Source organism: Pelodiscus sinensis, chromosome 9, assembly GCF_049634645.1.
Source record: "Pelodiscus sinensis isolate JC-2024 chromosome 9, ASM4963464v1, whole genome shotgun sequence".
Taxonomy (NCBI): Eukaryota; Metazoa; Chordata; order Testudines; family Trionychidae; genus Pelodiscus; species Pelodiscus sinensis.
Window position 1 is genome coordinate 44,117,797 of NC_134719.1, and position 279,742 is coordinate 44,397,538.

The 279,742-nt window shown below is 43.8% G+C and overlaps 2 protein-coding genes and 2 long non-coding RNA genes across 11 annotated transcripts; 2 read left to right on the plus strand and 2 right to left on the minus strand.

The window, feature by feature from the left end:
• Nucleotides 1-15,694: 15,694 nt before the first annotated feature.
• CAMSAP2 (calmodulin regulated spectrin associated protein family member 2) lies at nucleotides 15,695-197,629 on the minus strand. Of its 5 annotated transcripts, XM_075936672.1 has the most exons (19): nucleotides 197,003-197,629; nucleotides 175,378-175,637; nucleotides 111,857-112,018; nucleotides 109,949-110,032; nucleotides 102,485-102,517; nucleotides 97,808-97,949; nucleotides 88,499-88,638; nucleotides 62,381-62,474; nucleotides 61,110-61,203; nucleotides 47,888-47,977; nucleotides 44,391-44,473; nucleotides 43,498-43,567; nucleotides 40,356-42,567; nucleotides 36,052-36,188; nucleotides 35,098-35,318; nucleotides 33,924-34,023; nucleotides 22,762-22,877; nucleotides 20,565-20,683; nucleotides 15,695-18,615 (listed from the first exon to the last, which is right to left on the minus strand). In XM_075936672.1, the coding sequence occupies exons 1-19, from the start codon at nucleotides 197,139-197,141 to the stop codon at nucleotides 18,310-18,312; spliced, it is 4,602 nt and encodes a 1,533-aa protein (XP_075792787.1). In that variant the 5' UTR covers nucleotides 197,142-197,629; the 3' UTR covers nucleotides 15,695-18,309. The 5 variants fall into 5 exon arrangements, with proteins under 5 accessions (XP_075792787.1, XP_075792788.1, XP_075792789.1 ...); XM_075936673.1 differs by lacking the exon at nucleotides 102,485-102,517 and having other exon boundaries at nucleotides 197,003-197,628; XM_075936674.1 differs by lacking the exon at nucleotides 47,888-47,977 and having other exon boundaries at nucleotides 197,003-197,628.
• Nucleotides 197,630-197,780: 151 nt separating this feature from the next.
• LOC142830598 (uncharacterized) lies at nucleotides 197,781-200,539 on the plus strand. Its single transcript, XR_012905977.1, has 2 exons — nucleotides 197,781-198,161; nucleotides 200,215-200,539. It is a non-coding gene; the product is annotated as an uncharacterized LOC142830598 (long non-coding RNA).
• A 4,377-nt stretch (nucleotides 200,540-204,916) lies between these two features.
• LOC112547382 (uncharacterized) lies at nucleotides 204,917-227,089 on the minus strand. Of its 3 annotated transcripts, none has more exons than XR_003091125.2 (3): nucleotides 220,527-227,089; nucleotides 220,232-220,369; nucleotides 204,917-213,912 (listed from the first exon to the last, which is right to left on the minus strand). It is a non-coding gene; the product is annotated as an uncharacterized LOC112547382 (long non-coding RNA). The 3 variants fall into 3 exon arrangements; XR_012905979.1 differs by having other exon boundaries at nucleotides 204,922-211,079; XR_012905978.1 differs by lacking the exon at nucleotides 204,917-213,912 and adding an exon at nucleotides 216,189-220,147 and having other exon boundaries at nucleotides 220,527-227,085.
• Nucleotides 227,090-243,698: 16,609 nt separating this feature from the next.
• On the plus strand, nucleotides 243,699-272,851 carry DDX59 (DEAD-box helicase 59). 2 transcript variants are annotated; one of them, XM_075936678.1, is made up of 9 exons: nucleotides 243,699-244,085; nucleotides 258,741-259,082; nucleotides 261,287-262,128; nucleotides 266,424-266,591; nucleotides 267,985-268,074; nucleotides 268,715-268,966; nucleotides 269,734-269,886; nucleotides 270,560-270,688; nucleotides 271,353-272,851. In XM_075936678.1, exons 3-9 carry the CDS (start codon nucleotides 261,298-261,300, stop codon nucleotides 271,614-271,616), a joined length of 1,887 nt encoding a protein of 628 aa, XP_075792793.1. In that variant the 5' UTR covers nucleotides 243,699-244,085; nucleotides 258,741-259,082; nucleotides 261,287-261,297; the 3' UTR covers nucleotides 271,617-272,851. The 2 variants fall into 2 exon arrangements, with proteins under 2 accessions (XP_075792793.1, XP_075792792.1); XM_075936677.1 differs by lacking the exon at nucleotides 258,741-259,082 and having other exon boundaries at nucleotides 243,701-244,085.
• Nucleotides 272,852-279,742: the final 6,891 nt, after the last annotated feature.

The following is a 279,742-nucleotide window of genomic DNA, read 5'->3' on the forward strand; positions in this document are numbered from 1 at the left end:
GCTGCTCCCCCGCCGAAGGCCAATTAGGGCTTGGGGCGGGAGAGCACATGAAGCTTTCTCTGCTCTGCCACCACCCAGAGAGCAGCACATGGCACTTCCAAGCACCATGTACTCCTCGCAAGGCAGGAGGAGGCTTCCTGCGCTCTCCCGCCCTCAAGTTTTGATTGGCCTGGGAGTGGGAGAGTGCACAAAGCCTCCTCCTGCCCAGGGCCGGCCCGAGGTATTCTGGCGCCTTGGGCACGGGTGTGTGGCATTGGGCACGGGTGCACAGCGCATGCACGTCCCAGCTACAGCTGCTGGCGTGCAGACCGGGCCCGCCCCCGGGGCTCACGGCACAGGCATGGCCCGGCTGTGGGGGAAAGGGCGCTGCTGGCCAGTGCCGCGGGGATGCGGGCAGGCCGGCGCCGCAGGAGCCAGGCACGCGGCGCCTGATGGCAGCTGTAAGGGACACCGTGCACCCTTACAGCTGCCATCAGGTGCCCCAACAGCAGTTGGCGCCCTAGGCAGCTGCCCAGCCCGCCCTTGCCTCCGTCCAGCCCTGCTCCTGCCTTACCAGAGACATGGATGCCTAGTGGGAAGGAGGAGGCAAAGGAGCTCCCCCACCCCAGACCAATCATGATCTGGGTAGCCCCACCCCTTCCGTGAAGTGGCCACCTTTACGTAGATGGTATCAAGAGCTTTTATGGGTGGAAGTGGGTCGTGCCCACAAAAGCTCATGATACCATCTACATCAGGCATGTCAAACAGGCTTCTGGCCGGCTGCATGTGGCCCAATCGAAATTTTTTGTGGCCTGCAACTACATTTTATAAAAGAATAAAGTGTGGCCCACTGGCCACTCAGAGCACGTGGCCGAGTGCAGATCATGGCTGGCTGGGCTGCTCTGCACAGGCATCAAGTGCCTGCTCTCAGCTGGCTGCTGCACTCACACCTCCCCAGCGCTTGAGGAAGGAATATGTGGCAGCAGCAACACTGGCTCTGGGACCCAGGCATTAGGTATGGGGGGGGAGGCGTTGGGAGTGCCTGGGTCTGGGGGATGGAAGAGTCATTGGATTTGAGGGGGGGTTCTCTGGAGTAACAGAGGGGAATTTGGTTAGAAGGGAGATATCGGAGTGCCTGGCTCTGGGGCAGTGGAGGGGGATATTTTGTTAATGTTTTGGTTTTTATTTATGTATTTCCAAATAAAATCACAAAACATATATTAATTTTATATCAAATATATGTCAATTTTTTTAAATTGTACAAATAATTATATGTTTATGCAAAATCTCAAACTTACAAAGTATCTGAAATTTTCACAGAAGCCTGTTCTATTTGATCTATACTTGTTTTTATTTCAACAAAATAAGTTATGTATCATATACAAAATTTAAAAGTACCTTAAATTTATATTTAAATTTAAAAATATTTTGAGTAAATAACAATTTTACATATCAAATTATTGTATTATATTAAAACAAGACCTGAAAAATATTATAAAATATAGCTAAAACATAATATATATTATATAATAAAATATATTAATTATATTATAATTATAAAATATAATAAAATATACCTAAACATAATCTATAATAATAAATAATTACAACTTTTCAATGGAAATACATTTTCTTTGGTGTCCCTGAAAGCTATCAGTTTTCTTTTGTAGCCTTCAGTGGGCTTCAGGTTTGACATGCCTGATCTATATGTTTGTTAGTCTTTAAAATGTAACCAGATTATTATTTTTTTAAGTTTTTCCTTTTGTTATAAAGTATCTTTTATTTAAAAAAAAATATAAGTAACCCCAATGCACCCACCTCTCCCCCCAGAGCCATCCCCTCACCAGTGTCCCCCCATCCCAATGCACTCATGCCTCCCACAGACCCAGCCCCTCATCCCAATGCGCTCTCCCCTCCCCCTGAGCCAGCCCCCCCGTGCCCCCATCCCAATGCACGCACACCGAGCCAGCCCCCCATCTCAATGCACTCCCCTCCCCCTGAGCCAGCCCCCCCGTGCCCCCATCCCAATGCACGCACACCGAGCCAGCCCCCCATCTCAATGCACTCATACCTCCCACAGAGCCAGCCCCCCCAGTGCCCCATCTGAATGCACTCACCCCTCCCCCGAACGAGCCCCCCCCCCAGCACCGGGAGCTCCCCCCATCAAATCCTTCCCCCCACCCCCTCCCAGAGCCAGGTACAGGAGGAATAGAATAGCCAGGTAAGGGATTCTAACCTGTAAAGTGGCCGCTACTGCCACCCAGCCCTGCTGCCTCCGCTCACAGTGTGTCGAGAGCCGGAAGCACTTAGCCAACTCCCAGTCTCTGTTCAAAAGCGTCACGTGGGCCAGAGCATGCGCTTCGCTCCCAGCCCAGCCCAGCGCCCCCCTGGCATGGCGCCCGGGGGCAAATGCCCCCTCCGACCCCCATTCGCTACGCCTCTGAAGTGAGGGGTGGGGATAATGCAAAGGCCCTTCCGAGGAGGCCCAGGGGAGTGTCTTACAGCTGGCCCTGGCTGAAACTATTCCTCAGGACCTCCCAGATGCGCATAGTCCCCTGATGGGCCTGCTGGTTGGCAGCAGTGCATGGCTGCTCAAAGGCCTGGGCAAGCTGCTCGGCCTCTGCCCCCCACCCTGGCAGGAACGTTCCGCCCTTATGTTCACAAAGGTTGTGAAGGACACAGCATGCAGCCACCATTTGGGAGACGTTCTGGTCGCCAAGGTCCAGCCGGGTGAGGCAGCAATGGAACCCCCCTTTCAGATGACCAAAGGTGGCCTCCACAACACTGTGGGCTCTGCTGGGCCCGCCATTGAGGTGTTCCTTGCTTTGGTCCACATGTCCAGTGTACGGCTTCATTAGCCAGGGGACCAGAGAGTGGACATCTGCATGTCCGCGTCCCCAACCGTGATGGTGTGGTTGGGGAAAAAAGTGCTGGTGTGCAGCTTCTGGGACAGGATAAAGTTTCGGAAGATGAGGGCATTGTGTGCCTTCCCCGACCACCCAATGCTGATGTCCATGAACTCGCCATGGTGGGCCACGAGGGCCTGCAGGACCATCGAAAAGTACCCCTTGCGGTTGATGTATGTGGATGCCCGGTGGTTGGGGGCCTGGATGGGGATGTGGGTGCTGTCAATAGCCCCTCCTTGAAACCCATGGTGGCAAAGCTGGCACTGATGGGGTCCACGTTGCCCTGGTTGATGGCCCTGCACAGCAGGATGGTGTTCACGACCCTCACCATCTGCAGAAGAAGACAAACAAACTCAGAGGGTTGCCAGAGCCCTCGGGAGGTCCTTGAGCCCCACCCTCCTTCTCCCTTACACACCAGGAGCAACTCCTACTTACCCCCATCCCTCCAGCAGGGCTTTGTGAAGGCAGGACTGAAAGACCTCGCAGACAGGGGACTTCACCACCACTCTCCCTTCCCTAGGGAACCCCATTTCAGCCATTCACCACTCCCGCGGGACAATAGCATGAAAGAGTCATACCTGCATGAGCATGGCCCCGATGGTTGATCTCCCCACACCAAACTGGTTCCCCACAGAGCATTAGCTGACAAGTGGGGTGAGCTTCCAGATAGCAATGGTGACCCACTTCTGGAGGGGGATGGCGAGTCGCATGTGGGTGTCCCATCATGTGAGGGCCCTGGCGAGCCATTCACATAGCTCCATGAAGGTGTCCTTCTGCATGTAGAAATTCTGGATCCACTGCTGGTCGTTCCACTGCTCCATGACAATTCAGTACCACCAGCTGGAACTCATGTCCAGTTACCAGAAGCAGTGATGTGCAGTGTGCTGTGGAAGGCGGGTGATATCAACCTGTATGAGCAGTGCGTGAAGAGTTGGGGGCCCTCCTCTTGCTGAGCCATGAGGGCAGCCTGCAGAAACTGCCCCAGGAGGTGCAGCATGAGACCTAAGAGCCATTAACTGCTTGGAGGCAGGTCCGGCTCCATGGCAGAAGTGCTGAGGCGTCCGCATGGCCAACCAGAGCATATAGAGAAAAGGCTTTGCTGTCCTTCCAGGAGGTACGCAAAGGAGAACAGCCTGAGACATGATCGTATGAGGAGTCCCTTTAAGCACAAGCCTTAGAGAGCTTCAGACAGCAGCTATGGGAAGTGGCTGATGCCCTGTCTGAAGTGCTCCCAGGTGGCCTTAAATGCGATTCCATGTCCAATGAGTGTGGACGCTCTATTTTGAAATAGCTCAGAGCTGTTTTGATAGGCATTTGCTTTGTAGACGTGCTATTTCAAAATAAGCTATTTTGAAATATAAATTTAGAAATAGCTTATTCCAAAATAAGCATGCTATGTAGACATATCCACAGAGACAAGCTGTGGCTCTCACTCCCCCTCTTCCAACCCCCTTTCTCCTGCAGGCCATCCCAGATATCAGATTGGGAGCCTCTTCCGTAACAGCCCCATCCACTCCTTGTGTCTTCTAACACAGGAGGCCCTCTGTCCTGAGAGTGGAGCGCACCCCTGCTGCTGTTCCCACCAGAGGAGTTACCTGATTGAATGCCTAGTCAAGCTGCAACTTGGATGTGGACTTTTCCCCTCTCTTTCTGACCCTGGGAGGGCTGGCTGCAATGCTTATATGGGAAGTATCAAATGCTGCCCTCCCCCCCCAACATTAGTATATTGCCCTGGATCCTGATCATTCTTCTGAAAGAATGGATGGAAGTTGGTCCAATACAAGACATCCTCACCTATCTTGTCTAAGATTTCTGCAAAGGAGCTAGAATTGTTTACCAATCTTTGTGTGAAACTAGACAACCTTTAGTTTCTTTGTATTAACAATTACAGTTTCAAGGTAGATCAAACAAAAAAAATATTGAGCCAACAAATATAATCTGCATCCAGATAATTTTAATAAGTGTCAACTTGTGTGCTCTTGTCAGGTCTTGTTATGCCAAGAGTTAGGTCTGTGATGTTGAGGGAGGGATGAGGCAAATGCTGTTTGAGGCAAAGCTCAGTACTTTATTAGCTCTTAAGCTTTATGCAAGACTCCATTAGCAGATTAGCAGTGACACAAAAACATAAGTAGCTATTACTGTGTATGCTTGCCAGACTATTTATACATCAAGCTCATATACCATAGACATAGTACTTTGTGACGTATCCTATGCAGGTCACAGAAATTCTTTTCAAGATATTTACTGCCCTGCAAATCCAACTAATGATGATTTAGAGCTTGTCTACATGGGAAGTGATTCCATAGCTCTGTCCGTGGATGCTCTTAGTCTAGAATAAAGTAATTTATTCAGAATTTGCTTAATCCATGAAGTAGACAAAACATTCTTATTGTAGAATAAGAATGTGTTAATTAGAAATAGCTAATATACTTTAAATTCACAGCCTACCTTAGTCCAGATTAATTTTCATATACAGATGAAACCTTATTCTTAAATATATACTACATTTAAGTTTTGGGAGGTACTTGGAGAGATTTCTTGTAAAATTTCTTATTAGAATTTAGCAGAATCCCATTTCCCACTTTTCTGCTCTCTATTTCAAGGTTACATTGCTTGATCAGTCTTTCTGGTCAATAAGTCAGATTGCCTTGGAGCCTGTTGGTGATGATGATGATCATGGGCAAGCACTTGTTGCTGAGTATGATCATCTGCCATGGGAGCTGTGGACCCTCAGGTGGCTGATCAGGCCAATCCTTGAATCACAAGTTCTATTACATTGAGGACAGATGTTTCCAGGTACAGCATGAGGCTGTTGACCATGACTAGAAGTCAGTCTCTCCTTCCTCCTGTGCCTCTTCTCTTCTTCAGCATGTCGGTGGGCAAATTCAAAATGCAGGGAGCCATTGCATAAGACGTCTCAATTTTGAACGATCCTGGGCAAGTGTCTCTCAAGTGTCAACGTCAACGTTGCACTTCTTTAAGTTATTCTTTGGCAAGTTCTTATAATGCTTCCGTTGTCCTCCTATGTTACAGTATCTGTCTTTCAGCTGGGAAAACGGGATCTGTTTTGGGAGGCAATGATCTGGCATCCGAACAATGTGACCAAGTCCAGGGAAGTTGCTCATGGATAATCACTGTCTCAGTCCTGGTGGTCTTTGCCTCTTCCAGAACACTGATATTACTGTTAGTGTGCCTGTCTTCCCATTTGATCTTCAAGGTCTTGCAGAGGCAGCGTTGGTGATACCTCACAAGACTTTCAAGTGATGTCTGTAGGTTGTCCAGGATGCAGACCTGTACAATAGTGTTGGGAGAATGACAGCTTGACAGACAAGAAGTTTGGTGTCTGTTCGAATGTTATGATCTTAAAAAACCCTATGCTGTAAACGAGCAAAAGCCGCACTGTCATAGCTCAAATGATGTTGGATTTCTACATCAATGTCTGCCTTGGATGAAAGATAACTTCCACGTTACAGAAAATGATTAATATTCTCCAGTGCCTTTCCATTTATTTGAATAGATGGGGTGCATGGTACCTCATTTGGGCTATGTCTACACTGCCTCTTTTTTGCAGGAGGCAATGGAAATGAAGCGCTCATTAGCATTTTATCGTACTTCATTTGCATAATCTCTTCCAATGCTTTTTGTGCAAGAGGTTTTTGCACCAAAAAACCTTTTGCACAAGATCCTTTATGCCTCAAAAAAGGAGGCATACAGATCTTGCGCAAAAGGGTTTTTTGCGCAAAATGGATCCATCTACACTGCTAGTTTTTGTGCAAAAACCTCGTGCACAAAAAGCATCAGAAGAGATTATGCAAATGAAGTGCAAGAAAATGCTAATGAGTGCTTCATTTGCATTGCCTCTTTTGCAAAAAAAAAAAACATAGTGTAGACATAGCCTTGGAGAAGGCTGATGGGGCATTTTGGTTTTCTTGATGTTGAGGGTGAGACCAAGACTTGCATAAGCAGGGCTTGACAATTAGGGCAATCTTCTCGCCTATGGCGAGTAGATTTTAGCCCGGCATGGTGCCGCAGTGCGATCAGCGCATGCGCAGCACGGTTTGCGCATGGGCAGCGTGCCAAACCGCGCAGCTGGTGAGCGGGGCTCGCCACCGCTTGTCAAGCTCTGTGTATAAGTATCAGCATACACATTCAGGATAACCTGAAGATCTTTCTCAGAGTGGGCAAAACTTCATTATCATCAGCATACTGAATTCCACAATAAATGTGGTGGAAATCTCACTCTTAGCTTTCAGCTTGCTAAGTCTAAAAAGCTTTCCATCCTTTCTTTAGATGATTTCAATGCCAACTGGGAGCTTCCCAACAAGTAGGTTGAAAATGACTGTAATAAAGACTCCAATCATGTTTGGGTGATGATACAGCCCTGTTTGACTCCTGTTTGTACTTTGAAAGGTTCACACGGGGAGCCAGTGCTACTCAGAACAGTCACTCATGTTGTCATGAAGCAGCTTTTGGACATTGATGTATTTATCAGAACATCCAGTCTTCGAAAGTATAGTACAAAGGGCACAGCGATTCACTGAGTCAAAGGCTTTAGTTATATCAATAAAAGCCATGTACAGTGGTCAATAAAAACCATGCACAGTGGTCTGTTTTGCTCCCGAATCTTCTCTTGCTGCTGCTGTTCAATGAGGATCATATCCGCAGTTCCACAACATGGTTGGAAGTCATTCTGTGACTCCGGTAAAATTTATTTTGATGGGGGCAGAAGATGGGTTGAAAAGATCCATGCCAGAACGTTGCCTGCAACAGCAAGGAGAGAGATACTACCATAGTTTCCACAGTCTGCTTTATCCCCTTTTTTAAAGGAGGGTTATAATCAAGGTATCCCTCATTTCACCGGGTCTCTCCTCCTTTATCCAGGTTTTAAGGATAAGCAGGCTAAGCTGCTGAATTAACTCTGGTCTGCCGTCTTTAAAGATTTCAGCAGGGATCCCATCTGGACCTGCTGCCTTGTTGTTCTTCATCTGCTTGATGGCACTATACCTCATGCAAATTAGGAGAGTCTCCGAGCTCATCCCTAGAAGGTTGTTGGGGGGATTTCCTCAAGAACTTCATCTGCAACCATGGAGTTACAATTAAGAAGATCTTCAAAATGTACTTTCCAGTGAAAATTAATGGCTTCATTGTCCTTTAAAAGTGTGATTCCATCCTTGGAGTGAAGGGGGTTCATGTCATGACAAGCTGGCCCATAAACAGCCTTAATAGCACTAAAGAAACCATGTATATTGTGGGTATCTACAAAATGTTGGTGTTCTTGCGTTCTCTCAGTTCACCACTTGTTCTTGAGTTTTCTGGTTTTATGTTGGACTTCCGCCTTCACCTTAGAATGGGCTTTTCTCTTTGTATTACAATTCATATAATTCTGCCAAGCACAAAATGCCATTCTCTTTCCATTGATGAGCTGCTCGATTTCAACATCATTCTCATCAAACCAGTCCTGATGCTGTCTGGTGTGGTAGCCAATGGTTTCCTCACAGGTATTGATAATTACTGCTTTCAGCTTGCTCCAGTGTTCCTCAATTTCTTTTGGAAACTCTGATGGAAACTTTTCTTCTAAGAGTGCTTAATGGGGTCCTTCAGATCTTGAACCTTCAGCTCGCATCTGATCTGTATCTTTTGCAGCCTCCATTTGGGGGCGATCTTAATTTTCATTGTTGATTGAGTGAGGTGATGATCAGTCCAGCAGTCACCAGGAATTGTCATTGCTCTTGCAATGTCCCTACAATCTCAAGCACGAACTATGACATAGTCGTGAAGATGCCAGTGCTTGGAACGTGGGTGTCTCCAAGATGTTTTGAACCTGTCCTTTTGTTGAAAAAGGGTGTTCATGATGATAAATTCATGTTCAGCATACTTACTCAGGAGTAGGATTCCATTTGAATTGCTTTTGCCAACTCCTTCTTCCCGATTGTTCCTTTCCACAGGTGTGAGTCTCGTCCAACATGTGCATTGAAATCCCCCAGAAGAATTATCTTATCTTCTTTAGGGATCTATGATGAAATGGTTTCTAGCTGAGAGTAGAAATCTTTCTTTATATCCAGTCATCGGTGTCCATTGTTGGCGCATAGGTGCTCACAATAGTTACCTGTTGGTTTTTGGTGAGCATCAGAATGTCATAAGCTGCTCACTGATGCCTATTGGCAGCTTAGAGGCACATTACAAGCTTAGTCTTAATAGCAAAGTCTACATCATACAATCGAGGTCTATCTAAAGACTTTTCCCTTCCAGAAGTAGGTGTATCCTCCTTTCTCCTTCCTCATCTGTTCTTTATCAGCTTTTCTAGTTTCGGACAAGGCAGCAATATCATTGTTAAACTGATTCAATTCACGAGGAATCATAGCTGTACATCGTTCTGGTCGATCACTGTCTGAGTTGTCCATCAGGGTACATACGTTCCAGGTTCCAAAGTTGAAATGTTTCTTACATTTTCAACCACTGGGGTGGTGATCCTGCTGGATGTGGCTATCCAGCCAGGAGAAAAAGAAGCAAGACTGTTTTTAGGGCATTTTTTCTAGCTCCCTCCCCATGTGGGATGAGCAGAGTGGGTCCTAAAGAGAACTGCTCAGCCATGGGTGCACAAGCTGAGATACTCAACCTGCCTCAGTCCTTGAGCAAGACAACTGAATCACACACCCACCGCCTGTGTGTCCGTCTGTGACTAGGAACTTCCGGATCTCACTGTCCTGTTTCTGTCGCCATTTGCTGATCACCACCAGACTTTTGACTTGTACAGGTGTTGTTTCCCCAAAAACTGGAAAATGCCTGTGCGGGGCTTCTTTTAAAGTGGGGAGACCAATGCACAACAGTCACCCCACTGTCCTAGTCAGATAGAGGTCTTGAAACCAATGCCATGGACACCAAGATGAATGGAGATCCTCTGTCTGCTGCAGCCTTCATCCACCTTCACAGCCACTGTAACATTACACAAGAGTTTCAACTCCATTTTGCAGTTATCCTCCATCTGCTCTGCTGTTGAAGACTTCTTGGATCGCACTTTGTCTGGAATCTTACCCTTGATCGTTCTGCCATGGGTGACCCTAAGGGAGTACATGACTCCAGGGAGTGTCACTCTCAGGGGTCATTGGAACACGCAAACCTTTCCACCACTAGAAAGTAATGATCCATGGAGAATTTATCACCAGGAATCCTAGAAAACTGCTTGCCACAGACAAATGCAGAATTTGTGTTTTTAGTACAGCTTTAGTTTTTACATTTTCCTAAAAGTACTAATACTTATTCAATACATGTAACCTCCGCCTCTTGAGGTTGATTTTTGAATGTACTTTAAATTTACATAGCTAAACATATTCCAATAAACAGCTTCTGATGTATATAGGTTAGTGTTTTAATGCATCACTTCAGCCTCCGCATGTGAGTTAATTAAACTTATGAAAAGATGCCAAAAACTTTATAAATCATCCCTAAAGACAGTGTCATTGAGTTTGGCAAGGACACATATCACATTGATGCTAATGTGCTATTCTGTATTGTATGCAGCAGTGCTGTAAACCACATTTGAAAGCAAACATTTGGGAATCACCTAGAAAGCATTAGACAAACTGAATGAAAAGAAATGAAAACAAGAGGCCGAAACAGCAATGCCTTCAACAACACTAAAGAAACAATGCATGGTAACTGGATCACTCTAGCATTTTTGTGCATTTAAAAAACAGTTTTCTGAAAAGAGAGAATATAGATACAGCAATATTTGGAATAGGTGAAATATACAAGTTGCAATTCTGTTAATCTCTATATATTAGAGTGCATCTATCTGTGCATCTGTTTGTTCAATTACTTCTCCTAAACCGTAAGAACTAGGACCACTAAATTTGGCAAGCAGCTTCCTCTAATCCTAATTTAAACCAAGGTCAGGGTTTGGTTGTGCCTGGAAAATCAAAGTGCGGAAATAGGACTATTTCTCATAACATGGAAAAGGAGATGCAAAGATAGGAGGGAAGCAATACTGATGGTACCTCTACACTGTAGGGGTAGGAAAAACTCTGCCACGTCCAAGGAACACGTCTGCTTTTCCGCTTTTTTTGTGGAAGAGCAAACACGCTCTTTCAGGGAGCCTGTATGCCTCGTTCTATGAGGGATAAGGGCTCTGCCAAAAGAGGAGGCTTTTCCACCATTTGGCCCCGTCTAGACGGGGCCAAATGGCGGAAAAGCCTCTTTCAGAAAAGTGATCGTAGCTTTTTCTGAAAAAACCCTATAGCGTAGACCTAGCCTGAGATTGGCCACTGGGGGTTGCTGCAGCACCAAGAGAGTGGCAAACAGACCTAGGGCTCCACCATCTTGTGATTTCTTTGTAAGAGAGAGAAGCTGTGGAGGTATAAAATGGTGTGCTTTAAATTCCAAATTTAGAATAAGAATTTGAAGTCTTTTTTAAAATGGAGGATGCTTGGAATTTCACAGATTGAAAAGCATAGCTAACTAAACATAACTTGACAATAACTCAGAAGGGGTTATGGACCTCAAGGTCCTTTATGGCTACACTTCCATAAGGACTGTTTGCTCAGCCCTTGAAAACACTAGAAGGTGGCAAGCGAAAGTTTGTTTTCGTATCAGAGATGGCAGCAGATAGCTCTGCAAAGACCAAAGTTTTAACATCATTACATAATAAAAATAATAGAGAATTGGGAAAAGATCTGCAAATAGCTAGGGCTGGATCCTCATCTTCAGTCAAGATGTGCTCATAAGAACATAAGAATGGCCATACTGGGTCAGACCAAAGGTCCATCTAGCCAGTAGCCTGTCTGCTGACAGTGGCCAGCACCAAGTGCCCCGGAGGGGGTGGACCAAAGACAAAGATCAAGCGATTTGTCTCCTGCCATCCATCTCTATCCTCTGACAAACAGAGGCCAGGGACACCATTCCTACTCCCTGGCTAATAGCCTTTTATGGACCTAACCTCCATGAATTTATCTAGCTTCTCTTTAAACTCTGTTATAATTCTAGCCTTCACAGCCTCCTCTGGCAAGAAGTTCCACAGGTTGACTATACGCTGTGTGAAGAACTTTCGCTTATTAGTTTTAAACCTGCTACCCATTAATTTCATTTGGTGTCCTCTAGTTCTTCTATTTAGGGAACTAATAAATAACTTTTCTTTATTCTCCACACCACTCATGAGTTTATATACCTCTATCATATCCCCCCTCAGTCTCCTCTTTTCCAAACTGAAAAGTCCCAGTCACTTTAGCCTCTCTTCGTATGGGACCTGTTCCAAACCCTTGATCATTTTAGTTGCCCTTTTCTGAACCCTTTCCAAGGCCAAAATGTCTTTTTTGAGGTGAGGGGACTACATCTGTACACAGTATTGAAGATGTAGGCGTACCATAGTTTTATACAGGGGCAGTAAGATAGTCTGTGTCTTATTTTCTATCCCTTTCTTAATAATTCCTAACATTCAATTTGCCTTTTTGACTGCTGCAGCACACTGTGTGGATGTTTTCAGAGAACTATCCACAATAACTCCAAGATCTCTTTCCTGATTTGTCATAGACTAATTAGCCATCAAACTATATGTACAGTTGGGGTTATTTTTTCCAACGTGCATTACTTTACACTTATCCACATTAAACTTCATTTGCCATTTTGTTGCCCAGTCACTCAGTTTGGTGAGATCTTTTTGAAGTTCTTTACATTCTGCTTCTCTCTTGACTATCTTGAACAGTTTAGTATCACCCGCAAACTTTACTACCTCACTGCTTGCCCCTTTCTCTAGATCATTTATGAATAAGTTGAATAGGATTGGTCCTAGGACTGACCCTTGGGGGACACTACTAGTTACCCCTCTCCATTCTGAAAATTTACCATTTATTCCTACCCTTTGTTTCCAGTCTTTTAACCAGTTCTCAATCCATGAAAGGACCTTTCTTCTTATCCCATGACAATGTAATTTACACAAGAGCCTTTGGTGAAGGACTTTGTCAAAGGCTTTCTGAAAATCTAAGTATACTATATCTACTGGATCCCCCTTGCCTGCATGTTTATTAACCCCTTCAAAGAACTCTAATAGATTAGTAAGACAGGATTTCCCTTTACAGAAACCATGTTGACTTTTGCCCAACAAATTATGTTCTTCTACATGTGTAACAATTTTATTCTTAACTATTGTTTTGACTAATTTGCCCAGTACTGATGTTAGACTTACTGGTCTGTAATTGCCAGGATCACCTCTAGAGCCCTTTTTAAACACACAGGTCTGTACTGCTGTCTGTGTGGCGAGGGGGGAAGGGAATGCAGATAGTTCTAAATAAACTAAAATAAAGGTAGTGCTCAATCATTTTGCTGTGGGTGGAGAAATAAAGGTAGTTCTAAATACCTTTGATCCCAAGACTGGTATTCTCCAAAATATAAAACTAAGAGCTGAGCCACAGTTGCTGCTGAGGTTCACCATGGTATGGAGATTTTCTGTTCCTTTCTCTCAGGAATGCCCTCTGTTTCAGGAAGTGGAGTTAGGGGGTGGTATAAATCAGCTATGTAATTTGTGAAACCCTGGAGTGAAAGTAACTTACATTTCTTATAGGTACTGTTCAGGGGTGCCATCTCAGATTTTGGTGGGGGGGGGCAACCTGTGCATGCAGTGATGGGGGGAGAAGAGAGAGAGAATGAAGGGGGCAGACTGAGGACAGAGTTTTCAGCAGTGTTACTGAGCATGTTCAGTAGAAGCCAAGCACCAAAATGGGAGAGGGGAGAACAACCCCATCCTCCCACATCATCTCTATCCAGGGGCTACTAAGGCACTGCAAAACTACTTAGTTAGCTGACAGGAGCACTGTATCTAACTGCTATATATAAAAAGAAAAATAAATATCACATCTACTCGCCTCTAATATTAACATATCCTGACATCTTGGGGCAAGTCACTAAGGGACAGTGGTTAGCATTACCATTTTAATATATATTCTTACTTTACTAGCTCTGGAGAGAGAGAAAGAGGGAGAGAGAAACCCCGTCAGGACTTCTGGGCTCTATCTCAGCTCTGGAAGGGGAATAGGGTCTAGTAGGTTACAGAGGGGGCAGATGCATTTCAGATCTATATAAATCAGAATGGCCATACTGGGTCAGACCAATGGTCCTTCTAGCCCTGTTTCTGGTCTTCCAACAGTGGCCAATACTAGGTGCTTTAGAAGGAATAAACAGAAGAGGCAATCATCATGATCCATCCCCAGTCACCTATTTTGTTTCTTTTAAATTTGCTGCTTATAAATTTAATTGGGTCAGCTAAGCTTCTTTTGTTATATTAGTGAAGGAATGAATAACATTTCCTTATTGTATTTTCTAGACATATCATATATCCTGCCACCCTTTAATCATTTATTTTCCACACTGAAAAGTCCAAGTCTTGTTAATCTTTCTGTATATGGAATCCTTATACAGAGCCACCAACTCTTCATAGCCTGAGATCCCAGCTCCCAGCCCCAGCTTTGGGGGGAAGGATGGAGTAACGGGACTGGATCAAAGCCCTGCCTCCCACCAGCCACCTTCTTACCAGTGTGCTGCATTGGGGTGTGAGAGCCACTCTTCATGCAGGATGAATACAAGCAGCAGTTAAGCTCCTTTTGGAGCTGGATAGCTGAAAAAAATAAGGACCATCCCCCAGGGCACATGCCTCATGCAAGGCTGGTCAGAAATTGAGCTAAGTAGGCAGATGGGTTTTTCTGGACATTGGTTGATGGAAGTATTTCTAGAAGCAGGATTGCATCAAAGAAGTATCTGTTGTATTCCTCAATTTCTCTTAACAGAAACAGCTCAAGATCCTGAAGTTTGGCAAACTGTTTAGAACATAAGAGGAAATGTCTCCTTCCTAAAGGGGCTATTTAGAAAGCCATTTAAGATAACTTCCTGGCGACTTAGTGTTACTTGAGTGAAGCTGAGAGAATCAGGCTCATAGAATCTCCCTTAATTTAACCAAACTGTGAGGAGAGTAAGAAATTGTATGGGCACTCTCAGATTAACAAGCATACAGTTTGCCTTTTGTAGCCAATGACATTTTCAGGTGCTCAGAATCTATGAAATTCAGGCCTTTACAATAGTTCTGCCAATTTAAAAGAAAAAATATTGACTTCAAAATTTTGGGAACAGTGATGTTATTAAAATAACTTTATAGTGTTTAATTGTCCTCATTTTTTATATTCTCAGGCTTAGAGAACTATCCAGATTCTAACTACAGGTAGTATAGTTTCATGGTGGAATTAGTATTTCTATGAAACATGTTGAAATACATAAATGAGCATCAATTTGACCTAATGTAAGTCTATTAAATAGCTTAAATAAAAATGTGCTATTTTAGAAATTCATGTTTTTATCTGAAAATGTTCTCTGAAATCTAAATTACAAATTAAAAATTCTTCAGTTCATGAGAAATAAAAATTGTTTTCAGTTCCTTTGCAAGTCATTGACAGACTTGATCTGCTACTGGTTTCCTGTCAGGGTGTTTTAAGCTCTAGAATAAATTGCCTAGGGGCCTTGTGGAATCTCCATCATTGGAGATTTTTAAGAGCAGGTTAGATAAACACCTGTTAGGGATGGTCTAAATGGTGCTTGGTCCTCCCAGGAGTACAGGGGATTAGACTTGATGACCTTTTGAGGTTCTTTGCAGTTCTATAATTCTATTATAAATGGGGGATAAAGAGAAAAATAAAAATCTGTATGTATTTTTTCAAAAATATGTAACAGTATCATCTACCACAATGAACATGTTTTGAATAGGTAGGTAAATTGATAAACATCACTTTCAGTTTATATTCAAACATAATACGAGAGAGCATGAGAAAATGTATCATTTTTGGTGTCATGCTTTTATTTAACTGAAAGGAAAAACTACACTGTACCACGTAAGTAGCAATACGACAATATTGTACAGCACACTATTTGAAAAAATATGGAAGCAGTGATCCATAGAAGTGGACAAGTAAGCACACAATACACTGTACATTTCTCAACAGTGCCCATTAAATCATAATTAAATAGCTGAATTTGGCTTTAAACAGCCAAGTGATAAAAACAGTCATACTAAAATTTTAAAAATGGTTTCAGTAGCTATTATGACTGTTATAATTTGAATTTTGCTCTGGAAACTAAGATGAATGTTTGGCAAATTCAGTCATAGAAACAACAATAATAAAGCACCAGTGTGTTGTGAAAAAAATCAATGATAAACGATAGCCTTTATGAATTTTTTTCCTTTTATATTTTTTTAAACATGACCCCAACCAAAGATACACTGTAATTAGAAAATTTATAGGCTTAAAAAGAAAAAGCATCCATCTTCACTTTTCCTGTATTGAGTAAAATTTTAAATTGTGAGCAATTAACTTTTCAGTTGCATTGTTCATATTCTACCTATAGACATTGCACATCTTTTAACCTGTAGACAAATATGAACATAATACACTGCCATATTTCAAATAATCCCCCTGGCATGTATTTTAAAATGGATGTGCATGTATTAGTGAGAAGTGCAAGTCTTCAGTCAAATCCTTGATCGGTTTTAGGAAAAAAAAAAAGTCTCTCATGATAAATAAATCTTCATAGATGTATTCACCATATCCACATCTGTTAATTCCATCCATTGGCACTTTACTCCAGCATTGACTTTTCTTAAACTAATGTTTATTATACACAAGTTCATATAACAGTAGTTGTTTGAGCTATCTAGCAGGCAGAATGTGCAAACCCTCCCCACCCATATTTAATATTTATATAATATATACACAATCTGTATACACTTGAAATAAGAGTTACTTATCCTGATCATATACATGCAAACAATAGGAATCAGCTAGCCACAAGTAGTTTTGAGCCACATACAACTTTAACATGTTTTTTAAAGTGTTCTTTTTTACAGTTTTAACAAATATACATAAATATAAGAACATAAATTATAGTAAAATATTGACACCATTTGAGAAAAAGTTGATAAACAACCCAATGCATTTATGCCTAAGGCCTTATAATAATTAAAAAAGTACTGTTCTAAACTGTTTAAAGACATCTCATTCCTGTGAATCTTTAAGTAAATGAATACATCATAGTAGTGAGGCATTATTTCTCTCTAAGAAGTTCAATGAGAGAAATATATAATTTTAGTCTCTACTCCCCATGAAACAGAATGACTTCAATAGTTATAAGTACAATACTGTCCTTATGCTTACACAGTTGTCACAACACAAACAGAACAGGATCATAAATCATTCAAATCTTTTCCTGAGAATGAGTTTGTCCCCCTCCCACCAACTAATCCTCTGGTACACAATGCCAAAAAACCACAGATTTGGGGGAGGTTTCAAGTTTGTAGTTTTTTTGGAACAGTGCTACACTGAAAATAATTATACAAAAGAAAAACATTAAGCACAATAATGACATGTAAAATAATGAAACACTTATGAAATAATAAGTTGTAAATAATACTGCACCCATTTGTAAATAAAACTGAAATACGTTCCATTGGCTATTTTCAAAAGTGTTTCTATTGTTATAAACCTGAAATATCAACTAGGTTCTTCGCCATAGTTATATTGAATGGATAAGAAATTCTTTAAATGTCATCTGTCAGAGTATGTAAAAAAGTGATTTGCTTTTTAGAAAGCTGGACAGACTGAAACCTGTAATGGATGTCTGTCTATCCACAGCAAAAATTGTTTAAGGCAGAGTTGGGTAGAACTAAGGTGAAAAGAACAGATTTACTTAGTGAATTTTGTGACTCCTGAATATTTTAGTTACTAAATAATAATTTAATCTGAAGGAAATGTCACTTTAAGCAGCTCAAAGAATTCCCTTAATATTTAGTTTAAAAAATAAACAAACCAGTTGAAATGGAACTGGAAATACAGTGTGATGAATGTTTCTGTAATCATGAGAACATACAATGAAGGTCTTTCAGAAAAAGACCAGGATGTCTTAGAATGACCACAAAATATTCTGTACCTCATAATAAACCACCTTTTTGTTTGTATTTCAGGATAGGATCCATTAGTAAAATTCAATGACATTGAAAATAATATTAAGAAAAGTGAAGGAAAAAACAGCAAGAAAATTAAATTTCAAGACAAGCACAAACACATAAGGCAACAAATGTAAAAAATGTTTTCAGTCACTACAGATAAACATTCAGTGCTTATCTAATCAAAATATAGAGCAAATATACCCTACAGTCTGTATTAGCACATAATTTCCAAACATGAATCATACATTTCCATTATCACTTGTAGTTGTATCACTTAAGTGACAAGTCTTCTAAAGTACTCCTAAATACTGTTTACATTCCAGTTGTGCATAAGAGCTTGTCCAATTTCAAGTTCTGTAAGTCTTGTTGCAACTAGAAACCTATTTTCTATAGGCAGTAAAGATGAAGTGCAATTTTACCACAAATGTCTGAAGCAAATATTTTCCCCCTCTACTATGCCTTGGTAGGTAAAAGTTTTTTAGGAGTTACTGGTCTCTTGGTTTGCCACAAATGGCTGTGAATGGTAATTGCATCAACACTGGCAGACAGCGTTTTAGCCGGTATGTGACTAAACTGTTTCCTGTCAGAGTTGTATTTATATAGTCCCTCTATCATTTTCTTTGTGATTGATTTGGGGCCTATCCCAGTCAGCTTATTGATTTCTTCAGTGTCAGGGCAGTATGTATACAGAGATCTGAACTGGCAGCCTGAATCCCGGAATAGGATTAAGAAGTTATTGGCATCAGATTTCTCCATTTCCTTGAAAAGAAAAAGAAAGACAGTGTTCACAATGTGAAATTAATATTACGTGTAGGAAACCTTCAACCCAAAGTTGTAGGAGATTTTATTTTAAATTAACATTATAGTTATATGAACTGTAGTTCATGTTGTATAACATGTTCCATAAGACTGTTTTCAGTACAGTTCCCCAACCTTCAACTATCAGGGCTGAATTTTTGCATGCTGGATATCTTAGGGATGTAAAATCCCAGTTAATTAGTTAACCTAACATTTAATAGGTCAACCAACTAAAGTGGTATATCCCTGCTGGCGCTGCAGTGGGCTTCCACCTCCTGCGCTGGGGCTGGTTCTGCTGGCTCCCAGCCTCCACACAGGGGTTGGGGCTGCTGCTGGCTCCAGGTCTGCATCCCGTCAGAGCAGCCCCTGCCTGCAGCATGCCAGGGCTCCCCATGGACAGAGATGTGATGTTTACTGGTTAACTTTTCACATCCTTAGACTGTCTCAGGAAGAATTTTCATTTATTTAAATAAAAAATTAAGCCATTACAGTTCAGCTTTTCCTAAGGACATAAGGGAAAATAACTGTGGGGGTTTTTTTTTGGAGGGGGAGGTTAAAAATTATTACGACTGTTTAATTGAGAAGCTCTAGCACCTCCACACTTGGAAATCGGAATTTGCAAGGGAGGTTGCCCTAATGTTAAACATGTTCTTGTTGCCATTCCCTGAAAATCTACCCCGATTTGGCCAATCTATACGTTTCTGAAAAACTGCAGTTAGTACATATTCAATAGAGGTTTGTTAAGAGGCTGTAGGCATTTATGATCTAAAGATCCCAGCTGCACATATCACACATCTGAAACAACTCCTCCTACATGCTGATCTGACTGAACAGGCACAATCATCACCAAGTGACTGAGCCTGCTCCATTCTAGGGCTGCAGGAGCTGAGCATGACTTTCTGTGCAGCTGTTCCTCCATACTTCTGGGAGCTGTATGGTGCCAGGCACCAATACTGCCAACAGGGAGACTATTCCCCCCCCCCATGCTCTAGGAGCCCCTTCTGCTGACATGAATACAGAAAAGTGAGCAAAAGAGGCAGGGGAGAGGGCAGAGGGCCTTATCTATGGGAGCACCTACCCCTCCAGAATCTGGAATTGAACACAGGATTGTAAGTCTTGACATGGCTCTGCTCTCAGCAAACAGCTGTAAGGCTACTAGCAAAGGTATGTGTCATACCACTCTGCTGATCAGTGTACATTAAGGATAAAAGTTTGCTATCACTACCAATTGCTCAATTATCTTAAAGATTAACAAAACAAGTAGATGGTATCAGGAGCTTTTGTGGGTATAACCCACTTCTTGTTCCCACGAAAGCGCATGAAACCATCTACATGTTTTGTTAGTCTTTAAGGTGCTGCTAGACGATTTGTTGTTGACTAAGTTTTTCCAGTTACAGGCTAACTCGGCTACCCCTCTGAAGCTTTCCATTATCTTAAGTAGTAGAAACGGGGGCTGTGGAGCTAAAGGTCTCAACTCTGCTGATGATCCACATAGGTTTAATAAAATGTGAATTGTTCTTTTTTGCTTGCTTTTAAAAACAACTTAGAAAATAATGTTTTAAAGACCACAAAATGTGTCAAAAGAATGTTATGGTGCTAAATCAAACATTTAAGTTAGCAAATGCCAAAATTAAGATTGTTTGTGCATATAATTAATTCAGTTTCTCTAAGCATAATACTACAATACTCTTAAATTACACAATCATATACAATTGTTTCCATAATACCCCTTGATCTTTTGGGCCTTCAGGCTAGGGATTACAGACTACTTTAGCCATCCACAAAGCATTTACACAGCCTGGGGGAGGAAGATTTCTTTCCACGCTTCCCTCCATCCTAACATGCCTCCCGTGTCCAAATGAGGCTGGATTTAAATTTTTTTTTTTTAATTAGAGGGAAAATACCCTTACCTCCAGTATTTTTTTCTTCTGACCTTCATTTACTTTTCCAGCCAAGCAACAATGTGCCAGAGCATTCTGAATAATATGCTTATTGGATTTTGCACTGGGTTCTTTATAGAGTTTAGGGCCTATGAAACAGAATTGACAAATCAGCTAAGTTATTCAGTAATTTATACAGAAAGCAGTCCTGAACACTATTAAATACTTTTTCCATATATCATTTGTGCCTGTAACAATACAATCCTAGCACCCACAAAAAAAAAATAAGTAGAGATCAGATCTGTTAACCACATATTTGGATTCCCTATTCTTCTGTTACTGAATCAAAGAATTATATATCAATATAATGCATACTGCTGTCAAGTGAAAAAATATTTTTAAAATATTACTAGATTCACTCAACAATTTATCTTTCAGCATTAGAGCATCTTGAAAAAGCCTTATAAAAGTTGTTCACGTGATCATATACTAATGACGAAATGCCTTGTATGGTGGGAAAAAAATCCTTTAGCTAACTAGGAGGAGGAGTAGCTTAATTTCTTCCTCTGCACCTCGTTTTCAAGGGGGAGACAGACAACACTGAATTGCTGCTGTGTTTAGAGTCACTGTCCGCCTGCCTTCTGGGATTGGAGGTGTTGTGGAATCCCAGCTGTGTCTTGCCCACAGTGAAGGCAAAAGGGCTTGGTGCTGATTATGACAGGTCATGCAAGACTGCCTGAAGGGCTTGTTTTATCAGAAATTACTAGAAACTGGCTCTGCAGGGTATATAGTGTACATATATGAGCTGTAGAGAAGTTGATAGTATTCACCTCTTGATGACTAATGGATGACCCAAAAGCCATAAACTGGAAGAAAATAGTACAGCAGAAAGTTTAACCAAAAGCCTCCTTTCCAGATGAAAAATGTATTTTTGTGGAAAAAGTGTTCTTTGCAATGAGGGGAGAATATAACCTAAACTGACATCAAAGCAACATGTGAAGCTTAAGAACCAGACGGCCCCTATAAAACATTTGATTCTTCATCCTGACAATTATTTTGAGGGACTGGTCAATAGAGAATAGATTAAGAATAGATTAATCTTCCTATTTGAGTCAAGACTCTTTGAAAGGAGGCATAGGACTAATAAAAGGGACCATAGTCTTAGAGGCCATGAATAATTTAAAGTCAAAATTAATTTTCACCATCTAAGATTACCTAATTGACTGTTTGAGGGGAGAACAGAATCAATGGAAAAAATGCAAGAAATATGAGTATTCAATATTGCATAGCAAACCCCCCAAATTGAGTGCCTTAAAAAAATCATACTGCATATAAAAATAAAGTCTGAAAACTTAAAGTACAAACAAAATTAAAAAATCCAACTTTTAGACAATGGGTTTTGTTGATAGAATTAAAGGAGACAATCTAAGTCCAGTATTAGTACCTGTATTAGATTTAATTCTGAGGCGATGCGAGGAATCGATTATGTTGGTTGAAAATGATCTCAAAGATTGGTAGATAAGTACTGTGCAGTATCTATATTTTAAATTTGGTCTCTTCTATAGTTATTGTAGTAGTGTTGAAAGAAAATAGTTTATTTTCAGAACATAAACATTTCCCAGCATAGTTACACAGCCTTATAGATCTAAATTCACCTCAAGGGCTTGTTTATCTACAATACTTGCTGATATTTCAGACCTATTTGCCAGACTTAGTGATAATACATGGAAAAAAAACAGATTTTATAATAATAATTCCCAACATTCTGTAATATCACATGCTACACACAAAACAAAAAGGGGATGAAAATGCTCTGATGTTAGACTCATAGGCCACTGAAATATTAGAAGTAAGGCAGCAGAAAGTTTTAAATAAATCTTTAGTTTTTAAAGAGGTATCTTCTTTGAAACAAGATGTACACTATGGTAGGGTTGGGTTAAAAATTTTTCAAATTCTTTTATATTTAAGTTTATATTAGTGAACAGATGTTTTCTTCTATGGCAATTATATTTTTCTGTTTGAAACTTTTGGTTACAAACTGATCCCATATTTTCTATAGTCTTTGTTCCTCCTGTTACAAAAATAATTTAAAAAATACATGCATAAAATTACTTATGTGAGTGTTTGTGGGATTTGGCCTAAATTTGTAGTTTAGTCTATTTATTTAAATCTACCTCATTTCCTACTGAATCAATATTTTTATTGTAAGAATATTACCAATACAGACCTGTGTATTCTGTAGCAGAAGCCACTGAAGAAGTTGTAGATGCATTTTCCCAATCTTTTTCCCCATTGCGACTACCACAACGACTTGGAGATAAGAATCCTTCCACAGACTCAGACCTATGAAATGTACAAAAATATGTTTTCCTTTCAGGACTGAGTAGACTGAAAATCCCACTTATTTTCAGCAGAGTGGCTTTTTAACATCAAAAGAAAAACTTATATGTTACAAGTTGAACCTCCATAATCTTGACTTCCCTAATCTGGAAACACCTGTGGTACGAACATAGTGGCTGTGTCTACACTGGCAAGTTATTCTGGAAAATCAGCCACTTTTCCGGAAAAACTTGCCAGCTGTCTACACTGGCCGCTTGAATTTCCGGAAAAGCACTGACAATCTAATGTAAAATCATCAGTGCTTTTCCGGAAAAGGGCCAGTGTAGACAGCACAGTAGTGTTTTCCGCAAAAAAGCCCTGATCGCAAAAATGACGATCGGGGCTTTTTTGCGGAAAAGTGCGTCTAGATTGGCCATGGACGCTTTTCCGGAAAAAGTGCTTTTCCGGAAAAGTGTCCTGCCAATCTAGACGCGCTTTTCCGAAAATGCTTTTAACGGAAAACTTTTCCGTTAAAAGCATTTCCGGAAAATCATCCCAGTGTAGACGTAGCCAGTCTGTGGTCCCTGTGGGAGAACCCATGGGTACAAACTGGCAGACTGAGGCCAGGAGTATTGACAGACTGAGGGTATGTCTACACTACAAAGTTAATTCGAACTAACGGACGTTAGTTCAAATTAACTTTGATAGGCGCTACACTAGCGCTCCGCTAGTTCGAACTTAATTCAAACTAGCGGAGCTCTTAGTTCGAACTAGGTAAACCTCATTTTACGTGGACTAAGCCTAGTTCGAACTTACTAGTTCGAATTAAGGGGGGTTTAGCCCCTTAATTCGAACTAGTGGGAGGCTAGCCCTCCCCAGCGTTCCCTGGTGGCCACTCTGGCCAACACCAGGGAAACTCGTCTGCCCCCCTCCCAGCCCCGGACCCCTTAAAGGGGCACGGGCTGGCTACGGTGCCCATGCCAGGTGCAAGCCTGCCAGCACCCAGCCAGCAGACCCTGCACCTGGCACGGCTTGATCCAGCCACCTGATGCCCCCCAGCCCTCCCCCAATTCCTGGGACCAGGCTGGCGGCTCCCGGGAGCTTGCCCAGGACCGCGAGAGGCGGGCACCCGCCTGGTCCAGTGCAGACATCGTGGACCTCGTCCACAACCTCCGCACTAGGCACAGGAAAGCGGCCGTCTAGGGCAGGAGAGCTGCCAGCCTGGCCACCCAGGAGCAGGTCTGCATGAAAATCAAGGTGGTCCACTGAGACCCCCGACCCTGAGCTTAGAATGGCCGTACTGGGTCAGACCAAAGGTCCATCTAGCCCAGTAGCCTGTCTGCCGACAGCGGCCAACCCTAGGGACCCTGGAGGGGATGGACCAAAGACAGTGACCAAGCCATTTGTCTTGTGCCATCCCTCTCCAGCCTTCCACAAACTTCGGGCAGGGACACCACTCCTACCCCCTGGCTAATACCACTCCATGGACCCAACCTCCATGAATTGATCTCACTTCTCTTTAAACTCTGTTCTAGTTCTAGTCTTCACAGCCTCCTGCAGCAAGGAGTTCCACAGGTTGACTATTTGCTTTGTGAAGAAGAACTTTCTGTTATTAGTTTGAAGCCTGCTACCCATTCCTTTCCTTTGGTGTCCTCTAGTCCTTCTATTATGGGAACTAATGAAGAACTTTTCTGTATGCACCCTCTCCACCCCACTCATGCTTTTATAGACCTCTATCATATCCCCCCTCCATCTCCTCTTTTCTAAGCTGAAAAGTCCCCCAGTTTTGTTCAATAAAGAGAGATTCTATTTTTGAACACAATTGTCCTTTATTTTGTACATCAGGAGGGGGGCTAGGGAGGGGTAAGTGGAAGGAGGTGAGGGAGGAATGGGGTACGAGCCCCTGATGGGAAGGACTGGGCTGGCTCTGCGGGCTTCTGGGGGTGGAACCTCTCCTGCAGCCCCGCACTGAGGAACAGGGGACAGCCCAGGCCCAGCTGGCAGAGGAAGCCCCGCCCCTCCGACCCTGCTGGGCATGCTCCCAGCAGCGGCCGGGTATAAAGGCAGAAGGAGCCCTGCAGTCAAGGAGGCCTCAGGGTGAGGGAGGAGACCAGGCCGGACCTGTGTTCCTGCAACAGCTGGGACCAGAGGTGCCGCTCGTACCTGACATGGAGAAAACAGCCGCTGACCCAGGACCTCGGGAGCGCGCCCACAACCCCGGCAGGTACTGCCTCAGAGGCGAAAGGGCCCCAGGGGAACCGGGGAGTGGTAGGAAGCAGCCCAGGGCAAGGGCTGCAAATTGTGGCTCGGCGTGTATCAGCCGGATTCCCCGCCAAGCCGGCAGGAGCCATAGACCCTGCCTAAAGGGCCCTGGGCTGGGACCCGGTGGAGAGGGAGGGCCCGGGTCCCCCTACCACACAGGCCCCCCCTCGGATAACCAAGGCTGGGGCCAGGAGACGCTTCCCAGGAGGAATAGGCCTCTTATACCGTATAACCCCTGATAGAGGGGCCTGGACTTTTGCCTTGAGACATTGTATACCATATATCCCCTGATAGAGGGGCCTGGACTTTTACGTTGGAACTTTGGGGGTACTGCGTAGACCCAGTAAGAGGGGGCCGAAACCCCTGACAGGGGCGTAGCCCTTGACACCCCCCAATTGCTCCCTCTCCCCAGATGGCAGCCTGCGGCAAGTGCAGCCGGTCTGATGGCCGAGTGCTGTGATGTGCCCAGTGTGGGTACTCTGGGCAATCCAAGCCAGGACTGCTTTGCAAGCGGGGCACCCCTGAGAACTGTCTGTCCGGGGTGGGGGTTGGGTCCCTTTAAGCACAGCCCTCGGCTAGCCTGACACAGCAGCTCCACGCTCTAAGTCCTCATCTGATGCCCTGCCGGCACTGCTTCCGGCCATCTTTAACCCCGGTTCAGGGTCCACTCTGTGTGGACATGCTAATTCGAACTAGATTTTTTGGCTGGATGCGTTAGTTCGAATTAGCTTAGTTCGAATTAACTAATTCGAACTAAGTTAGTTCGAATTAGCACTGCAGTGTAGACATACCCTAGGAGACCAGGAGAGTGGAGCCCCTGACTGCTGGAGAAAAACAAGGCAGCCAACGACCTTAAGAACGTGCAGTTCTGGGCTGGCACTGATCTCCCTTGATCTGGCAAGTCCCTGGTTTGGGACCAGTCAGGTCCCCAGGATGCTGGACCAGGGAGATTCAATTTGTATTGTGATAGAAGACAGCAGGATATGTAATGCAGATTAAAAGCTGAAATGCCAACAGAAGAATGAGAGGAGCAACTCCATACATTTATCTTCTGTTGCATGTATTATTTAAAGTGTTCGAAAACACTATTACTAAGAGTAATAGTACAGATTGGACCTCCCTGGTCCAGCACTGTCGGGACCTGCCCGGTCCAGAATGGGAGAATTTTCCAGACTACGGGGAGGTGTCTTCTGCCACTGGCGTGAGCCAGCCAACCCCCTGCCTCTGGCCCCCCTCCACTCCTCTCCAGCCAGGCTGTCCATCCTGCTGCCACCAGCCCCCCTGGCCCCAGGGCTGCCATGGGCATCTAGAGTTCTCCAGCTCCTGGCTCTGTGCTTCCCCAACTCTGCGCTTCGTGGGCAGCCGAGTTTCCCCGGTCACTGGTGGCGGCTGGGATTCTCCAGTTCCAGGCTCTGTGCTCCATGGGTGGCTGAGGTTCTCCAGCCTCCGGCCCCATGCTGCTGTGGACAGCTGGGATTCTCCAGACTCTGCCTCCATGCTGCTGCAGGCAGCTGGGATTATTCAGCGCATGGCCCCATGCTGCTGCAGGTGGCCAAGGTTTCCCGCCCTGCACTGCCGCGGGCTGCTGGGGTTGTCCGGCCCACTCTCAGCACTTTTGTGGGGCTCTGGCTCCACTGCCCCCAGCTGGGCTGCTGGCTCTCCTACCATTAGGCTTCCAGGCTCTCTGGTCCAGGAGCATCTGTGGTCCTGCTGGACCACGGATGTTGCCGCGTCAGAGAGCCGATTTTCAGAAGTTCAGCCTGTAGTATGTATGAATTTGTACACCGTAGATCAAGGAAAGAGTTCTAAAAAAGAAATCTATTATAACAGTCTTACAGAATATTGCTTGAATCGTTTAGAACTATACTGAAGAAAGCATTGGAGAACACAGTGAGAAAATCATCCTGTCAAGAGCAGGCTAAGTAGACATAAGTTTTTTGTTTTCCTATTTGTACTGTGGATGGCATTATATAGCAGTTGCCAGTAAGGGCTACTATAGTTAAGGTAGCAAAACAGTTTCTATTATAATCTGTTTTCATAAACAGTAACCTTTGGGGCTGAAACAAAACAGTTTCTATTATAATCTGTTTTCATAAACAGTAACCTTTGGGGCTGAAACAAAACAGTTTCTATTATAATCTGTTTTCATAAACAGTAATCTTTGGGGCTGAAACAATCAATACTTGATCTCCTTCAAATCAAGGGAGTCACTAGCTATAGAGCAAGAAATGGAGATCCCCTCCCTTGACTTGTTTGCCCCCCATGACTTTTCATAGGCCTGTAAGTCTTCCGCTTTTTGCCTTTCCCTACTTGGTAGGATATAATGTAATCACATACAATGTTTTATAGGGTCCCCGGCCCCTGAATTTTTATGAAATGACACCTCAATTCCAAATGTGAATATATTTATTTGTGAAAAATGTGAGGAAAATTACTTCTGCTGCATTTTTTCAGTTGAATTCTAAATTTCTTTGATTAGAACTACTGCAAATATTAGTCATGTTTAAAATTCGGCATGGATGTAGTCCTGATCAAGAGAAAGGCCTTGCTTGGTTGGAGAAATTAAGGAAAAAAGGTATTTAAAAACATTTTGAGCATATTGAACTGACATCTGGCAAAACCTTAGTAGCTAAAGAAGCTTCATTTCACTTGCAGTACCACTGTACATTCACTCTGCTCTGTCTGGGCTTGAGGGAAATTACAAAATGGATTTATAAAATTCACACAGTACAATCCTCTAAAGAAAACCCCTCCAACTCACTGACATGATGAAAAAGGGGTGAATTATGTAATTCCATCTTCTCTACCCCAACCTAAATGAATACAAATCAAGTATCTGGCAAATTCCATGCCTCTCATCAATTATTACAGTGTTCTACAACATTCTGAAAACTCAAAGCTCTGAATCAAATTTGAAGTCTCAGTAAGATTCGTGTTTCCAAATCATTTTTATTTCAGTGTAGCATATCTGTACTACAGTTGTGCATGAGTACAGATACATCCATGTGACTAATCTGGTGTAAATAAAACCACTGCAGAAAAGTCTATTTTGTCTGTAGAGTAGCTAATACGGTTAGAAAACACCTCCTCAAAGAAAAACGATAGAATCAAAACATTCCAAATGCAGAGTACATTTAATTAAAAGAATTTATTCACCACTGTGAGAAACAATGAGTCAGTGCGCAAAGCATGAAAAAAAAATGAGGCAATAGCTTATGAAAGCTACAAGGTTAGTCATAGTTAAGAAGTAAAGCACAGTGACAGTAAATACAGGATAAAGTTGGGTTAAGTCTGATCTGAGCCTCAGAATAACTACCTTTGCTTTTTCTTCTCCCTTCTCTTTTTGAATGTAATGGTATGAACTTCTGTTTATTTAATTCAAGCTTTTATTATATCATTTTCAAATGAAAACATCAGAGCCAAAAAGGAGTTTGAAGAACAGCTATCCAAAAATTCAAAAAGTAATAGTAAAATGTTTTTTAAGTACATTGGAAGCAGGAAGCCGGCTAAACAACCAGTGAGGCCCTTGGATGATCGCGATGCTAAAGGAGCACTCAAAGATGATAAAGTCATAGCGGAGAAGCTAAATGATTTTTTTGCATCAGTCTTCATGGCTAAGGATATTGGGAGATTCCCAAACCTGAGCCATTCTTTTTAGATGACAAATCTGAGGAATTGTCCCAGATTGAGAAGTCATTAGAGGAGGTTTTGGAACAAATTGATAAACTTAACAGTAACAAGTCACCAGGACTAGATGGCATTCACCCAAGAGTTCTGAAAGAACTTAAATGGAAAATTGCAGAATTATTAACTGTGGTTTGTAACCTATCCTTTAAATCAGCTTCTGTACGTAATGACTGGAAGATAGCTAACGTGACGCCAATATTTAAAAGGGGCTATAGAGGTGTACTGGCAATTACAGATGGGTAAGTCTAATGCCAGTACCGGGCAAATTAGTTGAAACTATAGTAAAGAATAAAATTGTCAGACATATATGGATAAATATAATTTGTTGGGGGAAAAGTCAACATGGTTTCTGTAAAGTGAAATCATGCCTTACTAATCTGCTAGAGTTCTTTGAGGGGACCAACATACATGTGGACAAGGGGAATCCAGTGGATATAGTGTACTTAGATTTCCAGAAAGCAGGTCCCCCACCAAAGGCTCTTACATAAATTAAGTTGTCATGGGATAAGAGGGAAGGACCTTTCGTGGACTGATAATTGGTTAAAAGACAGGAAACAAAGGGTAGGAATAAATGGTAAGTTTTCTGAGGGGAGACAGGTAACTAGTGGGGTCCCCCAAGGGTCTGTCCTGGGACCCATCCTATTCAACTTAGTTATATATGATCTAAAGAAAGGGGTCAACAGTGGGATGGTAAAATGTGCAGATGATACCAAACTGCTCAAGATAGTTAAGACCAAAGCAGACTGTGAAGAACTTCAAAAAGATCTCACCAAACTAAGGGTATGTCTAGACTACATGCCTCTGTCGCCAGAGGCATGTAAATTAGACTACTTGACATAGTCAATAAAGCCGGGAGTTAAATATCCCCGGCTTCATTAAAATAAAAATGTCCGCCGCACTGTGCCGGCTCAGCTGATCGTCGGCACAGCGCAGCAGTCAAGACGCGGATTGGTCAACAGGGAATGCCTTTGTCGACGGCTCCCTTATGCCTCGTGAAACAAGGTTTACAGGAGCGGTCGACAAAGGCGTTCCCTGTCGACTGATCTGTGTCTTCACTGTTGTGCTGTGCCAACGATCAGCTGAGCCAGCACAGCGAGGCGGACATTTTTATTTTAATGAAGCCGGGAATATTTAAATCCCGGCTTCACTGACTATGTCGGGTAGTCTAATTTACATGCCTCTGTTGCCAGAGGCATGTAGTCTAGACATATCCTAAGTGACTGGGCAACAAAATGGCAAATGAAATTAAGTGAACATAAGAACCGCCATACTGGGTCAGACCAAAGGTCCATCCAGCTCAGTATCCTGTCTGACAACAGTGGCCTATACCAGGTGCCCCAGAAGGAGTGAACCGAACAGGTAATGATCAACCCATCTCTCTCCTGTCATCCATCTCCACCCTCTGACAAACAGAGACTAGGGACACCATTCCTTACCCATCCTGGATAATAGCCATTAATGGACTTAACCTCCATGAATTTATCTAGTTCTCTTTTAAACCTTGTTATAGTCTTAGCCTTCACAACCTCCTAAGGCAAGGAGTTCCACAGGTTGACTATGTGCTATATGAAGAAGAACTTCCTTTTATTTGTTTTAAATCTGCTGCCAAAAAACCTGGGAAACAAAATGGCAAATGAACTTCGGCAACAAAATGGAAAATAAAATTTAATGTTGATAAATGTAAAGTAATGCACACTGAAAAAAAATAATCCTAATTATACATACCATATGATGGGGACTAATTTGGCGTCAACTACTCAAGAGAGAGATCTTGGAGTCATTGTGAATAGTTCTCTGAAAACATCCACTCAGTGTGCAGAGGCAGTCAAAAAAGCAAATAGAATGTTAGGAATCATTGTAGGTATGTCTAAACTACATCCCTTTTTCGATAAAGGGATGTAAATTAGACATATTGAAATTGTAAATGAAGCCAGGATTTGAATTTCCCGTACTTCATTTGCATAATGGTTGCCACGGCTTTTTTCCCGAAAAGCTGCTTTTCGAAAAAAACTCGCGGTCAAGATGGGGATCTTTCGACAGAAAAAAAAAAAAAAAAAGCCACGGCCACTATTATGCAAACGAAGCGTGCGAAATTCAAATCCTGGCTTCATTTACAATTTTGATATGTTTAATTTACATCCCTTTATCGAAAAAGGGATGTAGTTTAGACATATCCTAAAAGAGGAACAGAGAATAAGACGAAAAAATATCTTATTGTCTCTATAGAAAACCGTGGTATGGTACGCCGACATCTTGAATACTGCATACAGATGTGGTTGCCTCATCTCAAAAGAGATATATTGGCACTGGAAAAGGTTCAGAAAAGGGCAACAAAAATGTTTAGGGGTTTGGAAAGGGTCCCATATGAAGAGAGATTAAAAAGACTTGGACTTTTCAGCTTAGAAAAGAGGAGACTAAGAGGGATATGATAGTGGTCTATAAAATCATGACTGGTGTGGAAAAAATGAATATGGACAAGTTATTTACTTATATTCCCACAATATAAGAAGTAGGGGGTCACCAAATGAAATTAACAGGCAGCTGGTTTAAAATAAACAAAAGGAAGTTTTTCTGCACTCAGCACACAGTTAACCTGTGGAACTCCTTGCCGGAGGATGCTGTGAAGGCTAAAACTTTAATAGGGTTCAAAAAAGAACTAGATAAGATTCATAGATGCTAGGTCCATCAATGGCTATTAGCCAGGATGGGTAGGAATGGTGGCCCTAGCCTCTGTTCCTCTGGAGGTGGAAGATAGGGGAGGGATCACATGAGGATTAGCTATTGTGATCCCTCCCTCCGGGACATCTGGTATTAGCCACTGTCAGCAGACAGGATACTGGGCTATATGGACCTTTGGTCTGACCTAGTATTGCCGTTCTTATGTTCTAAGTGGTTTTTAGCTCACAATACATTCTGGTATTGACCTCCCGACTACATTTGTGCAGCCACCAAAAAAAAAAAAAAAAAAACAGAAAACAAAAATCCCTATAAAAAAGTACGATGGCATATAAGCTGATAGCATATGAACAAAGAATCTACAGGTTGAGGCCAAAGCTCAAGTAGATGATTTAAAGAGAGCACAGATTAAAAACATCCAGTGGATGTGCTCGTTGCACTTGTTCACAGCTGCCCAAGCAGCTTAATTAGCAGCACTTGTGAAGTTCTTCATCAGCTGACCATGTTGGGTTGACAAACTTTCTGAAGTGGCATGCCAAGATTTAAGCCTCCTGCCCCGGGCCATGCTGCCCTCCTGGGTGTGGGGGAGGGGCTCTCTGGACTGCACACCACACTTGGTCTCCTGCCCTGAACTCTGCTCCAGCTTTTCCTGTGGGGAGGGGAGGAGCAGCACACATGCACTTCCCCAGAAGCTGAATGCAGTGTGGAGTCTCAGAGCTGCTCCCTCCCCTCACAAAGCCAGCACTGCCTCCCCGCACAAAGCCAGCAATCTTGCGGGGGGGGGCATGATGCTGGAACACCAGCACATGCTGAGTGTCTGCCAGGAGGGAGGGTGCAGGAGCAAGGCAGGGTGTAGGTGCAAGCTTGGAGTGTCGGGTCTCGGCGGGGGGACAGGAGATGAGCGAGAGGGATTGGGGTGCAGGACTCTGGGCATGAGGGGAGGGAGTTTACCTGTCTTTGTGCCCCCGTTGCTCCCAATGGCAGGAGTGGGGAAAGCTGTGGCCAGCGTGTCACTGTGCTGCCTTTCCCCCAGCGGGGTGGGGAAGAAAGCGCCAACCTTCCCTACCAGACCAGCTTGCGGAGAGAGGCAGAGCAAATGGCTCCATGCTGAGGGAACAGCACACGAAGCCGCTTGCTCTGCCTCTGCGAGCAGGGTGTGGACACCTCCTGCAGAACAGGGACCAGCTGGAGCCAGGCGTTCCCGCCCGTCCCTGGTGTCATTTGCCCCACCCCACCCTTGTGCCCTGGCCTGACTGCAGGGGAGGGTGGGAGGGAGTTGAACCAGTGATGGTGGTGGTGGGAGGGAGAGAGGCTCCCTGCGCCTTGGGATGAGTGCAGCTCTCATCCCCACCACCTAGGTAGCCCCAGGGGAGGCAGCAACCCCATATCTTCCTCCCACACGCTGAAGTTCCAAGCAGGCTGCCCCACACCTCCCTCCCCTCATGTGCGCATCAAGCACTGGAACAAGGGAAATGGGCATCAGGAGCAGCCTGTAGCACGTGCGAATCACTCACAGAGCCGCAATAAATAAAAACTGTTGACTGACTCTCGAAGGGGGGGTGTTGGGGAGGCGAGCAGCGCAGCTTGAGCCTTCTCGGTGTCCATATCTCCGGCTCCTGTGACTGGCCAGACACCGTGCTCAGCTGAGTGCAGCTGCTCGGGACATTTGAAAGGGTCTGGCACGCAGGAATCAGCTTATTTTTGCACCTCGTGGCAGCACGGTGACCACCAGGCTGGAACAGCAGCACAAGTTCCCCGCTGCGTGGGGGAGATGGGAGAGGGGCTGAGCTTGAGCCACAGACTGTGTATGCGCCCCTCAAAATCGGCTTGCATGCCACTTGTGGCATGTGTGCCAAACACTGCCGACCCCTGGTGTAAGGGATCAGTTTCTCAGTAAAGAGAATCACTTGTCAGAATACAACTTCAGTACTTGAAGCTTTCTAATACATATGTGGGGTGCCATTTTTCTGTCCGTAAATACTAATTTATGTTAAACGAGAAGACTTGCGTTGCTTGGTTCCTTCAGAGGAGGGGACTAGAGGTGTGGGGGGCACACAGGTCTAGTGAGGTTAAATATCAGTTAATGGAATAGTTGATTAAGCTCAGGAATTCTTATTGGTTAACTGACTATTCATAGTCTCAAGGGTGGGCCCAGCAGCCAGTGCATTCTAGTCCCACTCCTGAGGAGCCCCCTGTCATCCCACACTGCTGCCTCCCTTTCTGTTTGATGAGAAACAATCATACTTCATGCACATCCCATTGTCCTGGCACAGCCAAACTCGACCTTGCTTTAACTTATGATAAGGGGAAGCTGCATACCAAATTTGCTGGTCCTAGCTGTTACCATTTAAGAGGAGTTCTTGAACAAACAGAATCGCAGTTGAATGGACAGACACACAGACTCTCTCCCATATCGATAGCAGATAAAGGCATTATTGCATTTACCTTGGCGTTCTCTTGCCTGATTGCACGCTATCGTTGTCTCCTGTGTTCAGTGATGCCAATGAAAGACTAGATACTGAAAAAACACGACAAAGTTGTGAACCTGAATAAAAACAAAGTTAAAATTTATGAAAACGCAGGCAGATAGCAAAGAGTCTGTTCATTAGACACAGCACCAGCAGAGGAAAATTGATAAATGTTCTAATTCCTGTATACAGTATGCCTGCATGCATATTGTCACACAGTAAATCCATATATTTACAGACAGTACCACTGAAACTTGTTTGAATCTGGAGTTTGCTGAGGCTAATATTATTGTGAAATGTATAACTAAATCATGGGCATTAGATGATTACAGTTACAAAATCAGTGAAGTCTAGTGATAGTGGAATTAATTTCCCATTATAAACTAGAATTTTGAATGGATTGTCATGGAGCATTTTAAATTGCATTGAAATGAGATGAGGGTAATAACCAACAATGACACAGCATACATAATGTGACAGCAAAACATATGGAAACCTTATTGCTAAAAACACAAATGAGGACACTGCATACTTTCTTCTAAGTGTAAATTGTTAATTTCTTAGAAACGGTTTTACTACATTATTAAATAATTAATGACATGCCACACTTTTTCATAGCACTTTTCTCACAGGGATCACAAGTGCACATGCACTAAATCAGGCAAGTGGAAAAGTAGTAATATAAAGCACCAGAACATAAAGGTAACTTCAGCTGTACTTTAGTTTTTGTCTATAATGATGCAGCAGCTTACAGAGTCTTACCTTATAGTCACCGTTTTATTTATTAATCTCACATCTCTCAAATTTTCTACTTTTTCTTAGCTCTACAGGTGCAAAGAAGAGGTTAGCAGCTAGAAAGCATATGTGAGTGTGCACAAAATCATGCCAGACAGTAGTGCTTTTTGTGTTCATCTAGCAAATCTTTGTGTTTGTTCTTATATGCATGCATGCATAGTAAGTACATCAGCAACATTTGTCATCTTTAACTTCCATTTGTAAATTCTACTTTTTCCAATTCAGTCACATGCAGCTTCAAAAACTGTGTATCAGTTTAGCCAGAGAAGCTAATCATTGAACATTTTGGTTAGTACCACAAGTCAAGCTGGTGTTTTAACATGAACAGACTCTTTTTCTACATCGATATTTGTTACCTGGTGGACCTTTTACTGGAGTTTTGGGTGATTCAATATGATCTCTATGAATAGATTTTGGACGTGGCTTTTTTTGTTTAGATGAGTGTGGGCGTGGCTTTATTATAATATCCATTTCTTCCATGAGCTTCAACTGTTTCCGTCTCATATATTCTTGTTTAATAAATTCTCTACGTGCTCTTTCATCTTCTTTTTTTTGACGCTCTTCCTCTGTCTTGCGCCTAAGAAATTATAAAATGAAGTTTGATTAGAAAATTTTCCTTGGCAAGTCTAGCAGTTGTAAACATCATAATACTAGTGACAAGAGAAAAGTGACTATTGGATTTCCAGAATTTTCCATTTTCATATATAAGTAGGATGAATTGGTCTATAAACAGTTTTTGAACAGTTTCAGATGTTAATAAACTTGAACTTTGCTATTATTGGCAAAGTGAGGACCATGCTTCAGATTTTAGAATTAAAACAAAAATACAACCTTTCCATTTATCTTTTGAGAGATTATCTTTCTCTTCACCATAGATTTTGGGCATGTTTTTATTTGCATCAGGGGAACCAGAAGATTTGGGTCCAGATCTTCAATTAATATAAATTTGCCAGTTTATACCAACTTAGGATCTAAACCCCTCAATTCCTCTGTAAATGTAAACTATGTAATTAAAAAGATTATTTACTTATATAGTATTAATCAAACTCTACACTCAAGTATGTATGAAATATTATTTTTTATTCAAGTGGAATTGTGAACAGATATGACAGAATATATCCTTAGCCTTTAACTCACTTTACTAATACCAGAAGTGCCTGAAATCATTTAGGTAAAAGGTTTAAATAAAGTATTGGGCTCACAATGTGAAAAGGATTTGCTGCAGAAAACAAAGAAGGGCTGCCTCATTACATTATTATTAAAATGTTTGTAATTTTAGCCACAACAAAGATTCTCATATATATTATTACCTTGTCTCTTCTTTCTTGTGTTCTAGTTCTGCTTCCAACTGCTGCTTTCGAAGTAAAGTCTCTCTTTCCCTTCTCAACCGTTTCTCCAATAATGCTGCCCGTTTCACTGCCATGTCATTTTCTGCCTTTTGATCATCCTAGCAGCAACAATATTTAGGAAGAAATAGATCAGGCAATATTAAGGTAAATCTGACTGTTCATATGATATACTTCAGCTCACTAAAAGTCTACATTTTTTACACTGTGTTGATACCCTCTATTAAATATCTTTATTGAAAACTATCCGTTGTCTTCCCCTAGTCTATGGAAAATAAGCCCCCCAAAGCCTAGTAGTACACTTGGAGATTATTTAGCTATGTCAAAGAAGAATTTATACTTCACTTACATCAACAATAAAGATAATGGCTAAAGCGGTGAAACCTATACAGCTCTAACGCCCAAACCACAGCAGTAATAAATGGAAACAAATGGCTGCCTTCAGCTTAAGCTATTGGGACCTTTTTATGTGGGCATCCCCAGACAGATCAGTGGCAGCATAACTCTCTGCCCATGAAGACAAAAAATGCTTAAAAGATCTCATGCCATCCAAACAAGTGGAAAAGAATACCAGGGTTGAAGGGGGAAAAAGGTGCATTATGAACTTTATCCCTAAATTGATTACAAAAACTTGTTATAATTAATCACATATCCTTGTAAGAAAGCTATGTAAGAAACTGTAAAATTTATTAACATTCATACAATGCATTGAACTTGTCAAATGCTGCACAGCTAAAGAGACAATCTTGGTTATTTTTATGATGTATTGATGTCCTAGAGATGACTTTCATCATATTTCAGATGTTCCAGATTTTCAGTTCATCACTTGAAAGTGGTTGTCTACTCAAAATTCATGCTCTGAGGTTTAGCATGTAAGCAGAGATCAGTTAGCCAGCAGAATGTAGGTTAGAAAGACTAAGGCATAAAATAGGGCACCAATACCGAAAATGTACCTAACAACTTTATTCAGAGAGTATTCTCACTGAACTCAGGAGTCTGGATCTAAAGCCCTTTGAAGTCAATGGAACAATTTTCATTAAATTTGAAAAGGTTGTGAATCAGGTCCTTAGTGCCTGTTTGCAGGATTGAGACCCAACTGATTATTTCTATACTTACAAAAATCTTAACATTTGCAGAATACCACCATGAAAAATAAATAAGAAATAACTCAGTATCACTTTTTAGTATCTCAGTATCACATTGCAGGGGGATTATAATTGCTAAATTAGAGTGAATTAAAGTTCATCTCACTTTATTTTCTGCAGTTAGAATAGTTATTTTCTTGAATTTTTATTTTAATTTATGTCTCAGAGGAGTAGCCATGTTAGTTTGCAACTGCAAAAATGAGGAGCCCTGTGGTATCTTAAAGACTAACAAATTTATTTAGGCATAACCTTTCGTGGGTAAAAAACACTTTGTCAGATGCAACTGCTGAAGTGTTTTTTACCCATGAAACTTTATGCCTAAATAAATCTGTTAGTCTTTAAGGTGCCACAGGACTCCTTGTTTTAATTTTAAAATTTGCTGTAATAGAGCTTCTGTTTCTCAGTTAAAACATCAAAGATGCTACTGAAGTCAGACCATGCATAGTTAAGATGTTACAGTTTTAGACCCCAATCTTACACAAATCCAACAGCACAAACCATTGCATTAGATTAATTGAGACTTCACATGTGTGGAGGTGTGCATATTAGTGGACAGACCTTAATGCAGCACTGGGGTCTTACATTACACTCTTCACATTCAGTCAAACAAAAAACAAAAGAGGATTTGTAAGAGGGAAAGATTTTAAACCCTATTCGCAAATTGTTGTTCATCAAATGTTTGTAAATTCTAATTTATTTCCAAATGGTGGATTCAGGGCATATTAAAACTGAAGATATTGAGATCTGCCATTATTACTCTAAGTTAGCTTGTATAGCTGGTATGATGGCAATTATAAGACACTATTACATGAAACTCAAGAGGTTCAGCAATGAACAGAAGAATTTCATTCTCAGTTAATTGTGGGATGTGAACATGATGACAGTTTTCTATGAGGAGCATAACACTATGCAATACATAAAGCAATCTTTGCTGGCCAGTTCAGTATCTTTTGCTAATGCCATGAATTGGTTTCCAGAGAAAGTTAGGGCACACATATGTACTCTTGGGTGTATTCTGAAAAAAAAAAAAAAAAACTGCACACACTATAAAATTTTGCTAACTTAATTTGTCAAAATAACATTACATAATCACACCAGTTTCAATTCTTTCAGTTTATTTCAAAATAGCTCTCTGCAAATAATTCTGACACAAAAAAGGCACAGGTGCGTGCGTGTGGGGGCGCGCACACACACACACAATTCCCTGGGAGCAAAGAGTTAAAGAAACCCCTATGGCAACCCAGTTCCTGTTTTTCTGACCCTATCTCTGGAGCCCATGCAGGGGGCCACATACCCATAACCTCATCCCTGAGGGCAGAGGCACCACCTCTTGGTGCTCTAAGGCTGGAGCACCATGTGGAAAAATTGGGGGTGCTGAGCATCCACTGGCAGCCAAGCTCCCCCTCTGCCTCTCTCCTCACTGTGCCTCTCACCTGCTGTCAGCCCGGCTGATCTACTCTTCCCTTGCCCTCCCAGGGCTTATGGGGTGCTGTGAACAACTGATATACAGTGTTCAAGAAGGTCCATAGGTATGGAGGAAGAATGGGGATGTGGTGCACTTGGGGGAGGAAACATGGTGGGGGCAGGAACTTGGAGATGGGGTGGAATGAGGGTGCAGCCTGTGGTGGAGGGGGAAAGTTGGAGCCTATGTCCCAAACTCCAGCCACAGTCTCCCTTCCCCCCTCAGCCAATACACCCAAACCCTCTCCAGAAGTAGGGTCCCCTTTTCCAAATACCTGTGCCCCCACACTGCAGCTGTACACTTCTCCAGAGTCCAGCTGCAGGGTCCCCCTTTGCCCAGATATCCACAATCCCTTTCCCTGAAGACCATCTGTGGGGCCCCCAGTCCAAACACTTGCAGTCCAAAACCCTCTCCCCTGAGACCCCATTCGGGGACCTCCCCCCACCCCAGCCCAGATACATATACCCTTTCCCACCAGGGCCCAGGGATACGGAGGGAGAAACAGCTTGGTTTCAGGCTTGCATGGAGTTTCCTGTATGCTGCTTTCTCCTTCCCTCGGGATATGCTGAGAATTGCAGCTTCCTAGAACCCTCCAGCTCCACTCTCGCTTCCTCCTCATCCTTCCAGAAATGTCTTCTATGTGCAAGCTGGGTATTTTGGGCGTCTAATGGCCCCTAGTGGTTACCAGCAGTACTGCTGCCCATTTCTGTCGGGGGGAGGGGACAGGAAATTCTGCATGCAGAACATTAATTTCTGCAAAATTCTGCATTGCACAGTGGTACAAGGAGTAACATGCATGGAGCAGTTTAAATGATGAATGGAAAGAGAATAAAATATGCTAAAACTGTGTTCATGGGCCATGTGAGGGGAGTCTCAGTTCAGTATCACTTTAAATATATGATATTTAAAATACCATAGTGCAAGATTTTGTGCATGCCAAGAAAAATTCTGAAGGATGCATTAAAACTGCCTTTTAAAAATGCATCTTAGTACAGCCTCTCCCCGAGTTATGAACGAGTTACGGACCAAACACTTGGCCATAACTCAAAGTGTTTGTAACTCGGACCCCATTGAGTTATATGGCAACCGTGCTGCTCATAAGCACGGATCGCGTTCGTAACTCGGGGACTGCATTTATGACCGCTTCGGTCATAAATGTGAATGGTCGTAACTCGACCGTTCACAACTCGGGGACCGGCTGTACACAAATGTTCACTTTTAAACTATACCTATATTATGTGACACTTAAAATACTCAGAATACTCTAAGGAGAAGTAATAACCTAAATCTTATTTAACTGGTTGTCATGAGATAAAGGAAATTAAAAACATATTTAAAGTGTGGATACTCAAGCTTGTATTAAAAGAAAAAAGTGTTCCTATATTCAATATGTTTCTTTTGTATTTCCCTCTCACGCCACAACATCCCCCAACATCCTTTAGATATTAGGAATTGAAAGAGCTGTTGAAAATTGCTGGCAGGATGTCATCCCAAATTGTCTTGGAGTCACAATGGCTGACAGACACTTTTAAACACTATGTACAATTGGTCTCAGTGGAAAGTGGTTACTGAAAAGTCCTCTATGAAATAAAAAGCTCCCTTTTAAAAACTAAAATGTATCCAACAGAGTCTAGACTTATACACTGTTCTAATTCACCTACCTTAAAAAAGAATCCACAACACACTTTTTGGTCATCCTCGAATTGTTCTCTATCACTCTCACCTTCATATTTCTCAACAGATACTTCAGCCTTTTCTGGTGGTTTCAAATCTGAGAGGGAAACTTCAATTAGGTTAGCTGTTTTAGGAATCGTTGTTGGCAAACCAGGTTGGCTTAGCTGATCTTCATTTGGGGTGAGGCAGACAGTTTCTGTGATGGGCTGGGATAATACTTCAGAAACCTTAGATTCAAAAGGCTTGATCTCCCTTTCCTTCATTTTTTGTTCACATTTTTCCAAAGTCCCTTTTTGTTGTTGCTCTTTTGCTACATCCTCTGTAGATTTGACTTCTTTCGGAAGATTCCTTTTTGATTGAGGTTCAGAATTACGTTCTCCATCATCTCCAAAACACACAAATGATCTAGTCTGAATGGGAACCTGACTTGGAGAAAATCTTCTCAAACGAGGAAGACTATCCACAGAGCGTGGAGCAGTCAAAGTGCGATTAAAAGGTATTATTTTCAGTTCATTTGGCCTAGGAGTCCTTTGCATTTTTACAGGAAAAGAGGCATTCTTCCTATTAGAAGACTGTGGTGATTGATGAGTAGGACGAGGTGATTCCAAAGCAAATGATGCAATGGGAGACGCTGATCCTGTTTGCCTCGAAGATTTAAGCTCCCGAATTTGTTTCTGAGGTGAAGGTTGAGGAGGTGAAATAACCCAGGCCTGCTGCTCCCTCATTTGCATCAGCATCTCTTGCTGAAGGGACAGGCGTTGCATTTCCTGCTGTAGAAAATGTAGAGAAGCATTTAGCTTTTCAATAGATTTTGTGTATTCTAAAATATCCCCTTCATTTAAGGTTTCCTCTGAGGGGCTTGCTAAATTCCATTGCTTTTCAGCATCCGTAGCCATGCTAGGGGACTTTAACCACTTGGTCTGAGAATTTTCAGCACTTTCCTTTATTACCTCTTTAGTCTTACTAATCTGTTCAACTGGTTTTTGTGCGTCATTTTCTTTCAATCTGTTACTTTCAGTGAATACTTTTTCATCTTCAGCTCCGGCTGCTTCTTCTCGAAGAGGTGATATTCCATCACCTTTCTTTTTCACTACATTTAGGAATGCTGTCCTTCCCATTTTCTGCCTCTGCTTAGTAAAAGCAGCTTCCATTTTCTTCTTCTGTGCTTCTATGGCTCTCCTCTTTTCCTCTAGCTTCATCCTAAGATGGACCATTTCTGAAGCGAGCAATTGTGTAGTGTCTCTTCCTTGAGGAAGAGATGTTTCCTCAGGTATATGAGTCCAAGCAACGACATGAGGAATATTCAACTCAGAGCCTTCAGGGGTAGTTTTCTGAGAACTGCTTCCACTACTTCTACTATCCGGGTTATTCAATTTCCTGAATTTCTGCTCTGCAAAGCTAGTCATTTTGACTCCTGAGCTTGAAGAAGCACTGCTCCCAGCTTGTGATTTGGTACTTATTGAGCTTGGACAGGGACTTAATAGCTCCCTGTGGTTGCTAGCTCGTACATCATAATCTTGAAGGCATTTCGGTGGGTCTTCCATGTCAGAGTCCATGCTTACAGTATAATCTCTCAAAGAAGAATCTTCATCCATAGTTTCTGGAATATCTTCTGAAGGAACGTGTATTCCAGTGTCCGCTTCAGTATTGTCAGTCACAGGACTTAGAGCAACTTTTGTGTCTGTAATGATATCAGGATTAGGCTGGTTTAGTTTAACATTTGAATTCAAGATGCTAATTTCCTGGTTATGAAGAAAGAACCCATTTGTAATTTGGTCTGGCTGGATAACATTAGGAGATTTTTCAGTATCATGAATTATCTGCAAAGCCTCTTCAATGCTTGGAGTCTCAAGTTGATTGCCAAAATCATCCATAACTGCCCTGTTTTGCAGAGCTCCATTTGGAAGCTTATATTGGCGGTTTTCATTGGCATTCCTTTCATTTATGTTAAGAGGCGTGTTGGCCTTTGGTTCATTATGAGATATTATGTCCTTCTCTTCTTCAATATCTTGTGTTTCCTCTTCTCCATTTACTGGCTTGAAGGACAGGTTTTTCCTAATGTGTTTGGGCATGCGGTTGATATTTAGCATAAGGCCCTCATTACTAACAGATCTAGTAATTCCTCTGTTTGGAGTAGATATATTAATGCTGTTTTCATTATCAAAAGGGATGTCAAATGAAACTCCATGCACCGAAGATCTAAATGGAATTAAAATAAAGGAAGCTGTTAAACAATTAATTATTTAATACAAAAAATAAACATACATGTGAAAAATTTAAAATTGTAGTGCTTCATGTATACGAAGATAGAATTAACTTAATTTGCTAGCATTATGAAAATATAAAATTAAATCGAATGTAACATCTTATTCCGGCTCATGCTTTTATTGTTTATTCTATTTTCTTGTGTTAAATTATAAACACATGAATGCTTGTATTTTCATATGAAAAATATGCTTATACATTTTGGGCAATTTCAGAGATAAAAAAAATATTCCTGCCAACCTGTAATAAACTTACAAAATTTTAGGAATATAGGAACTGGTCATACTGAATCACATTAGTGGTCCATCTAATCTAGCATCCTTTCTTTCAGAAAGCAGCCAACACCAGGTGAACCAAAGGAAGGTACAAGCCGGCATACAGTAAGTAAGTGCTGAAGAAATTATCAGAAGGGGAATTTGTTCTAACTTATCAACTAGAGTCTGGTTTATACCTACAACGTAAGAGTTTATACCATATCCCCTCTATTTTGTTCTAAAATTTTCTCTCATCAGTCTTTTCTCATCCACAGAAAAGTACCGACTTAGCTCTTTATATGAATGACTTCCATTGGCATTTCCAGTATACTGTGTGCAGACAAATACATTTAAACCACTAGTTACAGTATGAAATATTGGAGCACCCCAATGTTAGCTCTTACAAGGTTGAAAAATTGACCAATTATTCCTACTTACTTTTCTATTAGTTAGTTTCTATTCAATGCTATTGCTTTACCTCTTACTTGGTGACAATTTGGTTTACTTAAAAGTTTCGTGACAAAGGCTTTTTTAAAGTTATAGATCAATATTGTTTAGTGCTTGATCCATAGTTATCTCTTAAAGTAGCTTCTATGCAATGATGTCTTACCTTTTCTCTTTGGGCCAGGTTCCTACATATCCATCCACATAAGACATAGATGTGGACCTTTTAATGACACCTAATAGAAATTAAAATAGAATATAATGTAACTAAGTTACAACTCATGGAAATTATTTTAAAATGATTTTTCCAAGTATCAAATTAATTCAGCAAATCAATTGGTTTGATTGCTTCAAATATTTCTACTGTAAACTATCACATTGTTTGAGTTTTTTGTTTTTATATAAAATTATTTTATTTTAATATAAATAAAAGTATGACAATCATATACATGAATTATCTCATATACACACAATACCCATCACTCAAAGAGATAAAGGTAAATTTATTGCTTAATACAATATTAAGTTAAAAATAACTGTTGAGAGCCATATTCCACTTGGAGCAGAAACTTCTTTACAAAACCCATTGTTTCAATCAGGGGCAGGCAAGAAGCAGCCTAGGGTTAGACTATAGCAGGCTGCCTGCACTTTATTTACCTGCGTGTCTGCAAGTACAGTCACTTGCTGCTCCTGTTGTCTGCGGATCGCCGTTTCCCACCAATGGGAGCTGCAGCAAGCAGTGTCCCAGGCCACGGCACTTCTTGTAGTTCCCATTGCCCAGCAATGGCGATCCACAGTTAACAGGATGTGCAGGTAAATAAAGCACCGGTGGCCCACCAGCATTAAGCTAACCTTGACAAACCACTTCTGTCTTATTGCCCACCTCTGGTCTTAAGAATGTGCTCATTATGAAGTTATAGGCCCAACCTTATAAGCTATCCATGTGTGCATCTCCCACAGAAATCAAGGGGAGTTCTGCATAAAGATATCCTGCAAGAGTATCAACAAAACAATATAGATAATATTTTGTCCCAAAAAACCACAGTGCTATGCTGTTACCTGGAGCAGATGAATAAGGCTGATGGTGTGTATGCCTAACAGGTAGAAGTTGATGAGATGGTGTAAAAGTTGGCCCCTCCACACTGTAAAGCAAAACAAATAAGTTTAAAAGTAATAAATAGAAGCTACAGAATCCAGCCAAACTTTGCATACTAGGACAGTACAATAAGTCATTTATGTTTTGTATGAGGGGTGTACATCTGGACAGGCCCGCTGACGGGGAGGGAGGGAGGAAGAGAGGCAAAGGGAGCAACTACCCTGGGGCCCAGCAACTGTGAAGTGTTTCTGGCTGCCATCACCAGAAACCTCAGGCCATTTAAGCTGCTGCTGAAGCGCTGTGCTGTGGTCTCTTGGCAGCTCCAAGGGCTAGGGAGGGAAGAGGAGGGAAGGGGTGGTGTGGCACACTCCAGGTGGTGTGGAGGGCTGGCTGCTCAGCCCCACCCATTCTGCCTTCCAGGAGTGCTGAGCTGCCCCCACTCCATTTTGCCAAGGGCCTGGCATGGTGGTTGGCTGCCCCCTACAGCTTGGTGTAATTTTGTTCTTGAAATATTATTAATTTATTAGATAAAAAATACAAGCATCTTATTTACTACTAGAGCCAAAAGAAACCTGTGCAGAACTCAAAATAGAAACATTCCTGTAGTTTTCAAAAATACCTAATGAAAATGTTAGTTTTTATTGGTAAAATGTGTCTTTTCACTTATTCCATGCTGATGTTCTTCTCATGAAGGCCACTTCTTTAGGTTTGATTGTGGCAACACACAACATATAATGTAAATACAAACAAAGGCAGAGGTTTCCTGCTATCCACAGCAGAAAGAGCCTAAAGTAAACTAAAAAGGTACTTTTGTCACACACCCCTCTTTTTTAAGTTGCTTTAACTTTCTGAAAATATTCCATTGGATCTAAAACTTTACATGCATTATAAGAAGATAGAAAAGAAAGAGGGTTCTATTATGGAATATCTTCACAAATATAACTGAGGTATTCACTATCATAACACTAATTACAAAGGATAGCGCTCTTCCTGCTGATTTTAACGACAGTTACAGATTTGTTTGATTAGGGAAAAGGGCTTTAGTAAACTAGGTGTTTTAGTCTAAAAAAGCTTTAGTAATTCAACTAGTTAATCCATATGCTGCCTTTGTTTCAGAAAGACAGATGGAAAACAGCGTGTGAAATGCTTCTAAAGTAGGAATGTAAAATAGGAAATAGGAATGTAAAATTCTGTTTAATTGGTTAAGTGGCTAAAAGTAAAGTTTAACCAGTTGACCAATTAAAGGAGGAGTGAAGGGGGGCATTCCAGCCTTGCTAGGCTGGATCAACCCGCCCCCTCCTGCTTCCCCTCCTCTGCTACAGGCAGGGGCTGCTCCAGTCCCTGCCTGTGGTGCATCTGCCTTGGACAGGGGCTACTCCATCCTGGATGGAGCAGCCTGTGTCTGTGGCAGGCCTTGCGGGGCTGGAGGAGCCCCATTGCCCATGGTGTGTGGGGAACTGCTTCAAGCTCCCATCGGTTAACCAGAACTGGTAAACATCACCTGTTAAGGGTGATGCTTACTGGTTAACCAGTTAACTTTTCAGTTCCCTAAAACCCAACTCGGCATATTGGATTAAATACTTGGTTTGGTATTCTGTCCTCATATGTGAAGAGGAAATCACAAACATTTTGTCCCATTTTCCAGTTACTAATCTTCAATCTACCTGGTTCTCCATGCATAGTTCCAACCATTTTTTTCATTCCGTTGTATATCAATAGAACTGATATGCAATCTAATTTATTTATATGGCATAGAGGTTTACAGCCTTATTTTAGATTTCAGTTTTAAACATGCCTGTTTCATACTCTAGGTGCCTGTACATTATTTCAGAAGAAAATTTTACTGGGAAAAGATCTGTAAAACATCCTATTAATCAGAAACAAAATCCATTGCTTAAAACCCAATGACATCATCCACTGAGGAAAAACCTGAGGGTGGCATGAGCTATTAATTTTCTAGCATTATACACCAAACTGTTATCTATTTATTTGCTACAAAGTACAAGTGCACTATTATCATACTGTAAGAAGTATTTTAATGATGAAAATTGACTCTACAATTAGATGATCAATTAGTGGGCTCATAATATTCCAACATAAAAACTATACTTAATCCTTACATAGACATGGAAAGTAGTCCTATTGCAATAATGAACCAGGACAACACACTATCCTATTATATACTATGTTGATGATGATTTGTACTACAGTTTGGATCCATTCTCCTGAAACAGACCTACTATAAATTCAGAATATGTGTCAAGGTATATATTTGAGGCAGCTTAACAGACATTACTTAACTCTTAAGTCATTATAAATAAAAGTCATTATAAATAAAGATCTGGGATCTTTAGGGGCATTGTACAAATGGGATTTAAATTCTCTCTCAAAGCTTCCAATCAATCCTCTTCACTATGGAAGCCAAAGTCATCTAGACAGACAGATATACTTCATATCCAGTGTGTGGAATTCTGTATGGTCTTACAAAGGTGCTTATGTCACGAAAGGACTCTGTCAGAGCAGACATAAATCCCTTATGAAGGGCTCAATTGTTTTTTGTATAATTGCAAGCTATATACTTCCTTCTCCTGTGCTACTGATTCAGTTTTCAGCTAATATTAAAATAACTACAGTAGCAAAAAGTTCAATAATTTAAGCGTAAATGAAGCTATTTGATGTCTTTTCTGGAACTTATGAAGGCGATCCCTGAACAAGGATCCAATTCTCATCTCACTTGGACTACACCAGTGTATACCCAGCACAACTGTCAGTAGGGGACTGACTCCTGACTTACATCAGTGTAAAGTGAGAGAAGAATCAGGCCCTACCACCTAATGGTGGTAAGAAATATTATTCCCCGAGGGTATGTCTACACTAGCCCCCTAGTTCAAACTAGGGAGGCTAATGTAGGCATTCGAAGTTGCAAGTGAAGTCTGGGATTTAAATATCCCGGGCTTTATTTGCATCTTCCCGTCCGGGCGCCATTTTTAAAACCCCTTAGTCTGAACTAACTGCCCGTGGCTACACGCGGCAGTCAAACGTTAACTCGAACTAAGTCCTTAGTTCAAGTTAACTGTTACACCGCGTGTAACTAAGGACATAGTTCGAGTTAACGTTTGACTGCCACGTGTAGCCGCGAGCAGTTAGTTTGGACTAAGGGGTTTTAAAAATGGCGCCTGGACGGGAAGACACAAATATATTTAAATCCCGGGCTTCATTTGCAACTTTGAATGCCTACATTAGCCTCCCTAGTTCGAACTAGGGGGCTAGTGTAGACATATCCTGACTGACAGGCTCTATGCTATTACTCAGAAGAAAATGAACAGGATTAACCAGGTTAGCTAAATAAAAAATATATACAAAATAGCCAACTAAAATGTTAATGTTATCATTCTGTGCCCCAAAGTCATAATCAATAAACCTATTGCCCATGTTGAAATGTGACTCTCATACAACACACGTTCCACTTCTGTTGAACTGAAGGCCTCCTCTGGCTCCATCAAAAGAAAGATTAAGCAGGAATAAGGTGCAATTCTCCACATCCACTGTACTGTGAGCAAGAGAACAAAATGGAAATACAACATACACTTACTCCACAACTGTAACTAAACTTAACTGGGAGACCTAAGTCAAAATGAATTTAAAGTTTTTAATATAAAAAAAACCCAAAATATGTAGTCAGTTCACTACTCTGGGCTCCCACTTATTTCACAATTAAGTATTTCCTCATAGTAAACTATGCCACATTTTGATTTTGCCTCAGTTAGGATTTCATAATTTTAAAAGCTAATATAAAGATGTGCCACCGTCTTTTCTGTTATTGTTCCTTTCACTTCACTTTCTTTACAACCTTTAGAAATATTTACTCTGGATTTCAGGACAACAATCTATTTTCTTGGCCTCACATATGCTGAACATACCTTAACATAGTTCAGTGTCTGCCAGCAAGAAAAACGTCATACCTGAGATTTTGTCCCAATTTCTATGTGTGAGTATAAATCCCAATCTGATATAATTATTCTACCCTTTAAAATCAGAAGTAGCATTATAAATTGTTTTCTGAAAGCACCCATCACCACAATATTTAAGTGCATTATCAGTATAACAAGGTTTTATTCTTTGCTCACAAGTCCAAAAACATGATATTTAGTACTTCAAGAGGCTCTTCCATTGAGGCACCCATTCCTCTGCTTTAAATGGCTAGTTCTTCTTCAAGTGATGTCCCCATGGGTGGTGGCTCCACTGTAGGTGTTGGGTCACCTCAGCGCCATGTATCGGAGTTTTGCACAGCAATAGTTGGTTGGGCCGCACATGTGTACCAGGTACCTTGTGCCATTCACGCCTGTTGCTTTGCGCGCGCGGCCCAACCCCTCCTCAGTTCCTTCATTGCTGCCCTGGCTGTAGACAGAACTTCAAGCTGCCCTCCTCAGAGAGCTACCTCACAGTTTTAACTGCTTCAATCAGTCCTTTTTCTCCTTAGTTTTTAACATTTTTCAGCCTTTTTAAGCTTAGTCATTCTAGTTCTATGGTTTCTTTTTGTCTGATTTAAAAAAAAAAGGAAGGGGGAAAAAAGCAAGCCTCAAAGCCAGTGGCTCTGCCAAAAAAAAAAAAAAAACCATAATATTCTAATCAAATAAATAACAACAATAATGTACAATGAACTATGCCCAGCTCCCCAGGTTTCAAGAAATGCAACACATGCCGAGAGGCCATGCCAGCCTCTGACGGATACTCCTCATGCATTTGCTGCTTTGATGAAGGACATATTCCACAGAAATGTCTTCACTGCAGCAAGCTAACAGCCTGGGCTCGCAAAGAAAGGGAGCTGCAGCTCATGTGCCTCTTCAATAAGGCTCTTCAGCCTTTGGCTGCCGGGGACTTCATTGCTTGTCTCAAGCTGCCCAGGGCAGAGAAACAGCGCACAAGTTCACCAGTGCCCAAGCCTGTGTCAAAGAAGAGACTTTCCCGTGCTAGGTCTCTAGTGCCTTCTACCTTTGGAATCGGACATAGACGGCCTGCCAATACCGCGGAACTGAAGGACCTCTGTGAAACTATTGCAGCACTGGTAACTCCAGCAGGGGACCCTTGGCACCCAGCAAACAGAAGTATACAGACAAGCCCTCATCAATGGCACCAGCAACACCAACTACTCAACCTGGTGCTGACGAAGGCTCAAGGAAAGCTGAACCATGCCTGTCCTTCCCCAAGCCCAGAACTGACTTTTTTGCCAGCACTGCTATCACCATCACTGGTGCCGCGTTCACTAGCACCTAGGCAAAGTCCACCACACTGCTGTAATATTTGTCATCATATGTCCCCAACTAGAACTTCCAGATGGCTTTCCCCATCTCTTCCCCCGTCCTTCAGGGACTCAATTCATTCTCTATGGTCGCCATTGCCGCCAGTCCGAAGTATCTCTCACAAACGTTTCAGTGTTTTCTCCTCTAGGGATTCTTTCCTGACCAGATTGTACTATGATAGGTATAGACACTCTTTTTCCTATCTGCCATCTTGGAGGACCGAGTGGAGGTACCTTCCATGTCATTACTATCACTGGTCTCCATGTTGCAGATGTTCCGTTTCTTGCCACTACTTAAGTGCCCCCTCCCACACCATCCTCCAGGTAACCTCCTCCTTCACCGCATTTGCACGCTTCACCAGCACCACCTCAGCGAGACATAGCGGGCCAGCTTACAGATGAGGAGAACATTCAACAGCCAGACACCTCCCCTACAGACCAACCTTCATCATCTCCAGACGAGGCATTTGTACTGGGACAGGTTTCCCCTGCCAGTGACATTAAGCAATTTCAAGAGCTGTTCAAAAGGGTAGCTACTACCTAGCAAGACCAACTCACAGAGGTTGCTGGAAAACAGCATAGTTTACTTAAGACCAACTAAAAAGTAAAAATAGCACTTCCTATTGACAAAGGTATTATGAAGTCCGCTGATGAAATATGGCAAACACCTGCACCCCCTACCAATAAGCAGGCAGATAAAAATACTTTGACCCTTCTAAAGGGCTTGAATTTTTGTTTACTCACCCTCAGCCTAATTCGCTTGAAGTCGACGCCGCACAACAATGATCCAAGCTTCCACAATACAACAACACACTGCAGGATCAAGAGTCAAAACATATGGACGAAAACGTATGGAAGAAAAGTTTATTCCTTGTTCATGTTGTTGCTTCATATTACAAACTATGCTGCCCTTCTTTCAAATCATGACACTGATAACTACTCCCAGTTAACCGAGCTGATGGAACATCTTCCAGAAAGCAAGAGGCCTATACTCAAGTCCATAGTGCAAGAAGGATACACGACAGCCCACACATTCCTCCAAATATCAATGGATGTCACGGACATGCCAGCAAGGTCTACAGCTACATCAGTTGTTATGCATAAAGCCTCTTGGCTCCAATCTGCTGGGGTTCCCAAAAAGCTGCAAGGGAAGGTGGAGGACCTACCCTTAGATAAAGAAATCTTTGTTTGCCACCAAAACAGATGAGGTTCTTCATTTTAGTAAGGACTCCCAGACCACTCTCAGAACGTTGGGGATGTATACCCCACCATCCACACCTCTCCATCCACATGAACGGCAACGAGACTTCACATATTCGAGAAATCACAACATATCTTTCGATCAGAGCCACTACAGGTCAAGAATGTAGAGGAAGAGGCAACAAAACAACCGTCCTTCCATTCCCCACAACAACAAGCAGCAGATTTGAAGTCTTGGTTGGGGCCTACATGACCTCTCTCACAGATCTTAACTATCGCTCTCCTATATTTATCATTGCTTATGCCCCTTTTATCACCAATGGGCTTCCATCACAACTGACTAATGGGTTTTAGAAATACAGCCAGTCCCCGAGTTGTGAACGGTCGACTTACAACCGTTCACATTTACGATCGAAGCTGTCGTAAATGGCGGCCCCTGAGTTACGAACGCGATCCACGCTTACGAACAGCGCGGTCGCGTGTAACTCTATGGGGTCCGACTTACAAACAAACCGAGTTACGGACCAATTGCTTGATCCATAACCGGTTCGTAAGTCAGGGAGAGGCTGTAATCAAAGCCAGTTACTCTATTCTTTTTCTTTTGCTTCTTCCACCCTACTCACCCCTTCCATCCCTCTTCAGGGACCTCCCCCCATGAGGACCCAGAGGATGGAGACCCATCCTAGACTTACGAGAGCTCAATACCTCAAAAAGCAGTGATTCCAGATGGTCACATTAGCATCTATTATTCCAGCACTGGATGAAGGAGACTGGTTTGCAGCCTTCAACCTGCAAGATACTTCCTTTCATGTAATGATACATTCTTCTCACAGACGATTCTTCCATTTCACCATTGCATCTGAACATTTCCAATATTGTGTACTATCAGTCAGCTCCTTGCATTTTTTCCAAGATGCTAGCGGTTGTCGCCACCTTTTTTGTCATCAGGGTTTGATTACCTTCCCCTATCTTGACAACTACCATATAAAATGGACATCTCCAGAAGAGACCATTCACATGATATCCACAACAAAAGATCTATTCTAATCCTTCGATCTTTTTATCGACAACAAAAAGTCTACTCCTTAGCCGACTCAATCCATAGAATTAATTGGTGCCCACCTAAGACTCTACTCGGGCTCATGCCTACTTACCAACTCAGAGATTCCAAGTGATTCAGGATCTTGTTACTGTACTTACCATCAGCCCTTTAGTTACGGTCCTCATGTGCCTACAACTTATGAGCCACATGACTGCTACTATCTATGTAGTCCAGAATGGCAAACTACATATAAGGTGTCTAACACTGGGTAGCCTCCATTTACATCCCATCAAAACACTGTCTCTCTATCCTCCAACGTCCTTTCCTCCCTCAAGGGGTGGACAAGTTCCAACCACCTACTGGCAGGGGTACCTTTCCAACACACTCAACCATACACACAGATCAAAACCGATCTTTCAGTGCCAGGTTGGGGAGCCCACCTAGACAGTTTTTCCATTCAAGGCCACTGCTGTGAACATGATAAAACTTTACATGCAAACATTCTGGAGCTTGGGGCAGTTTTCAATGCCTGCAAACATTTTTGAACATGAACAACAAATCATGCAGTCAGAATTCTGACAGTGTGTCAACAACGTATTATGTCAATCGTCAGGGCAGAGCTCAAAACTGCTCATTCTGTACCAAAGCAGTCTGCCTTTGGAACTGGTGCATTGCCAACAACACAACACTAACAGAGGCGTGCCTGCCCAGCATTCACAATACCACAGCAGACTTTTTGAGCAGACATTTCATGATAGACCACAAATGGCAGATCAACCCTCACATCATCACATCTATCTTCCGTATGTGGGGATTCCCTCAAGTCGACCTTTTTGCTACCATGACAACACAGTATATCCCAACTGTTGTTCCAGAGCAGGCATTGAATGGGGGGGGGGGGGGGGGTTTCGGCAATGCTTTCTTCATCCCTTGGAAGACCTGCCTTCTCTATGCCTTTCCTCCAGTTCCACTCATCTCGAGAACGCTCAACAAAATCAGAAGGGACCATGCCCGGGTAATCCAGCTAGCTCCCGCATAGCCCAGGCAGATGTGGTATCCCTTTCTATTTGAATGTCCCTTTGATGCCCCTGTCCCCAACCTTATCGACCAGATCTCTTGCCTCAACATGGCAGCACCCATCTGCACCTCAGCTCTCAGAGCCTTCACTTGAGAGCCTGGCTCCTCACTGGTTTCAAGATGCCAAAACACGATGTTCCAATAAAGTAAAAGGAGTCCTTCTCCACAGCAGATGTACTACTACCTGCACCATCTACCTTCATAAATGGAAAAGATTCTCTGCATGGTGCGAGCGAAAGCAGATGGACCCGTAGAGGGTTCCACTTTCTCATCTTAGACTTCATTCTTGACCTGAAACAGTCCAACTTGTCCCTCGCCTCTCTCAGAGTACATCCAGACAGCAATCTTCTGTTGGAATAGGCTACACAATTTACGTAGACGTCCGGGCCGGCCTTAGACCGACTGGACCGATTTGGGCCCTGCGCCTAAGGGGGCCCCGCGCCCCTGCACCCAGAAGTGCTGGCGAATTACAGAGCCGGAGCCCTGCTCCACCACTATGCGGAGCTGGGTCTCTCCCCCGGCTCTGCCTGGAGCGGGCCCCGGCCCCCCCCGCCGATCCTCCCAGCCTGTCCTCCCACCCTGCCCCCAGAGCGTCCCCCTCGGCCCTGAAATGTCCCTGCTGCACACGGCTCCTCCCCCCGCCTGCTGCTGTCCATGCGCGGCGTTGCACGTGGGCAGGGAGGACGCCCGGGCCGTGACGTGACATCATGGCCTGGAATTTTGAAACTCCTGGGAAGCGCATTGCGGGGCCTCGCTGGCCCTGGGTTCAGCCTCCAGGGCCTGAGCGTGCACTCCGGCCCTGCAACGGGGAAGGCAGAAGGTAGGGAACACTCGTGCGGCGGCGGGAAGGGAGAGAGAGGCGGCGGTGGGGGGGGGGAGGGAAGGGAAGGGGCTTGGGCAGAGAAGAGGAGGTAGAGGGGGAGGAGTAGAAGGAGTAGGGGCTTGGGCGAGGGGAGGGGAAGGCACCAAGAGACAGGGGTGCAGGAGAGACAAATGCCAGGGGGCGAAGTGCAGACAATGAGGGAAAGGGCAGGAAGGGAGGTGTCAGTGAAAGGGGGGACAGGGTGATGCTCGGAGAGGTGAAGAGAGGGGAAGGGCATTGGGGACTAAAGTGGGAGGTGCTGGGTGAAGGCTTGAAAAGAGGGGTGGGCATGAGAAAAGTGGGGATGGAGCAAGTCACGTGTGAGGGCACAGAGGGGCAGGAGGGGAATGGGGCAGAGAGTGGTGAGGGGGTTGGTATCAGGGAAAAAGGGGGCAGGAGAAGTAAGGGAAGGGGGAGGCACCTGGAGGTTGCAGGGCTAAGGAAAGGGTGCAGGTGCCAGGGAATTCTGGTGAAGCAGAAGGGCAGACACCTGCAGGAGAGGGACCAGCACCAGAGGAGAGAGGCAGGGCAAGTGTATAGAGAGAGGTGTTAGAAGAGGGGTAGCTCACATGATCAGAGAGTGGCTAGTGGAGGAGTGGGCACAGGGGGAGAGAAGGGCTGGTGGAGGGGGGCAGGTTGCAGGAGGGCTGAGGGCAGTGAGAAGGGCAGGAGTCAGGACAGTAGAGGAGGGTGAGTAGTTGGGGGGCAGCAGGCACTAGGGAAGATGATGGTGCAAGGAGAGGAGACATGGCATCAGAGAGAAAAGGTAAAGGTTTATAAAATATTTATTAATAACTTGGTATGCTGCCCACGGCCAGTTTGTTTGTGCCCCGCAGTGCAGTTTCGGTTTATGTGGGGATCAACACGTGGCTGGCGAGTGAGAGCCGAAACAAAAAAATAGTCAGTGTAATGATCTGCTGTTGATGTGTGTTTCAGTAGTTAAATTCTTGGACTGTCATTGCTCATGAAAAGTGCTGTCACATGGGTAGAAATCGGGTAAATATAGCATTTTATTAATATCAGCAGAACTGACTTAAATGGGGCCTGTGTGTTGTGTAGTCTTGCCTTAAACTTTGTATTTATGCCTGTCAGTGTGAGAGAAGTGATTTGCATATATTTGCATGCATATGCAACCACACTTAAGTTGAGGCCCTCAACATGTTCTGTAAGTATCAGTGTGGCCCCTGGGGCTTCCAAAGTTGAGTTGCCCTAGCTCATCCCTGACAAGTGTCTATCTAACCTGGTTTTAAATATCTCCAGTGATGGAGATTCCGCAATCTCAGTAAGCAATTTGTTCCAGTGTTTAGCCACCCTGACAGGCAGGAAGCTTTTCCCAATGTCCAACCTAACCTCCCTTGCTGCAATTTAAGCCCATTACTTCTCATCCTAACCTCAGAGGTCAAGCAGAACAACTTTTCTTCCTCCTCCTCATGATACTCTTTTAGATACTTGAAAGCTGCTCTCATGTCCCTTTTCGGTCTTCTCTTTTCCAGGGTTAACAAGGCCAATTTCTTTAGCCTTGCCTCATATCTCATGTTCTCTAGACCTTTCATCATTTGTGTTGATCTTCTCTGGACTTTCTCCAGTTTCTCCACGTTTCCTGAAATGTGGCGCCCAGAACTGGACATGATACTCCAGCTGGAGCCTAATATAGATGGCTCATTCCCTGCCTAGGGGACATGAGACTGGATGGGTTAATTTCCAACCCTCCTGTTTATTCTTTTCCTGAGCCAGGAGGGCACAGTAGTTCTGATGGGGGCTCTGCAGGAAGGCAGCACACACTGCCCCCTTCCTGAAACCTTGTGCAGGTGTTAAACAGCTGTCCAGCCCACCCTAGAGGTGACTGCATTTCAGCGTGCCTGAAGCAACACTGCACCAGCATTGGACAGGAGAATGGCTCCCAGGCATGGCTTGTTGCAAGTGTTTCCCTGCAGCAGATATAGACACATCACTGTATTAATCATTCTCTCATTGAAGTTTTTAGCTTTGTATTGAGTCCTTTTACATGGAAACTTTGTATTGCGTCTCAATAGAATAGTCCCTAGGACAAGTGAGGCAGAGACTGTCCCTGTGGGGTGAATGAGGTGGGAATGGATAAGGCGGAAGGTGAGCACCTCTGGGCAGTTGCAAAGGCTGGAGAGGGGATGGAAGTCAGATCCAAGATCAATGAGCCCTGGGAAGTGGGCCCATTGAAAGGAGACTGGACCTGTGGATGCCTTGGGGGTCTGCAGCAAGGGCCTGCTTTGGGAAGCCCCCTCTTTGGAGGTGAATGTGGCAGCATTGAGACACCACCCAGAAGCTGGCAGACACTAACTGCAGAGTCATGGGACGGCTCTCACAGATCTTGCACATGCATAAGATGATAGATCTGCAGGAAGGTGGCGGGGAACGGCGGGCTGTGGCGTAGTGAGTGGGCCGGAGGGGTCAGTTGCCCCTGGGAGAAAAATAATATAAAATTTAGTTAAAAATAGTTGTCACACATTTTTAAAAGGAATACCATATCTCCTGCCTTTTGTCTATTTTTTTCTCTTTAGGCCCCCTGTTAAAATTTTCAAAAGCACTTGAGTGACTAAAGTCATTTTTGAAAATTGGATTTGGAAATCTAAGGTCAGATTTTCAAAGGTAATTAAGGTCCAAAAGAGACAGTTGCCAACTCGGATCTTCAAAGATATCTATCTGATCTTTACACACTTTTGAAAATCTGGTCACAAGTGTCCTAGTCAGTTCTGAATGTGAGATGTAGGAGCCCAGTCCTAATTTCTTCAGGCTTTTTTTTTTTTAATTTGAACATGTATCTACACTAATTGCCCTCCTTTCTCTCTCACTATCCAATAAATGCATGGATCAAAATTATAAGTGTTTTGTGACTCTGCTGACTTGAGAGTGGAAAGATTTCATATTGTCATGTATGATTCCTGGTAACCAATCTCGAATATGAAAAACTAGGTTGATTTGAATTCAATTCCTCATTTGCAGTATCTCATTAGAATGTTTAGTGGAGAAGATATTTTTGTGTGTGTGTGTGTGTGTGTGTGTGTGTGTGTGTGTGTGTGTGTGTGTTTTTATTTATACTGTGGGCAAAGCATGGGTTCACAAGAATTCCTCCATTGTTTTACCATGAGTCTCAAAACATTTGGTGTTTTTCTAAAGGCCTGGAGTCAATTGATTATGTAGGAATCTCAGCTTTCATTTTTAAAAAGTTCTCTATACTTCTGGGCCTTACACCTAAGGAGGAAAGCTTTAAAACACGAACCCTAAATACTCAAACAAAAGGCCAATAAAAATCCAACATGTATTATTTTTAAAATATCTTATGATTTATAGACCATTCTCATAACTTTGTGTAGGCATTCCTTGTGATTTTTGGGTTGGCAATACTGCTCTTTGATTGGTGAATTTAGAGAGGTTTCTCCCTTCAGTTTCCCTTTCCACCTTCCTTTTTTGTCACAGGTCATCAGAGAATCAGAGAGACAATGGAGAGTAGGTTGAGTCCATGACTATGGTTAATGACTGGTCAGGGTGACTAACTTATCAGCCAGTGATCTGAAAGAGCTATCTACTGCCATCTGTTAATCAACTGTCACATCTAACTGAAAGTCACAGAAGATGAAAACAGGTTTTATTTCTGGTGGTGTAGAGTCTATTTGGGAATCCTCAGTTATATCTGACCCTTTACATCCAGTGTTTAAAGGCAGACCTGACTAGAATCAATTGAGAGTCCTTGTCTTGTCTCAGTGATCGCTTCAGCAAAAATCATTGATAAAATCTTGTATAGACTGACCTTGGACACAACATGCAGGAAATGTGTTGAAGGGCAGTGCAAAGGAGGCAGTGGTGTGGTGAGGTACCATATTACCTAGTGAAATCATTGGTGCTGAAATCAAGTAGTGGGGGCAAAAGATCTATCTGGCTTCAAGATTAAACTAGATCTGGCTTCAAGATTAAACTAGATCTGGCTTCAAGATTAAACTAGATGGGTTTATGAAGGGGATGGTTTGATGAGATAACATGATCTTGGTAACTAATTGACCATTCATTATCAGTGGGAAATAGGTCAATGGAGGAATGATAGGACTTACTAGAGAACTTTCTGGGTGTCTGGCTGATGAGTCTTGCCCACATGCTCAGGGTTTAGCTGATCGCCATATCTGGGGTCGGGAAGGAATTTTCCTCCAGGGTAGATTGGCAGAGGCCCTGGAGGTTTTTCGCCTTCCTCTGTAGCATGGGGTACAGATCACAGCTAGAGGATTCTCTGCATCTTGGGGTCTTCAAAGTATTTGAAGGCTTCAATATCTGAGATATAGGTGAGAGGATTATTCTGGGAGGGGTGGGTGAGATTCTGTGGCCTGCACTGTGCAGGGGGTCAGACTAGATGATCATAATGGTCCCTTCTGACCTTAAAGTCTACTAGTCTATCATTAAGGACTGGAACTTGACCACAGAACTGACACTTTCTTAACAAAGACTCCATTTTTGCTATTTAAAAAGTAAATCAATGTAACCGAAAACTGCAACGCTCTCTGGTAACTTTTTAAAAATTAAACTTTATTGAAAAAATTGGATAGTTTGCAATTGCAAATATTTGACCTACACTTAAGGCAACTGATTTAATTTTGTGTAAAATTTTGTATAATAAAAGATGGCGTTTTTTTTTTAAAATGTTCAACTTCATTGGTATACGTTTTGATCAGATCTACTTCTGATGTGATATTTGTGTGTGATTGTGGTTTGTATGGGTGGTTTGCTCAACAAAAAATCCTGGGGGTGGGAGGTCCCGCCAAAATGGTTCAAATTGGGCCCCGCACTTCCTAAAGCCGGCCCTAGTAGATGTACACTCAGGGTGCACTTAGCCACTATTAATATATTCCATCCACCAGTCCAGGAACACACTATTTTTACTCATCCAGTAAGTAGATGATTTTTGAAGAGCCTCCAAAACCTTTCCTCACCATCCAGACCTCGCCCATCTTCATGGAATCTTGAACTACTTCTCAACACGTTGACCAGACCTCCATTCAAACCTCTAGCTACCTGTCCTCTACCCATTATGACAACCAAGGTGTTATTCCTCTTTGCAATAACATCTGCATGTAGAGTTAGAGATATTGCTGCCCTTACTGCGGCTCCACTGAACACGGGTTTTACTAAAGACTCCGTAATTTTACGTACTCATCCATCCTTTCTACCAAAGGTCTCATCAGACTTCCACATCAATGAGCCGATCGGTCTCCAGACGTTTTACCCTAAACCATACTGATCTTCAAGGGATGCCCTGCTCCATACTTTAGATGTTCATAGGGCTCTTGCTATTACATTGACCACACCAGAGACTTTGCACTTCACGACTGTTTTGTCTCAGTAGCCAACCAATTTAAGGGCAAGCCACTTTCCTTACAACATATATCCAAAACTATTGTAGCCTGCATCACATAATGTCATGCCTTACGAGGCAAAACTCTCAATTCCACCTACAGCTCATTCCACAACAGCAGTCTCTACCTCCACGGCCTTTCTGTGAGGCGTCTCACTCAGAGACTTTGTTCAACTGCCACATGGTCTTCAGATCATACTTTTATGAAACACTACGCGATTCTTAAAAACTTTGCTAATGATACCTCAATAGCCACAGCAGTATTGTCCGCTGTCAACACCAGGTGATTCTGAAGTCTGCCGTCTGGCTTATAATTCACAACTGCTACAACGTCACCTAGAGTGGAGCGCCCACAGGGACATCACTCGAAGAAGAAAAGGAAATTACTCACTTTGTGCAGTAACGATGGTTCTTTGAGATGTGTGCCCCTGTGGGTGCTCCACTACTCACCCTCCTCCCCTTTCTTCAGAAGTGTTTTCTCTATTTTTGTTTCTTATCTAGATACTCAGGAGTACACGAGAAACTGAGAAAGGGTTGGGCCACGTGTGCGAAGCAACAGGTGTGAATGGCATGAGACACTTGGGGTATGTCTACACTAGCCCCCTAGTTCGAACTAGGGAGGCTAATGTAGGCATTCGAAGTTACTTCACGAGGAGTAATGGTAGTTCGAATTAGAGATCCTAATTCGAACTACCTACTCCGTGCCGTGTGTAGCCGCGGGCACGGAGTTCGGACTAAGGGACATTTAAAAATGGCAGTGCCCGGAAAGATGCAAATGAAGCCCGGGATATTTAAATCCCGGGCTTCATTTGCAACTTCGAATGCATACATTAGCCTCCCTAGTTCGAACTAGGGGGCTAGTGTAGACATACCTTCGTGTGTATGCGCAGCCCAACGAGCTACTGCTGTGCAAAACCCTGATCTGCAGCGCCAGGGCAACTCGACACCTACAGTGGAGCACCCACAGGGGCACACATCTTGAAGAACCATCGTTACTGCACAGGGTGAGTAACTTCCTTTTCTAAGTCACTATTTTAAGAGCACATACTGCAAGAATATAAAAAAAGCAAAGCAAATAATTATTTTACATAGCAGCATGTTTAAACAGGGATGCTGGGATAACATACATTCAAGTTTGGAGGCTGCTGGAACTGAACCAACTGACTAGTTTGAATGTTGAATTTCCAGATGTAAGGTTTTTTTGTGGTACAGAATGTTAGTACACTGGTGACAGAGTTCAATCCTCTATATTGTAGTTCATAAGTAACTACATTTATTATTCCTATTTTAGTCCCTACTGGGCAGATGATGATGAACTGCAATCTCTCTGAATAGTCCCTGTCCTTTGAGGTGCTACGTATATTCATTTCCCTCCATTTAAACGAGAGCTGTGTGCCTTCATGACTTGCAAAACTGATTATAAGAAAGTGAAGCCTAAATAAACTGGAAATGCAGGTAGTAGATCTTATTGGTCTGAGGCACACTGAAAGAGTTATGTGTGACAGGCTTCTATATTACAAGCAATTCTTGTTCTAGCCAAACTACCGGTCTTGCATTTCTATAACTAAATTTATTATCAGAATATAACTAATTTTCTCAATCTTTTCATATGTACTCTTACACAGAATGAAAAGAAATCCAGGGAACCAGGTTCAGAAAATTCTATAATAATTGTTAACAGCCTTTTGCTTTATGTTTACAGAATCACATATAAGAAATTTGGCTCATATTTGGTAATACACCCTCCAGACATTTCTAAAAAGGACATATTTGTGCTTGATTTGAGTGGAAGGGAAAAAATGTAAAACAGTACTGAAGAGACTGATATTACCTGGCTATAAAGTCAGAACCACATGAACTATCCATAACATTTCTTCTATTAGCATTCAAAATAGGAACAGAAGATGCATCTTTCACAGGTTCAGCTGTAACAGAAGACAAAACTTCCACATTATTTTCATTTATCATGCAGTTAAAAACCTTATCAACAAAGCTGGCTGAAATATTTTGACGGTTTTTTTTTATTCCATAAGCTTACAAAAAGGAATAGGTTTTTTAAAACGTATTCAATTTTTAAAATGGAAAATCTTCATTTTTTCCCTTTGCCCTTCTTCAGTTCCCTTTCCCCCATTTTACCACTGAAAAGGGGAAGAGGAAGAGTTGGAGGCATAAAGACATCTTGATAAATAAGAAAAAACTCCTGAAAAAGCCATGAAATGTTTTTTTCAAGAAATGTTCAAGAGGAAAAATTGATTTTTGCAAGTTTCTCATTTTGAAAAAGGATAATTTTCTGACAAATTATTTGTGTTCAATATTTTTACTCTGTTTAGTAAAAATAATATTTGAGCTACATCGTAACTTTGTGCCATTTAAATGACCTTTTCCAGATCTTTTGTCTATTTTACAGTTTGTGCATACAAACAAGAACTGTGATCTTAGGTCTCCATGCCAAGATCATGGTACTATAGCATATAATCTTTGCCTTGCCTCCACAGCCTCTAAAAGATCTGCCTGAGAGGCAGATTTATCAGTCTTAAAAATTGCTGAAGAAAGATTGTGCCTGAAATGAAGTTTGTTATGCAGGTGAAGAGTTCTGTCCTCCCTGACTGCAGCTGTCTAATCTGTTAACCACTCTTCCTTCCCTGAGTTATTTTGCTTTTGTATCTCATTCTCAGCAGTAAAAGATTGTGTGTGTCAAATTCTGCCCTCGGCTATGTCTACAAAATTCCACTGCTTTTGTAGGACTTGCACAGATAAGTGAGTGGAATTTAAGTTTCATCTAGATTACATCAATGTAGTTACAACTAGGCAAATTTTTGTAATCTAGAGGAGACTTAACATGTCCGATGATGATGACAGACATGTCAAGGAAGAGGAATCCACCACATTTCAGCTTTGTTGGTTCTTGAAAAATACATTCAAATTTCATACAAGGAAGGTTTTCTGATTACACAGATACTTTCAGCACTTTAAAGGGCTAGTTTGTAGCCAACCTCTGTGAACTGAATTGCAGATAAAATCTGTTTACACTATAGAAATCTGAACTCTATGGGGCTTATTCTGCACTAGTTAAAATGACATCAAAATCAAATACTTAGTTACCTTGGGGATTAATGACAACACGTGGCTGTACAAATGAGGGCTTCACCACTTCAAACCACCAGAAAAGTTCTGCCATGAACACCAAATAATTACTCTACAAAAAAATCAATGAAATTTAGGTAAAGATAAAACCATTCAAATCTTAATCCTAAATAAAATATATATAACATTCAGAAGAGGTCTCCATATTTTGTCCAGTTTTCATTACCAAACCTGTTAAAGTACTTAGATTAGCAGTGTCTATATGTATTTTAGGCTGGTAGCAAAACCTATTATTAAGGTTGCCTGATACTTCCCATTATAAGACCCTTTTTATAAATTTACAAATGTCATCTGGATTAATTTTTTCCATGCGGTGTGTCTGATCGAGGCTGAATTTTACTGTAAAGTTTCATCAAAACAGTTCTCAGTCATGTCTGAGAATTAGGCTATTGAAACATATATTTTGCCCATATTAAAAAATTCTGATGACCTTGTCTCTGGACCTCTTTAGATCTTCCATCTTGAAGCAAGGCCTTGAATATTGACAGGTGATAGTTGACGTGTCAGAGCTTTTCAGTTTCTCTATGTAATTCCGTTAAACTTTGGCCAACTTACAGGCTCTTGGAAAAATCGCACTTAACACATGCGCATTGGGGAGCTGCTAGAGCAGGGGTGCGCAAATACCAGCCTGTGGGCCAGATCTGTCCACCAGGGTTAGTCCCTCGTGTGCCACCACTGCTATGTTTACCTGTGCTTCTGCAAGTATCACATGATCGCAGCTTTCGTTGGCCACGGATCGCCATCCGCGGCGTCCCACTCTGCGCTGCTTCCTGCTGCTTCCATTGGCCGTGAATGGCAGATCTGCAGCCAAGAGCTGCAATCACCTGATATCTGCGGAGGCGCAAGTAAACAAAGTGGTGGGGGCCTGCCAACTGCCCCCCCTGTGCTAAAGTGCTGCAGCTCAAAACTCCAAAGATTCCATCTGCACTGGGAATGTTTCAGCTCAGGGATGAGCAGGACATTCCCTGCAATTGTCAACAGGGCCTGCTGCAAGCATGTACTTGGGTTAGGCACTAACAGACAGCAGAGAGCTTGTCACTTTTGAAGTCTCAATGATTCCCCCCTCATTCCCCACCCTGCAACACAGAGGAGGGAACTGCCTTATTCAAATGTGGAGAGAATAAGAGCCAGACTGGAGAGAACAGAGAAGTTAGACTCAGGCCATATCTACACTATGAGATAAGGCTGAATCTATTACATATGATTTCTGGTCACCTGATTTTTCAAAGTCGATGGTCCATGTCCTCACCGCGTGCAAGAATTCAATGTAGTTTGAAGTATTGTGTCCCCATTAGGGAAACTGCTGTCGACTGAGTAATGCATTGTAGGTAGATTTCCCTCAGTTCTTGTGCTGCTTTGCATGCTATATTATGCTCTCAGTGCATACTGGGACCAAAAAACTCTGTAGTAAATGGTTATGGGCTCATCATCAGTGTCCCATAATACGCTTATCTACTCCCTCCCCCCTTGCTTGAGATCAATGGGAAGCAGTCTTTTTCCTCCCTTTTTGGCCTTGGTTGCCCATGCAGACATCATAGCAGTGCAAACATGGCCTCCCTCATGGATCCCGTTGTGCCTCAAACCATTGTGATGTTGATGTCTACCTTGGTGTGCCTAATGGTGCAGTATTTTGAGAGCTAAGCATGGCACACCAGGAAGAGGATGAAGGGGGCAATCTCCTCCCTCTTGGAGTCTCATGGGCAGGCTACACAGCAAGCCCTTGCATTCAGGAAAAATGGAACTGCAGCGAGCAATTGACATTGGGACACCAGTTCCAGTGCTGAGAGACAAACACAGACTAGTGGGTCTGCATAATGCTTCAAGTACGGGACAATCAGCAGCGGCTGCAAATATTGGCCTTGCACATTCAGAATTTTTGCAGCCACTGCTGATTGTTCCGTACTTGAAGCATTATGCAAATAGTTTTCCTCTGACCTGAACTGCAGGGACACCACAATGAGACCTGCTCTGACCGTGAAGAAGCATGTGGCAATTGTTCTGTGCAAGCTTGCAACACCAGACAGCTATCGGTCAGCTGGGAATCAGTTTGGAGTTGGGAAATCTACAGTGGGGGCTGCTATTATACAAGTAGCCAAGGTGATCAATATGATTCTGCTACAGAGGGTAGTGACCAAGGATCCCTCTGTGTGGCAGCACAGCCTCACAGCTGCTTAATGAGCCTCCCCCCCCCCTCTCGGGGGCTCAGGGCTCTACCTACAGAGCTGCCTGACTAGGAGAGGGGCACTTCTCTCTCAGCTACAGCTGCAACTCCTTGCTGAGGGCAGAGTAGCAAGTCTCCCCCAGCTGTTAGGGACACATCCCCTCCCTACTGGCTGGGAGAAACTCTTTGCTCTGTATCCTCAGGGAGCTGCTGCTGTAGCTGAGGGAGAGGTGCCCCTCCTGCAACCAGTCAACTCTGTTCATGAACCCCTTAGCCCCTGGCTGGGTGGGGCTCATTAAAGCAGCTGCGAGGCTGTGCTACCACACAGCTTGGTGGGAACCTTGGTAGTGATGTTTGGAAACGTGGATACCACGGTAGATGGCTTTGCCACAACGGGGTTCCCTAACTGCGGTGGGGTGATGGACGGAATGCACATCCCCATCCTGGCCCCCAACCGCCTTGCCAAGGAGTACATAAACTCCAAGGGAGACTTCTCAATGGTGCTGGTGGATCACAAGAGCTGTTTCACCAACATCCATGTGGGATGGTCGGGAAAGGTGCATGATATGTACACATCTTTACGAACTCCTGCCTCTTCAAAAAGATGCACAGTGGAACTTTTTTCCCAAAACCAGAAAATCAAAATGGGAGGCATTGAAATAAATAAATAAATAAAATAAATGGAGATTGCCTATCTCCTAGAACTGGAAGGAACCTTGAAGGTAGTCAATGAGTCCAGTCCCCTGCCTTCACAGCAGGACCAAGTACTATCCCTGACAAATGTTTGCTCCAAATCCCTAAATGGCCCCCTCAAGGATTGAACTCACAACCCTGGGTTTAGCAGGCCAATGCCAATAGTGATCCTTAGTGATGAAACCTACACCTTGCTCCCATGGCTCATGATGCCACACATGGGCAGCCTGGACTGCAGTAAGGAGCAGTTCAATTACAGGCTGAGCAAGTGCAGAAAGGTAGCTGAATGTGCTTTTGTGCATTTAAAAAGGTTTACGAGTTTATTGCCTAGGTTGGACCTCAGCGAATGCAACATTTCGTTTGTGGTGACAGTGTGTTGTGTGCTCCATAATATTTGTGAGAACAAGGAGGAAAGTCATCTGGCAGAGTAGGGGGCTGAGGTACCTAGAAATTTTAAGCAGCCAGACACCAGGGTGATAAGGAGAGCACAGCACAGGGCAGTGCAAATCAGAGAGACTTAGGGAAAAAAAAGTTGTATGAATGGCCAGTTTTGAGAATCATGAATGTTGCTCTCAACAAGGTGCCCCCGCATTCACTGTATTTGCCTGTAATCCCCTGCTGCACCCATGCAGTGCAAGCAATAAAGAGATTGCTGTTCAGAAGTCATGCATTTTTATTTAGGGAAGACAGCAGGGAAAGAAAAGAAGTCCATGGTGGAAACTCAAACAGGGGAAGACTGAGAAATGCAAGGACAGCCTTTTGCCTCCCAATGCTCTGAAGGTTGAGTGTGAGGCTGCCCTTGAGTTCCCTCCCCGTATCCTGGGGCCTCTGGGGATGGAGGTGATGGACCTGGGGAGGGAGAGGAAGGTATTTTGTGACGGGAGGAGGTGATCCTGGAAAGGGTCTTTCATCAGGTGCTCCATCACCGCTGTCAGGGAGGCAAAGATTTCCTTCTGTTGCCTTGCTTGCAGTTCCCTGCACACTTTCCTGTTCTGCCATGCTGCCATCTTCTCCTGCCTCTCCACCTCCATCTTATCCAAGAACATATTCCTCCATTCTATTTGCTCCTTAAATGGGTCTTCTCTTGTCCATTTTCATCTGCAGATCTGTGCGACACTGACGGATGCTGGAGAGGGGGAGTATGCAGGGAGCTGCCTGCTGTTCCCGCTGTAATGAAAAGTTACAAGGGCACACATTACAGGAGATGCATTGTGTTAAACCTATCCCTAATCTGTTAACATACAGCAAAGGTCTATGTAAAGATAATGAAGATGTTCTGTGCAAGGCCAAAGTTTTGCTTTATAGCGGCAACTGTATAGCAGGTACACAGAGTTCTCAGGGGAGCATCTGAACTCAAGGCTTCCCAGGAGAGTGCTATGCCATCCTGCAGGAGGCTGCAGCTAGGAGGGCATAATGGAGGGAGTGCCAGAGGCTGACGCCATGCTAACAGCAGAAGCAGCAGCTAATTGCTTCCTCTCCTCCTTCATCCAGGTTGCCATGTGAGATACCAGTTTTCTCTCCATGACACAGAGTGATAGGGAGCTGATGCAGACTGAATATGGCTAGAAACCTAGGCTTTAGGAGGCAATGATGCCAGACCACTTACTGCTTGCTTGGTATTGGAAGGTCCTACCTTGGAGGCTAGAACAAGACTGACCTCTCAGAAACCTTGTGAGAAGGATCAAAGAGTTCCTATCTGAGAGCTTCATGGAGATGTGCAGGGAGAATCTCCAAACACATTAACAGCTGCTCTACCTCACCCCCGCTGCTCCTGTGATGTGTAGGCACAGAGTACATCACACATCACATACAACTGCCTTAACCCACTTGTAGTAAGAAAAAAAATTGTGAACTCACCAGAAGTGCCTTCTCCAGGATCGGTGCTCAACTGTGAGATGTCCTGGGAGAATATTATGAAAATTTCTTGGCTCTTGCCGATCACCATTTTCCTCCTCCTCTGCCAGAATGCCGTCCTCCACACTGCTGCCAGCAGTGTCTCAAGCAGACTCCACAGTCAGGCTTGGGAAGCAGATCGGGTTCCTTTCCCCCCAGAATCACATGTAGCTGATCACAGAAATGGCACATTTGCAGCGATGCATTAGACCATCTGTTTGCCTCCTTTCTTTTGTGAAGGGACTCCTCAGCTCTTTATTTAAGCTTGGCACTGCTGGAGGTCCCTAGAGTATCCTTTCTCCACCATGCACTTTGCAATCTTTGAATAAATATCAACATTTCTTTTCTTGGTTTGGAGCTCTGAGATAATGGATTCTTTTCCCCATACCTCGATGAGGTACAAGATCTCCTGCATGTTCCATGCTGGCATTGTTTTGTGTCTCTGGGAACTGGAGCTCATAGTACTGGAAGTCATGAGCACCTGAGATGTTCAGATGTGCTGCTTGCTCTGAGATGTGCTTATGATGCTGGCTACACCAGAAATGAAATTCAAACTTTCCCAAGGCTTTACCTGTTCTCCAGAAAAGTAGTAAAGGCACAAGTTCTGGCCAGAGAGGTCAGAGTAGGGCATTGTGGGATGCTTCCCAGAGGCCAAGAACCTCAACTTTTGCCAACATTGTGTCTACACTACTGTAAATTCAACCTGGCAAAGTTGGAAATTGTGTTACTCCTTGAAAAAGCAAGAGTATCCGACACTGACTTCAGTGGCCCTTAAGGTCATTGGAAAAGGCATAATAGTGTGGACATATTGTTTAGAAAAATCAACCTTATTTGGCTAAACTCCTAGGCTGTGTCTACACTGGGACCCCTTTCCGGAAAAGGGATGTTAATGAGACCAGTCGGAATTGCAAATGCCGCGGGGGATTTAAATATCCCCCGCGGCGTTTGCATGAACATGGCTGCCGCTTTTTTCCGGCTCGGGGTTTTGCCGGAGAAAAGCGCCAGTCTAGACGGGATCTTGCGGAAAATAAGCCCTTTTCTGCAAGATCCCTTATTCCTACTTTCAAAACCCCGAGCCGGAAAAAAAGCGGCAGCCATGTTCATGCAAACACCGCGGGGGATATTTTTAATTCCCCCGCGGCATTTGCAATTCCAAAGTGTCTCATTAACATCCCTTTTACGGAAAAGGGTGCCAGTGTAGACACAGCCCTAGTGTACACCAGGCCTCGGACAAGGAGGGTTACATGGCTGGTTTGGTGGAGAGACTGGGACTGGCTAGGGAAAGAGACTAGGACAGGAAGCCAGTTTGAAACAAAGGCTATGCCTACACTGTTGGGGTTTTTTTGGCTAAAGGTATGCAAATTGCAACCCGCAAATTTACCTACCTTTTTCCTATATTTTTTTGGAAGAGGCTTTTGCAAAATTTGGCCTGTTTACACAGAGCCAAATGTGGGGAAAACCTCCTCTTTTGGAAGATCCTTTAATTCCTCATAAAATGAGGAAGGGCTTCCAAAAGAGCGTGTCTGTTCTTCCGAAAAAAGTTTCGTAAGATCAGACTGTTCCCTGGACATGGTGGAGTTTTTCCGGGATACCTCTGGTACCTCGGAAAAACTCCATAGTGTAGACATAGCCTGAGTCTGGAAGACAGAGGGGTAGAAGAGTCACAAATTTCAAGGCCAGAAGTCATTACATCATCTGTCGGATCTCAGAATAGACTGGAAACCCAGGAGGGAAATCGAGGATGGAGGTTTTGGGAGCTAGGGATGAGTGATGACATTGAAACAGGGTGCGTAGCTGGTGGTAAAGGCTGAGAACCAGGGGGCAAGTGGAAGGAAGTGGAACAACTGAGACAGACTGGGAAAAGATATTGGGACAAATTGCTGGGGGAAATAAGACTGGATGAGGAGCTGAGGGGTGGGAGATTGGGAGCCAGTTTAAATAGGGAATGTATGTGGCAGACAAACAGGCAAAGAGAAAAACTGGACAAAGAGGTGGGATGGGGGCAAACTAGGACTGACTGACATGGAGCTGAGGAGAGGAGAAATGGAGCTGGGAGTAGCTAGGCAAAAGACTCAGAGTTAGAAATGAGGGAGGGGACAGTCAAGCTTGGCAAGAGGAGAGGGAACCAGAAGCAGAGTTTCCAGCAGTGTGTGGAATGGAATGATTTCTGAGTCTGACCATTCCTTTACCAGCAGCAAACAACGAAACACACTTGGCAAAAGTATCTCCTCTTGCCCACCCCCAATGCTGTGTTACACAGATTATGACAGCCTACAATGGCTGTAAGGTACTCCATTTGTGGCAGAAATCTGTGCGGTGAATCTAAAAGGTTCCAGCTTGATAACTCACCTCGGTGTCAGTGTTCCCTCTAATTTTTTATGTCCATGTGTGGAATGACTTTTGTCATGTGCACTAATATGGAGATGATGTATCACTATATTGGTGCACATAACAAAAAGTCATTCTGTACATGGACAGTATGTGGTAGGGGTGGGTCCAAGGGGCTGGGACAGAGAGTTGTGGTGCAGGAGGGTGAGGGCTCTGGTTGGGGGTGATCGATTTGTGGAAAAGCTGAGGATGAAGGGCTTGGGGTCCAAGGTGCCCCAGAAATAGAGGTCTTCCTTCAGTCATCTTTCATTGGAGCAGCTCAGGGTCAAGTAAGAAGTACCTGGCTGCACAGCTCCATGTTGGAGCTGGCATGGAGAGGTGCCTCTCTCCCAGCAGTTTACAGGGAACTTAGGTGTTAATAAGATGGCACCTGATGGCATCTGTTTTCAGTTTGCTTTGTTAAAAGTCTAGGAAATCACACACAGTCCTCTATGTTAAAAGAAATGAAGGCTGTGAAACCAAGCATTCAAGAGTTAGAGAAAGCCAGTGCTAAGGTTATACAGAAAAGAATTAAAAAAGTTAAAAAGCCTATGTTTTAGTTCCAGTGGGAGGATTGTTAATTATAATTTTACAAATGAAATTAAAAAGCACCAGGACCACTCACCGGATTACAGAAATAATAAAAGTACTACATCTATTAATGAGTTCTACTATTTAACCATAAAGATACGGCCATTTCACAGACAAACCACATAGAGATAATGACTTTTCTGAGCTAAAAGAATGTTTTGGGTGTAATCAGTAAAATTGTTTTTTTGAAAGTTTTCTTTTGTAAACATTTACATTGTTTTATCTGCAGGCAATTTTCAGATAATTTGTACAAACACATTTATAGAGCATACTTTGCAGTTCATGCATTGTTTTTCTTTGTTCACAAGCAATGAAACCACCCATCAGACATAGCTGTCATCATATAAACAGACCACAAGATGTCAGTGCAGGGGAAAGTGAAGCCATCTCTTTAGTATTTGGGTCTATATAGACGTGTAATTTAGGATAATTATCCTTATGTTCTTTTGATTAATTTTGGAGAAGCACATAGTACACTGGTAGCAACGCTGCTATCATATCACGTAATAGCATACCTAATTTCTTCTTTGGGAATTTTTGTTTGTTTTGGTTTTTTGTTAATACCTACTGCAGCGTGAACATGAAAAAGAGCACTGTGTTCTTGTTTGACAAGTTTCCCATTATTATTTTGAACTATTACAATTAAGAGGAGTTGTGTGCCCACATGGAAGATGGTAGTTCTAAGACAGATGTGGTAGAAAGAGGTCTCAGGGGTAGCTGTGTTAGTCTGTAACTTTAAAAACAACAAGCAGTCCTGTGGCACCATTGGAGTCAATGGGAGTTCACTGCCAGGAGTGTTTTAATTTATTTTTAATAGCAGCAAGTGCCTCTTTCTTGGCCTCAAACCTTAAACTCTCTAGAACATTTTTTATTTTAGTTTTATTCTTGCATTTTTGCTACCACTCCAACTTTGAGTCAGGAACATAAACGCTCAGCTACTCATTCCCAAGCCCTTGACAGAAGCATTTTACAAGCCACAGGGCAAATTCCACTACAATAATTGTACTTTTGGGAATAGAACTGCAGCATCAGACACTACAAGTAACTATTTCTAATAATTGACGGATAATTGCTTTTGCTGCTATATAGAGCCTAGATGCGGTAATTTTCACTCCATTTTCAACTCATCTGAGTAATTAGGTTTTATTCACAAAAGCTCATGATCTAATATATTTATTAGTCTCTAAGGTGCCACAGGACTGCTTGTTGTTTTTAAAGTTATAGACTAACACAGCTACCCCTTAGACATATTTCTACCATGTCTGTCCTAGAACTACCATCTTCCACAGATGTTACTTTTACACTTTTATCATAGATAGTTGTTTTTACCAAATAAACCAAAGGACTCAGGCTCTTAAGTGCCCAAATCATATTTGAAAATGGGGTTTAGGCACTCCTGAAAATGTTTACCCCCTTAAAGCCATTGAAATAATTGCAAACATTGTTCAGAAGATTGAGGATGTTTTCATTATTGTAACAAGAACCATTTTGTTATCTGGCCTGTAATTAATTTGACAAAATATTCAAACAATGCTAATAAGACAAAGGATTTGTCTAATACATTTTGGAACTCCCTTGTCCAGCATCCTCAGGATCTGGCCAGTCCTGAACAAGGGAATTTGCCAGACCACAAGAGGTCCTCTGCCTCCCAGCATGCTGCCTATCGCTGTTGCCAGCTCTGCTTCTGGACTCCAGCCCTGGTCCCGCTGCCACTGGGCTTGCGCTCTAGTCCCGCAGCTGTCAGCCCATCCTGGGCCCCCAGAGCCGGGGCTTCTTGGCCCTGCCAGCCCCACTTCCACCAGCTTGGCTGGAGCGCACATCTGGCCAACTCCCGGCTGCAGCTGCCCAACCCCTGCAGAGGCTCGCAGCAAGCTCACCGGCCCCAGCTGGAGCTTCCAGCACCAGACTCCTGGCTGGCTCACTGGCCCCAGCTGCTGGAGCTCTTTGGTCCAACAATATCCATGCCGGACCAAGGATGTTGCTGGACAAGAGTGTCCCAGTTTTCAGAGGTTCAACCCATAATCACATTCTGATATGAAAGTATTCACACACATTTGAGTGAGTATATTTTTTACCTTTAAGCCAATATTAAGTTTAAGTTACAGTCTTCACTATATTCATTAATAAAGAAAGAGATGCTATCTTGGTGGGTGAAGTGGGGGCAGGAAGGAACTCCAGACCACCACCCTGTGCTCCAGATGCTGTATCCCCTAAGACATTCAGAGCCCACCCCACTTCCCTCCCTTCAGAGGGTTCATTATCCTGTGGGTAATGTTTATTTCAAATTTAGACAACTCACTGACTTTGGTCAAGTCACTTAACTTCTGCTTCAGTTTCCCTAGCTGTAAGAGGGGGAGAATACCTCTCTACCTCAAAGGGGTGATCATGTAATGTTTAATTGGTTAACATGTGTTCTTTGAAAATAAAAATGCTATAGTTGCTAAGTACTAATATAAAGATTTCTGAACACTTAAATCAGGATTTAAAAGAGTCTGTTTTAACTTAAATATTTCTTATATAATAAACGGGTTCATATCCTTTTGCAGTTGGTTCAAATAAATATGGACGCTATGGTTTATGATAAGACTTCTGCTATTGTTTCCTTAGTCATAGGTAGAGCAAAATCCAATAACAGATATTAAAAGCAATTTTCCTATGTTCGGGTTGTAATTAGGAACCTGGTAAAAAATGTAGAAAAGCTGATTGCTCTTCACTGTTGAACTCATACAACAACTTCCATGCAAAATACAACTACATATTGCACAAACAGCCACATTTTATAACTGATTAGAGAGAGAAGGTGAGCGAGGTAATCTATTTTCTTGGACCAATTTCTGTTGGTAAGAAAGATAAGTTTTCAAGCCCCACAAAGCTCTTCTTCAAGACAGAAGTAGACTGAAAAAAAAAAAAGACTACTTTGCACACTGTGTCTCTCTACTACCCCATGCTACTCATCCATGTGGGCACAAAGGATACTGCGAGGTGTGACACTGAGCGGATCAAGAGTGACTACAGGGCCTGGGGGTATGGATGAAGGAGTTTGGAGCGCAAGTGGTATTCTCTTCGATCCTTCCTGTCGAAGGTAGGGGCCCAGGCAGAGACAGGTGCATCCTGGAGGTGAATGCCTGGCTGCGAGGATGGTGTCGCCAGGAGGGCTTTGGCTTCCTCGACCACGGGATGCTATTCCAGGAAGGACTGCTAGGCAGAGATGGCGTTCACCTTTCAAGGAGGGGGAAGACCCTATTTGGACACAGACTGGCTAACCTAGAGAGGAGGGCTTTAAACTAGGTTCAACGGGGACAGGTGAGCAAAAGCCCACAGGTAAGTGGAGAACATGGAGACCTGGGAGATGGGTTGGAAATGGGAGGGAGTGTGGGCTATAATGGCAGAGAGAAAGGAGGGTCAGGGCAAAACTGGGAGGCAAGGTCAAATCAGTATCTTAGATGCCTATATACAAATGCGAGAAGTATGGGTAATAAGCAGGAAGAACTGGAAGTGCTAATAACTAAATACAACTATGACATTGTTAGCATCACAGAAACTTGGTGGGATAATACACATGATTGGAATGTTTGTACAGAAGGGTACAGCTTGCTCAGGAAGCATAGACAGGGGAAAAAAAGGCAGAAGGTGTTGCCTTACATATTAAAAATGAACACACTTGGAATGAGGTGGAGATGGACATAGGAGACGGAAGTGTTGAGAGTCTCTGGGTTAGGCTAAAAGAGGTTAAAAACAAGGGTGATGTCATGCTAGGAGTCTACTACAGGCCACCTACCCAGGTGGAAGAAGTGGATGAGGCTTTGTTTAAACAACTAACAATATCATCCAAAACCCAAGATTTGGTTGTGATGGGGGACTTCAATTATCCTGATATATGTTGGGAGACAGGAGAGATACCAGAAGACTGGAAAAGGGCAAATATAGTAGCCATTTATAAAAAGGGAAATAAGAACAACCCAGGAAACTACAGACCAGTTAGTTTAACTTCTGTGCCAGGGAAGATAATGGAGCAAGTAATTAAGGAAAACATCTGTAAACACTTGGAAGGTGGCAAGGTGATAGGGAACAGCCAGCATGGATTTGTAAACAACAAATCATGTCAAACCAATCTGATAGCTTTCTTTGATAGGATAACGAGTCTTGTGGATAAGGGAGAAGCGGTGGATGTGGTATACCTAGACTTTAGTAAGGTGTTTGATATGGTCTTGCATGATAGTCTTATCAATAAACTAGGCAAATACAACTTAGATGGGGCTACTATACGGTGGGTGCGTAACTGGCTGGATAACCGTACTCAGAGAGTAGTTATTAATGGTTCACAATCCTGCTGGAAAGGTATAACAAGTGGGGTTTCACAGGGGTCTGTTTTGGGACCGGATCTGTTCAATATCTTCATCAACAATTTAGATATTGGCATAGAAAGTTCGCTTAGTAAGTTTGCAGATTATACCAAGCTGGAAGGGGTTGCAACTGCTCTGGAGGATAGGGTCATAATTCAAAATGATCTGGACAAATTGGAGAAATGATCTGAGGTAAACAGGATGAAGTTTAATAAAGACAAATGCAAAGTGCTCCACTTAGGAAGGAACAATCAGTTTCACACATACAGACTGGGAAGCGACTGTCTAGGAAGGAGTAAGGCAGAAAAGGATCTAGGGGTTATAATGAACCACAAGCTGAATATGAGTCAGCAGTGTGATGCTGTTGCAAAAAAAGCAAACATGATTCTGGGCTGCATTAACAAGTGTGTTGTGAGCAACACACGAGAAGTCATTCTTCTGCTCTACTCTGCATTGGTTAGGCCTCAGTTGGAGTATTATGTCCAGTTCTGGGCACCGCATTTCCAGAAAGATGTGGAGAAATTGGAGAGGGTCCAGAGAAAAGCAACAAAATGATTAAAGGTCTAGAGAACATGACCTATGAAGGAAGGCTGAAAGAATTGGGTTTGTTTAGTTTAGAAAAGAGAAGATTGAGGGGGGACGTGATAGCAGTTTTCAGGTATCTAAAAGGGTGTCATGAGGAGCAGGGAGAAAACTTGTTCATCTTGGCCTCCGAGGATAGAAGCAGCAGCAATGGGCTTAAACTGCAGCAAGGGACGTTTAGGTTGGACATTAGGAAAAAGTTCCTACCTGTCAAAGTAGTCAAACACTGGAATAATTTGCCCAGGGAGGTTGTGGTATCTCCATCTCTGGAGATATTTAAGAGTAGGTTAGATAAATGTCTATCAGGGATGATCTAGATAGTATTTGGTCCTGCCATGAGGGCAGGGAACTGGACTTGATGACCTCTCGAGGTCCCTTCCAGTCCTAGTATTTCTATGATTTTATGATTCTAATATCCTGAGGCTGACATAGCTACCAATTTACTGTATTCAAACGCTGATATCTAACAGCCCATTTGAGCACACAATATGAGGATTTATGCATGCAGATTAGAGGCCCAAATTAAAAAAGATATCCCATAATATAACTCACATCCTTGTCTCACCATTTCACTAGCGAATTGCTAATTTTACACATTCTTTAAATTGCCATATTCTGATGAAGCCATGATTCTTGTTTCCTTGAAAAATATTATTAAATAGTGAGGAGTGAAAGTAAAACAGACAATTAGGACAAAAGTTTAAATAGAACATCATTTTAATTCACAAAGCAATGTTCTCACACTGCACAATGACTGCAATTTGTCAAACTATATAAGAATATATTAAAGAAAACAATTCAAAGACAAATGCATCTAACAGCATATGGGACAACCTCTCTCACCACTGGCAACTGAATTTAAAAGGACTGGCATCTTGATTTTTCTACTTTGAGTACCCCTGGCTTCATGGTTTTTGGATGAATGGGAAAATTTCATGTAGTGAGGTGATCATGTGATGAGGTGATCACATGGCTTCTTTATCTTGCGTTGTGTTGAAGTGAATGAGAAGAACATCTGGCGTGGTATGCGGAAGAACGCACATACTGATATTTGGGATTTTTCTTTGAGAGTTCCAGGGTGTAGTGAGGCGGAGTGACTGAACCGGAGGGGGCGGAATACTTCCCAGAGCCCTGGAGCCCAGCCCCCTGGAGCCCAGCCCCATCCCATCATCTCAATGGAAGTCAGCAGGCAGGGCTAGACCTATAAAAGGCCAGCTCAGGAGCCCAGTGAGGCCCCAGCAGCCTGAGGAGCCAGATGACTGCCCTGCCTGGGAGGTGGCTGTGGACATAAAAGAGCCCGAGGACTGGCCAGGACCACTGGGCCTGCAAACTGACTTTGATCTGAGAGAACGGCCAACCCTGACAGAGTTTCCAACCCCCAGTACGATCTGGCCTATAATCTATGCAGTTACACCAGTGTTGGGTAATATGCAGTCCATCATGGTTCTGTGTATGGCCCATGAGACATTTTGTTATCGTTGCCCACATTCAGGATTGCCAGTTTCTGCTGGTTTACGTCCAGTTTTTTTTTCCTACCAGTATAATATTTTAGGTGACATGTACATCAAGCCAGGGCATGTGAAGTGAGGTGCATGCTGATTGCACACGACATTAACTGAGAGGTGTGTGCAACCAAAGTGCTGCTACTGTTCAAATCAGCATACCCTGCAAATTCTAGGTATGCAAGAGCAGTTAGCAAAACTACATCATCCTGGGAGACAAACACTCTCGCAGCCCACTGAGATGAAGGACGACCACTCATGCGGCCCTCTCACTATCCAAGGTTGCCCATCACTGAGTTACACACTTTGTATGCTCAACTTAGTAATTACATGCTGAAATTTCATATATGTGACTGCATATTATTTGAAGATCTGGTCCACATTAGATTTCAGATTTAATACTCTATTTAGATAACTGAGGTTGTTCAGATCTTTCAGAACTGTTTCAGGCTAATACACTGTTACCTCAGTTCACATTCAGAAGGCTAACTTCTTGACTTCTCAAGAAGATTTTAATTTTTTCCCCCTTCTTTCCCCTCCTCTTCCCTGCATCCCCTATTTATATTGAAACTGGACCTTTAATAACTCCATTCATCAGAAGTGGGTTGTGCCCACGAAAGCTCATGATACCATCTACATATTTTGTTAGTCTCTAAGGTGCTGCAAGACTATTCATTGTATTTTCAGTTTGTCCAGTTACAAACTAACTTGACTACCCTTCTGAAGTTTCTCAACATAAAGCTTTGAATCACAGAATCATAGAATCCCAGGGCTGGAAGAGACGTCAGGAGGTCATTGAGTCCAGCCCCCTGCCCAAATCAGGACCAATCCTAACTAAATCATCCCACTTTGTCAAACTGGGACTTAAAAACCTGTAGGGATGGAGATTCTACTACCTCCCTAGGTAACACATTCCAGTGCTTCACCACCCTCCTAGTGAAATAGTTTTTCCTAATATCCAATCTAGACCTCCCCCACTGTAACTTGAGGCTATTGCTACTTGTTCTGCCATCTGTCACTACTGAGAATAGCCTCTTCCCATCTTCTTTGCAACCTCCCTTCAGGAAACTGCTATCACATCGCCCTTCACTTTTCTCTTCTGCAGACTAAATAAGCCCAAATCCCTCAGCCTCTCCTCGTAGGTCATGTCCTCCAGCCCCCTAATCATTCTGGTTGCCCTCCGCTGGACCTTCTCTAATGCATCCACATCCTTTCTGTAATGGGGGGGCCCAGAACTGGATGCAATACTCCAGATGTGGCATCACCAGTGCCGAATGAAGGGAAATAATAACTTCTCTTGATCTGCTGGAAATGCTCCTCCTAATGCACTATGATATGCCATTAGCCTTCTGGGCTACAAGGGCACACTGTTGACTCATATCCAGCTTCTCATCCACTGTAATCCCCAGGTCCTTCTCTGATGAACTACTATTTAGCCAGCTGGCCCTCAGCCTGTAGCAATGCTTGGGATTCTTCCATCCCAAGTTCAGGACTCTACACTTGTCCTTATTGAACCTCATCAGATTTCTTTTGGCCTAATCCTCCAATTTGTCTAGGTGACTCCAGACCCTATCCCTATCCTCCAACGTATCTACCTTTCCTCCTAACTTAGTGTCATCTGCACTGTGATTCTGTTGGTTCTGAACAAGTCATGTAGGTCAGATACATTTAAGATTCCTGATTTAAGATAATAGTCTCTAAGGCTTGGTCTATACTTGGAAATTAGGTTGGTACAATTACATCACTCAATGGTGTAAAAAACCCACACTCTGAATGACACAGTTAAGTCAAACTAATCCCTACCTTAGGCAGCACTAAGGCACCAAGAAAATTCTCCCATTGACCTAGCTACTGCCTCTTGGAGGGAAAGCACTTGTACTGACAGAAGCCCCTCTGTTGGTGTGAGTAGTATCTTTACTGAATTGCTTTCAATGCAGACAAGTGCTAAGAACTAGTAGAAGGAACAACAGTAACAGGAGAAATAGGATGCATGTAATGCCCAAAACTAAACTAGTTGACTTAAATGTTGTTTTCAATCATACAATGTATTCAAATAATTTAGCAATATTTTAACATGTCTTATCTGCCAGTTGGAGCTTGTGATTTTTTATAAAAGACATCAAATATGTTTCCTCTGATACACTTAGTGGAAACTGGGTTAAGAAGCACAAATTCTAGGATGCCTTAAACTCAATTTGATAACACTACATGGCAAGTAAAGAGAGTGTTCTGACAATTTACGGTTTATCTGTAAAGGTTTTCTGCAAATTCTCGCACCTGCACGGACTCACTCTTCTACCAGGTGAAACATGTGTCTGTGAGAAGGCATAATGAGAGCTCCCCCTTATTGCCTCTTTTCAGGAGCCATGTGATATCCCAGATATGTATAAAGAAAAATATGAGAAAACCATCATAGGAGAAAAGAGCTTGTAGGTGGTGGAAGGACAAGGAACGGCAAGGGAAAAAGGGCAACCTGATCAATCAAAGTTTGCTTAGAAGAAGAGAGACCCAAATGCTGTTATTCTGGCTTGTTGTTTGTTTGATGGAAACACTGATCCAGATGAGGATAGGAATTATTAGAAAAGAAATTACTATAATCCTTATTCCACTTCCTGATTATTTTCTTTTGCCTTACCATTTCAGCACATTTTACCTACTAACTTTGTGACACAAAGGAAATCAGCCAAGAATCACTGATCCACTTTGTAGCGCTGATTTTCTGCAACATCGCTCGCCATTACTTTGAGTGCACTGTGATGAACTTTGGAGATGGAGAGGGAAAGGGGTACTTTTTTCTTGGCCTCATATACTCCAACTAGTTCATAATTAATTCACCTAGAAATGGTGTCTTGAGAAGCTAACTCGCCTTTCATACTCTAAGTAAGCTAAATAACTATCTGTTACGTCACTTGAAAGACTGTAGAATGTGCACACACCATGAAAAACTTCAGATGTTTAATTAATGAAGCTGGCTATTTGTTTGGCTTTGTTTCTATAATTGTGAATATCAGAAACAGAAGGGGTCACTACTTTCTTAGTTAAGTCAAACTCTGAATTCCCATTTCACATGTACACATGAACCATCTTGTCTCTGTGTATTTGTAGGACACAGTGCCAAATACAGTTTCTACCTAACAGGCATAAAGAGAAATAAGGTATAATCTTTACTTTCTGTGCTCCTTTATTTATTTTAGATAAGAGGCCATTTTCCTTTGTCCTCAGCCAACCAGCTAGAGCAAGGGTGGCCAAACTGTGGCTTGTGAGCCAATGTTCCCTTTAACCTTCTTCATCTAGGTGAAGATTTTTTCTATCCATGTGCAGAATAATGTGTGTCAGGTACAGCAAAGCATGAACAGAAACAAAAACCTACTTTGCAGGGACGCTGCCAATCAGCTGGGTAGCATTTGAATCTCCTCTGAGTGGCCACACAAGCATACAGCTTGCAGGGAACACTGTTGTGAGACACATGAAGCTCTTTTACCAATTAAGTGCAGCTCCTGGAGCTCCCACCCCTATTCTTCACCTACCAGACTGGGGTCTTGGGGGAAGAACAGGACTTCTGCCTTTTGGCAGAATGGTATGGTAGAGGGCATATGCCCAGCAGAGTGTACCTGCTGTGGCTTAGGGCTTCACCAGGAGCAGGGCTGAAAGCCCGAGTCTGGGAGGCACCTCCAGTAGGGCTGAAATACCAAGCCCCAATAGGTGTGTCCTGGCTTGCAAATGTCTAAAGATTGTAATATGTGGCTCAGAGTCAGTACATTGGTCACCTTTGAGGTAGTCTTCTAGGATAGGATCTTGATAATGGTGACACTGAAGCCCCTTAGGTCAGCAGTGAATTTTTCTGAGAATTCTTTGAGCCGACTGTACATCTGGCACGTGTTAGAAGCAAGTGGTGGGAATCTCTAAAAGCAATTGACTCAGGGTATGTCTACACTGCAATGTAAGTCCAGGGTTAGTGGGAGATGAGTCAGTGGACCTGTGTTAGGGAACCCTGAACTTGAGCATCTATATTGTATTTTAACACTATGAGATGTGGCCACTCTAGCCTAAGATTGTGGTACATTGTGAGAAAGCTTTACTGCCTGCCTTATACATGGCTAGAAAGCAGCTTGCTTTGCAAAAGGCTTGTCCAGTTCACACTCTGTTGCAAATCCAGGAGGCTGTCTAATAATGTGCTTGCAGATCAGTGATCAGAGGAGAATGGGTTAATGCTGCCTAAGCTGCTGATATTTGACGAGAGCAGGGGTGATTTCTATTTTCATTAGAGTGGACTGAAGATTGTTGAGACAGAGAGGACTAAGAAAGTTGTCCTAAAGAACTATGGGACACTTCCAGCTGATTCCCAGGACAGGAGTTAAGCAGAGCTGCTGTATCTCTACTGCAAGGCAATAAAGGTTGGAACCTCATTTCTGGCTTATCTCGAACTCAGACCCTCCAGGCATGCAGAGCTTTGGAACCCTAGAATAGCAGAACTGCAGGTTAGATGCGAGGCGGTTTAGCCTTGGACCTAGCTCAACCAAAGGCTTACACTGCTATGTAGACATACCTTCAAACATGAGATACTTCTGTTCATGGGGCACTGCAGAAAAGTCAGACATGAGGGACAAGTGTTCTCACATCCAAAATGTAAATTATGTACAAGGCTATTCTATTTAGTTCATATACAGATTTAGGCTGGGTCTAAACTAACAAGTTAGATCAAGTCAGCTATATTGTTCTGGGAGTAAATAATCTTCATTATGTTGCTCAGACCCGATTAGAACATGCTGTATCAATTCAAGAATTCATCCATCAACCTTACTACAGTTGCTTGGGGAGGTGGATTAACTACAACAACAGGATAACTCCGCCCATCACTGCAGTGAATGTCTACACTGAAGCAGTATAGTGGTGTACTTGCAAGACTGCTGTTGTGTTTTTAAGTGTGGATATAGCTGTACTGACTGGAGTCTTGCTTATCAGACCAAGCAACATAATATCAGGCATGCTATATTTTTAAAGCACATATCCTAACTTTAAAATAAGGTACCCTTTTTGGGATACTGAAGCAACATTCCCTGAATCTTCTGGTTAATTATGAGACCTTAGGCTGCAACAGGATGGTATGGAAAGGTGGGTATGTTTAATTACAACAGAGCACAGCAATGAAGAAAAGTAGGAAGTCAGAGTAGAGAGTACTTTGCTTCCTTTCCAAGTCTGCACTAGAAACTCCACGTACATTCCTGAGGCTCAGCTGTGATTTGTTCCTCTGCTTTCCTTTAAAATGCACTTTCCGCTGGCAGTTTAGTTCTTTCTGTTACTTACAGCACCAATATCAGCGATTAAATGATTTCTGATAACATCACCTGTTGTGCAATCATCCACCTGACAAGTTGCAGCAGCTAAGCCACACACATCCAAGCCAGGAAATGTAGCGAGCCTTCTGCCCTTTTACAAAAAAGGGTGTAAGCATGTTAGAAATCCTAAGTTACTGCATTAATGATTGCTACTGAGGCCCAAGAGCTATTGTGATCCAGAAAAATGTTCAACAAGTGCAAGGAAATTGTTTGCGGCTTCTGCAACTGGCAGAAGATTAGGCTGGGAGGAAGGAGACTGCTGGACTGCATTACCTCTTCCAAAGATATATATACATATATTAATGTTGTACTTCATCTGATAACAAATTTTAAAATAACTATTCTAAAAATGTGTATTATATTGAAGCATTGAATCCTGCCTTTAACATATATAACTTGTTTTTAAATCACTTTGCTTCTTATTCAGAAAAGGGATTATAACTACAAGCTAAAAGATAATCAATTTATGATCATTTCCCTGGGATAGGTAAGGAAGCACATTGCATTATATAAGTTGGAGGCAGAAATAAATCAGTCCAGTGATCTGCAGGCTGTGTATACTGCAGAAATGATGTAAACCATCTCTCTGCTAGCAAGTGGCAGTGCATTACTCAGAGCTCTGGCAGAAAGGTAAGGGCGTACATATTCCATTATAACCTTCTAGTCAATGAGATACAGCATGTTTTTCTCATTGTATGAGCAGGACAGCGGCTAGGATACACTGTTAAAATTGGAGCAAAAAGCTGCCAAAGCACACTGTTGTTTCAAACCTATACAACAATATATACTACCACATGGCAATTAAATTAAAAACTACTTTTTCCAGGAAAATTCTCTTTGGAAGAGTCAGCAAATAAAAAATAATTTTATAGGTTTGCATCACACACTGATATCATTCGTAGTAATTTCTAGAATGGAAAAACAATTGTATGTACTATAAAGCATTTTAATATGTTGTGCAATATTTAAGGTTTCTGCTCACATGAGATTTTTTCTCAAAGGGAAAGCTTGATTCCTCAAGGGACTATATTCTTATTAGAAGTTACTACCAGTGGATATCCTCAGACCTTTGGAAAACCCTCTTCTTAAATGTAAATTGATTTGAGAATCAGATGTCTTTTCTATATACGCAGAAAAAAGTTTACAGCACCAGTTAATATTTCATGCCAAGGCTTAGGAGGAAAACGTGGCTGCTTTTCTGTGTACCACTTACATCTAAATAGGTATTTGTGCCATAAGTAGTTTGTGAAAACATCACTACAGTGAGCTTTTTCAATTTACAAATGTTCTAAACCTATGGAAGATCTAAATTGACTCTAAACAAATTATTCAAAAGCAGGAAAATTACTTTGTCTATAGCATTTTGAACGTGTATAATATATTAAATTAATTTATAAAGAAAATATTTATAGTCATTTCTTGTTCTGAAAGCTTTATGTTGGACAGTTACTTGATTCATTATACACTATGCACCTACCATACAAAAATGGCATTACTCAGTTTCATGAATCTGCTTAGCACGGCCATAAGGAGTCATAGATTCCATATATTCTAGATAGCCATAGCCAAGGAAAAGATCAAAATGCATGGAACAAGTTCAACTCAAGATAGTATGAGCAGAAATTCAACATGGTGTGGATGCCAGTTGTTCACTTCCCTTTGTCTGCTTCCACAGCACAAGAGAATAGATATTCTAAGCAATAAGAGGTAACAGTATAACAAGCATGTCGATAGGAAACAGCCTGTCATGTGGAAATTTGAAAATGCCAAAAGTTGACTCAAGCAGATGAAACTGGCTGCTTCCAGCAGTAAGTGATAAAATTTCAGTATGTGAAGTTACAGAATAATTAGCAAGAGCTGACCTTACTGCAGACATTAGATCCTACAGCTTTTACTGACACAGGCAGTGATAGGGAATAGCCAGCATGGGTTTGTGAAGAACAAGTCATGCCAAACTAATCTGATAGCTTTCTTTGATAAGATAATGAGCCTTGTGGATAAGGGAGAAGCGGTGGATGTCATATACCTAGACTTTAGTAAGGCATTTGATACGGTCTCGCATGATATTCTTATTGATAAACTAGGCAAATATAACTTAGATAGGGCCACGATAAGGTGGGTGCATAATTGGCTGGATAACCGTAGTCAGAGAGTTGTTGTTAACGGTTCTAAATCCTGCTGGAAAGGGATAACAAGTGGAGTTCCTCAAGGGTCTGTTTTGGGACCCGTACTGTTCAATATCTTCATCAATGATGGGATAGAGAGTACGCTTATTAAGTTTGCAGATGATACCAAACTGGGTGGGGTTGCGACTTCTTTGGAGGATGACATAATTCAAAATGACCTTAGCAAGTTGGAGAAATGGTCAGAGGTAAACAGGATGAGGTTTAATAAAGAGAAATGCAAAGTGCTCCACTTAGGAAGGAACAATCAGTTCCATACATACAAGATGGGAAGCGACTGTCTAGGAAGGAGCATGGCAGAAAGGGATCTAGGGGTCATAGTGGACCACAAGTTGAATATGAGTCAACAGTGTGATGCTGTTGCAAAAAAAGCAAATATGATTCTAGGTTGTATCAACAGGTGTGTTGTAAGCAAAACTCGTGAAGTCATTCTGCCGCTCTACTCTGCACTAGTTAGGCCTCAGCTGGAGTACTGTGTCCAGTTCTGGGCGCCACATTTCAAGAAAGATGTGGAGAAATTGGAAAGGGTACAGAGAAGAGCGACAAGAATGATTAAAGGTCTAGAGAACATGACCTATGAAGCCAGGCTTCGTGAACTGGGCTTGTTTAGTTTGGAAAAAAGAAGATTAAGGGGGGACATGATAGCGGTTTTCAAATATCTAAAAGGGTGTCACAAGGAGGAAGGAGAAAATTTGTTCCTCTTGGTTTCTGAGGACAGGACAAGGAGTAATGGGCTTAAAGTGCAGCAGGGGAGGTTTAGATTGGACATTAGGAAAAAATTCCTAACTGTCAGGGTGGTCAAATATTGGAATAAATTGCCAAGGGAGGTGGTGGAATCTCCCTCTCTGGAGATATTTAAGAACAGGTTAGATAGACATCTGTCAGGGATGGTGTTGATGGAGCTTGGTCTTGCCTTGAGGGCGGGGGGCTGGACTCGATGACCTCTTGAGGTCCCTTCCAGTCCTATGATTCTATAATAACTCAGTGTAACTACCCATATGAGTAGGGTTGGGCTGTATGGGTGTGTCTAGATTATAGGGTTTTGTTTACAAAAATTGGCTTTTGTCAACAAAACTATACCTGCGTCTACACTACTGCCACGTTCTATCGACAGTAAGTTGACAGAATGCGGCAGTACTGTTGACAGCGGTAAACTTCATTTTACCTTTTTTCGAAAGTACTCTTTTGGAAAAAAAGGCTATATAGTATGAAAATTGTGCTTTTTCAAGAGAGAGCATCTAGACTCTCTTTGGAAAAAGCGGCTTGCTTTGTTGACAATACTGATCATAGTCTAGATGCTCTTTTTCAAGAAGAGGCTTTGTCAACAGTATCTGTCGACAAAGCCTCTGTCAAAAAAGGCGTGCAGTCTAGACATGGCCTAGGCATGCAGGATTCAGTGAACAAAATATAGTCTTCAGCCTTTTTGACTCAACTTGAGAAATTGCTAGAGATCATAAGAATGCAATGAGGATGACCCAATTATTCAGAAAACTGATTACATCCCATCTGCAGTGGCTGTACTGATGCCACAAAATGACCATTTCATTCTGTGAAAACATTCAAAGAAGAATCTTAAGCAAAAAAAGGGAAATATTTTAAATAGTGTTTTAAAAAATATAAAAATGGGGAGTTGCATTTAAGGAAGAAACCATTTCGCTAGTTGTCTCCAATTCTCTAAATTGACATGAAAGAAGATATGTGACTAGTAAAATGAGGCATATTTTTTCCTCTCTTCTCTTGAGAGGAGAGCTAATTGTAACAAGAAATGGGTACCAAAGGAGTAGCAAAAGCTCTGTTCAGTCTCTGTGAGAAATCTCATATGCTAGAAGGATAAGCCTGAAAATATCTATTATAGCATCGCGCTATAGTTACAGTCTCAATTAAATTTCCATTGTAAGTCTCTGTAGCTCATACAGAGTAGAAGTCAAAGTATATAACTTTGGAGAAAGACACATTTTTCCCTGATACGCCTTTTCATTTTATAACTTGAAGAAAATCTGTTCAGGTATTTTAATCACCCAAGGAGAGAAAAAATATTTTTCAGCCACAGAAAATATTGCTGAGATGCTTTTTGGCACTTGTAAACTAAAGAACAGTTTCATCTATGTCAAGAAAGAATTAATGTTTTTCAAAGTTAAGAGAAAGCTGTTAAGAAATACATCTATAAAACAAAGAAAAACAGAATTGTGTCTACATGTATCTATTTGCCTAAGGCCTTTTGTTCACAAAAAAGTCCACTGATTTAGCTAAATCCATTTAGTTAGACCAGTGTTTCTCAAAGTGATCCGGGGACCCACTCTGAGAAAGCATCTACCGAGCCGCTCGGGTTTGTTTTCTTACCGGCTCCTCAGCCACGGCTCCCATCGGCTACCGTTTGTTGTTTGCACCTAAGGGGAGCTGTGGGAAACAGCGTGGCCCAGGCCGTTGCTTCCTGCAGCTCCCCTTGTCTGCAAACAATGAACTGTATCTGATGGCAGCCGCGAGGCTCTGTGGCTGCGGAGCTGTTAATAAACAAACCAGGAGCAGCCCGGTAGCAGCTGTCTCAGGGTGGGTCCGCAGACCACTTTGAGAAACACTGAGTTAGACCAGTGCAATCTCCTATGTTGATATTCTAAAGGCAGATGTACACTACTAACTTGCATCAGTGCAGCTGCATCACTTCTGCTGAAGAGGCTCTAAGCCAGAATAGGACAATTCTCCCATCACCTGAATAATTCTACCTCCATGAGATGCAGTAGCTATGTTGGCAGGAAAAGCTCTCCTGTCAACATAGCACCATTGACCTACAGGGGTTAAAGTAGGTATAAATATGTCACTCAGGAATATGAATTTTTCACACCCTTGTGTGATGTAGTTATACCAAAAGTGAGCATGTAGTGTGGACCTGGACTAAGGTTGCATCTATACTATGGACACTGCTATGTCAGCATAGTTATGCTGGCATAAAATTGCCACCCACCTGACAGAACAAGTTTTTCTGTTGGTGTATGAATATCATCTTCCTGAGCCAAGTTAGCTATAATGACAGATACTTTCATTGATGCAAATGAGTACACAGGAGACTGGGTTAGCATAGCTATGTCAGTGTGGGTGGATTTTTCCCTCATCTCTGACTGACACTGCTCACCATCAACCTAACTTTTAAGTACCGACAAAGCTTATTTTCATCTAAGTCTAGCTTATTTCAATTCAACTTGCATCTAATTTTAAATGATCTTAGTTAAACTGAAAAAAGCCTTGGTTTAAACAAAGGAAAGGGGAAAAAGGGAAAGCTTTTTGTGCTGGCTTAACTGAAAAAGTTTCAAATCACATCTTAAGTTAAACATGTGAAATATTGCATGTAACCAAGCCTGTAGTGACTAAGGCCTGGTCTACTCACAAATTTTGTGCCAATATAACTATGTTGATTTAGGAGTGTGATTTTTAGCAATACAATGATGTTTGTACAACCCCTATTGTGAACAAGGTCTATTTGAACAAAGGTGCCTTTTATCAGTACATCCACAATCAGAGGCCTCACATTAACTACAATATGTGCACACACAAGTCCTGAGGTACACACCAACAAAATCTGGAAGGTTACCAAGCGTGCCTGTGACCTGCCAATACATTCATCTGGGTGAAATCACTGGGAGTTTCAAGTGCTCAGAACTTGGCAGAAATGAGCTCTAAATGGAGTTATTCAGATAAGAGACACAAGTAATGCAATTATACATAGAATTCTGTATACCTATGAGAAAACTCAAACATTTATTTGAATCTCATACTATACTTTATGATAAACATTTATACTGTGAAATTCAGTAGTTTTCTGTTTTAAAGTAAGGAAATGAAATGTGCACAATGGCAAATTATGCTGCATAAGTGTTATATTTTTAAATTAAATTAATTCAAGAAATTCAAAGTTATGGTTTTCAGAGCCATCATACCCTATCAAATTAATATAGCGTACACACCCACCCACCCACCCACACATAAAATTCACAAGTTAACTCTCTCTTTATGTTTTGTATTTGTGTATACATTGATAAGGGGAGAGGAGTTTGTTACTCCAGAAACCATAACTTTTTACACTATCGTTTGAAAAATTTAGGAAGTCACAGACAACATAAGTCACAAGTACATGGTTAAGGAAATATTGCAGATTGTGGGTTTTTAATTGAGAGAAAAAAAAGTTGACAGTCTGCCCAGAACTAAGAGGTCTCCTTTTAAAAATATATTTTACATTAATATACCATCAAAAATGATGTAATATTTGCAGCTGAAACATGCATTTTATTAGCACATTGTAATTTAATCACCATGTCCCAAAAGATGCAATATCTTTTTTTGCTGAACCATATAGCACTAGATCTAAATGCAGCTAAAATAGCATTGTTAAAGCAGATCAGAAGAAATCACAACTTCAAAAAAACTTTTTTTTACCTTTACTGAAGAAGCAGCATATAGCATATCTTCCAGATTGAAATGGCAACACTGGTTCAAATATTCCTGACAAAATTCTTGAATGAGCTGTAGATTGTATAAGCTATCAGCCAATGACATGGTCTCCTTCAAACAAATATCTAAAATGAAAGAGGAAACTGAAAAGTTTAGTTATAGTTACAGCTCAGAAAATAAAAGTCTTATATTTAGTAAGTGCTTAGCATTTTAGAGGTAGATTTTAAAAAAGAGAGAATTTTTGTCAAAGATTTTTTTTTAAATTCAGTTTGAATTAGATTTTAATTCCAGAATCTTGGAGGTCTCTCATCTTACTTTTTATTCCATCGCATTCTTATAAATTTGTTTGTATGCTAATAAAGCAGATTACCACCTTGAATACTTTGTAAAACACACTATGGTGGTTGGTTTTTTTTTTTTTTTTGTAAATGGTCATTGTAAACTATGATTTATTATTGTCTTGCTGAAAATAAGTTATGATCTAACTCTTTACCCATTTATTGTTTTGAATATTATCAAACATAACTATAACTGAAATATGTTGCATGGCTTACAGTGTCCCTCTTGCAACAATGTGTTAAATGCTGTAATACAAGTAGTATGGTAAAAGGGATTATACATCTATTAACTGGAGTTCTCCAAGCATACTGATTTCTTACCACTGAACAGTCACTCTTGAGAAAAATGTGCCTCAACATCATAAACTCTATAAAAGCAGCATCAGTTTGGGCACCACATACCCTCTTTTGAGGATCAAAATGTTCAAAATGAGTTTATACAAGGAATTGCAAGCTCTGGTCTCTTCCTTTCCTTTTATTATTCAAAATACATTTTGGACACAGAAGTGGTAAAGGTAGGTGGGTGAGTGTGGTTCTGAAGCAGCAATATATTCTGCATACATGTACAACTAAGTAACTTTCCTTCAGTAACTGCCTCTTAGGAGATATTACTACTAGTCTAACTTCTTAAAGAAATTCTTACAAAATGAGGACCTGAAGGAAATAAAGTAAAGAATACATCTTCAGACTTCATTACTAAATTAAGGGAGTACAGCTAAGTGAAGATGTGAACAAAGTTTTGTATGACAGATTTGCAGATTTCAGGGTGGAGACATTTCTCCAGCATGCCACGAAATTTGTCTTTCAGCTATTAGGATGGGCCACCAGGAAGGAGGATTTCTGTTGGTCATAGATAGGAACAAATCATTTAGCTAAATCTTTGAACGGAAACGGATATAAACTGGGATGTGGTCACAAATGCAAAAAGAAAAAAACCTCTTGAAACAAAAAGTTCGCTTTTAAATTAGGTAGCAAATCAACTTTTAAATGAAAATATGCAGGTTATATTCTTCTGTTAAATCTGGTTTGGGAGATGGAATTCGGAGATCAACCTAAGGAGGAATTTAGGATATAGACTAGGGATGTAAAAAAAGTAATGGAAAATTTCAGCCGTTACATGGTTACACGCACCCACAGCGCATGGCGGCAGCCAGCCCCCTGAGAGGCAGCATGCGCCGGGAGGCGTCTTTTAAGCTAGCTCCCGGCCAGCTCCCGCTTGCTGGCCCCATTCCCAGGGATGCAAAGGCAGCAGGATGGGGTGGCAGCTGGCTCCCGGAAGCTGGTGCATGCTGGGAGCCAGCTTAAAAATTGGCTCCCAGCACGTACTATAAAATCATAGAATCCTAGGGCTGGAAAAGACCTCAGCCCCTTTCCCAAAGCAGGACCAACCCCAACTAAATCATCCCAGCCAGAGCTTTGTCACGGAGGACTTAAAAATACCTCTAGGGATGGAGATTCTACCACCTCCTTAGGTAACCTATTCCAGTACTTCACCACCCTCCTAGTGAAATAGTTTTTCTTAATATCCAACCTAGACCTCCCTCACTGTAACTTGAGACTATTGTTCCATGTTCTGTCATCCGTCACAACTGAGAACAGCCTCTCTCCATCCTCTTTGGAACCCCCCTTTAGGAACTTGAAGGCTGCTATCAAATCCCCCCTCACTCTTCCCTTCTGTAGACTAAATAAGCCCAAATCCCTCAGCCTCTCCTTGTAAGTCATGTGCTCCAGACCCCTAATCATTTTGGTTACCCTCCACTGGACCCTCTCCAATGTGTCCACATCCTTTCTATAGATGTGGATGCAGTACTCCAGATGTGGCCTCACCAGTGCCGAATAAAGGGGAATAATAACTTCTCTAGGGGTATGTCTCCACAACAAAGTTATTTTGAAATAACAGCCATTATTTCGAAATAACTGTACTAGCATCTACACAAGCCAACCACTATTTCGAAATTAATTGGAAATAGCGGAAAGCTGTGTAGATGCTTATTTTGAAATAGAAGGCCTCCAGCCCTTCCCAGGGTGCCCTGCTGGCCACAACCAAGAAAACTACTCTCCCTCCACCTCTCCCCGGAGCCCTTATAGGGGTAGAGTGTGGCCACAGTTCCTGTGCCAGCTCCCAGCCTGCCAGCCCAGCAAACAGTCTGTCCTGCCCCTGACCTAGAGGCCCCAATATGAGCCAGCAAGCCACCAGCAGCCAGCCGTCCACCGCTCCCCAGGAGCAGTCTGCCAGCTCCCAGGAGTCTGCCAGGGGCTGGAAAAGGCAGGCGCCTTCCTGGTTCAGTGTGGAGATCATGGATTTCATTGAGGTTTGGGGGGATTCCTCCAATGTCCAGGATCTCCACACTAGATGGAGGAATGCAGCTGTCTATGGCAGGATAGCTGCCACCATGGCCAGCAAAGGCCACATCCGCACCCAGGAACAGGTGCGGTTGAAAATAAAAGAGCTATGGCAGGCATATGCCAGGGCCACAGGGGGCATCTCCCAATCAGGGGCAAACACACCAAGCTGCCCTTATTTCAACGCCCTGGACCACATCCTGGGGGGCAGGACAGTCCATGCCCCCCATGTGGTTGTCAACCCTGGGGCAGAGGGCCCTGACCAGGGCAGAGGAGGAGGAGAGCCAGGAGCTGCGGTAGGCCAGATGGAGCATGCTGAGCAGCCAGGACCCCAGAGCTGCCCCAGCAGACCTGTCGCTGTTGTCATCTGAGGCCAGGGAGGCAACGACAGGTGAGTGCCATCACTGTCCCTTTATGCGAGGGGGAGGAAGAAGGGAGAACATAACAGAAACCAGGGACTGTACACATGGGCCTTGCTGTCCACGGATCACGCAGCAACCTGTGCATGTGCAAGCATGTGACATGCCACCCTTGGGCATGTGGACCCAGCTGGCTGCCACACAGGGGCCTTACCTTGTTAGCCACACGTGTGTGAAGAGGAATGACATTCTCCTGACTCCGGGGTGGGACACAGCAGGATGCCCTCCCTCCCGAAGGCCACTCTACACAGAGGCAGGGGACATCTTCCCTCCACCACACTATATAGAGCACAGGGGCATGGGTGTGGTCTTGGGGTAGCTCCCACTCCCAGGGATAGCAAGACATTCCAAACATGGCCTCTGTGCAAGCACATCGGCTCTGATGGTGCAGGGAATGGTCATCCTCATCTTGCAGATGGGGGCTGGGCTTCATCCACTGTGTCCCCAGGGATAACTGACCACTTTTCTTGTTTCTCTACAGCCGCACCAGCTGCACGTGCAAGGTGCACCATCCTACCCTGGACATGGTCCTGCACCCGAGGGGTCCGCAGGACCATCTGTGCAGTGGAGGGATACTTACAGCAGCACCTGGAGGCACTGCGAGCCCAGCACTGCACCCTCCAGCACTGGGTGCAAGAAGAGCTGCAGCTCCAGCGGGAGCAGCTTGCCCAGGGACTTGCCATCTGCCAGCACCTGCAGACCCTGGTGCAGAGCGTGCTGCCTCCTGCTGCTCCAGCGCCTGCTGTCTCCCCAGCTACTGCTCCTCCTCCTCCTGCCACTTCTTCTTCCCATCCCGCTTCTCTCTTCACACCCTCCATCCCCCTGGGGACGCCAAGGCCCCCGCACCCACGGTGCTGGGAGACAGTTGGCCCGACAGGACCCCCAACCGTAAGCCTTGAGCTTCCCCTCCCCCTTGCTCCCCTTGCTTCCCCCTTCCAGCGTCCTCCTCCCAAGTTTCCCCCTCCCCTCTCCCACTGTCTCTCCCCCCTTCTCCCACCTCCTTTCCCCAGTCTCACCAGAGTTTCATTCCCCCCCACCCCAGTTTTGTTAAATAAAGAGAATTTGTGTTTATAAAAATACATGTATTTTATTTGACATCAGGAAGGGGGGGCTAGGAAGGGGTAAGTGGAAGGACGTGAGGGAGGAATGAGGCACAAGCTCCCAGTGGGGCACACCAGGGAGACTGTTAGTGCTCCTCGGGCTGGAAGCTCTCCCACAGGGCCTCCTGGATACTGACAGCCCCCCGATGGACCTCCCAGATGGTAGCCTGCAGAAAATGCAGCCAGGCTCACAGCAACGCCTCCAAGAGAAGCACCAGAGTGCCCAGGGGCAGCTCTGGCTCCATGTTGCAGAGTGCTGTCGTGTCCCTAGTGAGGGCAACCAGAGCACGCAGAGAAAAGAAATGCTTGCTGTCCCTTATAGAGCTAGGCAAGAAAGCAGGGAAACCTGAGAACCGGCTGTCCGGGGGGATCCCTTTAAGCACAGGCCTCAGATAGCCTCAGGCAGCAGCCACACAAAGTAAGTCCTGACTTGATGCCTGCCAAAACTGGTTCCAGGCGGCCTTAAATACAATTCAGTGTCCACTCAGCGTGGACATGCTAATTCGAAATAGCCAAATGCTATTTCGAAATGTATTTTGTGTGTAGATGCTTTATTTCGAAATATCTTATTTAGAAATAACTATTTTGAAATTAGATATTTCAAAATAACGCTGTAGTGTAGGCATACCCTAGATCTGCTGCAAATGCTCCTCTTAATGCACCTTAATAAGCCATTAGGCTGCTTGGCTACAAGGCACACTGTTGACTCATATCCAGCTTCTCATCTACTGTAATCCCCAGGTCCTTCTCTGATGAACTGTTACTTAGCCAGTCAGTCCTCAGACTGTAACAATGCTTAGGATTCTTCCATCCCAAATGCAGGATTCTGCACTCGTCCTTGTTGAACTTCATCAGATTTCTTTTGGCCTAATCCTTCAATTTATCTAGGTCACTCTGAACCCTATCCCTAACCCTCAAGCATATCTACTTCTCCCCCTATCTTAGCGTCTTCTGCAAACTTGCTCAGGGTGCAATCCATCCCCTCATTCAGGTCATTAATAAAGATGTTGAACAAAACCGGCCCTAGAACCGATCCTTGGGGCACTCCACTTGAAACTGACCACTAACCAGACATTGAGCCATTGATCACTACCCGTTGGGCCCGACAATCTAACCAGCTTTCTATCCACTGTACAGTCCATTTATCCAATCTATACTTCCTTAACTTGCTGGCAAGAATATTGTGGGAGATCGTATCAAAAGCTTTGCTAAAGTCAAAGTATATCACTTACACTGACTTCCCCAGGTCCACCAAGCTAGTTACCTCATCATAGAAGCTAATCAAATTGGTCAGGCATGACTTGCCCTTCGTGAATCCATGTTGACTATTCCTGATCACTTTCCCCTCTTCAAAGCGCTTCAAAATGGATTCCTTGAGGATCCCCTCCATGATTTTTCTGGGGACTGAGGTAAGGCTGACTGGTCTGTTGTTCTCTGGATTGTCTTTCTTCCCTTTTTTAAAGATGGGCACTACATTTGCCTTTTTCCAGTCATCCGGGACCTCTCCCGATCTCCACGAGTTTTCAAAGATAACGACCAAAGGCTCTGCAATGACATTTGCCAACTTCCTCAGTACCCTCGGTTGCATTAAATCTGGACCCATGGATTTGTATATGTCTAGCTTTTCTAAATAGTTCTTAACCTGATCTTTACCCACCGAGGGCTGCCCACCTCCTTCCCATACTGCATTGCCTAGTGCAGTTATCTGGGAGGTGACATTTTCTGTGAAGACAGAGGCAAAAAAAGCACTGAATCCTTCTGCTTTTCTCACATCTGTCAATAGTAAGGGCATTCAGTAAGGGCCCCATGCTCTCTGATCACCCTCTGATTGCTAACATGCCTGTAGAAACTTTTCTTGTTACCCTTCAAATCCCTTGCTAGCTGCAATTCCAGTTGTGCTTTTGCCTTCCTGATTGCTCCCCTGCATTGTCGAGCAATATATTTATCCTTCCTAGTCATATGTTCAAGTTTCCACTTCTTATAAGCTTCTTTTTTGTGTTTAAGCTCACCAAGGATTTCCCTGGTTAGCCAATCTGGTCACCTCCATATTTACTTTTCTTACTGCGTATTGGGATGACTTGGTCCTGTGCCTTCAATAAAGCTTCTTTAAAATACAGCCAGATCTCCTGGACTCCTTTCCCCTTCATGTTAGCATCTTAAGGGATCCTGGCATCATTTCTCTGTGCGAGTCAAAGTCTGCTTTTTCTGAAGTTGAGAGTGTGTATTTTGCTGCTCTCCCTTCTTCCATTGGTCAAGTTCCTGAAATCTACCATCTCATGATCATTGCTTCCCAAGTTGCCACCCACATCTACTTCCCCTAAGCTGTGCATGGCCTCTGGTTGATTCCTTCAGCACTTATACCAGGAAGTTGTCTCCAACATTCTCTAATGTTTGCCTGTGTTCTGCTGTATTGGTCCTGGCTCCTGCTTGGTTATATATGGTCCCGGGTCCTGCTCCACTCCCAGGGAATGAGTTTCCACCCTGCTCTGTGAATTTTGAAACAGAACCTGAAACGTGGGGTGACAGCTGGCTCCCTAGGAGCAGGGCAGGAGCCTGCTTGTAACCATTCATGGTAACAGATAAGCCCAGGCTTGCTGGTTAACTGTGTAAGGTGTTATCCGATTACATCCCTAATGTGGGCACAGTATCACTTTAATCTTACTAGGGATGTGAATGACTAGTCAACTATCCAATAAGCAAATGCTTAGCGGATAGTCAATAGACTAGCTGACTAGTCGCTTCCCCCACCCTTGCAGCCTCTATCAGAAAGAGGCAGCAAGGGTGGGGAGAAGAAGGGGTGCTTCGAAGTGGCAACGCTGCATGAAGCTTGGGGCCAGACCCTGGGCTCCATGCAGCGCTGCTACTTTGAAATGCCACGTGCAGTCCGGAGCCAGCTGGGAGTCCCCACTGGCCTGGGCTGCACACAGCATTTCAAAGGCTTCAAAGTGGCAGCTGCTGCTTTGAAACACCATGGGGAGCACGGCCCCATGCTCCCCGTGGCGCTTTCACCTATGAAGTGCAGCAACAGTCCTGGGGCTGTTGTTACACTTCAAAGGCGGAAGCGCCCTTATTGACTAATTGATGCAAATTGCATTAACTATTTGATTGGCCAAATAATCGAAATTTTACATTCCTATATCTTACAGAACAAAATGAAGCCTCATTTAGCCTGTTTGTTGATCTAATAGCTACTGAGTGTGCAGCCTTTGAGGGGCGAGAGTAAAAGTCTGGTTGGTACGGAGTTCTAATCTCAGGAAGGTAAAGGTTCAGACTAGAAGATATATAAGAATTGTGCCCTATTCAGTCAGATAAAGAAAAACTTTTGTTCGCTAGATTGGAACATTATGATAAATTGCTAAAATCAGCCAGGTGGACTTTAAATTACCCAAAGAAGCCCCAGGCATTTTATTTATTTATTTATTATTTTTAATTAAAGGATAGCAAGTAGTCTAGAATACAAAGAATGAGAAAATGACACTGGATCTGTTTCTACAGTTTCCCTGTTTATTAAAAAAAGCATCTCTATTTTAGTCCATACCATTCTGGTAGCTGGTTTCTTTAATTTCAAAATGAGCTGGTACTTCTCGTGTCAACATTCAACACGAATATCTAATAAGTATCAAGAATGATGCCATCAGATAGAATAAGCTTCAATAAAGAATTTATATTTTGGTGCTTTCTATAATACTCACAGAAGACCCCCAATTGCCTCTGACCTCATTTCTTAGACAAGAAAGGGAGGACTTTACATGCATATTTTTAAAAGGTGACAGGATATCATGGCCAGAAGATCCAAATAACAAAACTGGGACACTAAAAGGATGACATGATCCCTGTCTTGCTTCATTGTTCCAAAAAACAGCAAGTAGAGGTATCTGTGGGAAGATCCCAACTCCAGGCCTAAAAAAAATGCATCAGTCCAGAATTCTAAATCTCTGTCTTCAAACAGCAAGAGGATAAGGGGTGCAAAGTCCCAAGGAGTCAGCATTCATGGCAGCCCTGATTTCAATGATTCTCTGATTAGAAATCCCATATAGTAACAGCACATGCCTGGATATAACACTTCCATAACCTACATAAGCCACCTTTTTCCAATCTCATGAGCCCAAGAAAAATGACTGGAATTTTTCTTTCTTAAATCTGGAGGACGGTGATATTGAAGGCACTGGGGGTATTATCTGGAATGGTTTTGCATGAGGATTTTATTAATTCAGATCTGATCAAGCCTGAGATCCATACACATTCTCCTTGATTACTTGGATCACACGTATTCCCAACAAGGTTGAAGTTTCCATGGGGAAAGCAGGAGCCAGAGCCTGAGCAAAAAGCCAAGACACTTAAGTGTCATATGAAGCACACAGATTAAAACCAGATTCATTATTCTGGTCTGTCAGGAGGAAGATCTGGTTTGAACGAGGCCTCAGAACATAACAATGGCATAAAGTTGCTCATCACTGTAGATAAGCACCAGCTTAAAACTCAACGGAGTAGATCAAACACATTAAACTGTGTGTTTTATTTTTGTATCGACTAACACTGACATTCCAGAAGCTGTCAAGTTAACTAATAAAGTAGACACATGTGAAGAAACCACCTGCTGCACAGTGCAGCTACGGTGTCATGGTGCTTAGTCAACTTGCTACACAGTAAGAATGAAAATGAAGGTAGCTGGGGTTGTGGGCCATTTATATAAATTTGTAACTTGGTCAGATGCATGGAAAGGATTTACTTGGCCATAATGGTCACCGTTTGTTAGATAGTTCCAAGACTCATGGCACTGAGGATGTGCTCTGCAGATTCCTCATGCTTGAAAGACAGCTCCTTATGGAGTCATCTTTACAAACTTATATTTGCTTGGTTATGTATGGAAAGTAATGGCAAACATAATATTGGGAGCTACCCTGATACATGGTGCTCTTTTTAAAAAGAGAGAGTTTATGCACTGGTCACAGCTTTTAAGAATCACTCAAATTTTACCTCTTGTATGTCCATGCTCTTTAATGCAACCATATTAATTAATACCAAAGAAAAGTTCATTTTATCTTGCTTCACCATCTTTTTGGTGACCGATTGTCATGTCATATACATACTTACCCTCCAATTTGACAATTTCAGGACAGTAGAAGTGGATCAGAGCTGCTAAAGCACAACCATCTGTACCATCCTTCAGCAGATTTTCTACCAGTGGAATGCAGGGCAGCTGCTTAAGCAATGTTTGCTCCTTTCTGTAACGAGCCTACCATGTAGAAAGAGATTAAAAGAGACATCTGCTCAGAAACATATATGAAAACAGATTTGTACTGTAGAGTCCATGTCCCATTAGTGGAAAAACTATTGACTAATACCAAGTCAGACACCATTTTGTCAGTCATTACTTTCTGTAGATTAATATTTGTGCTAAACAAATAAGCAAAATGTAGACAGATTTAACAGGAAATAAACCCGTCCACTAATTTTGCCACTTTCATTCAAAACTACTATGCTACCAAAATTTGATAAACTATATAAAATATTCTAATTCACTCTGAACTAAGATAGTTCACTTGTCACTATCAGGAGACATTCGGTGGCATTCAATTTCATAGCATTAAAAATTACTTAGCTGTCTAACACAATGAGCCAGATACTCAGCTGGTGAAACTCAGAAAAGCTCCTTGAAAATGAACGGAGCTATGCCAATGTAGACCATATGATGATCTGAACTAATACAAGATTCAGTTTTGAACTTGGCAGCACGTCCTAAGTAGCAAAATCTGGATTTGATAAGCTCCGTTTTCATTATTAATCTGTGTTATACAGACAACAGTTCATCAAGAAGAATATTCATGGTCAAGATTACTAGGGTAAACAAACATTACAAAAAGAAAAACCATTTTGAAAAGAAAATTTTTTTGCTCTAATTTAACACTAGTCATTCTTAATGTCTCTTCTCTTATCCTCTGAGAAGGCAAAAATTTAAAAAAAAGTACCAATAGTATGATGTATTTACTAACTTGATATGATTATTGAGTAATTGACCTTTTAATTTTCAAATAGTACAGAAAGTTTACTTCATACTACGTGCTAATTAGGATGTCAAGAATATCCCTTAGCTAACTAATTTTATGTTTATGTTTTTTTAAAGTTACATGTATATTTAGATGAAATTAGAGGGGTCTTTTTTAAATTCTGAGAATTCACTCACTATACGCTTTAACCCTGAAATCTATACTTTATGGTCACCAGCCTTTTGGTGAGAAACAGATGCGATTCCATTTGGTACATTTCAGTGTCTCTCTTGCACTGGCCAAAATGGGGGACTCAGAGATGTAGTACTCTCAGACTGCATCACTTGTGGAGAGACACCAGTCCAGAGAACTGAAATCAAGTCTTTATTCTAGCACACCAGAATGGTACAGATAAATATTAAAACACTAACTGGTTAAAAGTTAACTAGTAAGATTTAAAACTGCACTTCAAGCTTGAAATGTGGTGCCACTATAGCATTAAGTATATTGTTATATGAAGATACAAACGGAAGGACAGTTTTCCCTTGCTGTAGTTAAAGAAAACTTGTTCATCTTTCATGTATTATTAATATTTGATTTGCATATGTTAGTAGCACTTTACCTACATTTAAGCAAGACACTTTCTTACTGTCAGCTTTTCCCTCCACCTTCACAATTGGCAATTCTTTGCTCGTGACAACCTCATCTATTGTCATGGAAATCTCTATTATGTCACAAATATAGAATTATGCTTTTCCTCCATGGAAATGGTTCAGAAATGAAGTGTGAAGAGATATGTTTTGAATTTATTTTACACAGCAATAGTGGAGAAGATACAAACACCACAATGTATAAACTGACTCAAAATCATAATTAAAAATTTCTTTTAAGTCAATTTTTAAAGAACATTTTACATTTGTTTTAAATACAGAGTACAGTGGCTGGCCTAGCAGCACATCACACTATGCTACTACATGACGACTTTCTGGAAGAAAGCTTCCTGTCATTTAAATGACTCAAACTGCCTTCTGAATAGTGTAAAATTCTCTTTGGGAATTATATCAAACCTTTAAGGTACCATAAAAGCATGAGTATAATGCGCACTTTTTTCCCTGTTTATTTAGGCTCAAAGCCAGGGTGCGCATTATACACAGGAGAAATTTTTTTCAAGTTTTAAACTCCCCCTCCCCTCCGCACAGAAACTTTCCTGCTGCAGCGCAGTGCGGGAGCTGCCACACTGCCAGGCTCCCAGACAAGGCAAGGAGCCGGTGGTGCCACCAGGCTGCAGCACCCTGGCTTGCTGCCTGTCTGGTGCTCCTTCAGGCTGGTCCTGGAAGTCCCTAGGGATTCCCACGGCAGTGCGAGCTAGGTGTGGTGCACGGGCAGCTGTCCACTGTGCGTGCATTTCCCGGGCAAGCCTGCAGGTAGGAGCGGCATGTCCCTCTCTCCCTCTCTCCTGCAGCCTGGAGCTGCCTTTGGGAAGTGGGCGAGGCTGGGCTTGGTGCTGGTGGATTAGCTCCTGGCTCCTGGTGCAGCGGGGCAGGCAGTGTTGGACTTCAGAGATTCTGGACTTCAGAAACAGGTTACCTCCTGTTCTCCTGTATGCTGGGCTGCGCATTGTACATAGGAGTTCAGTTTTTTTCATTATGCTAAGATTCTAAAGTCAGGGTGTGCATTATACATAGGTGCGCATTATACTTGCGATTTTACGGTAGATCTGAAAGAAGATGATTGTTTGAGAGAACAGAAGTACCAAACTTCAAGAAAAATTAGTTAAAATATAATCAAAACTAATAGGTTGCTCAAGGTATATGATGTTGTATGATATTGTATGATAGGAATTTACTCCGCATTTGATAAACAGGACAACAGACATTATACTTGTACTACTTCATATTACTGTGTAGCCAGCAGTGACTTGTTTTATTTTTAATCTGGAAGTGTCATAATAAATGTGGCCCTAACAAGAACATTTTAACATGTTTATCAAAGCATTGGTACCATGTTTATCAAAGCATTGGTACATCACTGCTTTTTATAGCTCTACTGCAAATATAGATGAAGTTTCTAATATACTGCTAAGGAATTATTGGTAAACTAATGCTTTATGCAAAACAGCTACAACAAAAGGTTTATTCTGAAACAGCTCTTCACTAGCACCTGGTTTTATGGAAAAACTATGTGTCAGATTATGATTTGAGGTGTACTTTATTTTTGTAGTTTACTAATAGCCTACTTTTGGCTTTACTCCTCTCCCCTATGTTAGTTATGCTGTTGTCCTTTTACAGGCAGTCCCCAGGTTACATGGATCCGACTTACATCAGATCCCTACTTACAAACGGGGTGAGGCAACCCCGCCCTAGCTGCTTCCCCCCAGCAGACCAGGGAGATGTGGAGCGGCTTTTCTCAGCAGACACCTCAGCTTGAGAATAAAGGACTGAGCGAAGTGAGATGTGGGAGAATAAAACTGAGCTCTGGAGAAATGTTTGGCTAGAGTTTCCCCTACAATATGTACCAGTTCCGACTTACATACAAATTCAACTTAAGAACAAACCTACAGTCCCTATCTTGTACATAACCCGGGGACTGCCTGTATTCCTGAAATATGAACATTGTCCAGAACTGAATTTTCTCTTTCAATAATATACTGATAGCAATGCAGGAGGGTGGGCGGAACAAAACTGCAAAGTAATTACTTGTATAGGACAGATGCTTATGAATTTGGGTTCAATTGGCTAGAAATAGAACAGCTGTAGCCTTTATTACAAGTAATGTTTCTTAAATGCCAGTCTTTAGGCAATAGCCAAACTTCGTTTACAGTAAACAACTGCCTAACACCTTAATTTCTTTGCACCATATAAACCATATTTTATTAGTTAGAGCAAAGCTATCTAAAGGCCTGTCCATGCATGATTTGACTGGAAGATGAAAAGTACATCTTTGGACAACAGTACAAAAATTAAGTATGCAGTACAGCATTTACTTGACCATCTACAGATTAAGTCAATTGCAAAGTAGCTCCACACCTGTAATATAGATTCACTGATGCCAGAGAAAAGGGTATATTATCTTTACTGTTGGAGTGTAGCATAGAATTTTAATGTAAATTGTAATAAGGGAAAATTATAATCTCTTTACGAGAAAGCATCAAGGAAATAGATTTAGTTTGTTAATGAAGCACAGACTTAAGGTTTTTATATTTTAAACAGTATGGGGACAACCAATGTTTTGGTCCCATAAATAATCATCACTAATTGAAGAGAGAGAAACTAGGATAAAAGGAGTATGTGATTCATATTTTTATTATGTGTCTAAAAACTTTAATTGACACAATGTCAACCAACACACAAAAGGTTGGCTTCTGTTCATCTATGTTCTTGGTAAAGTACACAAGCAGCTCTGCTTCATGATGAATTAAGAGTTTGAGTATGAACCAACCAAAGAACTTTACTACAGAGTAAAGAAAGGGCATTTTATATTCTGACGCAAGATACCAAAAGGCATTATGAAAAAGTAAAATAGTATCATACACATCTGTATTGGTTATCAACTGTTCTTAAAGCAACTTCTGATCTACTATTGTACCTTAAGTTTTAATTTTTCCTAGATTACCTTGAAAGACTAGATTCTAAAACATGTGAACCCTAAGGACAGCAGTCTACTACTATGCCATAATCTAATCAATCTAAGATAAATGAAATGAGGAGTATACTAGCATGACATGAACCAACCCATTCTCATTTTAAGCTATTAGATCAAAGGTGACAGAGTTGAGCAAACTTACAGGAACCAGTTTCCAAAACCATTTGGTAGGAGACTTCAGAGGAAGCAGTGGGAAAAAGAAAAAAGCGAAGAGCAAAAGGAAAAAAATTATCAGATTTTACAGTTTATCTTTACATTGGCACTTTAACTTTCAGACATGATAAAATGCAATTCAATAATGAAAATGATCATTTTCAGTTTATCAACAGAATAATTTTCCCCCAATAAGAAACAGATTTTTAAATCAGTATTCTGCAATCAATGTCTGAGAAATTCATCTGAGACTACGATATCACAGCATCAAAATGAAACAAAATACAGGACTATGTAGCACTTTAAAGACTAACAAGATGGTTTATTAGGTGATCAGCTTTCGTGGGCCAGAAGAAGTGGGTCTGGCCCACGAAAGCTGATCACCTAATAAACCATCTTGTTAGTCTTTAAAGTGCTACATAGTCCTGTATTTTGTTTCATTTTGATGCTGTGATATCATAGTCTCAGATGAATTTCTCAGACATTGATTGCAGAATACACCAGACTAACACGGCTACATTTCCATCAAAATGAAGTGACTCAGAACATAAAATATGCAAAAAAAGCTAAGGCAACATATAGTAACTGGTCTAAACATGCTTGTTTAGCAATATTACAAATTTCCAGTGAGTTTTGTAACAGTTAATTCTAATGAAAACCAGTAATGTTTCATACAAGTTTAAAAATATTTTGTAAATTTAATTGTATGACAATCTTCAGAAAAATGAAAGGTACAGGCAATCATGTTTTTGCAATGACAAGTCACATTGGCATCAGCTATATGATGGACAATGATCGGAATGTACAGCCTACTAAACGTAGTTTTCTTTTAGCTACTTTTAGGAAAGAGAGAAAAAAATCAGAATTGGTGGATTTAATAATAATAAATTGAACTATAAAATATGTATGATAATAAAATTACCAAGTAATCAGATTTGCAAATACAATGAACTCACTCTAAATGTTTAATCCCAAATCCACTGAAAAAAAATTAAAATTATTGCATTGATTCAAAGGCTTTTAGATTAGTCCCTAACTATGCTTATGTGTTTCAGAAAAATATTTATTACAAAAAAAGAGCTACCTGCTTATAAAGGTAACTGTTGTTTTTTAAGATCTGAGTATAGACTCAGGTGTGTATGCATCCAATGCATGAAAGGTGGAAAACTTTTCCCAGCAGTGCCAGCAGGGGGTGGCACTCATGTCCTCCAGCTCTCAGCCCCTCTTCCCTGGCAATTTAAGGGCAGTGCTACCCCAACTGCTCTCAGTCCCTTTGCGCCAAACATTAATACAAGACACTCTGGTACAGAGGGGATGGAGAATGGGCTGTGGAATATGTGTCTCCACCCACATCTTGGAGAACAACTGTCACAGTACAGGTAAGTAACCATTTTTCTGAGAGGTTGTAGATGGGTATTCCACTCAGTTGACTCACAAACACTACTTTAGGGTGGTGCGGCATGGAGTCTAATTTAAGAACTGCAGGATTGCATTCCCAAAGTTTGCATCTAACCTAGATACGGTGTTATTGCATAGTGCTTGATAAAATATATATTTACACAACCCTGGGTAGCACTGAGGAATGCTATTGATATTGTTTGGGCCCTAAAATGAGCCCATAATCTCTGAGGAAGCACAGTCGGAGGAACAGTTATTTTATATGCTATTGTAATGCAGGAAGTTATCCACCTAGAAATAATCTGCCTAGTTTACCTGACCCTTCCTTTTATCTGAATAGGAGACAAAAAGATGAGGGATGAATGAAAAAGCTTATTCCTCTTTAGAGAAAACACCAAGCATTGTCTCACATCCAGTTAATGAAGTTGCTGTTCATATGCATTTGAGTGTAGTTAAAAATATTACTTAATTATGGTGAAATGGGGAAACCACTTCCAACAAAAACTTTGGATGTAGTCGTAGGGCCACCTTGTCTTTGAAAACCTGTATTAATGGAAGCTCTGCCATCATGGCCTGCAGCTCGCTCACTCTCATTCAAGCTAGAGCAAGAAGAAACGCTATCTTCTGCATAGGAGGGACAGAGAACAGGTTGCCAGGGGTTCAAATGAAGGCCCCATAAGAGCATTGAAGATGTAGCAGATACATCAAAATGTCCCATATATACACTACCCTTGATTGAATCCCCTGGACTAGTGATCACATCAGAAAAGTGCAAGTTGGTTTTGAACTGGTAATTCTTGTAGACAGTTTTCTATTATTGAGTAGCACTTGTTTAAACAGCATTTCTCTTCATCTAAGCATACAGCATTCTGTGCCATTTTATTTCAGAAGGTTAAAAAAAGTTACTGGAGGGAAGCTGTTCTAGATTTGATTTTAACAAATAGGGAGGAACTGGTTCAGAATTTGAAAGTGGAAGGCAGCTTTGGTGAAAGTGATCATGAAATCATAGAGTTCATGTTTCTAAGGTATGGTAAAAGGGATAACAGCAAAATAGAGACAATGGATTTCAGGAAGGCAACTCCGAGAGCTGGTAGGTAAGGTCCCATGGGAAGCAACACTAAGGGGGAAAACAACTGAGGAGAGTTGACAGTTTTTCAAAGGGACATTATTAAGGGCCCAAAAGCAAGCTATTCCACTGTGTAGGAAAGATAGACAGTATGGCAAAAGACCACCTTGACTTAACCAGGAGATCTTGCATGATCTAAAAATAAAATAGGAGTCATATAAAAAATGGAAACTAGGACAAATTACAAAGGATGAATATAAGCAAACAGTACAGGTATGCAGGGACAAGATTAGAAAGGCAAAGGCACAAAATGGGCTCAAATTAGCTACAGATATAAAGGGAAACAAAAAGACATTCTATAAATATATTAGAAGCATGAGGAAGACCAAGGACAGGGTAGGCCCACTGCTCAGTGAGGAGGGAGAAAGAGTAACAGGAAACCTGCAAATGGCAGAGGTGCTTAATGACTTTTTTGTTTCAGTCTTCATCAATAAGTCTGATGATGAAGGAATGTCTAACACAGTGAATGCTAGTGGGAAGAGGGTAGGTTTAGAAGATAAAATTTAAAAAAAAGAACAAGTTAAAATCATTTAGAAAAGTCAAACATCTGCAAGTCACCCAGGGCCTGATGAAATGTATCCTAGAATACTCAAGGAGCTGATAGAGGAGGAATCTGAGCCTTTAGCTATCATCTTTGGAAAATCATGGAAGACAGGAGAGGGTTCCAGAAGACAAGAAAAGGGCAAATATAGTGCCCATCTATAAAAAAGGAAATAAGAACAAGCTAGGAAACTACAGACCAGTTAGTTTAACTTCTGTGCCAGGGAAGATACTGGAGCAAGTAATTAAGGAATTCATCTGCAAACACTAGGAAGATAATAAGGTGATAGGGAACAGCCAGCATGGATTTGTAAACAACAAATCATGTCAAACCAATCTGATAGCTTTCTTTGATAGGATAACGATTCTTGTGGATAAGGGAAAAGCGGTGGATGTGGTATACTTAGACTTTAGTAAGGCATTTGATATGGTCTCGCATGATATTCTTATCAATAATCTAGACAAATACAACTTAGATGGGGCTACCACAAGGTGGGTGCCTAACTGGCTGGATAACCATTCTCAGCAGATAGTTATTAATGGTTCACAATCCTGCTGGAAAGGCATAACAAGTGGGTTCCGCAGGGGGGCTGTTTTGGGACCGGATCTGTTCAATATCTTCATCAACGATTTAGATATTGGCATAGAGAGTACGCTTATTAAGTTTGCAGATGATACAACGATGGGAGGGGTTGCAACTGCTTTGTACGATAGGGTCATAGTTCAAAATGATCTGAACAAACTGAAGAAATGGTAAACAGGATGAAGTTTAATAAGGACAAATGCAAAGTACTCTACTTAGGAAGGAACAATCAGTTTCACACATACAGAATGGGAAGCAACTGTCTAGGAAGGAGTAAGGCAGAAAAGGACCTAGGGTCATACCGGACCACAAGCTAAATGAGAGTCAACAGTGTGATGCTGTTGCAAAAAAAGCAAACATGACTATGGGATGCACTAATGTGTGTTGTGAACAAGACACAAGAAGTCATTCTTCCGCTCTACTCTGCGCTGATTAGGCCTCAGTTGCAGTATTGTGTCAGTTCTGGGCACCGCATTTCAAGAAAGATGTGGAGACATTGGAGAGTGTCCAGAGAAGAGCAACAACATGATTAAAGGTCTAGGGAACATGAGCTATGAGGAAAGACTGAAATAATTGGGCTTGTTTAGTTTAGAAAAGAGAACAGTAAGGAGGGACATACTTGAAAACTTCTATCACCTAAAAGAGTGTCACAAGGGGAGGAGGAGGGAATTGTTCTCCTTGGCCTTTGATGACAGGACAGGACAAGAATCAATGGGCTTAAACTGCAGCAAGGGAGGTTAAGGCTGGACATAGGGAAAAGCTTCCTAACTGTCAGGGTGGTTAAACACTGGAATAAATTGCCTAGGGGGGTTGTGGAATCTCCATCACCGGAGATATTTAAGAGCAAGCTGGATAGACATCTATCAGGGATGATCCAGACAGTGCTCAGTCCTGCCGTCACCTCTCGAGGTCCCTTCCAGTTCTAGGTTCTATGCCCAGAGCTTTGACTAATACGTGCTTTCTAAAGATTCTTATGGAGATGCCTATCTCCTAGAACTGGAAGAGACCTTGAAAGGTCATTGAGTCCAGTCCCGTGCCTTCACAGCAGGACCAAGTATCATCCCTGACAGATTTTGCCCCAGATCCCTAAATAGCCTGCTCAAGGACTGAACTCACTACCCTGGGTTTAGCATGCCAATGCTCAAACCACCAAACTATGCCCTTCTCCGATGATAGACATGCTGTATTATTATTATTAAAGTATACTCATTGAAACTTTGTAAAAAAAGTAGTCAAAATGTGTGAAAGTTCATGGTGTTATTTTATATAGTTATTTACTGTATGACATATTGCCTTACATACTTTTTGAACTGTGGAAAGTAACTGCAGAAAGTAAACAAATTTCATTTAGTCTGCATATGAAATAATTTTTTATGAAAAAAAATGATCATACACCAGGAGAGGGAGTATTTAATGCATTTCCTCTGCAAACCCACTGTGTTTCATTGAGGTTCTGTATTTTGAGAATCCCACACCATTTAGAAGTGGTTAAGTTTTAGGTGGGACATACACAACCACCCTTGGATTTGAACATTCCAACCATTTTTATGAAAATATCCGCTTCCCATTGGGTTCAATTCCACTCTCCTTCACTTAAAACTAATAAAACCCAAAGAAGAAAGAAAATTCCTATGGATTTGCAAAGGCATTATATTCAAAGAACTCCCAGTTACATGTAATTTATGCTTACTGTTGACTTTGTGTAGTTTAGGGAATGAGACTGAGGTTAGGGCCAGGCTATCTAATAATGTTAGCTAAACCAGACTTAATCACATTATTAATTCATAATACGTAACCATTTTGTGTTACACTCTAAATACATATTGTTTACACGCTAAATATTTATTGTAGTATTTCTAAATAAAGTTACAACTGCATACAAGGCTTTGAGGAATATATACTCAGTTTTCTTCTGTTTCTGGCTCAAGTAAAATTTATTGAGTAGAAGAGAATTATAAAATGTACTGAATAACTTTGTCTGTCTCTAGCATAAGCAATCTTCTTTAGTTTGGCCAGAAACTAAAATGAAAAATAAGTCTTCAAGTCCTTGAAATCTCTATGTAGATTTTTTCTTCCGATACCTGCTTGGTTACTTGTGCATACTGGTGAGACAGAAACATTCTCTCTCCTTGCTCCTTTTCCAGTTCAAGCTCCAGAGTGCAACTAATACAGGTTTCCACAATCATGCCCCTTCTTGAGAGCCATAGCTTAAAAAAAAAAAAACCCAGGAAATCTGAAGTCTCAGCAGTACGTGGCGAGAGTAGCAGCCCATGTAAATAGCAAGAATCTTCAATGATGCTTAAAGCTGTAGAACAAGGTACTTTTGAACTTCAAGCCATGTCAGCCACATGAAGAACTCACATTACAGCAGAAAGCCTCAGTCTGCAAAGAGCGATGAAAAGAAGCAGAAGAGGCACATTGAACCCCCTGATGTAATATATTTCCAAGTTTTAATGGAAGCAACATGTTGAAGGGGATAAGAAGCAACAAGGAAAGAGGGTACAGTGATGGGCTCCCAATGTAAACACAGAGCTAGAACTGAATGTGAACGGAACGACTAACATTTCCAAAATTCAGGTGTCTAAATTAAAGTAACTGAATAAGTGTCCTTATTTTCAAAGTGGTACCTTGAGCTCCTAATTCTATCATCTGTGTGGTCAACATTTATGAAAATCATGCCACTTACTTGTGTAAATATGGGATTTTTTTCATTTTTTAAAGTATTTAGAACATTGATTATTTAGAAACAGTAAGTAGTACATCTGAATAATCTAAAAAGTATAACTACAACTCTTTGGCTATTACAACAGCAGATTTCAGTCTAGAGTGTTTGATCCAATTAGGTATCTATTGATACCAGTCACTTAGTTCCCAAGAAGGGCATGAAAATGAGAGAAAAAAGCCAACATCACACTGAGTAGTCAGTAGTGACAGCTGCAATTGTATGTCAGCAGCTGTAGGACACTGGCCCAGGAGCTAACAGTCTGTTGTGTAAATGTCAGTATGAGATGTTGGGGGTCAGCAAAGATCTATTATGTGAAATGACATCTCAGTGGCACCGAGCTGTGAAGAAAGAAAAGGAATAGAGGGATGAAGAGTCAGAACTTGGAAACAGATACACAGTGTGCTGCACAAAAGTTTGTGTGTGATTTTTGAAAGACATTTGATAGCACCAGCATTATACTTAACAGTTAAGCTGATCCTAGCACCTTAACAGAAAACTGTTTATGGGAATTCCAGTCAACTTTATTAAAAGGTGACTTGAATTACTTTTTAAAAATTTTATCTTTAGTGTTCTTCAGAATGGTTCAATATGTTCCACATCACAAAAATATAATTTCTAACACAGATTGTGATGAGTTTCAAGATCTCAGCAGTAGTGTCTACATGTGAGAGTATTAACTTCAGTAATAAGTGATAGTTGAAGTACAGTATGAGAGACACACAGGACTTTAGGAGTGTGTTTCTAGCATAAATGGGATATAATAGGAGTAAGGAATGGCAGAGTCATTTCAGTGTCAACCAGGAGAGTTTAGGAGATGGCAATATTCAAGCAGACATATCAAGACTACATAGGTGCTTGCTTTGACTTGCTTTATTAAATAGCAACATGCTCCTAAGATCACCAGGAATCCCCGGAAACGTTTGGTGTTGGGTACTGAGCACTATTAAGAGTACTCAATTCATTGTAGTGTTGGCTACATTTAATAAAGAATTTACAACGCAACTGCACATTTCCAAAGTATGTCTTGTTTTCATATGTATGCACAGTCTTGCAGTTAAATATTTAAAACTTGTACACCTACCTTTTGACCTCCTGGAGTTTCTATACCATGATGCTCTTTTAATTTTTGTTCCTGTTCCATAATGTCTTTCAAATGTTCATTTATCTAAAAAGAGAGACATTTTTCAAGTGATCTCTTCTGTTTTTGAAAGAAGCAGTCCTCTGACTAGTTTTAACCACTGAAACATGATACTCAATACTATCAGGGTCTGTTGAAGCCAACCTAGAACCCAAATCAAAGACACTGAATTGAACTCCCAGCTGCAAAGCTCAAGATTCAGTGTGTAACATTATCTAATCCCACCTCCCAGTAACCTCATCTGCCCCAAACTTCTGAGATGACGGTGCTCTGTCCTCAAATCAGTATGTTTGTGGAGAGATTTTAGGGCCCTGCTCACCAACTGGGTTGGACCCACCCAACCGCTTAGTCAAGAGAAGGTTCTCGCTGGTAGAGGAGAAGCCCCAAAGGGCAGGGGTGCCCATGCTGGAAAGTGAATCTGCCCCACACACATCCTGCAATAGCAGCTTCTGTTCCAATAGAGTGGGCCTGACTTTCTTTGCTCAGAATATTGCAACCTGGCAGAGGGACAGCAGGGCCAACTTGAATGATACTCTGATCCCATACACCAGATTACAACATCTATGGTGAGGAGATGGGCCCAAACCCACAAGACAGGAGTCACTACAACAACATGAATGTGATGTAGGCTCACTTTCCACTCTTTCCTCCACCTCCCCTACCCTGGCGACTCTTTGCTGCAGCAATCTGGCATTAGAATTTCAGCACGAGCATGGTGGGTGGCCAGTGTCTCCTCTGTGAATCAAGAAGAAGGGCACAGCCTTCGATTTTGGGCTTTTCCACAATTTTTGACATTGGGTGGGTTGCAGAAAAAAGACAAAATGCAGTTGGTGGGTCTCCATAGTGAAAGCTTGGGAATCCCTGATTTGGGGAATGCTGGCTTGAGGTTTATAGTTAAACATGTTGAGGAGCCCGAGATATGCCCCAGCTATGAGCAACACGAAAGGGAGTAATCACCAATTTCCAGGAGCCTCTTAGCTATCACTATCATAGGACTCACTGACAGCATGACCCAATATTTACTTCTCCTCAGACAGAAATGCAACAGAAATCTGGGGCCATCTGAGCCAGCAGATTTGCCAAAGGTATGTGATCGGTCTCTGAATATACCAGATACTGACAGGTACATTTTATTACAATAGGCTGCTATTATAACTGAACATTTTGTTTACTGTATAGTAACTCATCAAGTTGAAAACCTCATACTCAAAATATGCTTAGGTATAACAGAGGGCCCAGTTTCCAACTGGATTTCATTACACCAGCACTGGGGCTCTCAACTTCATTGCACCGCGATGACCTGCCCCTTTGACAATAAAGTTACTACATAACATGAGGGGGTGTCAGAGCCAGAGCCCAGCCATCTTGGGTCAGGGGAAAAACGGTGCCCAAGTCCCGCTGCCCCAGGTGGGATGGAACTCAGGTTTCAGCTTCAGTCTTGGGTCCTAGGAAACCTAATGCTGGCCCTGGCGACTCCATTAAAATAGGGTCATGGCTCACTTTGGGGACCCAACCCCCAATTTAAGACTCCTGCACTAGAGAAAGCCAAGGACATAGTATCTATAGGTGTTGTTAAATGATTTAATCATACCAACAAAATTAATCAGTAACTGGTCAGGTTTCATCTCTCTCAAACTGTTTTCCTCATACCAGGCACTGCAGTCAAAACTTGAATTTCAACAGAATGTTTTAATTCATTATAAAAACTTAATTTTTTCCCTATCCTTGCTGAAAGTGAATAATGAACATCCTATATTAAATGAAGTCTGAATATACATAATTTCCACCTATGGCTAGCTGAATCATGTTGATTGTCTTTTCAATTTAAGCATACATTTGCTTTGTTCTTACCTTATTTATCCAGTACATGACAGCATCCTCAATATCATAGGGAAGTTCTGTAGCTTGGAAGAAGGCTGAATACTGCTGAACACATGCAATCACCTTTTCAACACTGACCATCTCTGCTGTATATGCCATCATCAGGGTATCAACCATTGCCAGATGGGCACTCTGCAAGAAAGAAGTTATAAAATCATTTTAAGAGAACATTTGTTTATTTTACAAAATTTAATACTCTAGCCCAGCAGTTCCCAACCACTGGTCCGTGGACCTGTTCCGGACCCCAAACCACTGGCTGCCAGGCCGCGGTGGCTGCCAAAGCTAAAGATGGCTGTTCACAGTGGCTCAGCTCTGGCAGCGGTGGTGGCTGCTTTTGTCTGCTGGCGGCCTGGAGCTAAGGTGGCGGCAGGAGGAAGCGGAGCAGAAAGCGCCTCTTCCCTCCTTCCCCCCAGGTAAGATGGCAGCCCGGACCCCTGCCTCTACTCATAGGGTGTGTCTAGACTACTGAGTTTTGTCGACAAAAGTGGACTTTTGTCAACAAAACTATACCAGCGTCTACACTACCGCTGAGTTCTGTCGACATAACGTCGACAGAACTCAGCAGTTTTGTCGACGCTGGTAAACCTCATTTTACGAGGCATAACGCCTTCTGTTGACAGAGTTCTGTTGACAGAAGGTGTTATTGCCTGTAGGGTTGCGTCTAGACTACAGGGTTCTGTCGACAAAGCAGCTTGCTTTGTCGACAGAACTCAATGTGTCTGGACGCTTTTTGTCGACAGAAGTTTTGTCGACAGATACTGTCGACAAAACTTCTGTCGACAAAACCCGGTAGTCTAGACGTACCCATAGAGGCGTGAGATGCGCTTGGGGAGGGAGGGAGTGCGAAGGAAGAGAGAGTGTGCATGCCACCAATGGCTGCTCCCTCAGCGCACGCAGCAATAACAGCCACGCTCTGCAGAAGAGGGGGCAGCCTAACTCTGGGGAGTACGGGGGTGAGGGCATAGGGGTGTTGGGCAAGGGTGTGGTGTGCGAGAGGGTGTTGGCTGAGTTCTAAGGGTCAGAGGTTAAAGGGTGAAAGGCCACAGGGAGTAGGGGTTTGGGGACAAAGGGTGTTAAGCACTGGGGAGCAAAAGGCTGAGTTGGCTAGGCGGACAGGTAACATTTTCTTTGCATATTTGCATATTCTTTATTTGCACAATGAATATTCAAATAAAAATATTACTGGTCCGCCTCAAGTTTGTGAATGGGTTTGCCGGTCCGTGGTATAAAAAAGGTTGGAAACCACTGCTCTAGTCTCTATTTTTCATTAAATTACTTTTAGATGTATATGCACCTATAAAACCACCACCAAAAAACAAAAAAACCCACACCTCCAAAAGAAGTCTGATAACTGACTGCCAGCTTTGGCCAAAGGATTATGCTGGAAACATGCACAGCAGTTTTTAAAACGCCAACAGAAAGCACAAGGACATGCGCTTGAAAAAAATGCTTTTTGAAAAGTGAATGACCTGTACTGCCATAGGATGAACACTGCAACAACAAAAACAAAACACAAAGTGTGATTGTAAGGTCAGATGTAAAAATAATGAAAAAATACAGGAATCCTCACTAAATTTTATTGTCACCACAAATATACATGAAATGATTTTCAAGTTTATTTTATAAGTATAAATAAGAGTAGAAAAATCTGTTACCCACTTTTATCTGTACCTGAAAAGGGCAGAGCTGCACAATAAACTCCCTTTGATTACTTCCAAGATACTGAATTTGTACATAGAAAATCTGTTTTTGTATCATGTCAAAATTTATGAAAAATCCATTAAAATTAAATTAAAATACGATAAAATAAATAAAAATACACAAGTAAAATAAAACTTTCACTATAATCAGTGCATGGTGAGAGGAAAGACTCAAGATGTCAGAAGAAAATTATAGCAGAAATATTACAAAGGTTACACAATTAGTTTTAAACTTGAATATATGTGATATAAACTCAAAGGTAAACTGTGTTAATATGGAAAGCATCAAATTCTCCTCATTTTATGGGCTACAAAATAAAACTGTGTCAGTTTCATTATCAGTAACTATTAAAAAACAAAAAAGAAACACATGACCAAATAAGGAAACTTCAGAGATTTTTATCTATTTTATTTAATGTATTTATTTAATCTGACTTGATTAACGTGGGGCAGGGAACCAGGAGCATGCTGAAAGCATACTCTTGTAGGTGCAGCAGAAGGCTGCAAGAAGGCAAGCAGGCCCTCCAAGTCCCCCCTTGTCCCAGCTAGGCCGGGGATGTCCAGAGACTTTAGTTACCAGAGGTGGCCCCCCAACCCCAGTCAAAACCAGGGCACAGTTTTGTTTTGTGCTAGAGAATAAACAGTGTCCTGGGAAAAGGGTACAAATATAAATGAGCGTGCCTCTCTGGTCAGCAGATCAACCAGCTTACAGCTGCATTTTATGGCTGTGTCTCACAATGAAAATGAAGATTCCAAAGAATTCAGTGTTACCACTGCAAATAAATTCTATATTGCAGCATTCATACAAACATTTCATGAAGCACAGCAGTTAATAACTTGGTAACACTGATGAACAACAAGCCGCAATGAAAGCTACTACTGTATATAATATTAGTTGGGATCGCATACGTAAATCATGCTACATCTTATTACCAACAATTATTAAGTTTGCATTGCCCTATCTCACTCCTCTTGTACGTCCTGCCTACCTCTAAGATGAACATTTTTATCATTTCCACATCAAAAGTGTGATGCATTTACAGTTATAAGTGACAAAAGAATATTTGTTTTCAATGCAAACACAACAAAGCTAGAAATTCACATGTTCATAAAATATTAAAATCCAGATCAATCACAGTTACATGCTTTATCCCTCAAACATCATGACGAGGTTCCTCCAAAATGCATGGTCCGTTTTGGTCAATTTCACAGTCATAGGATTTTAAAAATTGTAAAGGTCATAATTCCAGATATTTAAAAATGAAATTTCACAGTGTTGTAACTGGAGGAGTTCTGACTCTGAAAGGAGTTGTAGGGAGGTTGGGGTACTGTTATCTTCACGTCTGCGAAGGTGCTGACAGTGACGCTGCCATCAGAATTAGGCAACCAAAGAGCAGTGGCTGCTGGCCGGGAGCCCAGTCCTGAAGACAGAGGTGCTGCCAGCAGCAGTGCAGAAGTAAGGATAGCACAATATGGCATTGCCACCCTTACTTCTGCACAGTTGCCTTCAGAACTGGGCACTCTGCCAGCAACCACCTCTCTTCAGCCGCGATACCATGATTCCTCTAAAATAACCTTCATTTGGATCCTGACCCCAGTTTAAGAAATGCTGGTCTCTCCCGATTAAATCTGTTTAGCACAGGGCAGTGATGGACAACCAAGCCTAGTGAGTAGGCAGTATAACAGGCCCTCCAACTCAGTGGGCCACAAGATCATCATAACTAAGGGAGTCTCCTGGGATAGGGTAACTCCAGTAGCTGCAGGGAAGAGGGAGGGCTGATGCTTGTGGCAACCAAGCTGCTACCAGCTCAGGGGTCAATGCTAGCAGTAGCAGCCAGTGTTTCCTCTAACATTTTCTATCTTTGGGCGGGTTGAATTTTTTTATGTGAAACACCAATATTGAGATCATGTGTGGACGTGCACCAATACAAAAAAAACAAAACACACACACACACACACACACACACACACACACACACACACACACACACACACACACACACACACACACACACTTTAAGCAGTCCATATGTGCGGAAGAAAATACATTAAAAGAAGACCCCTGTGTCTAGTTGCTGCGAGGTATCCTTAGTGACTACAAAGCTAGGGAATTCTTCTTCTTCCACTGGAGGAAAAGTACAAGCCCCAGAAGAAGTTAACATGTGGCTTCAGGGTCTGTAGACAGAAGCATGTTTCAAAGAGCTTGCAAATACAGTTTCGTCCTACAAAACTACCACCACACCTAGTGCTTGCTATTTCTGACTTATAAGAGCCAGAATTCTACTGCATAGCAAAAATCTGGACTTAATGCATTACAATTTACCATGTATTACTTAGTAACACGGGAGTTTAAAAAATCATTAATTTCAGAGTTTTAGATACCTGCAAGCCTCCAAGAAAATTTTATTCAAAGAATCTTTCTCTCTCTTACATTAAGCCGTTAAACACCTATGTCAATTTTGTTTGAAATGCAATCATGCAAATGTTCTCCTAGCACTCACCACCTCCATGCAGAATAGTGATAGAAATGTAGCCGTTTTAGTCTGGGGTAGCTGAAGCAAAATGCAGGACAATGTAGCACTTTAAAGACTAACAAGATGGTTTATTAGATGATGAGCTTTCGTGGGCCAGACCCACTTCCTCAGATCAAATAGTAGAAGAAAATAGTCACAACTATATATATATATAGTTGTGACTATTTTCTTCTACTATTTGATCTGAGGAAGTGGGTCTGGCCCACGAAAGCTCATCATCTAATAAACCATCTTGTTAGTCTTTAAAGTGCTACATTGTCCTGCATTTTGCTTCCCCTCCATGCAGCTTGCTTTCCCCTGCTCCCTCCAATGCAGCCTATTAGAGAGGCAGTGAGTCAGGCTGCCAAACAAACTGCCAACAGTGAGTCAGGAGCCAAACAAACTGCTCCTACCTCCACCTCACTGCATAGATACCAGCACCCACCCACCCTCTCTTTCCCTGACCTACCCAAAGCAGTCAGCCCCTTACCCCTCCTTCCCAGCCAAGGAAGGTTGAAGAGACTGCTGGATTTCTCTCCCTCTTGTCCCCCACAGATGGGACTCTTTCCAACTCCTCTCTCCTCCCCTCTGACTTCCCCAAGCCAATTAATAAATTACTCCCTCCCTCCCCCTAAAGCAAAATACAGGACTATGTAGCACTTTGAAGACTAACAAGGTGGTTTATTAGGTGATGAGCTTTCGTGGGCCAGGAGGAAGTGGGTCTGGCCCACGAATGCTCATCCCCTAATAAACCATCTTGTTAGTCTTTAAAGTGCTGCATAGTCCTGTTTTTGTTTCAGTTACACCAGACTAACAGGGCTACATTTCTATTACTTCCCTCCCTCCCTCTAGACCTTATTGCCTCCTTATCTCAGCTGCTTATCTTTTCTGCTCTGGGCGCTCTTTCGTTCAGCACCCTGTTAACAGCCTTTAGCTGCTGTTTACAGATGCCCTGCTCCCCCACCAGTCAGCTGAGCTTTGAACCTCTGAGCAGGGCTCAGAAAATAGCTGCAACCACGCAGCTTAGAGGGAACTTTGGTAGCAGCTGATCAGTTGTGTGGGTCCTGTCACCTGCAGCTGCCCACACAGTCTGGGTAGCTGCAAGGCACTGCCCTCCCTTGCTCCTGCTCCTCTTCCTCCTCCCCCCGCTGCTGGCAGCAGCTGCTCACAGAGCTCACCAGAATGCATGGATTCCAGATCTTCTCTATTCTTCAAGACATCATCTTACCCTGGACTATTGTTCTTTTCATAGACCTGCTGTGGCTCCCAAGAAACTATATTGTTGCTGCAGTTGGACATTTTTCCTGTAAAAGCTAATTGTTCCCTACCTCCTCAGACACTAGCCGGTGAATTACTAGATGATCCAGTTTTTGGCTGGCTGTTCTGTAAAGAGCTGGAGACCCTGTAGGAGGAATGCCAGCATCCGTATGCTCTGGGTTCAACACCAGGACTCTGTCCTGCCATTTCAAAGCAGGTCTAGCGGATGGAGAAAGAGGGAAGCACTAATGTTTCGCAGCCCTTTCTTACCTGCAGTTTTGAGCTGCTCATAAGCATCCTGTCTGCATGTTCTGCTTAGGTTAGCAAAGTACAGCAAAATTAAATAAACTGCCATGATTATTTTGGTAATTTATTCACTGTTAAATGCACAAAATTACAATCACTTACAATCATAATCCTTCAGTTATATTTTATGTATTCTTTTATGAAACACATGCACACAGATTTAATTCAGGTTATTTCCTGATCTGTAATCTGATTGAGTTGTCAACATAAATTTACAGTTCCCTCAATTCAAATTATGTGTGTCATATTTCCTGTTTGTAACAAATTAAGCAATTTACAGCTCATTAATAAACAAATTACGGGGAAGAGAAATAGAAGTGCTGATCTACAGAGAATACCATGCAATACCTAGCTCAGATTTAATAGCTTCTTTTGCTTATCACTGGCAATAATCCATTCTGCAACATTCTTCTGTTCCATCCACGACTAAATACAAATATATTCACTTTATTGAAAGTGAAAAGGAAATGTTATTTTCTTTTTAAGCCCAGATTAGATTCCTAGAAAGGTTAAATAATCCCCACTATCCTCTTATGATCCTGAGAAACCAATTCTATCAATTTCTCAGTGTCCTACCAGCGTGAAGTTGGTCTGTACTACTTAGTTTTGTTGGCCTAAATCAGTGGTCCCCAACCATTTGAGATTGCCGGGCGCTAGGGGGCGTGGCCGTTCGCCCGCCGGGCGCCAGGGGGCGGGGACACTTGCGTGCCCGGGGGCGGCCCCCCCCATAGCCCCATGCCCGGGGGCGGGGGGGCAGGGCCCCCCCCATAGTCACGCGCCTGGGGCCAGGGCCCCCTCCAAAGGCTGCGCGCCCGAGGCCGGTGCCCCCTCCAAGCGCCACACGCCCGGGACCGGCGCCCCCCCCGCAAGTGCCGCGCGCCCGGGGCCGGCGTGCCCTGCAAGCGCCGCGCGCCCAGAGCGCAGGCGGCCAATCCGCTGCGCTCCCGGGGCCAGCGCTCACCGTGCGCCATGTGCCCAGGGCCGGCTCTGGCACCATGCATGTGCCACATGCCCGGGGCCAGGCCAGCCCCGAGCACTTGGCGGGCACACACAAATGCTTTAGGGACCACGGGCCTAAATCAATCTGTTTTGACTTGCCCTAATCTACATTAAGATTTAGGTCAATATAAGGCAGCCTCCACCAATGTAACTTGCCCACTATACCAACTTTGTAACTCCACTTCCACGAGAGGCATAGCACTTAAGTTGATGTATTTAGGTCCACATAGAGTCAGTGTAGACAAACACTGCATTGCTTACTTAGGCCATGTCTACAGTAGCAAGCTTACAACAACAGAGACATATCTTAGTTTTGCCACCCCACCTGCCTGTTATTCTGTAACCGAAGCCGAGTCCCAGGGAAACAATTCTCTGTGTTGTAATCTGTTTTCTCAGTTGCTCTGTAACACTTGGCAATGCTTGGAAACGTTTTACCAAGAATGTCTTTTTGTTTTTGTTAATAAAATCACCTTTTCTAAGGTTATGATCGGATTCGTGTGTCCTGCGAAGCAGGAAGGTCCATGTGCGTGAGACTGAGGGTCAGCTATTATACATTATACTTTGTTTTCAAGCCCTCTCCTGAGGTAGGGTAAAAGAGCTTGGGGTACACCTCTTGGGAAGACATTCCCAAGTGAATCTTCCTGAGTTCAAAAAGAAATGGGGTTTGCACTTGGGTGGTGGCAGCATACCACCCAAGGTCAGGGAATCTATGACCTCGGGGAGTTTTTAAAGCAGAAGTATATAGAGCCAAGGTATTTTTAAAATTTCTTGCGGGCCTCCATCTTCTGCACTTGAAGAGGCAAAGTAGGGACCAGCCTTGACAGCATCTTACCCTACTAGTTTTCTAGCAGCTGTCCCACAGTAACTCTATCCCCAGAGGTCACAAATACAAGAAGCCTGCCCTGCCCTTCCCTCCCCTCCTTCAAAAACTCCACCATGTTTTTGAAATGCTTCTTCCTACTTGCCCATTGTGTGAGCATCCAGTTAATGCCAACTCATTGCAGACAAAGATCTTCACCTAGAAGCTCCAGCCTGGAGTGAGACAGAAGTCCCGCATCTCCTTACCCTGTGGAAAGAAGTGGCCGTGCAAGCCCATTTAAGGAGAAGCTGAAGGAATAGACCTTTGTGTGCAGATCACACAGTGAGCACCAAACTCGGGGAATGACAGGAATGAGCAGCGATGCCAAGTAAAAGCCAAGGAACTTGGGGAGGCATATTAACGGAGGCAGGGCAACAATATGACTGGGTTAACCCTGCAGATCTCTATGGTATATTTAGTTGGCACCTGCCAACATACTGGATGTGACTCTGGACATTTCACAAAAGCAGGACACATCAAGGGGGAGGAGGAGGACAATGAGAGATGTGGGGATGCAAACCATGTGGCTACCTGGGAGCTCTTTAAAATTCTTCCTGAGTTGTGCCAGTCCCATCTGACAAGTACAGGTGAGCCCATTAACTCAGTGATGAAAGGGAAAGGAGCTCAGATTACAGATAGATTCATTTATTTCCCATGAGCATGATTGCTTCTCTTCTGGGTGCCTGAATCTTCCCCTTCTCCCACAACCTCTCTTCACCATTTAAAAATAGCACCCATGCTTAGATAACAAAGAGATGGACTTCAGAGTCCTCAATTTACTTTTCAACCCTGCACTGGGCATACAATTAAAATTGTGCATTTTGCATTAACAGTGATAATGAGAATTGCACTAAGTCAAGTACATGCCTCTGCCAGAGAGAGGTTGGTGACTGAAAAGCAATGTGCAGGATTTTGCAGGTTTTTCTTATTACATTAAAATTAACCCCAGGCAGCTAGTGGTTAGCTTATTCCTGGAAGTATAAGGTTTTAAAATGTCTTATAACTCTTCGTTAATTTACATAACTGTATATTTTCTCCTAATAATAAAAATTCACAAATCCTTTTTATTTTAATCAAGCACTTTGCCTCAATCATATCTCATGGCAACAGTTCCATACATTAAATTATGCATTGAATAAAAAAAATATTTCCTTTCATCGTTTTACATGTGTCATGTTTCCTATTGTTGGCTTCTTGCATCCATATGTTATCAGAAATAGTATAGAAAAGATCTCTTGTTGCTATTTATTATTTTAATCTCTCTCTGAAGTCCCACTTTACTCACCTGTGATACACATACTGTAGGACAGTACATACATTATGAAGAGTAAATACCATGAAAATATTCCTTTAGAATACAGATTCTTCCCATGTGCTGTTGTCATTCTTAAAAATCAAGAGTGACAAGAATATATCATTTGAATGATGCAATGTTTCTAAACATCCATTTTCTCAGTTGTTATAAGTACAAATCAAACAGACCAGTTCTTTTTATTAATATTGTGAACGTTTTCCCTTAAGAAACAGCTAAGTATTTGAAGGCCAATCCAACATTCCCTGTTTTAAAAGCCCTTATAAAACAGAATTTGCCTAGTCAGTAAATGTATTCTTGGCTGGAACTTGACAACAAATATGCCCTTTCAGCTATCACTCAATGTACATGTCAGGCTACTCCAGCAAGGATATTCAAACACACTTATCTAACTTTTCAGTAGTACACACATTAATAAAGCATCCAGCAATGTATTGCATGGATGCAGTTAACATTATTTGGATCCAGAGACATTTCCTGTCAACTAGGCACACGTATGTCACCTGCTATAGCAGCTGAATGAATTAGCTGTGCTGAACAGATCAGAAAGAGGATTACAGCCAAAAGACTGAATTGCTAAACAGATTCCAATATCTACCACTAGTAGAATAAATGTCATGAGATTTTTCTCAACATGCCCAAAAAGTAGCCAGGTTCAACTGAACACCAGCTCATAGAGAGAGTTGAAAAATGGTACAGGTTGGGCCTCCTTTGTCCGGCACCCTCAGGACCTGACCTGTCCTGAATGAAGGAATTTCCTGAATACGGGAAGGTCCCCTGCCACTAGCCTCCCAGGATGCTCCCTCTGCCTGTGGCTGGCTCCACTGCCCCTGGGCTCCGGCCTCACTGCCCCTGGGCTCCGGCCTACAGGGCTTGGACTTGGGCGCTGGCCCACTGGGGCTCCCTGGGGATGGGGCTCCCCAGTTGCCCCGGCCCCACTTCTCCCCCACCCGACCAGGAATCCCCAGGGATGGGACTTGCTGACTACCCCATTTCTGTAATACAGGCAGTCCCCGGGTTACGTACAAGATAGGGACTGTAGGTTTGTTCTTAAGTTGAATCTGTATGTAAGTCGGAACTGGCGTCCAGATTCAGCCGCTGCTGAAACTGACCGCCAGTTCTGACTTACATACAGATTCAACTTAAGAACCCCAAGTCAGCTGCTGCTGAAACTGATCAGCCACTGATTCCAGGAAGCCCGGAGCAGAGCAACTCTGCCTCAGGCTTCCTGTAGTCAGCGCTGGTCAGTTTCAGCAACGGCTGACTTGGGGACGTCTGGGGCAGAGCAACTGGGGTGCTGCTGGGTTGCTCCAGTAGCACCGCTCCTCGGTGCTACTGGACCAACCCAGCAGCACCCCAGCTGCTCTGCCCCAGGCGTCCTGATTCAGCCGCTGCTGAAACTGACCAGCAGCGGCTGAATCAGGACGCCTTGGGCAGAGCAGTTGGGGTGCTGCCGGGTTGGTCCAGTAGTGCCCAGAGCGGTGCTGCGGGACCAACCGGCAGCGCCCCAGCTGCTCTGCCCCAGGGTCCACAACAAAAGCCTGGTCTGCTGGGGGGGGCACACTAGCTGCGCCCCCCCTCCCAGCAGACCAGGGACACAGGGAGCAAAGCGGCAGCGGGGGGGGGGGGGTGCCTCACCTCTGAGGCTTTGCTCTGGCACCAGACCGCTTTGCTCCCAGTGCCCCTGGTTTGCTGGAGACGGTCCCCAGCAGACCAGGGGCACCGGGAGGAAACCCGCAGCCGCGGTGGGGTCCCCAGAGCAGCTGGCAAAGCCTCAGAAGCGCGGGAACCTGCCGCTGCTGCGGGTTTGCTCCCGATGCCCCTGGTCTGCTAGAGATGGTCCCCAGCAGACCAGGGGCACCGGGAGCAGCTTTTCTCACCCCGGAGCTCGAGGTGGCTGACCGCTGCCTGTGAACTCCGGGGCGAGAAAGCCCCATTCGTAAGTGCGGATACGACATAAGTTGGATCCGCGTAAGTCAGGGACTGCCTGTATTAGAATGAAATATTAGATTATTTTCAGATTGCTGCAGAATTTAATGCTTTCAACTATCTGTTTAAATTATTTTACAATGGAATACATAATAAATTCTACTCTGAAAGGAGTTTGGGAATCTCTTATGAATCAAATCCCTACTGAGAGATCTGGGAGATCTGGTGGTGGGGGGTGGAGGATGATTTTTTTACCTCTACTAAGCACCTTTTTAGTGGAAGCAGATTTCATAGAATACTAGAACTGGAAGGAACCTCAAGAAGTCATCAAGTCCAGTCCCCTGCACTAACGGTAGGACTAAGCACCATCTAGAACAGTGGTTCCCAAACTTTTCGGCAAACTTTTGCCCCACTTTTTTATTTTTGAAAAACCCTCACGTCCCTCCTCCCCCCCAAAAACAGCAGCAAAGCTTGTTGAGCCAAAAAAAAAATTAGAAAAAAGAAGAGAACTGACTGGAGCAGCAAAACTTAATGGGGGAGGGGCGGTGGGTCGCCTCGTGCCCTCTCCCCCCAGAATTTCTTCATGCCCCCCCCACCAGGGGTGCATGCCTCCCAGTTTGGGAACCTATGATCTAGAATATCCCTGACAGGTGTTTGTCTAACCTGCTCTTAAAAAAACTCAAATGATGGAGATTCCACAATATCCGTAGGCAATTTATTCCAATGCTTAGCCATCCTACAATTTAGAAAGCTTTTTTTTTTTAAGTGTTCAACCTAAAACTCCCTTGCTACAAGTTAAACCCATTGCTTCTTGTCCTACTATCAGAGATTAAAGAGAATATTTTTTTCTCCCTCCTCCTTACAGCAACCTTTTGAGTGCATGAAAGCTGCTATGTTCCTTTTCAGTCTTTTCTTTTCCAGACTAAACACATCCATTTTTTTTTCAATCTTCTCTCATATGTCATGTTTTCTAGATCTTTCATTATATTTGTTGCTCCTCTCTGGATCTTCTCTAATTTTTGAGCCCAAAACTGGCCACAATACTCCAGTTGAAACCTGATCAGCACAGAGTAGCGTGGAAGAATTACTTCTCATGTCTTGCTTACAACACTCCTGTTAATGCAACCCAGAATTATGTTTGCTTTTTTTGCAAGTGTCACACTGTTGACTCAAATTTAACTTGTGGTCCACTATGAGCCCATGGTCCCTATCTGCAGTACTCCTTCCTAGAGAGTGTCCTCCCATTCTGTACGTGTGACACTGATTGTGTCTTCCTCAGTGGAGTACTTTGCTTTTGTCCTTATTGAATTTCATCCTATTTCTATCACACAATTTCTCATTTGTCAAGATGATTTTGAATTAATGCTATCTTCCAAAGCACTTGCAACCCTTCCCAACTTAGTATTATCCATAAACTTGATAAGCATATTCTCTAATGCCATTATCTGAATAATTGATTAAGACAATGAACAGAACTGGCTCCAAACTGACCATTGCAGAACACCACTTGTTATGGCCTTTTAACATGACTGTGGACCATTGGTATCTACTGTCTGGGAATAATTATCCAACCAGTTACATACCCACCTTATAGGAGCTCCATCTAGCTTGTATTTCCACTGATCATCTATAAGAAGGTCATGTGAGACTATATCAAATGCTTTACTCAAGTGTAGGTATACAACGTCTACCACTTCCTTTTTATCCATAAAGATTTTATCCTATCAAAGAAAGCTATCAGGTTGGTTTGACATGATTTGTTCTTTGTAAATCCACGCTGACTTATCTTCCAGATGTTTGCAAATGGATTAATTAAATGCGAGCGCGCGCGCGCACGCGCACACACACACACACACACCTGGGAATCCAGGATCTCTCCCGTATTGATGAATAGAGGTGGCTTGTAATGCTGAACAAAATATTACGGTAGTCCTTTCAAAAGTTTACAAGTGAACATTGAATATATACATATATGAAACTTTACTACAAAGAAGAAAAAAGCTGTTTTAAACATTTTAAATGTAAATGAAAAACACAGAAACAGCATCCTTACCTTGTCAAATCTGTTTTTTTTATTCCTTTTTTTCAGTCATTTTTAAACACAGAAATCTAATGTATTTGCTTCCCCTCTGACTCCCCATCTCTGATTGATTGCATATTTCCAAATGAGATGTGTTGTTGAGTGCTCAGTTTGTAACACAAAGTGCTGCCAAAACTACTTGAATACTGAACAAACTTACTTCAGAAGAAATCCTCTAACAGCCTCTTAAGCCCCAATGGCTTGAAGAGCTGTAAGCTACACTGATGTTAAAAGTCATGCTTTTATTACTCATGGTCCAGCTAATTCTGAACTTTTCTTAAAAAGTGAAAAACATTTTCCAATATGTGGATTCAGATAAAATTAGAAATGAGTAGGTGATAATTGGTTATATATTTCATGGATCAGGTTTCACAGAATATTCTGGCCTTGCACGAAGGGTAGACATTTCAACATTTGCTGTTATACTGTTCCAAACTCTTTATCTAACCCAGAAATAAGGTTCACCTATTATAATTTCATTCCATTCTCTTACATAACTGCACTGTTAACTTTTAAATAAATTTGATAAAGGAATAAGAAATTAAAATCAAATTGTTAGCTTTTTATTTCAGCATTACAAGTTAAATACTATCTGAACCCCCTACCTTCTCACAGCAGCATCTCTCTAAGGCCAGACCATTTTCAGAGAACACAGAATTTTTGGACAAGAGGGGGAGTAAGACCATGGCTATAAATAGTCACATAGACAGAGAAAAAAATTGGTTCTAATTAAATAAAAGGCAATTCCCCTCTTCATCTATTTCCACACACACAGACAGTATTCTGGTTCTCCCACATGAAATGCCCAATGGACCTAGTCCCATGGCTTTCTACACACATACTTGGATAACAGGTACCGTTGGGAGGGTGTCCACAAGTTCCACCAAAGCAGTAAAATAACCTCTCTTGCTCCTGTGCTGGAGTAATCACATTTGTGACATTCCAGATCATTTACAGTTTGGAAAAGACAGGATTCTCAAAAAAATAAAGACACTCTATATATGTCTAGTACATAGCTCACACTAGCCCATGACCTTGGTACAATGTTGGTAGCCACTTGGGAATGGCAAATTCTCTTATTCGTTACAGACACTCTGATCCTTCTGTTTGTAACCAGTAAACAAAACATAATATAGAATCTTGATCTTACATAGGATCAGGTTATTACTTCAGAACACAGTTCATCTCAACTCCAGCTAAGTTCTGAGTAAGAATGTGAATGGTTAACTGGTTAACTGATAAGCATCACCCTTACCAGTTGATGCTTAATGATTATGGATTAACCAGTGGGCAAGAGCAGCTCCCCACCCAACATGGGCCAGAGCCTGCTCTAGCCCAATAGGGCCTGCTGCAGGTGGAGGGCATTCTGGTCCAGCTGGAGCAGCCCCCATCTGCGGTGGGCCTGGGCTAGCCAGAGCAGCACACAGCAAGCTGGGGCACTCCAACTTTTTCAGAGAACCCCCTGTCTGCAGTGGGGCCTGCTCTCCTACCTACTCTTGTTTAAGCAGTTAACCAATTAAACCTAATGTTTAATCAGTTAACTGATTAACAGGATTTTACATCTCTAGTTCTGAGTATTCAGTCACCAAGCAGCTTATTTCCAATGATTGGGGGTGACAGAGAAGAGAAAATATCATAGGAAGCCTAGTTCCTCTTGTTGATTTTCATCAAGTTCACAAGGTGCCTATTAAACATAGGAGGATAGACCCAGGAGGAAACTAGAGAAGAAGCATGTTACTTTATATAGAGTGTATCTAAAAATCAGGATTTTATCAGACTCTGGATGCAAAGGATGCCCATACTTCCCTTGACGCAAGTCCAAATCTATCTTCGCTAGAGATATTAGAAATTGGGTGATTTAATAGTTGAGTAACCACGTGAATTCTTATCGGTTACTCAATTATTAGTCCATGGGGGTGGGACCGGCAGCCAGTGTGCTTCCGGAGAGCCTCCTGCCACCCTGCACTGTTGTCTCTGTATCAGAGGCAGCAGTGCAGGGTACCAGGTGGGAGTCAGTACATGAGGGGAGACATTTTAAAAACCAGCTCCCCACACAGACCAGTTGCCCTGCCGCCCTGCACTGCTGCCTCTGATACAGAGGCTGCTGTAGGGGGGTATGGGAGGGAGAGGCTGCCACAAAGCAGTCTCTGTCCATGGCGGCCTGGGCTGGCTGCACAGAGAGGCTGGTCCAGCAGCAGCCCCTGTCTGTGGGGGATCTGAGCTGGCCTCTGAGCGCAGGGAGCTCTATCAGAGGCAGCAAGCGTAGGGAGCAGAAGCCGTAGCTACAGGAAGCTGGCTTAAAAGCCAGTTCCCTCCACAGGGGGCAGGGGAGGCAGAGGCACAGCGGGGAAACAGCACGAGTGAGGACTGAAGCAGTCCCACTCTCACTGGTTCCCACTGTGGCACTTCAGTCTGTGAAATATAGCAAGAGCCCCATGGGTCTTGAGTCCCCATTTGCCCCATGCTTCCTGCAGCACCCCCCCCCCCCCCCCCCGCCTATATGAGAGGCAGCGGAGGGAACAGGAGCCAGTGCTGGGGGGAGCCAGCTTAACGCCAGTTCCCCAGGCAGAGTCTCCAGGGGGCCGTCTCGCCCCCTGCACTGCCTCTATCACCAGCCAGCAGTCCTGGTTCATGCTGCTCCAGGACACTGCACCTCTGCATTTTAAATGTAGTAACTGCCCGGCAGCTCTTACGACATTTAAAATGCAGAGCCGCAGCATGGGTAGCTCCTGGAGCTGGCACGGCTCCCAATCTGGCTGGAGCTGGCTCCTGGAGCTCCTACTTTTGTCTCTGCAGAGCATTCCTATCGACTAATCATATAGACAATACAAATTGTATGACTATATGATTAGCTAGGTAACTACCATTTTAAAATCCTTAGCGGCAGCTGCCTGATCCCTTAATATTGCAGAGCTGCAGTGGGCAGTTACGCCGGGACCAGCATGAGCAGAGAGGTCTTTATGCACCGGCTCCCCAGTTCCCTAATAATGCAGAGCTGCAGCGGAGGAGTGGGAGAATGCACGTAGTCAATAGTGTAACCAATAAGCTCCCACGTATCAGTTAATCCATTATCTGACTACACTCGGACATCCCTAGTCTTTGCCCACATCATTTTGATGGGTTTTGTGACATCATCTGATTAAAATATGGCCATGAAGATCATTGTTGCTATAACTGCAATAAATCTTATACAAAGTGTGTCAATTAAGGTGTCAGTAGAAAGGTTATCATTTGCTAAAGCGTGATTAGGATATTGGCAAGCAGGGCTCGCCGAACCGCGGTGAGCCCTGCTCGCCAGCCGCACTGTCCAGCAATCTGTACATGCGCAGATCGTTCAGCACATGCGCAGATCGCCCGAACCCGGCTCTATGGCCACTGGCAAGTAGATTGTATTATTTGTTGAGCCCTGTTGGTAAGCATGTATTTTTTGTTTGGTTGAAGTTTGACCGTTGGCTCTGCACCACTATTTCAAAATGTTTGCTCCTGTGTAACATTTACTAGGTATTAGACAACATTTTCTGAAGAGACTATTCAAGTTAAATGGCCCATCAAAAGAACAATTAATTTACAACACGAGATACCCACCTCTACTGAATGGACTTGCCTGTGACCGTTCTTTCTGGGATATAGGTAATGGATTCTTCTTCTATGATTAAGTGGAATCATACTTGGACATCTGACTTATCCAAACACCATCTTGTCAATGTAATTTTTCCCACAGTAAAAACAATGGATTGCTCTTCACTTCAAAGACTATATAAAAGGCACTGGAAGCATCTCCATTTTGATTCTTTTCTGCTCAAACTTCTGGACTATGAACTTATACAAATGGGAGTCTAATCAAAGCACTGAGGACCTTCCAATGATGTGGCAGTGAGCAGAGACTTGAGACCAAAAAAAGCAAACAATACAGTAGGGATGTCAAGGGTTAACCAGTTACCTAGTAAGCATCATCCTTATTGGTAAAGCACTTAACTGGTGGCCTGAGCAGGCTGAAGTGCTTCCCCTTCTCCCAAACAAGATCCCTTAAAGTTTAACCAGCTAACTTTTACAATGGGATTTTACATCCCTACAAGTACAGCATTAAAGGTAAACTAGTAAAAAATAAAATAAAAAGGAATTTTAAAATAATTGACAAGGTAAAGAATCTGTTTTTGTTCTTGTTTCATTAAATTAAGATGATTAAAAGCAGCTGCTTTTACATAGTAAAGTTTCAAAATTGTATCATGTCAATATTCAGTTGTAAACTTTTGAAAGAACAACCATAATGTTTTGTTCAGAAGTATTTATTCCTGTGGTCCCACTGTACTTGGTGATCTGTTTAAAAAAAAAAGTTGTCTCTATCCCACACCTGATCATGAACTGTTTCCTCTTTGAATAATAAATCTTGTTGTTATATACAGTATAAATGGGGGTGGTGAGAGAATAGAACCTTTAATTAAGATGCTGTATACAATATATGGTGGTGGATTATTCAATTACTATGTCTGATGCAAGATAGTCTGGGAGGTTGGCTATTGAAAACAATTTTTTAACAAAATGATTCAATATCTGGGGAATAAGCTAAATAAAGGAACAAACCTACCACAATAGAACTCTGGTTAATCTCTGAAACTAAAATTACGATGTTTCACACAAAAGCCAGTAATATTTTCCTTACAGATTAACAGAATACTGAATGTTACATTATGATTAGAAGCTAAATTATAACTGTTACAAGCTGAATTTCAAAACCCATGAGCAAGGAGTAGTAGGGATGGCAACGTGTAATCGATTCACAATTAACTGATAAACCTAGACTAATCAGTTAATCCTGCCAGCCACATGCACTCTCCCACCCTTGCTGCCTCTCTATCAGAGGCTACAAGGTGAGGAGGAAGCCAGGGTCTGTGGGGATGAGCACTGGATCTCACAAAGATGAGCACTGGATCTCACAAAGCTGCCTCCCTCCCCCATGCTGATGGAGATGCAGCAGCGCAAAGAATGAGGGGGCAGGCAGCTCCACAGAGCTGGCACATGTGGGGAGCTGGCTTGAAAGATGGCTTCTTGTATGTACCAGCTCCCGCCTCTATCAGAGGCAGTAGCGCGGAGCTGGGGAGCAGGGGAGGCTGCCGAGCAGCAGTCTCTGTCTGCAGTGGGACTGGATTCACCACAGACAGAGGTTGCTCTGTGGATGCCAGTGCAGCCTCTGTCTGTGGGAAGCTCAGGCCCCCCGCCAACAGAGGCTACTGCCACACTGAGTTGCTGCCTCTCTATCAGAGGCAGCAGTACAGAGTGGCAGGCAGGAGCCTGTCTGTGTGAGGAGCCATGGCTCCCAGGGAGTGGGCCGAGAGCGCACTGAGCTGCGGGCCCCATCTCCAGGGATTATCAAATAGCTCTGTGACTGATCACATTTGATGCAGTCACATGATCATTCAGTTATGCAATATCTAACATCCCTGATGTGGAAAAAACTGTCTGTGATCTGTAAAATGATTCAGATAAATATTTATGTTAAGGATGTCAGCGAGTAGCTGACTACTCAACTACTCACTTCCCCCCACTTGCTGCCTCTGTATGGGAGGCAGCAAGGCGGAGGAAACTGGAGCCAGGACATGTTAAATGTATTAATAGCAGTCAGGCTCTTACTACATTTAAAATGCAAAGGTGCAATAGTCCTGGAGCGAGCCTCCCCTTATTCACTACATGATTTGTATCAACTACATGATTCGCAAAATACCCCTTTCCTTACTATCCTTAATTTATGTGCACATTAATGTAAAAAGACAAGTCCTGTACTATAGCTTGTTCAGGCTCCATCTGAAGACACTACTTTATCGTCTGTTTATATGTAAAAACCACAGGTCATTAAAAAACCCTGACCATTCAACTTGTTTTCAAATTGCTTACTCTAAAAATAAAAATAATTTAGTAGAATTCTGTGGAAACTTGGCTTGTTATTTTCAAAGGTTCATAAACTGTTCACACTTATTACAGTGCTTTACAATAACATCTGAAAATTCAAATTGATTTTTGTTTAACCATAAAAACTCAGGTAAACAAGTTCCCCAGGGCAGCCTTCACACTGAACTCCTCAACTCCAGGCCCACCCCAGAGCAATGATTTAGATGAAGAAAAACAAAAATTAATTGAGTTAAGAACCTGAGCAATGCCACATAAATCTTCTAGTATCCTTAATAATAAAAAAAGTGTGCCAATATGCTGTGCTGCTCTCAGGGTGCCCAGAACTGAGTCACCTTGTTATCCCATTGCCTTCAGCCTGAGGGAAGAGTGCATACACTATCTTGTATGATTTACCTCAGTGTCAGCACCTCACTTAAATACCAGAGCAGTACATTTATAGTGATAACAATACACGTATTATCAAAGATTAAAGAGACAGTGAATAAGGATAATGAAAACAAAAGGGTGGCATATAAAACAAAACTTAAATTGGCTTAACAGGATAACTTCTTATCTAAAGGATTATATTGCTCATAATGTTTTGCAAGGCGTGCAGAGATCTTGTTTTCAAGAACGCAAAGGAAGCTGCTGCTTGGGAAGGCAAGTTCCCCCACCTGTGGCTCTTCCCATACACCATTCCTGCTCCCTCCCCATTGTCTCCCTCTTCTCTACCCTCTTGCACTGTGCTTGCCCTTGCCAGCCCAATCCCTGAACCCCAATGTAGCAAATGACACTTACAAAAAAAACCCACCGTCTTCTAAAATGTATTTCTAAAGAAAAGGGAATATGTTTTCCATTGCATGACAGATTGTGACTGGACACGCAGAAGGTACCTAATGGAAAGCACTAAAATTGAGAATGAAAAAATGTCCATCACAGATCCTGGAATCTGTCAAAAGATTTTTTTCCAAAAACTTTGTAGTAGGAGCAAATTGTGTCTTGTCTGTGAACTATGCCTTGAAATAAACTTTAAAACATTTTCAATATACATACATACATACATACATACATACCTCCTTATACAATAGCTGTACATTCCTTTCACCACTGTGTCCCTGGATTTCATTTAATAACTTACACAATATTATTTGGTGAACAACAATACAGGCAGTCCCCGAGTTACGGGGATCCGCAGTTACGAACGGGGTTTGCTGCCTGTCTCCCTGGTCTGCTGGAGACCAGCAGACCAGGGAGACGGGAATCAAAGCCTCTGAGGATGCCGGCAGCGGGACAGCCGCAGCGCGTCTGGGCTGTCCGCTGCCTGCGTGCTCCACGGCTTTGCTCCACGTCTCCCCAGACCAGGGAGACGGGGAACAAAGCTGGGGAGCACACGGGCAGCGGACAGCCCAGACGCGCCGCGGCTGTCCCGCTGCCGGCGTCCTCAGAGGCTTTGCTCCCTGTCTCCCTGGTCTGCTGGTCTCCAGCAGACCAGGCAGACGGGGAGCAAAGCGGCGGAGCACACGGGCAGCGGACAGCCCAGACGCGCCGCGGCCGTCCCGCTGCCGGCGTGTTCCGCGGCTTTGCTCCCCATCTCCCTGGTCTGCTGGAGACCAGCAGACCAGGGAGACGGGGAGCAAAGCGGAGCAAAGCCTCTGAGGATGCCGGCAGCGGGACAGCCACGGCGCGTCTGGGTTGTCCCGCTGCCGGCATGCTCCACGGCTTTGCTCTGCTTTGCTCCCCGTCTCCCTGGTCTGCTGGAGACCAGCAGACCAGGGAGACGGGGAGCAAAGCCGTGGAGCACGCAGGCAGCAGGACAGCCGTGGCGCGTCTGGGCTGTCCGGCTGCCCCCGTGCTCCGCGGCTTTGCTCCGGACACCTGTGGTACATCAGCTGGGGCGCTGCCGGTTGGTCCCGTAGCGCCGCTCTGGGCGCTACTGGACCAACCCGGCAGCACCCCAGCTGCTCTGCCCCAGGCGTCCTGATTCAGCCACTGCTGGTCAGTTTCAGCAGTGGCTGAATCAGGACGCCTGGGGCAGAGCAGCTTGGGTGCTGCTGGGTTGGTCCAGTAGCACCGAGGAGCGGCACTACTGGAGCAACCCAGAAGCACCCAAGCTGCTCTGCCCCAGGCGTCCCCAAGTCAGCCGCTGCTGAAACTGACCAGCGCTGACTACAGGAAGCCCGAGGCAGAGTTGCTCTGCCCCGGGCTTCCTGGAATCAGCCGCTGATCAGTTTCAGCAGCAGCTGACTTGGGGACACCTGGGGTTCTTAAGTTGAATCTGTATGTAAGAACTGGCGTCCAGATTCAGCTTGTTGAAACTGATCAGCGGCTGAGTCCAGGAAGCCCGGGGCAGAGCGACTCTGCCTCCGGCTTCCTGTAGTCAGCCGCTGGTCAGTTTCAGCAGCGGCTGAATCTGGATGCCAGTTCCGATTTACATACAGATTCAACTTAAGAACAAACCTACAGTCCCTATCTTGAACGTAACCCGGGGACTGCCTGTATACAAACAAACATCAGGATAGTCTTGGAAGTGAAGGCTTCTTGAGTTACATATACTCACTGAAGTGGCCTAATGCATAAGATACTAAAATCCAGGCTGAGTGGTAGATCTTTCTGTTTCAACTAACAAGCAGGAGTCTCAAAATGAATGGCTATATGAATGTAGTACATTTTTGAAGTTCATACTGTTTTCTAAAGGGATAGATTTTAGTGGCAGGAGTTTCCACAAGGAAACAGACCACAGAGTTTTTTTGAAAAAAGTGGCCTTTTTTCGAGAAAAAAGAAAAACGTCCCCTACATCTACACTGCCAAAATAAATCGAAAGAACACAGCAGTTTTTTTGACTGCGGAAAAACTTGCTTTATGAGGAAGAACGCCTTTTTTCGAAAGTGCTCTTTCGAAAAAAGGTGCTATGTAATGCAAACTGTGCTTTTTCGAAAGCACAGACTGCCTGGGTACTCTCTTTCGAAAAAGTAAACTGCATTTTCGGACGTATTGGTTGTAGTCTAGACGCTCTTTTTCAAGAGGCTTGCAGTCTAGACGTAGCCAAGGAGAGGAGAAATAGTGCTATTGCACAGTTCTAATTCCTAGAAATCGTATGTCTCAAACTAAACTGGAATGAATGTTGTTTAACAGTGACTATGGACAACAGTTACAAGCTAATTTATCTCTTCAGACATTGATTTATAGTTTGTTGGCTCTGTTATCAAAACTAGAATTATTAGGTACATAGGGGAAGGAATAGGGAAAGCAATCACCTCAATGTAGTGCTATTGTCTGAATAAATTAAACACTTGTAAGGGACAAATGGATACAACAAGAGAATATGAAGAAAAAAAAACCCTCCCTTGTTTCATTAATATGGTTGGTTTCCCTGCATTTCAACTTCTAGTTCTGACCTTTAATATTCCAAAAGTTCATCAAAGATCAGTCCCTGATGTTTTCAGCAAATATTGCCGAGAGCTCTTAAAGCCATTATTTCAATGTTGGCAGGTTTCCTTCTCTCCTCCAAGCCCATCACCATGGAAACAAAATGATTCTATAATGTGTTTATAGCATCAGACAGCAGAGATGTAATTCCCTATGATAAAGGACTGTGTGTATCGAGCTTTCACTTTTATTACTATTCACATATGATCTTATCTCAGTGATAGTAAGCTTAAAGAAGCTAAAAGAAGGTACTTAAGAAAATTTACCTTTTCACAAAGCAAGATAAAATTGATTGAATTGTTTCCACACATTTCCAGATTAAAAAAAAAAATGCTGCTCAATATTAATCATGGTTTTGGTCATTTCACAACTTATTTAATTCTGAACTCACAGAAAACGTGTGCTGTTAAAGGTAAAACAGTGCATTCCCTCACAGAGAAGTCTCGTTTGAAAAACAGGAAATGTATTTTCCTGCAGCTCCTCCACTTCAGGCTGTGATCTTATCAGCTCTCCAACTAGTATATATCAAGTTAAAGTCAGTGCTTAAAATTAAAATTTACAAAAAAAAAATCTAGATGTTGCTAACACTCACTGTACCCTAGAATGTATAAAGGTGCATTGTGCTGCTTCAGATCCAAGTCCTGAGCTCTGCTACAGTGTAATTCCAGAGTGTGCGCAATGAAAACAGGAGCACACACGACAGGACTCGTCCCACTGTAATTCAGTTGTCATGAAAAACACACAACCTGTGGCCAAAAAATCACCATCTGTTATACTGTAAAGTGAGATGTCAAAACCTGATGACCTGTCAGGACCTTTGCAGTTTTGCCATTAACTTTAAGTAGTAATAGGATCAAGCTCTCAATTCCAATTTGGGTAATTACATTCTGCTAGCCTAAATCCCCCCTGCAGTTTTAATTTGATATAGTATTTTTCCATTCCTTCTCAAGTAATTGCATTCTGTTGCTGTGCACTCTTAAACAGCTGCTGTGTTCCACATATTTTTCACACACACATATTTTGGGATAAAAGGAAATTTATAAATACCCTGTATAGCTCAAAAGTTTTACTGTAAACTTGTTTTTGCAGATTTCAAACATTATAAACAATACTTCATAGGGCACAAATGAATGTACAGAAGAAAACATCTTTAAACTGTTTCAAAGCAATTTTTCAGTCAAAAGATTGGAGTGAGAAGCTGAGATACTTTGGGGGAAAAATAATTTGCTTTAATTTTTCTATTACACGTGTGTCATTTTAAACATGGTTAATTTACTATTGGTGAGGTGGCAGTGTCTCCATAATTCTGTGACTAGCTTTCCATGGAAAGATTTTAACTGCATTCCACCCAACTTCCTCAGGAAACTTGCCTCCAGTTGAAATTTCTGACATGAACTTCTTGCCAAAAGAGAATGTTGGAGGGAAGGTTCAGGTTAATTAAGCAAGGAAGTTAAAAAAATAAGAGTTTCTAATTCTCCGGTGGATTTTACTTTTGCAAAGGTCATCTTATGTTTTTGGAAGATCATATCCAAAGCCCTTGGAATAGCTTCAGATTAGAATTACTTATTTGGGCTCAGCGATATGCCTTTTTGTTGATAGGAAGCTATAGTTTTAAGAGTTTCTCTCCTCAAAAATTTGAGCATCTGAGAACTATGAAAACCACCATTCCTTTATATACTATGACTCGATAAAAATTTGAAAAAGCTGGTGTTTAAGGATTTATGAAAAAAGTTATATTAATCTTTGTTTAACTGCTAACTCGGGAACTACTATTCTTAGAACAGGAAGAGAAGAAACTCTTTTTAGGTTGAGTTTTCTTTGTTGCGCTAGGAAAATATTAGCTAAAGGAAGTAAGAGAATACCTTTTCTGATTATTCCCAGTAACTGTCTTTAAAAAAAGGGGGCGGGGAGAACTACTTTGAAGTAGGGATGTAATCAAGAAGTCGGCTTATCAAGTAGCCAACTACTTGCTCCTCCCCGCTTCAGCAGTGGGGGTGTGGGAAACAGGAGCCAGTGCTGGGGGAGCTGACTTAAAAGCCAGTTCCCTCCAGGACCATCTCTACAGTGCCGCCTGCCCCTCCTCACTGCTTCCTCTATCAAAGGCAACAGCGAAGAGAGAGGGGTATGGGCAGTTGCTCCAGCAGCAGCCCGTTTGCAGCAGCCCAAGCTAGCCACAGACAGGGGATTGCTGGACCCAGCACAATCTGGGACTGAGCAAGCCCAGCTCAGTCCTGGTTCACGCCGGCCTGGAACCTACCTCTGCAGTTTAAATGTAGGAGGAGCTGGGCTGCCTGCATACCTGGTTCCTACCGCATTTGAACTGCAGAACCACAGCAGGGTAGCTCCTGGACTGGCGTGAGCGGGGACAGAGTACCTTCCCTTATCGACTAATTGTGTAGTCGATACAAATTGTATTGACTACATGATTAATCAATTACTTGCCTCTCAACATCCTTACCCTGAAGTATTTGTCCTCCTCAATTACATATCAACTGACTCCTTCCAGATTCCTTATTTACTTTCTAACACCACATACAGAAAAATGAAAAAAAAATGCTATCACATTCAGCAATGAAATGGCATAAGCCATGATGATTATTTCATTTTCTATATTTTTTGAGGGACAGGACCACACAGCATCAGATCAGGACAACAAGGAGACAACCTCCAAAAAAACAGTTTCCTCTTAAAATGTTCAGGTCAGGAACCATTTTACAGCCTCCTACTTAAAGGAAGTGCTATCACTAACGTAAGAGAAATGAAAATGGACACACAAAATTATACCAGTCACAATAAGCTTGTTTCCCTTTTATCATGACTGTAATAAAACCTTGGAAGTGATAAGCTGCTAAGAGAATTACTAAATCAGACAGCTGACCTGTGCATTTCCATCTAGGAAATAAAGGACTGTGACAGCCCAGCCAGAACAGTGGATGTTAGACAAAACGGAAACGCCCTAAGACTGGGATACTTTTAAGTTTTGAGGGTGGCATTGGTCTGTTTTATAAATATATTAAAATGTCTTTGCCCTTTTTGGCATGTTAATCCAAGTAAAAAGCTTCTCTCAGACACCAAATGTCAAACATCAATAAAAGAGCTTTCCTTAGTTATAATAATCCTCGAAGAGCAAGACACAACAGTTTGTGAGCCTTCAGATTTCATGTGCCCCTCCCCCATTCCTTCCTGCCTCCTCCTTGAAAAAAATCAACTCCCTTCCAGCATACAGCCTGTACTGAAGGAAGAGGGACGTAGATTCCTCCATGGGGAGAGCTGCTGTGCCACTAACCCTTTTTAATAGAGTTCAGGCACCCAGGAGGCTGTTTCATTTGCAAACAGGCATTGCCTCTGCTTATATGGGACAAAATGTTAACCCATCCCTGCAAGTTCCTTTTGGAGTCTGTTCACCTCATTTCAGGATCACTCACTGTACTACAGATTGCTCAAACTTGTCACAATTTATTAAAATCTGGAATGCTATCTAAAACAGTAGCTTAACAGTATTCACCAGTTCCCATTCCAGATTGCAGCTCGTGTAAGAGCCAATACACATATAGGGGAAAATATATTAACATTTTTTCCATGATTATAGCTTTGATAAACATTTTTAAAAAGCCACCAAAATTTAGCTGGTCTCAATACTCTGCTTTCCTATGATGTAAAGTTCCATTTATTCAGTGGATATAACTAGGGCAAACAACTTAGGTAATCAAAAATAATCAAGGGATATTTGCTTGTTTATTTTTAAACAAAATATTATGTAGATTTCTGTTTTACAAGAGGCTCACTCTTCCAAACTTGCAATTGTGCTGGAATCTATCCTTCTGTCATTGATGGAATCTTTTTCAGATAACTTTTTCTGAAAGTTAATAATTTTGCGAAACACCACAAAATTCTAGTCTTTTAAAAAGTACTTGAAAAGGCATTCAATTCTGAAGAGATTAATTCATTTAATATCTGTCATAAGGACCCCTATTCTTAATGAAAATTGTCTTGTGAATATGAACACACATAACTCAAAGATGCTTTAGACAAAATACCTCTTTTAACCTATCTCTTCAATGTTATAATCTGCTGAATGAGTACATCCTATTTTTGTACATGTACCACACTTGTATGTTAAGTTAGATATCTGAAGTGTGGGTCTGTATATGCCTCTAAATGAGTTAGTAAGGGCCATTACCGAGGCCTCAGAAACTTAATGGCAGGGGAATCAAATCAACGACCTGTAAATATTCTGTCCTGTAAACTCAAACAGTGGTTTGTGCTAGAAAGACATGGGACCAGTAAGGATGTTAAGAAGCAGGTGTTTGGCTAATCAGGTAGCTGATACAATTTGTATTGACTACACAATTAGTCAATAAGGGACGGCACTCTGCAGGGCGGCCCTTATTACATTTAAAAATAGATCCGTAGAGGTCCCGGACCGGCGCAAGCCAAAACTGCTCTGTTTCAGCTCCCACCCCAGGTCCAGCAGCCCCTGTTCGCAGTGACTTGGGCTGGTTGCAGCAGCCTCTGCGGCAATCTCTCTCCCCACCCTCACTGCTGCTGCCTTTTAAGCTAGCTCCCCCCAACACCGTCTCCTCTGTCAAGCCAGAGGCAGCAAATTGGGGGGGGGGAGGGAGGAAGCAAGTAGAGTACTCAACTACCCGATAAGTTTAGGCTTATTGGGTAGACGAGTACTTGACTACTTGCTTACATCCCGTGAGACCATGGCACCTAGTACTGGAACCCATCTTAAAGCTGTTATTTTTCCATGGGGATGGAAGGTGCTGAACAAAGAATTCCCACCCTGGAGGGAAGTCTACTCAAGCAATGGGAAGCAATTAGCATTTTTCTTCAGCTGGCCTTTGAAACTGCCTGACCCACCCTAAGAGGATACGAATAACTTTGAGGAAGCTGTAGACCCAAGTCAGAATAAAGATCAACCCTGCCTTGGAGCTCTTCACCTGAGAATAAGAACAGTTGATTAGGGTAAGAATTTGCACATAACCAGTTTCTTGGTAATTAGAACTGGCTAAGTGTTTTCTACTCCTTTTAATTCAGTAACTTACTTTGATCTGTTTTCACTTGCAACCAGTTAAATCCTATTTTTTGTACTTAATAAAAAAACTTTTGTTTCATATCAAGCCCAGTGTAAATAATTGCTACCTGGGTAGAGCATCCACTGTGCATCTCTCTCTTCCACTGATAAAGTGGGCAGGACCATCTTATGGGTTTTCTCTGTGTAGAACTTTTACACAGAATAGGATCGATTTGTTTAGGGGTTTGGTCCCTTCTGGAGGTTAAAGAATAAAATACTGTAGTTAAATACTTGCAATTCATATTTAGGCTTACCTGTTAGTGGCATCAAATTATAAATAACTACACCTGGCTATTGCTTCCTTACCCAGTTATATGCAGTAATTTCTAGAAATTGCAGTATCTTGCCCTGCATCATAAGCAAAAGAGAAAGTTACTTATCTTGGGCAGTAATGATGGTTCTTTCAGATGTGCGCTCTCTTCTAGGTGTACGTGTGCCACTGTGCCTCTACCTGGAGATTTTTGGTAGCAGGGCCCATTGAGCTTGTGCATGTGCTCTCCTTCCCTAGTGATGTGCCTTGAGGCTATCTAGCACTACATGGGTGAAAGCCTTTCACTTCCTTCTCTGCCGCAGAGCTCTGTGTAGAACTCTGAAATAGAGAGGAGATGGGTGGGTTGTGGAGCATCCATAGGGACACATCTTGAAGAACCCCTTGTTACTGCATAAGGTGAGTAACTTCCTCTTCAAGTAATGTCTCTATTGGTGCTTCACTGTAGGTGACTCCAAACCACTGGAGGCTGGGACTTCAGAGTGGAGTCTGTTACTACATAGAGTATAATGGAGTTGAAGATGGCATGGGGGCCGTATATCTTCAGTGATCACATAATGTTCTCTGAGTGTATGGGCAGAGGTCCAAGTTGCTGCTCTACATATTAATGAACTAGGATTACCTGTAAGGTATGTGACAAAGGTAGAAACTGACTTTGTGGAGTGCATATGGACTTTAGATGGAAGCACATTATGCCCTTGATGATAATGATTAATGCAACCAACTGGCTCATTTGCATAGTCTTTAAGCCAGTATTGCAGAGCTTTGGGATCTTTCTTTGGAATAAAAGGAAAAGTTTAGGGATTTCCTAAAATTCTTAGTCTTCTGCAAGTAGAATGCTAGTGTTCTAATACAGTGCATATGCAGACTTGTCCCCCTGTTGTCACAAAGTAAGTCTGGGGAAACTAGGGAGATGGATCTATTGATTCATATGGAAAATGCAAAGAAACTTGAGATATGGCCTTAGAGTTAATTTATCGTTAAAAAAAGGAATTTACCATCTCTCGTATGTGTGTCTTCTTGTACATATCTACAAGACAGCAAGTTGTCGTGGACTCAAGGGGAGGTCTAGCTAAAGCCCTGAGAACTAGGTTAATATCTCAGACTGGAGCAGGTGGAGCCACACGTGTAGACTCTTTAAAGGTACAGGAAAACTCTTCCAAAATCAGCAGGTGAGCAAAAACTAAATGTGTGTCTACCTGCTCTTGGATGTTTTCACTGCAGGATATACCTTAACAGAGCTAAGTGAGAGTTTTGACCTCTGGAGGTCTAAAATACAGTGTAAAATCAAGAGAAAGGGAAGATGCAATTAGATCTACGTTTACATTAATAACAGCTTGGAACTGTTTCCATTTTGTGAATAAGTATATTGTGGGGTCAACTTTGGCCAGATAGCAACACCTCTTTTAGCTCGGAGAATTCTGACTCTAAGCCTTGGAATTAAGATGGAGCCATGCAGGTGAAGGACTCACAGGTTGGGGTAAAGGAACAGGGCTTTATTTTAAGTGATCAAGTGGGGAATCAGCCAAGGAGGAATAGAAGGGCATACAGTCATCTGTGTCAGGTAAGTGAGTCAGACAGTCTTGGCCAAAAGGTGCAATCAGAATAACTCTCACTTTGTCTTGTTGAATTTTCAGCAGAGCCTGGGATAGAAGAGAAAACTGGGAAAAGTATACAAGAGGTCAGTGCACCATGGGACAGTAACAAGGACATTTCTTGTTCTGGTAAGTAGAAAAGAGATCTGTAGACAGGGTTACAACAGTAATTTTCAACAGTAATGTCAGCAACAACTACTACATCTTGTCGAACCCGACTGTGTGGGACTGAATGGGCATTATATTGTTTGCTTGAGGCATTAACCACATCCACAACAATGCAGTTGGTAGATGTAGAATTGCCTCATTAATTGGGGGATGGGGTTCTGGATGATGAGGCAATATACAGAATATCTCCCATTTGTGATGTGTATCTCCTGTAGGGGAATATGCAGTTGATCGGCCATCCTCATGGCAAGATTCTCCAGTTCTGAAAAAGCTTCCAGCGCCCCTGGCTTAGGGGGCTCTGGAAAGCCCCTCTATAGGAAACTGACCACTCAGAGACAGTGGACGGTAGCGACCTGTATATGTATATTGCCCAAGGATTGCAATAAGGTAAAGGGGGCATGGATGATGGGGGGTCCCATATTACAATTATGGATGAGCTCCAAGGTCCTTGTATTGTGACAATAGACCATGACTTCCTCCTGGTCGCTGTAAACTAACTTTATGGGACCCCGAGAAACTTGGCCACACCCATGCTAAGTGGACATTCAGCCCTAAAATCATGCTGGACCACAGTTGTCATCGGACCAGAAACTTCCACATTAGAAAGGCTCAAGGTGTATATAGAAAAGCATCATATGTCTGCAGAATTAAGGAATATTAATCATTGGAGTAACTACTGAAATCAATGGAACTTGATCATGATTGAATTTCTCCTGAGGTTTGCTTCTCAAATCCTTGCTTCTTATGTGAACAGTGATTTAGTTTCATTTAATTTTATTCACGCTTGTAAGAGTAGAGAAGGCACTATTTTGAGAAATACTGCTTGAAAATGTTGATATATAGCTTTCTTGAGAATTAAATTTTGAATGACTATGTACATAGTTGGCTCTAAGAAAAGGCAAGGAGGACTTAATAAACAATGGAGCAGCCTAAACAAGAGCCAACCTTACCAGAGAAAATGTGAAAAATATTTTTGTTTCCACTTTGAGAATAGAGCAGCTTCTATTCTACATATTTCTTACTGGAAAATATGTAACTACATCTGCTAGAACTGAAATATTACTCTAGCAATGTTTAATTATTATATGCTAGATGGCAAAAGGAAGTAGTTTCCGGAATGAGAATGTGCAACTCCCTGGAAAAGAGGGAGAGATCAATAGCTTTTCGGGTCAGTTTCTAATCAAAACAGTCTATAAAACCATGAAGAATAATTGGTAGCACTAAATTCTTATCTTACAGGAGCAACTTCTGATCCTTTTAAATAGACACCTTTCTTTTCAAGTGTATAGGAGCAATTACATAAGGCATTCAAGGAAATACAAATTACAATTTCACTACAGCAGGGGAATACTCATACCTATTGTCTATCAATATCATGGTCTCTGGTTCAGGCAGCTCGAGTTCCCTGGGAAAAAGTCATAGTCCAATAGTTGTTTAGGGGCCCAGGCAAAACAAATTGGTTATCTCAGTATATTTCCTAATGAATGGATATCCTCGTCATAAAAACTGCCACTACTGTATAGTTTTCTGGAAACTGAGGCCAATGAGTGAATGGACACAGATAGCAGCCTGTGATAAGCCAGGGTTGAGGCACACTGGCAGCCAAGTGTGAGGAAATTGTTACTGCCTATGACATATTGCTTTTGTGAATTTCATTTCCAGCACCTTCATGTGCACTAAATTCGCACACCTTTTAAAAGTAAGCAACATTGTGGAATATTCTGAGGCAGAGAACTGAACTATGTTTAGGTATAACACCTGCTGAACCCCATTTTAAGCACATAGTATAACTCATTCTCTTATGAATGAGTTCAAGCCGACTGAAGTTCTAAACAAAATAAGGTTTTAAACTGAGTGCTGGGTATGGTGCCTACATCTTTTATTGACAGAAGGAAGAGGTATTGCTACTACTACAATTCTGCAGGCCTCATACATATCGGCTTAATTGTCTTTGCATTAAGGAATCAAGAGTGTAACTGTTTACATGGTTAACTGACAAGCATCAGCTTATTAATTTCCATTACAGTTGCACACTGGTTCCCAGCTCTGCTCCCATTCTCTGCCACTGTGACTGTTCTGGCCAAACTGTAAACACAACTGCCCCTCAGACACAGAAGCTGGGCCTCCCAATACTTCCCACATGTTTATGAAATGCCTTTTCCTGATTGCACGCCTTAAAGGGCATTCAGGGAAATACAATGCCTACCAGCTCACTCTTGTTGTATGCAACTGCTCCCATTTACCGTGCCTGCTCCACACACTATATGGGCTCTTGCCTGGTGTAGATGGTGCGGGGGAAAGATTGAATCTAATAAGCCCGTGGGGAGAAGGCTATGCAAACCCAGCTATGGACCAGCTACAGAAACATGCACATCTATGAACAGATTGCACTTGCTTATCTCTGCATCTTTCAAACAGGGGCCCTTCCTTTTCTACTGCTTTCCTGAAACATAAAAACACCTCTCTGAACCCTTTCATATTGATTATGATAACAAGTGATTCATTATACCTGAAAAGGGACTATTTCAATTCTGAATGTAGCGTGCAATATGATCAACACTTTCAGTGTGCTCTTATAAATGAAAAAGACACCAAAAAATGGAAAAAATGTCTAAGCTTTTAAACTACAAGCTAAATCAGGGACAGGGACACACACACAAAAGCCTGAAGAGACTCAATGCAATGGCATTTGCTTTAACCACTATGTACTCCAACAAAGGAATTATTGCAAGAATTTCTATTTCCTTGTATAAGACAAATGTAATTAGCTCACAAACTTGGAAAATAAATCTAACTAAACATTATCTTCTTATTCTAATTTGGTTTTTAAATTTTACATCTATACTTTTCACAGTCCAGATGAATGTATTCAGCTGCAATATAAGACAGCACTACTTTAAAATGCCAGCAATGGCATACAATTACATTTACAGCATAGTAATTATCTGTAAAACTATTTAAAAGACTAATTTTTCAAATGGTATATTAACCTATCCTTTAATTTCCTATGCTCAAGCATTTCCATTTTTAATTGCTCATGTAAATTCAGCCAACAGCAAGTTTTGGAAAAGTATTTGTTACCACATATGCAAAAGGTTGCAAAAATGCTTCTGTAGCTAGATACCATAGTAGTCTAAGGTAAAGTCTACTGAAATGTCATTTTTTTAACATTAACAAGTATAAGCCACAACTCCTGGTGACTAAGACTATGTCTACCCTTGCATGCTTTGGTGATGAAAGTGCTGCCAACTAGCAAAAATCCTGAAAACTGTAAACTCACCAAACCATTTTTTCTGGTACCAGCTGTCAACAACTTATGGCCATATCTGCTGCTTCCTTGTCAACAGAAAAAATAAACCATTGGGGGTATGCAACCCAAAGTGCTGTGCAGCACTTTCACGTGCTAAGCCCTGTGGGAAAGCACACCATAGCACGAGGCATGTTGGGAATGTGAAAGACATCCCGTTAACCATCTCATTTCTTCCCAAAAGTCCCTTGATTTTCGGCTTGTTTGAGTTGGCACAAAAGTATCTTCAGCAAGAAAACAGGGATCCCAGTCTGATGGCCCTTATCATAAGCCGTGTGCAGAAGGCATAATGCATTGCAGAATACCTACTTATGGACCTATTAACAGACGATGACAACTCAGATTCAAATTCATATTCAGATAGAGAACAATGAAATCATATCACACAGCGGACTGTTGTTTTTGAGTGAGGGAAACCAGCTCTGAGTGATAGGATCGGATTATCATACAGGTGTGGGAAAAAGAACAGTGGCTACAGAACTTTCAAACGCATAAAGCAACCTTCCTGGAGCTGTGTGCTGAGTCGGCCCTTGAAATGCACTGCAAGGATATTCAGTTCTCTGAATGAGAACTGCTTTCTTGATAGAGAAGCATGTGGCCATTGCTTTACGGAAGCTGGCCACCTCAAATTGCTACCATTAAGTTGTGAATCACTTTGGAGTGGGCAAATCTATGATTGGAGCAGTACTTCAGAAAGTGTGCATGGCAATAAATTCCATTTTGATGGGCAAGACTGGGCTGTGGGAAATGTGGATGACACAGTGGCCGGTTTTGCTGAAAAGGGCTTTCCTAACTGTGGTGGGGCAATAGATGGGACACACATCCCCATGATTACACCATCCCACCTTACCTCAGGGTACATCAGTCATAAAGGGTACTTCTCTATGGTGGTGCTTCAGGCACTTGTGGATCACCATGGGAGTTTCACAGACATAAATGGGGGGGGAGGGCCTGGAAAGGTATATGATGCACACATCTTTAGGAACAGTGACCTGTACAGGAGGCTACATGCTGGCACTTGTTTTTCCAGATCAGAATTTACAATGGGGAATACAGAAGTGCCGCAAGGTAAGCCAAGGTGACACGGCCTACTCCCTGCAGCCCTGGCTCATGAAGCCTTACATGGGACACCTGGACAGCAGTAAGGAGTGGTTCAACAATGGGCTAAACTGCTGATGAATAATTGTTGAATGTGCCTTTTGGCAGACTGAAGGGGAGATGGAGGTGTCTCTGTGGACTTTATGGAGGACCATATCCCCAAGGTGGTGGTTGCATGCTGTTGCTTACATATTTCTGTGAAAGGAAGGGAGAAGTGTTTCCCAACGGATGGAGCACTGACGGTGCTTGGGTTCACACCTTTAGCTGTCAGAGGAGTGCAGAGGTTGGACATCAATATCAGGGAAGCTCTGAGGAACCACTTTGACAATGAGGGATTTCTGTGTGCTGGGGTTATAAATGAGGCATTCCCATGGTAACGAATGTTTCATGCCAGAGTGTATGATGTGGGCTCTTTAATGCAAAATAAAAAACTCATAGAAGCACATATGACATTTGTCTTTGAAAACCTCTCAGTTATGCTCACGTCCAGCTGTCACCGGTGCTTTCACAGGGAGTGGAGTGCAAGGGGAAGAAACCATTACTGGATTGTGACAAGCGTGTGAATATAGAGGAAGGATTACTGGATGCAGACTAGCACTTTTGCAACCATGCATGGTGATGTGTGTGACAGAGAGGGGGTCGAAGGATGGCTGCTGGGAAAAGAGTTCTGTATAGGAGGCCTTTGGTTATGGTCTCTATTATAATCATTCATCAGCATTATACTCTTCAGAATGTCACTTTGGTCCTGCACAAGATGTAGCATGCGTTCAATGGTCTCCCGTCTCTGTTCATTAGCCCTAGTTCATCTCTGCTCCCTCTACTCTCTTTGTTGTGCTTTTTCCTCTGATTGACTTGAGTGACCCAACACATTTTTCACTAGATAATCATGCATCCTAGGCTTCTTTTTCCTCAGTTGCTGTAGTCTATTTGATGGTGTACATGAGGGCTGAGTTGTCAAGGACTAGTCTGCAAGAGTAACCATTAACAATCGAGTGACTGTACTTTTCATGATAAATATTGTTACGTTTCACTAACAAGCATGCCTCTGAAAACAACTTCCCATTTTGTTAGATTAGCCTGGAGGCAAGCACAGATCTCTACAGACACTGTGGTCATCGTGAGTTTTCAATGTGCAAGAGGGGAGGAGAGTTGCTTATGAGTCTCCAAGAAAGTACAGACCACAGTTGTGCAGCACTCTACGAGGAAACAATTTTTGGATAATCCTTCACTTATCTGCAGGCTGCAATCACTGCTGCTGACATATCCCTGCTGAAGGTTAACAAGCAAACTCAAGCTGAACTTTTGGGAAGTGAGAGGAATTGCTCCCTGGTCCTTATGCAGCCAAACTATGTGCTGCCTTGGTTCCAGAAGTACATATTGAGGACTGGTTTGGGAAAGTGTCGTCCCAGGTGAAAAGAGCAATGGCAAGTGACAAAATTAATAAGTACATCAGATGAATCTTCGACACCATTTCCCAGGAAGATTCTATTGCTATCTGTGCCTCCACTTATGCTGTGCTTGGCCATAACGCAGACCCAGAGAGTGAAATAGCGGTCATCTAAGACTGTCACCCCCCCCCCCCATGACTACATAGAGCAACTTACTGCTCCACATGGCCTCTGATGGTTGCCGCCTAACTGTGGGTGCCTGCACTGCAACTACTCACCGGGGCACCACCTCCATACCGCCCTGCATGGCCTCTGTCCACTCAGCGCCCCAACCCACCTGCCTACACATCAACATACCCTGTGTCCCTTCCACCACTTCAGCATGCAGCATCTCGTTCACGATGAGTTGCTGAGCATCCTCACAAACAGCATTTGAGAACAATTCCTCACTGCCGGGCGCTCAGGTTTTCATTGGATTGACCCTGGCCTCCTGGCCCTCTTCCATCTCTTCATCAACTTTGTGTCTGTATCTGGGATATGTATTTCTGGCTCTCTTCTCTTTTGTGAGCTATCTACAGTGTCCCAGGGTTTGGTCATGGGTTCCCCACCCAGAATTCTGTCCAGTTCCTTATAACTGGCATGACTTGAGTGCAGCACCAGACGAGCTGTTAGCCTCCTTTGCCTTGTGGTAGGCCTGCCAGAGTTCCTTGATATTGGTTCTGCATTGTAGAATGCCTTGCTCATATCCCTTGGCACCCAAGACTCGAGAAATGCAATCGTATATGTCCCAGCTCTTACAGGTCACTCACAGCTCCAATTCCACCGACTCTTCATCCCACACACAAATTAAATCCAAAAGCTCCATATTGCTCCAAGCAGGAGAGCATTTGCATCCATGGCCACCACCCCTATTTTCTTAAGACGACTCCATAAGGATCACCACACAGTGTGTCCCAGACACAGGAAGTGGTTTTAAAATTTCCCAGGGTTTGCAGGTAGGAGGGGAACATGTCTTTTCCTGTAAACATTACGTGGCTGAAGGGCAGCCGAGTTCAAGATAATATCCAGAGTGGCTAAACAGAGCACAGTGGGGCACATGTGGGATTCAAATAGACTTGATAAAAACCCTACCTAGTACACGCTGTGTGATTGTTGACAGTGCAGACACGGAAGTCCCTCGTGGGGCTGAAAGTTTTTTTGTTGCCAAAAATGTCTGGGTGTCACATCTGCCGTGCTATAATGTGGACACTCAAATGTGGACACTGTAGACAAGGCCTGAGTAACAAACATTTTTCTACTCTCGAAAAAATGGGTTTGAAATATATGAAACAGTGCTATGATCTCAAAAAAGAATCAAAACATTTTGCATAACGAGTTTAATTTTAAAAAGTACTAAACCACAGTCAACTATATCTATATCATTTAAACAAAAAACAGAAAAAGGTGAACAGCAAATCTCTATCCTCACTGATTACAGTAAAGTTCAAGAGAACTTTACTCCCTAACATGGAAACAAGCTACATATGGAGATTAACATATTGGGAGCTAGGAACATTATCCTGCAACTAAAATGAGATACACATTTATTATTCTATCAACTTTAAACAAGATAAACACGAAAGCAGGATTTACTTTTTCATGTTACAAAACCAAAATACAATTATTTAGACCACTCTGAAAACTGCAAAAAAAAATTATAGAAGTATTCAAATTATGCCAATTTCAAAACTTCTTTTTTAAAAAAGGTGTTTCTCTACTTATGTATGGTGTTTTTATTTGGTTTGGGAAATCAGTCCTGAAGTCAGTAGTGAGGAATGAAGCTGAAGTCTCAGGTTAAAATTAATCTAAACCAGTGTTTCTCAATTTTTATATATAAAGTACCCCCTTTAAAAAAAAAAACTGTAAGTGCCCTCAGTACCTACAGTTTTCAGACACACAAAACATTTTTCTACTATTGCAACACATTTGTTACATAAGAACATAAGAACGGCCGTAATGGGTCAGACTAAAGGTCCTTCTAGCCCAGTATCCTGTCTGCCGACAGTGGCCAGCACCAGGCGCCCCAGAGAGGGTGGACCGAAGACAATGATCAAGCGATTTGTCTCCTGCCATCCCTTTCCAGCCTCTGACAGACAGAGGCCAAGGACACCATTTTATCCCCTGGCTAATAGGCTTTTATGGACCTAACCTCCATGAAATTATCTAGCTTCTCTTTAAACTCTGTTATAGTCCTAGCCTTCACAGCCTCCTCTGGCAAGGAGTTCCACAGGTTGACTACACGCTGTGTGAAGAAGAACTTTCTTTTATTAGTTTTAAACCTGCTCCCCATTAATTTCATTTGGTGTCCTCTAGTTCTTCTATTATGGGAACTAATAAATAACTTTTCTTTATCGGCCCTCTCCACACCACTCATGATTTCATAGACCTCTATCATATCCCCCCTCAGTCTCCTCTTTTCTAAACTGAAAAGTCCCAGTCGCTTTAACCTCTCCTCATATGGGACCCGTTCCAAACCCCCTAATCAGTTCTGTTGCCCTTTTCTGAACCCTTTCCAAGGCCAAAATATCTTTTTTGAGGTGAGGAGACCACATCTGTACACAGTATTGAAGATGTAGGCGTACCATAGTTTTATACAGGGGCAGTAAGATATTCTGGGTCTTATTTTCTATCCCTTTCCTAATAATTCCTAGCATCCTATTTGCTTTTTTGACCGCCACTGCACACTGCGTGGAAGTTCAGAGAACTGTCCACGATAACTCCAAGATCTCTTTCCTGATTTGTCGTAGCCAAATTAGCCCCCATCATACTGTACGTATAGTTGGGGTTATTTTTCCCGACGTGCATTACTTTACACGTATCCACATTAAACTTCATTTGCCATTTTGTTGCCCAATCACTGAGTTTGGTGAGATCTTCTTGGAGTCCCTCACAGTCTGCTTCTGTTTTGACTATCCTAAACAGTTTAGTATCATCTGCAAACTTTACTACCTCACAGCTTACCCCTTTCTCCAGATCATTTATGAATAAGTTGAAAAAGATTGGTCACAGGACTGACCCTTGGGGGACACCCCTAGTTACCCTTCTCCAATCTGAAAATTTACCATTTATTCCTACCCTTTGTTTCCTGTCTTTTAACCAGTTCTCAATCCAAGAAAGGACCTTCCCTCTTATCCCATGGCCATGTAATTTACACAAGAGCCTTTGGTGAGGGACCTTGTCAAAGGCTTTCTGAAAATCCAAGTATACTATATATCTACTGGATCCCCCTTATCCGCATGTTTGTTAACCCCTTCAAAGAACTCTAAGGGTATGTCTACACTACCACCCTAGTTCGAACTAGGGTGGTTAATATAGGCAACCGAAGTTGCAAATGAAGCCCGGGATTTGAATTTCCCGGGCTTCATTTGCATCTTGCCAGGTGCCGCCATTTTTAAATGTCCGCTAGTTCGGACGCCGTGCCCGCGGCTACACACGGCATGGACTAGGTAGTTCGGATTAGGCTTCCTATTCCGAACTACCGGTACACCTCATTCTCTTCCTGAGGTGACATGCACTTCTCTTCCTGAGGTGACATGTGGGGGTAAAATTAAAATCCCCCATTATTATAGAGTTCTCTATTTTGGTAGCCTCTCTAATCTCCCTCAGCATTTCAATGTCAGTATCGCTGTCCTGGTCAGGTGGTCGGTAATATATCCCTACTGCTAATTTCTTATTATTGGAGCATGGAATTACTATCCATAGCGATTCTATGGAACATGTTGATTCACTTAATATTTTTATTTCATTTGATTCTACATTATCTTTCACATACAGTGCCACAACTTTTAATTGTTTAAACAACTTAATTGTACCTAGGCAGGCGATGAAATGTTTGGATGTAAAAAGTACAAAATAATAAAGCGCTGTAAAACTTAAAACAAAAATTCAGTTTTCTCCAAGTTTCAGTTGTGTTGACATTCCTCCCAGACTTCTGTCAAGTACCCCTAAGGGTACTCGTACCACTGGTTGAGAAACACTAATCTAAACCACCAGAGAAACAATACAGCAATACAGAAAGTCTAAGCTTTCTTCTTCCTATTCACAGAGTTTTGATTTAAGCTGGAAAGAAAAAGTAACTCAAAGAAAACAGCCATTTTTATTTAAAAATTTACTCTACTGTAGTATTTAAGTTTCAGACACCATACAACTATGAACCTGAAAGAAAAGAAGCAATGGAGAAAAATGAAATCAGCTTCATTGGAGTATAAAGTAGGTTGTCTCAGCCTGCCTTTTTCTAGGACCACACCTTATCTTTGAATTACTAGTATGGTTCTTTATTCCTCTAAACTTCCTCTCAAGACATTTCCCTGTGAACATCTAATAATCCTGGCTGGTTTTGCTAACTTTATTTTGGGGTTCTTCGAATGTCTTCATTTTACAACATATCCAACTTCAGGGATTGTAAAAATCCTAAATTTTTAATAACCAGATTTAAAAATTAAAGTTTTCAGCAACCCTCTACTTATTACTTCCAGAGGAAAAGCCTTATTTTATAAAGCGTAGCATCCAGTGTTGTGTCAGTTATGTATCAAACACATGTACTACATGCCCAGAATTCAAAAAATTGTATTTACAAAAATATGAAAGTCACGCATGTAATCAATCTTCTTGTTTTGCTGGAAAAGCCTGCAATGCTCCTAACAGCATCACGTTGCCTAGGCAACACAACTCTTCAGGCAGATGATTTCCTTACAGGCTATATGGGGAGGAAGAAAGAAGCCACAACATGCAAATGTAGAATTGAATTGTCCATGATAGAACAGAACAAGCAGGCAATTTCTTCATGAGGACAGAAACTTTAGCACAAAATGTGTTCATTAATTCATTCAGTGCAAGGCACTAGGCAACAAAAAACAGAAGTTTAGAAACTGAAGGCTAAAACCCAAACTGCAAATTAGTAGGTAATTATAAACTGGTCACAACCACCTAGCAGCCTGTATTAGGTATGTAATAGTGTAGTCAATTAACCAATAAGCAAAAGCGTATAGGTTAATGCTACAGACTGCATACATTCCTCCCGCCAGTAAATGTTTTAGCAGGCTAGCCAGCAGCCCCTGCTGCAGCTCTGCATTTAAAGTGTATTAGGAGCCAGGTGGGCAGGCAGCCCAGCTCAGTTCCAGCTTTCACTGGGTCCAGATCCTCAGACCACCCCCACCTGGATAGGGGCTGCTGCCACCCCAGTATCAGAGGCAGCCGTGCAGGGCAAAGGGCAGCCAGTATGTGAGGGGCTGGTTTTTAAACTGGCTCCTGTCATAGACCAGCTCCTGTCCAGCACCCATTGCTGCTGCCTCTGTATCAGAGGCAGCAGCACTGAGTGACAGCGGGCTCCCCAGGAGTGGGGTCAGAGTGCACTGCCTGCTGGTCCCTACCTTGCGAACTATAGAATAGTTGAGTAACCGACAAGAATTAATGAGGTTACTCAACTATTCAATGAACCTATACTTAACATCCCTAGCCTGTATGCAGTTACAGGCAAGCTCCTATTTATCTTCAACTAAGATGAGCAGAGAAAATTTTTGCCAGATAACAGGGTTATTTTGCAAAAAATTAATTTGTGTTTTCTCTCAGCTCTGAAAATAAGAGCTCATATGTCATGGGCCTAATAAATCAGATAATGATACTCTGAATCAGGGCAATTATACAGAAACCTTAGAATTAGTGAGTGTTTGGTCCTTTACTCAAGCAGCATTTTGAAACCTCTACTGTTTTTCCTGAAACAGAATGACCTCACAGAAGCAATAAATAATGACCAACATAATGCCAGTTTCAAAGACATTGAGAAAACACCCTTTATTGCTATTTCATTTGACAAAACCTCAGATGTTGCCAAAAGTCCCAGTTTTCAATTGTAGTGAGTTATATGACCAAGAATAGTAATGTTGCAGAAAAATCTGTTGGTATTCCTGATATTAGTAACAATCTCATTCTTTGCCAGCACATTCAAACAGTGTACCAGAAGTTTAAATTAAGTGACAAGTTAGCAGCTCACACGAGAAGGTAGTGGTAATGCCAGGTAATGTAACTGAAGGTTGGGAAAGCATTTGTTAAAAGTTCTCTGTGCACTTTTTTATTCATTGCTATGCTCACATCTTCAGTTCTGTAACAACCAGTATCAGAAATTTTCTTCAAAACAGTATGAGTCTCTGCATTTTGATTTCCAAAGTGGTCTGAACTTTCTCAAAATATAGTTATTTATCTTTGTGCCACAAGGGAAAATTTTCATTCAAAGCTTATATAAACTGTGAAGCAGAGCAGACACATTCTAATTGCACTCTTCAAAGTGTGCAAAATCCAGGAGACTGAGATACAGGCTTTCCCCTCAACAAAGGGTTTTCTAGTCATACTTGATTTTCGGTTGGTATTTCTCCTTTGCTTCTACAGCAACATATTTCAAGTGATATTAGTGTTGTCTGATATTCTTGAAAGATGTATGATATTAGGTTTTGAACTGAGCAGATTTGAGACACAATAGAGGAAATTTACTGAAAACAATCCATTTTTGATTAATTTTGGAAAAAAGGTTGGATAAGTGCACATGATCCTTGGAGGAAAAAAAAATAATCTAGGGATGGCCAATCAATATAAATGACTCTTCCTTGAGGTCATTGACTTGACTTGAGTTTCTCCTAAAGGATTCATGAAGTTCCAGCATATTTTTTGGTGATGCTCTTGAATATCTGGAAGCATCTTACAGGAATAATTTTGACATTAGTCACTTGGTTTCTTAACTGGTGTGCTGTGTACAACTCAGAACATTTGCAAAAGGCAGTTGCAATTCACTTGAAAAGACCTATTCACATGATGTATTAATTTAAGTACAACAACAATTTTTAGTGTGGCATTTAAAGGGAAAGGTGTATTTACCCCCTGGCAAGCTAATAATCTGTTTTGTGTCTTTGGATCAATATTTACAACCCTATTCTAAACAGTTAATTGGTTAAACAAGTACAATTATATTGTTTAAGCAGCTAACCGCTGGCTGGAGCAGGGCAGCCAGGGTGGGGAGACCTTACCAAGGCTGTTGCAGGGAAGCCAGGTCCCACCTGCCCGCCATGACCTGGTCGGGTTCCCGCTGGCTGGCGCCACACGGCTGGCAGCCCAGTTAACTGGTTACCAAATAAACATTCCAGTAAGCCTAATGCTTCCCCGGTAACCAGTTAACGTTTTACAACGCTACTTTAAAGGAATTTACAAATCTTACTGTCTCTCTGAAGAGTCCAGAAGAGGAATGGACATTGTAGAGCATGGGGTCTCAGGAAAATGTGGAACTGGGAGTGTGCTATGATCACCCTGCAAGTAATAACCAAGCCTGATAGAAGCCTTAGTGAAGCTGCATGGTGGCACACAGGATGCTGGGGTCAGAGCTACAGCAACAGGGCTGTCTGGCCGATACACACTCTGGGTATGACCTGCATGCTAGTAACCTGGTTGTGAGCAGCCTAGGTTGAGAGCTGCAACAACAAAGCAAATGGGAGACCCAAGATTACGCCTCACTGGTCTAGGCTGAAACAGAATATTAATGAACAGTGAGTTATTAGTTTTCAAATGATACCTAAAAGCATATTTTGTACAAAGATAATTAAAATGCTTTGTAGGGAGTGACTAGAGGAGTGTTCAATCTCTCACACCTATTTGTATATTCTCAGCTTTCATTACATTTGACTACCAGTATTGGCCAAAAAAAAAAAAAAAATGTTTGGCTCATAAATCATTATTTCTACCTTAAATAAAAAAATGGTTGCATGCCTCACTAAAAACGCGACTGCACACCACTAGCAAAGCCTTCTTTCTTGAACAATCTAAGCTCTCCAACCTGCTCTGTGGTTCAGACCCTTCTTTCCTCAGGAGCTAGCTGGTAACGCTCAAATTCAAACCCCCCTAACGTCCAAGGAAATAGGCTGGAACACTGGAGTCCAAGTTTTTGTGTCTGAGCATGTATTGATACAGGTTCTTTTAGTTTTCATCAAATAACATATCTGTTTTACTATTCTGCTTCACATTATTTTTCTTATACCCTCATCTTGTATCATCCAACTTTAAATGAATATTTTCTATTCTATTTTCTAACAAGCATGCTTCTAATAATCTAAAGCTGTATTAGTCAGAGAACAATTTGTACCATATAATTTAACACTGAAAGTGTCCCTTTGAATGGCTTTCCAAGTCACATAACACCAAAAAACCAATTTGTCCGAACTTGTGCTTTAATCATGAGTATCCTTCTTCCAATGTGACCAAAAAGATCTGAGCACAAATTATTGTGGTTTTTTTTTTACTTTTAATCACCTGATTACAAAGGGAGATAACTGAAATAGAGTTCATTTACAAATTCAAAACTATAAATTTAGGCTTGAATCAAGATCTTAACAGGTTAACATACTAAAAAAGCCATTTTTCCTCTTGATATCCAATGCTGTGAATGAAACATCCTCTCTGACTTAATTAGCCTTATTAACACTGGTCCTACAATTGACAGGTAACTTCTTTTGCTGTTACTTACACACACACACACACACACACACCAGATTCTGTAATTTCCACTCCAATTCATCTGATTAAAGCTCATGACCTAATAAAGCTTTTAGTCTCTAAGGTACAACAAAACTCCTCATTGTTTTTTGACTGTTAATTCAAAAATTCCAATTGTGCAACAGTTGTATGATTCATCACTGTACATACTTACACATGGAAAGTGAGAGAGAGCAATACTTTGAAAACTAGGGCTCATACATCTTCTCTTGAGTGTGTATACACACACACACACACAAATTCTTCACTCACAACCTTTTAATGTTCAATGACTCATCAGTATGTTAGTTGTACAGTAACCAGTTTTTTTATTCACATTTGCCCTACTGAAAAGGAAGCCATTTCCAGATATTAAAAACTTCAAATGAAAATTTATTTTTAACACTTGAGCAAAAACATTTGAAAACCAAGAGCAGCCACAGATAATCCACAGTGAACAGAAATCTCTCTTGAGTCTTATCTACACAACAAAGGATATAATGTTCCTTGTATTGTGCATGTGAAGTATTAGAATTTAAATCCTCTTTAGATAAGTGTTGCAAGAATGAGCTTAAACTTGTATATAAAGGGTTCACCTCAACCCACCATGGGACTGCAGCCAGTGCCACAGTAAAAACAAGTTTTTCAATTCACAACTCAATATCAAAGATTAGGACATAAAACAATGAAGTTTATTTACATGAAATTACACAGTGAGATTTGTAGGGCAGAATAATATCCATTACAGTCTAGATAGGAAACAGGGTTCAAACTCACCACCCAACCTGCAAGAAGTGCTGTAGAATCTCAGATGACCACAAGCAAGTATATAGCAAGTGCATTCAGTTTGCACATAATCCTTAGAAACTTCAAATTCTGACAGGTCGAACACTCTCCTAGCAAAGCTCAAAGTCAATCGAGCCACATCAGTTTACACCAGCAAAGAATTTGGCATATTTTTAGAAGTACGATTGATTAAAAAACAAAACAAAACACTATCTTCATTGAATGAAATAATCAAAAGGAAAAAATCTTATACACAGCATAGATAAGGTTTTATCATGAAATACAATATTTGTAGTGGGTTAAAATAGTTAAGGTCACATTAAAGTGACACAAGCTTCTGTAGTCATTCTATTACTACGATTCAGTTAACTTTCCATTATATATCCTGATATGAGAAGTTTAATCTTGGTTGCTGTAAATTAAATGGAGCAGAAACCTAGAATATAAATTGTCTTGTTACATATCTTTAAAATAGTTGGAAAATCTCAAATTAACAAACTATTAAAATGGGGGAAGGTAATTTGGTGGTTTTTTTTTTTTTTTTTAGTAGGTTCTCAATTGGTATTAATTCTATTTCTGGACCAATCTTCAGGTAATTGTCAATGAGTAACCTATAACATTAAAAAACAACTCATACTCCACTTTCTATGTTTTTTTCCTCAAAAAGTTATTAAAATAGTACACTCTTCCAAGACACGTTCTCTCTAAACACAAACTCCTCCCTAGGAAAAGATACACATAATAAAGCAGGGAGAGTCCTCCAAATTAGTGGATTTCCAAGTTAAAATGATAGCCATAACATTTCAATACGTTTCTCAGCCTCCGTGGGTAAGTTTTGTGTGTCAGCATTTCTCTAAAACTAGGTTGTTTGGGGAATACAAAAAACAGGTAGAAATAATCAGAACAACAATAGTGTAGGGATGTAAAGCAACTAGTTGCTTCACCTTCCTTCCCCCTCCTCCCCCCGCCTCTATCAGGGTAACAAGGGGTGGGGGAAGCAGGAGACAGTGCTGGCTAAAAAGCCAGTTCCCCCCAACAACGTCTCCATGGGGGGGCAGAGAGGTAGCAGGGACTGGGTGGGAGCCAGGAATCAACTGATTCCTGGCTCCCACCCAGTCCCAGATGCTGCGTGTCTGCTTTTTAAATGTATTAAGAGCCTGCTGGCTCTAATACATTTATAAATCAGAAGCACTGTGAGGGGGAGGGAAGACGACCCAGCGCAAGTCGGGACAGCTGATTCCCAGCTCACTCTGGGTCCCTCCACAGCGCTCCTGCCTTTTTTCCGTTTAAGGCTAGTGTGCATCAGGGGGACCTGGTGCAAGCCAAGACTCTTAATATATGTAAAAGGCAGAGCTGCAGCGGGGTTACATCACACGACCAGGAGATAACCTGCTGCAGCTCCCCCGTTTATTGACTAATTGACTAGTCGATGGAAAATCCACTGACTAATTGATTAAACTAAATTTAACATCCCTAGTATAGTAGTGTGTATAAATTAGGGTTGCACAAGGTTAAGGGGTTAACGAAAAGCATAATGGGCGATACTTACCAGTTCCAGTTAACCGGTGGGGGCTGGCATAGCTCCCTGCCTGCCACTCTGTCCATGACAGGCACAGGCAGCCCACTAGCAGGGACTGCAGGGGGACCTCCCTACTTACTGATCGTCAACTGGTTAAACAATACCAGTAACAAGTTAACCAATTAAAAGGAATTTTACATACCAGGTAAAGATGAATAACCACATGCTTAGGCATGGGAAGGTCTTCAATTCTAATCTGGTCATTCACTACATGACCTTGAAGTAGTCACTTTAGTCCATCTATTCAATGGCAATCACAATATTTACCCTCTTAACCTTGAGATACTGTGAGAATTGATTAGTGAAGGTTGAATACACAGAGAGCTACGTAAATGCACACTATATAATCTGGACTCATGTCATTAACACGTGGAAGAAGCAGAATAAGTATTGCATGCATGTACGTATCAGTGTTCATTTGCTTTGTATATGAAAAGACACTGATTTGAGCTCTGTCATCCGTAACAGATACTTGGATGTACAGGTAGTCCCTGGGTTACGTACAAGATAGGGACTGTAGGTTTGTTCTTAAGTTGAATCTGTATGTAAGTCAGAACTGGCATCCAGATTCAGCCGCTGCTGAAACTGACCAGCGCTGACTACAGGAAGCCCGAGGCAGAGTTGCTCTGCCCTGGGCTTCCTGGAATCAGCTGCTGATCAGTTTCAACAGGCTGAATCTGGACGCCAGTTCTGACTTACATACAGATTCAACTTAAGAACCCCAGGCGTCCCCAAGTCAGCTGCTGCTGAAACTGATCAGCGGCTGATTCCAGGAAGCCCGGGGCAGAGCAACTCTGCCTCGGGCTTCCTGTAGTCAGCGCTGGTCAGTTAGGGACACCTGGGGCAGAGCAGCTGCGGTGCTGCTGGGTTGCTCCAGTAGCGCTGCTCCTCGGCGCTACTGGACCAACCCAGCAGCACCCAAACTGCTTGCCCCAGGCATCCCCAAGTCAGCCGCTGCTGAAACTGACCAGCAGCAGGTGAATCAGGACACCTGGGGCAGAGCAGCTGGGGTGCTGCCGGGTTGGTCCAGTAGTGCCCAGAGCGGCTGCGGGACCAACAGGCAGCGCCCCAGCTGCTCTACCACAGGCGTCCAGAGAAAAGCCTGGTCTGCTGGGGGGGGGGGGGGAGAAACGCACTGGCTGCGCCCCCCCCCCCCCCCAGCAGACCAGGGAGACGTGGGCGGCGGACCGAGATGCACCGCAGTCCCACTGCCGGCGTCCTCCGAGGCTTTGCTCCCCGTCTCCCTGGTCTGCTGGGGGGGGCTTCCCCCCCCCCAGCAGACCAGAGAGACGCGGAGCAGCTTTTCTCGCCCCGAAGGACGCGGGCGGCGGGACCGTGACGCATCTGGACATAAGTCGGATCCGCATAACTCGGGAACTGCCTGTATTCCTTTCTAGGCAGAAATATGCAATAAGTTCCCTTGGGACTGGAGACAGATCAACAGACATACTTGGGACTGCTGATACTTGCAGATCCTAACTCTGAGTGAGTTTGGTGGATGTCTGAGGTGGCGTGACTTGTGGGACATGGTCCTGGCAGGTAGGAAGGGAATTAGATGGACTACCGGCAAGGTTAGTAGGAGGAGAGATTTAATTCTTTATTTGCCTATATGCTGGGCCTGACCCTGATCCCCCTTGCTCTCCTCCTGTCCCCCCCCCCCACCCCATGATTCCAGCTGAGCACATGCCCTGAAACAGGCTGCGAGCAGAGCAGTGCAGGTTCAGAAGTTGGGGCCCACAACCCCTTTGTACAGTGGCGATGGATCGGGCAGAGTAAAAGTAACACAATCCTTTAGGCATTGAGCGCTTGATAGGTATGGGAATGGCTGGATGGGGGAGCACTGCTCTCCCACACCCTCTGCCCATTTGGAAACCAAAGCACCAGGCATCTTACTCATGGCACATTAGTGCAGTGTGGGAGGTTACGTTTGGCTGGGTGTTTGTGATGGGGTGCAGGCTGAGGGAAAGCATGGAAGATAGGTGGAGCAGGCAGATGCGCGTGCAGGGTGTCCAGATGGGGGATGCATGGGGTATAGGCAGGGTTGGGTGTACAGAGCGTGTGCCATAGGGGATGCAGCAGAGCTTAATTTGTGCTGGGGCTCGCCAGGGCTAAGCCCCAGCACCTCTTTCCTTATTGATTAAGCACCGCTCAACATAGTACCTGCTCCTCTGCACAATGACAAAATGCCCTCTTGAAGTTTACAAAATTTATCTGAATCGAAGGAAGAGCCAACAAAAAATGGGTGACAGAGGCTGGCCCAGCTTTGTGACAAATAAAAGATGGCGTGGACTAGTAATGCTATGTTGCATAAAGCTCATAATTTCAGTTCTGTTATGGATCCACATGAGGTGTGCTATGCCCCAACTTCTGAGCAGCCTTTTGGAGGAACCTTTTGTGTGTGGCAGGACCGCCCCACTCCTCATCAGGTACTACTTTTCCTACAGGGTAGGCCACCCTACCTCAAACTGAGCCTGTGGGAATCAGACTCCAGTTACACCTGAACTCTGCTCAGTGAGTCCATCTGAGATAAACTGCTGGTCGGACACTTGTACATGCATCTGGGACTCCTGTGGCTACTTCAAGTGTACACAGTGCCACGTGGCAGCTTTTGCAAAAAACACACAAGGGTTTATTAGTCAACTGGAACAGAGCATCAGAAGACTTTAGGTTAGCATGGAGAAATATAGGCTAATACTTACTCTACCTGGCCAAGCCAGTGCCATTAGCTAGCCCAGCTGCTATGAATTCAATTTCCAGTTCTCCTCCAGCCCTTTCTCAGTCCATAGGGAGAGCTGCTGAGTCCCTCCCAAAAGACCACTGTTAGGCTTTGTCTACACTACCAAGTGTGGTCGCCAAAAACTGCCTTTTGGTGACAAAACAGTGAGTGCATACACATGATGATGCGACTTCTATAGGGAAAAATGCCTTGATTTGGTGACAAAATACTTCTACTCCAACAAGAGAGTTGGAGGAATTACACAAAAATGAGACTGTTAGTTAAAGAGAAATTAAAAGGCACAGTGACTAGAGCCAAACCCTGCAAGCTGCATGGAAACTTTTTAAAGACACCATAATAGAGGCCCAACTTAAATGTATACCCCAAATTAAAAAACATAGCAAGAGACCTAAAAAAGAGTCACCGTGGCTTAACCACCATGTAAAAGAAGCAGTGAGGGACAAAAAGGCATCTTTTAAGAAGTGGAAATCCAATCCTAGTGAGATAAATAGAAAGGAACATAAACACTGTCAAATCAAGTGTAAAAATGTAATAAGAAAAGCAAAAAAGATTTTGAGGAACAGCTAGCCAAAAACTCAAAAAGAAATAAAATGTTTTTTAAGTACATTAGAAGCAGGAAGCCTGCTAAAAAACCTGTGGGTCCCCTAGATGATCGAGCTATAAAAGGAGCAATCAAGCCATTGCGGAGATACTAAATGATTTCTTTGCTTCAGTCTTCACGGCTGAGGACGTTGGAGAGATGACGGAATCTGCACCGTCCTTTGTGGGTGATGAATCAGGAACTGTCCCGGATTGAAGCGTCATTAGAGGAGGTTAAGGAACAAATAGAAAAACTTAATGTTAACAAATCTCCGGGACTGGATGGCATTCATCCAAGGGTTCTAAAATAACTCAAATGAGAAATTGCTAAGCTATTAACTGTGGTTTGTAACCTATCCTTTAAATCAGCTTCCGTACCTAATGACTGGAAGGTAGCCAACGTGACACCAATATTTAAAAAGGGCTCTAAAGGCGATCCGGGCAATTACAGACTGGTAAGTCTAACTTCAGTACCGGGCAACTTAGTTGAAACAATAGTAAAGAATAAAATTGTGAAGCATGCAGAAGAACATAATTTGTTGGACAAAAGTCAACATGGTTTCTGTAAAGGGAAATCCTGTTTTACTAATCTGTTAGAGTTCTTTGAAGGGGTTAACAAACATGCGGACAAGGGGGATCCAGTAGATATAGTATACTTGGATTTTCAGAAGCCTTTGACATGGTCCCTCACCAAAGGCTCTTGTGTAAATTACATGGCCATGGGATAAGAGGGAAAGTCCTTTCTTGGATTGAGAACTGGTTAAAAGACAGGAAACAAAGGGTAGGAATAAATGGCAAATTTTCAGATTGGAGAGGGGTAACTAGGGGTGTCCCAAGGGTCAGTTCTGGGATCAATCCTTTTCAACTTATTCATAAATGAGCTGGAGAAAGGGGTAAGCAGTGAGGTAGTAAAGTTTGCAGATGATACCAAACTGTTTAGGATAGTTAAGACAGAAGCAGAGTGTGAGGGACTCCAAGAAGATCTCACCAAACTGAGTGATTGGGCAACAAAATGGCAAATGAAATTTAATGTGGATAAGTGTAAAGTAATGCACATCGGGAAAAATAACCCCAACTATACGTACAGTATGACGGGGGTTAATTTGGCTACGACAAATCAGGAAAGAGATCTTGGAGTTATTGTGGATAGTTCTCTGAAAACATCCACACAGTGTGCTGCAGCAGTCAAAAAGGCAAATAGGATGCTAGGAATTATTAGGAAAGGGATAGAAAATAAGACCCAGAATATCTTACTGCCCCTGTATAAAACTATGGTACTCCCACATCTTGAATACTGTGTACAGATGTGGTCTCCTCACCTCAAAAAAGATATTTTGGCCTTGGAAAGGGTTCAGAAAAGGGCAACAAAAATGATTAGGGGTTTGGAACGGGTCCCATATGAGGAGAGGTTAAAGCGACTGGGACTTTTCAGTTTAGAAAAGAGGAGACTGAGGGGGGATATGATAGAGGTCTATAAAATCATGAGTGGTGTGGAGAGGGCCGATAAAGAAAAGTTAATTATTAGTTCCCATAATAGAAGAACTAGAGGACACCAAATGAAATTAATGGGGAGCAGGTTTAAAACTAATAAAAGAAAGTTCTTCTTCACACAGTGTGTAGTCAACCTGTGGAACTCCTTGCCAGAGGAGGCTGTGAAGGCTAGGACTATAACAGAGTTTAAAGAGAAGCTAGATAATTTCATGGAGGTTAGGTCCATAAAAGGCTATTAGCCAGGGGATAAAATGGTGTCCTTGGCCTCTGTTTGTCAGAGGCTGGAGAGAGATGGCAGGAGACAAATCGCTTGATCATTGTCTTCGGTCCACCCTCTCTGGGGCACCTGGTGCTGGCCACTGTCGGCAGACAGGATACTGGGCTAGAAGGACCTTTGGTCTGACCCAGTACGGCCATTCTTATGTCTTTTCCTTATACATTTGTATCAGCAATGAGCCAGTCTAGATTAGAGGCTAACCGGTTACCCAGTAAGCATTCGTCTTACCTACATGTGGAATGTGTGTGCCATATACAGCTCCATCTTACCTGCATACTTACTGGAATAACCAGTTAACTGGCACCTAGTGAGGCAAGTCCTGCCCAGCTTGGCCAAAGCAGCCTCCTCTCCGTGGGATCCCAATTAACTGATTTTTTTTTAAATGGGATTTTACATTCTGAGTGTAGATACAACTCTTGTTTTGGTCACTTGAATTTGACCTCCAGACAGTGTTCCACAACACCTATCCTGATGGCTCTCAGCAGTCTGAACTCTGCTGGCCAGTTAAACAGCCATCCGACCCTTCCTCTTGCAAGCTCCGGGAATTTTAAATTCCATTTACTGCTAGCTTGACACGGAGAAGTCTCGCTGCATCTTCTCAGTTGACCATAGCTGCCTATCCCACCAAATGCTCTCCAGCTTGGGCCACCCCAGAGCTGCTGAATGTGATCAGTATATGGGGAGAGAAGGTTGTGCAGTTCCAACTGTGCTTGACCTATAGAAATTGGGATATCTGTGGGCACATTTGTGAGGCTTGTGTGAAAGGGGCTATAACTCGGATATGCTGCAGTGCAGATTAAAGATAAAGGCATACCATAAGATGAGGGAGGCAAACTGTCCCTCTGGTGCTGCATCTAAGACCTGTTGTTTCTATAAGTTGGACACTATCTTCTGTAATGACCCTCTACGCCACTATGAACCCTGTGAATATTTCAGAGGCCATAGAGGTTTTGGAAAGCGGATCTATCCCAGAGGACTAAGTTATTAATGAAGAGCTGGTATTAGGGAAAGATATAGAGCTCCCTGTGGAGTCGCCCAGCAGAAAATGCATCCAGATGAGGTGTCTAACCCGTCTCAGCAGTTGCTCTCCAGGGAGAATGAAGCAGCAGATGAAATGCACAGTAAGTGACTGTGGATTGTGTATTGAAGAGGTGGATTCAGGGTACCACTGAAGCATCTCTAACAGCCTACCTTTCACTTATAGAGTCATCAATTTCAAGGCCAGAAGGGATCACTGAGATATAGTCTGACTTTCTGTATCAACACAGGCCACAGAACCTTCCCACACTGCTTTTACTAGAGCACAGCTTTTAGAAAAGCATCCAATCTTGATTTAAAAATTGCTTGTGATCAAAAATCCTCCCTGACCCATGGTAAATTATTCCAATGGTTAATTACTTTCGCTGTTAAAAATGTATGCCTTTTATCAGTCTGAATACGTCTAGCTTCAGCTTACAGCCATTGGACTGCATTATACCTTCCCTATTATCAAATATGTGTTAGGTACTTATAGACCAGTGGTCCCCAACCTTTTTAGGTTGTCGGGCGCCAGGGGGCGTGGCTGTTTGCCCGCCGGGCGCCAGGGGGCGGGGACCGGGGGCGGGCCCCCCCATAGCTGCGCGCCCGGGGGCGGGGCCCCCCCATAGCTGCGCGCCCGGGGGCAGGGCCCCCTCCAAGGGCCGCCCCCCCCCCCCCGCCGAGCGCCCGGAGCCGGCGCTCCCCCCCCCCCCCCCCGCCGAGTGCCGCGCGCCCGGAGCCGGCGCTCCCCCCCCCCCCCCCGCCGAGTGCCGCGCGCCCGGAGCTGGCGCTCCCCCCCCCCCCCGTCGCGTGCCGAGCGCCTGGCGCTCTCCCCACCAAGCGCGCTCCCCCCGCAAGCGCCCGTGCGCCATGTGCCCGGGGCCAGGCCAGCCCCAAGCACCTGGCGGGCGCATTGAAATGCCCCCGCAGGCGCCATGGCGCCCGCGGGCACCGTGTTGGGGACCACGGTTATAGACTAATCAAAGCTTATTGGCTCCTGGAATCTTATGATGTTACTTTACACATCAAGTAAATTGCTGAGGGCGAATTTTATTCAATTTATCACATCAAAAGCACCACAAAGTCAGCCACCTGTTGCATATCTTTTGCCTCTGGCCTCTTCCATTTAAACGTATGAACAAACCAAACAGATTTTGTTAATCTGTTCTTGCTATTCCTGCTCCCAGTGAGCCATAATGCTACTACACAAAATGCTAGTATGACATGGAGATTCACTTCAACCTTTAGTTTTTCTACTCTGTTTATACAGAGTCTTTCCACTTCTTTATTTATAGACATATTTAAAGGGGCACTGGCATCACCTTTGGAGGGAAAACCAACAAGATTTAAGTTCAGTTTGGTTCACAAAATCTGCTAGAAAAAGGTAAAATATCATTTCTTTCCTAAACAATTTTGTCTTTTTATGTTAGAATATTTTCCTTTCTGTATTTATAAGAGTACAACCCTACATGGCCCTGCACTCCGTTTATTAATCTCAGTTTACCTAAACCATTCAAGATGTTTCAGTCCTAGAAAACTGTTAAATTGAGCTGCTGTTTCTCCATAGTGGGTGACTCTCTCAAACAATAACACTACAGAAGTATGCCGCACAGTGTTCCATGTAACTTGTGTGCTTGTGCGGCTGCTCAGGAGAGATTCAAATACCACCCAGCTGATTAGCAGAGTGCCCATGGCTAGGTTTTTGTTACTACTGGTGGTGCACATTTGCACATGCCTCAGTGCATATAAAATTGATTCTGCACATGGATGGAAAAGATTAGAAGGAACATTGGTGCTGTAAGAATTGATGTTTACAAAAATAAAAAGTTTCTGTGACAGAATGAGGGAATGCTGTAAGTATTTATTATATCTTAAGACCCCTAGGAAATTTTCAGGTTAAATGGTTTTATCGTGGCTATAATCACATGTTTAAGAACTGCATTTTGGGATCTAAAACTACCAGATTAGGGTAATTTTCAGGAAACAACTGAACTCAACTGTCTTTACAGGCCTGAGAGAAAAGCAAGTCTCTAGAGAAAACAAGAATGGAAAAGCCCAAGCTAATAAAAATAGTACAAACTGACGTTTTAATTCTTTCAGAAAGGAATATATTAAAGTACCTAAGGAGATGACAGAATTCAAGTAGGTCTCTATGTACAAAACAAATCAAAATTGGTACACGTATTGCGTGCAAATACTTGTACTACACGTCAGTTGTTAATAACATCAGTCTAAGTGATAAACTATGAATGTACAATACAGGCTTCTTTTAAGCTTACAGGTGGCATTGAAGAAGCTCCTTTTAACCTGTAAAATCCTAACTGGTTTGGGTCTTGCTCACCCAATGGATTGAATATCTCCTTGTGCCATACTTCTTGGTTAAGAGTTCAAATTACAGCACCCTTATTACAATTAGATGGAGACATTGGAAGGATATTTTCCACAAAAGGATTGTGGCTCTGGAATATGCTGCACTATTTAATATAATTGTTTTGATGTTTGACTTGCAATCAATGACCATATGCTAAAATTAGGTCACTTTTTATATTTGGAGAACAAAGGCAACAGGAAAAAAAAGTTGCCAGTAATTTTCTAGAAACCAATCTCAAGAGTTCAGTAATTCTACACGATACAACTTACTTGCACAGCAGCTCTATTTAGACTGTATGCTTACTTACAGTGCTATAAAGGAATGTCCCAAAATGGAGTACCTTATCATCTCAGTTTTATACACCTTTCAAAATTTCCAGCTTCCTCACCAATCTTCCTTTGGAACGATGATAAAGAGAAGCTCTGACTGATAATCAAGCATTGCAAGAGACATTCAAATACTTCTCTTTAGTTGTGTAACCATTAAGTTAATACAAAGAGAGGAAGAAATACCACCAAAATTGAAGAATTAGATATATGAAGAACATACATTACACTTCATTACATTACACTTCATTACATTACCTCTGTAAGAGGACAGATTGCTATACTCAAACCACTACTTAAACTATTCTTTTAAATGATTTGACAACTGTGGGTAATGCAACAGTAATTAATTTTTTATTTTAGGTGTAAAAAAGACAAACATGCTACTGTTTATTTGATGGAGTAACTGACAAAATCTGTACTAGTGCATTTTGTAAAAGATTCTTAAGGATGCCCAAAGATTTGCAAGTATGACCTTTTAATGGGCAGTAGTAAAATTCAAATAAAGTACAGTACTCTCTAATCCAGCACTCTCTGGTCCAGCAACATCTGTGGTCCAGCATGATTTTAGTTAGATGGATGTCCACTTACCATGGGTGCAGCAAAGTTTCCCATGGTCCCATAAAGTTTGTTTACAGCCAACAGTCCTGGCTCTCAGTGTTCTGTGTTATTTAGCACTAATGTACCCCCTAAATGTCTTCTAAGGGTGTGTCTAAACTACATCCCCTGCCGACAAAGGGATGTAGATTAGGCACATTGCTATTGCAAATGAAGCGGGGTTTTCAATATCCCGCGCTTCATTTGAATAGAAATGGCCGTCGTGGCACTTTGCCGGCAAAAAGCGGTAGTCTAGACAGGGATCAGTCGACAAGGAAAGCCTTTTCCGACCGATTCCGTAAACCTTGTTGCACGAGGCATAGGGGATCGGTCGGAAAAGGCTTTCCTTGTTGACCAATCCCCATATAGACTGCCGTTTTTTGCCAGCAAAGTGCTGTGGCAGCAAAAAGTGGCGGCCATTTCTATTCAAATGAAGCGCGGGATATTTAAATCCCCGCTCCATTTGCAATAGCAATGTGCCTAATCTACATCCCTCTGTCAGCAGAGGGGTGTAGTTAGACACACCCTAAGAGCCCAGTAAACAGTCAAAGTGTTGGTAATGCTGCTAGTAGACAAAATATATTGACCTCCTATGATTCGGCACATTTTCCAGTTCGGCATTGGTTAGGTCCTGAGGATGCTGGACTAGAGAGGTTCAACATGTACTGCATTATAACTTCACTAGCTCACATCAATGACTGGGAAGACCATTTCAAGTTACTGCATTTTGTTAATTACCAAACAATGGCACAAATTAAACTCATTTTGCAAAATTTCCTCAAACACAGTTTTAATTACGTAGTGAACTAACTGCAACAGTTTGTAAAAAATGAATAAGTTTCATGAGATCTCATTAGGACACTCTGTACTATCACACGAAACCTTTACTTATAGGGGAGAACAAACTGCCAGGTTTGTGTTTGTAAAGTAGCAAAATGCAGATTAGAAATATTCTATCTGTAACTAATAAAGCAGCTGCTCCAGCCTAGATGGTATATCTCAGGGCTACTCAACATGTGCCCATTGGTGGCCCGAGGTGCGGTGTACGCGGGGCTCAACACACGACCCACAGGTGGGAGCCAAAACAAAAAAGTACTCAATATAATGGTCTTCTGTTGATATGCGTTTTAGTAGTTAAATTCCTGGACTGTCATGACTCATTAAAAGTGCTGTCATATGGGTGGAAGTCGGGTAAATATTGCATTTTATTAATATCAGCAGAAATGACTTAAATGGGGCCTGTGTGTTATGTAGTCTTGCCTTAATCTTTGTATTCATGCCGGTCAGTGTGAAAGAAGCTATTTGCATATATATGCAACCACATTTAAGTTGCAGCCCTCGGCAAGTGCAGTGAGTATCATTGTGTCCCCCAGGGCTTCCGAAGTTGAGTAGCCCTGGTATATGCTGTATTCCTTAGGCACTGAATTTGAATATGATTTTGACCGCTGACTACTATACATACACATTACAGAAAGTTGGATGTGAAGCTCTCAATGTTTATATTACAGTTCCATACCTCTCACTACGTATAGTTCATGATTTCCCATAATAGGAAGAAACTGTTGCTCTTTCAGCAAAGTCAGAGCCTACTATAAACATTTAGAATTTTTAGCTTATTTCTATTAATCAAAATTATACAAAGCAGTGTTTCTCCCATAATTAAAGAACAGCATGCCAGTGCAATCTGAATATTGCAGAGACAAAGAAATACTGAAAAGGTTTTTTTAGACGTGATACAGAACCACCCAAGTATTTTCTCTTTAAATAACTATCATATTTAAATATTTAAAAATATTTCTAAATATTTTAAAATATTTAGATTAATATGTTTGTATATCATTTTGAAAATGTAAAGCTGAATAATCTGCAAGTGTTATCAAGATTGCATATACTATGCATTTATGCAGCCGAACACCAAGAAAGTAAAGATTTTATTACTGCACATGTTTTCCAGTGCTGTGGCTTTCATTTGTGCCTTAAGTGTCCACAAAGTTTGGAGACAAGAGAGAATGAGGCAGGATCTGAGGACACAGAAGTAAATTCAGCAAGCTACAAGAGGCTTTTGGAAGATGTGCTCACCCTCTCGAGCTCTACTGAAGTACAGTGATTCAAGTAGGGCCCTACTTCTTAGCCTTTTTCACCATGTGTGTCTCTCTCTTCCCCCCGTCCCTCCCCAACCATTTTGACAATTTATTTTATTTTCTTCCCCAACTTACTCGGTTATTTTTGGATTGTTCTCCATCATGTTTTTTGGTTCTTTGCACAGATTTGCAGCAGTTCTTCTCACGTGGAAGCATGCAAAGAGAAAGCAACTAGATGCGGACTCAGTTGTAACCCTTCCATCCAGAGGGAAACTGACTTTAACTAGCTACACTAGTATGTTTATTTCTGCATCACACACAGAGTTGCAGAGGGACTTTGATAAGGAAAGCAAGGTCATATTTCCTGTTCTTTTGCCTCTGACTTACTGTGTAAAACAACTTCTATGACAGAGCTCTGCTGCAGATGTTGCCTAGAGTGTGACTGGGTGCTATGGTGATTGGGGCCAGATACAGAAACATGGTAAGGGCAACAGAAGTAACAAAAGTGTGTTTATACTATCACAGACCACCAAATGCATGGCAGACATATATCATGCTTCAGTGTCTTGGGAAAGAGAGCAGTTTCTGGACTGTTACTCATAACCTGCATATTAAATGGTTAACTAATCACTATCACAAATTTTAATTAACAGTGTTGCACTGATCTTCACTAGTCAGTGGGAGGCTCTTGCTAGTTAGTGACTAAATGAACAATGAACCAACAAAAACCGAAGATGCATTCTTTGTGGTGCATTCATTTATTTTGATATCGCCACCCACAATGCAAATTAAAAAGGGATGAGCCTCATTATTAGGGAGGTGAAAGATTAACTGATAAAGATCATCCTTGACGGGTGATGCTTACCCAGTTAACCGGTGGGGATGGAACAGCTCCCCTGCCGCTGCGGGGAGGGGACTGCTCCAGCCCCATGGGACCACATTTAAACTGTCTGGAGCAGCCCCATGGGACCACTCCAGCTGTCTGGAGCAGCCTCTGTTTACAGCAGGCCTGGGTGTCCTGCAGGCAGAGGCTGCTCCGGCCATCCAGAGGAGCCTTTGTTGGTGGCAGGCCCAGCCCCATTGGAGCTGCATGCCACAGGTAGTGGTACTCCAACCTGGCCAGAGCAGCCACCCCTGTTTAACTTGTTAACTGATTAAATAGAATTTTATGTCCCTATTCACTATCATCATCGTCCTGGTAAAAGACAAAAGAGAAGATTTTGCATCTGGTCTGAAAAGGTTTATAACATTTTAAGCTCATGCAGCTGTACATCAACAGGTTGTACATGGTTCCCTACTTCAAACTGTGAATTTTTTCAGCCTTCATTTGCTTCTTTACCAGTCAGCCAGCCATAGTGGGCTGTGGGCCAACTCTGGGAAAGCCACTAGCAAGCCTGCAATGCTTAGTTTACCTATAGGCTCCGTAACTACGGAGCCTTGTGACTCCCATTGGCTCCTGTTTGCCATTTACCAAAGTAGGCCTGTGAAACACATTGAGAAACACTGCTCTACTATAAGGGTAACAAGCTTGAAAACAATATAGAAAATTCCCTATATACTGCTAATGCAACAATTCAAAACATTTTTTCCATTTATATGATTCTTACTGCTCATTCATCTTCAATTTCACCATCTTCTGCTGATTTGTCTTAATCTTGCTGTTATTAATATTGTACCTTACACAGTTAGACTTGTTTGCACACCTTAAAAGTTTCCAGGCTTTTTATTTTTTCTGAATAGTGATGCAAATTACAAAGCTGTCAGCCAAAATATCTCAAATAGTGTATACAATACTTCAAGTGGTACAGGTTGGATCTTCCTGGTCCGGCATCCTGGGGACCTGAGCAGTCCCAGATAAGGGAATTTGCCAGACCAGAGAAGGTCCCCTGCTACCAGGCCCCTCAGCCTGCTACCGCTTCCCACCTCTGGCTCCTTCAGCCCGCTGCTGGCTGGGCTACACAGCGGCCCCAGCCCTGCTGCCATACCCGCTGCTCCAGCCACCGTGGCAACCAGCATGGCAACAGGCACCCTTGGGCCCGCTGCTGGGGCATCAGTCCCACTGCTGGCCGACACATGGCACCGATCGAGCTGCCGACCTGCCACGTCCCCAGCTGAGTTGCCACAGCCCTGACTCCAATGCCACAGCCCCAAATGGGCTTCCCCTGTGGGGCTGCCACAGCCAGGCTGCCACGGCTCTGTCATTATTGCCGGGCCCCCATCAGGTTACTGCAGCACAACCCCACTTCAGGGTCAGCACGCACGGGCGGCACCAGCCCCAGCTGGGTTGCTAGGCTCTCCTTGCCCTGCTACCACGGCCCCACTAATGCCGCCAGGCTGCTGATGTCTGGCCCCACTACCACCAGCCTTGCCCAGGGGTTTTAGCTGCTGGCCCTCCTGCCCCGTGACTCTCGATCAGTAACATCCATAGTCCTGACAGATGTTGCTGGACAAGAGAGTCCCGGCTTAGGGAGGTGCAACCTGTATTAGGAATACTGTTGGTAGAGTTGCTTCTTTTCATATTATATGGAGAGAAGCTCAGTATTTCTTTACAAAACTATTTTACATCAAGAACTATAGCACCCTTTAGTAAGGTTTTTCTAAAATGGTTTCCTATCTTCCTATTATTAGGCTATCCTAATTCCTATTCCTGGTATGAGGACATTGATCTAGTCATTCCCCCCATTATGCAGCTAGACACAGGAATTTTGAAAAATAAAAGATAAGATTCCTGATAGACAAATTGCTTTCTAAGTAGAAGGAGAGAAACGGAACCAACCCACAAGATATCTCTTACCATCACTAGATTTCAGGGCGGGGGGCGAAATCCTAATTCCAATCAAGTCCAGGGGAGTTTTGCAATGGATTTCATTAGGGCCAGATTTAATTTAGGGCATCCAAAATGCTACACGTAAGCTCTCTCACTCTTACCGTAAACTTCTCAGGGATTGTGTCTACTCATTTCTAGAGCACTGAGCACACTGATTGGGGCATCTGGCCGTGACGAGAATACAAATAAAGTAAGGTTTTGTCTATGCTTCTAAAATTGAAACACTGCCCTGTATGCACTTTAAAGTGAAAGTGTTGCCACAGCAGGCGTGCTGGGAGAGCTCTCTCAGTGCTTTATTTAAACCAGCTCCGCAAAGGGAGCAGCTAATAGCACTGGGACCCTGTTTACACTGGTATTTTACTGCACTGTAAGCAGTGCTTTTTTTGTAAGAAAAAAGGTGCCAGTAGTCCGGGGGGGAAGTTGTTGAGCAAAGAAAAAAGAAAAAAAAGCCACGCTGGGGGCCAAAATATCATTGTGGCCCGTCCTGAGCGGACTTGCATTGGGAGCCCCACTGCCCCAGGAAAAGAGGTGCTGGTGCATCCGAAGGGAATGCAATTCATTTAAGTTATGCAGGGAGCATGGGGCCAGTGGGAGAGTCACCCACTGGTCCCACGTTCACTTCTGCTTTTGAAATGTACAAGAACTCTGCCGGTGCTCTTGTGCATTTCAAAGGCTAAGGTGCCACAGGGAGCGTGGGGCCAGAGGGGTCCCCCACTGGTCCCCTGCTCCCTGCGGGGCTTCTGCTTTTGAACCAGGCAGGCTCTTGCTTCAGTTCAAAGGCGGACGCACCCTTAGAGAGTAACTCAATAGTCAATGGAAATCCCAACAACTATTCGATTAGTTAATTAATCTAAATTTAACATCCCTAGTGAACAGACCAACATGCTTCATCTTTTGTTACTGTATTTTTAATACGTTGCATAACCAGCCAACAGCAACCCCTTTCTCAGTCAAACATAAACCGACCCTGTGAGAGAATAAGGTTTTATTATCTGAATGTATCCATTCTCTCGTGAGTGTGCACATTAGGGATGTAATAGTATAGTTAATTAACCAATCAACCGACAAGCAAAAGCTTATTGGTTAATGTTATAGACTACACGCATTCCCTCCCCCCATCCCCACTGCCAGTAAATTTTCTAGCATGCTGGACAGCAGCCCAGCTTAGTCCTCGCTTGTGCTGGGTCTGGGATCTAACCCTGCTGCGGCTCTGCATTTGAAGTGTATTAGGAGCTGGGTGGGCAGGCATCCTAGCTCAGTTCCGGCTTGCGCCGGGAACTCAGACCCACACTGGACGGTGGCTGCTGCCAACCCACAGGACTGCCTCTGTATCAGAGGCAACAGTGCAGGGTGACAGGCAGCCAGTCCATGAAGGGAGCTGGTTTTTCAACTGCCAAGAAGACCAACTCCTGTCTGGTATCCTATACTGCTGCCTCTGACTCAGAAACAGCAGCACAGAGTGGCAGGGGGTTCCTCAGGAGTGGGACCAGATCACGCTAGCTGCCAGCACCAACCTTGGGGACTATAGAATAGTTGAGTAACCAGTAAGAGTTCATGAGGTTCCTGACTATTCAATTAACAGATATTTAACATCCCTGGTGCACAAACAAATCTCACAAATCAAATGTTTAAAAAGCTGTGTTTTCAGAGTATAGTAACTGTTGGAACCAAAAGCCTCTGGTGACCCTAGCTTTAATTGGTACTGTAGTTCATATTAGGTACAGAACTAATATTGACAATCTGTTTTAACAGTTTTACCATGGTTTTCTTAACTGGAATGTTTTACACAGATTTAAGTAACTCATAGGAATACTGTGTGTTGTTATATTGGGCTATGACATTCTGTTCAGGCATTGAGAATTTCCATTTTAAAATGGGTCCAAAGGTTTAAAAAGTATGACATAAGAAAAACGGAGGGAAATTTCATTTGTCCAGGGTAGGTTAACAAAACTTATCAAGGTGAATTTCATGGATTTAATCCAAACACTTAGCTTTGCCCTTGAAGGTGCTAGCAGTTGAAGACTTGCAAAAAAGATAGTATTTGCTTTCATACATACATACACAAGAGTAAAATACCTACAGTGAACAGGTACAAAACACACCAACTTTGTCTCTTCCTTCAAAAAATTATTTAAAATTGCAGCTCTTATGCCTCATTACCTCAGCTGTCACTCAACATCCCTAAACATTAACTGTAACACAGAAATCATCTATAGTCACATTTTCCCACAGTCCTCCAATCAATTACAAATATTCCTGAGGAGTCTGTTATGCTATGCTGCTGGAACACTCCCATAAAATACTGCATTAGAAAGTATGAGCAATACTGGGACAAGCTTATAAGAAGTAGTCCTAGGGTACACAAAATTCAGAGGAGTTTGACAGACTAATGGTAACATTTACATTGTCACCGTATTTCCCTTATTTCAGAAATGATCAAGACAGACAAAGGCCAGAAGTTAAGCTGGACAAACCTTTTGTAGCATTCAGCGAATAAGCCACTCTGGATGGCATTTTGACCTAGTGAAGTCAAATGGCAAAATTGTCACTAACTTGAATTGACACAAGATTTCACCCTCCACCTTTAAAGACAATTTGGCACTTTAAGCTGCATCAAACTGTATTTCAGTATTTTACTGAGTGAAAAATTACAGCTAACCATGTTAATAAAGTTAGTATGTCTATAAAAACACGAATTTACAGAACTGCAAAGTGTTCCCTCACAATCAAAAAATTATGAGCTATTCTATAGGAGGTGAAGAGAATAGGTGGATAGAGAGGAAAAGGGATGAACACAGACACTGGGAAAAAGAGAAATGGTACTAGAACAGAAACAAAGATGACACGTCCATTGTTGGGGGAAAATATATTTTCTTTCGTGTCTGAAAGAAACTTTCAAAGATAAGGCTTCTAAATTTTGAAATGTTCCTCAACTCCCCATTTTGAAAGGGAGAGGCAAGGAAAGACATATAAGTTAATAACCCTCTCATAAGTTAACTGAATCTAGTTCTTGAGATTAAAATAATGATGAGACTTAAGACAAACACAAATAAATAATTGCACAGCTATTAGATGCACAAAGACAAAGTATACAAAAGCCACACTCACCATCTGAATGGGTTTCTTGTGCAGATCTCTTTCAGTTACTAACTTCTCTTGGTCAGTGACATAAAGACCTTTCTGTGCCAAGGCCTGGATAACTGCATCATGACCCACAAGTGGTTTTGCAGCATCACTCTTGAGAATAAGACTTCCAGCACGACAATAGAGTTCAGCAGATAGCAGCAAGTTAACAACAGGTGGCTTAATGTGTTCCTGGTCATACTGATCTGTGTAAAATGGTTCTCGCAATTCCTCTGGAACATTTTCTATAAGAACCAAAAGGCATAATCAGATATACAACACTTCACAATACTAGGAAAAACAAACAACAAATAATCTAAACAGCACCTTAAAGACTAACAAAACATGCAAATGGTATCATGAGCTTTCGTGGGTACAACCCATTTCTTCAGATGAATGGAGTATTCAAAGTCCAGTTCCAAAATAAATAGGGGATTAGGGCAGGAGAAGGAAGGGGGGAAATAGTGAATTAGAGTGTTCATGTTACATGAAGCAGATAGAGAAGGTGCAAATTGTGCTTAAGTACCCATTGTTTGGTTGGTTACAGTTACAGATTAACTCAGCTACCCCTTTGAAGCTTTTGAACATGCAAAGAACTAGGAAAGGTACATTATCAATACACACCTTACATAAAAGTTGTTAGGTAGGAAGTATCAATTTTTATATAATCATTCTATATTTTAAGACAAATCTATGCTGGACCCCGTTACAGTAAAAGAACGGAAAACAGTGCTGGTGAAAGTTCCTTATAATAAGGTCTAACAAAATTAAGCCTCAAACATTAGTTTGAGGAGAGAATCCAAAGTTTTTACATTGCAAAGCACAAAACGGCCAAGATATTTTTTTAAAACAGCATTAATTCAAAATGTCTTGACTTTTTCCAAGTTCATGGCCAAAACCTTCCTTCTTTTAATGCTGTATTTCATAGTCCAGCCACAAAGTCAAAACTGATGTCAGGCTGCCATGATTCCAACATTCATTCCATCATTTTACAGAAATAGAACAATACTACATTCTAGTGTACACGACAGGTTTTTTGGGGGAATGGCGGGGGGGGGGGGGGGAGAGAAAGCCAGCCCTTTTGCTGAAACTAGGGATGTGAATACGTAACGGGTTAACTGGTAAAAATCACCCTTACTGGGTGATACTTTATTGGGTAATAATTAACCAGTGCCTGGGAGCTTCCCCCCAGCCTTGTTGGGCTCATTGCACCATAAGCCAGAGCAAAGCCAGCAGCCCCCTATAGAGACAGGAGTCCTGCAAGTAGTCTTCCCTATCCCACTTAATCAGTTAACCAATTAAACCTGGTTAACTAATGAAATGGGATTTTACATCCCTAGCTGAAATATGTTCAGGCTGCATCCTGAACTGTGTAACTGGCCTCCTTTTAACAGAGTGTCTTTCTTTCTGAATGTCTGCAGAGCCAACAAAAAGCTACCCAAGTATTTTTCCAATTATGCTGAGATTTTCCACCAAAGAAAATTGGTACAATGCCATCTATCACAAGTTTTACAGAAAGCTCTTGACAAGTACCATATACCAGTTATTCCAGATGCATTATTCATGAAAGACATCAGCTGTATGAATCAAGTAATATCCCATTTATCAGTATATTCCTAAACAACTATAAAATATTTCAAAATGACATTTGATCAACTGAAATAACATTGGCCATAATGTGCAATAGGGTTTCAATATGGCCTCAGGATTTCTATTACCATACGTAAAAACGAAAGCATTACAAAGGGATTTAGTGATCACCTGCTGCTAGAAGTGCAGTCCCAGTTATCTCAAAGCATTGATCATTTGTGGGATCAAAGAGACCATAAACTCCAGTCCAAAAACTGGGCACAAGTGCTGTCAGGAGTGTTCCCCACACTGGTACTCTAAATGTAGGAGATGGGGGCCCACAAAGAGCTCCAAACCTTGCCTCTACAGAAACTGGTTATCAATTTCCCCCCAGAATCACAACACACAGATTTTGGAAGATTTGCTGCCACCATCAAGTGCCTTTTATCTCTAAAATCAGGGGTGAACACTTCAAATCACTCCCCAGGGGTACCTCAAGCTCTTTTGCCCCAAAAGAGCTTGCAAAAAAGAAAAGAGAAAAAACAAGCTGCAGTCTCTGGTAGCTGACCCCTCAGTCTGAGGCATGCAGATACACACAGGCATGCAAATACAGACAGACCCTCCAGAACACAAGAATCAAATCATCACCTTAAAAGAAGTGATGTTTATTACAAAACAAAAGATAAATTTGATAAAGCATACTTGGTTGCTAGATGATTCAGAGCAACTAAGGAAAACAAATTAAAACAGAGAAAATCTCTGCCACAATGCTTAGATAGTAAGAGGGTAGGGGAGGCATAGAATCACACAGAGCAGTGCAAACCAAACCACAAAATAAGGAAATTTACCTTGAACATGACTGGCCTCCAAATTCCCTGTTACTTCTCATTTTCTCTTTGTTCAGTCCACTCCCATGCTCTGAATTCCATGAGATATGGTAGTCCTGCCTGGGTTTAAATAATTCCTTGTCTCAACTCCTGGTTTCTCTCTCCCACAGAAAGAAAGCAGGAAGGGACCCTATATCCAATTCAAACTTCAACCCTCTATCTTGACTGGTTCTCCGAGGCCAACACCTTTACTAGGTTCCTGAGCTTAACCCTTTAGTCACCAGGTGCCAGTCAGCATGCCTCCTCCTGTCCATTATAAGGGCCCATTCACTTGTGCCAGGGAACAGAAAAACAGCAAGGAAAACTGCAGGCTCTTTCCAGCTTAAGTGACATGACAGGAAAGACACTGAAAGAGTTGGAAGTGATATAGAGAATGATTATTAGTCAAGGTGATTAGGCACACATCCCCATGCTGGTGTCCCTAAACCTCAGACTGCCAGAAGCTGGAACTGGATGACAGGGGATAGATCACAAAATATTGCTTCTGCCAACACCACACTCTTCACACTGGCACCTGCCACAGCATAACTTTTGGAGGGGGGGGGGGCAGGGAAGAGAGAGATAAGAGGTAGGGATGTTAAATTGGTGTTTCATCAACTAGCTGATGACTTACGACTGATTAGTCAATAAGGAGAGAAACTGCAGAGCAGCAGCAGGGTTAGCTCGCAGCCCCAGGAACTAACCCCGCTGTGACTCTGTCTTTTAAATGTATTAAGACCCACCAGGAATCAGATGTCCTGACTTGTACCTAGTCCCCCTCCTAACCACCCTGCTTCAGCCTTTTAAACATATTAAGAACCTGGCAGCTCTTAATAAATTTAAAAACCAGGGGCTGGGACTGGCAGCAAACTGGGAATCAGCTGATTTCCATCTCATGCATGGTCCCCCGCTACACCTCTGCCTCCCTGATACCCACAGAGACAGTGCTAGGGGGGTGAACCGCCCTTTAAGCTGGCTCCTCTCAGAACTGGCTCCAGCTCCTGCTCTCCCCTCCACTTGCTGCCTCAGACCTTATATTTATCGAATAGTCAACCAGTCACTTACATAGTTAATAAAGGGTAGTAACTCATATGTGACTAAAACCTCGGTTTAACGGAATACATTTGTTTAGTTAATTGGAGCCATAATAGTTTCAACTACGAAACAATATAGAAGGGCCTTTACCACAGTATTATGATTAGTTTGATGTGTTCACAAATAAAAATCAAATACATAACTGAAGTATCCTTGCTTCTACTAAAACTGTACTTTTAATTAAAACAGGATGCCATATGCATTTCTAATTATTTTGCTACTCTTTTTAATGAATGAAGTTGCTGTCATGCATTTCTACTGATTATTCCAGATCATGTGCTCTGAAATGCATAAATTAGTTGGACGAGTATGTTTAAGCTACCAGAATAGTGGTAGAAATGTAGCCGTGTTAGTCTGGTGCAGCTGAAACAAAAAACAGGATTGTGTAGCACTTTAAAGACCAAAGTCTTTAAAGTGCTACACAGTCCTGTTTTTTGTTTAAGCTACCAATGAACTATCACTTTTCCAAAATACCAACTGAACTGGAAAACTTTTTACAACAGACTAGGAATGTAAAGGGTTAACCGGTAAGCGGTGAACCAGGAGCCCAGCAGGGCCCACTATCATGTGGGCGGAGGATGGGGGGCACTCCAACCCGGCCTGTCCCAAGCAAGTCACTACAGGTGTACATGTAACACAAATTCCAAACTGCATGCAAGCCATAGAAGTTCTGGATGAAGTCCTATTCTGGACAGCATATATGGAAAGATATAATCCCATTTCTATAAGTAACTGGCTTTAAGTCAAGTGGACAGTTTTTGAAGACATAAAACTAAAATAAATGTTCCAAATTAAAGTGAAACCAGATAAATTAGTTTAATAGAATAGCACCAGAACAAGTGTTATTACAGAGATGTACAAAATTACAAAAACATAGGAAAAATTATAGAACGAAGGAATTAGCTGTTGGAACAGACTGAAAGTTTGCCACTAAATCCAAACTTCTGGATTTTTTTTTTTTTAAAAGGAAACCACCACTGAATAAAATTCTGCTTCTACTATACATATTTTCTCTTGTGCAATGTATATATTATAAGAAAACAACTCAAAACTAGTCTTGATAACAGATCAACAGATTTCAAACGTTTTGCCGTTTGCCATTTATTAAGAACTGTTTTATAGAATACAGGCAAGATATAAGTATTTCTTTCATTGTTCTCCTATGGCCATAGTCTTGCTATGAGCTATGGCGGGTGGATCTGTCTGTGTAAAGCCAATGGCTACGTCTACACTGGCCCCTCTTCCGGAAGGGGCATGTAAATTTCACTAGTCGTCGTAGGGAAATCCGCGGGGGATTTAAATATCCCCCGCGGCATTTAAATAAAAATGTCCGCCGCTTTTTTTCCGGCTTTTAAAAAAGCCGGAAAAGAGCGTCTAGACTGGCCCCGATCCTCCGGAAAAAGTGCCCTTTTCCGGAGGCTCTTATTCTTACTTCAAAGTAAGAATAAGAGCCTCCGGAAAAGGGCACTTTTTCCGGAGGATCGGGGCCAGTCTAGACGCTCTTTTCCGGCTTTTTTAAAAGCCGGAAAAAAAGCGGCGGACATTTTTATTTAAATGCCGCGGGGGATATTTAAATCCCCCGCGGATTTCCCTACGACGACTAGTGAAATTTACATGCCCCTTCCGGAAGAGGGGCCAGTGTAGACGTAGCCATAGTGTCTAACCAGTTCTGAAGCAGCTGCCACTGTAGTGGCTACTACTATAGTGAACTAGACACAGTCAACCAGCCAAATAGCCACATTGTTCAAGCCAACTAGCCACACGCAACTGGCCAAATTGCTATATGTGGCTAGAGTGTTGGACACCATGGGTATAGAGCCTTGAAGTCAATGGGACTCTGCACGTCATAGTGAGCCATGTTTACATGATGCTGGACTGGAGTTTGTCTCTGTCAAACTGAAGTCCTGCTAGATGCAGTAGGAATCGGATGCTAATTTTAGTAAATTAATACTTCTGCTTCCCCACACCTTGCCTCTAAAAGCATCCCAAGGTCAAGCTTTGAAGTTAATGAGTACTGTAGTTTAAAAAAAAATAGCGGTTATGCTACGCTGCCCAAAAATACAGTTGTTCTTGAAACCAACGCTTAAATATGCAGGAATTATATCTGGCTGGATTGACATTGTCAGTAGGATACACAGGATTCATTTTTGGAAAGCACAAACCACAAGGAGACTACAAATCTTCAACTTGGGGTTACGGATTTCATTGGTCCTGGGCTACCAGGAGACCAATGAAAACAAATGTGCAAACTCAGCATACAATTTTTTGGTTTTTGTGTTTTCCTCTCTGCATGACTGCCACAGAATGAAATTAGCTGGCTTATTCCACTTCATTTACTTGGGTCCAATACTTTGATGATGGTTTTACATGTCATTCTATTCCCTTCCATAGTTTGTAATGGATGGAGAGTATGATCCTGCACACATTTATGCACGTTTACATGTCACACACTGCAGATACTGCTATTATTTTAATAGGATTACTCACAGCACCAAAAGATATGCACATATATTATGCATGCAGAATCCAAGCCTGAAAGATCTGTCTCTTTCATGAGACATGGAGATTTTAGTTAAATCAAGGTTAATAGTTCAGTCATGTTTTCCATTTTTAACCCATTTTACACTGTTTTTAGGGAGTACTTTGAGACCTAAGATGATAATCAAAATGAACATTTAAGTTTCAGGTGCTTACACAGAAACTACTCAATAGTTTCCTTCCTTCCTTGATCAAAATTTTGGAGGGAAATCAATGAATACAATTTAACAAGTAAAATCTTCAATTATTTTCTTGATGGTACCATTTAAAAAACAAGATAATTCACATTACTAGAAAGCATGAAATACCCAAAGATCAAGTGATGACTTCAAAATATACAGAAGGGCCTACACGTTGATGAAGCTCTCGTTTATTGTTAAAGGATTTTGTCACTTTATAAACTTTTTACACTTGAGCTCACAAGGAAGGTAAATGTTTAGACCCAATTATTACAACAGTCAACACTCTCTATAAAAATGTTTCATCAATCTCCTTGCTGACAGGGAGCCTACAATGAAGGGTCAAGACTGTTGGGATAGGTTAAGCCTTAAAATAGGGGGGTATCACAGAGAGCCTTTTTCCAGGATATTTAACCATGACAGATATTTAATCATGACAGGATAATGCATTCGTAACAGTAACCAGCCGTGAAAGCAGTGTGGACAAAAATCAATTTTTTTAAAAGAAGTGTCAAAACATTGATTTTTTTTTAATTCAAATTGGATTTTTTTATAAAATGCTTTTTGAGGGAAAAAACCCTATCTAGAGATGGTTTTAATTAAAATATCTTTGAGCTATAATTTATCTCATCGTGAAACAGGGATTACAAATTTAGTTCTATAGTATAAGACAATATATTCATGCAAAGACAACCAGTCCAGTAGCACGTTAGAGAAACAAATTATATATACACACACACACACACACACACACACACACACACACACTTCCTCAACTCATCTGAGGAAATGGGTTTTACTCATTAATGCTCATGATATTATATGTACATATATTTGTTAATCTCTAAGGTGCTACAGGACTACTCACTCCTTTTAAAGTACCAGGCTAACACAGCAACGCCTCAGACTTTTATTCATGTAATTCAGAAGCAGGAAGCCTGCTAAACAACTAGTTGAGCTCCTGGATGATCGAGATACAAAAGGAGCAAATAAAAATGATAAAGTCACTGTAGAGAAACTAAATGAATTATTTGCTTCAGTCTTCACGGCTGAGGATGTTAGGGAGATTCCCAAACCTGATCTGTCCTTTGTAAGTGACAAATCTGAGGACTTGTCACAGATGGAAGTGTCATTGGAGGAGGTTTTGGAATTAATTGATAAATTAAACAGTAACAAGTCACCGTGACCAGATGGCATTCACCCAAGTGTTCTGAAAGAACTCAAATGAGAAATTGCAGAACTATTAACTATGGTTTGTAACCTATCCTTGAAATCAGCTTCTGTACCCAATGACTGAAAGATAGCTAATGTAATGCCAATATTTTAAAAGGGCTCTAGAGGCAATCCCGGCAATTACAGACCGGTAAGTCTAATGTCAGTACCGGGCAAATTAGTTGAACAGTGTGATGACGCATTGGGGTTCTCCCGCCTCCTGCACCCCCGTAATGGCACAAACGGACTCCACCAGCCAGTAGAATAGAGGGAGTTTATTGCTTCTCCAGGATACAGCACAGCACAGATGTAATTTGGTTACAGGGCAGGCCTAGGATGCCTCAGCCCCCCTTGATATGGGGGATACTGGGCCCCTAAATTCCAACCCCCTTCCCTAGGCTGTCTCCTCCATGATCCCAGACAGAAAAAAAAACCTCTCTTCCAGCCCTGCCCCCCAGCCAGGGGCAGCATTCCACCTTTCTTTGTTTCTCCCCATGGGAGGTAGCTGGTCAGACAGGTTTGGAGACCCTTTTGCATAATGACTCACCCCTTTTTCCTGCTGGGTCTTGCTACAGACAGCAGAGATCGCCACAGCCCGAGCAAGTTACCCCCACTACATCACAAACAACAGTAAAGAATAAAATTGTCAGACACATGGAAGAACATAATTTGTTGAGCGAAAGTCAACACAGTTTCTGTAAAGGGAAATCATGTCTTATTAATCTATTCGAGTTCTTTGAAGGGGTCAACAAACCTATGGACAAGGGGGATACAGTAGATATAGTGTACTTAGATTTCCAGAAAGCCTTTAACAAGGTCCCTTACCAAAGGCTCTTACGTAAATTAAGCTGTCATGGGATAAGAGAGAAGGAAGATCCTTTCATTGACTGAGAACTGGTTAAAAGACAGGAAACAAAGAGTAGGAATAAATGGTACATTTTCAGAATGGAATGGGGTAACTAGTGGTATTCCCCAAGGCTCAGTCCTAGGACCAATCCTATTCAACTTATTCAAAAATGATCTGAACAGTGAGGCGGCAAAGTTTGCAGACAATACTAAAATGCTTACGATAGTTAAGACCAAAGCAGACTGTGAAGATCTTCAAAAAGATCTCACCAAATAAAACGATTGGGCAACAAAATGGCAACTGAAATTTAATGTGGATAAATGTAAAGTAATGCACATTGGAAAAAATAACCCCAACTGCACATACAATATGATGGGGGCTAATTTAGGTACAACTACTCAGGAAAGAGATCTTGGAGTCATGGTGGATAGCACTCTGAAGATGTCCATGTAGTGTGCAGCAGCAGTTAAAAAAGCAAACAGGATGTTAGGAATCATTAAAAAAAGGGATAGAGAATAAGACGGAGAATATCTTATTGTCCTTATATAAATCCATGGTATGCCCACATCTCAAATACTGCGTGCAGATGTGGTCTCTTCACTTCAAAAAAGATATACTGTCATTAGAAAAGGTTCAGAAAAGGGCAACTAAAATGATTAGGGGTTTGGAATGGGTCCCATATGAGGAGAGATTAAAGAGAATAGGACTTTCCAGCTTGGAAAAGAGGCAACTAAAGGGGGATATGATAGGGGTCTATAAAATCATGACTGGTGTGGAGAAAGTAAATAAGGAAAAGTTATTTACTTGTTCCCATAATATATGAACTAGGGGCTACCAAATGAAATTAATGGGTAGCCGGTTTAAAACAAATAAAAGGAAGTTCTTCTTCACACAGCAGATAGTCAATCTGTGGAACGCCTTGCCTTAGGAGGTTGTGAAGGATAGGACTATAACAGGGTTTAAAAGAAACAAAAACAGGACTATATAGCACTTTAAAGACTAACAAGATGGTTTATTAGGTGAAGAGCTTTCGTGGGCCAGACCCACTTCCTCAGATCAAATAGTGGAAGAAAATTGTCACAAATATATATACCAAAGGATACAATTTAAAAAAATAATGAACACATATGAAACGGACAAATCAAATTTCACAACAGAAAAGGGATGGGGGGGGAAATGTCTGAGTTAATGATATTAGAGGTGATAATTGGGGAAGCTATCTTTGTAATGGGTAAGATAAAAAAAGAGAACTAGATAAATTCATGGAGATTAAGTCCATTAATGGCTATTAGCCAGTAGGGGTAAGGAATAGTGTCCCTAGGTTCTGTTTGTCAGTGGGTGGAAGTGGATGGCAGGAGAGAGATGGCTTGATCATTACCTGTTCAGTTCACTCCCTCTGAGACACCAGGCATTGGCCACTGTCGGCCGGAAGGGGACCGGGCTAGATGGACCTTTGGTCTGACCCAGTATAACCGTTCTTATGTTCTTAATGTTTAAGAAAAGGTTTCTAAGAGTTATAATAATTCATGGATTAGGAACCTAATCTTACGGGATTCCAGAGGCTTCTGTATAGATTATTTAGGTTAATCTACCCACCCAATGGGACTCAGTGCTCAGTCTAGAACATACCATCAATGGATGTGTGTCTCCAGAGAGTTTTGTTAACAGCAAAAATGTTTTTAAAATATATAAATAATATATAGAGGAGAGAAATAACAGACCTCAAACCTGTTGTCCCTCTGCAAATTTGTGTACACAAAGTCAATCCCTTACCTTTCTGTAAAAGGGCAAAGTTTCAAAAAGTTGAATGAACAGAAGATAGCTTGGGATAGAATAGATCTGGACAAGGAGAAGTCTGGAGATAAATATGAGAAGGAAGGAACAGGTAGTAGACATGGAAGTGAAACTGTTTGAGTCCCTGTGACGGGGCACCTTTGCCCTGCACGGCAACTCCCGCCGAGCAGGCTTTGCTCGGCACCAGGGCGGAGGAAGCCCCGCAGTGCACAGCGTGCTCCCACGCCGCACAACGGCTAACCAAGCCGGGCAACCCACGGGCAGCGGGCTGGGAGCACGGACACGGGGATGGGGATGACCTGGAGGTGTTTCCCCGCCCCGTGAGCTCTGCACAGCGTGGGGAAGCCAGAGCACCTTGGCAACCCGCAAGGGGAGGGGAGCTGGCGTGGAGATGCGACAGCTCCGCCCCCTTGACATCAGGTAGGGCAGAAGCGGCGTGGCATTTAAAAGTGCCGCTGCCATAAATCCGAGGAGGGGGGTTTCAGAGAGTAGCCAGGCTGGGGAGCACCAGGAGAAATCTCCGAGAACGGCTGGGGATAAAGAGGTGCTAAGAGGCTGGCGATTCCGGTCTGCTGACCCCTTTTTGTGCTTCGGCAGTCTGTCCACCAAAGGAAAGGTGAGCCTGACAGCGGCGAGAAGCCGCGGGAGGGGAAAGGAAGCAGCCTAGGGCAGAAACCGTTAGGGTTGGTGGGCTGAGGAGTTACGGCAGGATGCCCCGTCAACCGGACCGGATCCAGACCGATCCGTGTCCTTAGGGTCCTGGGCTGGGGCCTGTGAGTGAGAGTGGGTCCGGGCCTCCCTTTCCCTTTCCCCCGCCCCCGCTGCCTTGGTGAAGGCGGTAGTCTGTCCGCACCACTGAAGGTGCCGCAGCCGAGGTGGGAGGATCGTCCAAGCGGCCGCCAAGGAAGGGGGGAGCATAGGGTACAGCCAGAGAGGGCTGGTACAGCCCCATATTCCAGAAGTCTTGAGATGTTTCTGAGTGAAGCCTTCATTGATTTGAGATCTACAACCATTCTCTCACTGAAAGGGAAAACCTATAATGGCAAGTAAAAGAGACCCAGTTTGGGAATATTTTAATGAAGTTCCTCTCCCTGTGATTAAGACAGGCATGCACGCAAAATGCCTGGTTTCCCAAATAACACATCATCATGAGAAGTGTTCCTCCTCAGGAGGAAGCCATGTTAAAGATGATAAAAGAAATATATCTGAACATGCAGGATCTTCAAGTTGGTCATTTTTTTTATTTCCGAGTTCTTTCTTAAGGACTGACTCTCTTCCTTCTGGACTATTCTTGAACGTGCATGGTTGAGCAAAAAAATGTAGTGGCTAGCCTATCATTTTTTAATGCAGTTGTGATGCAAAATAAACAGCTGAAATAGGCAGATTTTCCTTTTACAATTTCACCTTTAAAGCAGTATTGTCAGTGAAAGCAATGAGTAATACTAAATGAGCAGCGTGGTAATTAAATAACTGCATTGATGTATTTTGTTTAGGAGAATCCATCCTCAGCATACAGGATTCTGAAGACTATCCACCTTCAAGGGCACAATCAGTTTCTAGAATTTCAGTTACAGTATCTTCCAATGAGAATGTTTCAGTCTAATCACATATATGTCACATTAGCCACAGTATATCATGTGTAGCAATAAAATAAAATAAAAAAAATCCATCCAGAAATTACCACAGATAAGTTTGGGATAAGATCCAGCAGATTGCAAAAAAAAGTAATTGATGAAAAAGTTGGACAGTTTGTGCAACCGACTCGCATGTGATTGAGAACCCACAATTCATTAACATGGTTAATTCATTAAGAATAGGATATAGTCCACCCAACAGAGCAGGTGTAGCAGGCAAATGGCTGGGTAAAGTGTATGAAAAAGAAATTCAACAATGAGCAAAAAGTCTAGAGGGTAAAATTCTTAACCTGAGTCTTGATTGGTGGAGCAACATCCACAATGATCCTGTTGTACATGATTGTGTGACAGCAGCAGAGGGTATATCATCCTTACAGAAACAATTGATACATCTGAGAATGCACACACTGCAGAATACTTACAAGAAATAGCAGTAAAAGCTATAACGAACTAGAAACAAAAGCTGTAACAATTGAAATGTCTAATATGCAACTTGATCACTGACAATGCTATAAATGTATCCAAGATAAGAAGAAATTTGAAAGAGTGAAGAGCATCCCAAGCCAATAACATATGGCTGCAGTGCTCATTTGATGCACCCCAATACCCTGCCTTAGGCCACAACACTCTCCTTCACACAAACTGCCTCCCAGACCCCACACCCACTCCTACACCCCAATACCCCTACATAGAACTTCCTCCTGCACCCAACCTCCGTTCCAGACCCTACATCTCCTTCATAAACATCATAGAACAGTGCAGCCCTTCACCACTTACTGGTGCACCTACCACAAAAAATCATAGTCTACCTCTGTTTTAACAGTATGATCAAAGAGACCTATAATGGGGGGGGGGTAAGAGGAGCAAAAGCGTGTAGTCTATAGCATTAACCTATAAGCATTTGCTTATAGTTTAATCAGTTAATTGAATACACTATTACATCCCTATCATTGACTACACAATTAATCAATAAGGGGTAGCACTGCTACCACTCAGTCCTGGATCCTGCCGGGTGCAGTAACTACCCCCGCTGTAGCTCTATACAACAAGTACTTGCACAGCAGAGTTGAAGCGGGGGTTGAGGCCGGGTCCCACTGTGAGCTGGGAGTGAGCCAGCCTGTCTGTGCGGGCTCTTAGTGCTTGTACTGCAGCCCCAGAATCAACCCCTGCTGTGGTTCTGCATTACAAGAACCAAGAGCCAGATTTTGGGCAGGTTGGCTCAGTTCCAGCTTGTGCTGGGATCTGGCATCAACCTCCTTGCTGCCTCTTAGTGCTTGTAGTGCAGAACCGCAGCAAAGGTAGTTGTCGGGTCCCGGCACGAGCCAGGACTGAGCCAGACTGTCAACCAGCCCTCTAAAAAAATTGACTTGCAGAGAGTGTAGGGTGTTGCATGTAGTCGACAGCATTAACCAGTAAGCACATGCTTAATGGTTAATTGTGTAGTTGACTAAACGATTACATGCCTAGTATATAAAGTTAAAAATATGGAGTATTGAATGGTTTATGGTTTTTAACGTGCAAATGAAGACAATCAAGGGTGATTACCTGTAAACAGCCCATTTTGTACTTTAAGTCATAGCAGTGGTCGATATTAGGAAGACATGTGACCACCCTAAGCAGCAGGGTCTGATCAGGTAATTTTCCATGGAGAGTGGAATATAGAAATAGAATTCCCACCGAAAAGGAAGACAATTTAGGATGCAAAATTTTCAGGCTTTTGTCTTTGGCTGGCACATCACTCCCAAGAGAATAAACCAGAGATCCCAGGGAAAAAAGATCTTCCATGGTGTCAGGGGAAACGCCCCCGGCATGGGGTGCATCCCCCTTCTAAGGTCCCGTGCCCCAAGTCCAGGCCCCTCTATCAGGGGGTATACAGTACTTGAGGCCTATCTCCGGGACAAGCCTCTCCAGGCTGCGATGATTGCCCAGGGTGCAGCAAGGCGTGGTAGGGGAACCCGGGCCCTCCCTCTCCACCGGGTCCCAGCCCAGGGTCCTTTAGGCAGGGACTCTTGCTCCTGCCTGCTCAGTGGGGAATCCAGCCGATACACACCAAGCTGGGATGGCAATCCCTTGCCCTGGGCTGCTTCCTACCACCCCTATCATCTGTCTGCCTTGGCGGCGGTCCTTACCAGGGCCGGGGCTGGTGGTGTAGGTGGTCCAGTCCCTCAGGTGGGGCTGGCTGCTGGCTTCGCTCCCGGAGTCTGATGCTGGCCCTCACTCTGGCCTCAGCTACTGCAGGAACACTGGGATTGCGGCCTGGGCCCTTCTACCCTCCAGCTGCCTCCCCTCCAACTGGGCTCCCTCTGCCTTTATATGCTGGCTCTGCTGGGAGCATGCTCAGCAGGGCTGAAGGGGCGAGGCTCTTTCAGCCAGCTGGGCCTGGGCTACTCCCAGCCCTTCAGTGCGGGGCCTGTTGGCTCCGTCATACATGGGTTGGAGGTTTAGCTAGAACAAGAATAGTTTTAGGATAAGTCTATAATAAACTTTTACTCTGCTAGAGCTAGCTATGAATTTTCTGTTATTTTAAATTTGTAATTTACTAGCCTCTGCCTGTTCTCACTTGCAACCACTTAAATCCTACTGTTAGTACTTAATAAAGTCACTTTAATTTACTATCAAGCCCAGTGTAAATAACTGTTACCTGGGACAGCAACAAGTGTGTACATCCTCCTTTCATTGTTAAAGGGAGCTTACCTGAATTATTTATTTGGGACTCTGATCCAATTGAGCACCTTGCTACTTAGCACTAGAGTTTAAAAACCAGCTTCCTTCGCGGGCCAGCTGTCTATTCCCCTGTGCTGCTGCCTCTGATAAAGAGGCAGCAGAGTGGGGTGGCAGTAGCCCCTGTCTAGAGGGAGGTCCTGACCCATAACAAGCCAGGACTGAGCTAGGCTGCTGGCCAGCCTGCTAAAAAATGTACTATCAATGCGGGAAGGGAAATGCGTATAGTCTATAGCATTAACCTATAAGCTTTTGCTTATCAGTTAATTGACTACACTGTTTAATCTCTAGTTTAATGTGCTCCTAAATTATGCCACACACAATATTTTTTGGGTTAAGGAACCTATAAGCTGCACTGAATTTGGCAAATCTTCAAAATTTACAAGCACTAACTTAAAGCCTATCACACAGGCCTTAATGCCCCTTACCATATCCAGTTCAAGCTTCAATCTGTTTTATATTAGCTCTAACAGTTTTAGAGACAAAACTTAAAAGAAAAATTGCCACCACAGAAACCAGGTACCAGAGGACTAGGAGAGTCCAAGTTCATAGAATCATAAAACACTAGAACTGGAAGGGACCTCAAGAGGTCATCAAGTCCAATCCTCTACCCTCACGGCAGATAAATAATTTACAGATAATGTCCATCCCTGACAGTTAAAATATCCCAAACAACTTCAATTCTGTAACCATAACACCACAACTTCTATCCAAATTTATCTGAAAATTTTACATCAAGATATCACACATTTTCTACATTGGCCACACCTGCATTTACACAAAAATGCATCCAACAGACATCTAATACATATGCAACCCCAAACAACCAAAATCTCTACTCCTATCCACTGCTTCATTCTTATGCAATTTCTTCACCTAAGCCAAAGCTTTCAGTTATTTTACAGTATTAACTTGAACCCTTATAAAAAGTCTCCAGTGAGTGTATTCCAGAATCTTCTATAAAGCTCCAGGCTGTTTATATTGGCTCCCGCCACCCATCAGCAGAGCATCTGCAGGATAATTCTGAGAAAGTGAATTTATCAGGTAAATGTTTTTCAAAATTCCTGCTTAATATAAGGTCAGGAACCAAGTACTTTGCAGTCTGTTACTCCAACATTAAAAGAGCATGAATGAATTTTGACCAAACTTTTATATTGAATATAATTAATGTTTGCAACTTAAAGGCTTGTTTGCAAGAATGTTTAAAAAAAAAAAATCACATTGTGATCTCTCTTGGTTGTAAAGATGATTCTCCCTCTCCTGCATCTGTATCATATAACCATGTCTTCACATTACAGTTTGCCTTTATAATTCTCTTACAATACAGTGAATTTTCTAGTGTGGTGATGGTTCCAAGAAAGAAAGAACACAAACTCTTGCAATGTCATCAAAAATTGGCAAAAGCCTGAAGAGGATAAGTCTCTTGTATATTGTGCTAAAATGTATTTAAATTCTTTCCACTAGTCAATCCAGGGCAGCCTCTGTTCACGGCAGACCAGGCACACCACAGGCCGAGCTGAAGCAGCCCCTGTCTATGATGGGGGTTGAGGCCCCGCTCCAACCCAACAGGAGGCGGGGGAGGGGCCACTCCAGAACTGCCTCTTCCTTTAATCATTTAACCAATATGTTGAATTGGTTAATCAATTAAAAACAGGATTTTACATCCCTAAGGAGCTGTCTGTTGAATTCAAAATAATTTACCATATAAATAATTATTTTCAGATTTAAACCCAAATGCTGCCCTTTCAAAATTGCAATCAAACTTCACTTTTCCAGTCCCAAGAATGTTTAAAAATTTTTAATTTTTTTTAATCGTTGATTTTTGTCTAAAAGTTTATTTAAAAAAAAATCAATAAAATACTAAATTTCTCATTTAAAAATGACAGTCACAATTAAATTTCATCACAAACATGCTATTTCTATACTTAGGGTGTATCTAGACAGTGGTGCTATTTCGGGATACTTCCACTATCACAAAATAGTATTTTCTGTGTCTTTACAGTGTACCCGTTATTTTGAAATAGCTTTCAAAATAATGGGCATACTATTCCAATGTCTCTGTAAACTTTGCGCTGCAAGGACTAAGGGATGTTTCATAATAGTGCTCTATTTCAAAATTTGGTGCTATGTAGACAGCGCCAAATTTTAAAATAAGCTACTTCAAAATTAACTCAAAATAAGCTATGCAATTTGCATAGTTCAAACTGCATACCTTGTTTTGAGCTAAGGGTACAGTATAAATGCACAGTCTCATAAAAACGAATTAATGGCCTAACCGCCAGCTCTTGCTTCTTGAAAATCCTGGGTCTTAAATTTCTGTTTCTCAGCAGGCTAATATATGGAAAGACAGACACAGGTTGGATAGAAATGTTTTTTGTTCTGTGCTTACATGGTGGTGGACTTGGGCCAAGCATGGCAGAGTTAGTTAAGATACTGTCTACAGACAGAGAGACAATATATAGGAAAGGATGGATGTGACCCAGATATGAACAGCTGAATGGACTGCAAAGAAGAAAGGAAAGACATTATTCAGAACACAAATCTTCCTATATCCCCCTACATTTTTGCCACAGAAAGACTGCCCTAGCTTCTGGGTGTGAAAGAGATCCTATCTGGGAATATTTTGAAGAAATTCACTCCATGGATAAAAAAGGAAAATGAGTCAAGTGAACGCAGTTGAAGATGATGATGCAGAGCCTACCTGCAATAATGAAACATCTTAAGGAAAACTTCTTATTGGGAGAAAATTATGTAGATGAAGATGTGGACATATCTGAAGAACAATGCTGATCAACTTAGCAATGCATCATTCTTCAAGATTTTCTCTAGGACTCTCTCTCTCTGTGACAGGCATAGCACAGTCCAGGTGGCAGCAGATCCTGGGACCGCCCGCAGCAGCAAGAGCAGTGCTGTATGGGTGGCGGTGGTAGGGACCGCACTGCTTCTGCAGCCACTAGCTCCCCAGGGTCTCCCAGAGCCATGTGCTTGGGCAGCAACCACAATGCTCAGCCATCAGCAGCTCCCTGGGGGCACCTGCAGTGGTGGCAGCCATGCTGGCTGGCCAAAAGCTACTTCCCAGGGCCAGCAAGGGGGGGTGGAGGGGGCTGAGGCTGCACCGCCCACCTGGGCTCCCATCCCACAGTCCAGTGCTGGGCCTTAGGGGAGTGGATTGAGCTGCAGCAGGGCCGTGCCTATGCATATGCTTAGTACGTGGCTGCACAGGGCTGTATAACAGTCCCTCCTAGAAGCCCTTTCCCAGGCACATCCTGTTTTCCTGGTACAGTAAACTTCCGATAATCCAGCACCTTTAGGACCCAGGGGGTGCCGGATTATCAGATATGCCGGACTATCAGAAGGGGGGGGGGCTATGAGGGGTCTGGAGTGGGGTGGGAGGGGATGCCACCCCAGACCCCTCATAGCCCCCCCTTACGATAGTCCGGCTGTGCCCCAGGCGTCCCTGATTCAGCTGCTGCTGGTGAGTTTCTGCAGCAGCTGAATCGGGGATGCCTGCAATAGAGCAGCTGGGGTGCTGCCGGGTTGGTCCTGCAGTGCCGAGGGGTGGCGCTATGAGACCAACCCGGTAGCACCCCAGCTGCTCTGCCCCAGGCGTCCGGATTCAGCCTGCTGGTGAAACTGATGCTGCTGGTCAGTTTCAGCAGCGGCTGAATCCTGACACCTGGGGCAAAGCAGCTGGGGTGCTGCGGGGTTGGTCCCGTAGCGCCGCCCCTCGGCGCTGCGGGACCAACCCGGCACCACCCCAGCTGCTTTGCCCCAGGGGTCCCCAAGTCAGCCGCTGCTGAAACAGATCAGCGGCTGATTCCAGGAAGCCCCAGGCAGAGCAGCTCTGCCCCGGGGTTCCTGGAATCAGCCGCTGATCTGTTTCAGCAGCGGCTGAATCAGGGACCCCTGGGGCAGAGCAGGTGGGGTCCTGCCGGGTTGGTCCCACAGCGCCGTCCTTTGGCGCTGCAGGACCAACCCGGCATCACTCCAGCTGCTCTGCCCCAGGCATCCCCAAGAGCAGCTGGGGTGCTGCCGGGTTGGTCCCGGAGCCCCAAGGGGCAGCACCCCAGCTGCTCTGCTCCCGGCTTCCCCGATTCAGCTGCTGGTCAGTTTCAGCAGCAGCTGAATGGGGGAAGCCTGTCCGGCTGCCCCAGCACTTCCGGGTTCCTGATGGTGCCGGACCATCAGGAGTCCCGGAGCATTGGATGCCGGACTAATGGAGTTTTACTGTACAACCAAAGCCTGATTCTGCTTTAAGTTATGATGCATCCCCAATTAGGCAGTCCTAGCTCTTACCATTTAGGAGTTCATGAACAAATGGCCTCATGGACAGATGGACGGACAGACAGACAGGCATGTTTCTAAAAATATACAGTAAGGAGATTAAGACTCTGAACTGATATAGCCAGTTAAGTACAGCTATGGTTTGCAGGACAAGGTTGTGTTTCTTCCTAAGCCTGAAGGAACTGAAAATGGATGCTGAAGGAGATAGAATAAGACTGAAAGGAACCATGAATTCCTACCATTATTTTTATTCTCAAAGGTCATTTCAATCTCATTTGTGCGTCAAGTTCATGCATCATGTTTTTACATGGTTATTCCCCACATAAGAACAAAAGATGTATGTTTTTTCAACCTGCATTACATATGATGTGAACCAAAGTCTACAACATTGCAAAGATGTAAACAGAGCTGAATCTGGGACTGTACGGTATGTTTATTATCAGTCCCATAGCTTGCTATCACTCAAGCAAGAATAGCACTGTCTCTCTGATTTTGGTAAAGTGTATCTACCCCCACACTGTACTTCAGAAGTCCTCTTGTAGAGGATATATTCATCTAATACTGCACAAGAAAGTTGTTCTTAAGCATCACCCACACTTTTATTTGTGTTGCACTAGGCATTTAAAACAAAGCACATCTATAGAACTCCAAATGTATATTTATATCTAAAGAAGAAACAGAAGGTACTTTTTATACCACACACACACACACACACACACACACACACACACACACACACACAAAAACAGTTTGAACATCCATGAAATAGAATTGCGTGGAGGGACAGGACTTTTCTCCAAACTAAGGAATTACCTGATAAAGAAAGCACTATTTTAACTAGAGAAAGAACAAATGCAGATGTACAAGAAAGTTATTCGATTTTTTCTACAAATTTAGGACAAATTTTGAAATCCCTTATTTAAGAACTGATCATTTCAAAGTCTGTCACTTAAAGATTTTATGTACATGGAACAAGGTACACATCATGCTTTGTATTCATTTGGATAGAATAGATGCATGGCAGAAGGCAGCAGAAATATGGTCTCCATGCAGAAGCTGTAACCTGTTCCAGGGAAAGCTTTCATTCCTTCCACAAAAAAGAGAAGGTCAAACCTTCAGTTCTGCTTCTGTTTCACATATATTTCTTTTACATATATTTGAAACATACATTGTTATGTATACTTCCAAGATCCCACCCTCAAATTTTTCCTTGGTACTGAAGGAACCACTATCATGCAGTACACTGGCTTGAAACTTTTCATAAAATTTTGATTTGGAAGACTTTAGTACAACTCTATTTTATATTATTCCTAGTAGTTGTATTAAGTGGGTCAGATACTAGAGTAGAGCCTTTAAATGGCAAATGATCTGCTCTTAAACGATTACATGTTACATTTCCATGTAGATATCACAGAATGAAAATTATGAGATGAAACAAGAAAATTAAGGAAATTTTGTTTTGTTCAGTCTCACACAGCAATCTACGTAGACAGAACCTTTACCCACCCAATGCAAACTCAGCTAATAGAAAATGAAATATTTTCAACAACTTGAGCATAAAGAATTTGCAGAGCCATATCAGAAAAAAGTTTTACCAGATTTGAATATGCAGACAGTACATAACCTATACTTGATTTCTTGGGTACACAAGAAATAAAATAACATATTTAGTTCATCTATATGCAAGCCTACAAAACTGAAACACCTAAAGATGTAAGGTTACCTCATCTCTGAAAACCCAAATACGAATTACAAGAATTTTCACTGGCTTAGCATTTAGTGCTCAAATTTTCATTGATTAAAATGAGTTTATGAACCTGAACTCTACAAAATATTAAAGTATTTTTAATTAAATGGCTTTGTACTAAACCAGAAAAGATTATTACAGACAGAAATTGCTAACACACAACACTGCCAGTAGTCATGGAAACTTTACGGGTGGGCTTTTTTTTTTTTTTAATATTAAGGGAAAAAAATACCTAATATTACCAGAACCTAGTGACATCATAAAGACAGCACTTTTAACCCTGTTACAATATGCAACAATACTATGGCTATATGTGCAACTGTTGCAGAATTCCAAGAGGAGAAACCTTTTCCTGTTATTCTACAGAGAATGGGGGTAAAAATGATTGATTGTTCCTGTACACTCCCTTTTCCAAAAATACCAACAAAATTGTCTTATGAAATTGAAAATTAAATAGCAATGTAATTGAACTGCACATTTTTCTATTTTTGAAGTGTTTGCTGTCAAAAATATAAATATTACTGATAATAATACACACGGTATTCCTCAAGGCCCTGGCTTTTAAAAACATGGAATACTTTCCAGAAGCATTACAATAAACTACAATCAACTATAGTATATGTTCAGATGGAGAGAATTCTAGGCAGTCTTGGGGGACAAATGGCATTACATGATTTCCCCTATAACCCAGGTTACTGTTTAATCTTCCCCTAGCTGACAGCAGGTTTACCATCACACATATCAAAACTAACAGTGCACCTCCATTTCTCCTGCTACTTCCCAGCTCTTAAACGGAAAACACTATATTTATTTATTTTTTGGATTACAACTAAAAATGTGAATGGAAAAAACGCAATACAAACACATATGATAAAGGTGAATAACCCCGCAAATAAATGCAATTAGACATTTAAACATGACAATTACTCATTGATGGAAAAAGCATTGACGTAAGAAAAAAAAAAGAGTCAAGAGATTACACATAAAATCCACATGATCAAGCAATAGATCCAGATTATTTTCTCCCGTCCAATTCCCTTGGGAATGCTTTATGTCCGCAGGAGTGAAGCAACCAGGCAGGAATCAGCATCAAAGAACGGGAAGAAGAAGAAGACGCCACCTACCTGTCCCAAAGGCTTTGGCCACCAGCCACGCTAGATTACAGGCGATTTTGGCTCTGGTGAAATCATAATGGTCAAAAGGTTTGATAGCAGGAACAATGAAAGTCTTTCTCATTTCCTTGCTGTCTGCAGCATCCCCCATCTTCTTATGGCACCTCCTAGAATTGTGATTTACATGATTCTTCTTCCCAAGGCCCCGCTCACGTACAAAAGACCAACCCAAACGGACCAAACCCCGACGCGGTAGAGGACGGTGATGACGAACTCCGCGCCCGTACGGGGGTGATGCCGCCTCTGCACAGGAACGTAGCAGCCTCCTCTTCCCCCTGCCCTCGCCCTTTGTCTCAATGCAGGCAGACTAGGCCCCCCAGTGCCCGTCCGGGTCCCCCTCCGGCAGGGCTGACCCCGCGGGAATCCCTCCCCCGGCCTCCCCTGCGCAGGCTGGACGGAGCCCAGCGGGAGCTGCCAGCAGAGATTCCCCCGCAGCCGCAGGGAGCGGGCTCCTGGCCCTGCCCGGCCGCCGAGACAGCAGCCGCGTCAGAACGCCCAGCGCAAGCTCCGGGCGCGGCGCCCCCGCTCCCTGTGGGGCTGCCCCGAATTAGCGCCGCTCGCGTCCCGCCCAGCCGCTGCGGCTCTGCCCGGCCGGTGCCGCACTGGATGGGAGCGCAGCACCGCACAAGGCGCATGCGCCCCTCGCCCCCCTCCTCAGCGTAAAGCGGCCTGGGGCGGGGCCTCCTTTGACGTCACGTGGCCAGCCGGACAATGGGGCATTCTTGACGCCCGGCCAAAGCCGAGCAGATCCCGGGCGCTGAGGGGCCTCGGGCCAGCAGGAGCGGGGCGCCCCACGCACCTACCGCCAGTGCCTGGGCAGGGGCCCCGTCCTGCTGCTACGCTCCGCAGCCGCCTTGAGCCCTCTCGCAGTGTGGGCGGGTAGCTGGGGAGATCGTCCCTAGGGGACCCTGGGAAATCCGCTCCGGTGGCCCCGGGGTAGTCTCGTTTCTAGGGCGCTTCCTGTCCCACTGGGGGGTTTGTCCCCACATCATTGGCTAAACCATCCTGGTAGTAACACCGAGAGCTCCATGCATGGGCGAGTACTTCAGCGTGGCGGGTGCTGTGCAGGCACCTGGGGAAAACGGTCTCTGCCTCGAAGAGGTTACAGTCCGTAAGTTTCCAATTCCCTTCACTAATTGGTTGTCACTTTCAAGGAGGCTGCATTTGGATGGGGGCAAGTGTCTGTAATGTTTTGAGATGAAAAGGGATTATGGGGGAGAAAAACTTTATGCCTTTTATTATGTAATTTACATTTTAATTGAAAGACTCATGGACCATCTCCTATCCAACTCCTAAGTCCAACCCCCTTCCCTCATGGGACATCTTGCTGATGTAGAAAAGTACCTGTAAAGTGTTACTGTATTATTTCGTGTAGTGATTTAGTTGGGTTGAGCAAGCATCTTGACTAGATGACTTCCTGAGGTCTTGTCTAGAGGTGTTAAGAGTTTAACTGTTTAACTGATAAGCTGATGCTTATCCATTAATGGTATTGTTTAAACTCAGCGGCCTCTCAGGAAGGTGAAGCAGACCAGTGAAGCCTTCTCCCTGAGGAGCTGGGGTTGGGGGTGCAAGGGCTACTGGCTCAGTTCCCAGGCAGGAAGCTTCGCTGAGGCAGCAGCCAGTGGCCCTGCTCCCTGACAGCCTCTGCTATGAGCGCTGCAGTATATTTTTGTACTGTAGAGTCTGCAGCACCAGTAACCATGTAACTACTAATTATTTTAGCGGTTACCTAGTGACCATATTAAATGATTAACATGCCTAGTTTCTTCCAACCCTAGTGTTCAATGATTATTGTGCTTATAAATTATCCGCTGGAAACAAGGAGCAAGCACTATTAGCCAGGTTTAGGTAGAACAATAGCAAAAGCTCTGCAGATCAGTGTAACAGAATTTGAGAACGACTGTATTTTACAATAAGAGAAATGTGTGACACAGAAAATAGGCTAAAATATTGCCTTTGTATATATTGAAAGAAACACACGACGACTCGAAGACCAGTAAAGTGTGTGTGGGGAGCATACAATTTTAGTATTATCTGTGATAAATTAGGGATGTAAAGGACTATCACATAAAGGCAGCAAGCAGCAGGGAAAAGAGAGGGATACTTAAAAGTAGCAGCACCACCTCGAGCCTGGGGTCACTGCTCCATGTGGTACTGCTGCCTTGAATGCCACAGGGAGCCCAGCATCAGGTTCCTCGTGGTATTTCAAAGCAGCAGCACCACATGGACCCTGAGATCAGCTGGGGACGCCCTAGCTGACCCCAGATTCCATGTGGCATGCCAGCTTTGAAATGTACAAGAGTCCCCAGCAGGGACTCTTGTGCATTTCAAAGAGGAAGCACAGCATGGAGCGTGGGATCAGCGGGGAACTCATTGTTCCCTGCTGACACCAGGCTCCATGTGGGCACTTCCACTTTGAAATGCACAAGAGCCCCCACTGGGGACTCTTGTGCATTTCAAAGTTGGAATGCTGCGTGTAGTCTGTGGCCGGCGGGAAGTCTTGCTAACTCTGGGCTCCACGCCAGCACTTCCACTTTGAAATGTACAACAGCCCCTGCTGGATCTCTTGTATGTTTCAAAGGTGGAACGCAGAAGTGCTTATCAACTAGTCGAGTAGTCTATGGAAATTAATTGCTACTTCACATCCCTATGATGAATACTATCAAAACATTTTTATTCTGCTGTATCAGCTCTTTTAACATTTAAATGCCAACTAACTAAGACAAAGATTGGTTATATATATTCCATAAAATAGAATTCCGTATAAAAACATGGCACATCTGCATTGTTGAAACTTATTAAGGTTGCACGCTAACCGGGGTGGAGATTATTGATGAGAAAGTAAAACAAAAAATACTTGCATTTAAATAAATACATTTAAAATTGGAATGATAGATTATTATAATTGTATATCATTCAAGATTTTGGGCACATACTTAATAATATCCCTTTATTGACCTACTGCTCACGAGGTTTGGAACACCCTCTCATCTCTATCCACCAAACATTGTATTTTATTCTTTGAATTCTTCCTCACTGATGTTGCATCCACACTCTCTGCCTGAACAATTGTCCTGGGTTTCTTTTTATGTCCAAGAGAGATGCTAATATTGTTCAGGAATATTGGAATATTGCTTCATTATTTCCCTTTGATGATCTGCCAGGACTACTCTGCATGACTGTGACATGCAGTGGAGCAACCAGGATCCAGACTAGACTGACCTTGCCTGGCCAACAGGAGAAGTTCACCTGCCTTTATCAGTATTTTTGAGCATGGCGCTGTATGCTTAGCATGTGTATTTTGCTTCCTTGGCAATTGCTAATAAATAACAAGTAAGGATATTACTGTGTAAACAATTGTGCAAACCTGCAGGAGGGTACGTCTTTCATGATAAAGAGATTGCACTACAATACTTGAATGATGTGAATTTAAAACTACTGTTGTTACACCACAAATGTTTGTAATAAAAATATGAAGTGAGCATGCTATACTTCGTTTCCTTGTGTTGTAATTAAAATCAATATCTGAAAATATAGAAAACATTCAAATAGTTAAATAAATTATTGTTTAACAATGCAATTAATCTCACAATTACTCATGATTAACATTAAATCCTTTGAGCACATATATGTATATTATGCACTAATGTATGTATGGACTGAGCCATCAGTTAACAAACCTCATCTTCTATGAAGTCATTGGTGAGCGACTAAGCCAGTCCTCGATTGGCAAAGCTGATTATAGCTGTCATAATTAAAATCTGCGATCTGTGAGTGTTGTCACTCCTCTTGGATCCTGCACTTGGCTTGACATGTCTGAATACATTGGCTCTCAAATGTTTTTAGAGCCTTGTATAATAATTTGCTACGAACACAATCCGTCCAGAGCTGTGATTTCCAGGTCACTAGAAGATATGCCACATGACTTCATGTTGGCCTTTAATATAATTTTATAATGCTTATTCTGGCCACCTAGAAAGCACTCTCTGGGGACATCTGAACTACATTCCTCTTTCGAAAGAGGAATGTAAAGGAGGCAAATCAAAAGTGCAAATGAAGCACGGATTTAAATATCCCATGCTTCATTTGTATATTTGCGTCCGAGTGCTTTTTTGAAAAAGGGGTTTTCGAAAGTGAAAGCGCAATCTAGATGCAGTTCTTTCAGAGAAAAAAACATTTTTCAAAATAACCCATACACATTTTTTCAGGAGTACGGGTTCTTTCAAAAAAGGGTTTTTGTTTTGTTTTGTTTCATTTTTTTGAAAGAACCACGTCTAGAACGCGCTTTTACTTTCAAAAAACCCTTTTTTGAAAAATTACTCGACGCGAACATGCAGATGAAGCGCAGGATATTTAAATCCACGTTTCATTTGGACTTTCAATTTGCCTCATTTACATTCCTCTTGAAAGAGGAATGTAGTCTAGACATAGCTAGCTTGTTCACAGAGGCTGTAGAAGACCATCTTCAGGATGTATCATTGTGACGAACCGTGCCAGGTCTGGGCACAGCTGAAGGTGTCCGCTCAGGGCGAATTGCTCCAATACGGGGCTCCTTACAGCCCCCAGACTGGTGACCTTTCCAAATAGGCCACAAACCAGTCCCACAGAGCGCTTCAGCTGCCTGCCTGAAGCCTCTTGAGCAAAACTTCTCCAACACCCCAGCAATATCCATGCCCCAGATGACCCTGGGCCTCATACACAGGTGAGGGGTCTAGCACCCAATCTCACCTTCCCTGAACAAGTTCTGTCCGGTTCCAAGAAACCAACCACACATCCCAGGTCAATTTACCCTCTGTCCCTTAACCACGCTGAGCCAATCCTTTAGAAGCTACAATCTAAAGGTTTATTGCTACAAGAAAAGCACGAGAGTAAGGCTGTTAAAGAATCATACATTACATGCATCAAATCTCCTAGTTCTTGATGCAGGCTCTAGCAGCGATGTTATAGCTGCTGGCTTAAAAGTCCTTATTACACATCCTATAGCAGGATGGGTCCACAGTTCTTCCCGGCTCGTGATTCCCTGCGAGGCCGCATCTGGGGACGGAAGTAGATCTGAAGACCTCATGGAGTTGACCACATGGCATATTTATACCTCCTTCCTGGTTTCTTCCAGGCTGGCTAGAGTCACATGGCTAGTAGCCAGGTGTGTCTTTGGGCTTCAGATGCCCATTGTTCCCTGGGGCTTCGCTCATTAGCATGTCCATAGGCAAACATTCCTAGCCCATTACTCAAGCACATTCAGAGAGACTTCCAGTCTCTATACAGAGTACAGATCCCTAACTCCACACACAGACATTATACAGCTATATGAAGAGCAGATTCAGAATCAGAAGAAAGTAAGCTTTTGTTTGACCCCTCACATGGCCCCCTTTGTACCACGTTTGGGGCAAACACCCCCCATGGTGCAGCAGTGACCCGGCTGCACCCCTCACAATCCAATAACATGACTAATCCAGCAAAACTGTTTGTTCATAAGCATGCTTCCATGCCCATGACACTACAAGGCTTAAAGATCTCTGTTAGGAATTTTGTCCCACCATGTCACATGAGCAATCTTCCTACAGTAGCACTTACACAGAATTGATAGAGTTTCAAAATGTGGCAGCGATATATGGTCCATGACTTCGAACCCTACAGCAGGATATTCAAGACAAGTGCTTGATAAACTTGGTAGGAAGTTTAACACCATGGTCATTCTATAAGCGCTTGGTCGATCTTCCAAAGGCAGCACTGGTTTTGGCTAAATGAGCAAATACATCATCATTTGTGCTGGAGGACAATAGGCTTCCAAGGAGCAAAACTTAGCAGCAGCCTAAAGGACAGTATCAGCAGCAATGATTGCTGGAGTGCTGGGCTTTTTCTGGCCAGACTGGAACATAATCTTTGTCTTCTTGAAGCTCACAGTGAGTCCAAAAAGGTGAGCAGAAGTATCAAAACAATCAAAAAGCTCCTGTGCACTCTTGATTGAATGAGCCAATGTGAAGGACCAGGCTGAGTCTAGGCACAGCTGGGGCATCTGCTCAGGACGAATTGCTCCTTACAACCCCTGACTGGATGCCTTTCCCAAATAGGCCACAAACCAGTCACACAGAGCACTTCAGCTGCCAGTCTGGCCATGCAGAAGCCTCATGATCAAAACCCTTCAGACACCTCAGCTCTTCCTGTGCCCTAATTGGTCCCAGGCCTGCACACAGGTGAAGGGTTATAGAACCCAATCTCACCTACCCCGAAGGGGTTCTTCCCTTCAAGAGACCAGCCACAGTTCCCAGGTCAATTTACACTCTGGATCTTACCCAGAAGATCATGCTGAGCCAATCCTTTAGAATCTAAAATCTAAAGGTTTATTACTAAAAGAAAGAAAAGCATGAGAGTAAGGTTGTTAAAGGATAATACATTACATGCATCAAATCACCCAGTTCTCAATGCAGGCTCTTAGCAGAGATGTTATAACTGCTGGCTTAAAAGTCTTTAGTATACATCCTATGTCAGGATGGGTCCACAGTTCTTTCCGGCTTGTGGTTCCCGTAGCAGAGAGGGTGTGTCAGCATGCCTCTCACCCCTACACCCTCCCTACTTCTGTCCCCCTCACAGTCCCCTTTTTTAGTCACTTGCCACCTTCTCCTGAAAAGGCTCCTTGCTCCTTTGTTCCTCCAGCATTCGTCTAGCTCCAGGGTCGCCTGTCCGGCTGGGCCACTTCCCTCCCAGGGCTACCTCTGATCTGCCTGCTGCAGCGTGCTGCGCTCCGTCAGCTGGGGTGAGCTCCTCTCCGCCAGTGGGGGTTGAGAGAATAGACAGCTCCTGCTCTCCCCCTCTTCCTGCCCTCTCTCTTGTATTCCCCGCGCAGCGTCATGGCACATCCCGGCGTCGGAAATGGCCAGACACCTTGGGGTCCTAAGGCCCTCGGATTCAGGCTCAGGCACCACCACACCTGTGCAGTCAGCCCGGCGGTCGCTGCTTGGTATGCCGGCTGCTGCTGCGCCTGGGCAGCTTGCCACCGCAGCCAGGCAGCTTTCAGTGCAGGGGTCAGGTCCCCTGTCACAGTTCCCTGGAAGGCTGCCTCTGGGATCAAGAGCTGTGCTGAAGACCAAGATGGAGGATGCCACATGGCACTTATATACCTCCCCTGGCATCTTCTTGACTGCAGCAGGTCACCTGGTCAGTGGCCTATCCCTGTGTTACATGCTGGTAGCCTTTAGGTATCAGTCACATTCCTGAGATGTGTATTGGCACCTAGAGATTCATTGTCTCCTTGCTAATTAGCATAGCCATAGGCTGAGCTTTCCTTGCCCATTGCTCAGCCACAGACAGAGAATTTTCCAGCATCCATACAGAGTACATGTTTATAACTCCACATACAAATATCATATAAATATATGAATAGCATATACAGAATCAGCAGAACATAAGCTTTCCCGTGACACCTCACATGGCCCCCTTTGTATATACTTTGGGGCAAATACCCCCCCGTGGGTGCATCAGTGATCTGGCTGCTCCCCTTAAAATCCAGTAACATGACAGCCAGCAATACACAGTCATCAGCAAACAGGAGACCATGGATGTAGTGAACACTTTGGTGCAAGCCTAGTCTTTGGAGGCTGAAAATGGTACCATCCCCAACATGCAGTCCTTGAAAGCAACTAACAGCACCATCGAAAAGTAGATGCTGAACACGAGAGGAGCAGATACCTCCTTGCTTTGTACCATTTGATACTTCACAAGGTGATGATGTCTCTCCAGTGTTAAGGACATGCCCCAGCATGAAAGGACCATATTATATAATTTTTTCAGGACAGCCAATTTGCCCAAGTATCTTCCAAAGCCTGTTTCTTTTGACCACGTTGAATGCCTTGGTCAGGTTGATGAAAATCACATGATGTCACTCTGCATTTTTCTTGGATCTGCCTGGCTGTGAATATCATGTAGGCAGTGCCTCAACTGGCACAAAATCCACACTGACTTTTAGGAATTATGCCATTTGTGAATGCATGTAATGACAGCTGTTTTTAGAAGATGCAGGCCAGGATCTTAACAGCTATAGCCAGGAGCGAGATGCCCCAGTGGTCATCACAGCATGTACAATCACTTTTTCTCTTGTATATGTTTACAAGCCATCTTTGAAGTCCTGGGGACTACTTTTTTCTCCCAAAAGGTGATAAATAAATGAGCAAGACAGTGAATTAGCTGGCCACCACCAGCTTTATAAGTCTCTGATGGGATTACGTTACTGCCACGTGCTTTTCCAAATTTCATCTGCTTGACAACTTTTTACACCTAACCAAGTGTTAGCAGTACAACCAGCTGTTAATCATTAGCCCACTGAGGAATCTCTTCAAGTACTAAGCTATTAAAAGTTGATGTCTGGTTGAGGTCTCCTGCACCCTTCTTTGCTCCTGCTCCCACTGCTTGGCCAGACACCCTACTCCCAGCTGCTTCTGCACCCTACCACCCACCCAGACCTAACCACCTCTCCCCTTTCTGCACCTCACCTTCCTCTGAGATCCTGCACCCCATCCTATCCCACACACTGAACCCCTCATTTTTGTCCCCAGCCTCAAGGGGGTCCATAAAATCCACTAACTTGAGAACCCCAGAAAAGTAAAGCTGGCCAATACAAAGCCCTGGACCTTAGTCTTCCCTGTTCCTTCCCCTTGCCCTGTGGGGCTGGAGTGCCTGAGGAGTGAGGTGTCTCAATTGGAGGCCACATCAGTGAGGGTTGGGAGGTTTTGAGGAGTTTTTTGCTTTTCACTTGTCTGATCCCCAACTGATTTTAATGTGTGTCAGTGGCCCCAACCCAAAAAAGGTTCCCCACCCCTGCTATAAATAAAGACAAAATTGAAACCTTTTGTGTTGGACAAATTCATAATTTTACTTTATTTAAAATGAAGTTTGATAAACAAACATGAGAAAGTTAAAACTCTTAACCTGTTTAATCATTTAAATTAAACTGTTCTCCCTAGCTGCAGCTGGTACAGAAAATATGGTCAACGTACCCCACCTGCCCTTGGCCCCCCTCTCCCTTCTCCTTTCCAGCACACAGATCTGGAAAATAGAAGTGAATAAGTTAAATCTTGGCACACCACTTCTGAAATGTTGCTGACCCCTGGTCTATGCTCTTTTCCCACAGGGCAATAACAATGCCCTCCTCTCTCAGGGCAGGACAGCCTATTGGCCAGAGTCTATAGTGACACCTGTCTCCAGCCAGGCAGTGTGACCTAATGCACCTCTCCTGCAGTCAGAGTCTGTGACAATGCCCCTGTATCAAAAATGTATATTTTAATATTGGTTATAATTATTAGATTGTAAGTATGATGCATAAGAATTTGATGTAATGACTTGCTTATAAGTTCTGTAGCTTCTGTTTCTCTCTCTGCATCTCTCATGATTAGATAATGCTCACTGCAAGGGCTTGCTCCCTGTTGAGTATTGCAAATTAAGTTATACTCCTTGTAAATATTGATCTTGTCAAACTCTATACAGTTGTGTGGTGTGAGTGGAGGGTGATGCCCAGGTAATCAAGAAGAAGTGGAAACTTTGAACATAAAGCAACATCCATTGTGTCTTGAGGAGGAATTGAATTAGCAGCATTGATGATCCCTGGAGACAGGCAGAGACCTCATGAAGAGAGATACACAATGATGGGAACCCTGACAATCACCATCAAAAGAACATAGATTAATACCTCCTATGGGTGGATGATTGCAGCATGACACTGCAAAACCCAGATGCCAATGGGAACTTACACGTATAAGAAGAGAAGTTCTTGCCCTGGGACTCTGGGTTCAGTCTTGCAAGCCAAGCCTCGGAGGACCCTCGAATTATGATCTAAAAACCCCAACTCCTCACTCAGTCAGCCTTGCCGGGCCAGTAAGACTGACTTGATCCATGACAGACTAGTATCTATGCACCATCCGTAGGATCTGTGTGTATGTTTTTTTATAAAGGATATGCTAATTGCTTCTCTACTGTATTTTCAGTAAATGTGGTGCATTGCCTTCTCCCCTGAAAAAGATCCAGTGTGCTTATAAGCATAACACCCCTCTCTCAGGATCATGGTTCATGGCAGCATGGCCTAGCAATTGGAGTCCATAACAATGCCCCTCTCCCAGGCAGTGTGGCCTAATAGTCACAGTCTGCAACAATAAGTGCATCCCCCCTCATAGGATTGACAAAGAGGATGTGATGGGGCAGTACTACCCCCCCCTGAAGCCCCAGGAGCACCTCTGGCCCAGTTGGCTGAACTAGTCCCACAGCCTTGCTGGGCATGGTCAAGAGTGAGGCTGGGGACAAAAACCCAAGGCAAGCAGTCAGTCTGGAGAGATAGCCAGAGGGGCACGAGCTCAGGGAGGAACTCCTGAACTGCACCAGCTACCACAGCCAACAGAGGAGCAGCGCCAGCCACAGCCTCAACAACAGCGCTGGATAAGTAGATTGTCAGACTGGAACTGACCCAGGGAGCAGCCTGAAGAGGAAGGCTTACCACGTTGGAGGGGACAGGAAGGAGCCCAGAGTGGAGGGTTGATCTCCAAGAGCTCAGCATGGTTCAGCAGGCATCCTGTCGAGCAGGCAACGAAAACTCTCTGCGCCATAAGGGCCCTAGGCTGGGACCCAGTGGAGCGGAAGCATCCAGATCCCCTTACATCCCCACCCCACCACAACTGTGCTCCCTAGCTGGTGAAGGAGAAGCTCACTGAAGGGCTAGGCCAGACAGCCCTCTACAACCCTACAAGGGTATGTCTGCATTAGCCACGCTAAAAGGGCTTAGCAAGCTGTCTGCCCCAGCAGTTTTCCTTCTCCTAGGAATCGTCAATCCATTGTGCCTTATTCTGTATTATTCGGTGCAACTGCTCAAGATCACTCCATGCAGGACATGCCTCAATGTCATAGTACCCCAGGATGAGGTAAGCACAAATACTGTAACTATGATATAGCTTAAACTGGCCTGTACCATAATCCTGTTCACTTCTGCTAACTATCCCATAACCCTGTACATGCTAAGGTAAGTATTTGACTTAAGCAGATACAACAAATGTATCTCCAGTCTGACACGGTTCCTAGGTCATAGTAGAAGCTAGGGAAGTATTTCCATTAGCCAATGCATAGAACTCTAGTAACCTGACAAAGGTAAGGAAGAAACAGAACAACAAGTTAGAGAATTGGAGCACACGGGTGGTAAGGGTACTGGAATAGTTTGCATAGTGGTGGTGCCAAACTGTAAACCCTATTTGTGATTAAAACTATTTTAAGCCAAGGGATGCGGTAGCACAAAAGAGTTGTAGCACCTCTGATGATTGGTTGATTTTAATGATGTTTATAGAGATGTGTACCTCTTAAAATCATCATATCTATCTATGTATCAGAGGAGTAGCTGTGTTAGTCTGAATCTGCAAAAGTGACGATACATCTGACAAAGTGGGTCTTTGCCCATGAAAGCTTATGCTCCAACACTTCAGTTAGTCTATAAGGTGCCACAGGACTCCTCGCCGCTATTTTTTTTTTTAATATATAGAGATAGATATCAATATATATAGATATCGATATATATAGAGAGAGAGAGCACGCGCACGCGCGCGCGCCCAGTGTCTGAGAGTCTGTAATGCCAAAATGCTGGCTGTTCCCTCTGGCTTGCCCGGGCTGCATGGGGAGTGCAGCTCCCCCACAGCAGCCCGGCTGAGCAGCACAGAAATCAGTGAGTGCCACAGCAGGAAGCAAAAGAGGGCGAGGCAGTGAGAGGCAGGAGGCAGAGGAGAGCTGAAAGAGAGCAAGGGGAAGGCAGGAGGAGGACACACCCACCCACCCCACCATGCCAGAGGCTCAGCAGCTGTGAAGGAGAGACATGAAAATCCTGTCTTATGATAGGCTAATTGGCTAGTATAGCTAACAGCAGCTGAAATGTGCAACTTTTGGAACATACCTGTATAAAGGGAATATAACATCACTGCACAAGATGACATCTTATAGATTGCTATCATGAACCTTGTTATTATATCAGTAAACGTGACTGGCATTGATTATTTGTTCTCTTGAGTATATTTGACCCAAAGTGTAGTCAATTAGTTGACTATACAATTTGTCAACAACATTTATCTGGAAAGAAGAGCAGCTGTTATACCTACAGCTTCAATGGGATTTCACCCAAACTTCACCCTACCACCTCATCTGAAATCAGCAGGACAACAAAAATTACATCAACTGAGTATATACTATGGTACATAATTTTCTTCTGCTACTTACTGAAGTTATTAATCAAGCAAAACTCTTCCTTAATGTTGACATCAGTGAAAATTTTAAAGAATGGCAGAACTTTGCTTTTTGTCCAGTGTATCTACCTGTCATTCTTTCATTCCAGTAAATTAGGAATGAATAAATTTGCTTGAACTCAGCTATTGTTACTGTACCTGTCGTGGAGTTAATTAAAGTTATAAAAATAGCCCAGCAAGTGGTAATTTGTACACACTTAATGTTACTGCGTAATTAGTTTAAAAAACATTTTATCCCTAAAACATACCTACTTCTATTTTCATTTATTATCTTTCCATGAACCATTTCATCCCTTTCCCCAAGTAAGTGATTATAATTGGTACATAGCCAAATTCTGACTTGATTTGTCAATGTGTGCAAGATCCATGTGAGAACATGAGAAATCTCCTCTCCAAAACCCGCACTGCATTCCTGTGCAGGGGCAAGCCATAATCCCAATCTTTAACATCCAGAAAATATTACAAAGGGATTCACAGACATGTTTGGCCTTTTTACATCTATAAAACAGCACAGGCTATCCACATGATATTATGTAGCACTTTCTCCTATGGTTTCAAGACACTTTTTACAAAGATGAATGAATATTAGTACAGGTTGGATCTTCCTGATCCAGCACTGTCAGGACTTGATTGGTCCTGAACAAGAGAATTTGCTGGACCAGGGGAGGTCTGCAACCAGCCCCCAAGCCCATGCTGGGCTGCTTGCCCAGCTGCTGTCAGCTCCCTGGGCAACACAGGATCCAGCTTCTGCCACAGGGCTTTGGCCCCACTTGCTATAGGGTACTGCAAGGCTCCCGCCTAGCCCGGCATTCCCAGGGGCTGCTTCAGGGCTCCAGGCCCAGCCTCCCCATCTCCTTCGGGGCTCTGGCCCCAGGCTTCTGGGAGCTGCCAGAAGACTCCGACCCAGTGGTGCCTTGTGGTTCTGGCTCCAGCCTCACATTTCCAGGGGCCGCCGCGGGGCTTTGGTCCCATGCTGACACAAGCTGCAAGCTGCCATGGGGCTCCAGCTCACATTCCCAGAGATGCCAGAAGATTCCACTCTGCCTCAAGCTAAGTTACCGACCTTGTTTTCCACTGCCCTGGCTGACCCTCCTGCCCTTTGGTTCCCTGTTTATGGTCCAGGAGTATCCGTAGTCCTGCCAGACGACAGATGTTGCCAGACCAGAGAATGCCAGTCTTCGGAGGTACAACCTGCATTTCCATTTAAAAAGAGAGCGCACACGACAAGTTTTTTTACTTACTTCAACTAGGGTTAATGGTGTAACGCACTTTTTAAAAATCATGGGTTGAGCACTTGGGAATGAACTATACAGAATTAGCAGGCACATGTGAAATGTGGACCTAACTGACAATGCCAAGGTCACGCAGTGAATTAGCTGTCACTGATAGTGGGAATAGAAACAGATCTTCTGACGACTAATGTCCTGCTCTGACCGTGAGACAACCCTGTGCAATGGGTGGTACTATTCTTTTTCTTTACTGAGGGGAACCTCTGAAATGTTTATTTCAAATAGCGTGTTTCATATTCTATTCCCAACAAAGGGTCTCCTGCTCTGTTTCTAGCAAGACTGCATCATGCTGTGTTAGGTGTATCAGATTGCATGTTTCATTGGGATGTCTGATGGAGGAGTGTTGAGATAGTGGAGTAGTAGCAGCAAGCAGCAACGGATCCGTCTTTTGCTAGTAGGCAGGTCAACAGCCTTGCCAAGCCTCTGGACATGGTGTGTGATGGGGGGCTAGTTTAGTGTTCTCATCAGCTCCTTCCCTGCACACTGAACAAACAGAAGGGAAACCTTTTAAAATCATTCTCAACTGGCTCTTTCATAATAGGCCCCCCCAGGTGTTCTGATTAGCCAAGTCTCTCGAATCTGAAAGCCTCCTAATTGGTTCCAGGTGTTTTAATTGGCCTGATTACTCTGATTCTACCAGCTTCCTGCTGGTTCTGGGGTACCCCCCTGTCCTGACCCTGTCACATTTGTCAGACCTTAGCTTTTAATAACTTAGATTCTAGAGCACAAGTTGGCAGATTCCAAAATAGAGTGTACTAGATGATTTACACAGTAAACTTTAACTCAATTAAATTGTTACATTTTTCAGGCTTCCCTGGGTAGAGAGGGCTACCCCAGTCCTCTCACTGCAGTAGCTTGCAGGCATGTGAGATGCACCTCTCCATGGCTGCTGCAGCTGAAGTGGGCACAGCTGGAGAAGGGGCAGGTCCAAGTTCATCTGGCCTTCTGCACTCCCCAGCCAGATTGAGAAATGGAGCAAAATGTGCACTTTCCCCTCACTCCCTAATGAAGGGGAACAGCCAGCAATGTTCCTGTGTGAACATGGGGGGAGCTGCCATTCCCCAAAGGGTGCCTGGGGGGCTCAGAGCTGGAGCAGTCCTGGATGGGGGAGGACCTCTAACCAGTCCTGTTGATCTGCCTAGTGATTCTCTTTTTTGTATGGCTTTATGCATCTCCATATGTAACGGGGAGGAGGGGCGCTTCACTTCTCACCCTGCTCCAACCCCACTCCTACCCCCTCACACAAGCAAAGCTTTGCCTTGCTTTAAGTTATAAGAGGAAGCTGTATACCAATGTTCATGGTCCTAGCTCTTACCATTTAAAAGGAGTTGTTGAACGAACAGACAGAAAGACTCTTGTTCACAGACCGACAAACTCTCTCAAACCCTCTCTCACTATGAATTGACCCTGCGCAAAAGCTTTAACTGAAAAGCAAAAAGACTTGTAGGTAAACTATGAAGTACATGCATGAACTACTACTAGTTGTAAATAGCAAGAAGGAGGCGTGGAGGACATAATGGCTTTCAGCCTTTCAGAAGAACAACAGACAAAGGAGGAAAGAATAATTTTAAATAGTAAGAAAAGAGGTGCTAAAATGGTATAGGATAGATAATTTTGTTTGGTAACATAGCCATTGGGAGATTGCTCCTCTAGGCAAATCATCTTATGGAATTGTGTCATGTTGGGCTTTGTTTCTGTCTGCCAGCATCTGCCAAAATGAGGAGTGCAAGTAGATCCTGAGTCAGACAAGATAAAAACAGGCTAAGAGGGTAACTGGAGTCATGTTCACTCAAAAAGAAAAAATGCTCTGTAACCAAGGCCTAGGGTTCTAGACCAGATTCTCCATACTCTTGCACCAGGGATTTCAGTTTGGTTACATGTCATGTGTATGACTGACAGGAGAACTTGACTGCCTGGAACCAGGAGCTAAACAGGGTGGGGAAACTTAATAGAAAACATATGCAGTAAAGATTTAGAGTATTAGTTTGTTTATACAGTATTGTGGTAGTACCTAGAGGTCTTAGTCACGTCAGGGCCCCCACTGTGCTAAGCACAGTGCAGACACAAAGATTGTTCAAGGAATGAGTACACAGTAACGACAGCGCTTTGACACTGGTGCTAGGCAAGCGGTCATAAGTATGATTCTGATTCCATTACTTGCTTTTCTTCCATTTCTTAAGAGGCCTCAGCAGAAAGTCAGGGAGGCCTATCAGGAGACTCCAGCTTCTATGCTGCTGTTGCATCTTTGATAACTCTCCTTGCTCCAGTGGACCTATCCTATCACATCACAGCTTCCTATCATGCCCCACTTAAAGACGGTCCAGTGGCAGAGCAGTGAGAGCAGACATACAATTTAGCCTCTCACTGCATTGCATTTCTGCCCTGAGCTGTCTGGTTGGTAGAGGATCACACTTGACTCCCCTAGTCCTAATACTGACCAGCCCACATAATGCCTGTTTTCTTCCCTCTGTACAGCTCTAGAGGAAGGGGGGAAATACTGCTGCAGAGGTGATTAAAGCCCTTTTTCTGCATGGGAAGTATTCATGAGAGAAGAGCCTCTTTTATTCACAGATCACAGGGAACTGCTGGATCCAGGCTGTATGATTAGTGGGGACGATGATGATGTTAAAAGGCTTCCAACAATTATTTGGGAAATCAAACAGGGGAAAATAAAGTAAAGAATATGTGTAAGAGTGAAGAAAAAAGAAGAAGCCTTTTCAAGAAGCAAGACAAGTTAAGATGCATGAACGTACTGACTGATACAGAAGAACTCCTACAATACAGAGGAAAAATTATTTTACGGTGGGTTTTGTAATTTTACTCAAATCAACTGAGTTATATCAGAAATCGATGTAGTCAACTGAACTGTTTAATGAATGGTGTCCTCTGAGTTACTCATCTTACTATATATTTTAGAGTTTGTGCATCTTTCTGTCTGTGTTCATCAATCTGTCTGTGAGGCTGTTTGTTCAAGAACTCCTCTAAACAGCAAGAGCTAGGAACAGCAAACAGCTTCCTCTTATGACTAAAAGCAAGGTCAGGGTTTGGTTGTGCCAGTACAATGGGATGTGCATGGAAAGGGATTTATTTTGCCTCAAACGGAAAGGGAGGGGTGTGATAACAGATAGCTATACTTATGAAGAGGGCTCGATAAATAGTGCAATCTTCTCGCCTGTGGCAAGTAGAGTGCAACCCGGAAGAGCTGGGTTCAGGCGATCTGTGCATGCGCAGATCGCCGGACAATGCAGCTGGCGAGCGGGGGCTCAGTGTGGTTCAGGAAGCCCTGCTTATGAATGACCCTGTCATTTCTATGGACCTGAAATCAGGATTTAATCTATTTTCTGCAAAATGACACTTAAGCCACAACACCTGTTTATTAGCATACATGTAAACCTGAACCTATCCACGGGCACAGGAACTCCCACCCAGTCCCTTCTGTCCTCCCACTGGCACCATATATAATCTATAGTAATCCATTGTTTGACAGTTTCACTAAGTCTAACATGTGAAGTGACACTCGTCCAGCTCTGTACATAATAAACCCTCGTGCTTGGATCGATACAGTGTTGAACTTCTGTTCCTTCACCCACCTTCCTGGACTGGCCCCAGGGAGAAGACAGCAGGTGCGCGGCACAGCCCCCACTGCCCTGCACCGCCCTAAGGCCAACTCTGGACCTGGGCAATGATGGGTAAGTCTTCTAATACTTTATAAAAGAAATCCTCATGAAAATGTACAACAGGAAAAAAGTCCTGTGCTTTGCATACCATTTTTTTTTTAATCTTTAAAACTTTGGGCTTTCTTAATCCCAAAGGGATTAGATTGTATTCCATTATCCCATTATATGCAAAATTATTTTATAAAAGCTATTTTAAAGTGAGAGCCACAAAAGGCCAACATTTTACACTTGTTTAACCCAGACATTCATAATCGGTTTTAAATTTTTCAAAGAAAAATAATTTTTGTTTCGAGTTCTTTTGAGTCAAGATTGATCATGAAGCAAACTTTTGCAGCTAAATTATAAATCCCTGTAAATCTCCCGATGCTTGACAGAATCCTGTTCTTTACACACAGACACACACAAAACAAAAACAAAACCCTGCCATCTTGTTAGTCTTTAAAGTGCTACATTGTCCTGCATTTTGCTTCAACTACCCCAGACTAACACGGCTACATTTCTATCACTATAACAAGGAGGCATTCATGATTTTGGCTGCACTACAGGCAGTCCCCGAATTATGCGGATCCGACTTAAGTCAGCTGCGCAGTTACGAACAGGGTTTGCTGCCTGTCTCCCTGCTCTGCTCAAGGCAAGCAGACTAGGGAGACGGGAAGCAAAGCCTCTGAGGACGCCGGCAGCGAGACAGCCGCAGGGCATCTGGGCTGTCTGCTGCCCATGTGCTCCGCAGCTTTGCTCCACATCTCCCCAGACCAGGGAAACGGGGAGCAAAGCCGGGGAGCGGACAGCCCAGACGCGCCACGGCTGTCCCACTGCCTCCATGCTCCGCGGCTTTGCTCCGGACGCCTGTGGTACAGCAGCTGGGGTGCTGCTGGTTGGTCCAGTAGCGCTGCTCTGGACACTACTGGAGCAACCCGGCAGCACCCCAGGTGCTCTGCCCCAGGCATCCTGACTCAGCCACTGCTAGTCAGTTTCAGCAGCAGCTGAATCAGGACCCCTGGGGCAGAGCACCTGGGGTGCTGCCGGGTTGCTCCAGTAGTGCCCAGAGCAGCGCTACTGGACCAACCAGCAGCACCCCAGCTGCTCTGCCCCAGGTGTCCCCAAGTCAGCCGCTGCTGAAACTGACCAGCACTGACTACAGGAAGCCTGAGGCAGAGTTGCTCTGCCCCGGGCTTCCTGGAATCAGCCGCTGATCAGTTTCAGCAGCAGCTGACTTGGGGACCCCTGGTGTTCTTAAGTTGAATCTGTATGTAAGTCGGAACTGGCATCCAGATTCAGCCTATTGAAACTGATCAGCGGCTGATTTGCTCTGCCTCAGGCTTCCTGTAGTCAGCCGCTGGTCAGTTTCAGCAGCGGCTGAATCTGGATGCCAGTTCTGACTTACATACAGATTCAACTTAAGAACAAACCTACAGTCCCTATCTTGTCCCTAGTGTTACATTTTATTTAAACGACTCCAAGGGCATTAGTGGAAATCAGGAACAAAATACACATGGCACATGATTGTCACATTTTTTGTAGACTCGCATCTTTTGTCATTAAATGTGTTGATAACTGTTCTTCAACTGAATGAATGACATGCCTATACACAATAAAATGGCAAGAGTTGAGGAAACAGGCTAAAGTTTGAGAACAAAGCTGTTCCACCTACAAAGTGTGGTAATCTAGAAGCATGTAACTAGAAAGACTGATGATTCTGTGCCACCATATCCTGACATCAAGTATCAGAGGGGTAGCCATGTTTGTCTGAATCTGCAAAAGCAGCAAGGAGTCCTGTGGCACCTTATAGACTAACTGAAGTGTAGGAGCATAAGCTTTCGTGGGCAAAGACGCACTGACGAAGAGGGTCTTTGATGTGTAGGAGCATAAGCGTTCGTGGGCCAAGACCCTCTTCGTCAGTGCGTCTTTGCCCACGAAAGCTTATGCTCCTACACATCAGTTAGTCTATAAGGTGCCACAGGACTCCTCTCCCCCATGTCATGAGAGAACGGGGTTTGTCTACTCAGCATTTGTAACAAGTAATTGAAAAATACCATAAAGGAATCTGAGAAGCAAGAGCCTCAGCAGAAAGTAAACTACCTGCATTTTTAGAATATTTTTAGTGATCTGATTATATCTGTTGCTGAATTATCTTGAATAGTGCAATCTTAGGGTATTTAAAGGGCCTCAGTTTTATCCCATATAGGAAGAGACCTTAACATTCTGGAACCCGCAAGGGGAGAGGGCAATTCTTCACTTAGTCCTAAACTGAGCACAGGATCCGCTGCTCCGAGAGGTAAATACAACTGGAGCATTGGGAAACCGTGACCAAAAGGCCATAACTGTTAACATTTCCCGGGGGAGGGGGGACACCTGGGCAGCCCAACACTGTGGCACCCCAACACTGTGGCACTCACTCAGTTTCAGAAAGGGGAACTACACAAAAATGGAGGAGGTTGGTTAAAAAGGTACAGTGTCAAAAGGAAAATCCCTGCAAGCTGCATGGACACTTTTCCAAGACACGGTAAGAGCGGCCCAACTGAAATGTAGACCCCAAATTTACACACAGCAAGAGAACCAAGTCACCCAAGCAGCGAGAGAAGAGAGGCGCACCGTTTAAAAAGAAGTGCAAGTCCTACTGAGGAAGGCAGAAAGGAGCATGAACGGTCCAATTAAGTGTAAAAACAGAAACAGCCGCCGCCAAAAGGAGTTTGAAGAACAGCTAGCCAAACAGTCAAAAAAGCCATTCGGCTAAGTACATCAGAAGCAGGAAGCCTGCTAAACAACCAGCAGGGCCGCTTGACCATCAAAATGCTAAAGGAGCACTCCAAGGCGATTAGGTCATTGCAGAAACCAAACTAATTCTTTGCTTTCGTCTTCACAGCTGATGATGGCGTTAGGGAGATTCCCAAAACTGAGCAATTCTTTGTAGCTGACAAAGCTGAGGAATTGTCCCAAACTGAGGTGTCACTAGAGGAGGTTTGGGAGCAAAGCGAGCAAACTTCACAGTAACAAGTCAGCGGGACCCGACGCCATTCGCCACCCAAGAGTTCTGAAAGGTCAGATGTGAAACTGCGCAACTATTAACCGGGCTTTGTAACCTAGCCTTTAAATCAAGCTTCCCTAGCTGTCTTTCCGGTCATTAGCTAACTGGACGCCTAGGTTTTTAAAAGGGCTCTAGAGGCCATCCGGGCAATTGCAGACCGGTAAGCCTAACGGCAGCACTGGGCAAGTTACTTGGAACTATGACTCACAGACTCAGACTTTAAGATCAGAAGGGACCATTATGATCATCTAGTCTGACCCCCTGCACAGTGCAGGCCACAGAATCTCAACCACCCCTCTTAGAATAATCCTCTCACCTATGTCTCAGATATTGAAGCCTTCAAATACTTTGAAGGCCCCAACATGCAGAGAGTCCTTCAGCTGTGATCTGTGCCCAATGCTACAGAGGAAGGCGAAAAACCTCCAGGGCCTCTGCCAATCTACCCTGGAGGAAAATTCCTTCCTGACCCCAAATATGGCGATCAGCTAAACCCTGAGCATGTGGGCAAGACTCACCAGCCAGACACCCAGAAAGTTCCCTATAGCAACTCCTATCATCCCTCCATTGACCTATTTCCAACTGATAATGAATGGTCAATTAGTTACCACGATCATGTTATTTCATCCAACCATCCCCTTATCATAGAATCATAGAACTGGAAGAGACCTCAGAAGGTCGTCAAGTCCAGCCCTCCGCTCTAGGCAGGACCAATCCCATCTAAATCAACCCGGCCAGGGCTTTGTCAAGCCGAGACTTAAACACCGCTAGGGATGGAGACTCCACTACTTCCCGAGGCAACCCATTCCAGTGCTTCACCACTCTCCTAGTGAAACAGTTTTTCCTAATATCCAATCTGGACCTCTCCCACCACAACTTGAGACCATTGCTCCTTGTTCTGCCATCTGTCACTACTGAGAACAGCCTCTCTCCATCCTCTTTGGAACCTCCCTTCAGGAAGTTGAAGGCTGCTATCAAGTCCCCCCTCACTCTTCGCTTCTGCAGACTAAACAGACCCAAGTCCCTCAGCCTCTCCTCGTAGGTCATATGCTCCAGACCCCTAATCATTTTGGTTGCCCTCCGCTGGACCCTCTCCAATGCGTCCGCATCCTTTTTGTAGTGGGGGGCCCAGAACTGGACACAGTACTCCAGATGTGGCCTCACCAAAGCCGAATAAAGGGGAATAATGACATCTCTGGATCTGCTGGCAATGCTCCTCTTAATGCATCCTAATATGCCATTAGCCTTCTTGGCTACAAGGGCACACTGTTGACTCATATCTAGCTTCTCATCCACTGTAACCCCCAGGTCCTTTTCTGCAGAACTACTACTTAACTGGTTGGTCCCCAGCCTGTAACTATGCTTGGGATTCTTCCGTCCCAAGTGCAGGACTCTACACTTGTCTTTGTTGAATCTCATGAGATTTCTAGTGGCCCAATCCTCCAATTTGTCTAAGTCACTCTGGACCCTATCTCTGCCCTTAAGCGTATCTATGGTCAAGCATAAAATTGTCCGACAGATGAACATAATTTGCTGGGTGGGGGGTGGGCAGGGGGGAGGAGCCAACATGGCTTCTGTAAAGGGAAGTCACGTCTTACTACTAGAGTTCTTTGACAGGGGACAACAACCATGCGGCCAAGGGGGGGAGCCAGTGGCTACAGTGTACTTAGATTTCCAGAAAGCCTTTGACAAGCTCCCTCACCAAAGGCTCTCACGTCAAGTACGTTGTCAAGGGAGAAGAGGGAAGGTCCTCCCATGGACTGCTAACTGGTTAGGAGGAAAAACACAACCCACAGACTGGGACAGGAAACTAAGGGTAGGAATAAATGGTCCATTTTCACAACAGAGAGAGGGGCCACCCCAAAAGGTCCGCACTGGGACCCATCCTATTTATAAGTCATCTGGGGAAAGGGGGAAACAGTCAGGTGGCAAAATTTGCAGGTGATGCTCGAGATAGTTAAGAACAAAGCGGACCATGAAGCGCTTCCAAGAGATCTCACAAAACTAAGTCAGTGGGCAACAAAATGGCAAATGAAAGTTAATGATGTCGGTGACCGGAAAGTAATGTGCATGGGTGAGAGACAACGCATCCCCGACTTTACATACAAAACGATGGGGACTAATTTAAGCTTTAACCACTCAGGAGAGAGATCTTTGAGTCATTGGGGAGCGTTCCCCGAAAACATCCACTCAATGTGCAGCAGCAGCCCAAAAAAGCACGCATAACATCAGGAATCCTTTAAAAATGGGACAGAGGAGAAGACGACAGAGAATCTCTCATCGCCTCTCTATAAAGCCACGGTACGTCCACATCTCGCATACGGCATTGCCTCCGTGCCAAAGATTAAAACTGGCTTTGGAAGCGCTTCAGGAAAGGGCAGCAGAAACCATGAGGGGTTTGGAGTGGGTCCCATAGGAAGAGAGATTAAAAAGACTGGGACTTCCTCCCTCACCCGCCCCCAAGCTTGAAGAGGAGACTCAGGGGGCGATACGATCGAGGTCTATAAACATCTTGACTGGGGGAAAGGTCAACAAGGAAAAAAGTTTACACTTGTTGCCTTAAGAACCAAGGGTCACCAAATGAAATTAATAGGTAGCAGGTTTAACACAAAAAGGCAGTGTCTCCTTCACGCAGAGTACACTCAGCCTGCGGAACTCCTTGCCACAGGAGGTTGAGAAGACGAGGACTCTAATAGGGTTCAAAAACAGAACGAGATACATTCACGGGGGTCAGGGCCGTCAGCGGCGTCCCTAGCCTCTGGTTTGTCAGTCAGAGCCTGGAAACGGACAACAGGAGAGGGAACGCTCGATGCCAGTCTGTTGGCTCCCTCTGGGGCATCTGGCACCGGCTGCTGTCGGAAGACAGGAGACTAGGCTAGATGGACCTATGGCCGTTCTTACGATCTTAACACAGCCCCCCCAAAAGCCACACTTACCCGAGCTCCACCTGGACATCGCCGAGGGCAAGTCCCCTGTTGGCTGCTCACTCAGTTCGCTCTGGCTGCCTCTGGGATAAGGCTGCTGGCTCCAAGTGCCTTGCTTCCAACCCAATCAGCCCCTGAAGGCGCCCCCACCTGCATCAAAGCACTCTTGACAGCCAAACACATGGTCTCAGTCCCCGCAACTAGCGCCAGTCAGACAAATCGGACAGACACACACTTGGATACTCATCCCACCAGCCCACAGCACAGCTCCCCTCGCCACCTCCCCCCCACAAAGAGCCACACTTACCCAAGCGCGCCTCTCGGACCTTTCCCAGGCTAACTCCAAAACGCTTCCAGTTCCATGCTCAGGGCCAGGTAGGCAGGCAGGCAGGCCTTCACAGTCTCAATGCACGGAGAAGACGATGGAGCAGAGAGGAGGGATTTAAGCGGTGAAAGGAACTTTAGAGGAAGAGGGAGCCTGTACGGGAAGGATGGGCTCCACCTAAACCAAAAAGGGAACCCGACTGCCGGCCCTTAGCATTAGAAAAGGCGGAGAGCAGTTTTTCAACTAGAGGCTAAAGGGAAGTCGACGGGTGCGGAAGAGCACCTGCATCGGACAGAGACATCTCTTAGGGGACATCTCTATTAAGGGAGAGACTGGGTAAGAGCAGAGGAGAAACAATCACACGAAAAAGGGTCTAACACGTCTGGAAACGGCAGACAGCTAAAGCGTGACATTTTCAAAGGGCTTCTAGACAAACGCTAGACCTCTAAATATTAAGTGGGTGAACCAGAGCGCCTCGTATCAAAGGAGGCTACCGATACAATAGGCACCACGGAAACTTGGTGGAAGGAGGACTACCAATGGGACAGTGTCATACCAGGGTACTGTCAAAGTCAGACACACACACGAATCAGATTTGCCAGAGCAGTGCCCAGTGCACCCCACGAAAAAAGCCCACAGGCTACTGCCTCAACCGCCCTTGCGTTCACTCCAAGGATTTTATCCAAGGTGTGGTGCGGCTGCGATTGCGCAGATTCCAGTCACACAGACCGTGGGGACAGGAGCCCCTTGGTCCGTTAGTCCGCTGATAGGGATGACTCACTCACGCCACAGGGAAGATGGATACACACGGAGACAAGACAGTCCTCGGTGCCAACAAAACATAGAAATAATTACCTGACCAGAGTCCTGATGTTATATCCCAGGATCCCTACCAGAGCAGAGCGGGAACCAACAGGTTCGACACTGTAGACTTCGCTGTGGTTGTGCACCTTGCCACTGTCAGAGGACCGCTTGGCCCAAACGCCCAAGTGCCGGCAGCCATGGTCATCCTGCAAGACCGTCAGGTATCTCACAGCCTCAGTGAAGATTACTGCCATCACAGCGGGACCTCCAAATTGTCGAAGTCAGACCCACAGGACTCAGATGTGTCAGACCCCGCTGTTTATTAGCAAAGCCCCTCTGCTAATAAACCCAGAAAATGTGAGTACCATACAAGACTCCAACCCCTTACATTGGCTTTTGACTGAATAAATATAACAAGATTAAAAGGTAGGAAAACTTTACATGATTAGTCTGAGACTACTGAAGTACCTTAATTTCCACTTCAAGCACACAGCAATCTCCTGTCCATATCTTTCTGGCTACCTCAATTACTTTCTACCTAACACCTAATATTTCTTTTCCTATTATCCCAGGCTCACCTGGCTTAATTCTGATCTGAATACCTTCCAACATAATCATCTCATTCCTGTTCAAAGAAACAGTATTCTTTCAACTTAGTACAACTCATCTTTCTCTTACAATATAATTGTTTCTACTCACAGTACATATCGGAAGGCCAGACCAGGTCGTGCTGGTGGGGGAAAGGAAGCTATCGATACAGAAACGTAGTGTAATGAAGACAATTCACCAGAAAGCCTTCCAGCATCCAGCACCAGTGAATGAAGTTACACAGACTCTTGCATACTTACCCTAGCCATCTCAACACTGGCACCGCTTCCTATCCAGAAGGAAACACTTAGCTCCCCTTCAGTTTGCCTTCTTCTAAGCTTTCAGGGGAGCCTAATGGCTCTAAAAAGGAGGCCCAGCTCAAAGCCCTGCCTCCCATCCTAGGGCCCCTTGAAGACACACCTCTAACAAAGCACTCTCAGGACACACAATTCAAACTGCTACACACAAGGGAAACCGTCCCTATAACCAGCACCAGTGAAAGCAACCACCACGTGCAGAGAGACTGAGGGATACTTACCTGTGGCTGGCTCAGGGCACAGCCTCCCCCGCCAAAGGCAACACTTACCCCAAGTCCTAGTAGAGCTTTCCAAGGCAAGCTCTCCTGAGGGCTGCTCCTCAGTTTCCCTCTGCCAAACTGTGGTATAAGGCGGCCAGGTTCTAGGAAGGAGGCCCAGCTCAGAGCCTTGCCTCCCACCCTAGGGCCACTTCAAGATGCACCTGTAACAAAGCACTCAGGACACACAATTCAAACTGCTACACACAAGGGAAACCGTCCCTATAACCAGCACCAGTGAAAGCAACCACCACGTGCAGAGAGACTGAGGGATACTTACCTGTGGCTGGCTCAGGGCACAGCCTCCCCCGCCAAAGGCAACACTTACCCCAAGTCCTAGTAGAGCTTTCCAAGGCAAGCTCTCCTGAGGGCTGCTCCTCAGTTTCCCTCTGCCAAACTGTGGTATAAGGCGGCCAGGTTCTAGGAAGGAGGCCCAGCTCAGAGCCTTGCCTCCCACCCTAGGGCCACTTCAAGATGCACCTGTAACAAAGCACTCAGGACACACAATTCAAACTGCTACACACAAGGGAAACCATCCCTGTAACCAGCACCAGTGAAAGCAACCACCACGCACAGAGACTGAGGGATACTTACCTGTGGCTGGCTCAGGGCACAGCCTCCCCCGCCAAAGGCAACACTTACCCCAAGTCCTAGTGGAGCTTTCCAAGGCAAGCTCTCCTGAGGGCTGCTCCTCAGTTTCCCTCTGCCAAACTGTGGTATAAGGCGGCCAGGTTCTAGGAAGGAGGCCCAGCTCAGAGCCTTGCCTCCCACCCTAGGGCCACTTCAAGATGCACCTGTAACAAAGCACTCAGGACACACAATTCAAACTGCTACACACAAGGGAAACCATCCCTGTAACCAGCACCAGTGAAAGCAACCACCACGTGCAGAGAGACTGAGGGATACTTACCTGTGGCTGGCTCAGGGCACAGCCTCCCCCGCCAAAGGCAACACTTACCCCAAGTCCTAGTGGAGCTTTCCAAGGCAAGCTCTCCTGAGGGCTGCTCCTCAGTTTCCCTCTGCCAAACTGTGGTGTAACGCGGCAGGGTTCTAGGAAGGAGGCCCAGCTCAGAGCCTTGCCTCCCACCCTAGGGCCACTTCAAGATGCACCTGTAACAAAGCACTCAGGACACACAATTCAAACTGCTGCACACAAGGGAAACCGTCCCTGTAACCAGCACCAGTGAAAGCAACCACCACGTGCAGAGAGACTGAGGGATACTTACCTGTGGCTGGCTCAGGGCACAGCCTCCCCCACCAAAGGCAACACTTACCCCAAGTCCTAGTAGAGCTTTCCAAGGCAAGCTCTCCTGAGGGCTGCTCCTCAGTTTCCCTCTGCCAAACTGTCGTATAAGGCGGCCGGGTTCTAGGAAGGAGGCCCAGCTCAGAGCCTTGCCTCCCACCCTAGGGCCACTTCAAGATGCACCTGTAACAAAGCACTCAGGACACACAATTCAAACTGCTACACACAAGGGAAACCATCCCTGTAACCAGCACCAGTGAAAGCAACCACCACGCACAGAGACTGAGGGATACTTACCTGTGGCTGGCTCAGGGCACAGCCTCCCCCGCCAAAGGCAACACTTACCCCAAGTCCTAGTGGAGCTTTCCAAGGCAAGCTCGCCTGAGGGCTGCTCCTCAGTTTCCCTTGGCAATACTGCGGTGTAACGCGGCAGGGTTCTAGGAAGGAGGCCCAGCTCAGAGCCTTGCCTCCCACCCTAGGGCCACTTCAAGATGCACCTGTAACAAAGCACTCAGGACACACAATTCAAACTGCTGCACACAAGGGAAACCGTCCCTGTAACCAGCACCAGTGAAAGCAACCACCACGTGCAGAGAGACTGAGGGATACTTACCTGTGGCTGGCTCAGGGCACAGCCTCCCCCGCCAAAGGCAACACTTACCCCAAGTCCTAGTAGAGCTTTCCAAGGCAAGCTCTCCTGAGGGCTGCTCCTCAGTTTCCCTCTGCCAAACTGTCGTATAAGGCGGCCGGGTTCTAGGAAGGAGGCCCAGCTCAGAGCCTTGCCTCCCACCCTAGGGCCACTTCAAGATGCACCTGTAACAAAGCACTCAGGACACACAATTCAAACTGCTACACACAAGGGAAACCATCCCTGTAACCAGCACCAGTGAAAGCAATCACCACGCACAGAGACTGAGGGATACTTACCTGTGGCTGGCTCAGGGCACAGCCTCCCGCACCAAAGGCAACACTTACCCCAAGTCCTAGTGGAGCTTTCCAAGGCAAGCTCTCCTGAGGGCTGCTCCACAGTTTCCCTTGGCAATACTGCGGTGTAACGCGGCAGGGTTCTAGGAAGGAGGCCCAGCTCAGAGCCTTGCCTCCCACCCTAGGGCCCCTTCAAGACGCACCTGTAACGAAGCACTCAGGACACACAATTCAAACTGCTACACACAAGGGAAACCATCCCTGTAACCAGCACCAGTGAAAGCAACCACCACGCACAGAGACTGAGGGATACTTACCTGTGGCTGGCTCAGGGCACAGCCTCCCCCGCCAAAGGCAACACTTACCCCAAGTCCTAGTGGAGCTTTCCAAGGCAAGCTCGCCTGAGGGCTGCTCCTCAGTTTCCCTTGGCAATACTGCGGTGTAACGCGGCAGGGTTCTAGGAAGGAGGCCCAGCTCAGAGCCTTGCCTCCCACCCTAGGGCCACTTCAAGATGCACCTGTAACAAAGCACTCAGGACACACAATTCAAACTGCTGCACACAAGGGAAACCGTCCCTGTAACCAGCACCAGTGAAAGCAACCACCACGTGCAGAGAGACTGAGGGATACTTATCTGTGGCTGGCTCAGGGCACAGCCTCCCGCACCAAAGGCAACACTTACCCCAAGTCCTAGTGGAGCTTTCCAAGGCAAGCTCTCCTGAGGGCTGCTCCTCAGTTTCCCTTGGCAATACTGCGGTGTAACGCGGCAGGGTTCTAGGAAGGAGGCCCAGCTCAGAGCCTTGCCTCCCACCCTAGGGCCACTTCAAGATGCACCTGTAACAAAGCACTCAGGACACACAATTCAAACTGCTGCACACAAGGGAAACCGTCCCTGTAACCAGCACCAGTGAAAGCAACCACCACGTGCAGAGAGACTGAGGGATACTTATCTGTGGCTGGCTCAGGGCACAGCCTCCCGCACCAAAGGCAACACTTACCCCAAGTCCTAGTGGAGCTTTCCAAGGCAAGCTCTCCTGAGGGCTGCTCCTCAGTTTCCCTTGGCAATACTGCGGTGTAACGCGGCAGGGTTCTAGGAAGGAGGCCCAGCTCAGAGCCTTGCCTCCCACCCTAGGGCCCCTTCAAGATGCACCTGTAACGAAGCACTCAGGACACACAACTCAAACTGCTACACACAAGGGAAACCATCCCTGTAACCAGCACCAGTGAAAGCAACCACCACGCACAGAGACTGAGGGATACTTACCTGTGGCTGGCTCAGGGCACAGCCTCCCCCGCCAAAGGCAACACTTACCCCAAGTCCTAGTGGAGCTTTCCAAGGCAAGCTCTCCTGAGGGCTGCTCCTCAGTTTCCCTCTGCCAAACTGTGGTATAAGGCGGCCGGGTTCTAGGAAGGAGGCCCAGCTCAGAGCCTTGCCTCCCACCCTAGGGCCACTTCAAGACGCACCTGTAACAAAGCACTCAGGACACACAATTCAAACTGCTGCACACAAGGGAAACCATCCGTGGAGCCAGCCCGAGTGAGGGAAATCCCGCCCCCGCTCAGGGGCGCTGACCCGGCTGCCTCGGGGCGGGGGTGGGTTTCGCGAGGCTCTTCTCTCCGCGTCCCAGCTCCCCCGGGTGCGGTGCCCGGCGGTTCGAAGGGCGCTAGCGCGGCGGCCGCCCCGCCCCCCTATGGCCGGGCTCGCCCGGGTGTCTCGGAGCCTGCCCAGGGGAGCTCGCCCCGAGCCCGGGCTCGGTTCGGCGGCCGGGCGCAGGGAGACGCTGCCCCGGCTCCGGGGTCCCTGCTGCGCTGCTGCTGCGGGCGCGTGGCAGGTCCGGGGGCTCCGCTCGCCGGCGGCTCCGACACTCACCTCGCCCGACCGCTCCCGGGAAGAGGCTCCGAGACGTGTCCTGGCTCCGCGCCGCCGCTTCACGAGTCCGCTGGAGAAACGCTTCCCCCGGCCGGCGAGGAGGCGTACGTGTGTAGTAGTAAAAGGGGTGTGGCCAAAAGAGGCCTTTTTATACCCTCTGGACTTGGCGATACCATGTGTCTGCAAAGTGGTGCGGGGGGGGGAACTCGCTGGACCCCTCCGCTTTTTTGGTTCCGTCCACATTTGGCGGGAAAGTTGGCGCCTGCGCAGTCCGTGAACGCTGATGTGCGTCGGAAGGCTGGCGGTGAATTGTGGGCGGGGCAAAGGCGTAGGGGGCGGGGCGAGGGGATCCGAGGCCAAGGCGGTTCGGAGACAGGGGGCGGCACCAGCGGCTGTGGGGCTCGTGCTGCGGCTGCAGTAACTCGCCGAGCGGCTTTTCCGCGCTAATGGCCCCGCCCGCCCGGGCCCCGATAACCTCGCCCATCGCCCCGCCCGCCTGCTCCGGGCCGCGCTAACCCCGCCCCTCCCAGGGGGAGTCCCCCGCCCGCCGCTTGCGGTTGCCTCTGTCTGCCGCTCCCCTGCCCGCGTGAGCGTCTCCCCTCGGCACGTGCGGGTGTTGGCAAGTGCCGGGAAAGAGCCTCAGCCAATAGCGGAGCTGCTTTCGCTGCGTGCCGTGGCAGTGAGGCGGGGTCGGGTCTGCGCCCCTGTATTGAATTATGAATCAGGGCTTGGGCTGGTGAGCTCAGTTGGTTACAGCGTGGTTCTAATAACGCCAAGTTCGTGGGTTCGAGCCCCCTGTGGGCCACAGCTCCTTTTGCTCTGTCCCTTGGCATTTGCTTTCTCAGTGCCCGCTGGGGGAGGCGCAAAGCGCAGGGAACCAAACGGACCCTTAGTAAAGTCTCCTGGCACGGCAGTGCTATCACCACTGCCTGCCGGGCCAGCGGGCGGGACAAGGCACCGCTCCCAGGCCCGGCTCCCGCCGCGCAGCGCAGGCTGCGGGGAAGCGCTGCTGGGCGCGGAGAGCAGGGGGGCACCCACAAAGCCTGCTAAGCTCATATTAACAGATCTTTAACATTTCCTTTATATTTAAAAATACTTTCGGGATGTGTTCTGAAAATGGCCTGGTCTGTTATTCTTCCATAAGCTCCATTAGCATGTTTCTGGCTGGCTACTCAATGAAATTGCCAAAAACAATCTGATCCCACTATTGGCTGAGGACCACTAACTCCTGACAGGCATGCAATCCACAGATGGCAAAGGTTTCCTAAAACCAGACAACCCGTCTTCTGCCTTTTCTTCCCTGACGCAGCCAGGGCCCCTTCAAATCCAGCAATGGCAAGGAGCCACTAAACTCAAGGGGTCTGTCTACACTCGCAGCTTCTTGCGCAAGAACATCTTGCGCAAGGGTTCTTGTGCAAGAAGTCTTGCGCAAGAAAATGTCCACACTGCCATGTGCGCACTGTGCTTTTGCGCAAGAGCTCCCATGGCAGCGTGGACGCTCTCTTGCGCAAGTTAGCGCCGACGGCCATTTTAGCCATAGGGCTTTCTTGCGCAAGAAATCCCTGCCGAGCGTCCACACTGCCCTCTTGCGCAAGAGCTCCTGTGCAAGAGGACTTACACCTGTTAAAAAAGAGCGTAGCTCCTGTGCAAGAAGACCTCTCTTACCACGCCATACTGTAAATTTCCTTGCGCAAGAGCAGGCAGGCAGTGTAGACGCTCTGCAGATTCTTGCGCAAGAATGGCCATACTTGCACAAGAAGCCATGAGTGTAGACATAGCCAAGGTATCTTCTTACACTGAGCCATCGATGGAGGGATCTCATCTTCTTTGAAGCTGTTGATGAGCGACTAAACCAATTCTTGATCCGCAGAGCCGATTACATATGTCACATAAAACCCGCCAACTGCAGGCATTGTACATTCTTTCAGATCCAACACTTTTCCCGTAATGTCTGCATTGCTTTCTTTGCCTCTGTATTCATGGACAAGGTCGGCTCCTGGACTAATGCGCTAAGTGACGCAAGATGGGATGAAGATGGATAGCCCTTGGTGGGTAAAGAACAGGTTAGGAACTATTTAGAAAAGCTAAACGTACACAAATCCATAGGTCCGGACTTAATGCATCCGAGGATACTGAGGGAGTTAGCAAATGTTATTGAGGAGCTTTTGGCCGTTATCTTTGGAAACTTGTGGAGATCGGGAGAGATCCTGAATGATTGGAAAAAGGCAAATATAGTTCCCATCTTCAAAAAAGAGAAGAAGGACGATCCAAAGAACTATAGGTCGGTCACTCTTACCTCAGTTCCTAGAAAAATCATGGAAGGGATCCTCAAGGAATCCATATTGAGGCACTTGAAAGAGAGGAAAGTGATCAGGAATAGTCAGCATGGATTCACAAAGAGCAAGTCATGCCTGACCAATCTGATTAGCTTCTATAATGAGGTAACTGACTCTGTGGACATGGGAAAGTCAGTGGATGTGATATACCTTGACTTTAACAAGGCTTTTGACACGGTCTCCCACAATATACTTGCCAGCAAGTAAAGGGAATATGGATTGGATAAATGGACGGTAAGTTGGACAGAAAGCTGGCTTGAAGGCCGGGCCCAGCGGGTAGTGACCAACGGCTTGAGGTCAGGATGGCAGGGCGGATAGTGTACAGATTTGTGGTGTGGCACAAAAAGTCAAAGCAAAAGTCCCAGCGCCTTTTCTTGTTAGCATTGTGGTAAGTATCCCCTTCTGTCACATGGGAGACCAGGGTTCAATTGCCTACTCGGGAGAGCGCTGCTGGTGGTGCTGCCAGCCTTTTGCAGGGACAGAGACAGCAATGCAGCCTGCCTGGCCAGCAGGGTGCCTGGGCCCATCTCCTCCCAGTTTGGCAAGCAGCACTCCCGCCCCAGTCAGGTGATTTCTACCTTCAGAGAGACAAGCACCCTGCAAAGGCACCGGCTCCGGCTTGCCCTCGGGAAAGCCTCACTGCAAACCTGGCCGTGAAGCACATGCTGAACAGTGGAGGAGGGAAAGACTGTGGCCGAGGGCATGAGGACAACGGCCCAGCCAAAGGGGGTGGCGAGGGTGAGAGAAAAGCGGAGCGGCAGCAGGCCGGCTGGCCTCCGCTCTTTTTTCCTTTCAGAATGATGTTGAGGGGGAGCGTCACGGGAAGTCCTGCGAACTCTTCCCCTGGACTGGGTGAGGGAGGCGGCCTTTGTGTGAGCGCAGAGCTGAGGCTTTCTCACTCAGCTGCTGGGGGGTGCGCAGGCGAGGGCTGTGATGGTATAGTGGTTAGTACTCTGTGCTGTGGCCGTGGCAGCCTCAGCTCAACTCCAAGTCACGGCAGGGGCTTTTTTGGTGAGGGATCTTGAGTGTGCATGGCAAGCCAGCAGTTGTCCCTGTCTTGGGCGTGGGAAGGGACAGGGAGTGGAGTAGATCCTCGGGAAGGAGAGCCAGGGGCCTTCTGGCTGTTGGCAGAGTCTGTGAGCAGCTCCTTCCCTCCCGGAAAGCGCTGTGCTTGGACTGGGCATCCAGCGGGCGCGGCAGGGAAGGCTGTGCAGGCCTGAGGAGCTGCAGCCCCGAGGAAGGGCTTGGAACGGCAAGGGCTCCCGTGGCTGAGTGTGTGGCAGTGTGAGTTTGAGGAGCTTGGGCTGTGAGGAAGGGGGAGGGCAGAAAGCAAGGTTTGGGAGAGGAGGAGGAAGGTGCTGATGAGGCTTCGCGGGAGGAGCAGAGTCCCCCCCGAAAGGACTTCCCCACAGAGCGAGCGTGCGAGAAGAAGGAGAGGGCTATTGGTGCGTGCAGCCAAGGTGTTTTGGAAGTCAAAGTGAAGAAGCGCTGTTGTGGGGTAGGTACATCCTTTTATGGGTATCGATTGTGGAGGTTGTAAAAATGGCTATTTGGTGGTCTAAATGGTGTGGATCCAGGTGGTGTGGAGCTCAGGCCAGTATAGTCCAATGGCCAGTGTCATTAAGGGTACGTCTAGACTACATGCCTCTGGCAACAGAGGCATGTAGATTAGACTACCCGGCATAGGAAAATGAAGCGGCGATGTAAATAATCGCTGCTTCATTTAAATTTACATGGCTGCCGCGCTGAGCCGATCAGCTGTTTTGTTCTGATCAGGCATACCTGGGAGGTCGACAAATGCCTTTGATGTCAACCGCGGAGTGTCCAGACTACCGCGCTGAGCTGACAAACAGCTGATCAGCTCAGCGCAGCAGCCATGTAAATTTAAATGAAGCAGCGATTATTTACATTGCCGCTTCATTTTCCTATGCCGGGTAGTCTAATCTACATGCCTCTGTCGCCAGAGGCATGTAGTCTAGACGTACCCTAAGTCTGTACTTGTGCTCAGAGTTCACCCCTCCAGGTGTCAGCTACCCCCAGTGTGGGGCAGCCAGGGTAGGAAGACCTGGACCCACCCTTCTCAACCAGGTCCCAGCCCATGGCCCTAGGGAACCAATACTTGCGTAATCAGTCTTGGTCTCCCATAACAACAGTCACATTTTCTGGCCCGCTTTTCCTTTAAATGCTGGTAGCCTCATAGCCTTTACTGTCTCTCCTCTGTCAATGGTCAGCTTGGGGGCGGCATCTCAACAGAGCTGGCTTTGGGGTCCTGGTATTTTCCCAGCAAAGGTGAAGGAGTCCTTTGCCCACAGCATGCAGTTAACCCTTGCTGGATAGGATAGCTATATCCCATCACAGCTTCCTAAACGGGGGGTATTGAAATCTACATATGTCCTTTTTATCAAAGCTATAGAAAACAAAAGGGTAACGCAAAGTTTCCACAAAATGTGTTGTGGGTCACAGCTTATTTATGATGGTAGGATATCAGGCATGTTCAAGAAGACTCTGGTAAGATTCACAAAATTGCCATCACATGATGATGACAGTTTTTCCACCCGTTGTTCTACACTGATCCTCTCATTTTAGGGAAAGATTATTAACAAAGTGGTAGAAAAATATGATTGTCACTTGCTTCTAGTAGAAGTTTGTCTTTATATCTGATCTTGCATTACTCTGAATCCTTTATTATTCATAACAGGAAAAACTGGTTCATACTTTTGAAGAATTATTGTAGAAGTGATGGACTTCATTGGATAAGGGGAACTCACTTATTATTGAAAAAAGAACAAAGGAGCCAGATTCATCCCCTGTGTCATGACACCGAATTACAGATTGAGTCAATCTGGTACAAGGTCTCTAACAAGAAGTGGCCCCTGCTACTCCATTTCTTCTGACTCCCTCAGATTGACAAAGTAGATAGTCCTCAATTTGTGTCTGAATGAATTTCAATCTTTTTTATTAATGTAGTGGTAACCACTTATTTTTATTTGCAAATATGATAATTAGCCTCTTTTCTACAGTCATTATTTAAAATAAATCAATTCCAACTAACACTAGATAACACATTGTGCTGCGATTGAATGTATTCTTTTTTTTAATGTGCTGTTATATTTTGTAGACATTTTTTGTTTTGGTATATACTCTGAAATGGCAAATAGTACTAAAATGAAGCATATGTTTTATATTTTTAAATTTAGCATTGCCTTAGTGAATAAAGAAATTCCTTAGCAACCAATATAATACAGACGTGATCGGCCATCACACTTGTTCCACAGATTAGACAAGAACAATTTAAAATCCTATATGCTATTTCTTCTAGGTTTTTGAAAACAAAGGGAGGACAATTAGGATAGGTGAAGTATGAGCAACAGCTTTTGAGACAACATGGAAACCTAATCAGTTTCCCTCTCCACTCCTAGGTGAAAAGGTACAGATCTTATTCAAAAGACTGTCCATTTACTTTCAGCTACTTAAACCAATTTTCCAACCAGCTAATGTTTGAGTTAATTAGTTGTCAAGAAGTAGAATACTGGGCTAGAGTCCTTGCAGGATGTCTATGAGCATTGTTACTCAGGCACATTTTGTAATCGGGGACATTGCAAAGGAACAAAGTTTGCTATAAAAAATTCCTTGGAGGAGCCTGATATAAGTAACTCCTGGCAGATGTGATATAACCTCATGTTATGTCATCAAAGGGGTCTAGTACAGATCACCTTACCCAGGCAGAAAAGGTAGATGAGGCAAGTGGTTAAAAAAAAAAGTTAGATGTCTGCAAGTCACCAGGTCCTGATTAAATACATCCTAGAATAATCAGGGAGCTGACAGAGGAGGTATCTGAGCCTTTAGCTATCATCATTGAAAAGTCATGAAAGTCGGGAGAATACCAGAAGACTGGAACAGGGCAAATATAGTGCCCTATAAAAAGGGAAATAAGAACAACCTAGGAACCTACAGAACAGTCAGTTTAACTTCGGTGCCAGCGAATATAATCGAGCAAGTAATTAAGGAATTAATCTGTAAACATCTGGAACAACATAAGGTGATAGGTAACAATCAGCATGCATTTGTAAAGGACATATCATGTCAAAACAATCTGATAGCTTTCTCTGATAGGATAAAAAGTTCTGTGAATAAGGTAGAAGCGGAGACGTAGTATACCTAGACTTTAGTAAAGCATTTGAGACGGTCTCATATGGCCACCTTATCAATAAACTAGGCGAATACAACATAGATAGGGCAACTAAAAGGTGGGTGCATAACTGGCTGGATAACCATTCTCAGAGAGTAGTTATTAATGATTCGCAGTCATGCTGGAAGGGTATAACAAGTGGGGTTCCACAGGGATCAGTTTTGGGACTGATTCTATTCAATACTTTAGGGTATGTCTACACTACAAAGTTAATTCGAACTAACAGACGTTAGTTCGAATTAACTTTAATAGGCGCTACACGTACAAACCGCTAGTTCGAACTTAATTAGAACTAGCGGAGCGCTTAATTCGAACTAGGTAAACCTCATTCTACGAGGACTAATGCCTAGTTCAAATTAAATAGTTCAAATTAAGGGCTGTGTAGCCACTTAATTTGAACTAGGGGGAGGCTAGCCCTCCCCAGCTTTCCCTGGTAGCCACTCTGGGCACCACCAGGGAAGCTCTTCTGCCCCGCTTCTGGCCCTGGAGCCCTTAAAGGGGCATGGTCTGGCTACAGTGCCCGGGCCAGGTGCAAGCCTGCCAGCACCCAGCCAGCAGACCCTGCACCTGGCACGGCACGAGCCAGCCACCTGCTGCCACCCAGCCCTCCGCCTCTTTCTGGGACCACGCTGTCAGCTCCCAGGAGCCAGCCCGGGGCAGCAAGAGACGTGTGCCCACCTGGTCTAGTGCGGAGATTGTGGACCTCATCCAGGCCCTGAGCTTAGAACATAAAAACATAAGAACGGCAGTACTGGGTCAGACCAAAGATCCATCTAGCCCAGTAGCCTGTCTGTCAACAGCCGCCCACACTAGGTACCCTGGAGGAGATGGACCGAAGACAATGACCAAGCCATTTGTCTCATGCCATCCATCTCCAGCCTTCCACAAACAGAGGCCAGGGACACCATTTCTACCCCTTGGCTAATAGCACTCCATGGACCCAACCTCCATGAATTTATCTAACTTCTCTTTAAACTCTGTTCTAGTTCTAGCCTTCACAGCCTCCTGTGGCAAGGAGTTCCACAGGTTGACTATTTGCTTTGCAAAGAAGAACTTTCTGTTATTAGTTTGAAGCCTGCTACCCATTTATTTCATTTGGTGTCCTCTAGTCCTTCTATTATGGGAACTAATGAACTTTTCTTTATGCACCCTCTCCACACCACTCAGGCTTTTATAGACCTCTATCATATACCCCCTCAGTCTCCTCTTTTCTAAGCTGAAAAGTCCCAGTCTCTTTAGCCTCTCTTCATATGGGACCTGTTCCAAACCCCTGATCATTTTAGTTGCCCTCCCCTCTCCCACCCTCTCTCTTCCTCTCTCCCACCTCCTTTTTCCAGTCTCCTCAAGTTTTGTTCAATAAAGAGAGTCTCTATTTTTGAACACACGTGTCCTTTACTTTGTACATCAGGAAGGGGGGTTAGGGAGGGGTAAGTGGAAGGAGGTGAGGGAGGAATGGGGTTCAAGCCCCCGATGGGGAGGACTGGGGTGGCTCTGTGGGCTCCTCAGGGTGGAAGCTCTCCTGCAGCCCCCTGATTGACCTCCTCCCCCCCCGGATAGCAGCCTGCGGCAAGTGCAGCCAGGCTGATGGCTGAGTGCTGTGATGTGCCTAGTGTGGGCATTCAGGGCACTCCAAGCCAGGACTGCTTTGCTGTCCCTCATTGAGTTAGACAAGCGAGCGGGGAACCCCTGAGAACTGTGTGTCCAGGGTGGGGGTTGGTCCCTTTAAGCACAGCCCTCGGCTAGCCTGAGACAGCAGCTCCACGCTCTAAGTCCTAATCTGATACCCTGCCGACGCTGCTTCCGGCCATCCTTAACCTCGGTACAGGGTCCACTCAATGTGGACATGCTAGTTCGAATTAGCAAAATGCTAATTCGTACTACTTTTTAGGTCTAGATGCACTAGTTCAAATTAGCTTGTTTCAAATTAAACAGAACTTAAAAGGCGCGGTGACAAGAGCCAAATCCCTGAAGACTAGGACTATAATAGAGTTTAAAAAGAAGCTAGATAATATCATGGAGGTTAGGTCCATAAAAGGTTATTAGCCAGGGGATAAAATGGTGTCCTTGGCCTCTGTTTGTCAGAGGCTGGAGAGAGATGGTAGGAGACAAATCGCTTGATCATTGTCTTCGGTCCACCCTCTCTGGGGCACCTGGTGCTGGCCACTGTCAGCAGACAGGATACTGGGCTAAAAGGACCTTTGGTCTGACCCAGTACGGCCGTTCTTATGTTATGGTCATAATTCAAAATGATCTGGACAAATTGGAGAAATGATCTGAGGTAAATAGAATGAAGTTTAATAAGTACAAATGCGAAGTACTCCACTTAGGAAGGAACAATCAGTTTCATACATGCAGAATGGGAAGCGACTGTCTAGGACGGAGTATGTCAGAAAGGGAGCTAGGATCATATTGGACCAGAAGCTAAATATGAGTCAATAGTGTGACACTGTTGCAAAAAAAGCAAACATGATTCTAGGATGCATTTACAGGAGTGTCGTGAGCAAGACACGAGAAGTCATTCTCCCTCTCTATTCTTCACTGATCAGGCCTCAGTTGGAGTACTGTGTCCAGTTCTGGGCACCACATTTCAAGAAAGATGTGGAGAAATTGGAGGAGGTCCAGAGAAAAGCCACAAAAATGATTAAAGATCTAGAAAATATGACCTAGGAGGGAAGATGGAAAAATTTTGGCTTGTTTAGTTTAGAAAAGAGAAGACTGAGAGGGGACATGATAGCTGTTTTCATGAAAGCAAAGTATCTACATAGGTGTTAAAAAGAGGAGGGAGAAAAATTGTTCTCCTTGGCCTGTGATGATGGGACAAGAAGCAATCAGCTTAAATTGCAGTAAGAAAGGTTTAGGTTGGACATTAGGAGAAACATCCTAATTGTCAGGATGGTTAGGCAGCAGAATACATTGTCTAGGGCAGTGGTCCCCAACACGATGCCTGCGTGTGCACCCGCCAAGTGCTCGGGGCTGCTCCCCCTCCCCTCCCACCTTGCTGCCTCTCTCTGATAGAGGCAGCAAGGAGGGGGAAGTGACTAGTTGAGTCACTATTCACTTACATCCCTACTTTCTCCATTACCAGTGTGGAGCAATGGTAGAGGCATTCACTGGGGCAGATGGAGGGATTTGAATCATAAGGTTACTTTGAGCCTTCTGCACTTTTGGTTTTATGTAGTTAGAGCCCGCACAATGATGGCAGATCAATTGCTTTCCCTTTTGGTATGTGGTTTTTAAACCCATGGCTCCTTCAGTTAATTGTTTTTTAAATCACCACTGTTGGTGTCATGTGGGAAGAAGGGCTTGGAAATAAACCTACCTTGGGATTTTCCTTACCTTAGGATTTGTGCTCCCTGACAGCCTGCAGCCTCTGAAACTGCATAGTATTCTGCCTGTACTTCAGCTGCAAACTACAATTGTTCCTCGACCAACATATCAAATAGTTTTCCATAATCACCTTCAGTCATCTCGTTACCTATTTTATGTGCATATTCAACATATGTGATATTGTGAAACATTCTGAGATTTCTATACATTAATTGATCTCCGAGATAATCATATATTATACATATAAAATATATATATTTTATAAGTCTCATACAACTTAGCATCCTCTTCCATGTCATTAAAACCTTGTTTAATTTTCCCAGCTAATCTATCAAATTCATAAGAATTGTGAATCATGCTTTTAGATCCTACTGGGAGACCTAAACACAGATCTTTGAGGACTATACGGGTACGTCTAGACTACAGGATTTGTCGACAGAAGTTTTGTCGACAGATACTGAGCATCTAGACATGTTGACATGACAGTGTAGACGCAAAGACAGTGTAGATTCAATAATGCCTTCTGTCGACATTCCTCGTAGAATGAGGTTTACAGCGGTCGACAAAACTGCTGAGTTCTGTCGACGTTATGTCTACAGAACTCAGCGGCACTGTAGAAGCAGGTATGGTTTTGTCGACAAAAGTGGACTTTTGTTGACAAAACCCTGTAGTCTAAACACACCCTACCTGTCTCCAAACAGTAAATCAACATTGCAAAAGGAAAGGAAGGGCATAATAATTAGATTGGCTCATGTACCACTGCACTGAACATGAAAATTGCCATATATCATAATTTCATAGGCCTGAGTGTCATAACTCAGTTTTAGAAAAAGCTGAACTGTGGACAAATCCAATTATATAATAGCAGCAGCAGCATCTGCTGATGAGTTGTTGAATCTTTGGAGATTACAGATACTTCTCGGTTCAAACTCCAAATAATATTGTCTTTAGGACAAAGAAATTAGGTTTTTTTTGTTTTGTTTTCCACAGTGTGATTTTGCTCTTCTGAGCTGCAAAAATACAGGAAATTTCTTAGTCTACTATATGTCTTTCTATGGAAGGAATAACGTAATCAGTGGGTATTTCTATTCTTCTCATATTATGCCATGATTCATTTTTGCTTACATGCCTTTCCATTTTTGACTCTGTTCTGTATGCTGTTCCATGAGAACACTAATGTGTTTGTAATATGAGTGTCTTTTGGTTAGATTTGACATTTTTCTGATCGTTTGCTAGTTATAAATGCAACTTAATAGCACACATTGAGATTCTCCCATCAGCAATCGTGCCTACAACTACATCTTTATCCCCCTAGCTTTATTTTTAGTGTTTAATGAAGTAGATGAGCTCATACTTTTCCATCACAGTGATGATATACTGCATCAAGAGATAAAACAGGTCACAGACATTTTAAATCTAAAGATGTTAAACATGCCGTTAGAGATGCAACTAGTAGACTAAAAGAAATTGAATACTCAGTGAGCAATCTGAGAGATTGTTACTAATCCAAAATGGAACTGTAAAATGCTCTGAGTTCTCATTACATGCTTAATTATCTAGAAACACATTTTAAATTGTTCACTGTTACAATGTTAGATTTTGTTATTAAGTACTTCAATGCTACAAACTCTGTGTGCTGAAAATGTGTATTCTTCCACATTGCAGGACAATTGTACAGAGTCTAGAATTCTGAAAAAAATGATATCTAGTAAACATTTTAAGCAAATCCTGGAAGAAATAAGAAACTTGGATTTTGTTCAAGAAGCATAATTTTAGATTCTATCAAGTTTGAGTAAAAAATAGACTATCTATTCTTATTCGAGTGATTGCTCATGTGCATTCCAATATGTGTGTGCGCCTCATTAAGTCCATCCAGACCACCATAAAGTTGCTCTGGTAGACTGGCTTCTATTGCACCCACCATCAAAGGAGCGGCGAGGCGCTACTTCATGCTGCAGAGGTGATATGAACACCTCTATATCCATCCCGGGCTGGGATTGTTGGTGATGGACTCTGAACCACTGTGTGTGTCAAGGTCAGCCTGGACATGTGCTGAAGAATAAAGATGCAAAGATTCTGAACCTATTCAGGTATAAGTTCTATTTGATTAGGGGGCTTCAGCTGTGGATCTCTCAATTGCTATGCCTTTAACTCTTGGAATGTGCTCTCCAAATTCCAGGAGCTTCTCCCCTTGGACACCAGGCAGGAGTTTGTGGCAGGACAGCAGGAAGGCCACACGCTCACCAGGAAAGCTGTGCAGGGCAGCTTTTGATTTGGCTAACTCGGCCGTGTGTTCTATGGCAACAGCCATCACTATGTAGGACAGCTCATGTCTGCAAGTGTCTTGCCTACTGGAGGAGGTGCAGTACACCATGCAGGACCTGCTGTTTGATGGAGTAGATCTGTTGGCAGATAAGATGGACTCCCACCTTCACAGACTCAAGGACTCTAGAGTCATCTTGAAGTCCTTGGGCATCCATACACCAGGCCATCAGCATCGCCAGTTTTGACTGCACCCACCTTCATCTGTCTATGCTGGCTCTCCCAGATAGGACCAAGCTATTGTAAGGGTCAGTGCAATAACAGACAAGACTCCTCTTGTTCCTTCTCTTCTCAGAGGCAGGGTTCCTCTAAGAAGCCATTCAGGCATAAGCCTGAACTTTTGAAAATGCACCTGAGGGCTGGAGCACAAGCAGCTATCCCAGATCCTTCCCCACCCTTTGCAAACCATCAATCCCACTTCTCCCATGCCTGGGCCCTGATTATCCCTGACCGCTGGGTCCTGAACACAGCAGGAGTGGGATATTATATCCAGTTCTGTACCCTCCTGTCACCTTACTGGAATTTGAGGGAAGCAGCCAGATCATGGCTGCACCCATAGGTGGAGGTGCTGGCCCCAAAAATGATATAAATGGGGGCCATGTGGGGTGTTGAATGGGAGCTTACTGTTTGCTGATCCTGTGTACGCTATTTATGTGAGTGTATAGTGTCTGTGTGTATAGGTAGGAATCTGTAATCTGTGTGGAAGCTGAATATTTCTCTGAATGTGGTTGAGCATTGGGCAGAGCCTGGCCTATGGACATGCTAATTAGCGAGGCCCTATGGGACAGTGGCACTCAGTGGGCCAAGGACACACCTAAAGCATGAGGGCCGAGACCTAAGAGCTGCCAGGAGAGAGAGGCTGAGGGCCAGGTGACCGGCTTCAGCCAAGAAGAGGCCAGAAAGGAGGTATAAAGAGGCCATGTGGGGGACTCCATTTTGTTCTCAGCTCAGCACTTCATCCCAGAGGCAGCATTGCAGGGATCGAAGAGCCCAGAAGACCTGTGAACCCATCCTGATGCTAGGATGTGCAACAAGAACTTTTAAACCAGCAGCTGTAACATCTCTGCTAGAGCCTGCATCGAAGACTGGGAGATTCGGTGCATGTAACGTACTGTTCTTTAACAACCTTACTCTCATGCTTTTCTTTCGTGTGATAATAAACCTTTAGATATAGATTCTAAAGGATTGGCCCAGCGTGATTTGTGGGTAAGATCCAGAGGGTAAATTGACCAGGGATCAGTGGCTGGTTTCTTGGAACTGGACAGAACTTGTTCGGGGTAGGTGGGATTGCATGCTAGGACCCCCCACCTGTGTATGAGGCCCGGGGCCATCTGAGGCACGGATATTGCTGGGGTGTCAGAGGGGTTTTGCTCGTGAGGCTTCAGGCAGGCTGCTGAAGTGCTCTGTGGGACTGGTTTGTGGCCTGTTTGGAAAGGTCACCAGTCTGGGGGCTGTAAGGAGCCCCGGATTTGAACATTTCACCCTGAGCGGATGCCCTCAGCTGTGCCCAGACATGGCCTGGTCCGTCACACCTACCTTCCTTTCATCCCCCTCCCCGGTCCTTTTTAGGGACCCTTCTCAAGAACTCTTTACCCAGGAGATGAGATCACTTCTCATGCTGGAGGTGATAAGAGGAGATTCCTCAGGAGTTCGGGGCAGGTACATCCTTATTCTGAAGGCCAAGGGGGATCTGCATCCCATCTTAGATTTCAGAAACCTGAATGTGTTCATAAGAAGGATCAAGTTTCTCATGATATCTTTGGGCTCCATTATTCCCTCATTGGTACACCACCTGTCATCTCAAGGACACACATTTTCACATTACCATCATTCTGGCCCACCGTCATTTTCTTCACTTTGTTGCGGCAAATCATCATCGTTAATTTGTGGTGCTGCCCTTCAGCCTCATCTTGGTGTCTTGAGAGGGGTGGGAAGGGGGGGTGCTGGACTGTTCAGTGGCAGCAACCAGGTGCTCCACGGCAGTGGTGAATGCGGAGCACGTGATCTTGTGCTGCTGGGACAGCTGCTCCCAGATGGTGTGTCTCAGCTCCCAGTCAGCATGGCGCTTCTCGAGATTGGTGACCTGCCTCTGCTGTTCCTGCTCAAAACTTCTATGGAGGGTACTGAGGCAGTCCAGATGTTCCTGCAGTAGGTCATCACAGTGTCGCCTGCACCTGCAGCTCTTGCAGGATTGGGAGGATGGTGTGGGAGGTGTTGAACATGCTACGCTCACAGCTGGCCCAGCTGTTAAGAAAAATAAGAAGGGCAGCCATCCTAGGAGACACTGTGCATGAAGCCTATCTCTAATGTCTGAGCCAACACCACAGGTCTCAGTTTGGATGATGGTGAAGTGCTTCAAACAAGGCCATCTGTTGCCTAGACAGTGGACACTTTCCTGGGGGGGCACAGACATCCCACCAGAGCCTCACTACCCCCACATTCCAGGGACAAGCAGGCATGAGAAGGGGCTGGGCAGGCCTGCAATTTGTGGGCAGGAGGGTGGGACGGGGCGGCTCGGCTTCCTTCTGTGCTGTGCACATGCTTGGTCTGTTAGTGGCAGAGAGAGAACTTCTATCTCTGCCCGCTGCAGGAGAAGGGAAGGGTGTTGGGGGAGGTGTGTGTGAGCAGCAGAGGCTGCATGCTGGGGAGGATGATTCTGAGGTCCCTTTCATTTTCTCCCCTGGCAAGTTCCCATACAGAGGATCAGTATCCTCCAGCTCCCCACACTTGATTGGGAGTGGAAGCTGCCCGAGAGCATGGACAAGACCTTGTGCAGCACTACTGTGTTTTTCCATGATACTAGCCTCCTGAGTGGTGACTTGCTTTGGGAAAGTATCCTACCACAGAGTCCAGAGTAAGACAGGCCCATCCAGGAATCTTGAGAGAAGCAGCGAGGGGTTCCTGTGTGATAGCCTCATAGGGCTGCGTGCTCCAGACAGGCACTCCATGTGCACCCACATTCATAGGCTGACATGTGAGACCCAGGCAGAGGTTGGGTACAGAAGGGAGCTTGCAGTAAGGAATTGGGGTGCAGGATAGGGTGTGGGATCTGGGAGGGAGTTCAGGTAAAGGTGATTGTGTCTTGGGGTACTTTACTGGGGTTCAGAGGTTTGGTTTTTTACCTAGGACAGGAGGAGGTTGTGACCTGGAGCAGGGTAGTGGGATGCAAGAGGGGTGCAAGGGTTTGGGATGTAACATAGGGCAGGAGACTGGGCTGCAGGGGTTTGGGTTGTGTCTTGGGGCAGAGGAATAGGGTGCAGGGTGTGGGAGGGGGTATGAGTTCAGGAGGGAGACAGAGGATCTGGGTTATGTGGGGTAGAAGGGCAGAAGCAGGGGGCTGGAAGGTTGGTGGGCAGTGAAGAGACTTACCTGAGTGACTCCCAGCTAGCAGATGAGCAGAGATCTCAGGCAGCTTCCCTGCCTGCCCCACCCAGATTGCAGGAGCCATATGCATTGGTGAATGAGATCTTGAAGGGAGGGTGCTCTGTGTGCTGTCTTGTCTTCAATCAGGCAGATTCTATTGGCCAGAAATTGGCCAATGAGATTGTGCTCAGGGCAGGAGCAGCAGGTGATGCACCACTCCTTCCTCCCCTGGACTCACAACTGAGAAAATGAAACAGCTGCAGCAGCTGTTTTTCTGGGGTGCAGAGAGCACTGGGGAAGCAAGCAGCCTGCCTGGGGCTCTCCACTGCCTCTGTGGGCTGTATTTGGCCCCTGGGGCTGTATTTTGCTCAGGTCTACTATAGAGTTTGCGGAGTGGCCACTAGGGCAGCTGTGAGAGGCCCTGGAGGCCAAGTATTATGAAATAACAGCTGAGCATCCACACTGACCCTATTTCAGAATAGCAATTATTTTGAAATAATGGGCTTGCTGTGTGGATGCTCACCTTGTTATTTCAAAGTAACAGGGGCTATTTTGAAATAACGCTGGAGTGTAGTATGCCCCAAAGTGCCACAGGAGTACTCATTTTTAAAGTTACAGACTAACATGCTACCCCCTCTGAGACTTACACAGGGCCAGCCCGAGCCATTTGTGCACCCCGGAGTTCAGTGCTGCCCCCGGAGTGTGATGCATGGCCCCGCTCCCGGGCACCTGCCGTGTGCATGGTACCGCCCTGGGCACGTGGCGCATGCACGGTGCCGCCTCCACCCCGCCTGGAAGCCCCACGTGGTGCCTCCTACAATGGTACCTTGGGCTGGCTCGGGTCTTATGTTAAAGTGACATTCAAGCACAGGTGTGGTGGTGTGTGCAGAGATACAGAACACCAAGCTTCTTCCACAGTGAAGTAAGTCTAATATAATAGAGAGGGATATGAAAGAACAGAGAGATGAAATGTAGTCAAATAATATGTATTTCATTTTGAGTTGAATTACTGAAATAAAGACCTGCCTGGATGTATGTGTGCATAATCATGTATCTGTATGTTCCAAGTGAGTTTGTTACTGGATAAAAACAATGGGAATGTACTTAAGTGATGGCTGATAGATCTAAAGAAGTGGGCTGTGCCCCCCAAAGCTCATACCACCATCTACTTGTACTGTTAGTCTATAAAGTGCTACCACACCATTTGGTGTTTTTAAAGTTTATTTTAGCTGATACATAAACAGTGTGAGATCACAAGTAACTTTTTTTCATTCCATTCTTTGCCCCTAAGGCATGGCACCTATTTCTTGCCCAGTGGGTGCACATGCCATTTGTGAAACCTTGGTCCCATTTCAGTTATTCCCTAACAAAGAAAGCACCCGCCGTTCTTTGGAAAGCCTGCAAAACAGCAATTCAGCGCCAGCTCAAGAGTCTTACAAACGTTCCCAAAAAGACGCCGGCCCAGAAGAAATGTCAGGACCCAAACGTTTTTTCCCATGCGGAAAGTTATAAGGGCCTGATGAAAAGGGCTCGGGCTGACACCTCGGCGGTAACTGCTGCTGCCTGCTGTATGCCCGGCCGCTGCTCACCTAGCTCCACGCCTCTTTTTTTGGGGGGGTGGGGCCGACGTGGGGCGTCGCCCTTCCCTCCACGCTCTGCTTTGGGACATTTCAATCTTGCCCTTTAGGGCTTTTTAACAGACCCACCGCCTGCTCCCCCAGCTTGGCCCCGCCTCTGTCCGCAGGCCCGTCCCTCCTCCCCCGACCCATTCGACCTCGTGCTTCTCTCTGCCCGCCCCGCTGTCTCCCGGCGTCCCTCCCCACACGCTCGCCCCCGGCGCCCCGCCCCTGCACGCTGGTTCCCGGCGCCGCCCGCGCGTGGGTTCAGAGCCGGCCCGGCCGGGTCCCTCGCTGCCTGGCCGCTGGATTCCCCGCACCTTCTGCGCTGCCGGCGCCATTTTCGGAGGGACGTTCGGCGGGGCGGCGTATGGCGGGGAGTAACGGTGAGTGATCTTACCCAGCAGGCCCTCGCCCCAAGCGCGCTGGCGGGGCTGTGGCTCCGCTCTGAGGCAGGGCAGCACCCCCTGGCCGTGGAGAGCGGTACGGGCGAGTCCCTGCGCTGTAGGCCCGGAGAGGCGGGAGAGCCGAGCGCGCTCCAGCGCCTCCTGCCCCGTGTCCCCAGGGAGACCGGCTGCTGCTGCGAGGCCCGGCCCGCACTAGCCGGGGTTTGCCCCGTGCCGGCCCTGCCAGCGAGCGCTTCCCGCAGGCTGGTTGCGCTCCCGAGCCCGCCTAGCTGTTGGCTGGGGGCTTCTCACGGCCTCGGCGCCAGGGCGGTTGCACCGGCCTAGAAACGTCGCCAAAAGAAACCGCGCCCCGTAGTGGTGTTGTCTGGGTAGGCGAGTTACTCGTGTAGCCCGGCCCCGAGCGTGTAGCCGCGCCGCCGTCTCTGGCTCCAGAACCGTGGGCCCGCTGCAGAGGCGTGGGCAGGGCTGTGAGGGGGCGGCCTGGGGGCGATGCTGCCATAAAGCCCCCGGCAGGTTTGTTTTGGAGTGTGTCAGGTGGAGTCCAGGGGGGCAGGCAAAAGCTCAGTTTTGCCCGTGTTCAGTTTTCTCTGTGCTTGCACTTCAGTGCTTTGTCATTAGAGTTTGGGACCCTTCCGAATTCACGGCCAGGGATTTTTAAAATTAGTTTGACGTTTTAGATATTTACATGGGGAAATTTCAGGGCGTGGCAGTTGTGGGGTTCTGGACAAAAAAGGCAGTCAGAGTGGGATGGTTATTGTAGGAGGGTCATGAGATTGTCACCCTTACTTCTGCCCTGCTGCTGTCAGGTGTGCTGTGTTCAGTGCTGGCTAGCCAGCAAGGAAGGCTGTTAGTCAGGTACCCTGTGCTAAAGCCAGTGCCTTTGCTAGCAGAAGTGAAGGTTGCAGGGTAGGAGGAGGAGAGTTATTATATTGGGGTGTGGGTTTCTCTGATAGTCTATCCTCCGGGTAGGGAGCTGACAGCTGGAGTCACATTCTGAAAGGTGATTAACAGCTAGAGCCACAGCCTTTCTGGAAATGTGTGTTATTAAGCTGGAGCTGCGGTCTCTCTGCAGGGGAGTAGAAAGCGGTGACAGTTGGAGCTCTGTAGGAAGGGGAGGTGACTGCTGGAGCCGCCACCTCCCTGCCTGGGGTGTGTGTATGTGTGACAGATGGAGAAACAGTGTCCCTGCATGGGGGATGAGGGTTGACAGCTGGAGCCACCCAAGCTTCCTGCAGATACGGGGGAAGATCCTGGTTGTGGGTCAGATCCCCTCCAGGAGTGGCACGTGTAAGGGAAGGTGAAATCTCATGTCTCCACATCTCTAGCTGGGACTAGCAGCTAGCATGTTGTGCAAGGCTCCTGGCTGTGTGCCAGATTTCACAAGGGAGATCGGATTCACAGTCTGTGGCATATTTTTCACAGCCAGGTATTTTTGTAGGGGGCCAACCCTTAATTATAGTACAAATTGGACCGCCTTGGTCTGGCACCTTCATAACCTGACTGGTCCCAAATGAGGATATTTGCTGGACCAGTGGAGGTTCCCTGTTATTGGCCTCCCAACTCCTCCCTTCTGCTGGCTGCTTCTGGCTTGTTCCTGGCCCTCTTGCCTCCAGGTTGGCTTGACCAGAGCTTCCTGGGGCTGGAGCTCCATGTCTGCCTCTATTGCTGGAGCTCCACTGCTGCTGCCGGCCTGCTGCCTTAGGAATCGGAGCTCCCTGCCACAGGGCTCCTTTTGAGTCGCTGGTGCTCCTGCTGCACTCCTTGCCTCGTCACCAGACCTCCTATCCCTGGGCTTTGTGGTCCAGCAACATCCATAGTACAGCAAGACTACAGCTGTTGTCAGACTTTAGGGAGGTATAACCTGTATACTGCTATTGGCAGAGCATCCCTAGTGTAGACATGGCCCAAGTCAGTGTCTTCGTTTGCATTTTTTTCATGTTTTAACTAGGGGTGTTAAAATGTGTTTAAGTAACTGTGTAACCGCTGAAATTTTCAGTGGTTACATGGTTACATACGGGGCATGTCAGTCAACTCTGAGGGAGCCAGTGTGCGTGAGCAGCCGGCTTTTGAGCAGTTCCCTGTGCATACCTGCTCTCGCTTCCCTCACTCCCTCCTTAATTAGTGCTTCTGATGCAGAGGCAGCTGCGCAGGGAGAGGGGAGCAGGCAGCTTCCTGAGAGCTGGTATGCCCATTGGCCTTGCTTTTAAGCCAGCTTATTGCGCATACTAGGAGTCTACATACCAGTAGCCAGATAACCATGTATATAGTTTGTACACAGTTACACTTTTGTATCCCTAGTTTTAACACAGGTTGATAACACAATTGTAAATTCTAGGATAAATATAAGAGTCTGGTATAGGGATGTGAAATTGCGTTTAATCAGCGCATCGAGTAGTTGATGGAGTTTCCATCAACTACTCGATTTGTTGATAAGGTGGGAAATTGCAGAGCTGCAACAGGGTTAGCTCCCAGCTCTGCCTTTTAAATGTATTAAGAGTGGACCCCTGCAAAACCCCACTTGTTATACCTTTCTAGCAGGATTGTGAACCATTAATAAGTACTCTCTGAGTATGGTTATCCAGCCAGTTATGCACCCACCTTATAGTAGCCCCATCTAAGTTGTATTTGCCTAGTTTATTGATAAGAATATCATGCGGGACTGTATCAAATCCCTTACTAAAGTCTAGGTATACCACATCCACCGCTTCTCCCTGCTTGGAAAGCTTCTTTCCCTGGCTGCAGAAAACAGAACAATTACAGTCTACTTGTGCAGAGGCTGCAAATGGATTGGGGGGGGAGGTAGTTTTCTGGTTGAATCAAGACATTTGGTAAGGATTTTGGGAGGAAGGGAAAGAATCCCCTGTTGTGAGGAGACATTGTGAGAGGTGAAACACAAGACTTTGGATTAAAGAGTAAGATGATTGTGAAGCTATGTGTTTCCTTGGGAACAGTGCAAGCTGGAGCCTCTGGTAAATTTGTTCTGCAGATGTTATCTTAGGCAGTTAAGAGAGGAGTGACTTGTTTTAGTACCATAAGAGTTCCCTTGGAAAGGACCTGAGGCAGGCTGCATGAGTAGGGGAAGGTGTGCCAGAACATTTGCATGATTACATTTCATACACAGTTTACATAGGTGTTAATGGCTTAAGGTAAGAAAGAAAAAGCATCTTTTTCCAGCATTTTTTGTGTGTTGCAGAGACCTAAAACTCTGGTCTTAATTCTTTTTTAAAAATCCTGTGTTACTAATTTAGAGTTGGCCTCCGTCGGTCAGTTGACCATGGATGACGTATCCTAGTTCTCGTCTTGGTTCGTGTCGAATTGTCTGGGACAGCGTCGGGGACAGCGTCGTTGGTGGCTGAAAAGGCCAATCCGGGACAGGCATTCTTTGCCGCAGAAGTCGCAGCTATAGGTGGTTCCCTGGCTGTTGTTGTTGCGTAACTTCCTGCGGGCTCGCTTTTCTTCTGATGCACGCATCATGTTCGTTTCGCCTGACTTGAGCTGTGTGGTCAGGGTGCCCCTCCACTTTGGGCGGTCTGCTGCGAGGTCTTCCCAGGACTGCGTGTTTATGTCGATGGCTTTCATGTCCCTCTTCACGACATCTTTAAATCGCAGGTTCGGGCGCCCTGTGGTTCTCTTCCCAGATGCCAGTTCCCCGTAGAGGATGTCCTTTGGGATCCTCCCATCCTCCATGCGGCGTACATGGCCAAGCCAACGCAGGCAACGTTGTCGGAGCATGGTGTACATGCTGGGGAGGCCGGCTCGAGTCAGAACTTCGAGGTTGGAGACTTTGTCTTGCCAGGTAATACCCAGGATGCGGCGCAGACCTCGTAGATGGAAGGCGTTCAGTCTCCGCTCTTGTCTCGCGTATGTGGTCCATGTCTCGCTCCCGTACAGCAGGGTGCTGATGACGCAGGCGTTGTACACTGCCATCTTTGTTGCGGTTGTCAGCCTGGGGTTGGTCCACACTCGGGTTGTCAGGCGGGCTAAAGTAGAGGCTGCCTTCCCGATCCTCTTGTCGAGCTCAGCGTCAAGGGAGAGATTATCGGTGATGGTGGAGCCCAAGTACGTGAACTGGTGGACAACATCAAGCTGGTAGTCGTCTACTGTGATGGCTGGTGGAGTGACAGTGTCCTGGCTTAGGACGTTTGTTTTTTTCAAACTGATAGTCAGCCCAAAGTCTTTGCAGGCCATGGAAAAACGGCTCATCAGCGACTGTAGTTCTTCCTGGGTGTGTGTGACGACTGCTGCGTCGTCGGCAAATATCATGTCCCTGATCAGCGTCTCGCGTATCTTCGTCTTGGCTTTGAGGCGAGAGAGATTGAATAGCTTGCCGTCCGATCTGGTGCGGAGGTAGATTCCTTCCGTTGCTGAGCCGAAGGCATGCTTGAGGAGCAGGGCAAAGAAGATCCCAAACAATGTGGGGGCAAGAACGCAGCCTTGCTTGACGCCGCTGCTGATGCTGAAAGGCTCGGAGCAACTGCCGTTAAACTGCACTGTTCCCTTCATGTCTGTGTGGAAGGATTCAATCAAACTCTGCAGTTTTGGTGGGCAGCCGATCTTGTGAAGGATTTTGAAGAGTCCGTCTCTGCTGACCAGGTCAAAGGCTTTGGTGAGATCAATGAAGGAGACGTACAGGGGCATCTGCTGTTCTCTACACTTCTCCTGGAGTTGTCGTAGGGAGAAAATCATGTCTACGGTTGACCGTTCTGCGCGGAAACCACACTGTGACTCCGGGTAGACACGTTCAGCCAGCTTCTGCAGTCGGGTCAAGATGACCTTAGCAAATACTTTGCCTACGATGCTAAGAAGGGAGATGCCTCTGTAGTTGTTGCAATCACTTCTCTCGCCCTTATTCTTGTAGAGGGTGACGATCTTAGCATCCCGCATATCCTGCGGTACGGCTCCTTCTTTCCAGCACTGACAGAGCACTTTGTGAAGAGGGTGCAGTAGGGAACACTTGCACTGTTTCAGCAGGTCTGGAGGAATCTCGTCGCTGCCAGGGGCTTTTCTTGAGGCCAGTTTATCAACAGCCTTGCTGAGCTCTTCTACTGTTGGCTCTGCATCAAGTTCTTCCATTATTGGCAGGCATTCAGTGGCATCTAATGCTGCGGAGGTCACCGTATTCCGTCTGGAGTAGAGGTCAGAGTAGTGTTCCACCCATCTCCCCAACTGTTGTTGCTTGTCGGAGATTATTTCTCCAGTAGATGACTTGAGGGGTGCTGTTTTGCTCTTGGTAGGGCCCAGCGCTTTCTTGATGCCGTCGTACATGCCTCTTGTGTTCCCTGATATGGCTGCTTTCTGGATGTCGTTGCTGAGCTGCTGCCAATATTCGTTCGCACAGTGTCTGGCAACCTGTTGAGCCTTGCTCCTAGTAGCCCTGAGAATTTGTAGGTTCCTCTGGCTTGGTGACCGCTTGTATTCTGCCAGGGCGGCGCGCTTGGCTTCTATGACTGGAATCATCACAGAGGACTTTGCTTCAAACCAGTCGTGCGTCTTTGTGGTCCTCTTTCCAAAGGTTGCCAGGGCAGTGCAGTGCATTATGTTCCGCAGTGTTTCCCACTTTTCCATGGCAGAGTCTCCTGTCTGTGTGGCGTCAAGTTCCTTCTCAAGCGCTTCTGCGAATTTCTGCGTCAGGTCAGGCTGCGACATCTTGCTGACGTCGATGCGAGGATTTCCTTGTTTCCTTGAACGATAAAACCTCTTCGGGTTCAGCCTGATCTTGCAGCACACTAAGGAGTGGTCTGTGTCGCAGTCAGCGCTATGATAAGAGCGTACGTGCAGGACGCAATTGATAGCTGAGCGGCGAACTAGTATAAGGTCCAACTGGTGCCAGTGTTTCGAGCGTGGATGTCGCCAGGAGATCTTATGCTGGGGCTTGGTCTGAAAGTATGAGTTGGTGATGCACAGGTTGTAGAAAGCGCAGAGCTCGAGCAGGCGTTGGCCGTTCTCGTTCATTTTGCCGACGCCAAATTTTCCGAGGCACGAAGGCCATGAGTCATTGTCCGCACCTACTCTGGCATTGAAGTCACCCAGAAGGATGAGTTGTTCCTTGTCGGGGATGCTGTTGATGACAGATGTTAGGTTCTCATAGAACCGGTCTTTAGTTTCCAATGTTGCGTTCAGAGTTGGGGCGTATACGCTGACGAGGGTGATAGGGCCCGTGGTGGTGTTGAGACGAAGGGTGAGGAGTCGTTCTGAGCCATTACTGCCTGGTTCTACCATACTCAGTAGGCTATTTTTCACCGCGAAAGCTACGCCATGCTGTCTGGGCTCGTCTGGGGCCTTTCCCTGCCAGTAGAAGGTGTAGTCTTTTTCTTTCAGAATGCCTGAGTCTGCCAGTCGTGTTTCCTGTAGGGCGGCGATGTCTACGTTCAGCCTCAGAAGTTCGTTGTTGATGACTGCTGTCTTTCGTAGGTCGTCAATGTCCCATACGTCTTCGGAGAGGCCCGTCAACATTGTACGGACATTCCAACATCCCAGTTTAAGAGGTGGTCTCTTTCTCAGTGTTTTGTTGCCTGGTGCGATGGTTGCAGCCTGCCGTTCGGAATATTCCTAATCCCCATGCACCCAGTGAGGAAAGCAGACTGTGGCGGGGCAGTACCTGACTGTCTGGGGGCTGCCCAGCTTGAGGCGGGCGGTAACTGCCCAGTGAGACCCGAAGATCCCTCCCACCGTCGGGAACAACCCCTGGCGCCATGCTCTACGCCAATTGAGCTGTGGCTTATAACCGGTAAACTGTTGCTCCCCGTGTTTCCGCGCTAGTAGCGCTAGCGAGGCTGGAGTGTCCTCTCCAGGGTTGCGAGATATGTTGGTAGTCGGATACTAGCCAGGGCGATGTAATATGGAGGAACAGGCTATTGCCCACGTAGCGGGTCCCCCCTCTCCACGTCGTCGATGGATCCAAAGGAACAGCAGGGCTGCTACAGTTTGGCATCGGCGCCATCGCAGGAGTTGCCAGAGCGAGGCTGCAAGCAGCGTCGAACTGTCTTAGGGACTCCGACTCCGGATTTTTCCTCGAGGTTTACTCCTGAAGCCTTTTCCATGGAAGAATATAGCCGCAAGGCAGCGGAGGTTTAAAATCAGGGTTTTCCTTCCCCTAGATGAACTGCCTTCTAGGCTGACGAGTATCATCTCCCCGAAGCAACTGGTTATAAGGCGCCAGTGACCCGCCTGCGCCCCTTCTCCTGTCAGTTAAAACAGTTCCGCCGGGTTTACAAGCTAAACCGCACGTGAAGGCCAGGAGCTGGACTTGGTTGTCAGAGGCTATTGGAGACGCACGCCGTATAGGGGTACTTTATAGACAGTGGGAGCTTACTAATTAATACATGGTAAATTGTATTGCATTAAGGCCAGATCTTTGCTATTTGGTGGAGTTCTGGCTCTTAGGAGTCAAAAATAGCAAGTACTAGGTGTGATACTAGCTGTTTTGTAGGATGAAACCTTATTTGCAAGATCTTTGAAACATGCATCTGTCTGATAGAAAGGATGATGATACACATACTCCAAGGTCTCAGAGTGGTAGCTGTGTTAGTCTGTAATTAAAAAAACTGAAAAAACAACAATGATTCTGTAGTAACTTAGAGCAGCGTTTCCCAATTTTATTTGGCCACAGAACTCTTTAAAAAAAAAAAAAACGCCTGAGGGAACTGGTCGACCAAAAAAACGCCTGCTTGCCCCTAAGACCGGCTCGAAGCGTGGGGGTGGTGGTGGGGGAGTGATAGGTTCTCGCAGAATCCTTACTTTCACTTTTCAGAACCCCGGGGTTCCGTGGGTCACTATTTGGGAAACACTGCCTTAGAGATTAACAAAAATACATAAATATTCTCATGACCTATTGTGGGCAAAACCTACTTCTTCAGCCTAGGGTAGTGTTAGGTTTTTTTAATTTGATTTCATATTAAATAATTATAAGTATTGCTCCTTGTTAATGATCCCTTATTTTAACATATTTTCTTCCACGCCTATGGATTATTTAACATTTATATTTATTTCTTTTTTTGTATTGGTGTTGGACATAAGGAATTTTAACCACCCAAAAGAAAATTCAGCCCTCGTAAGAATGGAAAAATCTTAGAGGGAGTTTTACTGAAATGTTTTTGGCTTTACTTTTGTTTACAAAATTGAAATTCTCTACAGAAAGCAGACATTTCATAAAAAATTGCATGGGATCAAAAATCCAATTTTTGAGCAAAATAATTTTTGTCCAGTCCCATGACTGGGTTATGTGTCATTATTAACTACTGAAAATAATTAATGTGTGCTCTTTGGATATACAGAATGGGAAGTGACTGTCTAGCAAGGAGTATGGCAGAAAGGGATCTAGGGGTTATAATGGACCACAAGGTGAATATGAGTCAGCAGTGTGATGCTGTTGCAAAGAAAAGCAAACATGATTCTGGGATGCATTAATAGGTGTGTTGTGAGCAAGACCTGAGAAGTCATTCTTCCGTTCTACTCTGCGCTAGTTAGGCCTCAGTTGGAGTATTGTGTCCAGTTCTGGACACCGCATTTCCAGAAAGATGTGGAGAAATTGGAGAGGGTCCAGAGAAGAGCAACAAGAACGATTAAAGGTCTAGAGAACATGACCTATGAAGGAAGGCTGAAAGAATTGAGTTTGTTTAGTTTAGAAAAGAGAAGACTGAGGGGGGACATGATAGCCATTTTCAGGTATCTAAAAGGATGCCATAAGGAGGAAGGAGAAAACTTGTTCATCTTGGCCTCTTAGGATAGAACAGGACACAATGGGCTTAAACTGCAGCAAGGGAGGATTAGGTTGGACATTAGGAAAAAGTTCCTAACTGTCAGGGTCAGGGCCGGCCTTAAGCCGATTCGGGCCCCGCGCTTAAGGGGGCCTCGCGCCCTGCACCCGGAAGTCGGCTCCCTCGGCTTGGCTCCTCCTTACCTGCGCTGCGCTGCGCTTGCTGCCGGCTGCTGCCGCCGTGCGTGCTGTTTGCAGGTGGGTGGGGAGACGCCCGTTCGTGACGTAATGTCATGCCCAGGATTTTAAAACTGAAAAGTGCCATGCCGCTGCTGCGGCGCACGCAGTCCGGCCCCTCAGAAGGTAGGGGAGCGGTGGGAGGGGCAGGGGCTTGGGCTTGGACGGCATTGGCAAGGAAGGGGCTTGAATGGGGGCAGGGGAGAGGAAGAGGCTGGTGCAGAGGGGGTGGGGCTTGTACGGAGGGAAAGTGGGGGAGAGAGGAAGAGGCTTGTGCGGAGGGGGAAGGGGAAGAAAGGGAAGGGTACCAAGAGACAGGCTGGAGGAGAGATAAATGCCAGGGGGCCAAATACAGACAATGAGGAAAAGGGCACGAGGGGAGGTGTCAGTGGGAGTGGGGACAGGCTGTTGTGGGGTGAGGAGAGGAGAAGGGAAGGGCATAGGGGCTAGAGGAGAATGTGCTGGGAGAATGCTTGGAAGAAGGGGTGGGCATGAGAGGTGGGGATGGAGCAAGGCATGTGTGAGGGCACAGAGGTGTGAGGGGAACGGGGGCAGAGAGTGGTGAGGGGATGGGCAACAGGGAAAAAGAGGGCAATGGGCAGGGGCAGTGAGGGAAAGGGGAGGCATGAAGAAGGTACAGGGCTAAGGGAAGGTGCAGGTACCAGGGGATTCTGGGCGTGAAGCAGAAGGGCAGACACCTCCAAGGGAGGGACCAGCAGCAGAGGAGAGGCAGGGCAGGAGTGTAGAGGGAGATGTTAGAAGAGGAGTAGCTCACATGATCGGAGTGGGCACAGGGGGGAGAGAGAGGCTGGTGGAGGGGGGCAGGTTGCAGGAGGGCTGAGGGCAGTGAGAAGGGCAGGAGTCAGGACAGCAGAGGAGGGTGTGTAGTTGGGGAGCATCAGGCACCAGGGGAGATGATGGAGCAAGGAGAGGAGACATGACAGCAGAGAGAAAAGGTAAAGGTTTATAAAATATTTATTAATAACATGGTATGCTGCCCATGGCCAGTTTGTTTGCGCCCCATGGTGCAGTTTGGGTTTATGTGGGGATCAACACGTGGCCGGCGAGTGGGAGCCAAAACAAAAAATTAGTCAATGTAATGATCTTCTGTTGATGTGTGTTTTAGTAGCTAAATTCTTGCACTGTCATTGCTCATGAAAAGTGCTGTCACATGGGTAGAAATCGGGTAAATATTGCATTTTATTAATATCAGCAGAACTGACTTAAATGGGGCCTGTGTGTTGTGTAGTTTTGCCTTAATCTTTGTATTCATGCTTCTCAGTGTGAGAGAAGCTTTTGTATATATTTGATTGCATATGTAACCACACTTAAGTTGAGGCTCTCAGCATGTTCTGTAAGTATCAGTGTGGCCCCTGGGGCTTCCAAAGTTGAGTTCCCCTAGCTCATCCCTGACAGGTGTCTGTCTAACTTGGTCTTAAATATCTGCAATTTAAACCCATTGCTTCTCATCCTAATCTCAGAGGCCAAGCAGAACAATTTTTCTTCCTCCTCCTTATGATACTCTTTTAGATACTTGAAAGCTGCTCTCATGTCCCTTTTCGGTCTTCTCTTTTCCAAGGTAAAAAAGGCCAGTTTCTTAAACCTTGCCTCATAGCTCATGTTCTCTAGACCTTTCATCATTTGTGTTGATCTTCTCTGGACTTTCTCCAGTTTCTCCACGTTTCCTGAAATGTGGCGCCCAGAACTGGACATGACACTCCAGCTGTGGCCTAATATAGATGGCTTATTCCCTGCCTAGGGGACATGAGACTGGGCGGGTTAATTTCCAATCCTCCTATTTATTCCTTTCCTAAGCCAGGAGGGCACAGTAGTTCTGATGGGGGTTAGAGAGGGGATGGAAGCCAGATCCAAGTTCAATGAGCCTTGGCAAGTGGGCCCATTGAAAGGAGACTGGACCTGTGGATGCCTTGGGGCTCAGCAGCAAGGGCCTGCTTTGGGAAGCCCCATCTTTGGAGGTGAATGGGGCAGCATTGAGATACCACACAGAAGCAGGCGCCACAGACACTGGGTATGTCTAGACTACATGCCTCTGGCGACAGAGGCATGTAGATTAGGCTACCGGACATAGTAAAATGAAGCGGCGAGGAGGCATACCTGGGTGGTCGACAAATACCTTTATGTCGGCAGGGGAGCGTCCAGACTATCGCGCTGAGCCGACAAACAGCTGATCAGCCATGTACATTTAAATGAAGCAGCGATTATTTAAATCGCCGCTTCATTTTACTATGTCCGGTAGCCTAATCTACATGCCTCTGTCGCCAGAGGCATGCAGTCTAGACGTACCCTAACTTCATATTCATAGGACGGCTCTCACAGATCTTGCACATGCATAAGATGATAGATCTGCAGGAGGGGGGGCAGTGGCATAGTGAGGGGGCCAAAGGGGCCAGTTGCCCCTGGGAGAAAAATAATATAAAATTCAGCTAAAAATAGATGTCACACATTTTAAAAAGGAATACCATATATCCTGCCTTTTGTCTCTTTAGGTCCCAAGTTAAAATTTTCAAAAGCACATGAGTGACTAAAATATTTTTTGATAATTGGACTTGGAAATCTAAGCTCAGATTTTCAAAGGTAATTAAGCTCCTAAAGAGACAGATGCCATCTCGGATCTTCAAAGATATCTATCTGATCTTTACACAGCTTTGAAAATCTGGTCAGAAGTGTCCTAGTTAGTTTTGAACGTGAGATGTAGGAGCCCAGTCCTAATTCCTTCAGGCTTTTTTTTTTTTTAATTTCAACATTTATCTACACTAATTCCCCTCCTTTCTCTTTCACTATCCAATAAATGCATGGATCAAAATTATAGGTGCTTTGTGACTATGCTGACTTGAGAGTGGAAAGATTTCATATTGTCATGTGCGATTCCTGGTAACCCATTTCAAATATGAAAAACTAGGTTGATACCTGTTCATATCAGGAGCTGTTGAATTCAGTTTACCATTTGCAGTATCTCATTAGGATGTTTAGTGGAGAAGATACTATTTTTTAAAATTTATTTATACTGTGGGCTCACAAGAATTCCTCCATTGTTTTACCATGAGTCTCAAAACATTTGGTGTTTTTCTAAAGACCTGGAGTCAATTGATTATGTAGGAATCTCAGCTTTCATTTAAAAAAAGTTCCTATATTTCTGGGCCTTACAGTGAAGGAGGAAAGCTTTAAAACACGAACCCTAAATACTCAAGAAACAAAAGGCCAATAAAAATCCAACATGTATTATTTTTAAAATATCTTATGATTTGTAGACCATTCTCATAACTTTGTGTAGGCATTCCTTGTGATTTTTGGGTTGGCAATACTGCTCTTTGATTGGTGAATTTAGAGAGGTCTCTCCCTTCAGTTTCCCTTTCCACCTTCCTTTTTTGTCACAGGTCATCAGAGAATCATAGAGACAATGGAGAGTAGGGTGAGTCCATGACTATGGTTAATGACTGGTCAGGGTGACTAACTATTATCAGCCAGTGGTCTGAATGAGCTATCTACTGCCATCTGTTAATCAACTGTAGGAAAAGGCTTCACGAGCAGACATTATTTATATAGACATACCTACTTTGCCACAGAGATCAGTAGACACACTTGCTGTGTCAGGGTTCTCAATTTTGGCTCTTTTGGGTCGAAATTCACTTAAGACTTTGAGCTGGGAGAATGAAATGTTGTAATCCATATTATATGATTAAGAGGTAAAAGACCTGAACTTAATATGACCTGTCTTAGAATCTACCATAACTTGAACACTAAGCAGAGGATAGTGAGTCACATCTAACTGAAAGTCACAGAAGATGGAAACAGGTTTTATTTCTGGTGGTGTAGAGTCTATTTGGGAGTCCTCAGTTATATCTGACACTTTACATCCAGTGTTTAAAGGCAGAGCTGACTAGAGTCCTTGTCTTGTCTCAGTGATCACTTGAGCAAAAATCATTGATAAAATCTTGTGTAGACTGACCTTGGACTCAACATGCAGGCAATATGTGTTGAAGGGTAGTGCAAAGGAGGCAATGGTGGTGAGGTACCATGTTACCTAGTGAAATCAGTGGTGCTGAAATCATTAAGGACTGGAATTTGACCACAGAACTGACACTTTCTTAACAAAGACTCAATTTTTGCTATTTAAAAAGTAAATCGATGTAACAGAAAACTGCAACACTCTCTGGTAACTTTTTAAAAATCAAGCTTTTAACTTTATTGAAAAGACTGGATAGTTTGCAATTGAAAATATTTGACCTACACTTAAGGCAACTGATTTAATTTTGTGTAAAATTTTGTGCAAAATTAAGTAAAGGATGGCATTATTTTACATGTTCAGCTATATTGATATACATTTTGATCAGATCTACTTCTGATGTGATATTTGTGAGTGGCTGTGGTTTGTTGTGTGAGTGCATTTTTTTTTCCGATCAACAAAAAATCTTGGGGGGGGGGCGCCCTGTTCGAATTGGTCCCCGCACTTGCTAAGGCCGGCCCTGGTCAGGGTAGTCAAACACTGGAATAAATTGCCCAAGGAGGTTGTGGAATCTCCATCTAATGTCTATCAGGGATCGTCTAGACAGTATTTGGTCCTGCCATGAGGGCAGGGAACTGGACTCGATGACCTCTCGAGGTCTCTTCCAGTCCTAGTATTCTATGATTATCGTAATACTGTTCTAAAGGAATTTTACAGTGGAAAAGCAGTATTATTTAAATGAGACTAAATATTAGTAGTCATGAGTTCTGGTTCCTGTTCCTTTTTCTTACTGATTCACTGACTGACCTTTCCACTTAACTTATCTGTGCATAAATTTCCCTATCTGTAAAATTAGGTTAATAGCATTTTGCTTAATGTGATATTGTAAATAGGGATGTCAGCCATCAGGTGACTACATGAATAACTGATAAGTCTGAGTTTATTGGTTAATCCTGTTGACTACACACACTCCCCTGCCTCGCTGTGTGGTGGGGAATGAGGAGTAGAATCTGGTGCCTGTGAGGAGCTGGCTTTTAAGCCGGCTCCCCATGAGCACTTGATCCTGTGGAACTGCCCTCCTCTCTCCACCCCACACTGTCGTGTCTGGACAGGCAGCAGCGCTAAGGGTGGAGGAAGCGCTGATACAGAGGCAGCAGCATGGGATGGCAGGGGGCTCCCCGGGAGTGGGTCCAAGAACTCACTGGCAGCTGCCCCCGCCATCAGGGACTATTGAAGAGTTGTGTAACTGCTCAAATTGGATGAGGTTACACGACTACTTCAATTACTTGCTATCTAACATCCCTAGTTGTAAGGTTTACTTAATGTTTCGAAAGTGCTTTGAAAATGTGTACAAAAGAGTCTACATACATGAAAAATATGTTGACAATAAGAAAATATATTACAAAAGGTATGTAAAGTGAATAGAATAGTAAAATCATAAGACTGGAAGGGTCAAGAATCCTCATAGTCCAGTACGCTTCAATCAGGGCAAATCTAAGTTTTTATGTAGACCATCCTTGGTGGCTGTTGATTTAATCTGTTCTTTATAGAATCTGTCATTGGAGAGTTCTGTCTCCTTGTGCAATTCATTCCATTGCTTAATTGCCCAGACAGATAGGAAGTTTTTCTTCTGTCTAACATAAAAAGTTGTTACAAGGAGGGAGGTTTATGTACTTGAAAACTGTTCATGTCCTCTCTGTCTTCTCTTCTCTTGACTAAACAAACTCATTTTCTTCAGTTCTTTATACACAGAGCCATTCCCACCTATTGGACAGCTGCCTTGGACCCCAGGCTTTGGGGGCAGGGGGGTTCCACAGGGCCCAGGGCGACCTGGAGATTTACCGGGAGGCCTGCCCCTTCATTCACCAGATGTGATGGGAGCTGCAGGAAGTGGAGTGACCCAACTCCAGACTGCTCCGCTCCATCATTTTCCAGCTGGGTTACTCCACTTCTCAGCAGTGACAGGAAATGGAGCGTCCCAGTCCCAGCCTGCTTCACACCCCAGAGTAATGCAGCTGGGAGCCAAGCTCAGGGCAGCACATCAGATTGGGACCAAATTTCTGTGCTTCCCGCCGCGATGGTGAGTCCAGCCCCTGCTGCCAGCACCAGACCCTCCCAACCCCAGTAACAGTAATCCCATGGGTCATGTTGCTTGGGGAGGAGTTTTGGGAGTAGGGGTGGTGCAGTAGGGTGGAGCAGGGGTGGAAAGGGGCAGGGCTTGGGGAAAGAGGTGGTGTGGGCAGAAGCGGGGGTCTCCGGGGCCCCATGCCCCTCTGCGGATGGTACTATTCATAGCACCTGTTTCCTAGAACTTTAATCATTTTTGTTGCTCTTGTCTGGACTTTTTCTAATTTGTCGACATCATTCCTGAAATGTGACACCCAGATTAAAGGCAGTACTCCATCTGAAGCCTAATCAGAAGAGAGTAGAGCACCATTATTTTTTGTATCTTACAACAGTCCTGCTAATATCCCCCCAGAATGTTTGCTTCCCCCCCCATCACTGTTGCACTGTTGATTCATTTAGTGTGTGATCCACTGTGTTGCCTAGATCCCTTTCCATAGTAGTCCTTCCTGGACTTCATTTCTCACTTTTTGTGTGTGCAACTGATTATTCCTTCCTAATTGGAACACTTTGCATTTGTTCCTACTGCATTTCATCCTGTTTACTTCAGAAGATTTCTCCAGTTTCTGTAGATCATTTTGAATTTTAATCCCATCCAAAGCTCTTGCAACCCCTCTTAGCTTGGTATTGTCTGCAAACTTTATAAATGTATATACAGATTTATAATTAATTGAGAGACCATCAGTTTACTTTGTATTTCATGTATTTTGAGTATCTGAATTTTAAAATAAAATTACACACCCAACTCCTAAAATAATGCTGAAAAGAGCCAGCCACAAACTTCAACTGTGTTGGACAGAAATTTCTTCTGATCCCTGTGGAACCCCACTTGTTACGCCATTCCAGCATGATTGTGAACCATAAATAACTACTCTCTGAAAATGATTATCCAGCCAGCTATGCACCTACTTTACAGTATGTCCATCTGGGCTGTATTTCCCTAGCTTATTGATAAGAAGGTCATACGAAATAGTACATGCTTTACTAAAATCTAGATATACCATGTCCACCACTTCTCTCTTATCTTTAAGGCTGATTTCCGATAAGGAGGTCATACGAAATAGTAAATGCTTTACTAAAATCTAGATATACCATGTCCACCACTTCTCCCTTATCTTTAAGGCTGATTTCGTATCAAATAAAGTTATCTGATCGGTTTGACATGATTTGTCCTTTACAAAATGCATGCTGGCTGTTACCTATCACCTTATGTTTTTCCAGATGTTTGCAGGTGAATTCCTTAATTACTTGCTCCATTTTCTTTCCTGGCACAGAAATTAAACTGATTTGTCTGTAGTTTCCTGGGTTGTTCTTATTTTCCTTTTTATAGATGGGCACTATATTTGCCCTTTTCCACTCTTCTGGTATCTCTCTTGCCTTCCATGACTTTTCAAAGATGGTAGCTAAAGGCTCAGATACTTCCTCTATCATCTCCTTGAGTATTCTAGGATGCATTTCATCAGGCCCTGGTTACTTGCAGACATCTAACTTTTCTAAGTAATTTTTAACTTGTTCCTTCTTATTTTATCTTCTAAACCTACCCCCTTCCCACTAGCATTCAGTATGTTGGGCATTCCTTTATCATCAGACTTCTTGGTGAAGATTGAAAAGAAGAAGTCATTAAGCACCTCTGCCATTTCCAAGTTTCCTGTTATTGCTCAGTGAAGAGGGAGAAACAATAAAGGGAATAGAAGGTGGCTTGTTATGGAATAAAACTGAGGTGAAGAGACTAGAAGAAAAGGTGACAGGGAGGGTTGGTGCAAGTAGCTAATCATCAGAGAAAGTCCAGTCAAAACTGTAGGAAGTCTTTGCATGTCTAAAGGTTTGTTTTTTGGCTGCTGCTGCTTCTTCCTGGAATCTTAGGCTGGCAGCTCTGTGTATTTTTTTTTTCTCCAAGGCCACGTGATGGGGAAGGGCATACGGGGACATAACACCCCTGAAGTGAGGACCTAGCATCCCTGGAGTTGGTCTCCCTTCCACATTTGTGTGTGTTGGGGGAGGGGTGACCCTGGATGGACCATATTTTACCCCTATTTCCCTGCTGCAGTGCAGCAGTTCCTGTTTTAGCTACCCTCTGGAGTCTTTGGCTGGCTCTTCCCTGCAATTTTTCTCCAAGGCCACACTAAAACACTTAATAATTATAATTTTTTTTCTTCACAGAATATTGAATCATGTTTGTTCCAAGGTCTCTGAAAGTCAAGAGAAATGCTGATGATGAGCAAAGCTGTGCATTAAAAAAAGAAAAGTTGTCTTCTGGAGAACCCTCGTTAGTGGAGACCACAGACTTAAGAGATGTTAAGGGATCTATAAAAGATACTTCTGCGTCAGAATGCCATGTATATAAAGCAGTACAAGAATGCACAGAGCTACGCATGTCTCCAGATTCAGATTTCCCCTTTGCTGTCGAATCTTTGGGAAGTGACAACCAAAATGTAGAAGAAGACATTTCCTCTGTGGATGAACCCATTAAATCTTTCAGCAAATCCCAACGGTGGGCAGAACCGGGAGAACCTAAATGTGTTGTTTGTGGTCGTTATGGAGAATATATTTGTGATAAAACAGATGAAGATATTTGTAGCTTGGAATGTAAAGCCAAACATCTTTTACAAGCTAAAGAAAAGGAAGAAAGTTTAAACTCTGACAGTCTTGTGAAAATAGAATCGAAACCAGAAGCTCCTTTGCCCATCACCCTTTATGCCTATAAAGAACATTCCTTTATTTTAAGCCTGCAAGATGACCAGATCAAGAACCTTAAATTGCAATTAGGTATTGCTGTCCATGGTGATGGAGTTACAAGACCTATTTTAGAATTTGAACACTGTGGTTTTCCTGAAACTTTAAACTATAATTTAAAAAATTCAGGCTATGAAGTTCCAACCCCTATCCAGATGCAAATGATTCCTGTTGGACTTTTGGGAAGGGATATTGTGGCCAGTGCAAACACAGGCTCTGGAAAAACTGCAGCTTTCCTGCTTCCAGTTATTGTTAAAGCCTTGGAAGAGGTAATTGATGTTTAGAGAGGTAATTAAAGTTTAAGTATATACTCAGAAAGAGGTGAGAATCTTAATGACTCCACAGTTCTCAGTGTAATTACAAATGGCAGTCATTTGTATTGAAGCTCACTAGTTTATTTTTTTAATCCCACTCCCCAGCACTGTGACCATTTTCTGTTTGGCAGAAAATAGTTTGTTCATGAGCATTAATGTACTTGCAGTTTCATTTTGTTCACAAAAAGTAATCTATTGGAAAGACATTTCTGGTGGGTTTTTTCCAATTTTGTAGTTTTCCTTTTCCCAGTAACTCAGTAATTCATTGCTAATATCCCAGCATGCATCATTCTGTGAAATCATAAATACCACCAGGGCATTACAGACATCCTAATAGTCTTGTGATATCACAGATGAATTCAGGCTGTGATGTCTTCAGCTAAACAGCAAATATCCAGAGGAACTCGGAGGATAAAATAATTTTGAAAAGTTAGGTAAAACTTATTTCTGCACTGATTGCTCCTCATAACGTCATCAAAAGGGGCCCATCAGCAGGGTTGCCTCTAAGCTGCACAGCTGCCTGGTAAGACCTGTGCAGGGGCTCAGGGCTGCTGTACACAGAGCTGCTGCGACATCTCCCTGCTGGGTCCAGAGGAACGCACTCTGCCAGTCATGGCAATCCCAGCTGGGGCTGGAGGAGCACATTTCTCTGCTGGTCACGGCAGTTCCTTGCTGGAGCTGGCAAAGCATGCTTCTCCCCTAGCTGCAGCAGCTCCATTTAAATCAAAGCGTCTCAGTAACTCAAGAAGTGTGTTTTTTGTCTTTAATACATTATGGTTTGTTTATCTTCTGGTGACTTTGCGAGTGACATATGGAAAACTTTGTCTCAATAACTTGTTAATTTTTACGATGATAAAGTTTGGCTATTATTGGCTGGGAAATGGCTTCACTTTTTCAAGTAATTGGTGACAGCTTAGGGTTTGATGACCCAGAATGCTCAGAGTCACCATAGTTCTTTGAGTATTACCTTTATGGGTACTCCACTTCAGTGGCACATGTGCCTCTCAATCAGAGCTTTTCAGTTAGTAATGTTCTTTCAACCTGTGCATGTGCCTTCGGCTCCTTTGCTAGACACACAGGCTGTATAGATGTATGCTAGCAAACTGGCCTTCAGTTCTTTCTCAACTGCCTCAGCCTGAGAAGGCATCTTAAGTGTGTCTGCTTCAAGCATGCTGCTTCATCTTTTCTATTTTTTTCTATAGTTGACCAAATAATTAGTATAGATAAACCTAGATAAGAAGTGAGAGCGTTGTTCTTCTTCCTCTCCCTCTTCCCAATAGTCACATGGAAGAGTCTTATCAAGTGGAAACCAACCCACTCTAACTTCCATATGGGGCCCCCAAGTGGCCACACTGGGACTTCTGGGATGCTTATTGGCAGCAGTTTGCAGAGCACTTATATCAGTGGTTCCCAACCTTTTGGGGCTGCTGGGCGCCCGGGGAGCGGGGCCGCGCATGCACAGTGGTCACGGGGGCGGGGCTGCCCATGTGCCCCGGGGCCGGCACCGCGCATGTGCCGTACGCCCGGGGCAGGGGCCACTCATGTGCTGCGCTTGGGGCTGGCACCACGCATGCTCTGCGTGCCGAGGGCGGGGCCGGCCCAGATCATTTGGCGGGTGTTCATAAATGCCCTGGCGGGCGCCATGGCAGAAACCACTGATCTATATTGTTTCATGGGAAGGCTAAAGTAGCACAGCCCTCTTTTTCCCCCACACGCACAGAGACCTTTGAAGACCAGGAATCCAGGGTGCTTAAAGAGGTCACCCCTCAAACACTCTTCTCTGGATGTGGTGGTTATACCTCCACCACCATCCGTTGCCAGAGATTTTCAGCAATTTCAAGATGTCCTAAAAAGGCCAGCAAATATCTCTTCAAATCAGGGATTGACAGTACAAACAGTTAGATATCCTGTGGTTAGCAACAGCTTCCAGGGTGGCATTACTCATTAACAAGATATTCCTAGACCCATCTAATAAAAATGTATGTCAGACACCTGTCTCTGTTCTCACTATATGTAAATAGGCAGGTAAATAGTACAGGTTGGACATCTCTTATCAGCACCTGAGCGGTCCCAAACGAGGGAATTTGCCTGACGAGAGATGGTTTCCTGCCACAGGCCCCAGCTGCTGACTCTACCAGCGTGAGGCAGAGGGACTCGCTCTAGCCCCTGCCGGGTTGCCTGCTGGGTCGCTGACACTACTGCTGCTGCTGCAGCCAGACTGCCTGCCTGGCTCCAGCAGCCTGTGCTACCACGGGTTGCTGGGGGCTGGCTCTGGCCCTGATTGGGCTGCTAGTCCCAGCCCTGCGGGCTCTGACCCCACTTCTGTGGGCTACCCAGTGCTCTGGCCCCACGCTGCCATGGACTGCTGGGACTTTCTCCAGACCCTCTGCTGTGGGCCACTGAGAGCACAGGCTCCTGCCTCACTGCAGCCCATAGACTCTGGCCCTGCTTCTGTGGGCTGTCCAGGGCTCCAGCTCCATGTTGCTGGGGGCTGCCACCAGCCCCCGACTTGGTCCCGTTTTAACAGGCTGCCCAGGGCTCTGGCTCTGGCTCTGGCCCCGGCCCCCCCACTGCCACAAACTGTCACCAGCTTGATCCTGTGCTGCTGGGGGCTGCCCTGACCTGGTCCCATTGCCGCAGGCTGTCGGGATGCCTCAGCTCCTGCCGAGTCCTGCTGCTTCTGCCCCTACTGGATTGCCTTCCTGCCAGTAGGCTGCAGGGGTTCTCTGATCCAGGAATGTCCTTGGTTCTGCCGGACCATGGATATTGCCAGACCAGAGAATTCCACTTTTGGGAGGTGCATCCTGTAATATGTTCCCATTTTGTTCTCCCATGCTCCACCTAACTCCCCAGTGGTTTTGTGTATGAAGTAAATGAGCATGACAGACTGTCTTCAGTCCCATTGTGTCTCCCCTCTACCCCCCACAGTAAGATAAAGGCTAGAAGACACTGCATCACTTTGGGCAAGAGAGAAATGGCAGCAGTGGCAGCAAAAGCAATCATAGTTTTCCCATACTTTGCTGACTGAATTCTCAAAGGAAACCTTACATCGTTCAGTAAAAGGATTCTCCATTTGTTCCCCTGATATTGACTACATTGTTAAATAGGGTAATATAGTTTTCCAAGGATATAAAGCTACTTTTTTAAAAGAGTAATTGCAGTTTGAATAAACACATTCTACAAAAAGACTATTGTCTATTGATAAACGTGTCCTTGTAATTGTAATTTTGGAAAAAAACAAGTTAGATAAATATTTTCAGGCCTACACAAGTGTGATATTTCTAGTTTCATAGCTGTATTATTTATATGATAGACTAAATGAAATTATAGCTTCACCATATTGTAATGTACATACATAGTGTGATCAAGGTAATTCTAGTTTTTGGTTAATTTCTGGTTCAATTATCTCTTAATGCTAATAAGGGAATAAGGACATATCTAAGAGAATTTTTCTAGTTTCCTGTTTAAGGCTTGGCCCGCGTCCTATCCTTAGAATCAATTTTAATATTGAGAAAAGCAGTTAAAGGATGCTTTGATTCAAAAGACAGAAGTGATGCATTTATGACCTGATAAAATTAATAAAATGCATTATAAACCATGTAAGTCTCTGTTTTAGTATTTTCTTTAAAAAAAGAAAATGCACTGATTTGGTTTGAATATTCTAGACCTGATTCTCTTTGACTATAAAAGTATGTCTGCTCAGCAAAGGGAAACATGCAGCTGGCCCATGCCATCTGACTCAGGCTTGTGAAGCTGCTTTACTGCTGTGTAGATTTCTAGGGCCAGACTGGAGGCCGCGCTCTGGGACCCCCACCACCAACCTGGCAGGGTCCTAGAGCTTTGTCTCCAGCTCAAACCCAGAAATCTATAAAGCAGTGAAATGACCCTACATTCCAAATCCCACAAGCCCAAGTCTGTTGGCATGGGCCTGCCACAGGTTATTCTTCTCTATGTGGATGTACCCTAACACAGTGCTCTGGTGTGTAAAGGAGCTTTGAAGTTGGTATAAATTACATTGCACTCCCTGCCAGAACAGTGCAAATGAAGCTTGATGTCAGAATAATTTATCCTTTAGTTGAATATTAGAGTTGGCTCTATGAATGGTTTTAGTAAGCTCTTTATTAGCTTTTTAGTTGAAAAATGATTATACTACATAACTATGTCACTGTAGAAAGATTTGTTAGACTTTCGCCTAAGAAAGAAGTAGTTCTGTGGTGGATAGAAGCTTTTCTTTTTTTTTCCTTTTTAAGACTAAAACGCCATCTGCACTTATTTTGACACCAACAAGAGAATTAGCAATTCAGATAGAGAGACAAGCTAAAGAGTTGATGATTGGTCTGCCAAACATGAGAACAGTCCTTCTTGTAGGTGGTCTACCACTACCACCCCAACTTCATCGTCTAAAACAAACTGTTAAGGTAAGAACTATTGTGTGAAAGAGTCCTTTGAAGAAAGATGTTTTTATGGCATCTGTAGAAAATAAAAACTGATTATTTAATTCTTGATTTAAATTGAACGTGCATTTTCTTTGCCAATGGCATCCAACCTTATTACACAGGAAGACCGTATAAACTGAAGCATAACTTACTGTGGCCAAACAGATTCTACTAGAGATGTTAGGGTATAACTGATTAACTGTTTAACTGATAAGCTGATGGTTAATGGTATCCATTACACTCATCCGGCTCTCAGGGAGGCGACTTGCCTTCATTTGCATGCTGCAGCAACTTTCCTGGAAGCCGGGTGGGCAAGGGCTGAGTGACAGGGAGGAGGCTTCACTGCAGCAGCATGGAGTCTGTCTCATGATCCTGCAGGGCTGCTGGCTGTGAGCTACCTAGATAAGCACTTCCCAGCCAGAGCTCCCATATCACAACTCCCTGCCCCAGGTCAGAAAATCTTCCCCCAGGTCACCACCCAAACCCTCTGCACACTTCCTACTGCAGGTCACAAATCCCAAACCCTGCACCCTCTCCTATACCCCTCCACCATGCCAGAACATTCTCCAGCACCCCAATCCCCTGCCCCAGATCCCCATCCCCTCCTTCACCCAAACTCCCTCTCGGATCCCAGACCCCTATCCCAAGCTTCCTTCTGCACCCAACCTCCATCCCAGACCCTGCACTCCACAGAAAATTGCAGCACTTGACCACTCTTGGAGTAGACCCCCATCAAAAATTATTGCCCATCCCTGCTCTACATAGTGAATTTAGATCCTTAGAAGTACAAATTAGCTCTTGTATAGTTTATACGTGTGAAACATTTATGTATATCCTTCTCAATTTCACACACAAAGAATAATATTTCAAAATTATTTCTCTTTATATTTTTGCTACTTTCAAAGGGTACAGTTTGCCACATACTTAGGTGACATTATAATTTACAACAGGAAATGCATTAGTTCCTTGATTTTAGAATTTTTATTTTTCTGGCGTGGAATACACTTCAGGCAAGTTTTACATATCATTTTCAGAGAGCTAGTTGTTCCATTTGCTTTCAGATACAACTTTGAAGAAACAGGTACAGGAATTTCAAGTGTCTGCATCTGAGCTTAAATAATTAAACACATTTTTAAAAAAATACATAAAGATAATACACAGATGATAAACAAAGATAAATAATGATTAAAAATACTCATCCAACATTTTCTGTCCCCACTAAAAACCAAAACAGAAAGCTTGCATTTTTGTCCTCCAGGCCTTGCAAGTGCTCATCTCAAACATAGTGGTATTTTTTTCAAAACCTGAATACTTTTTTCTTACAGTATTAACTCATATTAGCTTGCTTTTCTAATATTTTGCTTTCTTCCGATAGGTTATAATAGCAACACCCGGAAGACTCTTAGATATTTTAAAACAAAGCTTTGTTCAGCTCCATGGTATCAAAATCGTAGTTGTGGATGAAGTAAGTGTATATAAAATTAAATATTGCAATTAGAAATGTGTTATCAAAATATAATGGCCACTTTTAGAGCTCTCATATTTGACTGTTAATTAACAAGTGACTGCCTAATATAAGCCCTGACCTAGCAAAGCGCTAAAGTTGGTGTGTAGTCCTACTGACTTCCTCTGAATTTTGAATATGCATTAAAGTTAATTCTATGGTTTCATGCTTTGCTGGATCAAGGCCATAACACTTAATAAATGGTTTAACTGAAGTCCTAGGTGAGGTGATTGGTCTGCCCAACTATGCATATAATATGTTCATTAAAATACAGTTAGTACTTCTCAGGGTTAAGCATCTTTTACAGACCATTAAAATTGCTTTTTAAGTAACCTACTGAAGGCTGTAGTCTTCTCTTAGATTACATAGCTGACAGGAGCATAAACTCTGCTACAATGCTCTGTGGAATGTCAACAGAATAACAGTCTCTCTCTTCATGGTTTTTCTGATTTTCATATGGTGACAGTGTTGCTATGCTAGTGCCGATTATGTCAGTTAAAGAACAATATGTGATTGTAAGAGCTTTCTTGTGTCTTTTTGTATATTATACCTACAATTATTTTTTTAAATTACATGGTCTTAAATTAATATTTTTATTTAGGCTGATACCATGTTAAAGATGGGCTTCCAGCAACAAGTGCTGGATATTTTGGAAAACATCTCCAGGGATCGTCAGACTATGTTGGTTTCAGCCACAATTCCAGTGGGCATCGAGCAGTTAGCAAATCAGCTTCTGCAGAATCCTGTGAGAATAAGCATTGGAGAAAAGAATCTACCATGTTCCAATGTTCGCCAGATTATCTTGTGGGTAGAAGAACCATCTAAAAAGAAAAAACTATTTGAAATATTAAATGTTAGTATAATATTTTATTTAGCAAATTATTTCTATGTTTGTAATGAAAATTTAATTTATTTAGTTTAATTTCTCTCTTGGTTATTTAAGAGAAATACGTGTGAGGAAAGCAAGAGCAGTAATGCACAGTAAATTAACTATATCACCAAGTTCAAGAATGTCTCCATGGGGGTTCCCTAATAAAACAAAAAGACTGTCATTTACAATGCCATTAAAAGATTGCTAGATTACTTCATTTAACCTAATTCTAGTGAAACTTCACCAGAAAATAATAAACCAACCCTCTGCCCTCCCGTGCTCTCACTAGATGCCCCAAAAAGTAGGCCTTAATCTTCATAGTAATTCTAGGCTTTCTCTTGTGAGCAATCTTAGCTGCAGTTCTGTAAGAGATGGATATGTGAATTTAACTGAATCTGAGATCTATTTTGCATTTTTAAGTCACCATTTTTTTATTTAAAACACAACTTCTGAAACGTTATTTTTTTTAAGTTGTCAGTACAAACTAGAGACCTGATTTTACAAACCCTTTTGCACATTTTTAACTTGACTTGTGAGTAAAATTACACATTTATGCAAATTTTTGCAAGATTAGGGCATCCTTTATATTAGGAGTTTGGGAGGAGGGTTTTTTTAAATTAATAAGCTTGTTTCATTCTAAGGTATACAATCTATTAAAAATAAAATGAGCATCTCTAAATAAATAGTTGTGGTTGCCCAGTAATAAACTGTGCTGATACAGGGTTAATACACCTATATTAATTTTACAGGACAAGAAACTCTTCAAACCTCCAGTGTTGGTATTTGTGGATTGCAAGCTAGGAGCAGATCTTCTGAGTGATGCTGTTCATAAAATCACAGGATTACAATGCATATCCATGCATTCTGATAAATCACAAACTGAAAGGATAAATATATTGCAGGTGTGTTTCTTCCTGCAATAAAGATCTCTATCATGATAAAACATTACATCTTATTTTTAAAATAGTTTTAATGAGTTAGTAAAGTAGGCATCTTGTTGTGGTCTGTCACTTATAAAGCTTCTGACTAATTTCAGATATCATTAGGTTTAATGGTGGTTTTTTTTTTAACTCTAGGCACAATTTTTATTCTTCAGAATATTGTTCTTTGTAGTGAAGGAAATGCATTGTTATAGTACTTACCTCTGTCTTACATTACTGAGTTTTCACAGTGAATGCTAAAGTGCATGAAAAACTGAAATGAAAGCACAGGTTGTATTTTTGCTAATATGTCAAAAAGTATCTATTTTAAATATTCTTGATTATAGATTATTCTATTGGTTTTAAATATAAATTGACTTGTACATTAGTCTGTAGCTGCTTTTGTGTCTTGCTGAAATGCTGTTTTGTATCATTTTAAGTAGGACTCAGTGAATCACAAAATTTTATTTTCGTGTTCCCTACATAAATCTAGAATACAACAGAGCTTTGTTTTTCTCCTTTCTTCAGCAGCATTTTGATGCTGGTCTTTAAATGAATCAACTGTATCTTGCTCTTCTACAGTAGTTCTCAGGACTTGTAAGGGGAAAAAAAAGCATATGTTGAAAGTAATTACAAGTTATTTTTCCCACCCCAGGGATTATTTGAAGAAAAATATGAAGTTGTAGTAAGCACTGGAGTACTTGGCCGAGGGCTTGACCTTGTCAACGTCAAACTGGTCGTAAATTTTGATATGCCCTCAAGTATGGATGAATATGTACATCAGGTAAAGAGATATGTGTATCTTAAACACTACAAGAGATATTTCTTAATACATTGTTGGAAAAGTAAAACAATATCATACATGATCTGAACTGAAAGATGCAAGCATGTGGTAGATGTACCTCCAGAAAAGTTCTGTTCAGGAGAGGAGGAACAATGGAATCCTGAAGAGTCTCTCCTTCATCCTATGCAAGAAACATCAAACCTTTGGTCTAAATTGAAGGAGGAACACTCAAAAACAATGTCTTTATTTGCCTATGCCAATGGTGTTTATACAGCTCTCCCTCTGCACCTAAATGTGAAATAGTATCTCTGTTCCTGTACCTTTGTGAAGCATATGTGTATACTAAACATTTCTTTTTTTTTTTTATTCAAAACTGAAAGTAATAATGAATGGGAACTCTGCTTATTCATGTTGTAATATTTGATGTTTTGTCTAATTCCAGTATATTGGATCTCAATACACTTGTGAAATAACTGAGAGCTAGCAGAGCATTCAGTGTACTGACTTGCTCATGACAATACTATATATCCAGTTTGATGTAAGAATAACCAGTATGCAGTTTTGTTGCAACAAAAATAGATTAAGAGTTTAAGCAGCTTCTTTTATTCTGGAGGGAATTAGATTACTATTTCTAATTTAAAATAAACTTTGTTTTCATTTGCAGATTGGAAGAGCAGGGAGGCTGGGTCACAATGGAACTGCAATTACTTTTATTAATAACAACAGCAAGAAGCTTTTTTGGGATGTTGTAAAGAGAGTAAAACCAACAGGCACCATTCTTCCTCCACAGTTGCTAAATTCACCTTATCTTCATGACCAAAAGAGAAAAGAACAAGAGAGAGCAAAACAATCACAAAATAGTCTTGTAACGGGTGACAATCTTATGGACATTATTAGAAAACACGACAAAAGTAATTCTCACAAGTGATTAATGTATTATATTTGTAAATATGTAAGTATAATGAAAGCACTGTATTTCTGTAAAAATTAAGCATGAATTTATATAATTGGTATAAGATCTGACATTTATTTTTAAAAACATTTAACTTTTTCTGGTGAACTCTTGAAACTCATTTTTATTATAGTGTTTCATCTAAAAGTGTATTCCAAATTTAAAAATTGCACTTCAGCCCAAATTTTTTTGAGACTATTACAAGTAACATCTAAAAGCATTTTTTTCAATTTATTTACTTTGTGAGACAGACATCTATATAGTTATTTTCATTTTTTGCATTAAATATATAACCTTTTTCATTGTTGTTTCTGTGGGGCTTTTGGATTGCAGTGGAAGAGAGGCATACTTTTAAAACAGGAAAATTTGATTGCAAAACTAAAAATTGGCAGGGGCACGTTTACTATCTGCAGATATTTTTAACTGCTCAGTTAACTATGTTTTAAGTTAATGTCGTTTTAGCCTTCAAACGTCTCTTAATTTTCCTCTCTACTGGGTACCCTACAGGTTTCATCGATGGGTCATAATGAATTATTAAACATGAATATTATTTTTTTCTTCCTATCTCATGTCTGAAACCAGCAAAAAATCCTGATCAAGTAATCCACAACATGAACAAGATTTTTTTCCTGCTGTCATTGGGGCTAGTACAAGATGTGGTTTCTTCAACTTCACAGTAGAAAAATCAGAAAAATTCGAGCTATTAATAAAAACTTGAAATTAAGATAGCGTTCTGTTAATGGGTACATGATTGGGCTGCTAAAGTAGATGTGATACTATGAAAAGAACAGACTCATATAGATTATGAAGGGGAGCAGTTGTCAATTGCTTTTGATCTCAAGAGTATTGAATGAGGTACTCTAGGCTCTGATTTTGTGAACTCTTATGAAATACTTAAATTTAAGTACAGTATTCTCATTGGGTCAGATCCTTAATTTGTGTAAATTGTTGTAGAGCCTTTAAAGCAATGACGTTTGACAATTTACACCAGCTGGGGACATGGCCCATTGACTTCAAGAGGACTACATATATGCTTAAAATGTAATGTGCATCCCTCTGTTTGCTGGCTTGAGGCCCTAGCTGTTAAAATTACTGATAGACATCCTATCAACACAGCCTTTTGATTCCCTTCAATAAAAACTCTATTAATTTAACATTTTAAATTCATGTTGTGTTTTAAATTCATGTCCTGCAGTGTGTTTTTTTTTTTTTTTTTTTTTTTTTTTTTAAAAACCAAGCTGTTTACAGAATAAAGTATCCTGTTTCCATCCTTAATGAAACTTCAGGAGAAAACAGTCTATGTTTGTTTATCCTATTTTATAAAAACACAAGTTTTACCATACTCTGGTATTTTTTCTGAGTGAGTCAGTCTTCAGAATGAATGTTGAATTTAAAAAAGGAAAATTGAAGTCTTATGTAAGCTTGTATAGGCATGTGGATGGGTGTGAAATTATACAGTACATGAAAACAGAAGTTTATGGAAACACTCCCTTTTCCTCTGCAAAGATTAAACGCATATTTGCTATGTAGGCAGATCTTTATTTAGTAGCTGCATTCCTACTAAAGCAACCCTATGGTAGAAGAGAACTCAGATGTAAGTTGTTTTTGTGTCCTATATCTTTTGGTTTATAAAAAGGCACCCTTGCAGGTCTCTGGGCCAGTGGTGGGCAATCTGTGGCCCGTGGGCCACATGTGACTCATTGGGGTTCTCTTTGTGTGATATAAAAGACATTTTGTTTACTGTTGCCCACAGGAAAGGTTGCCAGATTTTTCTGGTTTCCATCCACGCAGCTTTTTTTTTTTTTCCTATCAGCATTACTAAAGTGACATGTAAAGAAAGGGTATGTGAAGTGAGGTGAGTGCTGATTGCATACAACATTGACTGTGAGAGCCATGCTCTCCATCTGCATCCAATCAAAGCATTGCTATGGTTCAATGAGAACACCCCCAAATTCTAGGTGTGTTAGAAAAGTTGGCAAAACAACCCTATTCTGGGGGGGACCATCTTGGTTACACCAATCTTGTAGCCCACTTGAAGGAAGGAGGGTCGTTCACGCGACCCATTTATGAACCTAGCCTTCACTACTCTAGACACATGTAAAACAATTAAAACTAATGTTGATAAAAGCAAGAAACCAAGCAAACATACAATCTGTTTGATGATGATTCCGGCTCACTCCATGTCATCCCATCAGCCTAAGAGTGGACTAAATAGAGCTTAGTACTGGACCCTGAATCTCAAAGGTCTGAAAAAGCCAGTCTTATCTTGGAAACAAATTTAGATACATCCTTCTGTCTAGGCCACTATAATTCAAATTTAGAGTCTGGTAGCAGAAAGTGCATCCATTGGTCTCAACTGAGGTGAGAAAGAGGAAGAGAGTGATCTCAGAAATTACCAGCAGCCACAATATATAGTGATTTATTGAGAACACAGCACCTTAAATTGCAGTTGGAGACCAATTGGAAGCCATTGCAGTCTTTGATGAGATCGTGATACATGTTCCATTTCCATCCTAACCGACAATTTAAAATTTCTGGAAAGAAATTCCATGCAATAATCCAGTATCAAAGTTACTAAGGCAAGGATACCTTTTTATGTGGTTTACAAAAAAAAGTATTTCCCAATCCTGGATCAGCTGAAATACTATAAAGAATCCTTTCTTAGTGGATCTCTGAAACACAAGTTACAGAAAGGCATCATGGAAGTACGGAGTTTCACCACTGGGCCATCTTGACCTGCTCTAGATGTTGTTCCTCGGCAGTGCTGTCATGTTTTCTCACTTTCCTTGTAATCCCTAGGGATGTAAAATCCCATTTAGTTTAACTGGCTAAACCAGGTAAATGATTAAACGGGTGGGTGACAGGGAGGGAGCTGGTCCTGCAGGCCAGGAGCAGTGGCAGCTCCAGTCTAGTTGCTTACAGACTGGCACTGGGCTGCCAGCTCCCAGGAGTCAGCAGCCACAGAGAAGGAGGGAGGACCACATGGGCTCACAGGCTAGGAATTGGCAGCTTTCCCCCCTCCCTGCACAAGCCTGCCAATTTCTAGCCCAGTAAGAGTGATGGTTACTAGTTAACCTGTTACCCATTCACATCTCCAGTAAGCACCTACCCTCCTATTCATAACATAACATCTCTGTGGCAAAAAGAACACTAGACCAGCCACACTAGATCAGACTGAAGGTCCATCTAGCTGTGGCCAATGCCAGATGCTCAGAGAAAATGAACTGAAAAGAGCTAATCATCAAATGTTCCATTTCCCATTGCCCAGGGGGTATCTTCCCTATCCATCCCACTAATAGCCATATTCATCCTCCTGTATATTCATCCTCCATTAACTTTAGTTCTTTTTTGAACAGATTGACTGTGTGTATGGTGAAAAAATACTTCCTTTTGTTTGTTTTAAACCTGCTACCTATTCATTTCATTTAGTAACCCCTAGTTCTTTGAGTGATTGCTCATGTTCATTCCATTTAGGTCTATGCATGCTGCAAACATGATTGTCGGAAGGTTTTCCCCTCAGTGGTACCCGATAGGCCAGCAGGGGAGCCCTCTGGAGTGGTGCCTCAATAACAGCACATATATATCTGTGCTGGCCCTCCACTCCCTCAGTTCCTATCTACCCCATTATAGGTTATTTCATTTCCTAGGGACCATTAACATCTTTTTACACACCCTCCCCCCGGGTGCAAGCAGCTAGCCACAGAAAGAGGCAGGAACAGGTAACACCAACCTGCATGACCAAGGAGACCAAAAAACTTGACCTACTAGGCTGAAAGGTCTATGTTACTGGTGGCCTACAGCTTTGCATTGCACACTAGCAGACAGTTCTAAACAAATATGCATATAATTCATGGGTGTCCTTGGGGAAGTTGAAGGAACTCCTCCCTTCTGACTAGACAAGAGTTTGAAGGAGTGAGGGAGGAAGGCAAGGTCATCTCATACAGGTGGCACTGGACTCTAATGTTTCCACTGCCCATACCACGGCCACAACAGTGGTCATGTGTAGGAACTCAGTTGCAGGTATCAGGCATCCCACCTGAAGTCCAGAATACAATTCAGGACCTGTCATTTGAGCGGTCATGCCTCTTCTCTGATTAGACTGATTCCAAGCTCCATATCTTAAAAGATTCAGGAGCTACCTGTACGTTGCTGGGCATCCATACCCCAGTGTTACAAAGGAGTCCATTTAACCCCTGACCGCCAACACACTGTATCAATCTGGCCCTAGATAGGATTTTGGTAAGTGTAGGGGCAGGAACGCCAATGGTAGGAATGGCAGAAGCGTTCCAGGTCTGCTTCAGACCAGGGTGCAGCTCCTCCAGCATGGGTCAAGGCCCCAAACCACAATTTTGAAAAGTACTCCTGGGGACAATGTTGCAGTCCTACCCTTGCATTGTTCCTTTTATCAATCATCTATCCCACTTCCACAATGCCTAGTCACAGATTACATCAGACCGCTGAGTCTGGACACAGTGGAAATGGGCTATTTTATCCCACCCTGTTCCCTCCTACCTTCCCATCCCCCTTCCACATCCCTCTTCAGTAACCCCTCTCAAAAGCATCTTCTCAACCAACAGGTGCAGTTGCTTCTTGTATTAGAAGCAGTAGAGGAGGTGCCTCCTGAGTTCAGAGGCAAGTGGTTTTACTCCTGATATTTCCTACTCATGAAAGCCAAAGGTGGTCCCTGTCTCACACTGGACCGCAGAAATCTCAATGCCTTTATTCAGAAGACAAGGGTTCAGGATGGTTCATTATCCCTTCCTTCAATCTAGGGACTGGTATGCTGCCCTCAACCTGAAAAATATGTCCTTTCGTATCTCTAGCATTCTGGCTCACAGATGTTTCTTTCATTTTACAGTTGGCTATTCTCATTATCAGTTTATGGTGCTTTCTTTTGGCCTTCCCACAAAGTGGTCATGAATTGCATGGTAGTCATGACCACCTTTCTCAGAAAGTGTTGGGTACAGTTATTTCCATGCCAGGATGAATGGCTTATTGGGGGTATTTTGGCTGTTCAAGTGTTAGAACACATAGCACTGGTGAGGGCTACATTCCTCCACTTGGGGCTCAAGCTGAACAGGCCAAGTCCATCCTCGTCCCCACGCAGCAGATGGAGTTTGTGGGAGCCTTACTAGACACCACCCATGCCACGGCTTTCCTCCCCAGGGCTTGCTTCTTAGCGATAAAGGACATCATAGAATGCCTTCACTTCTCACTGATCACAATGGCCAGAAATTGAATGAGGCTGCTGGGCCACATGGTAGCAGTCACATAGGTCATGCAACATTCCAGGCTAAGACTACATCCCTGCAGGTGTGGCTCGCTTGGGTGCACAACCCCGCCCACCACTCGCTGGACATGGTGATCACAGTTCCTTCCTAGGTCATGCACTCCCTGACCTGGTGGCCGCAGGAAGGAATGGTCTGCAGAGGAGTACTATTCACCAGACCATACCCTTCTATCCTGGTGGTGACAGATGCTTCCAACATGGGATAGGAAACACACATAGGAGACCTGAAGATTCAAGGTATGTGGTCTCCAGGGAAACTATCACTGCACATAAACACCAGGGAGTTAAGGGAAGTACACCTGGCATGTCAGACGTGCCTACCCCACTTGAGAGGGAAGTGCATTTTAGTCCTGACAGACAATATAGCAGGGATGTTCTATATAAACAGACGAAGTGGTGCTCTTTCCTTTCCCCTCTGCCAGGAAGCCCTAGACTGTGGGAGTTTTGTATCCAACATGCCATCCAGAGGGAGGCCACGTACCTCCAGGAAACACAAAATGTGCTCCCAGACAGACTCAGCTGGTCATTTTAAACACAAGTGGTCCCTCAGAGTGGATGTAGCCCTACGCATTTTCTCCAGGTGAGGGTATCCCCCTCTACATCTCTTAGCAACAAACAGCAACAGAAAATGCCAAAGTTTCTGCTCTTTCCTAAATCACAGTGTGGGATCCCTGGGGGATACATTTCAGGTACCCTGAATGTCCCACCTCCTACACACCTTTCCCCCCTTCCCTCTCATACAGAGAGCTCTCCTCAGGGTGCAGAGATACAGATCTTCTCTAATCCTGATGGCATCAGTCTGGCCTCACCAGCATTGGTTCACCATGCTCCTGGAGCTCTCAGTGGAAGAGCCTATAGACTTCTCCATGTTTCTAGACCTAATCCCCTAAAACCATGGCCAGTTATGTTACCTCAATCTGCAATCCCTCCACGTAACGGTCTGGAAGCTCCATGGCTGACAGGGATGGAGCAACAATGCTTGGAATCAGTGCAGGCAGTGCTGTTGGGCAGTAGAAAACCTTCTGGTGAAATGTTTATTTGGTCCCTCCAGAAAGGTATAACCCCAACAGAGACTCTGGTCACATTCATTCTGGACAACTTATTAGATCTGAGAATGTAGGAATTGTCTATATTCTCAGTTTGGGTCCATCTAGCAGTTATCTCTGCTTTTCACCTGGGTAAACAAGGCAATTTGGTTTTAGCCAACCCAAAAGTACTTTACTTCCACCCTGGGACCTTAACCTTATCCTCACAAGATTCATGGCCCCACCTTTTGAGTCATTAGCAATTTGCTCTCTGTTGCATTTGTCATAGAAAGTGATTTCCTTCGTGGCTATTACATCAGCTAGATAGTTGTCAGAACTCCGAGCTTTAACCTCAGATCCCCCTTATACAGTGTTCTTTAAAGATAAGGTCAAACTAAGCCCATATCCAGTGTTTTTGCCTAAGGTGGTGTCCCAATTTCAGATAAATCAGGATATCTTCCTTCCAGTTTTCTTTCCTAAACCACATGCAAGTAATGAAGAATGAGCACACCCTGGTTGTGAGACATGCTTTAGCTTTTTATTTATAGAGAGCAAAACCATTCTGTAGATCCCCTCAACTCTTCATCTCCATACCAGAGAAGATGAAGGCTCTACCAGTTTCTGCCCAGCATATATCTTCATGGATTATGACCTGTTAGGGCATGTTTTGACCTTGATTAAGTCCCAGCACCAGCAATTATGGCTCACTCCACTAAAGCCCAGGCCTTTTCAATGACCTTTGTGGTGCAGGTAACTATCCTAGATATCTGCAGAGCAACTACCTGGTCTTCCATACATATGTTCATGAATCACTATGCCATCTCTCAATGCAGCGTTTGGCAGAACTGTGTTACATTCCATTGTCAGCTAGTCTCTGACCCACCTTCTTTAGCATGGCTTGAGATTCTCTTAAATGGAATGGACATGAGCAATCACTTGAAGAAGAAAAAACGATTGCCTACCTTTATTAACTGTTGTTCTTTGAGATGTGTTGCTCATGTCCATTCGAAGTCTCATCCACATCCCTTTCATTGGAGAATTCTGGCAACTCTAAAGTTCACATCTTTAGTTAATTCAAATTAATTTTCCTGGATATCCTCATGTAGACAAGATCTGTGTGAATGTGCATATGCATATGCTGGAAATGCCATAGCACTCCAAGTCTGCACTTGCCAGAATTTAATCCTTACAATTTCAAATTGACATATTTAAATTTTAAATTATTTTCTAATTAATTAATTATATAGTCTAATATTTATGTTAAAATATTGTATTTAATCTTTTATCCTGATTTGTACTGTCTTACAGATACTGCTGGCACTACTTAGTTTGATTAAGATGAGGAAAACAGTTATGTCTTGTTTGACTTTACTGATGCTTCTTAACTTTATGTTTCCTTTTGTCTCCCTCTGCTGGAACTTTTTAACTTTTGCTCGTATTTTAGTTTGGCTGATGTACAATATTTCTGAATGCTGGCTATTTTGTTATAGTTGCCTTATAATAGAGCTAAATGTTTTGATTAGGACTAGTTGAAAAACTACTCAAAACATATAAGATTATGAGACAGATGGATATTCTGATAACCTAAATAGATGACAGTATTTTTCCAGTAGAGAATGTGGGCATGGCGGATGGGGTATAGTATTTGCAAGTAGAACACAACTTTACTGTCTTGTTTTTAGCACGGTTTTCTGTGGATATTTTGAGGGAGAATAATAGGTAATTTTGTTCAATATGAAGCTATATGGAACTGTTTTCTTAATATACAGAAAGATAAATGGAAAATG

What these genes read in the sequence shown, in the direction of transcription:
- DDX59 (XM_075936678.1), top strand. Translation starts at nt 261,298, where the DNA reads ATGTTTGTTCCAAGGTCTCTGAAAGTCAAGAGAAATGCTGATGATGAG. An exon ending in GTCTAAAACAAACTGTTAAG is followed by an intron (nt 266,592 to 267,984) that starts GTAAGAACTATT and finishes TTCTTCCGATAG; the next exon opens with GTTATAATAGCAACACCCGG. An exon ending in AAATCGTAGTTGTGGATGAA is followed by an intron (nt 268,075 to 268,714) that starts GTAAGTGTATAT and finishes ATTTTTATTTAG; the next exon opens with GCTGATACCATGTTAAAGAT.
- CAMSAP2 (XM_075936672.1), bottom strand. Translation starts at nt 197,141, where the DNA reads ATGGGGGATGCTGCAGACAGCAAGGAAATGAGAAAGACTTTCATTGTT. An exon ending in AAACTCCAGGAGGTCAAAAG is followed by an intron (nt 102,518 to 109,948) that starts GTAGGTGTACAA and finishes CTTCCTCTGAAG; the next exon opens with TCTCCTACCAAATGGTTTTG. An exon ending in CACAAGAAAGAAGAGACAAG is followed by an intron (nt 35,319 to 36,051) that starts GTAATAATATAT and finishes ATAATTTCTTAG; the next exon opens with GCGCAAGACAGAGGAAGAGC.